The 288,358-nt window shown below is 40.3% G+C and overlaps 3 protein-coding genes and 1 long non-coding RNA gene across 10 annotated transcripts; 2 read left to right on the forward strand and 2 right to left on the reverse strand.

Moving 5' to 3' along the window:
* Positions 1-13,233: 13,233 nt before the first annotated feature.
* LOC308063831 lies at positions 13,234-19,275 on the reverse strand. The gene is made up of 2 exons (XR_013928096.1): positions 17,015-19,275; positions 13,234-13,340 (listed from the first exon to the last, which is right to left on the reverse strand). It is a non-coding gene; the product is annotated as an uncharacterized lncRNA (long non-coding RNA).
* A 24,196-nt stretch (positions 19,276-43,471) lies between these two features.
* SNRK (SNF related kinase) lies at positions 43,472-85,864 on the forward strand. Of its 3 annotated transcripts, none has more exons than XM_080387230.1 (7): positions 43,472-43,810; positions 54,741-54,839; positions 56,169-56,852; positions 73,182-73,323; positions 75,817-76,029; positions 77,075-77,209; positions 82,001-85,864. In XM_080387230.1, exons 3-7 carry the CDS (start codon positions 56,264-56,266, stop codon positions 83,217-83,219), a joined length of 2,298 nt encoding a protein of 765 aa, XP_080243356.1. In that variant the 5' UTR covers positions 43,472-43,810; positions 54,741-54,839; positions 56,169-56,263; the 3' UTR covers positions 83,220-85,864. The 3 variants fall into 3 exon arrangements, with proteins under 3 accessions (XP_080243356.1, XP_080243358.1, XP_080243357.1); XM_080387232.1 differs by having other exon boundaries at positions 54,741-54,834; XM_080387231.1 differs by lacking the exon at positions 43,472-43,810 and adding an exon at positions 43,872-44,678.
* A 5,912-nt stretch (positions 85,865-91,776) lies between these two features.
* ANO10 (anoctamin 10) lies at positions 91,777-219,031 on the reverse strand. Of its 4 annotated transcripts, none has more exons than XM_080387235.1 (13): positions 218,738-219,027; positions 215,603-215,755; positions 214,329-214,511; positions 211,916-212,050; positions 210,080-210,199; positions 207,033-207,602; positions 204,611-204,666; positions 202,970-203,044; positions 201,775-201,957; positions 198,186-198,377; positions 195,727-195,855; positions 135,069-135,185; positions 91,777-92,660 (listed from the first exon to the last, which is right to left on the reverse strand). In XM_080387235.1, exons 1-13 carry the CDS (start codon positions 218,901-218,903, stop codon positions 92,625-92,627), a joined length of 2,115 nt encoding a protein of 704 aa, XP_080243361.1. In that variant the 5' UTR covers positions 218,904-219,027; the 3' UTR covers positions 91,777-92,624. The 4 variants fall into 4 exon arrangements, with proteins under 4 accessions (XP_080243361.1, XP_080243364.1, XP_080243363.1 ...); XM_080387238.1 differs by lacking the exon at positions 218,738-219,027 and adding an exon at positions 218,448-218,688; XM_080387237.1 differs by lacking the exon at positions 218,738-219,027 and adding an exon at positions 217,734-218,413.
* Positions 219,032-239,949: 20,918 nt separating this feature from the next.
* ABHD5 (abhydrolase domain containing 5, lysophosphatidic acid acyltransferase) lies at positions 239,950-271,282 on the forward strand. Of its 2 annotated transcripts, none has more exons than XM_080387281.1 (7): positions 239,950-240,215; positions 256,878-256,963; positions 257,256-257,628; positions 260,885-261,039; positions 264,665-264,776; positions 265,314-265,500; positions 267,794-271,282. In XM_080387281.1, exons 1-7 carry the CDS (start codon positions 240,091-240,093, stop codon positions 267,881-267,883), a joined length of 1,128 nt encoding a protein of 375 aa, XP_080243407.1. In that variant the 5' UTR covers positions 239,950-240,090; the 3' UTR covers positions 267,884-271,282. The 2 variants fall into 2 exon arrangements, with proteins under 2 accessions (XP_080243407.1, XP_080243408.1); XM_080387282.1 differs by lacking the exon at positions 239,950-240,215 and adding an exon at positions 256,220-256,757.
* Positions 271,283-288,358: the final 17,076 nt, after the last annotated feature.

The raw sequence follows: 288,358 nt of genomic DNA on the forward strand, positions 1-288,358 counted from the left end.
AATTACCCGCTGCGGGCAGGCCAGTGATGCATCCAGCCTCCTCAGCCTCCTCCCATGTGAGGTCCAGAGGGGTCTGAGTCCAGGACACATGTGGCAATGGGGATGCTGTGACTATACTCGGGTGCACCCCAGCCCACCTGCCCTGCTGTTCCTTGCACGGGTTGCCTTGGTGAAGCTGCCCAGGCTTTCTGCCCATGACCTGTTCCTCCTCTCCCTGTCCCAGAGCAAGTGGTGATCCCTTGGGTCTCTTCTGCCTGCTGGGAGTGCTCATGGCCCCTCCACCAGCTCACGCCGCCCCCTGCTCTGCCAGCCCGGACATAGGGCCAATAGCCAGAGGAGAGAGAGCTGAGCCCCAGGAAAGGGCTATGTTGTGCAGCTCTACCTTTCCAGCATGATTTTTAAATGATGGCCTCTGTCAGCACACGGCCAGGCACAGCTGCTGTACCTGCAAAGATAAAGGGCAAAGTCCACAGATTCACTTGTCCACCTCCACTCCACAAGGCTCCCCAAGGGCTTGCCAAGGCAGCGTGCCTCTTCTCATGACCCCTTATGTGTCCCAAGGGACTCGCTTTGTGAGAAAGAGGGGGAGGAAGGAGGAAAATCCAAGATGCAGCGCAATTAAAGCCATCAGGAACCTGATGAGCCAGCCAGCCCCTGGCTGTCCTGCAAGCATGCTCGGGGACCTCCCTGGGGGCAGCCTACAGGGGCTCTTGCAACAAAGGCTCTGGGGAGCCTCTTCCCAGACAGCACAGCCCGCCTTGCCTTGCCTTTCCTACACTTCAATTTTTAGGAGTTTCACCCATGTGGCTTAGTTTTCATTGGCAGTTTGCTCCCGTATGGTTTAATTTGCACCTCTAAAATTAAAAACCAGCTTCCTTGCTGGTAGCAGGCAGTGGGTCTCAGCAGTAAAGCTACAAAGTTTTCTGGTTTTCTGTCCCTGTGAGCTTAGTCAAGCTCCGGGTTCCTTGCAGCCTCCGTGTTTCTCAGCCCAGAGCTACAGGAATGGGGAACTGCAGCAATGCCAGAACATTTTCATGAAAGACTTTTTTTAAGTGTCATCAAGCCGCACAATGAATGGCATGGAAAGGCATCAGATGAGAAACTCTGAAATTCATACTTAATTTGGTTTTTAAAAATCCGCCATTAATCATGGCTGCTCATGATATTCACAAGGAGCAAAATATTCCATTGCAAAACTGAGGCTGCCTTACCCCTGAAGTGGGAAAAAGTGGGCCAGAGCAAGTTAGGAGCCTTGTGACAAATGTGCGAAATGTATTCTAGAGTATCTTGCAATCTGCAAAGCAGCCCGTTCATTAGCATGCCATTACTCACTGCAGCTTCATGTGTGGTGCAGATGTAAACACACTCTGTCCTCCCCCAAGCGTGGGACTCGTGTAGCTCAGCGGGGAACTTCCCCGCTCAGCCCATGGGCTGAGCATGCTGAGTCCTTCAGCTTCTGCCCTTGCAATCTCTAATTTCATGAGGCAAAACTGGCCGAGGTGATTCACTCGGGAGGAATGTCAAAACAGCACAGCAGGCTGCAAGAACAGAAAACAGCCATGCTGGGCAGCCAGCCCCCGCCAGCCCCTACCCAGCCGCCTGAGCAGATGTCTAGGGAGGGCACAGAGAAAGTGCAGGCATGCAATGAGTGTGCCCCAGGCAATCCCACTGGTGGCTCACAGACCTCACCTGCTTGAGGTGACATCCATGTGTTTAGCAGCCCTTGAAGGATTTTGCTTTCTTGAATTTGTCCAGCTGCTTTCTGACCCCTTACAAAGCTCCCAGCACCCACACCATCCTGTGCCAACAATCGCAAAGGGCAACTAAGTGCTGAAATACTGTTTTTCCCCTGCTTCTTTTCAACCTGCTGCCTAATAAATTTACATTATGACTTTAAGTCTTGTAAGAAGGAAGTAAAGTTCCTTCCCATTTCCCTTTTTTTCACAGTCCTCTTGCATACTCACCCTTGCCCTGCAGCCACCTCACTTTCAGGTTGATACGACCCAGCCTATCCAGCCCATCATCCTGCACAAGCTGTTCACTACTTCTGCCTGCCTTTTTTTGCCCAGCCGTGCAGTGCTAGCCATGTTGATCTACCTGGGGCATCTCACAATGAGTCAATGGAGGTACAGATAGAAAAGCCACATCATCGGGATACTCTGTCTGAGGTTATCGTGTCATGCAAAATGTTGCCTTGGACATGGAAAGTCTCACCATTATCATATTGACGCATGCTCAGCCATGGGGATGATGCTGCTGGACACGACTCTGAGGACACTGGCAGCTCCAGGTTGTCCAGGCCCAGCTCCTGGCATGACTGAATGACCATGGTGCAGGTTCAGCAGGGATGCAGCTGAGCATCACTTGGCCCATCTTGGAAAACAGCACAGGTGAAGAAGGAGCAGCATGTCTGCCTCAGTTTCCTAACCTGTGCCCAAGAGCACCCAGAAGGTAAACGTAGAGCCCGTATGAGAGGGATGCTCAGGAGCAACCACAGAGGAAACCTCTTACTTCACACCCTGGGCAAAGGATGCTTCTCCCCAGGAGAAGACAGTCTAGAGGGGAGTGGGTGCAGCTCTTCCTTCTCACAAGAAGTGGAGGGGGCACTCCGCTGGGCACCCACCTCCCCTCTTTCCTTGCTGTTCCTGAGCTCATCAGCTAATTTCAATTTACTGTAATTACTGCCTTTACCTCCGGCCTTTGAGAAGCTGGCCACCCCCTACTGCTTGAGTGAGGAATGATATTTTACCATCATTAAACCAGGCAGGCCAGCAATATCCCATATGTTTTCATATCTGCCTGGCTTTAAATGGGGACCAGCCATGAGGTACGCTGAGGACCAAACCCATACACCTCCCGTACTCCTCTGTGTCTGCCAATGTTGGGGACCAGCCTTGATCTGTTTTCTCTGTTGCAGGTTGTGTCTCAGTCCTGACCACGTCCCACCTCTCGCGATTTCAAGCTCTTTCTGGCTGTTCACTTGATGGGGAGTTGAACAAAACCAGTAAAAAATGAGGCTGTGACAAAATTTGCACAGGCATTTGCTGGCATTGTCTTTATTTTCTGGTAAGTTCAATGTGGAATGTGTCTGACATTTATCAGAGGAAAAATGTCATATCCTAACCCTTCCTCCTGATGTATGTGTATATACATATATACATATATAAAGAAAAGCAGACTGGAAGCTTTCAATGCCCTGTATTCTTCCACCAAAGACACTCACAGGTGCCTAAACACTTAAGCACAGGTGCACAGTGTGCACCCCAAGGAGGAGATTATGGTACCTTCAGGAGCTCTTTCCTCCCACTGAATTACTTTTAAAGGATGTGATGTGCTTCTCATCTTTGCAGCCTCACACCTGATGTTCTGGGAATTGCCTGGCCATGATGTTTGTGCCACCGTGGACCTTTTACATTCCCACAGTCCCCCATGTGAAAGTGATAAGAGTGAAGGCTGCATGTTCTCCCTGTCCTTGGTCAATCCTGCCTCCTGGTACCCTCCTGTAATGAAAAATATCACATCAACGATTTCTTGGATGGAAAAATCTGACCTGAACAGCGGTCCCTCTTTCTTTTTCATTTGTCTTCTACCCTTTCCAGCTCAATTTGTGTCTGGTTGCCTGATACTTTGGTGGAAAAGTGTATTGACATGAACAGTGTGAACCATAGACATGGTTTCTGTGATTGCAGATGCGCGGATGTAAGAGTGTATTATCATGTGCGCATGCATGCTTTTGTGTGTAAGTATGCATACATGCAAACATGTGAGTTGATCAAAGTATTGCACCTGTATATTTATCATTTATTATAGTGCATGGCATTAAAAAAGATAGCATGGTAGATGTAATTTGTAATGCAAATGTCATATGCAAATAATTTACTTAATGTCACAGCAAGAGTAATGGAAGACAAGGAATCTGACTCTCAGAAAATCTGTTGGGTTTACATTTTACATTATGTACTCACTCCATTTGCTGGGGATGGCACAAGGAAAATAGCTGTCAGTAATACTTGGTGTGGAAGCAGACGCAACGCAGAACTGCGAGCAGGCTGATGCAGTACCTTTTATTACCCAGATTAAGGATGGCAGGCAATTTATTTGCTAAAGGCCAACAGCAAATAATCTTTTCCCTGTGAAATGAATTTAGGCAGCTTGAGGTGGGGCCAGAAAGCAATTAAGTATATTATTAAAGCAGGGCAGGAGATTGTAATCGTACATGTGTATATTATGTACATACATATATAGAAAGGCAAATAAGTCTGCAGCCACTGTTGGAACCAATATTCCAGTCTGAAATGTAGTAAGGCTGGAAAGTAAATGCTTATCTTCCCTTGTTAATGTGTAATCTTTGCCTTTAATCAGCTGCATTAGTTATTTCATCGCACTGAGTTTTTACATTTCTGAAAGGCAGAAAAGTTAATTTTGTTGTGGTTCGTGACTTTTCAGACGTACTCTGAGCACAGCAGGGCTGAAGGCAGGCTGGCTACCGACTGCCTCCCTCCCCTCGCAGGCTCCCTGCTAACAGGCTCCTGTCTCCTGCTCTGGGCTGAGCCCTCCTGCCCACCGCCCACCGGGCAGGCAGCGAGACTCCCGCAGCATCTGGAGACAGTGGGCTACTCCACGCTGGATGTTGGCTGTTGTCAAGGAGACGAAGTATCTACGCGATCAGGCCAAACGATAACATGAAAGACATTCAAGGAAATACACACAGCTTTTAAGAAAAAATCATGAGCAATCTTCCATAGTACACAGAGGGGTTTTGCCTCCCTGACTTAGAGGTCTGGTTTATACAGTAAGAACAGAAATCATTTCTTTGGCTTTGCATTTGGCTGTAGCAGAGATGCAGACTGAGACATGCTACCTCCATAAAAAATGTTAATAAATACATGACAGGAGAATATTTTCCTCTGTCATAAGAACAACAGCCACAAAAAAGCCTGATTAAGTACTCACCATTCATGACACCTGATTACAGAAGGTAATCCCTGCTCACACCGAGGACGTGGCAGTCGGCACAAACCACCAGCTGAGCAAAAGGTTATCAGCACTTGTGGCCAGGGCTACCACATCTGGTCCAGGGGTGCACCTCAAAAATCTTCCAGTTCCCCTTCCCCACCCCGCCAGGCTCCGAGTAACACCCCCCACCCCTTGACTTCCATGGAGCAGCATGAGCTATGGCAACAAAAATTATTACCCTTTGGCTAAGGAGGGTAAACCAGGGATTTCTGAGCCCTCTTTTTTAACTTGTGGAATAGCTGGTATCTGAACACAGATGTTGCTCTGCTGAGGTCTCTTCACTGCACCGAGATGCCAGCAGCTCCACCGAGACCATTCTGCTGCTGCCATCGCAGGCAACACGGGGGGCCGAGCCCCGACTGTCAGACTTACATCTATTAACTGCTACAGCTCAAATTAAAAAGTTGGTTTTCCTTCTTCTGGGGCTGTGAAAAACAGTGGTATAAACTGAGGTCAACTCAGGAACACCAAGTTCCTTTCCCCCCTTCCCCTTTGGACAGAGAGGCTGTTGTTTCCCAGTTGTTACGAATGCCAAGCTCTCAGGCTCATCTCCTTTCCTACTTATTGATCCCCTCGAAAAGACCCTTCTCTTTCCTCTGAGCACCAGGTACGTGGGAAGCCCTGCTGTGGGGTGCCAGCACTGCACAGCTCTATCGGTTGCTCACAGGGAAAGCGCACACAGCAGGTTGGTCCTCTTTTGGTGGGACTCAGTGCAATCAAGGTGGGAAAAGTGCTAGCAGGCACCTGGCTAGGTGCCAGGGCTTCATACAGCACCCGGCCTGGGTGGCCAGTAATTTGGGGAGCACCACTGTGTATCTTCCCGTCACTCATCCTACACAGAGCTGACCAAAAATGTTCTGACCAAACATTTTTCTATTAGAGATTGCCTTTTCGCACAAAAGTGCCCCATGTACTGATTTTGATAAAATTACTATTTTCTTTGTTTAAGCAAAGCGTTCTGATCTTACTAAAACATCACAGATCTGTTGTTTTGCTGAAAACCTTTCAATTAAATCAAAATATACTAGTAAAGTGAATTTTAATTCCAGGGGTTATTTCAAAATCTTTTATTTACTTTTGGATTAGGAGCGGAATAAAATGAGGAAACTACAAGAATGGAAATTATCCAGGTAATTTCTATATAAGCTGACATGACCCTCACATTAACTGCTTCAGGGCTCTATTGCAGGATGGGGTTAAGATTCAAATTAATAAAGTGAAATAAGATACAGGCCAAATAATGCAACAGCTGGCAGAGTGCTCTAAGAACTAAAGGAGGTCAGTAAAAACTATGCCAATTCACACTGGTTTATATAAAATGTACTTCTTCAAGCTAACTGGATGCCTCTGATGAGATGATGAATTTTGCTGAAAGAGATAAAAAGCCTTGGATCTGGTACTGTGTGACATCGGTTTAGAAACTAGAATGGTATGAAATCGGTGTGTCAATATTAAATTAAATTAGGTAACTGCAAGCTGCTTAATGTCTACGTCTTAAAATAAATTGTGAATAAGAAACATTTTCTCTTTTGTGCATTGCATGCAAACCCCTTCAGAGATCATTTATTTTGTCTCCATTACAGCTAATATTTTTCTTAAGTTCTTAGAAGAAAACCTAATATCACCACTGATGATGCTTGCGGGTGACACAGATGCCGGGGCATACACTGGTAACAGAAAGGATATCGCAAATCAGCATCACCTGGCGACTTACACCTGAGCAAAAAATACCCAACTGAGCAAAGCCAAGCGTAAACCCATACATCTGAGGACCAGAAGATGTTTACGAGGCAGGTGACCAGTGCCTGCATCCAGCCTGTGAGGTTAACTAGTCCGGTAAGGGCCGTATTTGTAATTTAATACCCTGGAAGATCCTGGCAGAGCCTCAGGGGCATTTACATCAGCCGGCCTGGACCAGCTTGACTCTCTGTGCCTCCCGAGTTCTTCCTCCTCCTGCTTGTTGACCAGGCTGTTGCTCCTGTTGCTCTGTTAACAGCTCCTTGTAGTTGCAGAGCTCCCTTTAATCCTGGTTTCGAGGCACTGGGCACCCTATGGAGGTAGGACTGCAGTTCTTTTCCACCTCGGCACGTGGCATCCCAGCAGGCTTCCCGAAATCCAGCTGCCCTTCGGGGACAAGGGACACTGGTGTGCCTGGCTCGTCCCTGGGGGCCTTTGGGCTGCTGCTGATTCGGGTTCTCTAGGGGACTTGCCTACAGGCACAAAACATCCTTCCTTCAAATGTTACAAATAAATCTTTGCCTTAATAGCCTCATATTTGTGTGCTATCTTTTATGTCCTCTCAGGATGTTATTGCCACATAAAATGCGAGGGTTCGTTAAAGTTAAAGCGAGAAAGTAATTAGCCCATATTTACACCAAGGGATGCAAATAAATTATGTTACTCAAATATCAGGCATCCCTTTTTAGATATTGGCTAATATTCTAGCAAAATCCTCAGGTTCTGGAGATCACAGAAGACATTTTCTTTAATATAAACTCAGCCAAATATTTGGCTACACCCAGGTAACATCATCACGGGGTGAGAGGTCCCCCTAACGCCATCTGCAAAGCTGCACGGAGGGCATCATTACAGGGACTCCCCTGGATGCTACACTTCATCAGGGGAGCAAAGAGCCATGCACCCTTCCCCATGGGCCCATCAGCTCTGCTCCCAGAGACTACAAAGTGCTAACATAGGAAGCAACCAAAATATATCCCTAGGGCACTGCGGTCTCAGAGGGAGCCTGCTGTTGAAGCAGAGGAAGGATATTTAATCTGTTGCCCAGTGAAGGCTGAGCGCCTGCTGCTTCCCTCTCGTTGCTGGTGTTATTGGGATCTTTGCTTCACCCAGTTCCTGTTTTCATTAGGCTTGTAGGAACTTAATATCTTTGCACTTCCCGTTCCTCTGTCAAATTTGGCTGAGGCCGGCCAATGATTTCAACGTAATAGCGGGGAATGCACAGGGAGTGAGCAGCAGAGTGATTGCATAGCTGTATTTCCTTACGAAGTAAGGCTAAAAATATCAGTGACCTTTCCAAGCTCTATTTTTCCATGGTTTGGAGCAGAGTTGTGAAATTTGGCAGGTGCAAGAGGCCTTTGGGGTGTGCCTTCTGCTGTTCCTGTGAAAATCTTCCCAAATTTGGGCTAGGTATAAACCTTTGGAAAACAAGACCATATGTTAAGATACATGTAAGAACTTCAGTAATTCGGTGGAATTCCCCAATAATTTCATCCTCCCCAAGTCTCACACTACTTTCCCACTCTGTGCCACTACCTGGCTCTGGGGTCTCTATCTGAACACCCCCAGGTCCCAGTATGGATACTGGGATGGAAAGCAGGGTCACAGTTTCTTCAGAGCTCCCTGTTCTCACCCTGCTAATAACCACAGAGCAAGAGGATGTTCAGAGTGGCTGCACGAAGGGGTGAGGACACGGAGCAGATGGTGGACCAAGGTGGCCCTGAGTCACCACATCCCACAAAAGCAACACCAGGGGACATCCTCCCAAACCCATTCCCACTCAGAGAGAGAGGGCTTGCTACTGCGTTTCCTCTCAGACAAAAGCTGTGTACGAGCCACATGCATTAATCTCTGACATGCGAAATAATCCCAGTCACGTGGTTTTGTCATGCACACTGTCGCGGGGAGGGAAGGTCTCGGTCTGAGATCTGTCTGTGTGGCCACGGCGAAGAAGAGAGTGTTTCACTTCACAATAGATTAGTCATTTGCTTATAGTTTAATTAAGCCTCTCAGAAATTGTCGGCTGACACTGTTTTCTGGCTGGACAGGTAAGAGTGGCTTTGAGCCGTGCCCATGGGATACCTGCCTCACTGAACCGGAGGGGCGAGCAACAGCAGAAGTTTGGTTTGATGACTCCCGCCTGAGTGAAGGACGCTTCCGCAGACATCAAGCAAGTGCTTTTTGTTTACTCCTAATTTACGCAGGCTTGGTTTAAGGGTGGGTGACTTTGACACAGAGGATGAGTTTTGAGGTCCCCCATCCCTCCAGGCTCCAGCCTGCTTCTCCCCTGGCACTGGGTGTCCCACTGACCTGCATGGGACACCCTGGGAGTGGATGATGCAGACTGGTGGGTGGAAGAAGAGGCACCAAGTGACTGGTTTAGCCAGGGGGAATAATTGACCTGGAGAAGATTGATGTGGGCACACTTGATCCACGAGGGACTCGGGAAAGCTTGTCACAGCTGCAAACACTAGGAGTGACTGGGGAGGCTGTAGGTGGCAGGCAGGCAGTGAGGCAGGCAGGACGGAAAACTGATGAGGAATTGAATGAGACTTGGGATTGCTTGGGCAGAAAAGAATGAAATTGGACTGAAAGGTAAGGGAGACACACAATGGGGAAATGGGAAAACACTGTGTTCAGTAGTGACTATCAAATGGGATTTCTATCCTATGCACTGATGATGGCAAGAGTCCCATACAAAAATCAGATTTGGATTAACGTGCGTTCAGTTACATTAGTAATTAAAGTCTGTGTTTTGTAGGGGGTGTTCAATTAAAGTTGCACAAACAATGTCCTTTTTAACAGCTCTTAATTTCCGAGGGGCTGACTTTGCGATGGTGCTCTGCCAGCTCTGTTTTCTTGACTGAACTCTAATCCTCCAAGTGCTGTACAGCACCAATCGATTCATGCTGGAGACCTCTGCACACAAGCCAATACAGAAAGAAATCACAAAGCCAGGCAGAGCTGGAGCAGGTATTAGAGGAGTCATTAGCAAAAGGGGTGGCTGTTCTTGTGCAATGCCTTCACCGCATTTCCCATGCCCCCATCCTGAAAATGGCCATTTGTGGGTAAAATGCTGCTTGAGCCTGGAGTGACTCCAGCAAGGGATGTCACGAGCAGCAGGCTCTGAGCTTTGCTGGCAGTGGGTTAAGGCGCTGCCCTTGCACATTGCCTGCTAAAGCTGCCGCAGCAGCCCAGGACTGCCCTGACATGGAGAAACAGGGGGGTCATGACACCCTGAGCCCCACCGCTAAGGCTGCCAGAGCCCATCTGTCAGAGGCCTGGGTGTTAGCAGGATCAGAGCCGACTATCCCTAGTAAGCAGGGGAAGCCTTTACTTCTGAGATTAAGGTTGGCCTTGCGGTGCAGGCAGGTGCCTGCAGCTGGGTGTTCAAGCCCTGGCTGGAATGTGGACTTTGAGCAAGCCTTGCACAACTCGTGCAGGGATTGTCTATCACACAGAGCATCCTGGGGCCATGGTGCCACTGAGCTCCAGCCTGGGCTGAGGACTCTGGGCAGAGCCCTGCAGGGACAACCCATCAGCTCCTGGGCCCTGTGCAGAAGTCTCCACAGCCTACTGCATTGGGCTATGGCACTGGCACGTATCTGTCACCCATCTCTCCATGCCCGATTTCAGGTTGCAGATTGCACCCTAATAAAAAGGCTGTCCTGTAAAAGATTCTCCATCCTATTTGCAGTAATGCAAAGCCCTTCTCCTCCTGTCCACGACTGTGTAACAGCCCTAGTGGCAAAGGCTTATACAGGAGAGAAATCTTGGCAAGGTGGAATGCAGATTTAGCTAAGCCAAATGGCATATGAGTTTTCCGGAGACCACTGGCAGAGCTTCACTGATTTTCAGAAATATCTATTCTTTTAATAGCCACTGGTCATGTTCATTGGATACCTATTTTTAAAGAGGTGAAATAGGCTCTGACTAACTGAAACAACCGTGTCAGTCCTTAGCAGGCAAAACTTGGTCACATTCGCTGGGAATTTTCCCCACGTCAAAATGAGAGTACTGCAGGGTTTGACTTCTGTGATGCTGAGGATCCCCAGTTAGCCACCTTGCTCTCTTCCTAGCGATGAGTGAGGAATTACCCACAGAACATAAAAAATACAAAGTAATCACATATCCCCCGTACCTTTCTTAGCTAAATTGCCTTACTACCTACCCTGTTTAATTTGAAAAAAACCCATTAAAATGGGGGGTGGCTCAGAGGGAAGTCTTCCTGCCACCTTGCTGTGCCTCGGCAGAGTTCAGCTCCCCTTTGAGGCAACGCTGTGAAGACATCACAGCTGATTGCCAGCAAAATTCATCTGGGCAGGTGCTAACACTTGAGGCCAATCTATTATATATATGTATACTATTGAATTTGTTCTAGAGTCTGAACAATTTTTTAAGCAGATGGCAAACTAGGCAGTAAGACAGGAGGGAAAACCAGGCAGATACAACTCTAATCCTGTTATACCTGCTAGGGACCAGCTGCTTCTCCAGGTCTGCAGTGTCTGCTTGGGTTCAGAGTGGCAAGGTCTGATGCTTTCAAGCCAGGGCCTGGTAGTCTCGTGGCAGAGACAGCTCCAGCTGCTTTCCACACCACTGCCAGGGTGAGCTTGGCCAAAGGGACCTGGGGAGACACTACATCAGTTTTGCTGAAGTCTTCAGTGAGAATAGGGTTGGGTCATCACCCACCATTGCCTTTACCATGTCAACTCTTCTGCTGTCTAATGCTTTGCAACCCAAAAAGCAGGCTAATATTTTAACAGATGTAGACTGTCTCCTTTCCCAATCCCCTTATAGTTCATTGGAAAGTTAATATGATGCTGAGAAGACAGACTGATTAAAATTAAATTACTCTGAATTAGATTAGGGGGAAGTCAAGTAACCCAGTCAGTTCATAAGAGTTCACAGCAAAAGCATTAAAAAGAAGCTGTTCAGACTGTAAGGAAAGAAAGGATCTAGCCCTAGGAGTGTTCTTGCGCAGGCATCACCCAGCTGGATTCAGTTGTGGAGTTCACATGGCTTGTAAGACCAGTCTTGGGAGCAGCCAGGAACATGCCATGCTCGCTCATTCGCCCCGCCATACACCTAGCTGGCTCTGGGACAGCCTGCAGACTCCCCAGGGGACAGTGTGGCTGGTAGTGGGGACCTGTCACGCAGCCATGCAGGAGGCCACAGGCTGTGTCTGGCACCCTGCAGCATCCCATCCTGACTGCTGGGCAAGCCGAGACCACAGTGTGCGGGAGATGGTACGTGTTAGAAAGCAGGGCAACATGGAGCCAGCGGGGGTTCCTGTACTCCTTACCTTCGTCCATGCTGCCCCAGCAGTGCAACCGCTTCCATGCGTAGCATCCTTCGCACAGGAGGGTTTGCAAGATCTGGGTCACAGCCCGCAAGGTCTTCAAGGACTCCCAAGTGTCTTTGAGAAAGCACTTAGTACAAGTAAGGGTGTTTTAAAGTAATAATAATAACAATCAGGAAAGCTATATTCTTCTCTAATGCTATTAAAGCTATTTCATAAAACAACAAAGCTCTCCACAGAGAAGTTTAGGTTATTCGCTCCTCCAGCCCAGGGGTTCAGATGTTCATCTGCTTTCACATGCAGCAAGGCAAGATTTTTTTCTCAGCATGTGAAGTTAGGAGAATAATTGCTTCAGAAACAAAGGGCCACAAAATATTCACTATCCTAAAAAGCCACGGATCCTGTAGTTCAATATGTAACACCCTTAATATACACGTGCCCAATATTCTTTTCATTTCAAGGTACCTGTACTTGTCTCTGGATTTTTGCTTTTTTGTTCTTACTCTACAAACTAAGAGAGGATCTTTAAACTCCATAGTGTGCAGTACCTCCTTCTAAGCTATCTTATCACAAGATGAAACAATATATATGTAAATGTACATTGATACATAAAAACTAAAGTAAGACATTAACATCTACATTTTGATGCAGTAATTTGGGCCTAGTTATGTTGACACAGATGGAGTGAATTATTGGAGGAGAAAAAGCACATCTGTTAAATGTTATTGTTTAATTAAGCCATTAGCAACTGAAAGACAAGAGCCTTTAAATTATAGCATTTTATATTTATCTCAGCCCGTGGTACTTGTATGGCTCCCTTAGCGCTTGGAGCATGTTGCAGTCTTTAATGCAATCAGTGTGACGACCCCCTGTAAAGGAGACAAAAAAGGGCCCCTCTCTCTGCCTTGCAGATGGGGAGGTGAGCTGCCTGGCCACCAGCCTCCCTGGAAATTTGGGGAACACCACAGTGAACTGAGGTTAACGTTGTACCACTGACCCGCTTCATTAGTCTGCGTGGCAAAGCCTCCCAGGACCTCCGGGGTAATCTTCATCTGGAGACAAGCATTCCTGTCATTGCTCGGTGAGGGCCTTGCACCCTGACATTTGTGTACCCCCAGTTGTGGAGTTTTGGACGTACAAAATTTGTTGCCCGAGTGACAAGCTCTGTGTACACAGCCTAAGAAATTGGCAATAATCCTTTATTTCAGCTGCAGGCTCTCTCTGGAAATCTTATTCCCCTGTTCAATTTTACAGGGAATAAATTCCGTAGCCGGAGGGAAATTTCTTCCTGTGAGAGAGGACAAAATGTCTCTGTAAGACACCTTACCAATGGATTTACTACAACACGGAGGGGAAGAAGTACAATCTTGTATTCCAATAAGCCTGCAAATTCACCAGGGAAGAGTCCACCGTCACCCTGAGAGAGCGTCAGCCACAAGCCTGTTCTGCATTGCCTATCTCCTGCCATCCTTGCACTGTCCACACCTGCAAAAGGGATGCCAGGATCAGCAGCCCTCGCTCCTGGCCTCAATCCTGCCTTCCTGCCTTGCAAGCAAGGCATTAGAAAGGTGAATGAAGAGAAAACAAGGGAAGGTCTTCATCCCACGCTGGCATGGCAGCGGGGTGTGCTGTTCAGGGGGAGCCTTGGAGGTGATGTGAGAAGCTGCTGTGAGCTGCTCTGCTCTTCCCCTTCTTATTTAGACAACTGTCTACCAGCCTGGGTGATGTCTCAGCAGGGTCCCCCACACAGGAGGTGCTTACTGGAGCCAGGTTTTGTCCTGCAGACTGTACCACCAAACACCTCCCCCCATTTTAAGTTGCATTTACTGGGGAAATAGAGACTTGCGCAAGCTTTCCATTTCTCTCCCCTGTTCCTCCTCTTACTTCTGTAACAGCTTTTGAATCCTTTGGCCAGTTTTGACTAAATTTTACAGAGATCTGGAGAGCTTCGAGGTATTAAGCATCCAGAAGCAGTGCAAAACCAGACATTCATAAAGAAGAACGAGACCCTTTTAACGGCTTTGAGGTGGAAGAGGTGAACACTCTCAACCCAGGCTTCCTTGGTTCCGCTGCCCAAGCAATGCCTGGCGACTGACTGTTGGGGTGGTGAGCATGAGGGTCATAAGCAGTGTCATAAATAGCTCATTTAACTTTTCTGTGCCGTTTACACCATCACTGCCAACAAAGTGACACATGATAAATAAAAGTACAAAATGCTTTCAGCTTTAAAAATAGAAATGTTTTTCACTTTAGCTGCTGCAGGAGGAAAGCCTGACTCTGCCTAGCATAAAACAAAATTAGCTATACAGAAATGAATGGAGTTACATCTGTTAAAAACTGCGCAAGTGACAGCAGAACTGACCTCTTTTCTTTTAAATTTCTTCCTACTCGGTACTGTATGAACATCTTTTGTATTTGATGCAGGAATCTTTTAGGGCTGACTCTGCCCCTCACATCAGAGCCAATGCCATTCAGGAACTAACACAGATACAACTGAGTGGAAAATCAGTCTTGGTGAAGACCCTAGCGATAGGAGAAGTGATTCTTATGCCTGCTCAAGGGATCAGCTCCACAGGGGGCCAGCATTTGCTTTTCCTACACACTAGAAAATATTAAAGCACAGCACAGGTGCTGTCAGCAGGGAGGGTGCTCACGGGGCTCTCCAGGGAGCCTCCTTGCTGGTGAGAAGAGAAACACTGATGCCCCATTTAGCTGTCCTCGTCCAGAGCCATTGACTTTGGCCAGGCAGGATCAAGCCTCCGTGGGACCTAAGCAGGCTGGCAGGATATATGGAAACTTCCCGAGGGATGTGCCAGGGAAAGGAGACGGCATACCCCTCCTAATGAAAGCAGCGGCTCAAAGACAACAAATCTCTTCTCCCAGGGAGCTGGATCCCAGTGCTCTACTGTCTGAGGTGGCAGCAATTTGAAAACTAACCAAAAGCCTTGCTGCTATCCCAGAGTACTGCATTAAATAATTGAAAAATGAATAATTAAATTAAAAGAGGATTATTTCCCACAGGCAAGCAGAAAATTGCTGCCTGCAAGACAAAGGATGATGGCAACAGTTCATTTTCTGCAGTTCTCAGCAGTCAGTAGCGAGGTGATGTGAATAACATCCACGGTGGGCAGGAAGACCCCCCCTGAATCACATCGGGTTTTGGCTCCCAGTTTATCCCTAGATTATCTTTTGCCAAATGCAGGAATAGCGATTTCTGAAGAACAAGGAAGCAAAGCAGGAAATATGAGACACTACCTTTTTCATGAATGTCAGCCCTGGGGTGTGGGGGTATCTATTTACATACAGGTACCTGAGGGATTTGCACAGATCAGCCCTGTTGACTCACGGTTAGCTGCTACACGTATTTGTAGGACACATTTCTATGTTTAATCCTCTACGTTTATTTTATTGCTGGGTATGAGGAGATGTGTGCACGTGCTTTGTTCTGACACTTTATAAGAAAGGTATTTAATAGCACTATTCTTTTTTTTCCCTAAGATGTATAAATCTGTTTGAACAGACAATGCATTGTAAGAGTCTCTATTTCTCATGAACTATAATTAAAAATGAACAACTCTCCACATAGGATAACAATACCGTAATATACTCGCTCTCCTCGCAGAAATTTAAACAAGTCGACATGCTGAGTGAATAATGATCCTACATTTATGCAGCACTTATTTTCCCTGAGTAGCTGCAAGCCCGTGGTACGCCAGTACCCAGGCGGCACGAGGCGCTACAATGGGGTCTGCACACATCCAGTGGGGAATAAGCTGGACTGCAACCCTCTCATTTTCCCAGCATCTCAAGCTCTCCTTGCCCTGCAAAACCTCTCACCCAGCCACCAGACCCCTTCGTTGAGCCACTCTCTTCTTCATGCCTTTTGTATCTGGAAGCCCTCTTTTTCTTCTCCATCTAAGGCTGCTTCTGACAGCCCTCCTAACCCCCTCCCTAAAACCCCTATTTCTCCAGTGAAGCAATTTGTTCACTCACCGCATCAGTGTTGGCTGTAAAAGGTCAGGGTATTTTGCCAGTACCTGTGACTGAGCTGTCACAAACGTGATGGCCGTGATGGGGTCATGGGATTCAAAAACACATGTGCAGCATTGGGAGGGGTAAGGCTTCAGCCCTGTTAGTCCCCCTTCCTCCCTTCACTAGCAGGCCATACTCCTCATCACATCACATCATACATATCCCAAAACTGTAACCCTGTGCGGGAGCCCAGAGTTTCAACAGCAGATTTCTCATTTTCCACCCCCTGTGCCAAAGCAGATGGGCAGAGGAAGCAGCAAGTAAACAGCGTGCTCGACACCACGGAGCAAGGCTGCAGCAGAACAATTTCTGGATGCCAACCCAGGGCCCCAGTCCCAAAAGCAGCCTTTTCCTTCTGGCCACCCATCACATAGGTTTGTGTCCAAAATGTTTTGCTCACCTATTCAGATTGCAACTGCTGTGAGACCTTGCGCCAGGCTGAGCACCGAGCTCCACCGCGGCAACGGGGGAGCTGCCTTCACCCCTGAGGAGGGTATGGATGCAGGCTGCATTGTAAGGGAGGACATCTTTGGGGGGTTGTGGCTTTTGAGTACGGCAGGAATAAACTGACACTGGAGCCCAGAGGTAGGGGAAAGGCAGGGGTGAGGCCTTGGCGGGCCATGCAGGCAGCTCCATCTCCCTCCTTATACAAAGGTCCAGCAAACCAAGGCTAACTCTCAGCACAGAAGTTGCTGAGAGCAGCACAGCAACTTCTCCCTCCATGTAAAAGCACGAATAGCAGTACAGCGGAGGCTAGTGGAGGAGATATTTCAGCATGCACCTTTTCATTAGACCACCCTTATGTCTGGTAAATGAATCTCCAGTGCTTTTAAAAATGGCTTCGCTGTGACGCGTTCCAGGGCCAGCCATCACCGATCCAAGAATAACATTTGCACACACAGTAGTTTAAACTTAGTATTCATGCAGTACCTGGCACCAGGGGTCCTTTCTGTGCCTGTGCAGCTATTCCCTTATCTCAGCCTGTCTAACAGCCGCAGGAACACAGTGGGTGATATTTCCTTCTGTCCTGAAGCCCTCCCAGTTAAACCAGTGCAAAGCATCTTTGTCCTGCTCAGCTCCAGCCCCAGCTCTCTCCACCGTGCAGGCAGGGGCTAAAACTGCCCAAGGGATACTCTAACCCCAGCCATCTGGCCGTGGTTCCCGGGGTGGGGGGGGATGGTCCTCCAGCTCCAAACTGTCAGTGTGCTGCCAGCTGAGTGCTCCCTGCTGCTGGAACAACTCCCAGCTGGCTGGCTGCCGCCAGCCTCCAGCCCCTACTTCCCACCGACGCAGAAGAAAGGAGCCAGTTCAGGGACAGGCGGAGAGGGAATTGAGCTTGGACCCTCCAGAGAGGCATTCGCTTTCCCTCACTTGTCAGGAAACACTAAAGTACAGGTTTTGCGAAGGTGTGTCAACCCCTGTGATCTAATCAGTTAGCACTGGCTCTTTTCATCTTCGAAGCTCTTTACCTTCGACTGGCCATGGTCTCCTCTCAATAACCACCAAGCAACTGTGCTGGGACCAGTGGCAGCAAGCAGAGCCTGTCCCCCTCCCAAATGACTCAGGCCCCACTAGGGTACCCTTGCAAGGCAGGCAGCGTCAGCGTTATTATTCCCTCTGACAGATGGGAAAACTGAGGAGATGTAATGGCGAGATTTGCCCAGGGCCCTCCCGCTGACCTGCACTGCAAAATGCATGGATTACTCAGCCCTGCGCTCCAGCTGCCTCCGGTACTCATCGCTGCAAACCACTGACAAAAGCATAAGTGCATCAGTACTGCGTCAAGGCAAAGTTCCACCTCCCCCTGCATCCCATCTCTGGTGAAGGGCAATGGGTGGGTGCTGGCAGAAAGGCCACGCCAGCAAGGCTGGTACGGAGCATCTCCTTCCCAGTATGCCTTGAAAAACTGGCAATTCCTTTCTATCCCCATCACCTCTTGTAATGATTAAAGCACTGAATCATGCCTTTTGGCTTGCAGCGCTTCCATTGTGCAGATCTGTTTGAGTTGATGAAAGGAAACACTTTGATGATCTTAATCAGAACTTCCCTCTAAACACACGTTTCCGTCCTCGCCACAGCAGAAGCAAACACAGCCCCCGAGACCTGGCATCCAAAACGCACTTCCAGACCCAAAGGTCACCAGAAATGGAGGAAAAAAGATAACTCTGCTCTCGGACTGTTAGCCAGACTGAACAAAAGTTTCCTTTCCAGTCCCAAGAGCAAGAAGGTTCCTGGTAGGCAGTGGGGCGTCAATAGGAGATAAACGCATTTCAGCCTGGTTCCAAAGCCACTGAGGTCACAAGGAGCTTTTCAGTGGGGTCCAGATCAGGTCCTCAGGGAGCACGTGTCATCAACAGCAAGACTGGCCATATGGTCCCGAGATCTAAACTGTGTCATGAGAGCATACGGCAACGCCGCTTCAAGCAGGCGCTGAGGAGACAGTTATTCACCATATGCTATTGATCCTCCCTTCTACCTTGTGAAGATATTTTATATACTTTGCATCAGAGGTAATATTTACCCAGGGAACGTAATAAACAGCATTGCCGCAAAGACAGCACACAAACTTTACACTACTGGCAGACTAAAAAGTCATCTGCTCCCTAGCGATTTCCTCCTGCACGTACTAAAGAAGTCCAAGCGTGGATAAATTTAACACAGATGATTCTCAGTTTTTTGCTTCTGGAAAATGTTGCCCTGGCAGATCTGAGAGTCAAGCTATACATCTGTCACTCTCTCCAGTCAAGTCCTTGGGAATCTATATTTATAGTCCCAGGCTTTGTACAGTTAAAGTTTGTGCCAAAGCCTGCTGGAGTCGATGGAAATCTTGGAAAAAAGCCTTAGAAATATTTTATAAAAGCAAAGTTTTGACTAGAATATGTTAAAATGTTAGAATATGTAAAAAAAAAATAATAACCATTTTTTAAAAATTTCTAAGAAAAAAATATCCAGCCAAAGGCTTCATCTAGCAGATTCTGAAATCAGCTGTGGATGTGTGTTCCTGAAAATGCTTGAGGCAGGGAGATTACCTGAGCAAAACGTATTACCTCCTGTGCACAGCACCCTGTGCTCCTCCAGCACTTCAGCCTCTGAGCTGAGCCAGAGGGAGTTCTGCACAGCTGATGCAGATTCCAGTTTAGCCTACCTTTCTGTTGTTCTACAACCTCATTATCTGCTGTTACCAATCACTGAGGAACTGGCATGGGGGTGTACTTTAACAAAAGCAGAGAGAATTTTCAGTTTGCAGGGAATAACAGCATTTCCTGCAAGAATTTTTGGATGAGCACAATCTTCCTCTGGGATTCCACTGCAAAATAATGCCTTTTTTGGGGTGACTGAAAAAATGTCAACCTATCTTTTGTCCTGGGCTCCTTCAGCTTTTGCCAGGTTTTATAACTCTTTGAAGTCTGGCCCGCAAGAGTCCAGAATGTCTGATCTGTAGGCCAGAGATGCAGGTGCCTTGAAGGCAGGGGGAAACCCCAAAAAACTTCAGGGTAATAAATGGATGAGGGAAAAATATACATCACAACTTTTAAATCCTGGAGGAACTGAAGCAAATTTTAACAAGTCCTATAGGGAACTTCAAAAGGACAGCATTTCCAGCTGAGATAACCAAGAGAAAAAAATAATTAAAATGCTAACGAGGAGCATTTGTAGGTAGTACAGACTCCTACAAGGCTTCTCCAGTAAACTTTGCTTCTCAAGGTTGAAGAAGGTCTAAACCACCTTTGCTGAGCCTTGCACAGCTGGCATAGGCCTCCAAGCTAACAGGATCTGACAAAGCTGGAGCCAGCTTTAGCATCACAGAGCTTGATCAACCCAAGTATCTTCCAGTGTTCCCACATTCACATGTATTTTAGTGACATATACAGCAAACCCATGGCTGAGGATATATAAAAGAAGACACTGATAGGCTGGCCCATGGGTTCGCCATGCAGCATCTGTACCACCAGATTTCCTGCACAGGCGCCCCAGTTTCCATACATAGGCACTCTTGTGCTGAAAGAGCAAGGTCAGAGGTGATCCAGGGCCCTCTCCTGCCTGCACACTGTCCACATTGTTGGATTTAGCTTGTCTGCTGCCAGAGCGTAGCTTGGATGTGAAGGGCCATAGGGCAGCATCCCTAGGGAAGACAGAGCTCAGCTGCAAAAAAAACATGGCACAGCGCGTCCTTACATCCTTTCCTTCTGCTCAGATTTTAGCACAGGCCTGTGTGCCACCAGTTTGGTTACCAGGTGAGCCAGGTCTCAGCTTAGACTTGTTTGGATTCTCAAAACCCTGCCTGGGGAGCTACTGTGTGCAAAAGGCAGCGAGAGTCCATGAGCCCCCAAGCATCCCCCAGCCAGCTGTGCTAGTAGCCAGTTTTCTACTCTGAACTACCTCTGAGCAGCGCAGTTTCATGGTGCTGCATAGCTGAGGAGAGGAGTGCTTACAAGGTCCAAAACTAGGGGCTTCTCTGCCCAGGTTGTCTGTTAAACCTCATCTAGAAAGTGTTTCAACCACACATGTTAGCCAATTCATTCACCCCCTGCGAAAGGTGAACTTTTCCTGTTTATGAGGCTGATGCTGTGTACCTGCTCCTTTTACATGCCATGGTACGATGCGATCGGTTTAATGTATTTCACAGAGTCTGATGCTAGCCAGTGGCTTTTAAACGCCTCACACAAGTGCTTGCTGCATACTTGGGCAGATGAGTGCCCCAGGACTCCAGGAATGCCTCTGTTTCCAGGACATACCTGTTGGTTTTATAATATGTAAATATTTATTGGCTGGGTTTGTAACTTTATGAAGTTATGAACTGGTGAAATTGAGAATGAGTAGCTTTATATTGCACAAATCCAAAGTGTGCCAGTCAGCGTAACTCCACTGACTGGGATGGAAATGGGTCAATTTATGCTAGGTGAGGAGCTCATGAGACTGGAGACATAACCCCAAAACGGCCTGCAATAAGACACCATCCTGCTTTTTCTTTCTGCAGGTGTACTAGCACTGCATCTTTGCAGATGACTGCATGCTATGCCACCACTGGCCCTTCACACACAGCAACTGGCACTGATGTTTATCACAAACAATGTGTGAGGTGTAAAGGAGAAAACCACAGCAATGGCAAGAACTTGGCACCGCTTTAGTCCCATTATGAGCCCCGTTTTGATACAAGGGGTATTCCAAAGGCTCTGCTTGCCTGCTCTGCACGGGCACAAATGGCAGCCTTTGATTCCCGGGTGGCACCAGCTCCTGCCCTTTGCTGTGGCTTTAAGACACAAGTGCATTGTAAGTGCCTGGCTGCAGTTCTTACAAATACCAGCACTCTGGGCTCTTGGAGCAGCTGCATCCTTATCCCCAGCATCTGAAAACCACTTGTATTATTAAAGTGGCAGATTTCAGAATTGGCATTTCCCCATAACCACAGGTATTTTAAATATTTAGCAAAATAAGATGGCACGCCGGACTAGTTCTTGTGGGTCCCGTGTAGTGCTTAAGCAGGAGACTAAAACATACCAGAGTCGCCTGTGTGCGAGACAAGCGCTGGATGCGATTCCTCCCGTCTCTCAGGCAGGATGCAGCCACCGTGCTCACAAAACCACAAAGATTCCTCCATAAGCGTTGTTCTTCTTGAAGCGTTTCATGTCCTTGTACACAAAATGCTGCAAGACTCATAACTACTTAAGGTTGGTAATGCAAAGTGGGAAATAATTATCCCCAGGAAGCTGCTGGCTGATGGAAGTTCCACTGGTGCGAATAACCAGCACAATTACAGGGAAAGGCAGCCATCTTCAACGAACTGGTAATGGGACACTGAGCCTTTAACTGTTAGATCAAAGTGCAAATGTGTCCCAGAGCAGCACTGACTCATGTTATTTGATGTCCTATGGCATGCTAGTAAGGCTCATTTCAGCTCCCTAACTCATCAGAACCATTGAAACCGAAGGAGCTGGGGCCTTCAAAAGACTGAGACGCTTCTGTTGGTCCTACCAGAATCGTATCTACACCTTTTGAAACCTGACCTTCCTTGTCTCCACCACAAGGGCCACTGCTGCCACTCATGCAGACTGTCTCAATTTTTGGCCAAGGACAGAAACAGCATGAAAATGAGAATCCCATTTTAGCACTCATGTCAATTATTTATTCATGAATGCTGATTTATTCATCAATATGTCTGCCTTCAGCTGTGATTTAACATCTTTGCTAAACACGGGTTTCATTTAAGTAACAAGGAAGTTCACTCTGGTCCTTCATCTATCTAACAAGGACCAGCAGGGGTCCTTATTTAATAAGGACTGCAAATGGACTGATCTGAATTCTGGCTTTAATAGACAAAATTAATAGCAAAGATTAATTTCCTCCACCGCAGGAATGAGCATTAGGATGAGTATTATGAGGAAGTCAGGCTAAATGTCATCTCTAAGCTTTAGTATCTATTTAGGCAGTCACTTTACAGAAACAAACAATTTAATCTGTACAAAAGGCAGATAACGCATAGGAAAAGCGAATGCTCCACAGACCTTCCTGGACCATAAATGTGTATCACCTCGTTGCCTGAGACTGTGTGGAACAGAGTCAGACAGCCCAGGTGGCCCTCCAAGTTCTATATTTGTGCTGAGTATAAAGTAATTCATTTATTGGTCAGAGAAGATATGTTACAGGTATCTCCAATTTAGATAAAAAATAAAAGCCTTTCTACAGTCACCCAACCATGAATCACCAGGACTTTACACAGAGTGGTAGCCATGTGCTGCAAGAAGGCTCGCTGTAACATTGGATACGGTACAGCAGGTCTGAATTGCGATAGGAATTCTTAGTCTGAGCAAATTCACTCTGTAAATGAGAAGTTCCTACACGATGTCGCTCTTGCGCATTTGCATGGGTAACCTGGCAGGTCAGTAAGAATATTTAATACAAATGGAATAGGTGGGGGTCAACGTACCTAGAAAGTGGCCCAAGACCTAATATGAAATGAAACCAAGTAAGTGAGATTATCTGATCGTGACCAAGTCACCACAAACTAGCCTGAGCTACACTAAGTGGCTATGGGTATAGTTTTAGCACATGGCAATTATGACCCTGTAGTAATATTCTGCTTCTCAGCTGCAGTGGTCTATGAGCTGACCGTGACTTAGCTCAGAAGCAAGACTGTGCCCATGCCACATCTTACTGCCACAACTGACCTGAAGGAAAAAATTAGCCTCAGCTCTGTCACGCCTCCCTGCTGGCATCCGCTGTTCCCTCATAGCTCCTGGTATGGTGCTCAGGCAAAGAGTGGCCAAGCTCTCCCACCAAAGTGACTCGTCTAATCACCTTAAATGGTCTCAAAGAGGTTATGAAATGCCCAGACAACCAACTCGGCAAGCAGAGTAGCTGGCTGGAGGAGATATGGGGCGTAACAAGGAGCTACAGGTGGTGACCTCTTAAGCTGGCCAAAAGAAGACATGCAGCCACAACCTAGCTTATCAAAAAGATGTAGCTCAGCCACGTGGAAGTATGTGAAAATATCCAAAGCCACATACTGCTCTACTTTCTCCCCTTTGGATGTTGTTTATTAATGAAACCTACAAGTCTGGGGGAATGACATCGGGATAAAACAAAGTATGTACTGGCAGTGAGTATACACCGTGATCTGCTATATACTTTGCATGCCTTTTAAAGTGCCAATGTTTTTCTTATTTTTTTTTCAAAGCCTGGCATATTACCATGACAGTTTTACAGTGAGACACCAGTCCAACATGCTGACATCAACTAAAAAGGCATAGCAACAACCCAGCCCTTTCACATACTTTACGAGTACAATGTGATAGTGTTAAGCAATATTTGAAGAAATACTAGGAAAAGTAGTTCCCAGGAAGACCTGGATTCTGACTTCATGCAGACAAAGAAATATATGACAGAAAAGATAAATCCCAATTACGCTGCTGATGGCCCATCTAGTCAGGGAGCAGTTGTGAGACTGAAGTGTAAGAAATGACCTATAAAAGACTGTCCTCTTTGTTCTTTTCAGTTCATTTGCTGTATTTTTATGCTGGCAAGAGTTCTTTGGTAACACTAAGTAGCGTAATAGGGCAAGAGGGTTGCTTATTTGGCATCTAGTGAAGATAGAGAGGTAAGAAAAAGCTGTGCCAATAATGACTTGTATTACAAAGGGCTGAGGTGGACAGTGTACTCTGCTGGAGCCACCTAAAGCCCCAAAGCAAAGGCACATTTGCACTACCAAAGGTCTGCATGTTTCACAAAGAAAATGGTGCTTAATCTCTGGAAATGGACAGATAAAGGGTTCAGCTCAATCTCTGCTGACATACAGTCCTTCATCGCTACTTTACAGCGTTCATGTCTTATGTAATTCATGCAGCTTCCCCCCTGCCCCCCGCCCCCTTTGCCTTGTTCAGAGATGGAAATATTCTGCTGGCTTGTGTGTTGTAGCAGCTGCTCCTCTTGACATTTCTGCTGCAGGCTGGGATACAGACCCTGAGAGTTAGTTCTAATGAAATAGCTAATATAACCCTTCCTCTCCTTTCCCAATATTTCATGTGAAATAGATATTCTAATTCAGGCAATCGTTCCTCTGAGAAGTCTTCCAAGGTTAGTGGAGATTCAAAAATAGTTTGAAACAGCAACAACCAAACCAAGAGTGCTTCAAGCTTTAATTTTCCTCAGAAAACTTTTTCTGTTTACTAGAAGAAGGTAAATGTTATTTCTAGCAGGTAACCTGCAAGGAACTTCAGTCTGTTAGCTATTTGCTCCCACTCTTTAGATGGGTACCCAGGTAAATAGAATAAAGGTACAGAAAGCTAAATTCTGATGCTGTGAGTATATAGGCCACAGCACAATAAGGGAGCTTGACTTTGGCCCACGGAGTGCATTTGTAGGTCAAAAATTTCCAGGGAGAAAGTGTCTTTTCAGAAATTATTAAATTGCATTTATATGATATAACATCTAAGGTGAGGCTTCATCTGTTGAAGGGAGAAATAAAGCAGTGTTTTCTGGATAGGAAAATGAATACAGCGATTGCAACATGAAAAAGTGGCAGGCCGTTTCTCTAATGGGGCTGCAAGAGCTGCTCATTAGGAGTGTTTTAATCACAACCAGTGACCACTGAAGGCTCTGTAAAGACAGCTTCCATTAGTTTCCCCCACACTGCAAATACAGAGCCCATGCAAACGTTCAGGTTTTTTCAAGCTCCGCTGAGACCACTGGCTAACAAAACCATCAGCATCACATTGAGCAAGTTTGACAAAATAAGAAGAAAGCTGAGTGTCAGTCAGTGAGACCTGGGAACAGAGATGGCAATCTCAAATCACCCTTTTTGTGCTTCTGTCCATTACCTGAAGAAATGTGGGACATCTGGGAAGCAGGAATTGCAAATGCAGTCGGTTACCCTCTCAGCTGTGACAGATCTAGTTTGTGTTCTGGTTGTATTGCTCAATAATTTCTTTAGGGAAAGGTATGTTGCAGTAACAATTAATTGAAAAATGGTAATTAATTGACATACACACTCCATCTCAGCAATCAGAAAATGTTTGTTCCTGGCACTGGAAAGAGACAACAGTCTCCTTGTCCCAGGTCATTTTACAGCTCTATTAATCACCTGCGTTTGCTCCAATGGAGAACATGCTTACTGCAACTGCTTTGTCCCATGCCTGCATACATTTTCGTACCCTGATTCTAGCATAGCCTCCAGGAAACTCCATCAGTGCAGGCAAGTTGCATCATGCAGTTCACAGAGGCACACAACAATGCGCTTGGCCAGCTCAATTAATATCATCATGAGGCATAGTGATACTGCTTTTTATGCATCTATGTTTTTCAGATTCCAGCAACAGCTTTACCGTCATTAACTGAATAAACAGAATATTGGTGGGACGCAAGATTTAACCCACAGTGAACATTTCTCAGCACATGCAGCCCTGATGGAGGCTTGCCGCTAAATCGCCATGGGCCTTTTTCCAAGGTTACATTTGCATTGGCTGCCTTCTGTATGCTGATGTCTTCTATCTATATGTTAAAAGAGGGGCTAGGAAATACCTGCCTTGGACATGCACTGGATTACTATAAACCAGGAGTCCTAGGAGTGAATTTCCAGGTGTTACAAGCCCCTGAATTTAAGTGAGGTACAGCCCATTGATCATACAGCCTTCCTCCAAAGCCTCTCTGTGTCAGCTTCCTCCCTGAAACCTGCATTTCCCTCAAGATCTAGTACTGATTCCTCAGACGCAGTCCAGAGACTACAAATATTCCTTATCTCCCACCTTCCAGTTAACGTTTCATGAGAAAAACTGAGGAAATACAGTGACACAGATTTTACGTGGCATCCTAAAACAGCTCATTAAAAGCAAACAAAACAAGAGAGCTTCCCAGACCTCAAGCCCTTCGTGAAACGCAGCTTCCCCCCATCTCAATCTGTCCTGCTTCAGAAGTCCCTGGGCATCCATCTGTGGCAAGGAAGGCAAACAGGCAGGTCAGGGGGTACCTGCTGTGAGATCTGCATCCCTTGATCTAGAGGCGAGTTTGCCCCTTCCCCTCATGCTCTAGCTTTCTTATTCATCTCCTTCAGACTTCACCCGGGAGAACTCTGATCACCTCTTTAGCTTTGCCAAGTTGCTGACAAGTTTCTAGTGCTCCTGGAAAAAAAGGGTACGACTTTGTATTAGGAGGTAACGCAGTCAATGGAACAAAATCCATTATGCCATCCAGCAGCAGCAATCCAGAAAGCCATTACGCTTTGAATATCAGGAAACACTGCAGCTGTAAACCTCTGCACTGTATGTATAAGGGCTTGCCTGTCATGTTGGATTTTAGGGAGCAGTCTACAAGCGGAGATGCAACTATCTCCTGTCCTTATTCTTGATAAGCAACAGCTAATGAATTTGGGGGGGGGGGGGGGGGTGCGGGATTTTTGCCAAGGGGAAAACAATAGCCTGCTCAAGCACTTCAGCTTGAATGGGCGCGAGCTATTGTGCATCATCTGTTCAGCCAAATCCTGTGAGAAGGCTGGGGGAGTATAATCAGAATTTGGCATATGTGGAGAGAAGAGAGATGTGTGTCTGCTTTTTCCATAATCCCAACATACTCTATTATCCCACTGGGCAGGATGGAGCTATGGAGGTAATGTTGTGACTATCGGCCAAAGGTGAGAGATCAATTGTGACAGCAGCAGATAGTACGCCATGAGCATATGAACACAATGACCATATTGACCATGAAGTCAGTAACTCACCTGAACAATTTCATTGTCATCTTTAAATGTCAGGTTTCACTCTATCATACACTAACCATTACATGATCCCACAAATTAGTCACAGCTTGGGCTAGCAAACACATGGTGTGAAGCTGCATCAGCGGAAGCTGAGCTTGGACATTAGGAAAAGGTTCTTCATTGAGAGGGTGGTTGGTCACTGGAACAGGCTCCCCAGGGAAGTGGTCATGGCACCAAGCCTGTCAGAGTTCAAGAAGCATCTGGATGATGCTCTCAGTCATATGGTTTAGTTTCAGGAAGTCCCATGAGGAGCAGGGAACTGGACTAGATGATCCTTATAGGTCCCTTCCAACTTGAGATATTCTGTGATTCTGTATCAGATGATCAATAAATACGGTCTCCTCAGCAGTTTTAGAGGTAGAAGAAACTTCAAGTATTGGTAGAGGGTAAATGAAGTCATGAAACATCTATTTCTGTAATATTACATCTATTTGTAATATGTTGTATCTAATATAATGTCTATTCTGCAATATTAGCTTTGGTGTTTGTGAGACTCTACAAAAGCAAAGGCATGAAGGAAGAACAGGAAGGTTACATATTAGTAAAATCCTCTAAGATGAGAAAGCTTTGTACTAAATGGAAAGTAAAGTTGGTTTGTGCTTTCAGAAACCTGAAAGATGATACTATTATGTAAGCCAACTACAGAATATGAACATAATTTGTTATCATATTGTTTTGGTAAACGTGTTTGTCGATTCTCTTTCAACTCTAGCTGTAAAGAATTATTATTTTTTAATGCAATCAAAACATATTTCATTGTGCTTATATGCTAACAGAATGCTTCTCAACTTTATAATGAATTTTCAGTAGTTTGAACAGAAGTCCAAACTGGTGACTGCTGGTACTGAGTGCCTGGTTTTGACACATACCTCTGTCAGCTGCTGCAAATCAGTCATCATGAAATAAGAAATTCATTGCAGAACAAGGTAATGTACACTGCGGGAAATGTTCCGTGACTAACAAAGGATAATTTGTTTAATCTGATTTTATTTTCTAAGTGGCTTTTCATTTCTTCATTTAGATTCAGGAATGACCATTGTATTCAAGTGCATATCTCCTATGTGTACTGCCAGAAATTGTACAGATGTAACATCTTTTCTGCAGAGGTCGAAACCAAAGGTCGGTTTGCCTAACGCTGGGATATGGGCCAGGTCTTGTCTATATTTCTCTCTCTCTCCTGATATCACCCTCGTATTGGTGCCAGGAATTAGGATATTCATCTTCTCTAGGTAAACATCAGTTTATAAAAAGGAGAATATAATTGCACAGAAGAAGCTATGATACGTCTTGGGATTAGTGAATGCCTCCTAATTGAGCTTTAGTGAAAGCGGCAGTTCTGGCATTATTTTTATTCACCTTGTGGAAAATTATTGGAGCATATTTCATATAATTAGGATCAAGAATGGATTTGGCATCACTTCCAGCAAATGCCCCTGAACACTAATCTGGTTTATTTGGCATCACTGCTGAAGCTTCTCTTGTGGGGAATACAATGACAACAATTAACCTGGCAATACAGAACAGAAATGGGAAGTGGGAAATTGTCTTGTCTTTTAGCAACATACAGCATGAAGTGTGACCTCATTCAACAACAGAGCAGCAGTGCCTTGAATTTATTTTCTTCTTTTTTTCCCCATTTTGAGACACCCTAAAGAATCTTCTGTTTTTCTCCCGTCTCACCCAAAACCCCACCTTTTTCATGCTCTCCAAAGGGACCTCAACAAACAGATACATGGGCCTTATTTAAAGTATTTGTAGCTAAATGTATTGAATTTAACTAGGCATTGTTGAATGACCAAAAGATTCCTTCCCTTTCTAGAACTAGAACCAATATTGACTTTCAACAGCTGTCAGTTCAGAGTATGAGATCAGTAGCAGGATTTGGGCAAGGTCTTTAGGTTACTGCATCAGGAGGTAAATTTCTTTTTATTTTAAATAATTGCATACGATCCACACAAACTCCAGTTTCTAGTGGGTTCAGTTTGTTCCTTTTCATTGAGTCTTCTGGACAAGTCATCAAAACCCCTTTTTTCCTCCCCTTGATCCACTAGTTAGGAATACAGCGCTGGCAATATGTATTAAGATTTCTAGGTCAGGTGCAGTTACAAGTCATCCATCCATACCCTTCTTTTCCTTTGATCTAGTCATCAAGCTGGATGATGGCACAGTGAGACTTGGGAAAACTAGTCCTGCAAAGTATTTTTGCAGGGAGGATGTTTGGAAGAGGAGACTTCCACTAGCAGCAGTACAAAGAGATTAGGTATTAACCTGGGATCTGAAATGCTACAGAGCTTGAGACTTAGAGATATTTAGAGACACGAGGGAACTTGACAGGAGAGAGGAGGAGCACAGAGATTTGGTTCAGCTGCTGAACCAGCTGAGAAAAGAATGTCAAAGAACTCTTTGGGGAGGAGTGGGAGAGGAGGATGCTGTGCACTCAGGGAAGCCTTAGACTTAAACCCAAAGAACACTATCAAGTGGGGAGGAAATTTAAACAGGGAAATATGTAGAGTTATTTATTGGCATTATGCAGGGTTTGTTTTTCTTTCTAGAGCAGTATATTTCTTTTGCCAGATGTAGGACCCGAGAACACAATAAATGCCTTGCCCAGACTCATATTCTGTCCCTGACCAATACAGTAGGAAACACCATCTAGGCGAGTGTGCTCAGTTTAGGAATAGTGACAAAATCTGCCTGTTTCCTCTGTTCCGGATGGCCGGGGGGGTGAGCTGTGAACCCTCCAGCGCTCACAGAACTGGAGCTCAAAGCAGGAATTTGCTTAAGCTGCTGAGCAGCCTGAGGAGGGCAGCTGTAGGCCTGGGGCATATGGTTTCTACACAAAGTCCTATTTCTTCTCGGGGAAAGACAGAGAGAGCCTGTGGCCAAGCAACATGTGAGAAAGGCTGCGAAAAAGGTGCTTAGGTGTAGAGCACCTGAAGAGCCTCCTGTCGACTCAGTGCAGTGAGGGTGAGGCATAGGACCGTGGTGAGAGCCACACTGGTGTTTATGATGAGCAACTGGAGATCACAGGATTATATTTCAGTCGCATTATTAAAACGCTTGCCAAACACAACAGATTTGGGGAATGCTGTCAGGTCTAGCCCCATCTTTTCTGAAATCCTGGGAAAACAGAAGTGACTCACAGCCTGTCCTGATCATTAACACCCCCCTCCCCACATCCCCCTAACAGTCTTGAGCAAATGCCAAAGCTGAGAGCTCTTCACAGGAAGCGTCCTTCCATTATCTTGAGCTCAAATCTGTGCTCTATCTTTTTCTTCAACAGCAGAAAATGGATGTGGTAAGTAAATCCCGTGCAAGCTGTTCACATCAAAACCAACAGCTGATCTTGTGAGATTGCTGCTCATGGTGAAATACCTTGCCTGGTTAAGGGAGTACCTGCCTACATGTGCTGGATTCACTGCAGAGGTGGCCCAAACAGAGCCTGTTGCAGCAACTCAGCTGTGAAGCAACAAATAACTTGCAATGGCAAGGCCCGCTATGGGGGAAAAATGCACTGTTGCAACACCCCGGAGAGACAAAAACGAGAAACTTCCTAGAAACTGCTGATTTGTGATTGTGCAACAGGAATCCACCCAGAGCCTCCGTGTGCAAACCAACACATGGCAGGCACACATCTTCCACGAGGAGTGGAAAAGACTATTTTTCCTAAGCAAATAAGTCACTTTTGCCAGGCATAATTTCTGCCAAGCCATTGCATCACAAACTCAGTCCTTCACCAACAATCTGTGAGGTTTTCAACAGCACCAGCCTCGTCAGGTGAGCCAGAGGAAGGGGACTGGTTATTGCCAACACAGCTCAGTACCGTGGCCTATTTTTCCTCTTCTGTCCCCCCAAAAACTCATTTACAAAGCAGAGAGGAGCCAAGGACAGGACCAATGGCATTGCACCCAGGAGGATCTGACCCCTGCTGTGGAAGTGCCTGGTGTGGAAAGAGTGGCCAACCTCTGAGGCCAGTCCTCCCCACTGCTGCCATCAGCAGGGAACTGAGCAGTGACCTGTGGCTGCAGCTGGTCCCTGTCCTGTGTCATGTCAGGTCGTGTCGCCCTCCAGTTTTATTCATGCTGCTGCCCCTTGCCTGCCTCTCTACAGCATCTGCACTTGGAAAGTGATACAGGCCACAGCGCTGCTCCAGACCCCACCCCGTGCAGGAAATATTCTGGCTCATTTTGAGGAGTTTCTGTTAAATTAAACATTTTATTTTTATGCATAAATGTGGTTCTATCCCGTTTTTAAACTTAGAGGCTCCTAAATTCATCCTTGGCTCAAAAATCTTGGATACCCATCTTCTGGTACCTAAGTTTAAAAAATCTGGCCTGGATCCTTCTTGTCCTCTCTTGTGTCAGACATTGTACAGCCCTCTAAACAGTGACATCTAATAAATTGCATATGCTGCAATACCAAGCTTCGTGAGCAGAAAATGGGGTGTCACCCTTAACCATGAATTTCCTTCTCTCTTTTCCTAAAAATCCGTGTAATAACAATTAGCACAGCTTAAATGTGTACCTTACATTTTCATGGGTTTCAGTCACAAATATTTTTACTCACATTACATATAAAGTAGAAAAATAGCAATGTTCCCTGTCAGCACAAAGTGAAGTAAAAGATTATAAATCACTGACTTGTAAACTGCACCCAAGAATCAATAAAATGTAAACAGCTACAAAATAGAAGGTAGAAATACATGAAATATGAATGATAAGAAAGAGGAATAAGACTGGAAAATGATGAGGCTGTGTATTTCATTGCATGAGACGCAAGTGATGGAGAACAGTTCTGGGTTGGTAAAGGGAGAGAAGTTCTTTGCAAACAAAATAGTTTCTGACCATGTAACCCCGTCCACTACACCTCCCATGGAGATAGAATATATCGTACGAGTGTCAACAACTTTTAGAAACTTTACACATCGCTGATTACAAATGAAAATGTAATGCAGTCTACATGTGTTCTGGCTCTTATCTCTCCTCCAGGGGAAAGCATTAAAGCCTCAGCCTGCTATGGAAAATGTAGTGTTCAGACATCTGTGATCTGTACGTGTAGAGAAGAGAAGATAAGGTGCATATCAAGCCTACATCTGTGACAGGGGTGTCGGAGTCTCTAGAGACAGATGAATGAATGCATACAAAGACTGACTGAAAATCTTCTAATTAAACCTTTGCTTTCCCCAGAACCATTGGCTCTCTACAGAGTATTTCCTGTTTTGAAGGAAAAGCTCACCAAAAATATTTTAGCCAATATACTCAATACCCAATGCTTTTTCCCCTCCCTTCTTTTTCTTTTAAGAAATAAATAGACTATTCTTGAGCAAAGATACTGTGTATACATTAAAGACTCCCTGGAGAAAGTTCAGCCTTGCTAGCTTACCGTGGAAGGTAAGAGGTAAGCTGTTAATGGTTGCAGGATGACATTAGAAATATGGGCTATGAGAGAGACTTGGGCTTTGAAAAATAAACTAGTCCTGAACAACAGCAGATAAATAAATCAGAGCAAAGCCACAGGTAGCTGCTTGGATGAACAGTGGCCTACTGGTCAACATAATAAGGAAAACAGCAGTACCAGTCAGTAGCCTGTACTGGCAGTGTAGGTGAGACAAATAAGGTAGAGTTTCAACTTCAAACTTCTGAGCAAGGCTCATGAGTTTTACTGCTGGAAGTGCCATCAGCTTTGTATGGTCAGCAATTCATTTTACTGCTTTAGAAACTGCAGAATAAAAAATGCAAATGCAGCTTTGATGTGTTGATTACTGAGAGATGTACAAAACCATGAACAGTGGCACTAATGAAATGTCTCCTGGGTGCTTTGGAACGTCACAGGAGGACCTAGGCGAGGTTCCCTAGGAAACCAGAGATGCACTCCAAAGCATGTGCAAGCTTGGCCAGCTGACAGCCACTCAGTTGTGCTCTGAACATCGCTGCTAAAAGGTATGTGATTCAAGTCCAGAGTGAAGTTGGTAGGACTAATTGTGGAAAGCCTAAAGGAGTTTGGGATAGATTTGTTCCTGGTTGCATAGATGTTCAGACATCTAAAAGAATAAAAGACTGACTGCTAGTTATGCAAAATGAGGGAGAGAGAAGGGTGAATAACACATTCAATTAATCTAAATATTGATCTTAGTCCCAGATTCTGCTGGCCTAAATTCTGCCTAAATCCTTGCGCCTACTGTTTTCCATTGGCTGGCACCAAAAAGGCTTCTGAGTAATTATTCCAGAGATGTGAGTAAGGCTCAGAGCACAGAGTCACCAGTGGTCAACACTAAATAGATTTATGTGGAATCTAGTCCTGACAAAACTGGGCTTTAGGATCAGACTGTACCTCCTAAGTGCTTATGAAGGAAGATGCCTGCAGACCCAGTGCCTGCCCTTGCCTCCTCTGACTTTTAGACAAAATACCCACTTCAGCATCTCTTAGGAAATACAATTTACCACCTCTCCTAAACCTCACTCTTCTGTACCCCAGCACCTCCAAACCCTCATTGGGCTTGCTCAGGACAGAGCTAAGAGCCACGAGGGGAATGTGAAGAGAAGAAAACATTTACTTTCGCCCTCCTTGGCAACACTATTCCCAACCCTTTGCAGATCCTTTGTCTGTTACCACAAGAAGTGAAGACCTTTTTAGTAAGGACAGAATAGTGGAATTTCCCATGCAACTATGGGAGACATGACAAAATCGAACTTCTTTCCAGATGCATTTCTCTGACTCCCTTAGAACCCAAGCCCCTGGATCCACCAAAGACTGAAAAGCAGTCACAGAGATTTCAAAATGCTGTCTGTAACTCAGCAGTGAATCCTTCCCAATGAACCACGGATTAAATATCCCTAAAATCAAATATTTGAGGATTAGGATGTTTGGAGTGGAAAGGGTCTGCACGTATGAACTTTCATACAGAGTTTTCCATGGATTGAAGTAGGACTCTTGTTCCTGAACTCCCATGCCTCGGTGCGAGATAGAGCAGACAGGTGTGGCTGTAACTCCAGCACAAGTAATAAATACATTTAGCAGCTAGATTAGCATAATTGCTTGCCTAGTCAGCTAGCATGCAAAGCGCACAAACAAGTATCATAACAGTTTTATTACATGTACATGCTTGTGTTTCCCTGAGACGTGATAAAACAAACAGATCAGTAATTTTAACACAAGCACTAAAAAAAACTAAAAAATGCAATGAGTAATTTAGAACAAATGTTAAGAAAATTATCTCTTTAAGAAATCTTCTCCAAGCTGCACCCCAATTATATTTTATCGATGTGAAAGAAAAGATTTTATGACAAAATGTATTACCAGTCACCAAATCTTACATTTAGGTAGCTTTTGTTTTCTCTGTAAAGAAATATACTTTACTGCAGTAATTTATACTCTTCAGTGTAAAACTATCAGGTGTGATTCCATCTGGAAACATTTAAAATGGGTGATTGGTTAAGAAATGTCCGCACCCTTTCTTTGTTCAAACAAGAGATAAGGAATGTGTCTCTCACTTCTCAAGTAGAATATTTAGTTCTTGCTGATAAGATTGTACAGTGCCTTTTGAAGAGCTTGAAATCAGTGAATTATAACTGTTTTAAATACATTTCTAACAATCCACCATAATTTCACAAATATTACATGAGCTAGCTAGGAAGTTTGTTAGTCAAAACAAAAAAGGTAAAACACCTTTGATGTTATACAGAGATGCACTCTGCTGTTAAATGAAGTAAAATCCTCTTGGAGTTTGTTAATTTTACACATGGCATGTTGTGTATGTTACAGTGAACAGTGGGAGAAGCAAGCAAGATGTGACTGAAGTAGTCTGTCAAATCATTGGTATGATTTATAATAATGGGGTTGCATTGACATGAGAGTAAAATACAGCAAAGCATATGTTCACTGTGAGTAATACAGACTCATTTATACATTATAGTGGTATTAAATAAACAGTCTTGATCATTTTCTAAAATAGTCCTACAATGAATGTGGTTATAGTGCCATGGGACAAATACTGCTTTGCAGGCAGTGATCAGAGAGGAAAAAAATGCAATCCTTTTTTTCCTTCCTTGAGTTTTCAGTCCTCAGACTGGTGAAGGGAGTCGAAATAGCATACATTTTCCTGTTGTGGGTCTAAAGAAAGACTAATCCTGGTCTTTCACAGGAACAGAGAACAAGCACAACAGTGGATTCATGACATGACTTGCTCAGTTTCAGTCCTCAAAGAATCCAGTCCCTTTGATTCTCAGTCTGAGTATCTGCAGGAAAGAGCTCGGTAGGACTTCAAGAAAACGTCGACATAGTTTCAGAGATGTCAGTGACAGATCTGTCTCAGCTATAAAATAGTTACTGCAGGAACACAGAGAAATCCATGCATCTATCTTGAAGACTGGCAACCCTTCCACATGAATGTTCTAATTAGGAACTACAACATCCTATTTTTTTAATACTGTAGCTGTAAATGGACAACAAATGTTATTTACCAGTGGCTGAGCAAGAGAATGTCATTGTTTAAACATGGAAATGGAATTTTAAAGTTCTGCATTCAATTATGTTTGGGGTTGCCTTTCGTTTGGAGTTAAACCTGGAGATTTTTTAAAAAATGTGACTCCAATATTATTTCTCTTTGTAAAATTGGAAGAATGTTAAAGAACATATCCAAGCTGCCTGTAACAGCATGAAGATTGCCTAAACCACAGTAAATCCCATCAGCTGCTCAAATAATTATGCGTTGTATGAGCATTGCTATTTTGCGTTGTTTCAGTTTCAAACCACTACATTAAGTGACAGATCTCATAAACCAGAAGTTTCTGAAGTCTCATTTCTATTTCTTCTCTTTCCATTTTCTAAGATGCATTTTCTGTGAAAACGGCTCTTTCCTTTCTTTATCTCTCCCAGAGACCTTGATTTCTGGTGCACCTACTCAGTGTCAGAAGCAAAGTCATTATACAAAACCTGCATTTTTTTTCTTTCCACCCTGAACTGAGATTCTATACATCTGCTAGTAACTTTGTAAAACAAATCTGATTAATTAAACACATAGCATTTTTCTCAGGCCACCTAAAGAAAAGGAAGACTGAGTACAGAAAGGCAGAATGAGTGAAAAGAAAAATCCCCAACAAAATAGAAGGTCTTTAAGGCGCAGGCCAGATTGAAGATGAGGTGTAGGTGGACACAATTTCCGCAGCACTGGTAGGGAAGCGCAGGCCAGGACTGGAGCTGTGAATCCTTGGGAATGTGCAGCTTAAATCTGCTAATGCTGGAAAGCTGCTCTGCCCTTCGCTCTTCGTTCCAGGGGGTGAATTTAACTACACAGCTTGAACCGTTGGCTTTTACTGCACTGGCAGAGGTCATTTGGACTGCATTTGCTGCAGCGCTACAAGCAGATGTCTAAGTATTTAGTATGGCATTTCAGAATAATAAAAAAATATCTAACAAAAAAATCCTACCCCCAAATCATTTGTTGACATGAATTTTAGAAATGTTTCATTTCAAAACTAAAACGTTGCACTTGTAAAAATGGCAACACTATCCTTTTAGGTGAACATCAGTTATTCCAGGGAAACATATTTTGCTGTGTAAAACATGATTACTGCTGTTCCATGACTACAATAGGCCTCAAAGGTGCAATTATCGACCTTTCCTTCCAAGAAATTGCTTATTTTTAAATCCATGGCATTACATTGTTGAGATGTGGTTTTACAGGTCTTCAGCTACAGGTCTCCACATTGCATCTTGTTATTTTCTGTAGTGCACTAGATGCAATTAAGTTTTCCTGTAACTGCACAGACAGAACTATTGCTGTTAAATCAGGGGTATGTATTCCTAAGGACCCTTCATTAGGCAATATATATTTGAACATTCCTAAAAATAAGTAACAACTATAATACAGTAAAAAGCTTTTAAATGTTTGCTTTTTAGGACGTGATGGTCTTATTTCCTCCATTGAAATGGCACCGTGGAATATAGGTCATATCCTAGCCATTAGCACTTACGCTTCAGTAGCAAACACTGGGCTTGAGTAATCTGTCACATGATCAGAATTCTAATTTTGATTTTAACGCAAATTAATTGTGTACTTTTTTCCCGTAGCAGCCAACACATGACTGCTTTTTCTATGCTTCCTACCATTCAGTGTATTTGAACCCCCTATTTCACAGAGAAACTGAAAGAATCCTTTCTGCCATTTATTTTCAGAGAGTCTCTCACCACAGGTTTGTTCTTCAGAAGGACAGTTTTTCTAAACCCTACCTTCCTTTCTTCCAGGTCAATGTTGCATTCTTTATTCTTCTACCCTGGCAAGGTGGTGGGGGATTTCGAGAATCTGGTTCAGGCAAAGTCCTCCCCAGCCAGCATGACACCTGCATGAGGAAACCTGGGACTTTGTCCCACACAAAGGCCTCCCAAACTTTCCCAGAACAAAGACAGACACAGAGCACTTCCGAGTTAAACTCCTGACTACTATAAAGTAACATGTTAGCACGAAGGAAAAGTTTTTTCTGGAACTGACTCACTTTTTCCTATCCTGGCTCTCCTAGAAAAGTTACTAGGAATCCTTAAATAACTCGGGCCAAGCCCAAAACCATAAGTGAAAAGGAATGCAAATCACAAGCCTTAGAACCACTCCTAACTTTACTATGTTTAATTAGTTTATCACTTGAAACACTAATGGCATATCCACAGACCTTGTACGTCTACCTTTCCCTCCAGATTCACATCTTTTTATCCTTTCGAACTGAGGCATTAGGAGGCCACATCATACCTGACTTCATTCATCATTTCTATGCCTGATGTTCTTTTAACATCTTGTTCCTTTCTGAGTGAAGTAGGAGCTTGTGAACTGTCATCAGCTCCCCAGAACTAGATGTGAGACAAAGGTATCAGAAAAGGCAAAGCTTCTGCACTGCTTCTGCACTAAGCAGGACTTGGAGAGGCTGTGCATTTGGTCTCAGTCTGATATTTTTGTTCTCCTTGCCTGGGATAAATCAGGTTGGGCCACATCCCAGGTTTCCTGGTACAAGGTTACCCTGTCCCCTGCACATTGTTGCCTCTGCTACTTGTGTCACCAGCTGGATTGGTTGCTTTGACTAAAAAGCAAGTGAGTGAGTTAGGAGACGTGATACATGCTTCCTTCACAGTGGGCATCGGATCTCTTAATTCTCCATGGCACTGGCGGGAAACACTGTTCTCCACCCGTGGCAGGAAGCACACACCTTCCTCCACAGCACTAGAGCACCCCGGTCTTGCTCTGTGTCTCTCGTCCCCTGGTACAGGCTGTGGGTGGGTCTTTTTGCCCCTCTTCCCTCTTGGAAAGACCTGCAGCATGGTGGAGCAACTATGCGGTGGTGGAAAAGCACAGCATTCCAGATATGGTCTGTCAAATAGAGGATGGTAGTCACTTCCCCATCTCCTAGCTGTACTCCTGCTGACGCAGCCCGGTGTGGCAGCATTCACTGCTGCCTTGGTCTCACCCAGCTGTGTCCCAGGACCCCAGGCCTTTCTCCGCTGAGCTGCTCCCCACCCCAGTACCCTGCAGTGTGTGAGTCTGTCCCAGATACCATTCGTCCTGGTTGAAATTCATGAGGTTCTTGTCACCCCATTCCTCCAGCCTGAGTGAGTCCCTTTGAATGGGAGCTCTACCCTTGACTATATTGACTAGTCTCACCAATTTGCTGTCATCTGCAAACTTGATGACAGGGCACTCGACTGTCTCTAGGCAGTGATAAAGATAGGTCAGGTCCCAGGATAGACCTCTACAGTACTCCACTTCTTACTGGCCTCCATCTAGATAGAGTACAGCCCATCAACCACTGTCCTCCAAGGCCCATCATCCAAACAGTTTTTTACCCAAGTGGTTGTCCATCCATCCAGACCGTAATGTCCTAGTTTGGATACAAGGTTGTGGTAGGTGGTGCAAAAAGCTGTGCAAAAGTCAAGGTAAATGATACCCACTGCTCTTCCTTCATATACAAATCCAGTCTTTTTATTACAGAAGGCAATCAGGTTGGTGAGGCATGATTCATCATGCTGGCTGTTCCCGATCACCACCTCCTTCCTGTGCCCAGAAACGTTCCAAGAGGACATGGATTTCCACACAGACTGCAGCGAAGTTGATGAGCCAATAGTTTCCTTTTGGACTTTTTTTTTCAAGATGGGCATGGCATCTGCCTTTCTGCAGTCTCCATGTCTTTTCAAAGATATAAGTGTGGCCTTGCAGTGACCACAGCCAGATCCCTCAGCACTCTTGGATGCAGCTCAGTTGATCCCATGCATGTTTATGGGCCGAGTTCTCCCATGTAATCCCTGACTCAATCCCATTGCTGGCAGTTCTCCTTGAATCCTAAGCACAGATAGCTGGGAGACCCTGACAATAGGTTGGAGGCAAAGATTGCTCTGGGTACCACAGCCTTATCTGTTTCCATTATTACTAGACCATTTCCCCATTTGGGAACAACTCCACATTTTCCTTTTTCAGTCTTTTACTCCTGGAGTTGTGGCAGAAGCTCTTCCTGTTGCCCTTAAGATCCCTTACAAATCTTAACTCTAACTGAGCTTTGACCTCGGGAAAGAGACTGTGTGTGATCCCCTTGGACATTTGCAGCAGATTCTACATCAGCCCAGAAACCTGAGTTAGCTGTTCCAATGGTGGAAATGTACAGAATGTTCAAATGCTAGCACCAAGGCTATTAAGAAATGTAATATCTGAATGTCCCGCATAAGCTTCAGTATAAATTGTACTCTTCTATATCTGTCCAAAGGCAGCTGCTTTGTTCTGCTTTGTCAGGAAAACTGTTAATAATTTAATAATGAAAGGGAACTAATGAGGCCTATGGATTTGAGCCTCATGCTCAGATTATCCAGTGTCTAATGAAGTGTGAATTTTGACTGAAGCTTTTTCCACCCTGAGGGGAAAAAGCCACTCTCATCCATGTGGATTCTCCTGTGACTAATAAAGGGTGAGCTCACGCTGCAGCTTTTGCTGTACAGGGAGTACAGGTAAAGTTACTCTCTAGTTCCTAGCCCTCATTTTATGACACTTAGGAAAACATGTAATTCTGGAGATATCTACCCCTTTAATTCAAATTTGACCAGTGGGTTTGGGAATTACTAGGGAGAATGGACAGACTGACAAACGCTGTTCCAAAGTCATTATTTAAGCCTCACGCACTTTGAAACATCCCAACATTTTCACTACTTTGCATTTCAAACAAATCTCATTGGAAAGGTGCAAAATAATTTACATCAAGTATTAGCCTAATTTTTGAAACAGGTGAACCGTAATGATTCATCTTTTGAAAAACATATCCCTTCTCAAATACTGTAGACTAACAATTTCATCCGCATATATATACTCCATGCTTTTCACAGATGGCTTACATGTTTAGTATCTTATATAAAATAAGGCTGTTTCTAATGTAAGCCAAGAAGACTTCTGTAAAAAGAAATATTACCTACCATTTTCTTTCTCTACTAGACTAAGCTTGGATTTAGCAAAGAGGAATGTTGTGTGGTCTGATTTGGATGCATACATTCCATGAACAACCTCTCAAATATATGCATGAGGCTGTTGCTGTCACCTTTCCTAGACAAATACATTCAGGCTAATGACTGATGGGCGAGGTGTGTTTTGCTGTGGCATAGCTAACATGTATTAGCTATCTTGTTTTAAAACCGACGCGGAGACAAGACACAGCACTTTTATTGCAAGGTAAACCAGGTGAGGCCAACCAAAAGCAGCAGCAGTGCTGACTTCCCCTAGCAACCTAGCTGCAGCTTGTCTGATTTATAGGCATGTAGCTACCACATTAATTAAGTTTCCACTGCGAAAAACCTCAACAAAACCAAAACAAGGTCCTGTGCCACTGAAGACAAAGCCCACTGCAAGCAACTGTATATGTGACAGATTTACATTAGCCTGGTAGGGGAATAATATCGATCTCACCCCCACAGCATGTGATCATGTGTAAGCAGTATTAAAAGTGCCTGAAAAAAGGCAAACCAGCCTATACTGAATTCCAGCCCACTGTGACTGCCAGACTCCTTCCAGTCCTTGTCTCCCCTTAAGTGCTGCATGTATCCTTGACCCTCTTCTTTATTTTCACACATATTCATCTACAAAGACTCATCACATTGGGTAAAAGAATTATTGTATTATACAAGTGACCCAAAGTACAGGATCTCACAACAGCTATATTGCAGGTGAGAATATTCTTTTTTTTCCTTGCAAACGTATCCTTTCACATCCACCTGTTCTCTCACATAAGCAAATACACATGCAAACAGACTGAATGGTTGAGCACATCTCAGTGTGATGCCCTATGTGGCAGTGCAACAGATAATGTGATTTCTGGCAAACAGAAACAAGTCCTTTAGGCCAAAATATTTTGCAAGGAGAGGCTTACTAGCACTGAACTGAAGCATCATCACAACTTTCATACCTATATGGTATTTGCAAGGTATGCCTTCTCTAACATGCAAATAAAACTCAAACAGAAGAACAACTGGAAGTCTTAGCTATTATTAACTAGAGACAGAATCTGGACTTATGTTTTTACAGAACAATAAATATTTGGCATCATCTGATCATAGTAGGCTCAGAAATCCAAGTGGTGTCTGCTGCACAGTGGTGCAAATTCAGGCTTGAGAAGTCAGTGATAATCAGGCAGCCAGAGGTGAATTTATTGCAATCTCTTACATCAGATCCATCTTGTAAATTTAGCAATCAGTTGTGTTTTATTGGTTTCAAATTGGTCTAAGAGTGGAGCATCAGGCCTAGTGAATGGTCTAAATGACAACAAAATGAAGAATTTCTCATTCTCATTAGAAAGCAGTGATCAGCATCAACACATCCTGAAATCTTGTATTTTTTTCTGTTTCTCTTTTGAAACTTTAAAATAGGAATCATGAGGTCTTTTTTATTACATATGATCACACTATTTTAGTAATTTCGTGAACTGTATTTTCCAGTTTCGTTTATTCACAAATTATTGGTTTCAACCTGAGAAATTCCAAGTTATTTTAATGTACATTGTAATATAAGCTATTCACAAAAGACTGACATCTGAATTTTGTCAAAGCATGGGGAAAACCTAAAAGCATTTATCAAACATTTTCCTAAAACTGGGCTTAACTACAATGTGGTTTTGTCTTCTCTCTCCACATATCTTGATTGGCTAGTTCTATTTGAAAAACAAAAAACAAGGGCACTTTCCAAAGTGCCAATTTTAAGTCCTTCCTTTCCCTGCTATTCAAAAATTTAATTTCCTTGATCTTTGGAGGAAAGTCTCGCATTATTTCTGATGCTCACAGCAACCACTTTGCTCATACCCCTTAGCACACAGGAGCCCGAACTCTTCTGTAGTACAGTCGTTCAAGGTTTTTCCCTCACCCTCATTACATGTACAGCTGTCTGCCTCTGAAACACCTGCCAGGTGTATCCCCTGGCCTATTTTCTCCTACTAGCCTCAGCGTCACCCTCCCCTTTCATTATCCCTACTTCCAGCCGACCTCCACCATCCATGCCGACGCTGTCCCCCCCACCACAGGGGACCCCAACGACAGCGTGCCTGGCGGCCCGCTCGCCATCGCCAGCTAGGCCAGCTGCCCACGACACAGGGGGCGCCACCTCCACGCTCTCGTTAAGACGCGATTATTTCTACCCCCTTCCCGTGCGATCGGCCCAGGCAGGAATTACAGGCGTGGCCATTTCACCACGCTCACTAGCCCTCCAGCCCAGCATGCCCTCCGGAGGGAGCGGGCGGCCAACTGGCAGCAGAGCGGCCGCCAGCCGGGCGGGCCCGCGGGCTTCGCCCTCGGCTCAGACCTTCTACGCCTCGACCTCCCCCCTCATTCCTGCCTGCTCCGGGGCGCTTTGCTCAGGACCTTTAAGAAGCCGCAGCCCAGCGCGGTCAGGAACGGGAGCAAGGCCTGCCCCCGAGTGCCGCCGAGCCGCCCCCCTGCCCTCAACTGCCCCATCCTGCCCTCCCCTCAGGCGGCTTCTCCCCTTCCGCGGCCCCCCCGCCGCTCTCTGCCCCGCCCCGCCGTCGCGGGCGCGTTCCCCCCCGCCATTGGCCCGCCGTGACGGCAATGGCGCGGCCTCCCCCCGCGCAGGCGCGGCGCTGCCCTCCTCGCGGGCTCGCGCGGGTGTCCTTCGCTCCGCCTCGCCCCCGCCCCCTCCCCCCCACCCCAACGGCTCTCCGCGAGCCGCCGCGGCCGTTGTTGTCAGTTGCGTCTGGGAGCCGCCGCAGCGGCAGGGCCCGGCGGAGCAGCAGCAAGCCAGTCAGCCGGCCGGCCGGCCAGCCAGGTGCGGGGCAGCCGCCGCCGCAGCCCCTGCCGCCCGGTCGAGGTGTCCCCGCCGCTCCCGCTGGCGCCTTCGGCCCTCTCTCTCCCTTCCCGCCGCGCCCCCCGGCCCCGCCGCCGCTCCCGAGGGCAGTCGCGACGGGCGCTGCCCATGCAGGGGGCGGCGCGGGGCGCGGCGGCCCGAGGAGACGCCGCTGCTGCAAGCAGTAAGTTGCCGGCGGGGTCGGGCCGGTGAGGACGGGGCCGGCCCGGTGGGGTGTGGTGGGTTCCCTTCCTCCCCTGCCTTCGCCTTTCCGTTTCTCCCGGAGCCGGCCTCGCCCGCCGAGCTCCGCTCGGCCGGCCCAATGGCGGCCTCGGCCCAGGAGGCGGCGGCGGGAGGACCTTTCCCGGCCGCCGAAGGTCGGTGTGTCGGTGCCGCCTGGGGCTGGAGGAGCGGGATCTGGGGGGAGGGGAGGAGCGGGTGCTACTGCGGGGACGGCGGGCTCCCGGCGGGAGCCTCCCGCGCCCCCCGGGCGGCAGAGCCCGGCGTGCCCCACGCCCGGCCCTCTCCCCCGCCCAGGCGCTGTCCGTGCGATGCGGCCCCGCGGCAGCCGCACGTGTGACCGGCTCCCCGCCGCGCGGCTGACACCTGACCCCGCGCGTGGCGGTGCCCGTGCGCGCCCGCCCGGCCGCGTGCCCTCGGCGGCCGCCCTGCAGGGTCACCGCAGGAGAAGCGGCGGCGCGTTCGCCCCTCCGCCACCGCGCTGCCCTCGCCGGCTCCGCCTCGTGTGTTCTGTCGCTTGGGAAAAGAGATAAACAAGCCAGGCGAAGCCCTCCGGTTCGGGAGTCGGTCCGGTCACGGGTGCGCGCTGGGGGAATGACGGTGCATCTTGCCCCTCGGCCCGTGTGCGGAGCCAACAGGTTCGCCTAGCGTGCGAGCCGGGGCGCCGCTCGCAGCGGGAGCGTGTCCCCGACGGAGCCGGGGGGCACTGGTGCCCCTTCTTCTTTGTCAATACGCGCATCGCTTCTGGCAGTACGCTTGCTGCAACGAATTTACCGCCTTTGCGTTACTATAGAAATCGGTCAGATAAGTAGGTAAGTCCTGGATAGAGGTCTCCGTGCTTTTTGCGAGGTGGGTTTTGGCACCCAGATGGTACTCCACTGGTTAAGTTGATGGAACGTTACTTTTAAAGCTGTTTTGGTTGATATACGGTCTTGGTAATAGCCGAAGGACAGATACGTGTGGTTGGGTTTGGTCGTTGGTGGGTTTTTGTTCTGTGGGGTTTTTCTTGGTTTTTTTTTTTTTTTTTTTTAATGAGTAGACTGAATAAACTGTTGGAGAACATCCACTAGGGAAAAAGCCTACATTGGCCAGAGGACGGTTGGTGACAAATGTGACCTATTTTCAGATTGGATATTTTTATTGGTAAGGAATGCTGGAACACCTGTGAAGGAGAAAGCTTGATGTGGGCTTATAAAAAGCTTTGAGTTTTTGCTTGTGCATAGAGAGTTTCTTACTGATCGCGTTGCTTTCAAAAGCTTGTTAAGAGCAGATATGCAGAGAAGTGGTTTCCTCAATGGTACCATTACAGTTCCTGGAGCAGCTGAAGTGTATTGTGTGATTTACAGCCATCTAGCATGAATGAATTGCATGCAAATCTGCTTACGCCTGCCCTCTGTAGTGCAGTCACTACTTAGTCATATAGGCTGCTTTTTGGAGTTGTTTGTTATGGATATATTTAGATCTTCAGGCTCTGGGGAAGGACCAGTTTAATGAATCTCAGCAAAATGAAATCTATATAGAAGTGTTTACAAGCAAATGTTCATTATGTTGGAATTAAGCAGTTTTTGCAAGGCGTGCACCATTAGGAATTGAGTTAATCAGTGGTGGGGTTTTTTTGGTAGTATATCACAGAAAGTGGTAATTTGGCTGGAGGTTATTTTTGTACTATTGCTAATCCTTAGAAGGAAAGAATCCAAAAGAAACTTACAAAGCTAACAGTCATTGCTATATATTGCAATCAAATTTTAAGTTGTGGAACATGTTGAAATGTGAACTTAGACTAGTATCTGCCCATTTTACTTCTAGAGCATGAAAACGTCCAGATTTGAGGACTTAACAATAAAAGCAAAGGAGGGGAAGTCCAGTCTTGTCTTGCGTTTTTCCTGAACATTCTCGATGACCAGAAAAGTGGTAGAATGATGGCATGATTTTTCAAGTGGTTGGGAAAAGAAGCTAACTACTGAATGCTGGAGTAGTGCCAGCTAAGCAAGGTATCATCTAAGACAGCACGTTCATCTGGCTCTGAGAGAATCTTTGCGTTCCACAGCTGAGGCTTCCAACAAAAACTGGGAAAAGGGAAGATAACATCTTAAGAGGCCTTAGTGATAAACTGTTGTGTCGTGTTTTTTTTTCGAGTAGAGTTTGAGTTTTGGATACTGAAATTTGTGTGGTGTACTGCTGTTCTTGAATCATCTTGCTATGAGAACTGATATTCCCCTGTGGTGTGGGTGGTTGCACTGTAAATACATCGTCTGCTTTCTGATTATTTTAAACAAATAGAATGTTAAGAATACGCATGTTAATATGCTACTGCAGATATTCTACTTGCAGTAGTCATCTTCCTCGTGCACTGTTCTGACCAACCTGATCTAAGACTTTAACTCACTGCCTTCAATACCACCTTTGAATAACTCTTTTGCAGTCTAACGCCTTCAGTGTGTCGTTGTTCTTTTTATCCCACTAGTGACTGTAATGCCAAACTAATGCCTTTGTCTTGCTTTGCCTGCCTTGCTTTCAAGGGCGCAGTATCCTGGTGCAGCTACCTTTTTTTCCTCAGAATGTGTCTGTCATGAAATAATGCACTACTTTTCTTGGATTTTTGTCCGCTTTCAAAAAACCACTGAAATGCTGTAGCTATAAAACTTCTTGATGAACTTATGTACATTCCTACTTAATAGTGGGTTTTAATTATGTCTTAAAATAAGAAACCAGCGAAACATGGTTCGTTTTGTATATAGGGCTAAACTGCAGTGTATGATGAATATAGTACCATTAAATTGCATAAGCTCTTAACTCTAGTAACCTATGGGGTTCTGCACATCTTCCTTGTCACACTGCTTTCAAGCACTTAACTGAAAGCTAGAGCTTCTGTAATAATGTAAAGTAGCTATTGTTTTAATACACATAACAGTATTATGTAAGAGCTTAGGAGGATTTGAAAAACTGTATATTCACTTACAATTCTGGGATAGCTTACCCTAGCAGAGTTCTAGTACACATAAGTTGATTAAGTCACCAATGTTAAGAACTTAATGAGGAAAAAGGGCTGTGTAGTTTTTACACTTGTGAAATACAAAACAGAGCATGTTCACTTTCTGAGAAGCTGATCTCTCAGCTGCACAGTGGTCTTCTACAACAGTGTTGGGACATGAGTGTTGCACTGAGTTTGACAGACTGATTTTTCCCTCTTCATATACTGTTCTGTGACTTCTGCAGCAGTCTTCTATCTGATTACTGACTGGACTTAAATCAACTTTTTTTGAGAGATAAGGTGATAGTCTAGACTTTTATAATTTTAGTTCATGTTGAAGTATGGTGAATTTCAAGTGTCTGCCAGTTCCTAACTAATTTAGGATTCTATAAATGAGGATAAAGTATTGAAACTGAGTTACTATAGGTTGGGGTTAGTCTGTTTCTTAAGGCTTCCTAAATAGAAAATGTCAGTATGTCAGAGGCAATGTAAGTCAATTCAGTTACTTAAGTTTTATGTTACCACATGTATTGCTAAATGGATGAAGCGATGTGATATCTAAGTTCAGGGATAGTTCTTAAGACATTTAATAGAGATTATTATAGCTTGTAATAGGTACTAAGAGTATGTACACATATTTGCAACTGAATACTCACATTTGAGCTAGTGTTTGATGCTCCCTTGATACAGAATAAAAATTATGTTTCATTCTGAATTTACACGGCAAAGGTCGTGTTAGGTATCACAACAGTGGTAACTTTCTAAAATGTTAAGCCACACTGAAGTGTTTATTGATTAATCGTGGAATGCTCCTGTTAGGGGTCTTTGCTATGTGGTCTGGCATGAGAAAATTATGTGGTGATGTTAATAAGTAGATTTTTTTAAAAAGGTGAAACAATTCTGAGAATTCATGAACATGGAGTAGGTGAAGTGCTTCCTCTAAAGGAGTCCAGACTGGTGGAATAAAGTCAGACTTGTCTGTTTTCTGCAAAGTTCCTGCAGTAGGTGTTCTGGAAATAAAGGTGTAGTATCCCATCTAAAAGATAGCGATACTGTCATGAATCACAATGATATGACTTCTGTCTGATATGCAAAGTATTTCTTCATCAATTTCATGTTCTTAGTTACTTGGGGACACACACACACACAAAAAGGGACAATGTGATGAAATTTGGAATATTAAAGCCTTCAGGCAGCTACTTGGATACTGCTTATCAAGCTTGGAAAAGTGTAAGTTTGGGCGAGGCAGTCCACTACCATTATCTCTGTTGCTTATAAGTCAATTGACTGTAAAGCTTGTTGGTTTCTGTAATCTGCAGACTTCTTTGGTATCAGATCTTGACTGGTTACGTTTATGAATGTGTATAACTGAAACACCCATGCTAATTTCCTGTAGCTGAGGAGAATTTTTTCTTTTGGTGGAAACTGCAAAATGCAATCATTTAAATTTAAACTAATTTTTTTATTATTTAAAGGCATCACAGGGTCTGAACAAAGTTTTCTAACTGATTTGCAGGTACAAAAAGAAAATACTGGCAGAAATCACAAAATTTGGAGCAAGTCCTTTTTAAAACATGTTATTGTGTACTACTGTGCAAGAAGATAATTTAAGGGGCGTGGCCATTTGGGATGATTTGTTCTTCTCTTAATCTGCGGTAATACTATAAGAACAACTTTAGATCTTAAGTGGTGTATTGCTGAAGCATCTGGTATGTGAACAGGGGGGTGATGTTGTCTGCTTGTATTACTTTTTTTTAATTTGTTTAGCTAGATACTGGACTTTGGGAGTAGGCACAAGAGGAAAATGGAGACAACGTGAAATTAATTGCTTTTGGAGCTGTGGCTGGTAGGAGGGCTTTAAGTGGAGTTCTCAGATGCAGATCATGTTTGTCTTGTGTATGCCTCCTCTTAGAAATGGAAAGTGCCTTGTGAACTCCAGTGATTATTAGCATGGTTATGAAAGTATCTTGGGCTTTTAGCACATTTCACAACTAGAGGCAGTTGGAATCAGTGCCAGTGACTACTAATGATGGGTTTGTCAGTGGAGCGTAGTTTGGCACATCTGTCCTCTTAATAGCTTTGGTGTGTAGTCTGTAATCACAATCTTGCTATTACTGCTACTATCTTGCTGTTGCTTTGCAATATCTACCTACTTTGCTGTCTGTATTTTTCTCCCCTCATTCACCTGCTTTTAGTGAAAGAAAAAGGAAACTTGACTTTTAAAGTGAGGGGCCTTGAAGGACCAATTCAAATCGGTGACTTTTTTTCACTTGTCTGTATTGAAGATGATTCTTGCAAAGGTATCAACTGTCTAGTGGGGTTTCTACAACACAGTTCCTAAATTTTCGTCTGCTCTTTGCTAGCATTCTGCAAACCACCATGTGGAAGAGGAAAGCTTAAAACTTTCCATGCCTGATGTGACTGTACTAATCTTTAGAAAATAAGATGGTGGACAGCAATCCATAAGTCTAAAAGTTTGGGAATTTCTTGTCTAATAAATAAAAGTATTCTTTAATTGAGATAACAAATATGATGTGCAATTCAGGGTAAGTTCAATTTTTCTTATGCATCAGAGCTGCTTCAAAGTCTCACTCTTAGATCTCAGGTCATGCAGGTTCTCATAATTTTCTGTTACAAAATAACATTAGTAACTTTAATTTCATCTCAAAACTAAAATACTACACCCCACCCCCCAACTTTTTTGTTTATAGGTCCAGGAGCAATGTTTTATTAAGTTTATTGGCCTGCCAAATATTTCTGCTGCTGGCTGTTCACTGAATAGTGGACCTTAGAGTTGAAGCATTCTTGTTAGCATTTTGGTTTTATTTCTGGATTCTAAGAGGAGTTAAGGCTAGGCACCAGTAGCTCTGATGCCTGCAATACATTCTAAACTAATGAAACACATTTCACTACAGGCTTCTCTTATATTTAATGGCAAAATTGTATCAGCAATTGGCAGTTCTTGTTTTTTTTCAGAGCAAAATTCTGAAGACTATTTAAAACCAAGGGATAAAATTAAATTTTGCAGATTAATTCTTTTTGTTTGGAACATAGAGCTACTTGATAACTTTTTGTCTTCATAATTTTAGGCTTAGCCATGCTGAATGGTAGAGAGACTTTCTGATACATTGTGACGTTTTGGTAATGCTGTGTGAGGTGGATGCTGATGCTGTGTGAGATGATAGGAAAATAAAAGAAGTGCATGTACACCTTCAAAAATCTACTGTAGTGTTTTATTGTGGAATTCACCAGGAGCAGGAGAGTTTATGGGATTTGTCCTCAGTGAGGGGGAAGATGCTGTAGTGCCATGATGTAATGTGGAAAATAACGCATTAGATAGCATTGTGTATATAAGGCCTGAGTTGTAACACTGCTGCCCCTGTACATTGTCTTCTGTCCACCCCTGCCTCCCCCGAATGCTGCATCTGCAAAGTCTTTGGCTGTAGAGGAAGGGCTTTGCTGGACTGTGACACCCATGTGCGGAAACAAAAGGAGAATACAGGTACTTCAGATCCCAAGTCCCCTATTGAGTCTCGAATATTCAAGGAGTATTGGGTAGTATGAAGCTTAAAAAGTTTCATATACTCTGAAAGAATTGCATCATGAGTAGTTTTCAGAGCATGTGGTATGCATTAAGTGTGTATGTTCTTCAGGCTTCACTCTTACAACATTTTGTACCTGTTTCTGGCATGTTGGCTTTCCCTTATATAAAAGGAAAGCTGACAGAAAACCCTCTTAGGGAAAAGCAGATTGGTACACTGGTGAAGGTGTAACATCATCCCATGTAAGTAGTGGCTCATACAGTAACAAAGATTGACTGTTTTTAAAGGCTTGCAGGTTAGGCTGTGAAGGTATCTTACAGTAGGGTGGCAGATAAAAAATTACAGGAAATACTGGAAAAAATGTTGAAAAATTATACTTGCGCAGTTTGTATGCTGAGTTGATGTTTCCTTCAGTCTGCTCTCAGATTCTAATGATTTGTACAAATTGTTTTTAGAACAAAAAAAAATTCTTCTGGATCTCTGATCAGTTTATGTCAAATCTTGTTTTACAGTTTCTAGGAAGACTAGCAAAATAAGTCTTACTGTCAACATATAATTATGTAGTAAATAAATAACAGCATCTATACCAATGATTTATCTGAGATGAGAGAGCAAAAGGAGAAACAGGGTGAAACTTACTTAATCTGTCTTGTGGTTGTGTGCAATGTGTGCATCTGCTGAACTAGTCATCCTAAACTCCTGTTACAGAAAATGAAAATGTGTACTTTTAAGCAATGATTCATTGGATGTATTTAGCTATCTGCTTTAGGGTGCAATTTGTTTTATCACAGACTCTTACCTGTGTTGACTGCATCTCCATTTATCGTGAGGGGGGACAGGAATGGTTAGCTGTCTGTGGACAGGCAAGTCCCAGCGAAGATTACTTCAGCTTTCATGTCTGTTAGCCTGGTAATGCAGGGAAGTTTTTGCATTGATAGTAGTACAATGTTTTGTTGAAATGGGACCTTGAATCTTCATTTTCTAAAGAAGTTAATCTACATAGCAAGGTAAGATGAACTAGGCTGGTCTTATAAGCAGTGTATAATCTGATGAAACTTTCTGGACAGGATTAATTGCTTAAAAATTATTGTCTCTGAAACATGCTGTTTTTCTAAACATATCTGTTAGAGATCTATTCATCCATCTTTTAGAGATGGTTGAATCACAGTACTGTTGCTAAGCTTCTTAACAGGATGCGTGCAATATTACAAAACAGCTTCTGCAGATCTCCATTACAGAGGCTGTTTGCAGTCTGTTGTGGGATAGGACATGCAAGCTTCTATGGAAGGAAGGATCTGTTCTGAATCTATTTACTGGTAAATGTCTACATTGCATAAAATGAGTATTGGGGGCGTAGCTGAATTCTGGTGTAGTTAGGGAAAACTGCAGTTTTAAAACTGTACCTAGCCACATGGATTAAATGCTACTGACGATTAGTAAGCTTGCCAACTAGAAGACCCAAACTCTGTAATGCTGAAAAATGAACTTACAAAAGGACTTGAGGTAATGTGAATGAAAAGACAGGGAAATATTTTCTGTGATGTAACAGTCCCTTAACTTTTTTTCCTTAGGCTGTAGCTTGGCTTGCTGGCAAAGTATGGCTGGTTGAAATTTAGATTGTTGTGTGCTGCAGTTTGCACCTCTTTTTGTTTGGTAAAAATGTTCAAGATGTCACATTGTAAACTGGATCAATGAAATGATCTGTTGTTAAAACTAACCCTGTTTTGGAGTGTAATGGTAGTAGATAGTTAAATCTGGATGTTTGAGGTGGTTCCATTTTTAGTTAGCCGCAAAAGTTTTACTGAGGTGACTAAGGAGACAGTTGCAAGAAAAAGGGTCACAACGAAGCTTCAGCTTGAAAGCTGCTGGTACCTTGTGAAACTGCACTTAGTTGATTCTTGTGCTTTCAAAGTTCTGCTTTCTTGCTCTAGAAAAGAAGCTATTGTGAAAAGTATTGATATAGCAATTGTGAGCCTTCAGGTAGCACATTTAAATTATAATCAAAGCTTGTATCTATATACACTATGACAGTTTTGCATCCATTTCCTACTACTGAACAGTTCTTAATATTGGTGTGTTCACTTAAAGCCATGTGTGCATCTAAGATCCTTGTGTTTAGCTGTGGGAGCTTAATTTTTGAAGTTCTATTTTAAAACAGAATTGAAGGTTTGTTGGTCTGTTATTATGGAGACTTCATGTTAAACTATTAATAAATCTGCATTAGTTTTATTTCTGCTAATAGTGCTGCAAAATTATTAAGCATAGTTTATCTTCCATTTCTGTAAGCTTTTATCCTATTGATTACTGTCTGATGTATTTCTCCAAGGCTTAAGCGTAACTGATTTTTGCTGGAATTCTGTTGACAAATTGATGTTTATGTGTATTCTGTCATTTAGAGATAAATCACTCACTGAGTTTGTACAAAGATGGTTGACAACGTGCCAAGTGAACAGAATAGTTAGTATAAATCTTTTACTCCTGAGTGTTATGGTTACTTAAATTCAGATGTTACATTTTTACATCTGGCTGGTTTGCTCTCTCTCCCTTTTGCTCTGCCAGGGATGGAACCTTCTTGAATTTAAGAAAGAAAAGCTAAGTCAAAGTTGTCTGAGGCTTTTTCACCTCCATCTTCCTTACCTCTTTCAGTAACAGAACTGGTTTTGTCATGCACTAAGAAAGCTCTGTCTGCAGGTGTTGTTTTTGCACCAAAGACTTCATATAAAATCTCTTTTAAAGCCATGCCCCCTCAGAGTAAAGGTGTTCCATGATCTGGGCCAGATTTGTAGGATGTGATGAATTCGTGCGAACAAAGATATAAATATTGAGGTTTGACTTAACATTCAAGAAAGAAATGTTCTGTTATAAATTTGAGCACTGGATTTTGTTCTGTTAGTAACTTCAGCTGCATAGGGAATGGCTGGCCATTTTTTGATACAACTTTTATGTTGTGGGTTTTTTTTTTAATTTAAGTGTTCTAAAACTATTAAGTAGTTTAGCAAAATGTATTGACTATAGGATGCATTGCGAGTAAAACAGATTTGTAAGGAGAGGTGATGTCCTAGTGGCAGTTCAAGAAAGTTAATCATTTTTCTTTTATTTCTTTGGTCTAGAAGCAATGAAGAGTCTGATTAGGGTGCTGTGGAGACAGCTGCCCGACAAAGCGTGTTTGTGTGGTTTGCTTTTTTTTAAATGCTTGCAGTCCTTTTAAGATTGAGATTGTAGTCTCAACCATATGGGGCACAGCTGATCAATATTCCCCCTGTTGCTTTGTACAGGTTAAGGTTAGGCGGTTTATGTGTGCGTATGGACTTTTTTTCATTAGCCTGCATTTGGGGAGTTAGGTCAGTATGATGGAACGTTATACAACTTTAATAAAGCATTACATGATAACATTATGTCAGTGCTCATTAGTAGCAAAAACACTCCCACCAAAACCAAATTGGCCTAAGGAAGGAGTATAGAACAAACCAGAAGATGTGTAGAGAAATGGGAGAATGCTAAAGCCTGTGGAATAACCTTTGTAAAAGGAGTGACTAGGACTGGAGTAAGATTGAACTGAAGGGAGGAAGCTAAAACCGAGTTGCTTGAGGCAAGATAAACAGAGTATGATAGTTCTTGTTTTGGAACAGACAGTGAATGAGAAGATGCACAAATTATCAGGAGATGAAAAACAAACAAGAGGAAGTGGTTCTTCTCACAGTACGTAGTTAAGCTATTAAACTTCTTGTTGCAGTATGTCCTTGAAACTAAAAATTCACATGCTTTAATAAAGCACCTGCCCAGTTTCACAGGGAGGGGTGGAATCCATCAAGTGTTATTACACACAAAGCCACTGCCCTCTGATGTAAAGAAGGTTTTGAATCTCTTAAAGATAAGGAGAGTTTCATTATTTATTATGTTTGCTGTTGTACTGTGTTTTTCCCTATGCATCCTCTAATGGTTACTTACTGGGTAGGGGAGAGTTTGACATGGGCGTTTGGTTTAACATAGCATGCTTTAATCCAGTTTTGTACTTTCTGGAGTAAGGATGGGATGGTATTATATGGTTAATTGGGAGTGGCAGGGGAGACTTTGTAAGAGCAGTATGGGATATGTCGGGAAGCAGATATGCCAACCCTGGTTTTGATGCTATGGCATAGTCTAGTGAGGTGGAGTGAGTTTTGGAAGAGCATCTGAAGCGTAGTGCTTAGTAGCAGAATGAAAGGGTACAGTAACACAAAAACCAGTGAAGTTTTTCAAAGCTTGATTATTATCTTTGAAGAAAAACAAACCCAAACCCCAGTGTTTATATGATTGTTAATTACCCTGTTCCTTAAGTTATGAGGTTTCAAAGGTTGATTGATTTCATTCAAATTTTACAGGGGTGGAGGTCTCAAACTGAATTCCCACGGACTTTGTTGAAGTAGACAGCTGGATGGAGAAGAGATTGTACCATGGCTACAGCTGAGAGAATCAGTAAGGTGAGCTTGTTAAACATCAGAGAATCCTCATAGGACCCCCAACCTTGTAATTTAATCCATATGAAACCAGGTTCATTAGTTTCACTGCCTGTGAAATAACTTGTTTAGCAGGCAGTGTTTTTAATCTAATGCTTCCATTAGTTATTCTCAGGTTGAAATGTGAGGGGCTGTTTGTTTGCCAGCTTCCTTTTCAAAGATTTTCTTTTTGAAGTTCAGTTTTGAAACTGCGAAAATACATTCTATAGAGCTCTGGTTTCTGTATTTTGTTGAGTTGGCAATAAGCCATCTAATTTTCATATTTCTAGCTACTTTGCACTCAAAGTGGGAGAAATAGTTAGCTTTTTGAGAGCTACAGAGTTTTATTTAAACCTCAATCGAAGTTAAAAACGCAGGAAAAGTTCTTGGGAGGTTTTGTGTGTGGAAAAAAATGGCAATGGGACATAAGACCTTCAAAAACAGGTTTGAATATGGATGTTTTGTAAGTTGGTTCTTAAATGCCAAATTAACTGGTAAGCAGCAGTACAGTACAAATAAGCTGAACTCTTGAGTTCTGTCCCTTTCCTTCCTACTCTTCCCCTTCTCATGACTCATTCCCAGGACTGACATACGCAACCTACATGCAAACTTTTTATCACCAGTTTTTATAACTCCAGTCAAAATATCTAACAGGACACTATTTAGCACGGAGTACATCCAACCCATATGTGTCATTTCAGCCTGTAAAGCTTTGTTCATTTGTTGTAATTACAGTATTGATTGATAATGCTCAAACTAGAGTAACAAAATTAAGTCTTGTATGTCAGCCTAAGCTTTGCTGAACATGAAGCTGTTAAAAGGAAGAAGGTAAAAGTCCAAAGTCGTGCCATCAGAACTTTGTATTTGGGCAGTTTCATGCTGCAACATGAAGGAATATGCTAAAAAGAAGATAAATCAAGCATGTTCTTCTTGTCAGTACTCTGTGCTACCCAGATGATTTCTGATGTAGCCGGAAGAGGTATAGATTTCAGCTTTGCCAGTTTTAACTATCCTTATAACACTGGTTTCTTCAAGTGTTACTTGCAAGGTTTCTAACTCAAGAATATGAAGGCCGCTGAGTTTCAGAGAAATTTTCATGATTGTACTGTTGAAATTCACTTTCTTCAAGTGTACTGATGATGTGATTTCAGAAATGTGTTGGTTATCACAGCATAGCTTATCAAACCCTTGGCAAAAAGCCCTGAAGAATTTAATAAGTTATCTGTAATAATGTGCCAATGTAACTTTAGGAGATCTACAAGATAATTTTGCCTATTTTTATACAAATAAATAATCTTGTCTTTTTATTTTTAGATATGCTTGGCAGTGACAATGGACTATTTATTTGCATCAGATGATACTCTTATATGAAAAGATCACGTTTCCGAAGAGTTTACTTCTGAAACAGAATGGCAGGCTTCAAACGAGGATATGATGGAAAAATTGCTGGATTGTATGACTTGGATAAAACTTTGGGCAGAGGCCATTTTGCTGTGGTCAAACTTGCTCGGCATGTCTTTACAGGTGAAAAAGTAGCAGTGAAAGTAATTGACAAGACCAAACTGGACACTCTAGCCACTGGACATCTTTTTCAAGAAGTCAGATGCATGAAATTAGTACAGCATCCCAATATAGTACGGCTGTATGAAGTGATTGACACCCAGACTAAGCTTTATCTTATCTTAGAGCTTGGTGATGGAGGAGATATGTTTGATTACATCATGAAACATGAAGAAGGTCTGAATGAGGATCTGGCAAAAAAATATTTTGCTCAAATAGTACATGCTATATCCTACTGCCATAAACTGCATGTAGTTCACAGAGACTTAAAGCCAGAGAATGTGGTCTTCTTTGAAAAACAAGGACTTGTGAAATTGACAGATTTTGGCTTCAGCAACAAATTTCAGCCTGGAAAGAAGCTCACCACAAGCTGTGGATCTCTTGCATATTCTGCTCCTGAAATTTTACTTGGGGATGAATATGATGCACCAGCAGTGGGTATGTCCTCTTTGAATTCAACCAGTAATCTAAATTTCAGTACAGTGATACCGTGCCGCTCTGTTTTCACTTTCAAGATAATGCCATATGTGGAAGCTAGCTAATTGGCAAGAAATAATATTATAACCTGGGTGAGTTAATGTTGGAGCAGCTGTGTTTGAAGGAGGTACTAAAAACATTCTCAAAAATGCTTAAAATTTCTTTTTGTATGAAATGACGCAATTGTATACATCGTAAACTTTTCTATTAATAGTAATGTGAATGCAATGTGTATGTTTGTATTTACTTTGTTAGAGGATGCATCTTCTTTTCAGAGAAGTGCCTGGTTTTAATGTATTTTTGCCATCGCCACTCCCTCCCTCTCTCCCTGCAAAAAAGTCCAACCATCCAGTGATTTTATTTGCTCAGTTTAGCCATATAAGAATGACGTTGTGAGCCCAGGCTGCTTACATGTTCTATGGCAAGGTGGTAGGAATCAGTTTTTAATAAATACTAGCTTGGCTGTGGAAGGAGGAGACAGGGAATTAAGGAAGGCTTTAACTCCCTCTAACCCTTCTCTGCCCTTTTCTTGTCTGAGAACTCAAAGTGGGGGCTTAGTTCCCAGTTGCTCAAAAGGTAAGAGAAAATAGTAATGTGTAAATTAGTCTGCATGTTTCTGACTGGAAAGGAGTGTGCTAGACAGACTACTACTGATAATTCTGTTACTGTCTTTAAGTCTACTACATAGATGTTAGAAGTAACTTAGAGGTGTTTGTTTTACCTTTTTTTTTTTTAATAGCTGTAAACATTGATAGAGTTACTGATTAATGTCCTCATACAGACTGCTTGTATCTGTTAGTTGAGGTAGAACTCACTTCTCCCACAAATTTAGGTACATATAATTCCAAATGATGCTTCAAAATTAGCTTATTGTAGTCAACGTGCCTTTTGTTCTTGTGTGCCCAGTATCTAATGCTTTTACTGTCTTAATAACACCCACTAGGACTCTGTCGCTCTGTGTGTGTGTTGCTATGGTTATAGTAGTGGCTGTAGTGATGGTTTAAAGTAAGACTGACGAGTCCAATTTATTGCTAATTTTCCTAAGGTAAACAACCAGCTAATTTTGTATGCTGACAAGGTATTCCCTCACACTGTTGAACTAAAATTTCTGCATTATTTTTAATACAAATACTTTTGGCTAGTAGATCTTACGGTCTTTGCTTAAACATTTGAATGTTAATTCATGGCTTCTGAGTTTGAATAGATATTTTACTATGGGCTTTCTGTACTTGAAAGTACTTTCTCAAGTGTGCTAGAGCTAGGAATTTTAGATGTCTGTGCTGTTTGTGGTTTTGCAAATCCATATTGATGCTACGGTGATGCTTGACAAAATTATTTAGAGTCTTTTTTAGGTGAGTTGCTCTAATCTTATTAGTGGCAAACTAGACATCCTAATTCCAGAGTTCTGTGTTCTGTGGTGGTTTTTTTTATTATTTTGAGAATTTCCTGGAGCATGAGTATAACTGATTGCACCGGCCTCTGAACCTAGATGGAAAAGTGCATTTGTTAAATATTCTATACAGTGCCTTATGTGAATTGTTTCTTGAAAAATGGAATAGCAGTCAAATTTTGGAGGATGAGCAAAACCCAAAGTTTTGATATTGCTGCCTAACTGAAGATGCTTGGGAGAAAGAAGGTGTATGGGTATTAATGACTGGGGGAAGGGAGTGCATTAAGAGCATAGTTTAAAAAGTGGACTTTGGGCCTCTTAATGATAAATCTAAGAATGGTGGCGTGATGTAAAATGTTTCTTAGAGGACTTTGTACACAGGTAGGTGAACTTCTGAATAGTACTAGAAGGAAATGGTTGAACGGATTCATAGAGGGCATCTAGCAAATGTAAAGTGGATTGAGGTGAACAGCAGAAAAACTAGAAAAAATAATTTCTTCTAGCTAATGTTTAAGGATGCTAGTTGTATTCTGAGAATATTTAAATACACATCAGTGGTTAGGTTTTGCTTACTTATTTCCCAGTATACTGTCTCAGTTACTGGATACTAGAAATTCTGTCCTAAATGATAGATTGCAGTGCTTGTATTCTAAGTTCTTCAGTGGCACAGTTTTCAACACTTTGTAATGCATTACAAAATCTGTCAGTACAGTAGCTACAGAATAAAAATATCAGTTTACTACGAGTTGCCAATAAGGACCTGGAAGAGTCTGGATTTTCCTTTTCTAACTGTGGGTAAAAAGGTAAGATAACACTATGTAAAGCTTCTATATATGACTTATCTGTGTATTTTAAATGCAAAGATTGTGGGGGGAAAAAAAAAGAAAAAAAAAAAAAAGGGTGTGCTTCTTTAAAGCCCTCCTTCCCCCAAATGGAGTCTTAAATGTAAAATGTGAGAATAATATAAGTTTAGGAAATTTATCATTAACCAGGTAATTATACAACTGAGAAATCAGCTTGTGCAAACCTTTCTTAACCTTTAGAGACAAACTTTCATGCTAAGATGAGGTCATACTTGTGGGCTGGAAGTATGTATAAATTCAAAGTGGACATTTTCAAAAGAGGAGAAATTACATCAGTTACATTTTCATGCTAGTAATGTGCAAGATGTATATATATAACCTGAAATAGTGATGAAGTGCTGTGAACTCATTCAGCTGTTGGCTGAATAGGGCTATTAATATTGCAATAACTCTGACTGACAATGGCAAAGAGATTTTGCCAGTTAGGATGAAATTACATTATAGCTGAATCAACCTAAAAGCTAGTTGCTTAGGAGAAAGGAGGTCATGCTTTCTCCAGTGCAACTACGTGGTCCTGCCCCTTTGTGAGCATATCTTCCATTTGTCATAATATGTAACCCCACACACACCCATTTTCACTTATCCAGAATTATTGTTATATTCATAAAAGTGTTTGGGAGACAAATTGACCAAGGTATATGATGTGTTTTGCATTTTTTTCCAAAGACCTTTGCCACAGACATGGTTTTTCTGATGTCTTACAAATAACATTAGAATGAGCATGTAAAGGAAAAAGACTTTAAATTTTCTTGCTACAAAGGGCTGAAATATTCGGGGCAAGTCTTTTAATAAGTTGTATGCTTAATAAATATAATGGAAAATCTTGCTTTATGAAACTGTTTCAGCTAGTTTAGGGATTAATCTCCCCTTTGTGATGCTACTTAAAAGTTTTCGCACTTGAAAAGAGACTAGTTAAATTAAGTCTCTCATTTCCTTTTGTGTTTAAGGCTGTTGTTAAAATGATGCAAGAGGAATATTAAGCAATGATCATATGTTCCCAGGGCTTTTCAAAAAGCTGAGTTAGATAATGGGAAGTTCTGTTGCTTGCAGTTTCCCAGGTTTTTTTCACACTTAATTAAAACTTGTTCTAGTTGGAGGAAAGTGAGAGTACTGTTGTTGCACAGAAAGTTCATTTCATAAATCAAGTGGACATATTTTAGATAGACAGAGTTCTGTCTAGAGCAGTGGTGTAATCCAGTGAACTCTGGCAGTATTCAAAAGTGGATAACTACAGATGAGAAAGAATAAAGCATGCTTCTGGTCGTACTTTTCCTTTTGCTATACCAGCATCAACAGAGATTGGATCGTTAAATAAATAGAAATCACCTCTTTCCTAGGTGATAAAGTTGAATTACAGTTTTTCAGATTAGTTGATTTTTTCAGAGGAAAACAAGTTCTGTTTTAACTGCTTGGGATATCTACAAAGTATTAAGTGCTGTGTAGGCTACAGTAATTCTGGAGGACATTGACACTTCTGATAGGTTTTTGTTACTGTAGTTGGGTATTCTGTATGTGATTTCATAGATGCATGGAAATATTCGCAGAGGAAATTCATCCTTCTGGGGATGAATAATGGGCAAATTCAGATTGTAAGACTGGGATTGTCTATATAGCACAGTTGAGCACAGGCCTGTAGAACGGTACTGTAATACACAATTAACACACAGTTAATTTAGCATTGTCACAGTTATTTAGCACATGCCTAACAAGAATATTATGGTTATTGTAGCTCAGTGCTATTCAATGGGCAATTTGTAGTTCAAATCCAACTTGCTGCTGCCTTGGAAGCTGCAGAGGCCAACCACTTGGACAACATCCATTGCTTTAGTAGTTAGATGCTGGCTTTCTTGCAGAACTCAGACCTGGATATCCTATGCTAATAATGTAAGATAATAATGAATGTATGTATTCAATATCCAGTCATAGATTTTTGATTATTAAAGGAAACAGAATTTGCCCATACATAGCTTTCGCTTTCCTGAGATCATGATACTGCTTTTAGACCCACTTCATCTCTGTTGGAATGATCTCAAATTCTTCTGTTTTCTATTTGGGTTTGCATTCAAGCATTTGCAAGGGCTTCTTACTTGCATACACTGTTGCTGAAGTGTGGTTGTTCAAAGCTTCAGCCACGTTTACCAGGTGCTTGAGCATAGCCAAGTGATGACCAGATGACCAACCCTATATGGCCTGTGTGGAGCTAGATTTGGTGTTTCTGCATGTGCATAGCACTTTATTCACAAACTGAATCACTAATGTAAACACAATGGCCAGTGGGTATGTACAGTAACCTTTTACATGATGAAAAAGCTGAATATAAGATTTGACAGACTCGAGTTAAAAGAACAAGTGGTAAGATACTTGCAAACAATACATAATATTGAATCATTTAGCATACCTGACAGCATTTTGGAGTTTCAGTATACTCGAAGTAAGATTATAGCCAAATTTGACAGAAACGAAAAGCAAGAAGTCCTACAAAAGCTTTTCACTGATTGTTTTGTTCTGAAAATCCCCTTTTTAATGTTCTATTGCAACACTTTAGATATAATTATATTGTCAAATGAGCTTGGAGATATAAGGGTTTAGCAGAAGGCAAAAAGCGTAACACATAGCTGCTTCCAGCATAAGACATCTTCCCCTTCCTTTTTGCTTGCGTTAGTGCAGAGCTGCCCCTTCTCGTGTGCTGCACTGTTGCATGGCTGGCTGGCAGTTTGATGACCTGATCAGCTAACTTGACAGAAAACTGTTAACTTTTCTGCAGGCTTAACTTCTGCTAGGTTAGCAGAGCTGTTTGTTCCCTTAGCATTCAGCGGTGTAGCTGCTGTGAAGGGAGCACGCAGCTTGGGTTCAGGGGGAGGGTGGTTGGACCTGCCCCTCTTTTGCGTTAGCAAGTTTAGGTTAGATCAACTCAGCGTAGCTCACTTACCTTCACCTTCCATGTAAGAGAAACTCATGTGACTGAAATTAATCAAGTATCGTTGCCAGTGCATTTTTAGAAGAATTGTGTGCTTTACTTCTCAGCTTCAAATGCTTTTTGAAGCAAAACCGAAGAATTGATGCGAGTACTTTGTGTATGGCCGTGCTGTGTCTCTCACAATGTTGAAAAAAAGTCAGATTTGAAAAATCATCAGAAATGAACTTTTTATATTTTCCAGAAGAAGCAAATATAAGAAATTGGTTGTAGAACACTTCACTTCCAGAGAGTTTCAGTCCTGAGGATATTCATGGCATGTTAAAGAATTTATGTTCTGTGGCAATGTGGGTGCAGGTAGCAAAATGTATTTTTAATGAAAGGGGAGTCCAGTTTTTATGTAGTATGCTATTCTTTGATTTTGCCCCCCCCCCCCCAATCTGATTACTTTATTGACAATAAAGTACTTGTAGTGCCTCAAACTGCTACAGGTATCGGAGCCTTTTATTCAGAAATGAAGTTATGTGGCAGGGCTGTAATGAAGGATGTGTGTCGGTGATCCTAATGACTTCTCAATAATCTGTACCAGCTAATATTTATGAAGTATAATTTATGCCCAAGATTTAATGCATTTTTGATAAATTGCTGGGTGAAGCAAAGAATAACTTATCCAAGTGGAACTGCAGAGGAGAAGCTGTCCAGATAGTCTTCAGTTATAGTCATATCAGCTACACTGTAACTAAGTATAGTTACTTGGTCATTTTGCTGTGTTCCTGGGAGAACTGTTTTCATAATATTTCAAACTGCTGTTGTGGAGCAAGATTTCATTATGATAAATACATCTCCACAGCCAGGAAGCTTCATTTCATGTTATCTTGCAAACAAGTACTTAGATATTCATGTTCAGCCCATGGCTGAAATTTGGCAACACAGATGTGGTGGAACCTAGATCAATGGTGTACTGCTTAGTTACAAACCAGATGCTCAAGTTTTGCATTCATGTGTAAAGCTGTACTAAGATATTAATTTTTATAAATGAAGTATAACTTATATACTGTACAGCTAAAACCTTTAGGAAAAGATAGTTGATCAGAAAATATGAAGGATTTCTTAGATACCAGGAGCAAATTCTTTAGTATATAAATACAAAAAAGACCAAAAACATTGCAGTGAAACATGTACATAAACTGTATGTGCTTTATAGACTTTTTGTCCAATGATTTTAAGAACATGTTTTATACAGAGAAAACCTTCTTTCTACATTTAACTAACACTGTTTTTCAGCCTGGCTAATGATTTTCTGGAGTAGTACTATTAGAATTCATACAGAAAATGTTGGGCTTGCTTTTGTTTTTGATACAGATTCAGTAACTTCTGAAATGCGGCTAAGCAACAGAAACCAAAGGAGATAGAATATATTTCTATATGCAGAATTGATGTATCAGAGTAAACCAGGCTATTTTGAATTAAAGGTAGTGGCATGTGTTCAGGAGTACTTTTCAATGGTGGTGTTTTTTGTTAAAGTATCACTACTGAAATTTGAGATGTGGTAGTTACTAAAAACGTAAACAACAACTGTTTGTCTGGTTTTTAATAGTTTTATGCAACCAGCAAAACCTGTGCTATTGTCTTCAGGGAAAAATGAGTACTAGTTGCCAGATTGGAAGCAATTCTTATTTTTGCTCAAAGATAAGAGGAGTTACCGATGACCATGTCTTAGTCAAATAAAATAACATATAGAACAGACTGTTTCATCAGACAGATAAGCTAATTACAAAAATAATTTGCTAAAAGCCATTTGCTGTTTATGCGGTTTTCAGGAGGGATGGGGGATGGAAAAGATTTCTCCTAATTCTCATCTGCTATGTGTTCTAATAGTAATTTTAATTGGATTTGTAGTGCTTTAAAACAAGAAGAAAACCCAGTTATGCCTGTTAATTTTGAAAAAGTTAGCATTCGTTGCAGATGATCCTCAGTCTTCTGCAAGGGAAAAATAAATCCCATTTTAAAAAGACTGGAAAAAAAAAAGGTTAATTAAGTCAGTGGCATAGCTGAAAACTGGAGAGGTGTCATGGTTTAACCCCAGCTGGCAACTGAGTACCATGCAGCTGCTCACTTGCACGCCCCTTCCCCACTCCCACCAACCCCGTGGGATAGGGAGAGTTGGAAAAAGGTAAAACTTACGGGTTGAAATAAGAACAATTTAATAATTGAAATAAAGTAAAATATAATTAAAATAATAATAACAATTGTAAGGAAAAGGGTGGTAGGGGGAGAGAGAAAGAGAAATTAAAATTGAGGGGGGAAATGGGCCGGGGATGTGGAGGTGGGGAACAAACCCAACCCCAGGTGATGCACAATACAGTTGCTCACCATCCGCTGACTGATGCCCGGCCAGTCCCCGAGCAGTGATCGGTAGCTCCCAACCAGTTTATATGCTGAATGCAATGTTCTGTGGTATGGAATACGCCTTCGGGTGGTTCGGGTCAGCTGTCCTGGCCGTGCTCCCTCCTGGCTTCTTGTGCACCTGTTTGCTGGCAGAGCTTGGGAAACTGGAAAAGTCCTTAACTTGGAGAAAGCCCTACTTAGCAACAACTAAAACATCAGTGTGTTATCAACATTATTCTCATACAAAATCCAGAACACAGCACTGTACCAGCTACTAGGAAGAAAATTAACTATCCTGGCCAAAACCAGGACAAGAGGCCAGTACACAAGTTTATTCAAAGCCTTTTTCATTAAAAGTTAAAGAATGGAAGAATAGTTCAATCAGTGAAAATTCAAGTATATATGAAAAAGTAATCACTGCTCTTTCCCCATATTTCTCAGATTTTGCAACTGGCCCTGTTTGAGCATTTTCCAGATTTGCCAGCAGTCTGTCTGTGCACATGGTAGTGAAAAATACTTGAGATACATCAAAATGCTGACATCATTAACACAGTTATTCTATACTATGGTGCTACTAACTTCTTATGCATGAGATGCAACTGAGTTAAGCTTTTTAGCTTACACAGGGGTGAAAATACTTTTTACTCTCCTTTTGAAGCACAAGTGTATCAACAATGTAACAGGCACCATTCAAACTATTCAGTGGTATGATAGCAGACTTTATCCTTTTACACTGTGGTATGTAAATTTTCATCACTTTCTGATAGAAGTATCATTTTCTGCAGTATTTGACTTGTCATGTGAATTTTTACTTTTACACTGTGTTTTGGTTCTTCAGACAATTATGTGAAGCTATGCCATAAATTTGAGTGTTCGTTCTGTTTTCCATAGCCTATGCTGTGAACAGGATCTTAAATTTCAACTTCTAACAAGCATGCTTACCACCGTTACCCTTGTGAGTTATCAGCCTGTACCTACTCCTGAGCCCAGTGAAGGTTCCACCTCTAAATTGCAGTCCAAATAAAGTAGCTCATGATGGGGTTTTGTGTCAGAGTTCAAAACAGCGGTCTTCAGATACTGCCTAGTGGCTGGCTAGCCCTGAACGTGCCCAGAGGGCAGAGGTGCTGATGATCTTTGTAGCCCTGAACGTGCCCAGAGGGCAGAGGTGCTGATGATCTTTCTGTTAGATTATTCCTATTTAGCTCTTCATAGAAGAACTTGATACTAAAATGATGATACATTGAGTCCTTTTCAAGTCTTGTACTCAAACAGGTTTCTATGGATTAGCCTTTCTTTCACATGCCTGCTCTGAAGAGGTTGTAGCAGCAGTGGTGATGACATTCTCTTTAATGTCTTAAGATAGTGGTTAGAGTAACTGCACATCATGCTGGAAATTGGGGTCCATTTCCATCCTTCATTTATCCGCAGTCCATGGATACCTCTGCAGTGGCAAAATAAATGTGTAAGCATTTCTGTCATCTTCATAAAGATTGATCTGTTTTCTGGTTTGCTTATTAAGTGACTTAGAGTTGAAGATAACTATAACGTTGAGCTGTTATAGTAAACATTGCAATGAGAAACGTATAAAACTGGACAAAAATGACTCAATTCTACAAATCAGTTCTGAAGAAGCAGGCTTTCTGTAGAAAGATCCATTGGATCAACTGAGCAATATACACTGTGTAAACTATTAAGCACCTCTACGTTTGAGGAGCGAAAAGAATTTTTCCCATCAAGTTTTGAAATAAACAACTTCAATAGGCAGGCTCAATTTACAGTAGTTAAGTGTGAATATGTCTATTCCAAAATGAATGTGATTTTTAGCTGCTTACAATCAAAAATTCACATAACACTATATATAAAGTGTGACAAGTGTCTGAACTTCTGAGGAATGGCAGAAACTTGAGCAAATCTTGGATCCCCACCGTCACAGAAACTAACTTTCTGAAATCTGTAGTGCTTATTTCGGGAGTAAGTCAGGAACTTCAGAAAGGAATAGATGGCTAACGAAACGGTGAGGCCCAGCTCAGAGGTGAAACAGATGAATATGGATATCCCTCGTGCAGCGTACGAACTTGACCGTAACAGATGTGACTGCCCTGTGTTTAAGACAGACGTAGCAGACAGCTGATGACGCAGTTTGGTTTCCATGGCAGTGACTTCGTGTTATGTAAGGAAGTTGCATATACACGGCACTGGTTGTCATGGTTCTGGGGATCCTGCTTGAACAGGCCTTTCCTGATCAACATGATTTAGTGGCTTTAAAAACAATAAAATATTCTCTGCAGCGGCTAGCTACTAGTGCTTTTAAAAGTCCTAATCTCTCTTATTTTATTCTTGTTACAGCAGTGGCAGTTTCAAGTTACTAGTACCAGATTTAAAGGCTAAATTGTATCTTGGTCTTCACTGTGCTTTTGAAAGAAACCTTGATTTTGGCCACTGCAGTATACAAGGGTGCTTTCCTTCACCATAATCATTTGAAGTTTTACAGGCTATAAGCATGTTAAATGCATGCAGCATGTCAGGCCTAAATTCTGCTTGTCTACCAGTTGTCTGAAGACAGCGAATTAGATGACCCTTGGAGGACAGGAGATGTAAGCAGTTTTTATAAATCCTTCAACTGCTAATTACTATAAGTAGTAAAAAACCTTGAAATTGTGAAAAATAAATTCTTATTTAAATCTGCTCTTCTAAAGGTAATCCTTCTTTTCCCTGTTTTCCTTCAGTTAAGAGTCTCAAATCTAGAATTGGCACTGGCACCTAAGTTCTGAGCTGTGATAAGGGAATATAGCTGAAAATGTGTGCTCAGTTGTTGGCCCAAGCCAAGGAGGTTTGCTTAAAAAAATCCTCTCATTTATCTGGTTGAATGCTGAAGCAGTAAACTTATTACAATATGTAAAAGTTTTGCCTAAAACATGATTATTTTTTTTTTAGCATTAACATAACACCATAGCTAATACATTATCTTAAAATGGTATGCCAGGGGTGTGACGGTAGAGGAGAGGTAGATGTCTGCGGAGTTCTTTACTGTGTATACTGTATGTCAAATTATATTTGCATTGAGCTGAAGGTGAGGGTTTTTTTTTTTAAATGGTGCAGCATATTTAACAGGTCTCAAAAAAGCAGTCTTACTCTGCATTGAGATCTTGCCCATACAGTTCTGCACTCTCCTTTGCATTTTTTTGAACGCTAGTGCTTGTGCAGCCCTTTAGTGAACCAGTACTGTTCAGTGAATGGGTAAAAATGTAAGTAGATGTTGTCGTCTTTGCTTTTGGATGTGTATCTACAGTTTTTGAGATGTGTGAAAGCAGGAAACTGCCTCAAGATTTTTCCCGTGTTGCCATAAGGTATATTAAATTAAGAACATACTATAAGGGCTGTGTTCACTAAAAAAAAAAAAGTATGTTTTTGCAAGGGTATGGAGATCTAAAGAAAAAACCTGTACCTTAGAACTGAGTTACTTTTCTTCCCCCTTTCCCCAGTTATTAGCTGGTCTAATAAGAGATGCTGCTTCTCTCTAGAAGCCTTGCTTTGGTTAGATGTCAGGCTTATTTCATTGCTGATCCAGCATCATTCTAACCTGCTCACAACTGGATGATGCTTTTGACCAAATTGGATGACTGAGGCTTTCACTCAGTTTGAGTGAAACCCTGTTTTGTAACAGGGCAAGAACACTTTGGGATTTAGAAATGAAAGATCAAGGTGCCATTGTCTGCTCTGCTGGTGGAGGTGATCTCCCCAGCAAGAGGAGTTACTTCAGTTTTTCTACATGTAGCATGTGAGCAGAAATTGGCAGTAGCAGGGTACAGTGCATGAATGGGCAGCAGGTACCAGCCCTCTCCATTGCTTAAGCTCCTTGGGATCCAAAGGACAGTTGAGTTTTCTCTTTATTAGTGGGAAAGAATAGCGCAGGGCTGATTATGGAGCACAAGCAGTATGGTAAAGAACATTCCTGTGTGTAGCTTTGTATTGTTTGGGGAAATAATAATATGCGCTATAATGAAAATCTCTGATTCTCCTTTACTAATTTCTCTAGCCAGCCATGCTTAAAGATCTTGCATCTCTCAGCCAGATGCACTGTTCTGGAAACCAATGGTTCTCTGGAACGTACCGTGGTTATTACATTAAATGGGCGAACAAAAATTGTATCTTTAAAGAGAAGGCATGTTCATTTTTTTTAAGGCTTTTTTCGGTATATTTTCTGAATTTGACTGAAAAAATTTGTAGCTATGGATCTCCAGAAGAGAAAAGTGGGAAGCACAGATAAAGGATTGGGTGGTTGGTTTTTTTTCAGGTATAGAATAGTTTAAAACTAATAAATCAGGTACAGACATTAGCATTTCTTACATATACCATATAGTCATCTAGCTGATGATCTTTTAAATCTTTCAAAGTGATGCAAGGTATTAACTCATTATTTTGGAGTATCTGCTTTGAAGACTTCTGATTCTAACCCTTTAATTTAGAATTACACTGAAGGCTAGCAAACCAACAAGTTTAAACTTACTTGCATGTTGGGAGTGTAGGTCACCTATTTAAATTTAGAGATATTTACAATTAAGCAAGACTTTTTAACCCTCAAGTTTATGGATCTTTTTTACAAAGAGGAGATGATTTTCCCTTTTTGGTAGTATTACCTGCATCAAGCTATAAGCGTCTTTAAAACATGCAAAATAAAAACTTTATAATGCCAAACAGACAGGGATTTTTGTTGTCCTGGAAACTGAGATCTGCCAGTAATCCTATTCTTTTTGGGTTTTATTTCACCCAGCGTTCTGTGTGCCTTGGAAAAAGTGCCATTGTGAAACTGTGGTAGGTTGGTAAGGGCAAGACACTGTTGTTACTGTTATTTTGTTCAGGATTGCACACAACTGTTGTTTGAGTAATTGTGGTAGTTTGAAATATCAGTGAACAATCCACTACTTATATATCAGTTCCATTTTTCCATTGTTTTTGCAGGTTTTGTATATTTCAAATTAAGTTAGTTCAAAAATTTGTTTAGTGTTTCCTGTTTTGTCAGCTTTTTTTACCACTTCCTTCACGCTTACCATCCCTTACACTCTGTTTGGTGTGAAGAGTGAAAAATTGTTTTGTAGTGGAGTTGAGACAACCTGTGCTGGTGTAAATGGAACATTCCATTTCTGTGTGTTCACACCATCAACATTATTTTAGTTCTTGCTGTGCTGTGTCATGCTTTGTTTCTCAAATAAACGCCTAGAATGCACTGCTTATCGGCTAAAAGAAGCACAGTTTTTCTGTTGCATGCTCCAGTGAGGTACTTCTAAAGGTCACCTGGTGTAATCCCCCTGGTCAAGCAGGAACACCTGGAGTCAGTTGCCCAGACTGTTCAGGTGGCTCTTGAGTATGTCCAAGCAGGGAGACTCTGCAGTCGCCCTGGGCAACCTGTGCCAGTGCTCAGTCAAGTGAAGAAGTGTTTCCTCATGTTCAGAGGGAACCTCCTCTATTTCAGTTTGTGCACGTTGGCTCCGGTCCTGTCACTGGGCACCACTGGAAAGAGCCTGGCTCCATCTTCTTTGCACCCTCCGGGTGTTTGTATACAATGATCCCCTTGAGCCGCCTTTTCTCTAGGCTTCACATTCCCAGCTCTCTTCTCTCAGCCTTTCCTCACAGGATGGATGCTCCAGTCCCTTCATCTTCGTGGCTCTTCACTGGACTTTTTCCAGTAGTTCCCTGTCTCGTACTGAGGAGCTCAGCCTGGGCATAGTACTCCAGGTGTGGCCTCACCAGTGCTGAGCAGAGGTGAAGGGTCACCTCCCTTGACCTGCCTGCAACACCTCTCCTAATTATTGTGATTCATTATTATAGTGATTCATTAAGTGTTCATGATTATTTTTTTTAAACAAACACCCATAAATTGTTGCTTGAAATGCTGGATAGCAAAACATAGGAGCAAGCTTGGCCATCCTAACTTTTCCAGTCAAAGAACATAAACTGCAGACCCCTGTGACTGAAGATGTGTGCAGGCTGATCTCTGGTTACTTGTATGTAGTACAAAAGCTGCTGGAAGTTGTACTAAACAAGCTTTGTCACTTTTTGGGGGGCACAAACCCAGTCTTTTTTTCTTAGTTGTGGCTGTAGCAGCATGTATGTTTTCCATTGTGCCTTTACCTTTAACAAGGTGGCAACTTGCAGGTGACCAGAGAGCGAGCCTTATTAAAGATGCTGCGTCATTCATCAGGTTGGGTTGTTGCATGTGGAGTTGCGAACAAGCGCCTGGGTCTGGTCAAACTGGGGTACAGAAAATGGAGCAACCCCTCGATTTGAGAGTCTGCATATGAGGAGGCAAGATAGAACCCTTGAATGTGTCCTCTTAATGCATCTGCAGACATCCAAACACTTGGCTTTGCTTCCGTAAATGAGGAGAGGCTTGTGAAGACAGCCCCAAGATGATGTCTTTTCTTGTGACACAGTAAGGTCCGCACTAAGTCTTTCAGTGAGTTTTCCCTTTTCAGTCTTTACAAGGGGATTAGACTTATTTAGGCACGTTATTTGCTTGCTTCCTAGTTATTAGTATACTTGTAAGTCTGCTTAGGCTGCTCAGCTGTGTCCTTGACACTCTGAGCTGAGTCATTTTAGTAGCCATGACTGTGGATGTAATGAAGTTGTTCTTCAGCCACAGCTATAAAATTACAGTGAAAATAAAAGCCAAGTAGTTGTTTCTCTCCACTGTTATTTCTTGGTCACATCTGAATAAGTCTCTGCTGTGTTTGTCAGAAAAGTGTAATAGTAAGCTTTGCCTTGTCGTGTGTAAGAATGAGATAAAGTGTAGTTGTTGCTACCGTAGTGCTCTACTGAGACTTAAAACTTTTTGGCCACGTTCAAACTAAACAGGAGGAGAAAGGTGTAAGTAGCTTTACAAATCTAAAGGTGTACCTCTTTGGTGAAACTACCTCTCTGTCTTGTGAGGCTTTTCGAAATCCTGTATTCCAGAACATTCAGCTTTCTGGCATTAGGCTATCAAAATATTAAAGTACTTACTGAATCTTAAATATGGGAGTAGTCACGTTGAATTTGCAGATACATCTGATATGGTATACTGGCCTCAAAATGCTCAGTACCTACAGAACTGCGGCCCTAGCAAGCATAACAGAAATCAAACAATTGTCCGAGTTAATAGCATACACTTACTACAAATTAGAACTCTAAAGAAAATTACCATGTAGCGTTTCTGTTCCTCTGTCAGCTAAACCATATGAAGAATGGGTTGTAAGTAGCAAAATGAGCATTTGTTCTAGGGATGAATGTGTGTGATTTACATTATTAAATAAAATTGTAGCCATTCTTTGGTGTTAAATGTATGTCAAGTATTTTGAATAGGCCACAGAAAGCCAGATGCAGTTGGGTAGGTTAGCTCGGTGTGGTTCCCCTCTTGCAAGCCCTTCCAGCAAAGCGCTGGTGCACTCTGCTTCCTCCACCACAGCCAGCTGCTCTCCCCTCCTTCCTCAGGAGCACTCTGCCTGTCTGCTCATTTCCCTCGCTTCATATGGTTGCTTGGTTGGTTTTACTGGCGTACAGGACTGTACTGGTACAGATCTTTGAAATGTTAGGGTGTAAGACCCAAAATTGCTACTGACATTTCCACAGCATGGGAGTTGTTGCTGAAGTTTAAGAACGTGGCCTTTAAGCATATATTGGAGTTACTTATTTTTCTACAATATGATGTATTTCTTAATATTTAAGCTTCCTGCACTGAATGCAGTGAGACTTGTGAAGTATTTTCTTTTAGGCAAACTTTCAGTTAAGATCTGAACTAAATATTAGCTTTTACAGTAAGTAGAAACCTGCCAAAGAGCTTCATGCCACAAAGTACTACTTTTTCGTCTTTTGGTGTGTCATTTCACTGAGGAACAAGAAAGGGTTTTCTTGGTTGGGCTTTTTTTTTTTTTTTTTTTATTCTACACAAGCAGGAACTGGAAGGAAACAAGACAACTCCCAGAGCATAGTAGAGGTCACTTTTAATTGTTATGTTTGGATATTTTAAAAAAACCAACCAAACAACCACACCCCACCACCCCACACTGTGTAATATGATTGGTCTAAGAAGGTGGTTTTATAAAAATTATTATTAAATATTAATCATTTATTAATATTAAATCATAAATTTAATATTTATTTATTATTTTATGAATTTATATTCTAAATATTTTTAAATTTATAAATTTAATTATTTATAATTAAAATATAAAATTAAATGTAAATATTAATTTATTCTGTACCATTGGAAGTAGCAAAGAATTTTTTGAAGCAACACCACCGAAGGAAAAACATACCTAAATCGGTGTTACTTTCTTTGTAATTTCTTAATTCATAGAGTAACATGTAAACAATTTTGAGAAGTTTGTGCTAGTCCTTCAGAAAGGACCGTGATTTGATAACCTGTGCCTACCTGTGAAGAAAAGGGTCATGAATTTTTGTCTTCTGAATGGCCAGATTACCTTTATCTAACACTTGCTGTCAAAGGTGTTCTGCATCTCAGGCTGTTATGCATCCTTGAAGCCATGAATCCTATTTTTTCCCTTCTAAAACTATAAAAGCTGTCAAACAGTGGAACTGTATTTTGTATGTCAGTGGAATTGCAAATTCCATAAGTAACGGTCATAATCAAGAGTGCAGTAATCGCCCCCTTATGCACGTCAAAAATATTTCATGGTTTCATAGGTAATTATGTCTGTTTCCTCAACAGCTGTTTTAAAATATGCACTATGTATTTACAGATATATGGAGTTTGGGGGTCATCCTCTTCATGTTGGTTTGTGGACAACCGCCATTTCAAGAAGCAAATGACAGTGAAACTCTGACTATGATAATGGACTGCAAATACACAGTGCCACCTCATGTGTCCAAAGAATGTAAAGAGTAAGTAAAGTACTAAAGAACTTGGAAGCGGTTGCAGGAGTGAATTCTCATTATCTTTGGGAGTTCCCCATACCATATTGTCAGCATTTGGAATACTCCTTGTCTGTTAATAAGATAGCATGCCTACCGCTTTTGCGTAGTTGTTAGTATTTCTTCACATTGAGTAGTTTCTTGGGCACCAGTATTGCATTTTCTTTTTATTCTTTGTGCCTCTTCTTACTAAAGTTCAATCCCATGATATTTTTTGCTGACAGGTTTTCCTCACACTTGTGTGAAACTTCATTTTGATTTTACACAATGTGCCTTTGTTTTATGTGTCTCAGTTGTCATGCATTTTATAAACGACTGAAGGAACTGCTCAGCACTGTCTGGCTTTGGCCAAAACTCTTGCTGGACATATTACAAGGTGTTGCTGAGTGTATTTTGTGGCAGGGGTTAAAAAGGTAATGATTCCTGTAGATTTCTGTTCAAAATAAAAGTTGTCAAAACCCAAGGATATCACAGCAAGTTTTGCTCGTTACTGAAATTGCAACTTCAAATCAACATTCTAGGCAATCAAGGGAGAAAAATATTCGGTCTGCAAATACCATATGCCACTTGGGAATCATGACTCATTTTGTTGTGCTGTTTTTCTGCAGCGTTTGCTGGAGCTTTTTCATTTTTTTTTATATCTACCGATATTTCCCTGTTGATTAATGACCTCTTCAGTCCTTTTAATATATATCCCAGTTGCATCACTTAGACTATTTTACAATGTTTGGATGTGTTTTTGAATCTGCAGTAGAGTTTCTCATTTTCAATATGAAAGTCCAGATACCTTTATTAAATGCTAGAAAAATGCATTTGGTCCAGTCAAAAAAACCTAGAACAGCGTCTAAGATTCTGTTATTTGACACAAAATTAAGTTTGTTACAGCTGTGGTCATAATGACCATTCTTCTCTTCACCCGTCATCTGTGTGGTCCAGGAATCTAATGCATAACATGATGTCATAGCTGGTTTTCATGTCTTGTCATTAGTGTCTAGCATTTCTAGTAACATGGAAAAGCTGCTGTCAGTGCTTTCAGCAGCTTGAAGAGCTTTACGTACAGGAAGAGGTTTAAAAGAGAGATCTTATCTTTGATTTTTATTGAATAAATCTCTAGTGATGCTGTATGCTGTGCTGAGGCCAGGAAACTTACTTTTTGCAGCCTTTTGCAGTTTGCTTAAAGGCCCAAGTAGATCTGCTTCTCTATGCAATGCATGAACAATGTACAGTCAGTTACCCAAGTCCTCTGTAGATTAGGTTTTCTTAGGGAAAAGACTGCAGGAATATTTAAACTTTTTCCTTGGAGTGAAAGCATTCTTGGTGGTTTGGGATGCATAAGCAAGCTTGAAGCAGGAGACGCACATGGTATACTTGTGTGGTTTTACTGCAGGTGTAGTTTAAAGAAGGTCAAATAAAGTATATAGTTTGTTCCCTTTCTGTCATAATATTAACAAAAGCAAAGAAAATCAAGGCTCCATGGCTCACCCTGTCATTGCTTTTGGTAGAGGCAGAGGAAGTATATATGTGACCTTTTTTTACAGTAGAGTTTTAAGAACTCTGAATTAACCTCCTTTTTAAATTCCATACATAATCTCACACTAATAAAAAAAAAATTTAAAAAAATTATACACAAATCACAAAGGTAATATGTAGTATAGTTAGTGCAATAAAAAGCATTATGTAAGAACTGCAGAACTTTCATTCCACATGTTGGAGTAATAAAGTTTCATTGAAACCTTGGCATCAAAACTGTATATTCATGTTCTGTTTTGTTATGCAAAGCCAAAAATACTTCCCCCAAGAATTTTTCCATGTATAGTAAGTGAACAAAGATGTGCTGTCCTAATCAAGTCTCCTTACTCTGTTTATTTGGGGAATTTATGCACTTCCTTTCCAGCAGTTGTGAACACTCAGTATCAACCCATTAGTAGGTTTGTCACCTCATCATCCCAGATGGTGTTTGGGTTTGGGTTTGGTGGGGTTTTTTTCCCCTCTATGGATAGATCACTGTTCTTTTAGGGATACTGAAGAATCAAATGTCTGATAGCTATTTCAGAATAAAATATTTCTGCTTATCTTGCCATTGCATGTTCTTGTTGACAGCAGCAATAATAGAAAATTATATTTCTATTACTTTACAGACCAGCCTGTAGGCCATCTGTGACGGTTGCCCTATAAGACCTATTAAAACCAAACAAACCAGAAAAATCAGGTTAAGAATCTAAGCATAGTAAATGAAAACAGCAGTGTTTATATTTATAGTTTTTCATAACTAAATTGTTTGCTTCAGTTCAGCAATATTTGGAATGTCTTTGAGAATAAATAATTTCCCATCACATTGTTTACTGTAGAGACTTCTAAAGTTCTGTGTGGGCTGACAGAAAATTTCTTCCTAATGTTGCTCTTACAGTGGCTGCTTTTTAAACATGTGAGTGCATTTTGTTTAGATCTATTTTTTATTCACAGTCTAATTACACGGATGTTGCAGAGAGATCCAAAGCGAAGGGCATCTTTGGAAGAGATTGAAAACCATGCGTGGCTCCAAGGAGTTGACCCATCTCCTGCAACGAAGTACAATATTCCTCTTGTGTCATATAAAAATCTGTCTGAGGAGGAACACAACAGTATAATACAACGCATGGTTCTGGGTGATATAGCAGACCGAGATACAATAGTGGAGTAAGTTGTCAGTTTTCCATGTGCGGTTTGTTTTGTGCACCTGTCACTTCTGAGAAGTGTGTCATGAGAACCTGTTTAAATATCAAGCCATTCAGTTAACAAACAAAAGATAACAGTCTTGCTCTGTGATAGGATGTTCTAGGATGAGAAGTAGTTAGTTATGCAGGCCCAGCCTTAGGAAAAACTTCACAAAAATGTGTTGGAACAGTATTCCGTTCCTGTGGTAGTTTGTCATCTTGAGTAAACGTACCTGCTTTGAAATCCGTGCTTTTACTTGTGCTTTGTACCTCATGTATATTTGGAGGTGATAAAATTCTAGCATTTTTCCTGTAGAACATTTCCAGTATCCCTTAAGCTTTGTTCATTTAAAGTATTATGCCTTTTATCTGTATAATGCAAAGTAGTCATTGTCACTGAGCTTGCTAGAAAGCTACATAGTTTCTTCTGGTAGATCAAACCCCCCAAATTTCTAAAATACTTGCAAACTGAGGACTTAAAATTGTTCTTTCTATTTGTGTTTAAGCTGGGAAAAGTGTTATCTTACCATTTGTGGGGAGGGTGGGGAAGCAGCAGTTTGTTATGCTTTCAGCTGCATAACAGGACAGCTGAATGATGCTTACTGGCTTATGAACTTAATTTTATAGTAAACTTAATCTGACAGCCCTAAAATAATGAAGATTTTTTTCCTCCAGTTGTTGTATGAACAAATATTAGTACTGTGTGGTTGTATGTGCCAGTGGGAAAGCATAACATTAATGAAATACAATTTTGTCATTTAAGGAATTTTCAGTAAAGGGGGAATTCCTTAATTTTTTGGATGATATTCTGAGGATGTTTTCATGTAACTACAGTTGAGATTACTAGACTTGTTGGCTCTTTATTTTTAATAAAACCAAGACGTGCTTGTTACAACATTAAAAATACGCAGCTCTGCTTTCAGGTGCTTTTCCTGCTATGAGAAGTACAGCAAGTTGTGTGAGATGCATATCCAGTTTTTAGAAAATCATTGATGTGTGGCTTATTTCTTCTTTCATACTTTCCTTAGGGCATTGGAAACTAACAAATACAATCACATCACTGCAACTTACTTCTTACTAGCTGAAAGGATTCTGCGAGAAAAACAAGAAAAGGAAATTCAGACCAGGTCTGCAAGCCCTAGCAACATCAAAGCTCAGTTCAGGTGAGAATTTAGGAATCTTAAGTGGTTTCTTTTTTTTTTTTTTTTTTTTTTTTTTCCTTCCCGAAAGTTGACTTACTGAGAACATTATTGAATTGCTCAAGTACTGCTTTCTTAAAAACAGTAAAATACTTACACGTTGCAAATTTTAAATGTCTCTAAAGTGCTGTGGATGCTTCAGAAGCTGTTCGGAAATCAGTTACCAATAGTGTTTTCGATTCCTACCATTTTCAGGAAATGACTTATCAATTTGAAGTCTGTATCTGAAGTAGTAAGTTTTCACACCTGCTAGGAAAGGGCATGTTCCTTGGCCTTCACTTCCTCATAGAAATTGTGTGTGTAAAAATCCCTTGAAAAAAATCAGTTGCATAATCTGTAAACATGTTGATGGGGAATTAGTTATAAATGAGAAATCACTCTGAATTTGATGTTATGGTTTGGTTGTTAGCTTTCAGTTTTAATGACTTGAATGTCCCCTAAATCAAGCTTAGAGCAAGCATCTGTAAGTTACATTATTTGTGGTGTCAGTTGATATGCCTGTTGTTTAAGGAAAACTGTTGACTTGCTTTAATTAGCCATTTAAAGACATTGCAATAGATGGTAGCTTTTTGTGGGATTTGGTGTTCTGGTTTTTTTCTAGTTTGACAAAAACATGATTTAAAAAAAACCTTACAGTAAGGTTCCCTGAGATTTTCAAAGCATCAACTTCTGACACAGTAAAACTAAAGGGGGAAGTGAGGTTCTGGCATGCATGGATATTGATATGTTAAACCAGTCCATTCACTCTGCAACCAGTCACCCAAGCATCCCTTATTTTCAGTTAGAGTGGCATATGCTTTTTAAAAACAAACAAACAAACAAAAAAAACCCCAAAACCCAAGCACAAGGCAAACGTGGTTTCTGCCTGCACATTGATACTGGAGGATGCAAGTTTTGAACAGTTTAAATATTTTGGGTTTGATTTCCTGAGTTAAGCATTAGACTATGACTAGGGATCTGCTTTCTAGGCCAGTATTTATTGGCCCATTTTGACAACCCTTCCAGTGAAGATGGAGGTTGTGCTAAGGCATTTCCATTAATTTTTATTCTCTAACCTTCAGTCTCTTCAAAAGTGGCCTTTTTAGATTTTGGCAAAATACTGGTGACTATTACTAGCAGTAATAACAATTGTTAGTAGCTAATCTTTTAATGAGGGAAGAGTATTAAGTGCTTGTGCTGATGTTCAGAGTGGCTGCCTACCTTCAGTGTTGTTAATCTATCTGTAGGAGTTAAAGAAGACTGCAAAATAGGTAATTTTCTGTGTGCAACTTTCATGCAAGTTCACATGTGAAATCATTTAATATGAATGATAATAGGGACACAAACGCTGTGGTGTCCTTTTGGTGCATATTCATATTTTTCTTGGCCTAATTGATATAAGTAAGGTACTGCTACCTTGAGTTTGATCTAGAAAAAATGGACACGTGTAATAAATGAAGGGCACGCACTTTGGAAAACAGGTTAAAGATAGTTCTCTCTGCTGGTTGTTACCTTGGATTTAGGCTGATTTTGGAGGCTTTTAGAAGGAGTCTCTGCTGCATGCCGTTCCATGTACCTGAATAACGAGGTGTTTTTCTCTGAACCTTTCAGTGGTTCTCAACATCTTTGTAAGTTCCAGATGAGACTGCACCCTGTGTTGTGTACTAGAGTAGACTGAAATTTTGTCGCTGCCCTTAAAAGGTCATTCATTCAATGGTCACTTAAGCAGGAATTTTTTTCTTACATTGTGCGGTTACAAGTACTTTACAAGAGTTACTGTTGCAGGCAGCAAAGGGTGCCTACCTAAATGGTCTGAAGCTTGGTGTTGCGTTTCCTCTCTTCAAGGGTAATACTGTAACTTTCACTCTGCAGTTCTCTCATCGTGGATCATTCTCTTATGTCAATTTTAAAAAAGAAATCCAAGCCGAGCATCAAATGTGGTATTATAATTTTTATATAATATATATACACTAATAGACTATATTTATATATATACACTAATATACTATATTATAACTATTAGTTATAGAATACATTACTTTGGAGGAAAACTGTGTGTTTACCTTCAAATGAAAATTCTGAAACTATGAAGTTTGCTTTTAAATTGTTTTGGTTTTTACTGTGTCAGTGTCACTCTTTTGGTAGAACAGCTGCTCCAGTTATGTGAGGAACTGGAACAAACAAATTCATTGAATCTAAATCCTGATACGAGTTTGTAAGGTTGGAGTAGTTGAAGCCTGCCTTATGAATATGAATTTTCTTTTTATGACAAGAACATCTGCATGAACTCAGGAACTTTTGCCCTTAATGGTCCCAGGTAGCTTTCCTCATATTCGTGATGGTTCTAAATTCAGAGTGTTTATGTAGAATGACTTAATGGAAAAAACAACAAAGCATCGCTTTGATTTTGAGACTTCAAAAGATTTTTCTAAAAATAAATAAATCTAAGTTACTTTCAACCTGGAGCTTTCTTCTGTCCCACTCTTCCCTTAGGCCTACTGGGAATAAGGGGAGGGAGAAAAGGGAAGGGAGGCAAACACAGGCTGCTATGAGAAAGAAACATATACCGTAGTGAGGAGATTGGTTGCTGGAAGCCACAGTATGTTAGATACTATATTTACCCTTTATTGTGACAGCCACAGACCTCTTCCTTCTTTTGCTGACAAACCAGGCTGTTCTTAAGGCATGGCGAATTCTTTAAAGATTTAGGTCTTTGTTTTCTGTCACTTTTGTAGTTATGTTTCTAATTTATTTGTCCTGTTTGTTAATCACAGACAGTTGTTTGTGTTTAAAATGCCAAGCGTAGCACAAGTCATGGGAAAACTAGGTCAGTGGTTACCAGCATGTCTGGAGTCAGCTGGGGCCTGAGGGAGGATGCCGGTGTCAGCCCGGCCTAGGTCCCCCTTCTTGTCTGGATGGCTCGGGTCGGAGCTGCTGGTTGTGTGGCCTCCCTCACTGGAGAGAAGCTGGTGGGAGGCCACCAGCAGCTCGCAGTGCCTGATCAGACGGGAAAGAGCCCGTGCGGCTGCTCCCAGGGAGTGGGATGCGCAGGCCTACAGGGGTGTGCAGGCAGCCAGCTCCCACTGCTTGAGGACCCTGCTGGATTTTTGTATCGCTGGTTTGTTGGGCATAACTGAAGCTGGCGCTTCAAAACAAAGTGTGCAGCTAGGCTTGACGAGTTGAATGTTGGCTTTAATAAGGTACTCTTCTTCAGAGCTCGTACAGTCGGGAAGACAGTTGTCAACCGTTACCTGTGTGTAGACAGGCATCTCGTGCTATTCAGCCATTACAGCGGGAGCCTTAAGCAAACGCAGTCCTAGTGCAGGTGCTCCCATTGACTTTAAACTCTTCAAAAGAACGCTTTTAGAATAAGAATAGCAAAGAGGTGTCTGAGCTTCCCTTGTTTCTTCAGCTTGAGCTCTCAACACAGCAGAGATCAGGAAATTGGTATGATCCTTCGGTCTTTGTATGCAGGCTGTCCAAGCAGATAGCTGGGGCCGCACCTGGTACGAAATGCTCTCTGCTTCCTCTCCTACACTTTGCTTCTAAACTGTGCTACAAAGTCAAGCAGCTTTTTCTTCTGGCACACCCAAAATATTGTTGGGAATGTCTTGTAATACACTATCCATATGTGAACACAGGTCTCCGCTACAGCTTTTCATGCAGTATGCTAGAGTATTTCAGTTATGTAAAGTTAAACGATTGGCAAACTTTCTAAAATTAAAGATAACTCTTGCTTTGAGAGGTTAGAAAATATTTCTTAGTCCCCACAAGATATGTTCAGCGTTAAGGTTTTGGTCTTTTGGATTAGGCTTTCAAAATACAGTGGAAAGACTAACAGTCTCTTTTCTTAATTTATTGTGTGTGCATTATGGGAAGATTACAATATATATTTGAATTTAAAGTAAAATACAAATCCAATAGAAATCAAAATACAAACCTACTAGCTTAGATACTGGAGAGAAGACATCAGCTGTTAACTGTAAAACTGATTTACACTCACGTGTTACTTTCATTTTGATTTGAGCTTATGCTAGTACACAGTCGTACATTTTGAACTTGGATTTACCGTTTATTCAAGTGTCATATTCCTAAGCAGCTTGAGTCCTGAATTCATGCAGCTGTATTTTTCCAGTTGCTCAGCTAAGGACTAATAAATGTGTGATCTCAATTTGTGTGTGTTTAAAATTAAAGGAGATTTTGTAGAATAGAGCTTGGTCTGAATGAGACTTACTGAGAAAGAGAATGTTTCTTCTGACTCAGCTTTTCAGTCTCGTTCATGTTAATTCTAACCTAATTTTTATATTAAGAATACTTGGGGGGGGAGGGATAACAGAAGCTTCAGATTAAAAGCAGCTTGCAATACTGTCTTATTTAAGTTGTGCTTGAATCAGCTGGTATCTTCCTGCAGGTACTGGTGGTTCTATACCTACTTCAGATTATTGTCTTTGAGACACGATTATTTCCTTTTCTTTATTGCTTAGTTCGTTTTCTGAGAGCAGTGGAATCTTAAGACTTCATTTGACAGTAACCAACATCATTTCTAAACTGTTTTGTATATACAATGTTCCTTTCAAATAACATCCTAAAGGAATGCAGGTTCTCTGAGAAGGTTTTCTTTTCCTCAGTTACTCAGAGCTGTTATTTACAAACATGCCACTCAGCAGGCCGATTTGTGTGGCAGCGTTTGTGGTTCTCTTGTGCAGATCTTACGTTTTCTAATGTTCTGAAATGCTTCTCAAGCACTGACTTTTCTTCTTTGTAATTTTTATGTAGGCAATCGTGGCCAACAAAAATCGATGTACCCCAGGATCTGGAGGATGACCTTACAGCTTCTCCTCTTTCCCATGCAACTGTTCCTCAGTCACCAGCTCGCACGGCTGAGAACGTTCTCAATGGCCACAGAAGCAAGGCCCTTGGCGATTCAGCAAAGAAGGAGGATATCCCTGAATTAGCTGGACCGGCACTTTCAGCAGTCCCGTCGGTGAGCTTAAAACCCACTACAAGTGGGCGGAAGTGCTTGTTCAGAGTAGAAGAAGATGAAGAGGAGGATGAAGAAGATAAGAAACCTATTTCTCTTTCTACTCAAGTTGTCCTGCGCCGTAAGCCGTCAGTTACAAATCGTCTTACTTCAAGAAAGAGTGCACCAGTCCTCAATCAAATATTTGAGGAGGGCGAGTCAGATGATGAGTTTGACATGGATGAGAACTTGCCCCCAAAGCTCAGCAGGTTAAAAATGAATATTGCTTCACCTAGCACAGTGCATAAACGCTATCACAGGAGGAAAAGCCAGGGACGGGGTTCCAGTTGCAGTAGTTCAGAAACAAGTGATGATGACTCAGAAAGTAGGAGACGCCTAGACAAAGATAGTGGGTTTACTTACTCCTGGCATAGACGGGATAGTAGCGAAGGGCCACCTGGCAGTCAAGGAGATGGTGGTGGACAAAGCAAACCAAGTAATGGGAATGGAGGGGTAGACAAAACGAGCCCAAGTGATAACAACAAAGGTGGGGGGAGTCCCTCCGGTAGCTCCAGCGGTAGCACCAACAACACTTCAGGTTCCACTCGGAGATGCGCTGGATCTGGAAACTCAATGCAGCTATCATCCAGAAGCGCAGGGGAACTGGTTGAAAGTCTGAAATTAATGAGCCTTTGCCTAGGCTCACAGATTCACGGCAGCACTAAATACATTATTGATCCTCAAAACAATCTGTCCTTTTCCAGTGTAAAAGTACAGGAGAAATCAACGTGGAAAATGTGTATAAGTTCCAGCGGAAGCGTGAACCAGGCTTCATCGTTGGGCAACCTAAAATTTTTTTCTGACCAAATGTCAGACACAGCAAATGAATTGGAACGGATAAAGAACAGGAACTTGAAAAATAATGTGCTACAACTACCTCTCTGCGAAAAGATGATATCTGTGAATATTCAGCGGAACCCAAAGGAGGGGCTGCTGTGTACCTCCAGTCAAACCAGTTGTTGTCATGTCATTTGACAATGACCTGACTCTAATAACTCTATCTACTTGACAGCATCATTCTTCCTGTTCAGAGCTGTGAACACCTTGTCACGGACCCCCTTTTGTTGTTTTTAGATTTTTAAGTGGGCTTTGAGCAGTTATTTATTACACTTTAATTTTGTGTTTGCTTGATGGTATGACAATGCATGGTCTTTGCATGCTGCTAGCAGATATGTTTTTCTTTTTCAATAAACCAGAATATTTTATTGTGTAATTTTTACATTTATAATTTTACTATGAAAGATCTGGATTAAATTAAAATAAATATCTGGATCCTAATGTAAATGGAGCACTTAGAAGTTCATGTTCTGCACTTAAACTAGAGAGAGAAGCTTTTGTTTGCTTGTGAAATGTTAATTCTTGTTCCGACCTTCTGTGATAACTAAAATACGTGATATGTGGCATACTTCTACGTGTCTGAAACAGAACCAAAGCAATAATGTTTTAATGCTGAAAACTCTTCAGGGAGCTTTCAGATGTTCCAAGGCTTGTACAAAGCAAAGATGCACTGAAAATTAGTGATCTTGAAATATGATTTTAAACCCACACCTATTTGTCTTAAGCTATGATATGGATTAAGTTGTGGCTCAAAAATCAAAGTGAAAAGATCTTGTTTTGCTAGAGGCAGTTCCTTAAAAATAAAAAAATAAAAAAAAGGTAAGTAGATTTGTAAGGCAGCTTTCTCCCATAGAAATATGTTAATATTACAAGCAGACAATCTTCGTTTTTAATATAACAAAGGTAAACTAAGTCTACTTCTGAGTTTTTACATGCTAACTGAAAATAAAGTATTTGTATGAATTACTTTTGTTATTAGTATATCATGACACTTAATATTTTAGGTTTTTACCTTGTAAACCTTCTCCCCTATCCTCTCCTCCCCTCCCTGAGGTTTCAAAAGGCAATAAGGGATGGAAAACCTTTAGGTAATTGGATTCAAATTGAAATCGTTATTGTCACTTGCATTTTTCTCACTATTACTCTTTTTAAGACTTAAAATATTGCTGTTCCCCACACGTACACCACTTATTTCCCCTCAGTAATAATGCTTTTTCATAAAGTCCATTTAAAATAGCGTATAGGAAAGTATTTATTTTACAGCTCTTAGCCTTTCTGTCAGGTTTCCTATTGCCATGGCAAGGTCCTGATTTAGAGTATTTCTGTACAAAAGGATACTTTTGACCAGATGAATTAACTTTGTGGAATTTTATTATCTAGAATAAAATATATTGCAGATTCCTAGTTTTGGGAAGGGCAAGAATGTTTTATTTTTTCATGCTGTGCACTGGGTCTTCTAAGCAATGCTAGTGAAACTGGTGGTGTTATGTAGCAGCGCCCTGGGCAGACAGACATTGGATGTCTGAGAGGAGTTTACACCGTTGAGCATCTTGTAACGCTTGCAGAATGGTCGAATACAACGCATTTCGTGTCCACCGCAGAGTGAGCAGAGCACCAAAGAACGGCGTTATGCTTGGTCATAATTTCTACAGCTCATGACAGCTCTTCTTGATTAGTACAAGACTTTACTAAGCGTCTAAATTGCATGGGGTATCCTCCCTGGCTAGCCTTGCCAGGGATTTTACATTCTGCTTCCTACACAAGGCAAAGGATAAGTGTTAAAGTTTTAAACTCTAGTTGCAGTTTAGTCAGTGTGGTATTTTAAATCAAAAGCTACAAGAGTAGACGTGTGGGTGAAGCCATAGAACATATTTGCTTGACATTTTTGAGCAGGGATCTTACCAAGGGCCAGAAAAGAGATGTGTGGTTCACAGACTGTGAGCGTAACATCCAAGTAGGAGACAAGTTTATAAAGGGCATTGGCAATAAACTTATTTGTTGCAGCTTTTTTCCAAGTATTGTAAATACTCTTTCCTGATATTATGTACAGCCTTGGAATGGCACCTTTTAACTAACCCCAAGTGTATTTTGTTTCCAATGTTTTTATATACAACTGTATATATGGTGCTCACTTTAGAACAGCAGTGTTGACCATTTATGCTGCATAGTTGTATTATAGCCTTATAGTTGTGTGTGGCTGGTTGAACCTTTGGGTGTACAAATGTTAGTCTGAGTGGTGTCCTTTCTCCATTTGTTGATAGGTGAATGATTGTGCATGTGGTGTATGTTGTATTATGTTGTCACGTAAAAGGAAGGGCGAGAATAACCACTACATTACGATAATATTGGACCAAACTATTTAGAGCAAGTAAACAGTTTCTTGTACCCCTTAACGTGTCTTTAAAAGTTGCATATAGTTACAGTAGCGTATAAATTAAATATTGTGGAAAACCAGTTAGTCTTGTATTTTTCTGTATGTGTGTATATAAATATATATATGAAAATAATGTACCTCTAGCAACTTAATCTGTATTTAAGATGTGACAATCTTGACACAGAATTTTAAGAGTAGCAGTCTAAATAAGCAGAATTAATGAACAGAAATATAAAAATTTCTCACCAAGAAAGAATCTGTGTGTGTGTGTTAAGAGGGTACAGAAATATCAGCAGATCTTACTGCTTCCAGCAATGTTTGGCTTTTTCATTGTATAAACATTCATGGTGTGCGACAGAAATGGAAAATCCAGTTAATAAAAGTGATACCTTGATTGATGCATAACGGATGATTTGCATGTCAATGCAGTTTGTTTCTCCTGGTGTTCCCTGTGTGAGGGCGACGCAAGCTCTTGGCCGAGTCCCCAGGCCGCAGCACATCAGAGGTCAGACCTTCCGGAGACACACTTGTGGGGAGTGAGTTCACATAAGAGTAACAAATTAAAATAGAAAGCAGTGGAAATGTCGGTGTGTTGCCTTGAAAAAATACAGCTTCATGTGTGGATGCATGTTAATTTGCAAACTTTCAGTTATTCTCTCACTTAGATCGAACTTGTTGATTTGGGTTTAAAGGTTGTCATGGTTGGCACCTGCTAAAATAGCTTTTTGTTTAAAGGTTGGGGTAGCTGCTGCTTAGGCAGAACTTCAGGATGCTTCAGACGGTTTAGTAAGCTTTGGAAGCTGCTGTTCAGCTAGCGAACGCTTCTGATACCTTGTCTGGCTTACTCTCTTAGTGATCCTGGTGCTGTTCTGGCAGCTTGTGCCTGGCAGCTCTGGAATTCAGAACACAACAGGCTTCAAAATCTCAGTTAAAATATTTGCTGTGTGTGTGCTGAGTCAGTCAGATGGGCCTTATTGTGGCCACGGGTGTCTGTTGCAGTCACGGGAGGGATCCTTCACCCGCCCCTGCGGTAACTCTTGGGAAGGTAAGGTGCTTTGCCTGTGTTGGTGGTTCTTGTTAGATGAAATCATCGGTCATATACCAGTTTGCCAAATCTGCATAGGTGGTGTGTGAACTAGTGAGGGCCTTTCCCTTGTGAAGGTGTATGTGAGCGGAAGTTTCACCAGTACAGACTGAATGTTTTTAGTCCAAACCTAACTCAGTACTATTCTTCTTTGCAATGTAAAATGAGCAATAGTCAAAAAAACAATGTCGGCATCAGCACTGATGCATATCAAAAGTGAGTAGCAGGGCATGTGGGCTCTGTGCAAAGAGACGGGTGCCTGAAGTCAAGGCTGTTGTCACCCAAACCACACAAGATCCAAAACCCCAGGGTAAGACAGAGCTCTGCACGCAGGCTCTGCTCTGTTTCTACCGTCACATGTAACGGGATCCCAGGAGTTAATTCCAGTTACTGCAACTGCTTCACAGTGAACATTTCACAACTCTGCCCCACAGGGCAATGTTTAGACTGCCATGTGCTGGAAAACATCTGCTGTGAACGTAAAATTAAGTGTGTCAGTGCGCAATGGAGAGAACTGAAATACTTAAGCTCAGATTCAGGCGTGTGCTCCCGCTGTGGTCACTTACAAACCGCTGTGCCCTGGGTGGGGGAGCAGTGCTGCTTAGCGCTGTCTGTTTCCCAAGGTACCGTGAAAAACGATTCGGGAGGGAGGGGGCAGCCAGCCAGCACTGCTGGAACATGTTCTGCAGGCATGCGCTGCAGCATGGTGCGCTGGATTGCTGGGGAGCGGGTGGCTTCTGGTATCTTCTCATGGCTTCTGGTATCTTCTCATGCGTGTTACCGGTTCAGCCGTAGCGATGTCTGTGGTGACCTGTGGCTGGAGCAGCTTGGCGCAGCCTGCTCGCCTGCAGTGCCTTAACACGGAGCCCGTGATTGAACTGCTTGTGAAACACGAACTGTAACCCAGGCAGAGATGGGATGGACACAGGGTGTTTGGCATGCTTAGAGGGATTACTGGCATTTAACAGGTTTTGTAATTGTATGCAATTAATGTGTGATTGCTTTATGATTGGCTAGTTGCATGACGCTGTACCCACAGGCTTTTGTAGCTGGGACCTTGCCATTGCTGGTGAGCTTCCCAGCTCTGGTTAATGCAAAGTGGGGTGGAGGCGGCAGCAGGCAAGGAGCAGCCAAGGAACTTGCGGGGCTGTGACCATGCCCGAGCGAGGAAAGGTGTAGCAAGTCTTGTACTGTAGTCTTAAGATGACAAGGCCAAGCAGTAACATCTCAGTAGTTGGTATACACGGGTCAGTTTTCTTTTTTTGATGAATTTTTCATTAGCAAATAAAGACACATGCTAGCCAGTTACAGAGAAATCCCAAGGTAGATGGCTGGCAATAGAGAATGGGGCAAACTGGAATGTCCCAAACATCGGAGACAACCAAACCAAGCTGACAGCCTTTCTCATGGTTCAGTTGATGTGGATGAATCAGTAGAGCTCTGTCTGTTGCTAATTCCAGATTATGACTTGCTTTCAGTAAAAGGTGTTTGAGTAATAACACCTTGATGTGACTGCACTTGGGAAAGCGCAGCTGACTCACTTGCTTAGCTGCCTCTTGCCTGAAGCCAGCGAGGTTCCCTCACTGAAGTCACGTAGGTACAGTGTTTCAAGGGACAGCTGGATTGCCCTTCTCCTGAGGATTGCCCTCCTTTGTAGCTCTTAGCTTGCTCCCTCCTTGAAGTAAAAGTTCTGGGGTTTTTGGTTTGTGTTTTTTTTTTTTTTTTAGCTCGTAACAAGTTGAATCAGTTTGGACTATCTGCATGTATTACAAATGACATCAATTTCTAGAAGTTGGGAACCCTGAATTAGTGACAGAGTAAAGTCTATTATGCTAGGGGAATAAAAAAAATATAAATATTTACTTTCTTAGATGGTAGAAAAATTAGCTTGTATGAAAAATGTAAGTATACTTGATACTGCAGAGGACCTGAAAAGCATGGGGTTTTTGTAAGGACTTCACTAGGCTCTCAGACATGTCATGTCAGATCTCCTTAGTAATTAAGTTCAGCAAACCCTTGTGTAACATCTTCCTATTTCCTCCCTCTTGCTACTCTCTCTTGAGAAATACAGGGTGGGGGGAAAAATCTGTTTTTCTTTCTGGGGCTCTTGTGTGCCACATCCACTGAGCTCAAAGGCCCAAGGCCTGGGATGGGAGCTAGGAGGAAAGACTGATGAGCCCTCTTACCCCACAGCCAGGATCGCCCTCATCACACCAGTGATGACAGATGCCATCACCACTGTGTTTAATGTGAAGCAGTGGGGTGCAGAGAGATTCCTCCTCTCTGAGGGCATCAATCTTCAGGGCTGGCAGGTGAGTCACCAGGCTCTGCTGTCGGCTCCGGTATGATACTGGCACTTACCCCTCCAACACTTGGATGAGGCACAGGAGAACTTAGGCTAGCGAAAGTACGCTGTGGTAGTAGGCATGGTTCCCACTGGCTTTGCTTATTCAAATAAGGAAATAAACTCTCAAATTGGTGCAAGTCTCTCAGAAGGAGATTTGAGACTGGTTCCCTCAAGTCTAGGTAGGCTAAAATATCCAGAATGGCTTGCCTGCTTACAGAGAAACCTTTCCTCATGTAGTGATTCCAGTGTTTTCCTCTTCTGCTGTCCTCAGATTCACTTACAGTCTGGCAAGTACAGCAGAGATCTTGAGTCAGCAGATCCCTCTGGGCCACACAATTAGACCTGTGGCTCCCAACATACCTGATGACAGAACTTGTACCACCAGTAAATTTTTCCTTAAAACCAGCTTTCTTGGTTGTTATTGCTGCTGCTAAGGAGATGTGTAAAATTCAAGCCTTATAGAGAGATAGGTACAGGTTACTCCCGCATAGTCACCTTCCCAAACAGGCTCCTTCCACACTCATCCTAGGCTTCTCCCTAAGCTGGAGACCAGAGATGAACTTACTTCATTTCTTAGACCCAGGCAGTGGAAGAACTGCCACACCCCCAAGTCTGTCTGTCTGCACTCCTGATGAAAGGGCCAGAGGGAAGGCTGCCCATGTGGGGTGTAAGGGTCACTGACTGTGCCAGGAACCTCCAAGGATGGGACTTGCTGCTCATAATGGGGGCACAGGCAGAATGTAAACTGCATCGTGCCCGGTCCTGAGGCAGCAGCTCGGAGCCCATTTGTGCTTTCCAGAATCCCAGCAGGAACCCACCACTCTTTGCCTAAAGGGCCTGAGCTGCAGCTTCAGCTATCACTGTATGCAAACTGCTCGGTGACCTCAAGGAAGAAGATGGGAGATGCTTACCAGGAACCTCTGACCTAGGTGGCTGTCTCAGTTCAGTGCGCTTTCCCCTGTAGCCCACTGTGCCCTTCCCTGCTGCATGTTGAGAAAACCAGACCCATGGCCTCATATGTCAGCTCTGCACCAGGGCACGGCCTGAGCACAGTGGAAGAGTGAAGTCACCACTCCCCTGTGCCTTGGGGACACTTAGCTGGACTAGGAACAGACATACAGATTACATAGCTTATGAATGGCAGTTACTGGTAAATATCTTATTTATTCATTCTAGTATTTTCATCTGTCAGTAAGTTTCATCCCTAGCATCCCACAATTTGTATAGACACACTGAAAGCAGAAAGAAAACAAAGACATTCAGAAGCATAGACAGAAACAATTTTGCTCTCAAATGAGAAAGCAGGTGACATCATTAATGCAAAACACAAAAGGACAAACCAAAATCCAGTATCAAACCAATATTAAACAGTATGAAACACAGCAAATCCCCCCAGTAAAAGGACAAAGAGTAGCACATACAGAGGAACAGGAGTTAAATTTCAGTTCAGAGACAAACTATTACTTGCCGTATACAGCTAACAGTTCTCAGCAAGCTAAAGCATGTGCTCTTCAGGGCAGAAACACTCTGTCATGACTTGACATGTGCAGCATCTGTGACGCTAAAACAAGAATTCCCCCAATATCTAGAACAAACTAATCCCTACAAAACAAAGGATTCTCATACTTCTTCACTCACACTATAGAGGATGACAACTCCTCCATACCTACTAGCTTTAGGTGGAGAATCCACCTAAAGAACAGTATTATCTCCATTTATAGATAAGGAAACTAAGCAGAAGTAAAAGGATCTGCTCAAGGCAAGGGCAACAGCTAAGATAACTTACGTCACCGGGTACTTAAACCCTTACTAGATGTTTTCCTGTTAGTCTACAGAAAACAGGAGAATGAAAGGACCACGAGGACAACCACAAAGTCTGTTTTGCAGAAATCTACTTTTTTTTGTTCCACATGATCACAGTTGAGACACTACTTGATTCCTTTTCTAATCCATCTTATAAAATTATTCCAGACACCTGATACAGTTGCCATCAGCAAACCACACCAACTTTACGCTCATAAACCAGCACAAATTAGCAGACCAGCAGAATCCCTTCAAAACGGCTATGACAAGTTTGCAAGAACATACTCCGCAAGGAACCCATCCCACAGATTTTTCTTCTGAACTGTTCACTCAAAACCACTGACTAGGCAGCACGAGCTGCTTGAGCAAACATGAGCTACTTTAGATCAAAGTGGGCAAGAAAAATGCAAAGCTGGGGAGCTTTCATGGAGAACATGCTGGTCCTCTCCTCAAAAAAAGCTTCTGTTTTGGGATCTCTGCAGTGCTACAGGAAGGGAGATGCGCTCCCCTCAGAGATCTCTGCTGGCTGCTCAGGGCAGAGCTTGTGCAGCCACAACCCGCCACAGCTTCAGGAACAGGCTGTGAAACTGCAGCAGCCGGTGAGACACCCCTGAAATAGCAGCAGCGTGTGGGACGCACAGTGGGAGATGCAAGAACAGAAACAGCAGCTGTAGCACAGTTTTGCTCCTCTTCCCAAGGGAAGAGAGTCGTTTCTTACTGGGTCACGCTTGAAGGGTTTGAGAAATGCTAATTTTAAATTCCAGACAGAATACATTATTTTGGCTTAGTTATACTACTCTGCTGTGGGGGACCTGTGGCAGAAATCTGAAATGTGCGAAGTAGGCAAATACCTTATATTACTGTAACAGCAGATTTTTCCAGAGTCCCAGCAAGTATCACATACAGGTAAGTTACATCTACCAAAGATGAAGGTCACAGCAGGAGAAAATAAACTGTCTCAAGGTCACAGGAGCAAACACTGTAGATTTTGGTCCTATTACTGTCAGAAAACAATGAAACATTAGGAAAATTACCTTTTTGTGAAATGCAAGAAAAAAAATAATCAGATATTCACTACATATACAAGTACTGGTGTATCAAGTGCCAAGTTTAATTGATCTGTTACTAGCAGTTCATTTAACCATAAGATGCATTCATACAATACTGCAGTTCAAGGTCCAGGGAAATGATAGGAAAATCTAATGTAAATTAAAAAATAAATACACTTCATACATTACTGATCAGCAATCTGTTTCCTACAAAATGCTTTTTACCCAGCTTTTGAAAAGACTTTAGCAGGGGCTTATTTAGGCAAGTAGCACACGGGAGAAATATTACAAAGTATGCATTATATAATGTTCAGCTTTTTCTCAGATCATACAGGGAACAATCATGTATTTCATTATGCAATGTATAAAATATTTAAATTAATTTGCTATGTGCAAACAGCAGCTAATAAGCAAGTCTCTGAAATAATACAGGATTGATTAGCTATTGTAATAAAGGAACAAAAGGGGCAATAACCCCAAAGAGACATTACACTGTGAATTAAACACTAGTCTACCTTCTTTTTTCTTTTACAAAGTTGCAGTTGAAAACTCCAGTCATTTCTGGACGCTTGCTCACAGGATCTGTTTTCAATCACTTGAAGCACGGTGAGTCTGGCAGATTTCAACCAGACTTTGCATAAGCTGGAGTGTTTTATTTGGTGTTAGCTTCATGAACAGTTGCATGTAAGAAACAAAGAGAGCAGGAGAAAATACTTTTCTTACAGCATAAGGCAAAGAATATTTACCAAGTATCATATAAGCAGGTACCACCTACTCAATAGATGGTAGAGTGCACACTCTGAGAGCTATACATCATCATAAACAAACGCTCAAGAAGTGCCCACATTCACATGTGACTGCTTTAGTCATCCTCATTCCTTCATGTTTACTCCTTCAGTGACTCAGCCACAAGCTTCATTTGCTGCGAGAGAAGGGAAAAAAGAAAAGGTACACTAAGTGCAGTGGTAGCATGATGAATTACACAAAACAGCAAAATCTGAAAGCAGGACACTTCTGAACCCAACTGAATAATAAAACCACACAAAAAAAACCCTTGCTTTGATAGTTAAAAAAAACCCCACAAGTCAACACGTTATGTTTGACTTTTACAAAAGACACAGTTTTAACAGAGGTATTGCTTTTCACACAAAAAGACTCGGCAAGTGACACAATTTGTGTGTTAATTCTTGTTGCAATGAAATGCTGAAATTACTGGGCCCAACAGGTACCAAAAAAACCCTTCTCCCTCAGACTCATGACTAGGGGGAACTGCTGCAAGAAAAGCAAAATGAAAAGCTGGGGGAAATTACTGTTGTGTTGGAACTATCTTCTGCCACTCCTAGGCAGTAACTGCTCGTGAGTGACAATGCACTGTGTGAGTTGGCATCGCCACCGCTGCTCCTGGAAATCCCCGACCCCTGTGTTTCTGGTCGCGCCTGTGTGCAGGGTGACCGGCAGTCACTTTATCTCTTCTTTGGCTGTTACCTAAAACAATGGCAGTGAGCACAGACAGGTACAGCTGATGGGCTTCACTGGAAATCCACTCCTATGTTTAGGAAGACATTGATACCAGGCTAGAAATAAGACTGCTTATCTCCAAATCACAGATTGATTTATTTATTAAAACACAGTTCTTTGAGATAACTTCATATAAACAAAATGCTCACCACAATGCAAGACTGTGATATCAGAATCTCAGACACAAAGGGAATTTAAAAAAAAAATATTAATTGTCCTTGATATAACAGATATTCATTCTGAAGACACAAAAGCAATTTGCTTAGTCAGTGGGAGAATCTACCTACTGGCAAAGTGTTATGCACATTTTTAAGGTACATGCTTTACAGATGTAAAATTTTAGTTCACTATGAAGTCTTCAATACTACGGAGGGTTTTTTTTCATTTTAGAAAAATCATGAAAGTAATTTAGTCTTAAAGATTTAAATTTTTAAGGGCTCTCAAAAGGTCAAGGAACTACTAACACAACACTGCCCCTAGTTTCCCATTGCACGGATGTTAAGTTATTCAGTATTTCTGTATTACCACCCCCACCCCCACCCCCCCTTTTCTTTTCCTATTGAATTGAACGAAAACATCCTGTGATATAAAAAAGAGGTAGCAGACTGCTATGGTGATATGTGTAATTTGTTTTTATTTTCATTATCTTAGGACATCACCAGAGAGATCTCAATGTGAAACTAGAATAACGAATAACAGTTCCAGGCGTGAAAAATATCTGCTGCGTAAGACAAAGCAGAGCCATTCTTTGAAGCTTCTTGTTAAAGAGGATGTTTCATAATACAGAATCTACAGAGGCAATAAGAGCAGAGTTTAAACTGTGTCAAAGGCTTTTCTCATGCATAACCTGTGGTTGTCAGCTAAGGGTCTTGCAATGTCTCTAAGGCTGGAAACCACCCTGATAGACTAAGAAATAACATGACTTAATTAAAAAAAAAAAAAAAAAAAAAAAAAAAAAAAAGACTGAGAGACAACAGTCAAAGGAAGGAGACTTGATGGAGACCAGCCCAAAGGACAGGGTGAGGAGCAAAGGTAAGGAGATGCACAGCACTGCTGGAATTCAGGAGGCCATAGGCTGGTGTCCAGCATGACTGCCTCCTTCGAGGCAATTTGGCAGACAAGGAAAGAAAAAAGGCTGAAAAAATGTGAGTGATCATATGAATTTATGCATCTTCCAACTCCTAAGCAGCTGTGTAGTTTCCGTATCATCCACCCAGTGGTAGATGGACACAAGCTTCTGAAAAGTCCTTTCTTTTATGCTTATGCTTGATTTTATACAAATGGCCCAGTACATATGAGCTATAGAAAGACTAATACCTAATAATGCTACAAAAAAAATCTGGAAAAGAGGAAACTGCAGATACAGCGGACACTTTCATTCAGTTTCTGTCCATAACATAAAGACATCAGATTGCTTTAATACAGCACCTTCTAACTTTCCTTTGCTGTTAGTCTGTGTCTGAACCCTTTCCAAAACATTACTCTGCATGATAAAACCCACTTACAATAACTGTTCTTTACCACTTTTAGTCTGTATTTCCATGCCATCTATAAGGGAAGTAAAATTAGTTTGTGATGCAAATATTTATACACTTCTCCATAGCAACAGTGCAGAAAAAAAAGCCATAGCTAAATGCTGGAATACAGATTCCTCTTCTGCAACCTGATTCACTTAAACAAGTGTCTGTATAAAAGTATAGCATTCAAATTAAAGTGCCTTCTACCCCTATTGTAAAAACATTTTAAAAGTACAGAAGACAGAACCTACTTAATTCAGTTCATGATGCACCCAATTACAACCTAATTCTCTTATTTTAGAATGATTTTCTTAAATTCTGAGCACTGTTGTAATTATAAGGGGATTGATGAGGAACATAGAAAACAGGAAATGTATTTTTATTCTCTGATTTCTGCAGAGCTTGCCAAAGTCTGGAAAAAATCCCAAGCACATGACTATTACTGATTACTATATGGCAATCTGTCCAAAAACTTTGTACAAGTGGGACTACTGTAATTTATTTTTGAAGGCCTTCCTAGTTTTAACTGAGCAATTCTTATGCTAATATTCTTTTATGCTGGGAATCTTATACTAGTGTATTATTTATACATATATATATATATTCTTGTGCTATATATTAATTTAAAATATACGAAGAACAAACAAATTTCCCAGCTTCTTTAGTGGGCCAGTGAGTAGAAAAAACTCTTAAAACCGCTTCACATGCTGCCATGGCACACACAGCCTGGGCAAAACCAGTCCAAATGCAGTCACTCATGTATTTCAGGAAATTAATCACAAGCAATGCAAAAACCCCAAGAGTTGCATATTTCATTTCTTCTTTATAATTTCTAATACCAAAACATATTTCGCAGTACCTGACAGCATCAGGCTCCCCTAAGAGCTATTACTTCCGCAAGAAACGTGTGGTGGCACCATTAGACAGTGAAATTCTTTGCCAAGTTCAGGCTGAAGAATTTTTCGTTTCTTTCACTATGAAAGGAAATGTTCTTTTTTACTGGGAAAATATTTCTCTAGGACAACATATGGGAAAGGGAGTATGTATTTTCTGATAATGAAAAAGGGAACTGACAAGGTACATTTTAAAATCACCTTTCCCCTGATGGCCCCAACAGGCTCAATGACAAACCTATGGGACTGAGTTTGCCCTTCCATCAAAAAGGCATTTCTTTGTCAGTTTTAAGTAGTGTATTAAAAATACAGAAAAAGGAGATTAAAAACTTACTTATCCACTTTTCAAACCTACTAGACACGTAACGACAAAGAAAAACAATGCTCAGCTGAGGGGTATTAAAAGCCTCTGTACACTAACCAGAGGCACAGTTCAGAAATGAGTTGGCTCGAGAAACCACTCTTTATTATCAGCCGAGGGTTAAAGGTTTATGCTTCTGTTTTGCAAAATAGGTGGCTGGTGCTTGACAAGTGATCACACACTCCTGCTCCCTATCAAGCTAGGCCTGGCTCTGTGCAGCACCTAGGACCACATCTCTCTCCCACTGTGGGGCTGTACCAACTCAGTGGTCCGTTTTATGCGGCACACTTAGCTACAGTACCCTGTGCATGCAGTATGTACGCGAAGCGTATGTTTAAACTAATACTAATTTATTGTAGTGGGGCTATTGTGTTGTTTATTCTAAAATTCTACTGTTAGGAAGTGCTCTAAATATTTATCTGCTGTAATTCAATAGATTTGCTATTTCCATTTTATTAAATATAAATTTCTTTGTAAAGCACACATAATATAATTAGACAGTATTTTCAGTAGAAACAGCAAAAATCCTTCAATGTGGTAAAGCCTATTTGTAAACCAATTACTTAGTTTTCACTACACTTCAACATTAAATTTTCTGAAAGCATTTTAATAAAACATAACAGATACTTTCGCACCACAAGTACAGTTGCATACCAAGCCTGGAAATCAGGCTACTTCCTTTGCGTGTTCATAGCCACAGCCACAAATTCTAGTATGCAGGGTACTGACTGTAGTTACCAACAACTGGTAACTCTCCAGTTCGAAGGTCTATGGCAGTCTGATCTTGTGAATTAGTGCTACAATACCACTTTATATATGCAAGTAAAAGAAATAGCCACAAACATGAACTAACAGATATACACAGTAACACCACAGACCTTGACTAAAGCCAAACCGGTTGAGTTGCCAAGGGATTTACCACTAGCAGTGCCAGGGCTTTGGTCAAGCCACAGCCTCACAGAAAATCCAAGTTGCCTCTGCACAGCATGAGGAGAACCGTGGCCCACCTTCATTTTCAAACCCTGCTCACAGAGCCCATGGGTGACAAGATACTTTGCGTGTCACTCTGTGCAGTAGGGTTGCTTTGAGCAGGGACACTGCGTGCCCCGGCGTGAAGCTTCATTCTACCCATGCGGCTAGGAAGCGTCTGCTGCCTTTCGCAAACCCTATCTTGCAAATCAATCTGTGACCTTCCTTCTGCAAGAGAGGATGAGAGACGACCCAGCATTTCTGCAGCTACCACTGCTCGTTTCACACACATGCATAACCTAATCACACACTCTCAACTTTCCTTCATGGTTTCTACAGGACAGCCAACATCAGGGGGTTAACAGTCTTTGCATTCCTTTTTTCTGTTGATCTTTTTAATGTCGATTTCTTGCACTCGCTGAACGCCATGTCAAATGCTTAGAAGACTGTTATTTTCTAGTTATGCTCAGTCCTGGTAAGCCAGCCTCTAAGTACTCTTAATTTTACCACCGCGTGTGTTAACGCCAAGTGACAATTCAACCACAACCTGAGGAAAACAATTCTAAAAAATAAAAGCACTTAAAAGTGAAAATCAATGAAACCAGGAGTTAAGACTCACCGGTTTGGTGCTTTTCCATTAGCATACTCAATTGTACATGTATGTTTGCATATATGAGGAACAGGCATGTAAATAGCCATATCGTTAAATGCAAGACGACATGAAGGCATGTTTCTTATCAGCAACTCCATCTTCTGCTTTTCCTGTATCTACCATGTAGAGCAGCTCATTAAGTGCTTTACTGCTTAAAGAAAGTGTAGCATTACATGGTATCTTTCAGACTTTCTCAAATTAATTATAATATGAAATTATGATGGAGATATATTAAAATTAAGTCTTTCCCAATGGTGCACAGTCACAACAAAGGTAGTTCCTTGGGTCTTGCCTGAGCTGACAACTGCAAGAACTGTATCAACTTAATCTGTAAGCACCTGCCAGTTACAGAAGTGGCAAATTAACACCCACTTGCAAAACTCAGTAAGCCTCTTCCTTCCACATCTAATACTTTATTCTGTATAAAAGTGTAATGGAAATTTTTTCTCACTGATTATAATGGCGGAAAGTTGTATTAACTTTGTATCTAGAACTACAAACCTTCCCTCAAGGTCTTTGCACATGGCATTGAACCCTCTGCAGGGAATGGAGCTTAAGGACTTCAGGTCTGACGTAAATTTTAAGCCTCATTTCCAACTCTGACCAGTTTTTCAGCAACCTCTTAGTTGCTATAGCTGGAGATGATAACGGAGGCTTGTTTGCAGTAGTGATAAATAGCTTCTATACTAGTATAGTCCTGTTTATAAATCCCAGGACTTCTGTGTTGTATTACACAGCCACAATATACCACTGAATGCTTATTTTCAGTAACTCATCCAATACAACCCTTAAGTCTTCCTGAAAGCTATTGATTTCCAGAGTACAGTTTCCCCTCTGCTTAATATGATAAAAGACTTGTAGGAACAACTTAACAACTTCCATATTTACCAGAGCCAAGAGGAATAGCCCTGTGATGCTGCAAACCAGTGAAAACAACTCTCCACAAAGAAAAGACATACATAAGCATTAAACAGCCAAAATGCAAATTATTGATAAGGAGGTGAGAAGAATTTTAAACTGAAGATAACAACAGAAAATGCTGAATTGTATAGCTCTCATGAGAAAGACTCTCTAAGCAATTACAGTAATTTAACTTCTTGAGGACTGAAAAGTTACCAAGCTCTGCACCTATTTTATTCTCCTTACCTCTAGGCTGCATCTGGAATATTGTGTGTAGTTTTAGGCCCTCCAGTATAATAAGGATACTGATCAGCTCCACCAAATCCAGCCATGGGACACAGGATGGGTGGAAAGTTGATGCACATGCACTGTGAGAAAAGGCTGAGACACCTGCCAATATCTACAAGGAGGCTGGCAAAAAGATGGAGCCAGGCTCTTTGCTGAGGTGCACAGCAAGAGATCAAGAAACACAGTGGTCATAAAGTAATAAGCCAACACACCCCCCCGCCCCCAACCTCACTACAAGCATAACTAAGCACTGCAGCAGAGGCCCTGGGAGGTTTTGCAGTCTCTGTCCTCAGAGGTTTTCAAGACCTGACTGGAAAAAGCCCCAAGCAACCTGGTCTGAAAATGCTGTTGACCCTGCTTTGAGCAAGGGATTGGACTAGAGGCCTTCTGAGGTCCCTCCCAGGCTGAGAGATTTTTATAGTTGTTCCTACAGGAACTGTGACAGAGAAGTTTGCCTGGACTCTACAGATCTAGAGTGAGAATCACAACTAATAGCAGGTAACAGCAAACAGCAAAAGAATAATTCTCTTCTTTCCTTTTTTGTATGCTTAGTTCATGACAGAGTACCAAGTACAAAAAGCTACTAGTGTTAATGGAACGATAAGATTGCTTAATATTTCTTTATTAGATATTTAATAGTATTTAATAAAATTAGGTGCAGAGTCAGGAAAACTTGCAGAATCCCATAATACATGCCTTGGAGTATTATGCCTGTTTAATAGTGCTGCAAACCATAGCAGACAAAGCAACCCCCTTTGTAGGAGATTTTTTCCAAGATTTTTTTTCTGATCTACTTCATGTTGTCTTCATAATTGTAAATATTGATTTAAATTGCCAAGTAATAATTAATACTCATTACAATATTCTTGCAGTATTAGTCACCCTTTGCTGAACCTTATTTTAGTTCAGTAGATAGTACAAAAATGCAGAAATAGTAGAAGCCACATTAGAGTACCACAGTATTTCCGTCAAGTATAGCTTATGTATTCTGACCTTTATAACATCTAAACTATCTTAATCTAGTTTTAGTTCACACTTTTAAAAACTATCTTCTTTCACCATAACTGACCATGTCATTGCAAAGTGAAGGATTAAACATTAAACAGTATCTCTGAATGCCTATGGAAGAGTGTGTGCTCTAACCACACTCACAGGATGCCAGACCAGCCTAGCAGATGCTCTCCCCTTTAGCTTATGCAATTATCTCCCATCCAATAAGCAGCCAGTCAATAGATTTTGGAGTCAGAAACTATTGAATAGCTATGAAAGCAACGATGCAACAATATCCAAAATGACATGACCTTGATCATGTCTCAGAGCAGAGGGATGGGCTGCACAGTCCTTTCAGATCTGTGCCTATCAGTCATATATTTCTTTAATTTTGTAACCTGGGTCAAACAGATTTCACCACAGTTTAAAGGTGCAGTTTGTCCCTAGGTTAATAGCATGTCAACAATGTTTTAATGATTTAAGGGTGAGCTATGATAAAATTTATTTTCTCAGGGGTTTTGGATAATGTTAATTACCACTTTGCTATTACTAGTTATGGTCAAGAGAAAATGGGTAAAACAAACCACTCCTCCCATCTGAAGTTTAACAAGCTTATATGCTAAGCAGGATGCCCCTGAGCAGGTACCTATCCTTTGGAAGAGAAATACCCAGCACTTTGAGAGTATAACTAGGCCCCTGGATGCAAACCCCTAATACATGGATATTGGTATGCCTGACACTGAAGTGTAACTGCAGACGTAGCTAAGTTAGCCTTACACCAACTCTAATAGCAGTAACAGCCTGGCTAAGAAACAGGTTGCTCAGTACACACTAATTCACTCCTTAAGCTCACATGCTTTGCACTCACCCTGCCTCGTGATTCAGGAGGCATGGCTGAGAAATTGCAAAACCAGCAAAACAGCATCTGAAAGAACGCCAGCACCAGTGACAACAGACTTGAAGGTGGTCGGCAGCGCTGCAGTGAGATCACCAACATCCTTCCTCCTTGCACTTCTGCTTGAATGGTAAGGTGGCTCAGGTGATGTCAAAAATACACAGCTCACTACAGCTTCTGAGAGAACATATGTTTTGGTCTAACAATTTCAAGATGAGCAAAGCTATGTGAGCTCTGTGCTTCGACTTCTTCCAGCTTAAGGCTGGAAGGGACGTGCTGGGTTATAGACACAAGCCTCCCACGAGTGCATAAAACCCACATCGCAGAGGTTTAGCCAGAGGAGACTACACAACATTTATTCCAGTATTACACATGCCAAAACCCATACAGCTTTCACCAACATCCTTTAACAAATTCCACAAAAGGCAAAAGACTAGTTTAAACTACTTAATGCCACTAAAAGAACAGAGGGGGAAAAAGAGCATGAACATGACTCCTTGTAATCCATACAACAGCAGGGAACAGACTGTGTGAAAAGCAGAGATGGTTTTTCAAAATGAATTACGCCCAACCCCAAGAAGAAAAAACCCACCCCATAATACCATTACTTTCTGGACATAGATTTGGCCATCGCTGGAACCCAGGCATACAAAGCCCAACACCTAAAGCACCAGCACCCTGTCCACCCTCTGCTCTGCCAGCAGACACAAAGGCATGCCTAGCCCCAGCCCAAGCCCAGCTGGTCCGAGTTATAACCTGGGCTCACATTTCCTTCCAAATTTCTTAATTTGTGGATCTGCACAGAGCCCTGCTTGGTTGCCAAAAAACAAGTAACAACAAACAAAGGTTACTCTAGACAGGGATTTAATTAGGTGATCTAGATTGGCCTCCAGATAGGAAACTAAGAATCCAACTTCAGGCACTATTTTTGGAAATTTCTATCTGTGCCATAAATCTGATATAAAAACCAAACAGACATGGTGGGTGCATGGCTATTCTCTGTCCTGGTACCACACACCTGCCACAGTGCTGCAAGTACAAAATTTCCGTCTCCCTTGCAGCAGGCAAGAAACTTCAGCCTGACAAATACGTCAGATAACATGAAAGAAATCAAACAACAACAGTATAAGTAGAAAATATTAAAATATACTTGAAGTATAAACCACATGTTTAGAAATCAGGCTTCCATACCAAGTGTCGGGCAGACACATAGCAAAAGCAACCACTCTTTGAAGGACTTCTTCCTGAGAAGAAATTTGCCTCTCCATTAATCTGCCGTATCAGCATGGAAAGTGAGTTTAATTCTAAAGTTACTGTTACCACAGGATTTAAAGAATAAAATTTCACTGCAGTAAAGCAGGAAAAACTATTCAACGTTTAAATGATTTGGTGAAGCAGAACTACTCTCAGTTCTATGCAAGAGTTTAATAGGCAAGGAGTGCAAGACCAGCAACAGAAGGGACCTGGCCGGGTCATCTTGTTTTCCTCCCCTGTAGAAGCTCTCCTGCCAAGTACTTGTCCTTATAATATAATTTCCAGTAACATTGTAATTCTTGTCTTTCTCTTCAAATGCAAACTTTCTTCTACCTCCTATTCACAGCCCAGTGAAAAATAAACAACATAGAGCTGGTAACCAATTGCCAGTTACAGTAATTTTATAGATACTCTGAAGAAATCAGCTCTACCAATTGTAAAGTGTATCAAAGGCCCTTTGCAAATTCTTTCAGAATGGCAACGGCACCACTGACAGAATTTCTCTTCCACCTAAGACACCTGTGACGAGGCAAATTCCCCTTCTGCCAAGTACCCTGCTCCTTGGGACGACTATGCACACATGGAAAAAGCAGCAACATGGTTTCCCTTAGTTAAACACTGGGCTAAGCGTAAGTATTGATCAGTTACAGGTATTGATTTGCTTACCTACTCACATAAAGCAAATTGCTCAAACTAGTTATAGTGGATTTATGGTTTGATTTGTCTCAGGGAAGTTCTTGAACTAAGCATGGGAAAATGTTATGGGGAAATAGGTTAGCCGGGCTCTTCGCTCTATGCTAGGTATCTGCTTATTGCTCCTCTGGGCCTGACCTAGAGAAACCCTTGACCTCACAGCCCTTACGCAGATATGCACACAGATGCAAAGGACACATACAGCTTATTAAACTTGCCATTTTCATTGAAGATGCACAACTGGATACGAAGCATTACTCCTCGAGAACTACAAAAGATTGTCTAATGACCATGTAAGAGCCAGAATAAACCTTGAATTAACTTGCACAGGTATTTTGAAAATGAGTAAAAGGTCAGTTTGGTAGTTTATAACTGCAGTCCTTCAACATGAGTAAAGTTACAACAGCTGACATAGTCCTAAATTACAGGTATAACAATATTTATAAATTGCTATACCTGCAGTAATTTTAAACAACGTAGCAAAGGGTAAAGGTCTGGTTTCCTTGAAGGCAGTGGCAAAGTTCTCGTTTACTTCAGTGAAGCCAGACTTTCCCTTTACGTGCTTCCTAGGTTACTAGTGAACAAAACACTTTTCCTTTTTTCCAACAAATTAGTGGGAAGAAAACCTCTTTGCTACAGGTTATCACATTTGTTCAAAAGTGATGTAATGCTTGAGTGGTAAAGCTCCTGTCTGTCTGCTTCTTCACTATAACAAAGTACTCCTGTGCATTACAACAAGGAGTTGCTGTACTCATCAGTACTGCCTCGCCCTCGGTGCCCTTCCTCTGGAGCACCCTCTTCAGAGCTATTGGTACTGCAGTCAGAGACCTTAACAAGTTTTTGCAGTTTTCTGCCTCTAATATTGTCAGCAATTTCTTTGCCAAGCTTTACGAAATTATTTTCCGATAAAGAGCAAGCTATGGAAAATTAAAGCTGTATAATAGCTACTACTTCAGGCTGAAGAGATATGAATTTTTAAGCAACTTTGTAACATGAAGACATACAACCATCTGTAGATATGCTGCGTATTAGCGTATACTGTGTTTCTGAGATTGGCTTTAGTGCCTTGGAACACTCTACACATCATAACTGAGCAATTACAGAAAAAGATTTTAGGATGAGGAAGACTGGAAAAACATAGGAATGTTTTCTGACTACCTAATTTGATTTTCAAGCCTTGCCAATCCTATAATCCCAGTTTCTCTGTTGACTTAAATTTTGTGCAAAATTATATATAAAGGCATAAGTAGATTAATTCATTATATAAAACGCATATACGTTTGTAAGAATTTATTTTAATAGCATTGTAATTTTGGGGTTTAGAACTTCATATTAAAACTGTTACCTTCTAAACAGAACTTGAATAATTGCAAAAAAAGGGTGAGCATACCAAAATGATTCTTTTGCTTTTTCAACATAAGCCTTGTGCCTATGCAGTCTTTCCATGCACAGAATAAGTTGATTTTCATATGCCTTTGTAACACTCCTTATTTTTTCTGCTTTTTCATTTCTGTCAAGTATTTTTGCTTTCTATATTAAAGCATTTTACTCTATTTATTCCTTGCTGATTCCCTGACTTGTGTTCTATTGTCCTAGTTGCACTCTCTCCCTCAGATTTTTATTTGCCATTTCTTCGAACCAAGAAATTGCTTCCTTTTGCATCTAAATTCACTGGCTGGTAAGGGTCAAACTTACTGGCAGAAGAACTGCCGAGAGGACTGGCCCTGCAGGCTGGCAGCTCCCCGGTGGGAATACAGCCGCACTCCTCCTCCCACTCTGCTTTTCAGGAGCGGTGGGAAGGAAAGGAAGAACAAAGTACCACTAGCACAGCCCCGCTTTGCTGCTCTGCTCTGAGGGGCTGGTAAAAGCCAGGCAACAAACTGAAGCCTAGAAATAAATGTGTTGAACAGATAGATACTGCTTCAGTTCAGCTTCTGTTCTAGACTGACCTTCTTCTTTTGCTTCAATGGAAATTAGAGTTAATGGTGCCAGCTTCAGCATGCACTGAGGGATTAACTGTTGTGATTCATGTTAAATAGCCACACTAATTTAATTCTATCAGACCTCAAGGCTGTGCTTTGAAATGTTTCTTATACATTGCAAAGTGCTTTTACTGGGTACCCTGGGTTACCAGCACCATCACATTCCTACTTCTCAATTTTAATCTATGACAACAATAAATATATTATCTAGCATTCAACCACAAATATCTAATACAATTTCTCTTCAACACATTAGCTGTAACGCATTAAAACTCTGTCCTATTGCTATAGAAACACTGCACAACATTACCATTTGTTAGAAAATATGTTGTCTTACAAGTTTTATAGTAAGACCTTTATAAAATAGGTTGTTACATCTGTTCAACAATCCAGATTTTAAAATCCTGCCAGTAAGTACTGTCAAAGGACTCTAAATAAATGTTTAAGACATCATATGATTTTGCATCAGTAAAGTGAGTTAATATTATCCAGTGAGTCACCTAGTTAATTCACTGTAAATGTATGTGATGGTATAAGACGGAAGGTGAACACATATTTCCACTGATCCTTCAGGGCAAATCAAATATGCAAGCTGGGACAGGATAAATAATTACAAAATATTAACAAGCTGCAGAAATTCATTTTCTGCACTTTGAATCTTGATAGTATGTCAGTGCTCACATGCTCATGTTTCCTTCTTGGCACTGGAAACAACCAGAAAGCAAAGAGTGAAAATTCCACATGCCATCATAGGACCAACAGAACTGCAAAAACCATGGCAGTCAGTTACACCTTCTTCTAAAATAATAATTCACCACCATAGTGAAAAATTTCTTCAGTAGTCTAAAGCACAGACCTCTCACATACTAAAAAGACAGTGCATCATTTTCCATATTAATAGGAAATAACGGTAATTATTAGCATTGTAAGGAAATACATCAAAGGAAAAGAGTATGCCCAGTAAAAAGAAACAAATTGTAGGCTGTGGTCTACAAAAAGCCACTGTAAGAATGCAGCTACAAAAAGAACTCGATAGCATCCACACACAGATTCTCATTCTCTCTCTCTCTACCTGTTTACTGCATCTATACATACATTAAAAAAAATACAAAAAAAATGCGTACACACAGAAGAATAAATAAAGAAGACTTTATCAATGCTAGTTTCATGGGAATGAGCAGTGTCAGTATATTTGATGAGGTATTATCAACAATGTTAATGGGAGGCTGTTAGGTTTTAGTTTCCATGTGTTGGCTTTTTGGAGTTTGCTACCTTGAGAATTCTTCTCCTGATGCCTTCCTCATTTGTAACCTGTGAAAACTAGAAATTGGCCAATATTGCTACCAGGATGTTATAGGGAATTCATACTTCAGTTTAGCAAAGGAGTTCTTCAGCAGACAGTATATCCTAAAAGCTAATTAGAATTAATTTGAAATATATAATAGATATGTTACCCTATACTACTAAGTATTAATCTTATCTATAAATAACCTTCAAATCGTTATATTTGAATTTTGCAGTCTTATTAACTTTTGATCAAAGAAATGTATCCCATTGAAACTGCCACCTGCTGAACGTGCTTCTTTGTTTCATCTTTCTGTGACATGGGAATAATCACAAATAATATTGGGAAAAATATATAAATAACACCTCAACAAAATTTTCTCTTATGGAATCTGCAGGGGTTCAACTAAAAAGAAAAGAAGCCTTTGTCCTATGTGAGTGAATAAGCGAATCTCTTTTCTTGATTTCTGCTGATAAGTGAAAAAAAAGAAAATGCAACCCAGAATTACTAACATCCATAAAAATGCTCTTGTATCAGATGTTTATGCAACAAACTGGAACCTCCACAGTGGCATTAAAAATAATCTTGTTCGTGAAGCAGAAATGACAATTCTTCCGATTCATGAGATAAGCTTAATACCAATTGATACAAAAAGTAAGCAACTGCTCCCATTAATAGTTATTCCAGTTTTAACTGTGTTCACTACACTTTTGTACACTTCTCATGGAAACAACAGGACTGATCACTCACAGAGAAGTAGTAACTGGATGAACTAATTAATGGTTTAGTCTGATAATTTCAACATCTTCGAGTCAAAACCAAGGGAAACTCTGGGTGTGTCCCACCTGCTGAAGAAAGATGTTTTCTTACCACATGTGAGCCTAATCTAGTCATTTAGAGTTTCTCAACTTGGCAGACCAGCTAGATTATGGGTTTGCTCAACAGTACTTCCATCAACCCAAACCAAAATGGCATTGTCTTTCATTTCAGTAAGATTTTACCTTACCACTAGTTATCAAATGTCAGCTAAAATGTGATAAGAACCGACCTTCCCATCTCCCCAGAGATGACCAAGCCTTTTTTCAAGAGACAGACTAATTAATTTGATAGCATCTCTCAATCATTCAAGTCAGAAACAGGAAGGACCCAGAGTCATAAGAAATTTTAGCAAATTTACTACTTATTTTTACAAAGATCTCTCTCTAGCTGTACTCTTACCTTTTGAAAAAATGCATCAGCTTAAGAAAATGCTGATAAGGAACCCCATCTTTTCAAGGAAACAGATTTCCTCAGTTTTTCAATTTATTTCAAACTACTCAAGCAAAGAGAGCACCAACACCGAGCTTCTCTTCAACAAAAAAAATCAGCAATCTCTGTTTTGTTTCAGGCAGCCCTGCTCTTCCAATAGCATGTGAAATCGTCCTTAAACATCTAGGGTTGTGTCACTCCCCAAGCTTTTTCAAGTATTCTTTCTTCCTAGGTAACCAAAAGCAGTTCACAGGCAGAATTGTACAAAGCTTTTGGAACTTGCATGGCCAAGCAGACAGTGACCAGTATATGTAGCACAGATGTCCAAAAAGACCTCTGGGGCAGAAACTCAACACTTGTGCATTTTTATAGGGAGCTAAGGCAACAGAAGTCCTAATATGCGTAAGCCCTGCGAGTGCTACAACTATACAAACACTGCAATATAAGCAGCTACCTATCCCACACAGTTCTTTTGTCTCAGTGTCTGACCTGAATCTTAAAAACCTGGGTATGGTGAGGCATTCTGGCAGATAGACCATCTCCTATGTAAGAATTACCAAAATTGTTATGAAGACTTTTAAAATCCTGCAACTTTTTCCTTTCCTATTTCTTTCCTGTCAAAAGCTATGGAGTCAGCATGCATGCACGTCTCCTAAACTTTAAAACTATTTTCTTTGTATCGAAACAAACTCCTCCTAACACATCTTTGAAGGAACTATGATTGGTCACATCCCTGAAAATCTGATCGACCAATCTGGACATCATTAGAGCAGTATCACTCAAAATACCAAAATACTGCCACATTTTTTGCCTAGCTGTTTTAGAAATGGTTTTAGTATTATCTCCGCTTACCTGGATATCAAATGTAAATTGTAATGTAAATTACAGTTTATAAATTTACAATATTTAATATTTATAATATTAAAGTAAAATACTGGATATCAAATGTAAATGCTTCTGTCCTTACGTAAAATCTCTAAAGAAAGTACTTGCTGTAGTATCAAAAACTGGTTTTCAAAGGAAAAATCCTTGCTTTGTGTTCTTGAATGTCTTTGTTGCTTTTCCCTGTGGTTTTGGGGTTTGTTTTTTTGTTGTTTTTTTTTGCTTCCCTTCCTTTCCCCCCTCCCCTAAACTGAGATAATTACTCTCTGCACCTCTCCATCCTTTCTGCTCAACTGCCCCACTGATTCATTCCAAGTTTTAACTGGGAGATGTTCCTTTCTGGCTTGTATGCTTCTTCAGAATAAGCCAACTTCTAGTGTCTGACAAGGTAAGAATTTCTGGTCAAACAAGGACGTGTTTTGAGTGCTTCCTTCTCTGCTCTGAGGGACCAGGGAGAGGACAGTGCACTGCAGCAGACACTATAATTGAGATGTGCACCACTGCGGTATATACTGCTCTGGACGGCCTTGCCCCTGCAGAAGTGACCTACCATGTACTGCTTGTTTCTCCATACACATTCCCAACTAGGTCTTCCACATGAAACAAAAATTGAGGCAGTAGCAAAAGAAAAAAAAAATAAAAAAAAAAAGAGTATGCTGGAATATGAATATTATCATCTGCTTCTTCAGATGATAAAGAGAAAAAAATATTCTCCTAAGAAGGGAATCAGACATAAAAATTCATAGATTGGCTATGTAGCCCTAACAAAGACTCAAGAACTAAAGCAATCTCAAAAAAAAAAAGCACCTATAAACGAGAAAAAAACCAAACTGGGCAATCAAGCTACTAAACTTCAGATTCTCCAAATGCTTCTTAGGAAAGAAAATCTTTCTCTTTTCAATCCATTTTACAGGATATACAGCCATAAGCAGTGCACATTACACCCATCACTGGGTGAATAACCTAGCAAACTACAAAGGAGCATAATGCTCTGAAATGATTTTTGAAGTTTTACTTGCTGTCAATAGAAAACAAAAAGAGTACTGGAGTACCTTAGCTTATAAAATATTCTATTTGTTTCTAGTCCTGCTTTTCCATTTAATTTTCATTTATTTCACTAAAACTTTAAAATACAATAAAGCTTTAAGAAGCATCTGTCTGAATTTAAGTTCTTTTGCCAGATATTTTCCTCCTGGCTTCTCTAATCCATTTTACATGAGCTGGCATCTTAAAAAGCATGCTTTGGTATGCAGAGCCTAACAGTACCATTGAAACCTCCTGACAGCCTGCTTCTCACAAGCAAAAAGACATTATCTCACCAAAAGACCTGCTCTAAACAGTGTTCTCTTTCGCATATAGGCTACCTATCAGTGCATGCCATGTTACTTGCAATTCATATAACTGCACGTCAGAGAGAACCAACGCTGAGAGTACGTACAGGAAAACTTAACTCTTTTGGTTAACCATACAGTTATTTATATAATGGTATGATGCTTTCCATGTACATAAATTAATTTGGGGTTTGTGAAAATTCCCTCTGAATATTGGAGACTTCAGTCTATTTAATAAACAGAGCAGCAATGTAATATTGCTTTTGTAACACAGCAATAACAATTCTGATATATATGCAATAATGTATATATGCCTGTCTATAGAAAGCTACAATATATGCCCCAGTTTCTAGCAGAATCTTATACTGAGTTGACAAAAATTCAGTTTAATACTTATTTCAGGAAGAGATAGTTCAGGGAACTCCACTGTCGTCTACTTTCTAAATTACCTCAGAATACATTTCAGTACTTTATAATCTGTTAAAATGTACACTGTCCCATCCTCTATATGAATAATAATAGATGGTTACTTTCAGCTTGACAAATACACATTTCTTGCAGTTTTCACAGTGTAGTCTATAATGAATTAACTACATGCTAGGCAATAAGAATCTAAAGTATTCCCCATGCTAACTGAAAAGGATGCCGCATACTAATTAAAAGACTCACATGCTCTTTGACCCTAACCATCTTTCTTTGAACACAAAACCTCTCAAATTTTCCAAATGTCAAGTCTTGCTACTGCTCCATAGAAGTGTATGAGACTTCAAATGCAGCAGAAATGTTGTATGATGCACCACAGGAGAATGAAAAGAAAAAACAGGCAATGCTCGTATGTTGCTCTAATGTTGCAGACATTCAGGTTAAAAAAGAAACATCCTTCATAAACACATCAGGCCTCATTTGCTCCACTTAATGTGCTCTCTATTTTGCTTACATATTGAAAAAAACCCTCACATTAGTGTGACTAACATTCTTACATTCATTTTCCTTTGCTTAATCACTTCACAATTCCATCATTTCATAATGCAGCTGTCGTTTCAATAAGACTGTCTATAACAGATTTGGTGGCAGTCTGAACTACATGTAAGTTCTGTATAGAAAAGCATTTTCCCCAATCTTGTGCTAGAAACAAATCTGATTTAAAGAGAAAATGCAATGGTAATGAACGTATTTTACACACCCAATTTCAAATGCGTTATGACGCATCATCCTACTTTTGAGCCTCTCAATTCTCTAAATATGCACCTTCCTCTTAGGTTTGTTCTTCATATTTTCAGTTTGTACACACCCCAAATGTCACCTTCCAGGAAGACTAACACCGCTATCCTTACTCGGTTTCACACCGCAGGTCTATACACATAACAAAGTAAAGCATGAATACTTTTTTGCTTATCCAGTACCCAAAGAGCTTATTTATGCCCTGTGCCCATACCCTAGACCAGGGGTCCTCAAACTTTTTAACCAGGGGGCCAGCGCGCGGATGCAGTGGCAGGCAGTCATCTGCGGCTGCTTGGTTTCCCCCCCAGCCCCCGGCAGGGGGGTCTGTAAATGCCAGGGGCTGGATTGAGGACAGGACCCAGGGGGCCGTATCCAGCCCACGGGCCATAGTTTGAGGACCCCTGCACTAGACTAAGGAGGACTTAGAAGAAAGTGCATGGTAAATTAGCATAATCAACAAAACACTTCTGACAATTCCAATTATTAATGGGTAGCTTCCTTTCCTCCCTTCAATGCTTGTCCATACAATCATTCACACCGTCACCGATTCAAAGCAGTATCCTCTCACATATTCATAGTTGATGAGGAGCTAGATACAAGAGTCTTTCAACTGCACAACTAACAGGACTGCCAAGAACAGCTTTGCTTCTGGATGTCTTTGAAAGGGAAGAGTTCGGTAATACAGTAGCAGACAAGGAGGTTACTTTTCAGATGTCAGGACCACAGAATCATCTATGAGTTCAACTCTGTAATTTGAACACTGATGTGTATACCTGGGTAACTGCAGACAAGTATCTCATTGCAAACTCTTATAACCCAGTTAGTCTCCTTAGTGATAGGCTTATAATTAACTTGAAACACAAAATAAAAATCCCAAGCTCAAGCGTTCAAAGCACGTGTGCGTCCACATTGTAATAGGCATCTGAACAAGCAAACAACAAACATCACCACACATCTTGAATTTACAGGCTGTATTACTACAGAATAATTATTAAAAAATTCTTCTTTAAAGCTCAAGCTAGTCTCTGAATTTCAGTGGTTGCCAACAATTGTCTCCTAAAACCTCCAACTTTCACAGTGACAGTATGTCCCTTAAAAATCACCTGAATCAGGTATGTCTAAAGGGCCAGGACCATGGACAAAGGGACTGCAAAGTAACTTTCCAGCTACCAGCCAATTGCAACAAAAGTTATCAAATTTGCAGAGATCTCAAGGATACTAAGTGCCTCTTCATTTTATGAGAATTAGTAGCTTGGTAGAAAGGGAAATCCAAACCAATACCCCACCACTGAAAGCACAATTGCACCTCAGTTCTTTCTACCATCCAGCAAGTAGCTGCCAGCTGTATATAGGTTCAGGAAAAACAGACATAAATCCTGAGGAAATTTATTTTTTATATTCATTAGTTCTGCTACTCATAAGCAGATTGTGTGCAACATGAGAATATGCAAATGAAAAAGTTTATTGTATAAGAAATCAGTTCAATCTCCTTTATGGAATCTGCCTCTATAAAGACTTCAGGAAAGTATTTTCATTCCCTTCCCTGCTTACAACCTGCATTTATCAGAGAGTTTTGCCGTTTTCACTAGTCTCTCAGCATACATGTACTGAGTTTTCTGATTTATTTTTATTTTTATCTAAAAAAAGATTGTAAGAGTCTATATGTAAAATACTTTTGGTCCTTTTTGGTCTCTAAATGGAAGTTATTATTCTATTTGAGAAAGCAAGCAGGTAAAGAAATATTAGAACATTTTTTAAAAAATAAAACTAATGCAAGCATATGACAGAAGGAAACTGTCAACAACAACAACAACAACAATCTGAGTAACTACAGCTTACTGCTTTGATAAACTTGAAAACACTCACAGTTTATAGAAAATTAGCTCTCCAAGGAGCCAGGAGAACAATATCTGCCATGGCAACCAAACAGAGCAGTCTTCTGGCACTTTCTGAATGAACATTTAGGAGAAGATTAATTCAATACTCCGAATGATGAAAGGGCTCTTGAGATCCTTAACTGTCTCCCACAAATTACCCTTATTGTACAACTGGATGTTTAGAACAGATTGCACATTATCTATATTGAACTAGAGCTTTCACAGCAAATTTATACGAAACAGATTAAGCCCACATGATGTGTCACACTATTTTCACCCACTCCTTTCAGGGCATTGACAAAAATGGGTATTTTGTTAAATGGATCGCTGCAGTTTTGCAGGATTTATTTTTAAGCTTATTTATATTTAGAAGCTACTGTAAGCCTTTTTACTATACAACTTTCAAATTTCTGAAACATGTAAAAGCATAAAAAGCTACCAAAAAATTACAATATAGGATATAAACAGACAGCAGAAAGACTATCACATAACTGAGCATTAGTCTTTTTTTATGCACTTCATGTTCTTTTGAATTTACAGTAAATTCACGTGATAACATACCTCAATAAATAATGACGTGTCTTTCTACTTATATGTATGAAACCACTTCTTCCATCAAATATAGCATCTGATGAGCACCAGACAGCTCACTGAAAACAAGTGTCTTATAGAAAAGGTTTTAGAATAGTATATTAAACATCTAGCTGCTTCATCAGAAACTAAATAACTATGGAACCTTGCTTGCCAGGATAGAAGTAATTTGGTATTTTGTTTACTGATTTCATTATATTGCAAGCAATCACACTGTACAACATGCAAAACAGAAGAAATGTAATAAAACAAGATTTAGAGTGCAAACATGTTTACAAATGATTACAGCATAAAAAAGCTAGTCAGCTAGTCTTAGGAAAGTAGAAACACATGTTGTTTCTTCCGAGACCACTGCAAGTTCTTCTCCACAGCCTAGCAATGTTCAAGACACAGTACTTCACTTGCTGTATTACATGATAGTTTTTCAGTCGTTTGCAGTTGAGTAAGCAATCTGTGCAATCCAGATGTATGGAAGGTGTACCCCTAAAAATTAGTCTTAGCCAGTCTGATAAAACTTACTTGAATTTAAATATTATAAATCACATTGATTCAGTTTTGTATTTGGCAACCAAAATGAATGAAAGGTGAACTTTTAAAAAATTTCTACAGGCCACACATAATTTGTAGATAGACAGTGGATATAAGACACTTAATCCACCACCATTCCCAAAAATCCCACTTTAGCTCTTGATTACATTATAATACATTACTTCTGCAAAATTCTTACCCTTCTTCACAACTCAGAATACTTTAAGCAGGCAACAGAGAAATAAGAAGTAGTGAGTGTAATTACAATTTCAAAGATCCAGGACTTATGTAGATCTACCATGTATTTGCAAATGAGACAATTCTGAATTTACACTGCATAGGTATAGATTCTGCTCTATACTGTCTATGGAGGAACTGTGTATTGTGAATAATAAACAGCATGTAAATCAAGGAACAGTGGGTTAGGTTATAAGCAGAGAAGAAAGTATTCACCTTGCCACTAAACAGTGAAAATAAAAATAAATTTAGGTAAAGTAACATCATTCACTGAACACCATCCAACTTATCACAGACTGAGGTAGGAATATTGGGAGAAATAAAAATTGTAGTGCAACTGCGAATAATGACCAGAGCACAAGAAGCAAAACTGTGGTTTGGCAAGTTCCCTTCAATTTATCACTTCTCATTTTAGTCCCTCTTTACAATCATTACATCATTAACAAACCTTCAGTCCCCATTTTAGTACTGATAATTAACAGCTGGTTTAAATTTTAGAAGGTCTTTCAAAACATTATGCATTTTAAGCATCAAACATCACCGAAAAAAAACCTGCTGGGCTAGATCTCTTGAGAGCAGGAGGCTCTTGAAATCTAATGGAGTTAGGCTGATTATTCCATCTGAAGACTTTTGTGCTTCTTGACTCTTGTAAAAAGTAATGAAGTGAATCAGATTTGTACATTTCACCGTTTAGACTCAAGAGGAAAGCTACACAGGCCTTAATACCTATATTTTAGAAAAAAAGTTGAGGCTTTCCAAACCATTATAATGATAGCTGTCAGAGAAGTGTGTCTGCTTTTTAATAAACCTCCAAAACAAACCAATCTTTTCCCTACAAAGAGAATTAACTAGGTTACAATTTCATGTTAACATATTTCCATGGAATTAGAAACTGTAATTTGAGAATTCTGTTTCCAAGGATTTGCAGAAGTACTTACATTATTCAGTAAATCGCTTCTCCCCAATAGCACTGCCTCAAGTTCATTACTTTCCAAATTTACTCTTCACAAACAAGCTAGACAGATCTCCCAAAATGCACTAAGAATTTTAATCTGCACATTCATGAAATAAGACATGTAACTAGACAGCAAAGAATTGTTCACAAATGTGAAACCTGTCCCAATAACAAATTCCTGCCTTCATGTCAGTTGAATCTCCGAGGTTTTATGCCTGCACTCATCCCTCCTCCTTTAAAAAAAACAACCACCATGTCACTGTTAAAATAATCTTTCAAATTTGTTGCTTTGACTTTATTATCATCCTCTTCAGCTTCCTGTTCCTTTGCATGAAACTAACTTCTGACTTTCAGAAGTTTTATAACCTACTCTGCATCCACTTGCTCCACTCTGATATGGAGAGCTAACTCTTCTCACTGCTTTTGCCAAATAAATGCCATCATTTCCTTGCTGGTATGCTTCTCCCTCAAAAAACATTGTTCTTTCATGTTGCCACACAGGTATGGAAAAACTCTCCATGAGCATCTGTAAAAAGTATCCTAAAAAACAATCACTTTTGATATATAAAGAACATTTCATAAAACCATGATCAGGCATTAATAAGTCATCATGATCATGTCCTCCTGGGAGGGTCTAAGAGTTCTTCATTAGATCTAACTGTGATTAGATCTGCCAAAATAATTGATTTTTTTTTTTTACCAGGTCCTCCAGAGCCTAATTTTGCTATCATTCTAATATTGTCTTTTAACAGAAAGTATTAGCTAATCTTAGCTATAGATATCACTACTTGTCTCCTATACTAGTCACAGTGAGAAACTGGAAATGAGCATAAACAGTAACATATTTAGAATATGGTGTTGGGAAGGGAATGTATTTTGTAGGAGTGAGTTCTTCTCGTGAATGAGTAAAGACGTAGAGAGATATACTCCACATTATGAAAGTTTTGTAGTTCCGGATGTTCTGAATTGATGTAAAATTTAAATTTAGTAAGATGTTCTCCGAAGCCAACCTTTATCATTTAAATACCTTTCATGTCTTTAGGAACACAGTTGATTGTTACCTTGGAAACAAAGACTGCTCTCCAGTGCGTTCATTTCAAGGAATTCAGTCAATCTGAAAATTTCCAATTGCTAATTTTATACCTGGCGCAGGTGCAGAAGTTCTTAAGATCAGAACAGAAACTGTTTGTTTGCAATACTGTTCTCTGACAATGGTGTATCTCTATTTTTATTTTTATTTTCTGCACTGCCCTTGGTGAACTACATCGTTCTTGTTTAATACTCTGCAGGAAACTCAATTGTATACTTCCCCTCTGCGTTAAGAGGGTGATTAAGATAATGGTAGAAACAAACCCAAAAGTGAAAATGGAAAGACCTTTAGGCATAAACAAACAAACAAGTGGATACAAATAATTTTGGTCCTGGTGTTCTTTAAACTGATCTAAGATATTTATTAAAAAATAAACAGGATAAGCAAGAACACCCTGTGCTCTTCTCTATTTTTATGCATAGGGGTTTTTTATATGTATCTATGTTTAGATAAAGTGTTTGTAAAACTGAGGACTACCACTTAAAAAGACAACCCATTCATCCATTTCAGACAAGCCATATTGTTTAAATAAAGTTTAAGAAAAGACGTGGGTAGATACAACCAAGCAGGATCTTTGATAGGGATGAAACTCATATTTTCTGAAGCTCAGATTCAGCCTTGTGTTAATGGTCCCCATTATTCACCCTCAAGTAAATTATGACATATCTAATTTTGTTCCTTGGTCAAAATATAAATGCTTTCATTTGCAAGCAGGATATATATTATGGACCAAGTTCTTAGTTGGTGTCTATTCATTAAGATATCCACACTTTAGCCTCAGGGACAATTCTCCTGTGATGCTCTTAACTCAAAGTTAGGTTCCTGTTCTAAACTATCTTCCAGAGGAAGCTCTTTTTCTGCTTTTCTTCAAGGAACAGGGAAGACTAGCATATCTAAAGCAAATTCTCCTAGTATGTCTATAGAATATTCAGTGCAGATATTTTACTTTTTAGTTGTACTAGTTATGATAGCAAAATGCTAGTACTATACAAATACTTCCAATTACTTAAAGGAGCTTTATGATGTTAAAATATTTTTTCTTCTTCATGTGCACAGGGCTCCTTAACTTCTATACCTATCCAGGTATATGGCAAGTATCTGTCCATGTGGATATACCAGGCATTAGGACTGCCCTTAGTACAGAAACGTTGTTCTTTGTCCAAAAGCCAAAGTAGCTACATATCTTGAGCGTATAAAAGTGCACGAAGACTATCCAGCAGTGTGCATCTTCTCAAAGCAATATAAATGTCAAACTTATTGAATTTGTGCAATGATGCTTTTCTTACTTTAATTGAATCATGTTTCAAAAATAATATTATCTCACACTGCTTATGGATTCACAATGTTAAGGTAATTTTTTTTTTTTTTTCAGTTGAGTAGTTACAAAGCACAACCACAGAGCATTCATTCATCAATCCAGCCTTCAGAAACTGGTTTCTACTCAGCTGTAAAACAATGACTGATTTGACCTTCTTAAATCTACATTCTTTATCCCCACTCAGTGAAATTAAACCAGACTCTACTCCAGTATTCAAAAGCTTAATATATCTAAAAATGTCTTGTGACCAGCCTAGCCTTTCTAATCAAACTGCAGAACTTCTATCTCAAAAAGACACACAAAAGTGAAAGTTGTTTTACCAGAGGAAGAACAGCTCATACAGATAAAATTATATTTCCACATAAGCATATGCAGTATCAGGGCCGTAAGCTGCACATACACCCAGAAGGAAAGAATTACTGTAAAAAAACCCTGAAATAGTAGAAGTCAAATAAAGCAGGTACAGAATGATTCAGCACCTCAATTAACATCAAAATTGTCACTAACAAGCTGATTCACTATTACTAAAGAGCAGTTATAAAGGACATATGGTTATGTACAGACCCATATGCACATGCAGGTGTATAAGGATGTGTATACATGCCCAGGAGGTAGTGTATTAGGAAAATAAAGATGTACTTCAAATAGAAATGAGAGAATTCACAGTTAACGTACATTTCAACATGATCACTCATTTTTTCTACCATAAAGACAACAAAAATCCTTGATTTTGGTATCAATGTGAAATTAAAACTCAAATGAAGGAACATCATACCAGTGTGCAACCACCTTTCCTGTCACTCCTCCGCCTCCATCAGTTTTCAATTTCAGGTTTCAGCATTCAATTTTGTTTGCACCAGGCTTTCTTTCCAAAGCAGCACATTCTGTTCTCAATGAAATGAAGGCCTTCAAGAACTGAATATTTTGAGTATTATAACTAAAATGTGTGTATAATGAGGGTAAATTAAATGCAATTTAATCTAGCTGAGAGACAGAGATTTTGTTCAAATACCGAATACTGTGATGAGCGAACAGCACAATTCAGAATAGATTCTTTTCTTCCTTAGTTCTTTGTTTGTGTCCTAATAAAATCAATGTAAACAAACTGCCTAGTGGAGCAAGGCTGGCATGGGTGCCTAAATGACTTTTTTCACCTCGTTTCTTTTCCTAGATTAATTCCATTGTCACTGCTTATAGAGCTGTGGAACACTCATAGTAGCAAATAAATGGATGTTTTCAAAATACTCACTGTACAGGGACTTTAAAATGCCTAACAACTGATTAGAGTTCAGGCTGAACTGCAGCAAGGTAAAGAGTACATTTATTAAATCAAGTTCATGTAACTCCCTGCATGACACCCTAACAACATCTCTCCCATGGAGGTTATAAACACCAAGTAAAACAAAGAAATGCAAAACTGAAAAGATTGGAAGAGTCCACACACCAAAATGAATGAAGACAAAACCCCTTTCAGAACAAAGTACAACAGACAGAGTAAGAAGAAAAGCAGGTCTAAAATTTCAGAGAATAGGACAGGAAGGGGAGGAGACCATTTTTACACAAAACAATCTCCACAAACCACATATATTTCGTAGTCAGGGACTCTTTTTGTCCGATAAAGATAAAAGTCTGGCTGCAGACTGGTGTACACAATTAGAACGCTGAGCTAACTCGTTTGCCCCTTGTTTACCTACAAACTAAATGCTAAAGAAATATTATTTTACTTTAACTGGTTCTTTAAGGTATATTGTTATAAGTATTTTGCTGTTGATACACTTGACATTCCATGACAGTTGCAGTCTGGCTGTCCTGGAGTCCCAACTGAAGAAGGAACAGCCAGCCAGCTCCCCGTTTCTTTGTCAAGAAGGAATCAGTAAGATATAAAACTTTGTTAAGGCAAAGCATTAGGGCACAGCATGATGGACATAGGCTACAGATCCTGAAGAATAACCTATTACTTACTAAAACACGTAAACAATTATTTTTCTTTAAAAATCTGCCCAGACAGACGTCACTCCCAGTGACTAGTTACCATGCAGAGAGGATGTGCGCGTTAAATGTTCCACTTAAACAGAACAGGGACTTCAGGATGGTGTCATGGGGGAATCTTCCTAGACATAGAAAATCAGAACAGAGGTTTTCCTCAAGGAAAAGGCACAAAACTCAGTTTGTACTAACAAAGCAAAAAGCAGTTGTTCACAAACTAGACAATGAGATCCCAGCAACTGTGAGGTGACAAAATGCATTTTATGGCACTGAAGTAAGAAAACAGGCTGCAGCAGCTTCGGAAAAACGTTTCTTCATAGGGTTAACTGAAAGCTGTGATTACTGTAGGACCTACAGCTGAACTGCCCCTCAGCCTGGCAATGAACTGTATTAACCCTGTAACACACACAATGCAGCAATACTGGATATGAATGCAGATCCCGACTACAGTTCTGTGAAGCAGTGAGAGGCAGAAGAGTAACTGGGCTATAGGCTGGACATACATATTAGCAGAGTACTAGCACAACCTGCAATATGGTAAGGTAACATGACAGGTACAGAGGCTTCAGCTTAATGGAGAACATCCCAAGTCCAAAAGCAAGGTGTTTCTGGACAGAATGGAACTGATACTGCTCCTGGTTTGTTTGGACAGTGACCATCATAGTGTTGTCAGCACTTGGCCTCTGGAACCCCTGAACAGGACATGTCATCTGTGTTCCAGAACACCTGGATGTATACATGACCAAAGCATGAAGAGTCAAGCTCTTACTGCTACCATTAAAATGTACTTCAGAGGGTGGAAAGGGTTAATCATCACGAAACACCTTTCAGTCTTGATCTTAAACAGTCATGGATTAAAGATGCCCCACCAGATTTTCCTGCACCTTTCTTCCCCTCCTCCCAAGAAATAGCTGTGCTTCTATTTGCAGGAGAACCGCAGTTAAAACTCCAGAAGATTTTACTAGCAATATCAAAAAAGCTAGCAAAAGCTGAGCTGCAATTCTCTTTTCCAAATGCAAAGAAATCTTTATTTGAACTGTATATAAGCAGTAGGTCCTTCCTGCTGGGCCTAGAAACTCCCCACCATTTCACAGTATTGAAACATAATCCACTGCCACACAAGTTTTTGTATGTGATCTGTTCTTTTAAACTGATACTCATTTAATCAAAATAGAATTACATTCATTTCTTATGGACATTTGATTTTGTTCTTCATACAAATTGTTACATTACTTTTGAATATACTCATGTGTGTACCTCATGCAAACATGCTGCCACTGCCGTAGAAATAATGCAGCTGCCCATTTTTCACGCACACTGCCCGTGTTTCTGCTTTCAGGCGGGTGGTGGTTAGTTTTGGAAGAGCAGCCGGTGACCTAGAGCACCAGGGAGCACTTACGTAATGTGCTTATACACCTTACATAATTCTCATATACTGTGACAGCCAAACCATCTCCCAGATACTTGACTATCCGACAGCTCTTGCTCTCTAACACTCTCACTATCCAGCTTTTAAGGAGATATTTAAAACAACCTACTAATAATCCTCCTTCACTCCCCCCACTCCCAAGCTCCCTGGATTACAAACTTTAATGGCATCATGCTAGCTACCAGCAGAAACAGATTACATCTGCGGTTTTCAGGCATTTTCACATATATCCCCTGCCAGTAAACCTAACTTCAGAAAAATCAAATTGCGCACCCACTACAGCCACTGCTTCACAGCAGGAGAAACCCATGTTTTTACAAATGTTTCTTCTCAGTCCTCAACAATCCCATCTTTAGCTGAGTGGATGGCAAATATTAGCTGAGGGCATTTCACTGTGGAGGAAGGGAAAGGAAATTTGTTGTGCAGTACTTATTGATTTAACAAAGCTACAACTTCTGAAAATATCTTGTGAAAAAAACAATTCTTACCAACTGAGTTCTTTTTCTTGGCTGATATGAATGCAAAAACCAAAGCATTTTGCTCTTAAGAAAATTAGTTCTATTTGTCTTTTCTAAGATAGTTACACAATACATAATGCTTTTTTAAAAAAAGCTTATAATTATTTATAGCTTGCAGAAAAAGCAGTATTTGTAAAATTAAGTCCAACAGAAAACCAGAAGTGTAAATGACTAACTCATACATTCTGGTCAACAAAAATTTTAACTTCTAGCACACTGTTGTAATGGAACATCCTCATTTTCCACCATTATTATTATATTGACACTGGCAGAATACAAAAAACAAAAAGCATAGGTAATATTGTAAGTATAATACAACTAGAATTCTTCTTAATAAGTGCCATCTGTAAGAAAGTAGAACCCCAACCTTGTTATTGCCATTGAAGTTGGGTTGTAACTGTGAGATACCCTTTCTTTAACCTTGTCAACAAAACAACACAGAATTTGAATTAAAGAAGTAGCATTTAGCAGTAGCATGCCTAGAAACACAGTCAGAGGATACAAGATAATTTGACCTAAAAAAGCTAAGAGGCTTTGGGCATTAAAGCAGACTCTCAAATGTTTATCTTAGTGCAACAGTTTTACCCTCAAAGCTACCCGCTATGATTAATGTTTGCTGGAAAACATTATGCACACAACCCATGAGTAGAAAGACAGTAACTTTTAAGGCATCTACTCCAGGGAAATCAGCCTTTAAGAAAATAAATAAAGGCATACAGTAGTTACAAAGGAAAGATGCAACTCAACTGTTAAGCAGAAAGCATGGGCTGTAGAAATCACGCTATTCATTATGGAGGCACTGATCAGAACTCCATAAGCAAAGTGCCCCCCTTGAAATGCAGGAGATCCCAAACAGCAGAAAGATTCAACGTCTTAGTATTTGTGAGTGCTCCTCTCATGAAACAAATGCTTGACTCTTCTACACATAAATGCCTCTCATAAAAACCAATATAGCTAAGTACTCATGGAGTATTTACTTTAAATTTATATTTATAACGAAATAAAAATTCTAGATGCACAACACAATGTTGTACAAGTCACACGTGAAAATAACAATATATATTAAGCAATGTAAACCAATTCCTATAAACCTTCTATAAAATTAACAGAGTTTGGAAGATGGACTTTTACACGTCCCAGACCCAAGTGATAGAAATGACCTTAGCTATTTTAAGAAACTAAACAACGTCACTTGTTGTGTTGTGGTATAGCTGCTCACCATACTTCTAAGACACAACAGGCCATAAAATCAACCACCACCAACTCCTGCATAACTCATCTAATGAGAACTACCAAACTGACAGTTCACAGACTTTTCAGTTTTTGGTAGATTAAATGATTTTCTATGAGAAAAGGACAGGCACTGAGCGTACTTTCCTAATATCCCCCCTATGGTGGCAAGGAACAGATTAGGTTAAGTTGATTCATGTAACATACCATAGCAGAAGACCAGAAGCTACAAGAACCTTGCCAACTTGAGTTTTCCCAAATTTGGTAATGATCTGGCTTTCATTATGTTAGCAAAATGTTAACCTGCCCTCCAAGAAAGAGGACTCGTTGCACCAATTCACATTATTTGGCCATCCACATACAAACAGAAGAAAAAAGGAGTTAACTAAAGCTCTGAAGCACATGATTTGATTATACTAATTGTCTTAAAGCACATTTGCAAGCATCATTAACAAGCTAAGAGCAAATCAGGTCACCATGTTTTCCACAAAGCCCATAAGATAAAATTATGGAAATTCAAATTCATTGATTCCAGAAGCCAAGGAACCTCCATGACAATTCAGCCAAGTATCTTCTTTCACTTGTACAATCTAAATACTTTTTTCACCAAACCTGGTTAGAATATACTAAGATGTCTGCAAATAGCCAACCCACACGCTTAGCACCAAGAACAATGAGTTGTAGCACTTCTTGCCAAAAGACACTGTGGACCCTAAAGCTAAAAATGGTTCAACAGGAGACAGAACACCACCATGGAATAGAAAATCACTGAAGATCACTAAATACAAAGAAACTGTATCCATCTTAGAAAAATCAGAGCTAAAAACAGAGTGGAAAGTAGGAGAGTTTTAGGAAGAAGCACAACACCTAGTTGCCACGCTTCCCTGCTCTCTCCTAGACATCTGTTTATGGCTGCGGGTAGAAATGGCACACCGTCTTTGATAAAAGATTGTTTTGTCCCTGATACACTCAATTTCTAATCTGGACCGACATTCACCTATTATCACAGATACAAAATTTTGCCTCCTTCATGTTACATCTAATTTCAGTCACTGTACCACTTTTTTTTTTTTTATCAAGAAGGTTAAAAAGTCTCCTGCTATCCTTCCATGCACTACTAAATACATACCTACATAACAAGGCATCTCTCAACCCATCTCTGGACAAGCTAAATAAAACGAGCCTTATAAGACTCACATCACTAAACAATCTCCCCTATATTATGGCAGAAAAGGTTACAAACTGCTGGTTGAGACTGTCACATAACTCAAGAGAATCATTTGTAGATGTATTAAAATGAACTGCTGATACTGGCTCAAAACGCTTATGAGCGTACCCATGGTAGATACACACTTCTTCCCACACATCATCTTAAATGTGCATTAGCCAGAAAGACTCCAAGACCTTAATCTCTAGACTTCCCAGTCTTCATCTCCTGCATTCTTGCTATGGCACCACAGTTTCTTTCTGGTTTCCTAATCTTACGTAACAGATTAAAAATTCCCTTGGGGAATGCAAGTGCTACCAGTCCCCTCCTCCGGAAGCTAGCAGGTTGCTTTGGTAGGGCACACACATGAAATGGAGAGAAACGCAAGTTAAAACTTCTTTCCGACTGATACCCCATACGACCACTTCTAGCTAAGTAACTCAGCACAGGGTCATAGTTCTGTTGCCTGATCTGGGATGGGGAGAAAAGGGGACTTAATCTCCCTTCCCTTCACATGCAGAGATTGTCTCCACTCCTTCCTCATACACTGCACATCCTGTCACGCTCTGTTAAGGGATCAAAGTTCTGCAATTCCTCATCATTTACCAATTTCATTTCAGTCAAGTAGTGACCATCATTGAACAGTATCTCTCCACCATGCTTACACAATAATTAGTGAAAATACTACTTCCTTCACTTATAATACCTATGAAATACATAGACTAAATTTTGCTGGTGCTGTCCTGCCACACATGTATATTCAATCTGCAGTTAGACACCTACAGCTCTGCTAGTGACAGAGGTGGGGCTCTTTGTTTTTATACATGCATGGCAGGTTTTCAAAGTCTCACTTACAGTTCAATGTGTCCCAGAAAACAAATAATGAATTTTGTTTCTTTATTCTGCCAAAGCAAATAGGAGAAAAACCTAAAACCTTCTCTCACAAAGTGTCCATCTAGAGGAAATGTTTATCTTAAAAATGTCACCTTTCCTAGTCCACAAGGAGCTTCAGCTATGCCAAGTAGCTCAACATGGGCTGGATGACTCCTAGCTGTCCCTTCCAACCTACACCAGTCTGTGATTCTGTGAAATCACAAACTCTTACAGGTCATGTTTAAATGTAGTCTAGGTGTCAGTGCAGATATCGGTAAGGGGTAAAATTATTCAAGACATCAATAGCAAAGTTCCTTATATTATGGATACAGCAGGTCTTAGAAAACGTGTTGACATAGAACACATTTGCTAAGTATCTATGAACAAGCGAGTGGTGTCTATTCTGATACAATAGAGATACTCGTGTCAAACTTGATTACTTTCCAGCTAACGCAGACGAAAATATGTAGAGTTTGCAGAAGCCTTCTAATGCACTGGAGTTCAAGCAAATAAAACCACCTCTGTTGGACCAAGCTGCTCCTCATCTGTCTGTTCACTTGGAAGGCTTTCGTCAGCACAAATTTTACTATGTTCAGATTTGTGAACTATCACAGATTTTGATAAGCAGCAAAAGAAGCAAGTGGACAAAACTGAGCTGGCCAAACAACATGCATAAATTACAAGAACGTAAATTAAATATAAATTGATAATTTGTTCTAGAAAATTATGAGTGGCACAAAACCCCCAAGCCAAAACCTAAATGTTGCCATATGTTGTTCAGCTTGGGGGACCTCAGTGGTTCCTAGGGAACAGTAATTTTGTCACGACGGAGGGAAGACACAGTCACTCAATATGAGTGATCAGCAGACTTCCTTTATTGTACCTTACAGTCACCTTTTATGCCTTCTTATAATTAGCTCATACATATTACAAAAGTTAAGCTCATTATTGGTTAGTTGCCTAAATACCAAGTCTGCCCCTGGTTTCTCTTCTGTAGTTATCTGTTCCCACCTGTAACATTCTTTTCCCACTGCGATCTTCCTGATATTGTGTAACAAGAGCAGCCAAGGATAGTGTATTTTTGCTTTACTTCAGATAAGCTGAGAGCGATGTGCATTTTTGTCCAGCCAGCTGGACTATGTCTATGTGACCCTTTTCAGCTAGCCAGTTATCCACAAAATTTGACTAAGTCAATCACTTGCATCACCTGCCAGGCAGGTGTCCCCAGTAAAACACCTCAAGAGCCAGAGGTGTTCAAAGCCTGAAACCCCCTGTAATGCAGTCCTCCTCTGTCTAGCTTTGCATAATAAAGGCCAACAATTCCACCCATCCTCAACTACAACTAGATGAGAGGATGAGGGAGTTAGTGATTTAAGATAATTCATTGCTGACACTGAGAAGGCTCACAGAGGGAAAAAAAAAAAAAAAAAAAAAGTCATCCTAACAGACAGTAGTAGTGAGTACTAGCAGAGTGGTAGTTGGAGAGCTAACTGCGCAAACTGTCACTGCTTGTGTGACAGGGATCCAAGTCACACAGGATAGGGTCCAGCCTGTGATGGTCAATGGACTGGTCTTTGCAATAAAAGATCCCTTATCAGACTGAATCTCGAGCCATAGTTGCAGCAGAAAGTATCAGAAAAGACAGTGCTACAAGTGAATTCAGTAGGGGACGCATCAAAATGTCTATAGAATGTCTCCTCTTACTCAGCAACACAGTCCTTGACTGTACTGAGGGACTGAAATGCTGTCTCTTGTGAATTAAGCAAAAATGTTCTGTATCTATACACTGGTGACACTGTTTATATCTGGTTCATTTGTACATATCTGTGATTACAAAAAAAAAAAAAGCTGTGGCCTACCCATTAAAATACTGCACTTCTTTAACATAGATGTTCAGGTCAATAACACAGACTGAAAAATAGGGAAAATAACACAGAATGAACATAACAAGTGCTAATTTTTATCTTATCTCTTGAAAATCACCCCTCTTAATACATTTTCAAATATAGCAGCTCTAGACACTTAGGGAAGGTACCTAAAAGTGCAAGAAGCAATGGTCCACAAAACTACCTTTTGCAAAGTACTCCATAATGAAAATTCCAAAATATTTGCATAAGGACTACTCTAACATATAAAAAGCAAGTGCTACTTGGGCTGTATATATAACGTAATAAAGTATTCACGGACACTGTGTAATTTAAACAAATTAGACATATAAAACACTTTTTCTTTTTGTGTTATCCAGACAAAGAATTACATCTCACTTCAGAACAAAAAAATTATCAAAGCATATATACAGCAAGGACTTGCCTATTTGGCATGTGTCTTACCCACCTCACTGAAATGGCAGACATATGGGAGTGCAATTTCTCATACAACAAACAGTATGAGCATTCAAGGCAGCATCAGCATACACAGAGACTTTTTCAAGTTCAACATTAATAAACCCCAGTGGCTGGTAGGCAACACATCATATTGGGTACTTGTTCTTAGAATCTTCACGAGCAGGCTGCACAGCGTGTACAAAAACACTCAGTCATGGTGTGAGTGCCATCACTAGCAACACATTGACATGAACCCTCTTTAAATTTTTGTCTCTTTTTCAGGAATTCTGTGGGTTCCTGCTTTTTGATCTCGTTAGTCTCAGAAAGATAACAGGGTGACTGAGATTTTCTTTCAGGGTGGGGTGGGGTGGTAATCCAGTCATATTTAAACATCTAAAATTTTACTGAAATCATCATCTCTGAGAAGTTGAGATATATCCTATTTGCTATCTTCCTGCTCATAGAGAAAGCTTCTAGAGTCAAATTTAATTATTTCAATTAAACTAGCATTTCCTTTAAAGGCTTATTGTCCACTGGGATCTTTTGAGGTGACATAGGGAAAAGGATGTTTAAAATGTGATAGGCGTGTAGGAGTCCATAGCTGCTCGCAACAAATACTACTTTTTTATCACCAAGTTCTGTTCAGTTTATAAAGAAAATTTCATTATCAAATCATGTTAAGTGTAAAATTTTGGAATTCTTTTCTTTTGAAGAAATTTTAGCAAGACAAGAGATTTCATTTTTTCTCTCACTCTAGTCCTTCATCTTCTCAGTAACAGATACAACCATTATTTAGAAGTCTGTAACTATAGACACATGAATGTCCTGTTGAAAGCTTGTTACCAGACTTCTTGAAATCAAATCTCACTGTGCACTTTACTCCCATTTCTATGGGAAATGGAATAGTCTCTTCCCTTGTATTCAAACCAGTTTGCATATAATTGGAATCCCCTCTGGGTTCTGAAACTATGAAAGCCTCATGTAGCTGCAGTATTCTTACAGTAGAAGCAATGTTAACCCAGTTTTTATCCTGTCTCCTTAATCCAGGTTTCCTTGTTGAGATCATATCTTGTCAATGACCTGGGATGTCAGGGAAAAAGACAGGACCAAACTGACTGATGTTCATTCCACCACCAGACTCTAGGTCAGGATTTGAGAAAGGTAAAACAGGCTCTCTTTCCAGAGAGACTCAGCTTTTACAGAAACACATCTTGATGGACAATTTTACCCTGGAAATAGGCACAGAGAATGAATGGATTGTTGGAAGAGAAAAATACACCTGCTGGGAAGCAGGTGTACTCTTTGTTTCTGTTCCTATTATAGGAGCATGCAAAAGTATCATCTACCATCACATTACAGTCATATCTATTTAAAAATTTATATTTATACTGTTAGTTCTCAATGGCCCATATTTAAAAGTTTATCTTACTGGCAAACCAGGCAGACTTGGTGTCATCTCACCTTCAGCTGAAAAATTACAAATGGAGACACAAAAGCTTTCTTCCTAAATTAATGGACTTTTGATGTTACTTTTTTCTTAAAGGATCATAATTTATTTTGGTTTTGCTAACACTCTTATATTGAAAGTAATGTTCAGAAACATACCCTCAAGAAAGGGCCAGCATTAAAGGAATTCATGTTTACAATACACTTGGCAAAACTAAGTTTGAAAACAATCTGTTTTCCTATGACTGGGTGCGAGTCTTTCTATGCTTAAAAAAATGTTAGGAGAATAAAATTAATCTTACTTGCATTATATCCCTGCTGCTACCAAACACATGTAAATGTGATATTGACATGTCTGAAAGCATTCTGACTACTCAATAAGGGAAAACCCCATTTGCAAAGTTGAATTAATAGGCTTGGACTCTTAAAAAAACCTATACTAAACAACAGTGATTATAGAAACAACGTGTTTCCATTCTCACATCACCTGTGAGTTATGTCTAATTACACAAACCAGTGAAGCCTATCAAAAAAAGTGCAGCCAAACATTTTTTCTGGAAAAAAATGAGGTTAAAAATATTTTTTCTTTAGAAACAATATTATTTTTAGGGATTTTTTTTTGGTCAAAACATAAAGCAGTGTTTTATTTCACCTCATTCTATTTTAACCTAAATTCACATTCTATTTTAAACTAAATTCAATGTTTGGGCTCAAGTTTCAACAGCCTTTCCTACAGGTTGTTTTGCAAATCTTTGATTACTGGAATGAAATGTTTTCATTTCAGCTACTTGCCTTTCCTGCTGTCTGACTGCAGCCTTAAGTTTGCTCAGCACTGCCTGTGAGCACAGAATGAGCTTCTGATTCTATTTTCAGTAGTGGGTGTTTTGAGGGTAGTCCTGAAGCTACAGGTAGCCCTCTTCTGAGCACTCGAGTTCTGGTATCTGTAGTACTGAATGAGGCAGAAATCCACTGAGTTTGTTTCAGCCTCACAAAAACTGTTTTCAGTTCCCATTTTACAAGATAAGCAAGCAGGATGTTAACTAGCAACTCATGCTCTCCCAACGTTAAATGGTTAAAAAAAAGAAAAAGGTCCTGTTCTCTTTCATCCCCTGCCAAAAAAGAAGGGCCATTTCTGAGACTTGCTGACAGTTCAAGCAGCTATGTTGGCCCATCACATCCACAGTCAATATCTTTGAGACACAAAGACATGTTAGTAAATAGAAAATCTCTGCAAGAACAACAGCTTGAAGAGGTGCAAGAACCAAGTGTCAATGTTGCCCAGTGCAGAAGTTAGCTTAGCCCTAAGTTAGCAGTCTCTCTTTGCTGTGCTCTGAGCTACAGAAAGCTGTTCAGAGATGCTTGAGCTACAGAAAGCTGTTCTCAGAGAGGCTAAGCACTCTGACAGGACAGGGGCCAGACAGAACAGCACACTCAAGCTAAGTGTATTCCTTCTGGAAAGGATGAGATTAGTGCTAGTGAGTACTATTCCTAGGGGAAACAGCGAAGTCCAGCCATTGCAGTCAGAAACCAGAAAGCTTTGCAATTATTAGAGCTGCTGCAGTGTAGTGAATTGAAATGTTAAAAGCACTGAAATTACTTGAAGCAGAAGGTTTCTACTACAGAGAACAGCAACTTTTACATGCTAGAATACCTGCAGAATGGGGGAGTTTAAACTTTTCATATGACTGTGCTGAAGCAGAAAGACTTGTCTCTTTCTGTCATTGTGTCACCATCTCTTTCAAAAAGAAGCTAACTAACACACTATCATATTTTAAAGAAGTTTTTTGTCAGTGTAGATTGTATTCAGAGATATGTCACAGCATTCTTCATTTCTTGCATTTCCTGGAGAGGGAACGGAGACATAAGACCCATTTTCAGGAAATGGATGATATTGCTAGAGAAATCCTAATGAATGTTGTACCTACTGTTGCTTTGGAAAACTTGGTATTCTGCTGGAAATCATTAAGAAGGGGTGCTACTGACTTACAAACACCTACATCTCACTCCAAAGCAATTGAAGCAATTGTTTACGCATATTCAGACAATACCACTGCCACTAAACAATTGTATGTAGATGGTACAACCACCATGGGAGATACTGCATGAAAGAGCAAAAGGTCTTCTCCACGTGACCCAGGCTGAATGACCACATTGCTTTATCTCACTCAGAAAAGAAATACAGCAGGGAGGATAAAGAAGGCACATTTTCACAGCTGGTGTTCAATAAGCTTGACCCTTTTCATTACTGGCAGTTGAGGAATAATGACAACTGTCAATCAGCTGACCAGGCCCTTTGGTAACAAGTATGTTATCTATCTGGAGTCTCCTAGTGGAACATTTTCAGATGGACATCAGATATCCAGCAGATGGACCTGCTTCTTCAGAGGATGCATTTAAAGACTTCACTTATAGAAAGGAAAAGGCATTCCTATTAAAAGATACTGGACACCAATAGCTAGAACACTAAGAAAGGAAGCTAGAGCACAGGAATGATGTCATGTTTATAAATTAGGTCACCTTGGAAGTAAGGGCTGGGGACGGAACTGGGAAGGGATGCACTGACCAAAAAATCCTCCACACCTGCATTTCTGCTCCAGCTTAAGGATAGGTTTTTTCCCCTGTAGTTCCTCTGAAAAAGCAAACTCTGGGACTAAAATTTATTTCTCTTTTGTTGCTGTCAGGGCTATGTTTATTCTGCTGAGATAGTGAAGGAGATGCTATAAAGAAAAACATCTTTAATTTATCTATTTCAGATTTTTAAATGCAAAGTACCATAAAAAAACACAAGCATTTTTACATTAATAAACTTTTGCTTTCAGAGCTACTACCAATGCTGTCTAGGTAGTTGCACTTCGTTAAAAGACACACCCATTCCCTACACCATTTAAAACTATTTTTCATTGAAAAATTACTCATAGCTATACGTCACCTTGGGAGTTGCTACAATCTGTATTCTATCCTCAGAAAACAATTTCATGAATAATTATTTTCCCCTACTTTGTCTCTCATTTCTTTTGCCTGGGTCTAGTTTCAGTGCAGAAAGAAGGTAGTAATTTGATATTTGTCTCAATGGGAAGAATAGTGGGAAAGTCTTGTAATACCTGAAAACATGACTGTAATCTAGTCCACAAAATGCTAGTTATGCTATTTAAGCTGCGGTTGTTTTGTGTTTCTGGAACTTAGACCTTTTATAAGGATAGACTGCTGACTCATCTCCAGCCATGAGGGTCTTTTGTCTATTCATTAAGCTTTGTTTGTCTAGAAGCTAAAACGCTTATCAGTGCGGCTTTCAGTGTCACTGCCCTGAAAATGCCAGGTAGTGCCTTCCCACTAGTTTTACAGGACTGGTCCTCACCTGTGCCTATGGTAATTCCTGAACCACTGAAGAATTATCTGACTGTTCCCTTGCTGCTCGCAGGCACACCTATACTTGGTCTCTCTTCCTTAAAATAGGAACTAGACCAAAGAGCGTGGCATGCTTCTGTGCTCGCAAGAAATAGATGCAACAGAGCAGAGTACTGCAAAGCAGCAAGGGGAGTCTCAGGCACCTCACCCCACTTTACTAGCTGGCTACTTCCCTAAGAAAGACTATGGTGTTCACCAGAAAAAGGTCCATCACCCTAGTAGCAGGCAGTACCCATATCTAGTTGCCCAGCATGCAGGCTTCCTTCCAGGTGACAACACTTCAGGGAGTGTGAATGGAATCAGTCTTGCTCCTCTGCAGATATCCAGATCCACATTCCCCCCCACAACAACAGAGTCTAACCAGCCTACCGTTCTTTACGCTGGAGGACATCAGGGCAATTTGAAGCAAAGTCTACAGATGTAGCGCATTAACCTTTCTGAAACCAAATTAAGGAAAGTATTTTGTCTTGAGTTATATCAACAAACTTTGTTATGATACTTTGAGTGTATTGTAACAAGTATTTTCCAAATAGATCAAATTATTACAACCCATTAAACAGTCCACTCCCTTTCAACAGTGTTAACACAAACTATGTAAAGAAATGTTTCAAAGAAACATTTCCAAACTTCCTAACAACCTTGCTTAAAGTTTGAGAACTTCAAAACAAGACTTTAATTCCAATATACAATGATTTTTTTTTTAATCGTGGCATTTTTCTCCGTATAGGAGGTTTTAACAAGCTCTAATGATGATCATTCATCTCTATTACTAAGCTGAGATTCCCTAAAATGCCTTTCAAACAGACACTAACTCAATCTTCAAATGGACTTGAACAGAATAGTTACAGTCCCACCGCACCAAGTTAAAAAGCAATTAGGTTAACGTTAACGAAAATGTGAAAGTGTTCACACTGTCTAAAGTTAAGGATCCCAAGCATAATCAATAACAACTGTTCAGAGCAGCTGTATTAGGCCATTTTTCTTTCCACACACTATACACAGAGCCTAACAATCCATTTTGAAATCTTAGATGTTTACAGTCTGATGGTGTTAATACCCTTCTAATAGCTACATCTCAAGACCGTAGTACTCAAAAAGCTCATATGATAAAACACAATGGCATGCATGTCTGGATAGCATCAAGAGAGGAATGTGATGCATATTTGCACAAAAATATATAACCCAAGTTTCTCCTTAACATGTGATCCCACAACACATTTGTCCCAGACTTTTATGTCTGTTTTTCTAAAAAGTTGATTTGGGGGATTTTGTGGCTGTTTTTTGCTTGAAAGTAAGATATAAATCATATATTACCATGATGACTCTCAGTAACGAGAGGAAGAACTAGAAAATGTGCTTCTAAAATAAATGCTTTGGTAACTTTTTGTGCTGCCAATGTATTACTTTTGAATGCAGATATTTTTCACTCAAAAAATTAAGGGACCAGAGAAAAAGCCCAAATCTCTATGTGTCTATGGGATACCTAACACAGTATCAATCACAGGAAATCTAAAAAGGTGATGGTAGACACTTGTTGTTAAAGTGGCACCTGAAAACTAGCCACCTTCCTGAATCCTGTAGGAAGCCTGGAAGTATTAGGCGAGAACTGCCAGGCTTCTGGTTCTTACTAAAATTCAGACTAACTTTTAACCACTGAATCAATGAAACAACCCTGCAGAACTGGGAATCACACATGTATTTTGTAGGGAACGCACAGATGCAAGTCCTGACTGACCAGGAGATGAAGTCCTGACTGCTGACATGCACACTCATATGGAAAGAGATTCTGTGTGTATTCCAGTTGGCATATTATAACCAAAAGGTGACTATATTTACTTGAGCTTAAGGTTCCAGTGGGTGACCTAGTTTTGCCTGTCTGCAAAATGAAAACAAAGAATGAACAACTAAAATAGAAATGTAGTCCTGTTCCTTTTAATATTATCTAAAAAGTACAGGAGATCCATGACAGGAGCTTCTGGCACCATCATATCAACATACTAGAAAAAGGCAAAACAAAACTACCAGGCATTAGATTCAATGGTAATTTCTATTTTGTTATGGCTGATTATGGAAGACAGTGCTGACTTCAACAGCAATGTTCTAGTGTCAAACAAAACTGTGACTTTTTAACTAGAAAAGGCAGCGTGTTGTTTACAGGGTTGGTTTGTCCAGAATTAAGAGATTGTTTTGTCACATGCAGCTATGGTAGAGGTTTTAGAAAGTAACCTACCATTCTACAAAAAACAGTATAGAGAAGGTTACACATTTGCATGTGGAGCACAAAACCAATATGCTTATGTAAAACCATGCACTGCAATGTAAAAATATGTGAGCTAACGATAAATAGGTGAACACGTCTCTGCAGCTCCATGCTGGTTTGTGGTTTTGTCTGTTTTTTCTGATACGGAAGCTAGCTTAGAAATCCTACCTAGCATGGTACGGTCACAAACTCCTAAAGAATGTTGCCATTGCAAAACCAGGTCTGTAGAATCTCTGTATCCTACTGGAGCAAATCCCATATGATTCTTGATGTCTTGTGATTTCCACCACTCACTCTATGGAATGTTTTGTTAAAACAGAAGTTTTCAGTAGAAATATCTAGCTCCTTATTTTCCTAAATTGCTTCAGAATGCCTGTTAATAAAAGGTATATTTTACGATATACTTATTTATGCAATGAGTATATTGTATAGACAGTAAAATAAGGCAACATTACCAATCCATCATACATACTTAGTTCTCAACACAGTTATTTTAAACATGTCCAGCCTGTTTATAATTTCTGCTTATATTCGAGCCAATTTAACTGTTTATTTGTGATTGTATTCTAGCAATGAAAGAAATCCTAATGCTGCAAAAACAAACACCTCCAGGGGACTAAAGGAAGTTTTATAGATCCCAATGTCCTTTACAAGTGACAATATAAACAAAGCATGTTTGCACACATAAGGACAACAGACATTACAAGCTGCTATACTACTAACCATACCAGGAATTTCAAGCTGTCTGAAAAGGAAAAACATTTTTCTGCTGTTGACTGACACACATTGGTGGGTTGAAAGGACAGATGAATCTGTTACAACTTCCAGCTCTCTGCTCCACTTTTAAGCAGTGATGGTTTAACAGAAAATGAAGCATCATTTGAAACGCTATAGTTTACAATCCAATGTGTGGAGGTAAACCAGCACTGTTTTCTCTTTATTTAATAGTCTGTGCTGTACACTGTGAATAGTGACTGTTCCAAAACCCACTCAGACACCCCAGCTCTGCCACCACAACCTGTGGGGTAGAGGTGGAACAGTTTTGCTAGCTAATCTTAATACAGTGTAAACAGGAATTTGAAAACCCCATGATATACACATTTATCCATGTAAAACAAAAGCAGAATCTCCCTGGTTTATCTTTCCTTCAGGCCACCAACACTTCAGTTGCTCTTACCTGTTGTTTGAGAGCCTCTAGAGATTCAAATTCCAATTTGGCTAGTTTTATCTGGATATGTTTTGGTTTATCCGGAATTACAAATGCCATGATAAACTTTATTGCTAGTAGCAAGTGCTGAAAAACAAGTAAAAAGAAAAATATTGCTCTGTAGAGTTCGAAGCACGGCGAGAACAGCATAAGACTATTTCCAAATTTTAGTAACAGAGGTATAAACAATTCTTTCTTGTGACATGTACAACACTGATAGCATACTCTAACCATATTAAGCCTCAGCTACTCCATATTTTTTTCTATTTACAGACATTCATAATTTGAATATAAACGTATATAGTTTGGCTTATTTTCATAATAATCCTATTTTCACTATGTACTATAAATTTCTAACTTGATTTTGCATTTTTGATTCCAGATAAAATAATAGCGTTTAAAACATATTATTGCTATAAAGAAATTGAATTATCGCACTCAGCACATGTTGTTTCATAGTGAAATTTTTACATATATATACATGCACCTATAACTATTATTACATATAATTAGATGTAATTATAACAACATACATATGTGCACACATATACGTTTGTCATGATACAAATGAAGCAAGCACATTGTAAAAAGACATGAACACAGAATTCCTGCATTACACAAGTTACTGAAATCTAAAATCACTCCTGAAAAAGCATCAGAGAACAAAACAAAATAAAATATGATTTTTAAAGTAGCAGCACACTCATGAACAGAAACTGTCCAGGAAATGAAGAAACATTCCACATATAAGATGCCAAATTAGTCATAATTTATCACAAAAAATTATAAGCTTATTTAAGAGAAACCAAGTGTGAAGTTCTGTTTAGTAGTTGAGCAATCTTTAAATTTCATTTAAACATGCACCATTCCCCGCATCTCACCAAAACCAAGTGCCAAACTGACAAGTCAGTGGTTTTGTTTCTTCATTTGTCACCTATAAATACTATCTAAACAAGAATAATTAAATCTTACTTTATCAAGGGCTGAGCTAACAGTACGCTACATGTTTGCAAGCATGAAGTTGCTCCTAGCTGAGAAGACAGTGACCAATACAAGGCAACACTTAAATATATGTGCTTAACTTTAAGTATATGCTTAAGCTCCAACTGACATGATGATACTCATAGACATGCTTACATTTAGATTGTATGTCCAAGTTACTTATCAAATTTCCCTGTTTTTTTTTTTTTTTTCTAAAATGGAACAGATCAGTGCTCCTTTCTGAAATAGTTTGTTGAACTATATGATCTTGATGCACTTGGGCACATGAGTAACAACATAACAGACCAAAGACCCCTGAGATTCTGGAATTACACGAGCAAGAAGCTAGCAAAAACACCAAACTTCACAGAAGTTGTAGTGAAAATAAATAAGCCAATTCCAGTAAATAAGAGTTAAAGTAAGAAATCAGATAGTAGTAACAAGTAACAGAACATGAAATTATTTTTAAAAACTTATTACAGAAAAATAGTTAGTAGGTCTAGGAAACAAACTGTTAGTGCAAGGATTAATGCTTTATTTAAAGAGGAGAAAGGAAGGCTGAATATTAATGCAACACTAATACATCATCAGTGAAAACCTGAACATAGATTAAGAGGTTAATGAAGCAATTAGCATGTCTGGTTTGTAATGCAATAGGTAATACCACATTATTAGCAAAAAAAAAAAAAAAAGAATTACATCAACAGTAAAACATTCTCCCACTCATACAAATATTCTTTTACCACCCAATTTAATAGCATCTGCTACTAAGGAACTTTTCTTGAAAAAAAAAAAAAAAAAAAAAAAAAAAAGACAGCAAACAATGTTGGTTTATGCTAGAAATACGTAACATTAAAACATGTCTCAGAGCTAGTGCTGGAGGAATCTCAAATGGAAAAAGGTAAAATGTTGAAGACAATAATAAAAATGAATACAAACAACACTCCTGTGCAGAATAGAGTCATAATGAATCACAGGTTGAAGTGGAATAACTAATCTATGGATAAAAATTTGGTTTAGAAACAGCAAAATAAGGAGATAAAATTTGGAGTAACTCAAAAGTAGGTAACAGGATTAGGGTAAAATCTTACACTTAAGACAAATGACTGAAAGAACTAGAGGAAACTGAGGGATTTGAATGAGGACATTTATTTGAAAAGTTAAAGTGGACATTTCAGCTGAAAAAAAAAGACTCAGTATCACAAAACATAGCTTCTAGCTGCCCCAGATCCCTTGGACTGGGGTTCATCTCAGTTTGCTAAACAAAAGAAAAAAGAATCATATTTTTTGAATCCTATTAAAAAGCAAAAATCAAATTTTAGAAGTGTAACTGTTCAGACACTGCCTCTTTAAAAGCCTTGAAAACATAAGCCAAGCTTGTAACTTTAGACAGAGACCTCAAAGTAGCTCCAAATCCAAACAATTTTTAAGGAAATAAATCAGAATAATTTGAAGGAAATGTAAATAATATTATGGAGAACAGAGACAGGCTAAAGTTTTCCCCATTTTTGATAGAGGCAAGGAAGGAATAGAAGAGACATCTAGGCAAACCAGAAATAAAACCAACAAAAGCACTGCTATTAAACCTTGAAAACACTGTATTTTTAAAAATATATTTAGAAGGGCAATGTTTTTTAACTACCTCACCATGTGAAGGATTTTATTGTTGTATCAGCTAACCAGAGCCCAACAGTTCAACAGCATTCCAGAGGCGGGGTTTTTGGCAATAGGCTACTTATTACCCACATGTATTAAAAAATGCCTTTCATGCAAACTAGCTGTTTGTCAGAAAAGAAGTCAGTTTTCACGCTAGCACAACTCATAGCCTTTAAACACAAACATACAGCCTTAAACACAAAGGCAGAACCTCTGATTCAGAAAGCCTTCAAGCCAGAGAGGGCTCAAAAGCTCAAGTACAGATGGGGGAAGTCACTGCTTTTGCTTGCTTACTATCATCCTCTTTACATTGGCCCATAGTGGATGCTTAGGAAAGAGATGACTAAGTAGACCTTTGGTTTACTCCTCAGAATGGCTTATGTTCTTTTCCCTCCCACCAAAACAAAGCTTTATCAGTCATAAAATGCTCAGAATTGCATGGGACATCCCTGTGTGCAAGACCGTGACCTCAGAAAAGACACTGGACTTAACAGACTGCAAATTCAGTTCAATTCTACCTCATAATTCCCAGTGAACTTGAAAAAAATACAGCAGAGCAACAACCTCCCTTGGATAACTTCTCCAGCTGTTCCTGTTTGCAGATTAGGAGTAATATGAACAAAATTGAGAAGGTAAGTGGCAGAAATTATGAATGTGGATCATATGATTAATGAAATTTCTTTAAAAGAAAATATCTAGTTTTATTAACAGTTCATACTGCATTTTGGAATTGCCAGTTGACTAAAGAAATTTAAGTAGTTATTCAAGAGGAACTGAAGGAAAAAGTAGAGAGATGGGTAGTTGTGTTCATTTTGTCATTCATATTCTGTACCAATTGCTTAATCTTGTTTTAGTATAATTCCTGCCAGTCAGATTCACAAAAAAAAAAAAAAAAAAAAAAAAAAAAAAAAGAGACATCTGCTTTCAAAAAAGAAATGTCTTGAGTACAGTATAAGTCACCAGAATACACAGCAAAATTCTCTTTCATGGTATAAAGTTACATTAACAGTAGTATGAATTATTATAAAATGAAAATATGAAAGCTTACCAAAATTTGCTATACAACTAGCACAAATGTATTTGCCCAGTACTAAAATTTCTTCATAGAGTTGGTTTTGTGTTTAGGGTGGGATTTTTTGGTGGTTTTTTTGTGTTTTGTTTGGGGGTTTTTTTTGTGTCGTTTTTTTTTTAAATCAGGTTACAAACCCAACCATTATTTATAACTGCAACCATTGAAAGCAGTATTGTTTCCAGGAACATGCCCTCCATGATTACAAGAGGACTATTTCACTGTGAGCAAAACCCAGGATAGCATTCACAGCTCTTCAATGCCAACAGCAAAGTCCCCTCCTATTTTGCAATTTACCAAGAGGGCACAGAGAGCAACAGCAATGAGTCTCTCTCCCCCTTGATAAATGCAGTGCCATCAAACTCTTTGTGATCTTGTGCCAGGTGCTTAAGAGACCCAGAAGAACTACTCTGTTCTGCAAAGCCACCGACAAGAGTAGAAGCAGCAGCTGTGTTTTGCAGCCGTGGGTCCCAACCTCATCTTTTCTAAAACAGCAAATGCAAATTAGGGTTAAATTCCTGGAATTCTGAACAGCTAATTTGATTTCTATAGTGGTCTTACTGCAGCAATTCCTGTCAATCTACTAAACTAAAAAAAAAAAACAAAACCAAAACCAAAAAAACAAAACCAAAACAAGAAGAAAAAAGAACATAAGCAGTAGCTGTGAAAGCCTATCTTAGAATCTAATATTTATAAAGACTTTCAATTAAAATCAGAAATCTGGACCTAGTCCGGCCTAGAACCAGCACATACTATGAAACAAGATGGTCACTGGTTACTAACTCTGTGTAGGTAAGGAACCCTTCACAAAAGGCAACACCTGAGAATGGCACATCACTTTGAACCTCTATTCTCTACTGGTACATGCAAAATGCTTTTGCCAAATGTAAAGGAAACTATCACTGCAAAATCATGTTGCTGTCGGAGCAGAAGGCAGGGAGATCATTAGATTCTTTGCTAGAACTCCAGATCACAGTACTCTGACATTAAACTAAAGCTAAGATCAAACACTAAAAAAAAAAAATATAAAAATTATTCTTTCTGTAGCAACTGTTTTTAGCTTTGAGGGTCTTGCATCTTTCTGAGTAGAATAAAAGGCAGGATGAAAGTGAAAAATAGTTCTGTCAAGGGAGCGATACAGGCAAAGAAAGATTTCCATAAAGCTCAGGAAGTCCAATTAAATTGTCTTTAATAGACAGCAATAAGATAAATTTATGATCAAATATTTCTGCAATATACATAAAAAGAAAGCATGACCAAACTTTGTTTCCCACTTTTAGACTGAACTGGCTTCGTTACAGAGTTTTGCTAATGGAGCAGAATCATCACAGCTGAGGGACTTTAAAAAAGGCCTTTCTTCTGGTACTCTGATAAATGTTGCTTTTAAAACCTCATATCCCACATATTACTATGGAATATTTGCAAATGAGAATGGAATCTCCCTTAGTAAAAACCTCAGATATTCCTTTCAAAATTTCATTTTATCCACAGACATGTCCAAAATCTTGGGAAGGGGGAATGATAAAAAAGTTGTTATTTCATGTTGGTCCTATTTTCAAGGCTTCTTCACATCTCCTGTTGAACTTGAGACTTTGTCATCTCTTACAGACATACACATGCACACACAGTGCAGATGCCTGCTACAATCTGCATCCTCCATCTACCTCATTTATCCCAAACCAGCATAATGCATCTCTCCCTCATTTCAGCCAGAATAAGCTTTCTCCTCCTCCCTGCCAAAATTCCAGGGAAACGCGAGGACCGAAGTGCCGCCTTCCCGCCTCAGATTCAATGCCTCTTGCCACTCTGGCACAGTGAAGTCTGCCTCAGCTCTCAACTAGCATATGCTCAGTTCAGGTGAGACATTCATGCACTTTTACCCGCTGCACTCCTTTAAGTCTCTACAAAGCACATAAACCAAAGATGTTTCAGATACACCTGCCTTTGCCAAGTCTGGGCAGTTTTCTCATAGCAGCATCATAAAGCACATGCTTTAGATCAGAGTGAGCCTGCTGTCAGCCTTCCCATTGCTACTTCAGAGCACAGATACAATGTGTCTTCTCAACATAACAGTAATCTGATTTTTATGTATTTATAAATATTCTACGTTGGTTTTGTATATTTTCTCCTTTCTTAAAAGCAAGAAGCCATTTATGTAAAAATGCAGAAACTTGAAACTCACAACTCAAAAAAACCCCATACAGCAGGGAGAGTTTCAGCCTGCCCCATTAAAACGTAGCTGAGATAGATGCAACTAAACAGAACCTTAATTATAAAATTGGTCAGAAAGTGTAAGCAGAGATAGCATTATCTGCTCCATTGGTAATTTGTAACAGAATATCTGTTTCATCCTCTTAGACAATGAACACACACCCACAAAGGCTGCCCAAGGAAAGCTGGTTGCTGCATTTCTGACAGCACCTCACAGACCACCAGAAGGGTAAGAGCAGATCACCAATCTCCTACTGCTCGCACCAGCACGTTTGTGAAATCCAGTCCTGCTCAACAGAGTAATTAACATTATGTTTAGTTTTAAGTATATCTCTAAATACATTTATGTTCAGAAAAACATTTAAGCCCAGGCTTAGAAGTAGATTAAAAAATGATGTCCAGGTAATTTGCTGACTCACAAGCGCACAGGTGGGTCAAGGCTGGAAGGAACCTCTGGAGATCACCTAGTTCAACCCCCTGCCAAAGCAGGTTCACCTACAGGCAGAGTCATGTCCAGGTGGGTTCTGAATGTCTCCAGAGAAGGAGACTCCAGAACCTCTCTGGGCAGCCTGTGCCAGGGCTCTGTCACCCTCAAGGTAAAGTTTTTCCTTATATTCAGAATGAACTTCCCATGTTGTGGTTTGTGCCAGTTGCCCCTTGTCCTGTCACTGGGCACCTCTGAAAAGAACCTGGCCCCATCCTGACACTCACCTTCTTAAGATATTTACATGCATCGGTGAGACGCCCCCTCAGCCTTCTCCTCTCCAGCTCCACAGCCCCAGCTCTGCCAGCCTCTCCTCACCAGGGAGGTGCTCCAGGCCCCTCACCAGCTCCGCAGCCCCCGCTGGGCCCTCCCCAGCAGCTCCCCGTCTCCCGTGACTGGGGAGCCCAGCGCTGGGCCCAGCACTCCCGATGGGCCTCACCAGCCCGAGCAGAGGGGCAGGATCAGCTCCCCGCACCCGCTGGCCACGCTGCCCCTAACGCGCCCCAGGGTCCCACCCGCCTTCTCGGCCACAGGGCCACCGCTGGCCCATGGGCAACTGGCTGTCCAGATTTGGGTCTTAAAATTCTAAGACCTGAACCACAACACATGTCTTCTTTTCCTGGGGGTGGTAGGATGTGACATCTAGTAAATTCACCTGCCTGAAGAGATGAATGCCAGCTTGCACAGTCTTCTTACATTTACGCTTCTGAAATGGTATTAATTAGTGCAGAAATCCTGGTCTGTATTTTTATTACCAATCCACTATAAAACCTCACAAGCAGAAATCTACACTGAGAAAGATACCAGGCTCTAATATGCAGTTTTGAGATACATTTCAATCATGAGAATAAATATTAAGCTACAGCATAAGAATAGGGTTGCTGTTTTTTTTATTATTATTGTTGCACACACATTAGCAGCACTACTCTCTAGTAGCACTGGTAAATCACCCTTTCCAGTTAAATCTTAGCCTATGCGCCAACACTATTGAACTGGTTTCTTTCAGAAGTAGTAAATTTATTCTAAATACTACTTATTGCTTCATGTACTATCACTACTTTAAAAAAGCCAGTTCCAGACCAGCACTCCTGCACAAGAGACTAACATATAAGACAACAAGACAGTCTAAAAAAAAAAAAAAAAGATAATCTCTACGGAAGCAGATTCTGTGCTTGTGTTTCCAGGAAGTAATTGCAAAAGCAATGGGTTAAACAAAGCAAAGAATAAAGTAAACACCATCTCCTAGTGAGGAAGCTGGTCTCTACGGCCCTCACATATTTTTATACTGTCCTTCTGTTTTCAAAAAAGCTCTACAAGACCAGCAAGAAAGCAAGCAAAGCAAGTCAGCTCTGCTTGTGAATCTTAGTCCTGCTCTTGGAAAGCCTTAGGAAGTATTTAAACCAGACAGAACTTTAAATGTAAGTCATCTGGCATACTAACAAACTTGAAAGCACAAGTAATCTGATCAATTGCATAGTCATGACAACTTTTTAGGGTTTTTTTTAGTGAATAACTTTATTATTTATTTCTTAGTAATGATTAAACCACTGCTGTTATGCATCGTATTCAGTCACTAATGAACTGAAGCATTTCTGGTTTTATTAGTTTTTTTAGAAAAGATTTAGATGTCCAATGTTCTCCATAATTTTCTCCAACAGTAAAAATTAAGATGTGAGGCAGCCTGGAAATGTACAGAAATTTTGTCACCAACTTATTTGATGGTGCAAAAAAGCCACTAGTTCTTTATTTCTCATAATTTTTGTATCTGTTCAAGCCTTTTTATAAATCTTATACACTGGACTTTTTAAGCCTACTTTCAGACCACTTTTTCAAGACTGAAACATGAGGTAGGTAAGGTAGGGTGTTATATTTTACATACCCAAACAAACAACACTTTCCCCTCTCTCCAGGCGAATTGCCCTTTCTGCATCTACCACTAGAAATTACACATTCAGCAGGTTCTAGAAACACTTGCTGAAAGAGAAAATACTAAAGAGAAGAACATGGATAAATTATATCAAACTTGTACACAGACTTCTAACTGACTGCAGTTTTGGAAAAAACAGTTACCCTAATAATCTTGTTTTTATAAACACGGTGTATTCTGTGACCCAAAATATTTTTATGATACAGCACACTTGGAAAACTGTCTGTATAAAAGTCTCTATAAAACTACAACATACACAAATAAGCGTTTCAGAAATGTTACATGGTTTTTCTCACATTTGTTTCATCCTGTAGTCAATTCAAAAAACATGAAAAAAAGCACTATAGGTGTAAATCTGTCTTGGAGCTTGTAAGTATTTGCTAATGGTTAATTTTGCAGCAACCCAACAGTCTTGAAAGCATCGTGATAATGCACCCATCTCTATGTTACCATTTGATAATCCTGAAATGTTTTGGCACAACCTTTATCTCAATTTATGGCTAGCGTTTAATAGGAACTGGGATAAGAGTTGCCAAAAGCCAAATTAGCTAATGCTGGATGTAATGAACAGCAGAGCTTTGATCATGCTCTTGAAATAAATTCTAAAGTGAAAACTGGAAAGAAGGATGCCCATGGAATTAAAATTGACAGTATGATTAATACCAAGCCATATGAAGTGCCTCTTAGCTGATTGCTAACATTACATATTGGCTCCCATTCTGACAGACATAGTTTATTGTCAAAATGCCCTGATGTCCCAAATCTTTCTACCTTTAAGCCATACATTTTTCTCTTATGAAAAAAATGCAAGTAAATTACAGCACATGTAATTGTAATTATGCATTGTAAGGAATTCTGTTTGTCAGGATTCAGAAATTCCTCCCTGGTCACATGACTGGATGACGTGGGATTAGTAAGGAGACATGAAGCATTGTTTCTGCCAGGCGTTTGAAACTACTGTAAATCAGTTCAGTGATAAACAGAAATTGTCACCTACTATAGACATCACAGATTCTGAGAACTCTCTGCTCCTGCCTCAAGCAAGCCTCATTTGTCCTAGTCCAAGCCGAAGTGGACAGGTATAAAACTCCCAATTGAGTTTTGGACAGACTCAGAAAAGATATCAAAATGTACACATACAAAAGTAAAATCACTGTAAGACTTACAGATTGTTGGTTCTGGAGATTGCAAGACAATTAGACTTGCCAATCTGATGTTTTTCTTCAGTTTATGCTAGGAAAAGGTGATGCTGCATCCATATTAGAATTTAAACTATTTCAAACATTGAAATTGATGTTTCCGTCTGTCGTCTTGACAACAAATAACACAAAATTAACTGGGATTTCGTTTCAAGAGCAAAGTCTCAGCCAGTTATTCTCCAGAGATGATATACACCTAAGTATTTACCTTTAACTGTAAGACTTTCTCCGACTAGATGCATCACATTGTATTTACAGATATTTACTTATTTCTCTTGCAACTACCTAGTTTTACATACAACTGTCATATGATGCTTTCAAAGTTTATTCACAACATTATCCCTACTGAAAAAAAACTGTTCACAGCACTAAGGTAAGAACTCTATCTGAATAAACATACTTAAAGCAAAATATATTCCACCACACTGCAAATGCATTTTCATTGAATGATTCAAAATTTTTGTATAATGCACAGCTTATGTGTATTCACCCTGTCACAAGTGGAATGCTTTACTTCTGTTTGAACCTGTAAATTCTGTAGGACACGGCATATTTTTTAATCTGGACCAAAAGGTGAATCATGCAATGTTAAATAATGAAGAAAATGTCACAGCCATGACTCAGAGAAAAGTAATTGTATTGCGATATATCACACCATAAGCTGCAAATTAATTGTTGTCTCTATTTCTGTGCAACTTTAATCCAAAAAAAATTAAAAACAAAAATGGGTACAATACAACTAGATAATCTCAAACAATTATGTAGGGAAAAATTAAATTAACAATTTTCATACTGGAAACTCATCACCTGTATTTTTCCGTGAAAACTAGGGTGGGTTTTTTTGTCAGAACTAAGCAAAGTCAAATACTCCTTCGCTTTTCAATAAAGGTCAGAAGAAAAGCTTTCCATTCAGCTGCAGTATTTTAATTAAACATTGCAGCAGGTGTTTAGATATGCTGCCAACTCCTAAAAAGCTTGCATAAAACCCATATATTTAAAAAAAAAATAAAGACCTGTACATCCTCAAGCCCTCTTTACCCGTCTTTTCTGTGAATGGGTATTCACAAAATTACATACAATTTTCTCTGTTTTGGAACACCAGTACCTGCCCTTGCTATAAAAGAGTTCATCATCAAAGCTGCTGGAAGCCAGCCATGCAGTTCTCACATCAACTTTTCTGGCCATGGCTCATGGCAGATCTCTGCAACAGAGCACAGCCCAGAATTTAGCCTTAGCTGCTGACCTGCTTCAGTTTGTTGAGAACGCAACTGGTCTGTTCAAGCTGACAAAAGGAGCATCTTTCACTGTGAGCCAAATTCACTTTTGAGACAAAATACTGCAGTTAATGCAGAACCCTTTGAAGGTCACAGGCATGCAATTGAGTTTTTCAGCAATAACACACCTCCCAGCTTTAGCTCTCCATGCACTTACATAAAAGCAGCCTATGAAATGCTTCCAGAACTGCTTACATTCTTAAAGGAATGCAAAGCACGTCAAAAAGTGCAGACTCCAGAAGAGAGGCGGGAGGAAACAGGGAGTGTAAGAGAGGAAGTAGCTGTGTTCTCCACAGTGGCAGTAAGTGGTTCTGTCAGCTGAGAATGCAAGTCAGAATGTGAATCTCAACATAAAGACTAGAAAGTAGTAACTCTCCTACACATTGGGATACACACAGGTGCATCTGCACAGGTGTACTGTTCTTCAAAACCAGACTTCTATCAGTGTAATCCAGTGCTTACTGCTTGACAAATTCAGTGGGCATCTGGGACACCTCAGAAACCATCCTGTTTGAATCAGAAAGAGGTTCTCAATTGAATTCTGACATCTGAGGAGAAAAGAATACCAGCAAAAATGGTAATACAGCAACAAAGACTGTTACTCACTTATTGACTTCGAGTGTTTTCTGAAACTTAGTAGTTTGGCCTTTGGAACTACAGGCAGAACAGAAAACCAATAGTTTAATGTGAGCGGTGTAACAGCTTTGGCAACATGCAGTGAGAACAACTTCTCATCTCCCTACAGATAACAATGCTGAAAGGGGAAAAAAAAGCCCTACTTACGGATTCAATTAGAATTTTAAGACCATTTGGGAGTCAACTTGCAGCAAGGGCTCAGCATCACTTTGTTGCTATGAAATGTTATCACATAGGAATAATCAGCCATAAAAACCTGCAGCTGACTCATTCTGTGGCTGAAATGATCTCAGCTGAGAAGGCCACTTTCAATTTGAAATTAATAAGTCCCAATTCTGAACATGGCTCTGAAACATGCCTCAAGCATATCAAATGGACAATGCTGAGATGTCAAACAAGACCTTGGACCAGTGACTAAATCTGAATGGGTCCTTGAGTAACTATAACATTCAAGCAGAGACAGGTGGGAAGCTGAGACTTTTCACACATGAATCTGAACAGAGATGACCAGTGCTATCATGGGAATCTGAAAATCTGAAATTGTCTGTACCTGTGACTAGTGTGCTACTCTTAATTAAAAGGGGTAACATGGTACCAAAACCAACTGTGTTTCAGCTTCAACACTCATCCTGGGAATGAAAGAAACCTGTGGAGAGGCATTACCTTACTACAGGAATAAATTCTAGCCATAGTGATTTGGCCCCACTGTGAACCAGGAGGATGGTATTACAGAAGTATGTATCCTGGAGACCTTGAGTCTTGAACTAGTCCTGGGTCTGCACAGACAGACTAATGAAAAGCAGATATTTATTTCCTGAATCTGTGGACCATTTGTATTTATTCATTTTCCTTATGACTGAAAAGTGCTTCTCTTTCTTTGAGTAAAGAAAATACTGGAAATGAAAGTATTGTACATTGCCTTTCCATCAGCATCTAGATTAAGCAAACTGCCACTCCTTTTTGTGCTGAACACGGGTAGAGAGTTCCTCAGGAAAAATGAGAGAATCATACGGAGAAAGACAAAAGGATGCAAATGTACAGGACTGAGCCAGTCTGGCACACAAGAGCAAGGCTGTTGCTGCAGACAGAGCGTGCCTTGGAATCGGCAGCAATACACTGCCACTCTGTCCGCTTCACTGCCTCCCAACGGGAACACAAGCCAGCTTACCATCTCCAAGACCTGCCTTCTACAAAAGTGACAAGATGACTCCTGGGGTGCGGAGGCAGGTGATCACCTCTAAAAATAGGCAGTCCTGATAAATTAATGCAATTGCTGTCTTAAAAAGACACGTATCTATAAAAGTGAGATCACCGAAAACCACAGCACTTCAAATCTTTTTTCCAGACAGACTCCCTCAGTCACATGCATCTTAACTAGAAACAAACTAATAGCACAGTGAACAGGCAAAAATATGAACAAAACTTTCAGGGTTCAAAATGTTACTTTGCTGTGACCCTGCCTTCCCTTAGAAGTCTTTCAAGAGCTGTTACTTGAGAGAAAAAAAACCCCGAAAACTTCTTGGCCTAAACTTTATCTTTTTTCCTTTGTTATATCTGTGACCAAGTGTTCTTTGATAATGCAAACACAGACATCCTTATGTATAAAAGAAATATTCCCCATATATTCAAAAAGGTTTAAATCAAAAATAATAATACAACGGGACCACCTGTCCTGGAAAGTTTGAGAGATCTGGCAGTACTTGAAGTTGTGTGGGTTTCTGTGACATAATAATTAAAGAATTATCTTCTAACATAGTAAATTGTCACACAAAAATCCTAAAAGGTTAAAGTCATGTCAGATAACAGGCTCATAAATCAGTTTTGCTACTTCACATTCTTTCTAACATCTCATCTAGCACTTTTACTGGGAGAAGAAATATCAGTATGTCTCAAACACAGGAAAAAATTTTCTCAGCCAAACAGTATTCAAAAAGCAAGACCTTCCAGCATGACATAGAAGTATTACAAGAAAAAAATTGAGTATATTTACTTTCAACCAGAGGAACATTACCTTTCTTTGATAGTACTGAATGGTTCTGGGTTAGACAAGATGACTTTGCTGTATATAGCAATTTAAAATCCATTTCTATGATGAATCATTTTAGCATCACAGATACCTAGTGCTCTCAAGCCAGAAACAATGTCTTTACTATCAGCAGACATATATGATGAAATGATACTGTTTTGCTCAATTCCAATTGGAACAAGCATACTATCCTGTCACCTCAAACGTGAAAAGCAACTGGATTCTTTTCAGATTTTGCAGGGATGCCAAATGTCAACTAGAAGCACCAAACACACTACTGTTTCTGGTTTTGTTCACAAAAGCAATTGGTTGGTTGTTTTTTTTACTGCTTACCTGATCTTTTAAAATCAGCTACCTGTAAAAACACTGTATCATTAAACACATTACACATGTATATCACCGTATTTCACCCTGGCTCAAGTTTTTAGAAATGAGGGGTTTGCATTGTTGTTTTGCAGGGAAGGGGCTTCTTTAAGTAACTTTGCATCTTTCCATGTTATATTTACTTATTTTTGCCTAACTTCTGTCACACAGATAAAAAGGTAATTAAAAATTAGGTAACATCGTTCAAAACAAAAATACTTGGGGACCACTAACGTTCAAGATTCTTCTGATGTAAGCTCGTCTTTAACACCATTACTCTTCCAAAAAGAACACTTAAGATTTTGAAATCTTGTTGTGAGAGTTGTGAGAGTTTCTTTGTCAACTTGGGTTGCCTGAAGCAAACAGAAAACACACTTTAGAATTCTAAAGTAAGATTTCTAAAGGAAAGAATGTAATTACAGAACGGTTTACTTGATTTTATTGCTGTAACACCAAAGGAGATACAACAGAGGTTAGTGTTACAAAACAAACAAGTTGCATTGATCAGAGAGGTGGTTTTTCACCTGCTCTGTAAGAGATTTGATTCCTTGATCTCATTAAGGATATACTTGGTTTTTAGTAGGGGTAATCTTTCTGACAATGCTTTGCTTTTGAGAGACTAAAAATAAATAAATTTCACTTATTGTGGTTGGGCTAAAAGTTCACCTCTTTCTCCTCTTTTTATTCCCCACCATGCCACCAATCTTATCTTCACAGGGGCTATTCAATTATTTTGTCCTTTAATTATGTTTTTAAAGCTTAAATATATAAAGCTGACCTTTACTTTAAATTCCAAATTTAAACCTAAATTCTTTAATTTAAATTATTGTCAAACTTGTTATCTCCAAGTGAACTTGCTGCTACACAGTAAAGCCAGTCTTTTGTGCACTGTCACCAGCAGGATATGTTTAACAGGATGAATTACTGCGCTTCTCTTAAGAATCTGTAATGCACAGACAGTTCTCAATGCTGCCTTTAAAAATGCACTCTAATGATTTATTGTGGACCAAAGCTCCTAAGGTGCTATGCCTCTGGAGCCCTCAACTCTATTCTCTATACTTGATGTTACAGTGAGAATATAGTAATTCACACAATTAAAGTGCTACCCTTGTGTAATCCAAAACACTGACGCACAAGACCACCCATCTGCACCAAACAAAACAATCATGGCCCATTGCAAACAGCAAATGACAACAGTTTAGCATCTAGGATTATTACAAGAATTATAAAGATTCAACCATTAAGGAATTTCTATAACTAGGAAACGTAGTGTGATGGCTCACATTTGGCTTTCAAGTGTTGTGTGTGTCTTCTCTTTCTGGATATTTGCACAGCAATAGCATTCTAAAAAAGCTTCATTTAAAATGATATAATTTTCTGAACCTATAATGCTGTTTGTAATGTTACACATGGATCTGTTTTTCAGAATGCATACTTGTCTCTCAAATGAAGACAAGGAACAAAGGGAAGACAAACATTATTTGCTTCAAATCTAATAGATATTTTCTTTACATACATTTATATACGCCTTCTGAAAGTAAGTCTGGTTAGACTGTCACTGGGAGAGAACCGATACTAAGATCAGGGATCACTTGCTTTTTTCCATAAGGCAATAAGGAGTTGCAAAATCTGATTTTGCCAATAAAAACTTCCAACTAAATATGAATCATTAAAAATCACAATTCTTATCAAAGCTTTGGGCTTGTTTTAATGTTCTTTCTTTCCCCATGCTACAAGACTATGTTCAATAGCTTCACAACAGGTTAGAAATGCCAGCCAGGTCTGCTATAGGAAATGCATGTGGTGTTACCCTCAGTCAATAACAGGGCTAGGAGAGATGACTGGACAAACTGCATTACCTCTGTAGCACACCGTATTTCTTCCTTACACGCAGTAAGATGCTTCCCAGTGGAAAATCTACTCTTTGATGACCTGTATTAACTTTTGTTAGAGTTTTCTAAATAAAAGGCCTTTCCTACACAAAGTTACTTTATGAATTTTAAATATTCACCGGCAAACAAAAGTAACCCCTGTAACCCCTTGTATCTGAAAGTGCTTACAATTGAACAACACTCCATTATAAAAACAAGGTTTATAATAGTTTAAAAGCATTTTCAAGAACACTAGTTTTGTTTTTATCTTGAATCATTACCAACACAGTTTCCAACCACGAAGAGGTAGACTTGCATTCCCTTGATCACTAACTTTACTGAAGCTTAAGAATGCAAATAGCCTTTGCTGCTTACAGTCCATCAGCAGAGCACTCTGTGCAGAAGCCAGCCAGCTGAGAGCAGCAGCCTTCCCACTAAGTATATGGATCTGTGCAGGGCTGGGTCATGTACTGCATGAAGATGGGTAGGAGCACAAGGCAACATGACTGACATAAAAATCCTAATCTGGTTCTGGGCAAGGTCATTTTAAATTAGTCCAGCTAGACACCTGCATGTTCCTCAGTCCCACACACTCCATGTCCAGTGATGACTTGGACCAATAACTTCCACTCCAAATACCACAGTTCTGATCAAGCATAAAGCCATTAACTGTCAACTCCAAGCAAGGTGGCATAGATTTACAATTAGAAATTAGAAATGAACGATGAAACACAAGTTCGTCTTGATGGCTCTTTTTTAAAACTCTAACACTAACCACAGTCGTCCTTTTTTTCATGCAAAACACATTTAACTATGAAGTTCACAAGACAAAAAAACATGTACACCACATAGCATAGAGGCATAAAGGCAGAGCAAGACTAAAAGAGAAATGTGTCTTCCTCCATATAATGGAATACCAAATACTTTCAGGTTGGGACAGTAACTTCAGAAATTAAAAATAAAAAGCAATCCCCTATTACCACATACCTCAGAGCATGAGTTCAGAGATCATATGCTGAAAAACAGTTTCTGAGAAAGTGTCAGCATGCTCTATTTTTGTTGGTACAACCAGCAGTGCTCTAGTTCTGAAAATCAGGTCAATGCTACTTCCATATCTACAGGCATATAGTTGAAATCAGGCACCTGTATTTTAAAAGTTCTGCCTTACTATACAATATTTACCATTTGTCCAAGTATTTGGGTCACTGAAACAGACAAGCACTATTAATAATTATCCTGAAATTAAAAGCTAGGCATGCATAGTTGGGTCAAGTGTTGGTTTGGGGTTTTTTTTTTGTAGAGGAAAAGTAAACATCTCACATACGAGGTTTTATTTCATTTAAGTTTAATTATCTAATAAATCGAGCACAGCCAGATCTACCAGACTATACATCCCCAGATGGCAAATAGTTTCATTCCAAACAAAGGCAGGAATGACACACTGCAGGTGCCTATACATCCCCCTTGACCATGCAGTAGCCTAGGCAACTGGCTTCAGACAGGTATTAGCTTTCACATAGCTAAAGGTTAGGGGAGACTTATGTTTTCCAATTTATATAAATTTAAGAGTAAATGCCATAAAAATCTCACCAGTTGAACTCGGTGGGAGGTATGCACAACAGTGCTTGAGTAGAAGCCATACTCCAAAACTTTTTAATGATACTATGTTTCTGCAGAAAAGTCACTTTAAAACATTAAGAAATGTTTAAGTGAACTTAAGCAATATGAAATATGAGGTACAGTTTCTAGTTTGTTGTGATTATTGAAGCAAACTACTAGTTAGATTGTTTAGGCTGGAAAGTAGTGTACTTAATAGATTTATTCATGTGAACAGATGCAGACAGAAGTCCCACTTTTTACAACAGATCTCTTTGGGACTTCTGTATAGCATTAATAACAACATGTTGAATATTTTAATAAGTAAGAATTCAGAAAACCTCTAACCTGTATATGAAATGAAGAATATTGGAGAAAATTTTGTGAACTATTTTTGTGTAGATAAAGGATGTTGAGACTACAATATTGGAGAATATTTTAGGAAAGGTCCTCTTACATGTTCTGATGTGTTCAGTCTCAATCCTTTTAAAATTACTGTATTTTCATTAAAAAAAATAATCACTGGATTAGCAAGAGGTAAACCTTTTTCTTAATTTCTGACTTCTGCTGGGGAACAAAAAAAAAGCGCCACACAAAGCTGTACCTTCACTGACGCAGCCACCATTCTCAATAATACTACACATGCAAAAAAAAAAAATTAAAGAAACAAACAGTGCTTTTTTTTATTGTTTTTGCAGAATGTGCTAATTCCAGCCTCTACAGCTGATGAAGTCTCCAGATGAGAAAGAAAAGGTGTCACATATCGGTCACTGAATGCAGGTAGTCCAACAGAATGTACTGCAAATTCCAGCAAAGAGTTACTTCAATCTGAATAAAGCACTAGGCCATAGGATATAGGATGCTTTTCCACCAGCAGGTAGCTGGTGAAGTCTGGTAAGCTACACTCTTAGGAATGACAGGATAGTTAACAGCAACAGAAGACCATATAGATTAATCAGAAGCACTGTAACCTCAGTAACCTCATGGCTCCATTTGGCTAAATGCAGTAAAATTCAGCCTTTCTGCTCCTGACACTAACATAGTGATCTTAACTGGATACCAGTGTTAACTGTGAAGTCTTGATTTGAATTCATATGTTATTTTGACAATTTCAGTCATGGCTCTTAAGCCAAGATCCTAGCTCACCATCTGGTACATCCCAAACATTCGCACATGTACCTGAAAATAAAACCAGGAAGGATGCATTGTTTTCAAGCTGCTGGGATGAAATTATGAAACACTACTTCTTCATGTACAATAAAATTACTGACTTCATGCACTTCCCCAAAATACAAAGATCACTTGGCTTGCTGGATCTCTCTCATCATCACCCAGCTATGCAGGCTACTATTGCTGAGGAAAGAATTACAGAATCATTTGGGTTGGAAAAGACCATTAAAATCGAGTCCAACTGCAAACCTAGCACTACCAAGTCTACCACTAAACCATGTCCTTAAGTGTCACACCTGCACGCCTATTAAATACCTGCAGGGACAGCGACTCAACCATTCCCTCAGGTAGCCTGGTCCAGTGCTTGACCAACCCTTTCTGTGAAGAAAATTTCCCTAATATCCAATCTAAACCTCCCCTGGCACAACTTGAGGCTGTTTCCTCCTGTCCTGTTGCTTGTTACTTGGGAGAAGAGACTGACCCCCACCTCGCCACAACCTCCTGTCAGGTAGTTGCAGAGAGCGATAAGGTCTCCCCTCAGCCTCCTTTCCTTCAGGCTAAGCAATCCCCTGCTCCTAATAAGATCTGTTCTCTAGACCCTTCACCAGCTCCGTTGCCCATCTCTGGACATGCTCCAGCACCTCAACGTCCCTCCTGCAGTGAGGGGCCCAAAACTGCACACAGGATTCGAGGTGCGGCCTCACCAGTGCCAACTACAGGGGGGCAATCACTGCCCTTGTCCTGCTGGCCACACTGTTTCAGATACAAGCCAGGATGCTGCTGGCCTTCTTGGCCACCTGGGCACACTGCTGGCTTATGTTCAGCTGGCTGTCAAGCAACACCCCCAACACTGTCTTTTCTTGCTGAAAAGTGAACTTTCATCACATTAGTGTGAGTCTCCCATCAGCAAACATTTGATCTTGGTTTTACCGGCTCAGCAGCCCCTCTGTTACATGGCTAAAGAAAACTCAAATCACAGAAAAGCAAACACACAAAAGTCCAGCCTTCAAAGGAACAAGGCCCAGATAACAAGAAATTAATTCTAATCAAAACCAATGTAGAGACAAAGGAATTTGGGGTAAAAGCAGTATTATGAAATTGCTGAGTAGGTGTTCAGAGATAAATTTCTGGTCAGTTGTGGTCTAGGAATTCCAGATCAAAAGAGGTAACTTGTAGTATCTCCACACGCTTCCACCTATCCTCCCTTTAGACTACGTACACTGTGAACTCCCAGGGCAGACTAGTGCAGTCAAATGTGTTTTTTAAGTGACACATTAAATTAGGGGTCTCATACCTTTTCAGAAAATTTAGGTCAATTTACCAGTAAAGCCCCCTGGACATTAGTATTTGCATTTTAATATTTCCCATCAACCATCAAATGCGAATGTTTGAAGCTTCATTAACCTTCAGCAATCCCAAATGCCAGTTTCTTGATTACCTGCTAGGTCGTTGTTTACTACTCCACCTCTTAAGCTGGAAGAGGGATTACAGTATTATAAAACCACTTAGAACTTGCATCATAAAATAAACTATTCATACCATCTGTTATAAAGGAGCGAAATTGTTCTCTCTGCTCTATTCCTGAAAAAAAGATTGAGGTTAATCCATTTCCCCAGTGCTGTGCAACAAATCAGAAGAGCAGGCTACATTAAAGTGCTGAAATCTGGGGTTCCCCATTTCATGACAACTCTATATTATCTTTTCAAGAACCTGGATGCCCAACTACCCCAGCATAGGTCTTGTGTCCTAAGAATTCTAGGACTACTCTACTTCTTGAGACTGCAAATGACCTTTTAAAAAACCCAAAGAAACCAACCACAAAAAAACCCAAAAACCAACAAACACCCCACCCCCCACTTGTATATTATTAGCTATAACATTATTACTTCAGTGCCCATATATATCAGCTGGAGAATCCAGTCTCTGCATGAGATGTTTAAGACAGTTATTTCAAGTGCTTCAGGTCAATAAGCCAATACTGCTGTAAACAAGGTCAGGATTTCTCGTGAGGTTTTACCAATAACTTCAGAAATATTAAATTATTCCTTTCATGGTCTTTGCCTTACCTAACACCATAGATCCCACTAAAAAATAAAATAAAATAGTGTTCTAGGAGACTTTATGCAAATAAAACTCCAAATACACATCCAGCTGGAAAAGGTAACTCCTCCTACATTGCCATCTTATTTATTGTTTGTAGAATGCAAACATTAGAATTCAGAAATAAATCAATTTTCATATCAAATTAAAGACAGAAATCTCACTACACGAATAGTAAAATAATTTTAAATGGATGTATTTTATTTTCTCATTTCATTTTTTTTCTTACACAAATATTTTGACAGTGTATTTAGGCTAAACTTCTCCTCTCTCCCATCACAGCTCAATTTCTGATAATGAGCACTGAGGTCATGAACACTGTATTAGAAAGCAACAGTAGGAGCTTCTTATGAAAGTGCGTTGTATTTGAGCTCAAAAAAATATACACAAATATGCAAAGAAATACAGAAGAACAAAATGAAGATAACAGGTACAAAAGTTGCCTACATTCAAGTTCAATACAGAGTGAAAATTTCTTTTTGAGTAGCTCATCAGGTGCTCTGGTGGACAGATACTGTGATTAAGGAGGAAAAGAAGGATCTTACAGTGAAAGCAAAGACACTCCACTCTCTGGACTCAGGCCCACTCATCCATTTCCACAAAATGTGGAAATACTACACATTCCTTTGCCTCTGTAAATGGAGCATTTAAGCTAGTTCACATGATATTGCAAAATTATTTATCATTCACAATGTAAGATTTATGGATGAAGAAAATTTGTAAATAATAGGAAAAACCTGAAAGATTTAACGGGCCAGAAAAGTTCAAAGGAAAAAAAAATTAAATCTATAATTCTGCATTAAATTATCAGAGGGGAAAAAAAGCACTACAATGTTTCTTTTAACAAGCGATTGAAGAATTAAATTCTAGTTAAGTTACTAGAGTTCAGTATGCATTTTTCTATATGATGAAAAATGGGTGAGAGCTAATAAAAATATTCATGTATTTAATTATAGGCATAGGAAAAAAAAGCAAGATAAAGCTTAGAGATGTAAACATCTCATTTTCTCACCCACACACTGTCCCCCAACAGATACTGTTTTAAGATCTACCTACCCTACCATAAGAAAACCAAATGTAACCACAGCCTTACCATGTCACAGATAGATACAAGTGTCACAGGTACATAAACACAAGTCTACATGACTTCAGTGCAAGCTTCAAGGATATAATATCCTGAAGGTGTTTCCCCTTAAGAAGTACAAAGCCACTTCAAAATCTTGCTCTTTACTATGGCTGCATATTCAGTTTGTCTACACACAAGTAGCTGTCAGAGGAATATGAGCACATCTTGAGGTGATGATAAAATCCAGAGCTGTAATGCTGTTTATGGTGACTATACATGAATCAAACCACGGCTTTATCCAAGTGTGACAGAATTTCTATGAGACAGAAAGAAGTCAGTGAACCATCACACTCTTCTAATGAGTAAACACCTTTCTGCCTATTCTAATCTACAATAAATACTAATCAGTAATTCTAGGCTCTTGTCTTCAAACAATATGATACATAATTCCAAAAACATAACTGTGATTCCTTTGACAGAAAGATGATGCAAAGCAAATGGCTAATATCAGCCTTCCTGGAGGCTCAAGCCAGAATGCTCCCACATTGTAAATGAAACCTTTTTTTCCAGTCTGAACTCACACCTGACTACACATACCAAGCACCTCTAACATACACACTCTGTCTTGAAAAGTATTTTTGTTTTTATCTACCACACTTGTCTAGTGTTGAACAAACACCACTCAAGGCTAAAAAGAATAAATAAATTATCCAGATATATACAAATACAGACTGAAACTAAGCAGATTTAACACATACAAACCTTCTGGTTTACCAGAACTATAGCAGTGTGCAGTATTTTGTCTTATTCACTGTGCTGCTTATGAAGTGTTTTAATAAGGGGGATTTATGAAGTTTAAAAAAAAAAAAAAACCCCACACCAACAAACCAGAACAGAATATTTTCCTTTAGAATTTAATGATGCTCCCAAGATCTCAGTACTGTACTGCTTGCTTTAACATCTTCAAAAGGTCCTTAACTTATTAAACTTCTATGACAATGTTCAGGAGTGTATTAGGTACATGTCTGTAATGAAATTTATCAGATACCCATAACAATGCATGAAACCCATCATCACCATTAACAAGAAACCACTCTATGACAGTCAGTTTTTCCAGATTAAAGTCACTGTAAAATTTGGTAGAAATCAACACTATCCTACAGCAGCAGTCTACTAAGAGCTTTCGAGAAAATCATACGTGCACACTACACAGAACTATATTGCTCTAGCTTTTTACTTCTTTGACAAAAATAATTTCAGCTTTCACTCACAGAAAATTTTAAGCATTAACTTGTCATTTGAATACAGCTTTAAGACTTAATTATCTCCAAGTTGTTTACACTTAGCAGTTAATGGTAAACAAGAAAATCAAAGATTTTGTTATGTGGTACATCCCCTTTAATGATAAAGTTAAACATGCTCCCTCAGTAGCGACAAATCTTAACAAAATAAACCACCTTAGGACAGCTTAACAACATCTGAACCCATCTATAAATAAGTTATGCAAGCTGGACACCATGGCTCTAACACTAAATATTTTTGCCCTGCTTCAAAAATTTTCCCTCCTTCCCTCAAGAGGGGCAGGGGAGAGTGGAGGAAGAGCATATATTGCTCAGGTTATTTGACTGTGTATTACAGAATGAATCATTTTGTCTATTGCTCCTTTTTAAAGTTGAGTTATTCTTCCAGTTTAAGACAGCAAAATTAATGCTTTTTGCTTGAAGGACTTTTCCTTTCTATTTAAATTCTTCCAGTCTGTGGGGAATTCAGCAATGTGGTTTTTTTCCAGAGGACCTGAGAATAGAGGCATTTTTTTCCTATTTATTTAAAAAATTGCACATATTTATGATCTGATTTATCAAAGAAACCCAAAAGAAAAAAATAGCAAACATCTTAAAGGATATTACACAAGTCAGAACTACATACCATAACTAGAAGCTACTTCAATCCCTTTGACCTTGTCTTCACTGGAGAGGAAAAAAAAAAAACAAAACTAAAACAAAACAAAAAACCCTCTGTGCTCAAGCAAATCAATCTAAAGTAATGTCTTACTGAAAACAAAGTAGCTTTTGGTCATTCAGGATAAAAAGAAGGATCTCAACTGAATTAAGCAAAGACCAGATCTTCATCTTAAAACCTTCTCATGACACAGTGAGAAATCATTATGGCATGAGTTCATAATGTACTGACATGGTACATCCCATCCACATGTTCACACTATTGATTCAGGTGTTTTGCAACCATCATCTGCACCTTTCAGTTCAAGAAACTGGGGCAGTGAACTAGTCCATGTGACTGACGCTTTCCAAGAGGACAGCCAACAAGAAAGATAGAAGTCCTGGACTCCTACGGTTGCCCAGTATAGCAAATCAACACTAACAGTGTGAAGACCACCAGTAACCTAATTATTTTGTATGCTATCTTTTTTAATTCACTTTCTATCTCATCACATATGCTTCTGTAACAGGATAAATTAAGCCTAGGTACGAGCACCTAGGACACTGCCTCTCCTGAAGCAATGGTAACACTTTCTCCTTGTGTTAGATAATACGCTTTAACAACTTTGCCTCCCATTCCTCTCATGAAATTACCATCTCTCCCTCTCTGTGAGCACACAAATAAATCACTGCTTCTCTCAGGCTGGTTAAACTGTCAATATTCCACTTCGGCAGAAACTGAAACACTAATCTCTACTAGACATGATACATACAATCACCATTTATTAGGTCTATTTTACAAAATTATAGGTTAGCAAAGCCAAACAAAAATTAATGACCCACCAATGGGGGTAATGAGGGTTATTTATTTTCTTAACAACACTTCTATTTTATGTTTTGGGTTTTTTTAAATCCTTATTTTAAAGAAGAGAAGCATTGACCAATTTGAATACAAGTCAGCTGGCCAGGTACTCATTGCCAGCAGTCAGGAGATCAGGTGTCCTAGTTAACCACTCACTAGATGTTTAATTCATAGTCCAAACAACAGCTACTTCTCCTCAGCCCTCTCAGGTAAGACAAAATTGCCCTGCAGGACATATCCACTTTACAGTCCATTAACTAAGAAGTTCTGTATTTCAAGGATAGGAAAGGGGGGGGGGGGAGGAAAGGAGGGAAAACCAAAGTACTTCCAAGACATTTTCCCTAACTATAAAAATAACCTATTTTAATATACATATGCTCATTCTTCCATTGTATTGTGCTTGATATTCTATTGCAATCCCAAACCACATCTGAAGGTTTCATGTTATACCTGATCCTTGAAATTAGTAACATTTGTATGGTATGCAGCAGTCCACTGATATATATTGGTAGCAGAATCAAAACCTCTAGCTTGATTTGATCAAAGGTAAAATTCATAGGTTTTCATGAAAGTGAAACCACACAAAAGAATTATTGGAGCCATCTCTTCATAAAAGTGTTGGCGTTTTTTTCCTAAACTATTTCAAAAGCAAGTGACACAGTCTCCTGGAACAGTCTTGGTTGAAAAGAGGGCTGGGCTTTGTTGAAGGAAGATGCAGGGGAAAAAAGCTTTTATTCCAGTGGAAAACTGCATTACAATCATTATCATGTGTTTATCAGCAAGCCAAGATATTCATAAGAATTGGCATCTACCATTCTCCTTTCATTTCATTCTTTTGTAATGGAGAGGTAAATGTACGTATTAGGGCTTTCTGAAAATAAATCCTTGACATGCTAATAAGAGAGAACAGTCTTCATGAATTATTACATGAAATGTTACTTATTATTGTTACAGATGCTTAACACCACAAATCTTAGAACATTAAAGGGGGGGAACAAACAGCTACAGAAATGCATGTAGGGGATATAATCTACTGTGTTCTTTTGGAATTAACTTGTGCATACAGATGTCAGTCACCTGAAACTACTTTAGAAGTTTACGTTTCAAAATACTGTTTCAGTTTTACTTCTCATCATGAATAGTACCAATGCTATTGGGATTTCTTTTACTTTTTTTCTTTTTTTTTTCTTTAAGAAAAGTGTTTCAGGCTGGCATCAGAAGGTACTTTAAATTTATGAAAGTGCCTCCTGTGCATTCACATCTAGCATGTCTAAGAGGAAATATTGTCAATCAAGTCTGACTAGCAACCATACAGGTCATGAAAGGAGTTGCATAACCAAATAGTGTGGACAGTTAGTGCGTTTAGAAAAATACAGTGCCGCTGGTTTTAAAACAGCAAAGTGAGGTGTGCATAAAATCATAAGTGAAAACATACCAAACTAAAGAAGAACAGAAATATCTACTTGCTTTAATCTTGGAAAAATATTTAAGAAGCTGAAGATCCCTTTCTTCCTTCATAAAGACAAAAGAAACCCAGTACAATAGGGAATGACTGCTTGTTTTGTTTTGCTGCTCCGATAGTTAAAAATGCTGTGTCTAAGGCACTGCTGCTGCCACTTTGTTGCTGTGAAGTGACAGCTGAGAAAAATGATGCTAGAGATGTGTTATGAATATACAAATAGGTGAGAGTCAATTGATGCCTGCAGACAAGAGTCTAGACATTTCATTTAATAAGTGCTTCCCCCTTCCTATTTTCTCAAATTCAGCAACCCACCAAACACACACTCTTACCAAATACCTCATACAATGTGCTTCTGGAATTCTTTTGGTTAATTAATGGTGCAGACATTATTACAGCCTAAACACACACGGCAGCTCTAACAGCAGCATTGATCTCACTGTCATAAAAGCGACTAGTCCAAGGTTTCTGAGCCTGCTGGGACACTGAATAGTCACCCTCCAGACAGCCCGGCTTTGTGTGCACAGAATAAACTGAACTATTGACAATGTCATATTTGTTATCTTTTTAACAAGAAATTTTAGTGAAGAAACATAATGAAGGAAAGTGATAGCAAACATAGCTACCATACAATATATAAAGCGTAACTTTCTTGAGAAGTTGCCCATTAAAGTAGTTCTAAAATTTTTAGTAGTTTTAAGTATTATATAAGGGCTTCTGAACAATGCTGAAATGCCTGTTGCATTTTTAGGAATTTGATTATGTTGGCACATATACCTGCTACTGCAAAATCCCCATCATACAACAAAGGAAATAGGCTTAAGCTATTTCTTTTAGGAGACATAAAAAAAATCCTTTTCTTCCTTCTTCTAAACACAAGTCAGAAGTCCAATCTACAATTTACCTGCGTCACTTATTTACAAAGTCACTTATATAATTTATACCCAAAGAAAATGATTTCACACCCATAAATAACAGTTCTTGTAGTGTGTTGACATTAAACCAAACTGAAAAAAAATCAGCATGTAACAAAGCGTACCAAAACCATGCTGCATTGGTGCTGTGAGCATTCTGGTAGCTTGACAGTGATAAAATCACAGCGGGTTTTTTGCTTGCTTTCTGGGGCTTTTCCTGCCCCACACCCCACTATAATTGTTTCAACTGCTCCTGAGAAAACAACAGGATCTCAACAATGGATAAATTTATGCTGACAATTTCCAGCCATTTCAGTTTTTGTTGTGTTTCTACTGACTTGCTAATAACCCACTTCAATACAAATGTAGTCTTGTTTTTAGCATCTTTCCAAGTTAATATGAAGTACAAAGTTACAAAAACAAAAATGCCATAGATTATACAATGGCATATTAAAAGAGGCTGAACTATCTGAACTGAAATCAAAAACTACTTGTCAACAGTACCCTGCATTCAATAACTACATCAGTAATTTTTAAGAGTCCTACAGTCACTGGAGAGCACAGTTATAAAGGTAAACGTGGTGTGGCCATCACAACAGTAAGTACCTACAGATAATAAAGAATGCCGCTCTATGTGACACACCCAATTTCAGAGAACCCCTTGTATGCAAATTCATCAATCCCAAAAGGAACAATGAGAAGACTGTCTCCATTATGGTGGTCTCTATTATTAAGCCAGGTCTTGTTTCTGCAACAAAGCCACTGTTTTTCATGTATTTACAGTCACAGCTAAGTTTCCTGAATGACTTCATTCCCAAGTAACACATTTGTTTTTATGACACATAATGCTAACTAGAAAAGATCAGAAAGAATGAGTATACAAACAAAACCACCCCAAGAAGGATCTGATATACAGACACAGAGCACAATACAGAAGGTTTACACTGTCACAGCCTAGTTTACACTAGAGCCGTAATTTCTTGTCACCATTAACAATCAATTAGTACCAATCAACTTGCATTGATGTATCACATTAAGTGGCTATTGACTTTTCAGGACATTATAAAGCTTGGTTGATAAAAAGCAAAAAAATGGATATAGTATACTCACAGCTTCTGAAAACGTGACTTGATTTTACACATTTTCATTAAATAAATACAATAGCATGATATAAATTAAACAGGCTTAAAAATGAGACGCATGATAGTGCTCGAGGATACCATCCTAGTATGGTTGTACCTTCTCTGCACCAGCTCCACGAACCATCTCATAATGACAGTACTAATCAGAATATTCAGCTGTTGATGAATTGGAAGAAAAGTGAAATAATTTCTGGAAAAAAACCTGTGGTACCTAAGCATTGATAAATTCTGAAGAAACCAAGGTGCTGATGCAGAGGTACTACATCTCTTCATTAATTGCATACAACCAAGAAACAAACTTTCCAGAGCAACCAAGCGAAATGCTTTATCTACAAATGGTCACAAAAATCAGGTACAGAATGAGGGAATTACTTTCCTCAGAAGCAGTAACTCAAGAAAAAAAGATCTGGGTACTGATTAATAATCTTTTTAATATTATTCCTTGGACAGCATGGCAATATTGTATTTGACCTCATGAACAAAGGAATCTGGAGAAGATAGGAAATGAAATTACTTTCTTTGCCTCTGATACTGATGAGACCTGTACCAGAAAAATGTTCCTCACTTCAAGAACAATACTGAAAAAATCGGAAAAGCTTACAGAAAAAAATCCCATATGAATGATTAAAGAATCACAGTGACACAGTAAAGAAGCCTTTATTTACCAAGAAGAAAATTAAAGGGTTATTTAAAGTATGCAAATGATGCATCAAAGGGAACAGAAGGGCCCTAAACTTGAGGCAAAGAAGAATGAATGACAAGAAATTGAAGGTAGTCAAATGCAAAACAGGTGATTTTTCTTTTCTTAAATCACAAGGATGATTTATGCTTGAAACGAAGTACCAAAGGTCACAATTTTTGCAACTTGTGTACAAGAATACATAATTTTCAACAACTGTGGTGTTTTGTTGTTTTTTTTTTAATATACTACAAGCTCAAACTTTTAAAAAGCAAGAACTGAAAACATATGATGGAACTCACGCCAGTGATAAGACAGCTTGAGCAGTTTTCTGGCTTTAAAAACTCGCATCTTTAGAAATATTCAATAGAAATAAACCTGAACAATAATTTCTTATGTGCAGAAAGCGTTCTATGCAAAATACCTATTTTCAAGGCAGACCTATACCCTCACGCATAGTACTCTCACAAGTGCAAATCCCGTTTGGCAATCTTGTAGCTTATGAAGGAAACCTGATACCATGTAAGATGTTCTTGTTATCACTAGTCCTATAGTCTACCATGTTTATAATGTGATAAACAGTTCAAGCCATTAAGTTTTAGACTGCTTTATAAACAATGATTGTAAAACATGTTATATAGATGCTGGCCAACATAAGGCAATGAACTTAATTTTAAACCAACCAGAATAACTTGAAAAGTAACACCTTCTATAGCAAGACTTGAACTGACGTTTTGAAAAACATCCAGTAAAAGTGTTCATCTATGTATCTCATACTCAATTTCCATTTAGCTGAAAGTCAGATTTAAGAGATCGTGTTACACATGGAATTGAGTCCCAAAGGGTTAAACAAAGAAAAACACTAATTATTCAATTGCCTTTCCAGTAATCTCATTTTACTTCTAACTTACTTGAAATCTACTGTGACTCCATTATGTCAACATAGCAACTACTGCCTACTCGTTCACTACATATACTCTATGCACAGCAGCAACAGAAAATTAAAACTGCAAAGCTCCATAATTCCCTTTTTCAGGCAAGTTTTTCCATAATAGTGAAAAAAAATCTTTGTAATTTTACTATAGTAGCAAAGGAGCTTTCCTTTATTTTATGAGCTGAAATTATCTCAACAGATCAGCTTATTGGTACTAACTACAGAATGACCAAAGGTATAAAGCCTATGTTTTGTTTACTTCTAAGTGAAGAATCGAAAAAAAGCACAACATATAAGAATCATAAAAATAATAATAAACCCCCCCTTAGAAACCACACTGCTTATGTTTCAAAAGACACATAAATCATCTAATTAACACAGAAATAAATTTTCTTTTCTCTGACATGGGAAGCAGTGAGAACAGGCTGAAAGTGGTGGCAGTATAAAAGAACCACTGGGATAGTAGCAGAATGAAGAGACAAGCCAAGAATTCAGAGGCTTTCCTAGTAAATGACTGCAAAACAAGTTTAGTATCTCACTTATGTCTTCTAATCAACTTTTCAGTAAGATGCAGGACATAGCAATCCTGTTACAATAAATGAAGTCTGATGATGCAGAATTTTGTTTGCTGTTTAGAGAAGAAAAACAGCTGACCCTATGCTGCAATTTGGGAAAAGCCAGCTCTTCAGATGAAGTATATTTTCAGTCAAATCTCAACAATGTTGTGGTACCCAACCACAACTTTTCAGAAATTTATTTTGAAACAGGCAGCTGCTGAGTAATGGAAGTGGTGAGATTTTTTCTATTGCCAGTTTTCCTTCTGCATATCACCCCCTAAAAGGAACCAAGTTTCTCAATATATTTGAAAAGAAGAACTTCAAAGAAAGGACATCAAATACGCAGAAGAGCGATCATACGGAAGACAGAACACTCCATGTGAAGAACTGGGAATTGAGCACAGGTAGCCACCTTTTACTGAAGGACTGAATACGAAGAAAAAGTAACAAAGGAAGACAAATTTATCAAACCATTCAAGAAGATGTCAATCTCCACCAGATATCATATAGATCTTGTAAAATGCATTTACCTTGGGAAGACTTAGAAAATGGTCTAAATTCAAATTCTACCTGTTCATATAGGATTAACAGATTAAAAAAAAAAAAAACCAAAACCCATCAAGGATTGCTTATCTGGGGTTTAAGAAGGCTAACATAAGAAACCAGGTGTACCTTAAAGTCATTTTAACAAGCAAAGGGATCTGGCATTTCCCAATACTCCTCTGAACTTCTGTTAATAAAATACGCAATACAGGATGTTTTCAAGGTGGAGGAAAAGTGAGTAGATAAGCACCTAAAACATGGATAAACAGCTAGAATACTTATCCCTACTTTGAAATAAGAGCAACTCATGAGACATACAGAAGTGCATCTCAATATGCAATCAGAGAGGAAAAAAAGAAAGCGAAAGGACTGGAACTCCCTACCAGAATTCAGGTGGTATTACATGCAGCTATAATCGGTGAAGGTATTTTATTTTTAACTCAAGAAATGTGATGCTGTTGTCGTAGATGAATTGAAGATCCTGACAGCAATCAAGAATAGGAAATAAAGCACCTGTGAATGAAAATTATAATTTGCTGCTTCCATGAACAGCTTATTCTGTAGTTAGAAACTTCTTGTGAAAGACCTGGAATTTGCATAAAGCCATCAAGGACACTCCTTAAAATGCCTATTTTAACGGAGCTATCTTCTCCTTTCAGAAGCAGGTGGTAAGTTTGAGTCTTCTATTCTGTTCTGTATTAAAAGTGGCATTACACAATGTGAAAGGCTTGCCATGTTTACTTTGCAAACAGAAAACTAACTAGCAACCACCTTCATGGAACTAAATAATTAACACAAGAATGATTTTAGGCTTTCTTTTCCATTTTTCTTGGTTTAGTGGAAGGAGGATCATTCAAACATCTTAAAACTATTTGATATACCCAGTGTCACAGTATCACCTATGAGGCAACTAAAGATAATTGCCCAGGAATAAAATTAAGCCATAGGGGTAAGCCAGTCTCTCACCTTGGGCACTCTGGAGTGCTCTACTTCCAGGTTCATGTCATTCTGTGCTATTCCTCATGTATACTTCTCTCAGAACTCAAGAACACGTTATGGAATAAATCAGTCATAGAAATGACAGTGTAAAAAGAGACACGCACAAAATTATTTAACATCTGGAACTGTTCAATCCTTTGGAGATACTTTTACTGCAAATTTCCAGGGTTTAGCCCATATAATCATCATGCACTATTTAAATAGACCAGTATTATTACTTTTCCATCTGGATTAGAACTCGATCTCATTTTCTTATACAGCTATAGAAAACTGTAAAATATCTGTTCAGGTTTTTCCCGCAAGTATTTTTCATATGTTCATTAATTCTATCCTTGAACAATTTTAGGTTGTTTATTATCATTTCACAAAATATAACCACTAGCAATGCAGAAAAATCAATCTAACGCATGGATAAATTACTTGTTACATAGCCCAGTGTAAACTGTCGGGGCTGTCCAGATTAGCAGTGCATTGTAAAGACGCACTGAAGTCACAGAACATAAGACTCTTTGATACTTTCTGTACCATCTCCTTCTAAGAAATCACTGCACTGCAGATCTGGATGTGGAATTGCACTTATTTTGATAAAAAAAAGATCTTTTTATTAATTACTTTCTCTTGGCCAATTTTACTACTGTCTACAGGCTAGTGACCTTTGGTTTCTGTAGGCAGTATAAATGTCTTGGTCTGGATCTAGTTTTTCTAGTAACCATTTATCCTCTCTTCTAAGCCATGAACTTATGTATGGGGTTTCTTAGAGCTGACATAAGCATTACCAGTGTCAGCAAAAGCAAGCAGTTTAGAAGTCAGACAGAAAACAGGGAACTATTGCCTCTACCAACACTGATTTCAAATAAAATTTGGGACCTCCTCCAGCAGCACCTGTTTTTCAGTATCCCCTACAACATCCTCTATTATGTTTTATTAGCTACCAAAGTCTAGGGGAAAAAAAAAAAAACAAGGGCATTTAATTTAGCTGCTCAACTATACTTTAAATGCCACAACACTGCAGAGCTTACAGAAATATAAAATGCATGTGTCTCAAAAGTCTTATCACTATATATTGATTTGAACCAGGTTTTTTTCTGTTCAAGGACCTTATTTTTATATAGGGCATTCCATACATTTGTCCACACTCCCCATTAACACTTTAAAACTTACCACAAAACCTTAGCTAAACTTTTGTATGAATAACTTCCTTAAATTCATAGGTAACAATAAAAAAATAAATAAATGCATGACAGATTATTCCAGTAAATACTCTGATTTGCATATTTTCCTTTTCCAAACTTCTTACCTATTATCTATCTTTAAACATCCTGTTCAACTATAATGCAAACTTTTTTGAGATAGAAATATGTACGAACTGAATAAAAGCAGCACTATGCAGGAATGTTGAATATATGCAATTCTTACTGCATTGCTGGGCAATACAGTGATTATCACCTCTCGGACATAAGCCATAGGCAGAGCCTTCAACACCACACCTGAATGAGGCTATCCAAGCATGTTCACTCAGCGCACTCATTTTAACCCCTAGCTCTTGATAAATTCAGAATGGGAAAAACTATTTAACAGTTTCTTTAGCAGCTGCTAAGGCTAAGCATTCAGATCTTAAATTGCAGTAACTGTGTGTGTGCGCGTGTGACAGAGATGCTTGGATCGTTACAAAGATTGACAAGTGCAATGATGGTCTGCTTTTGAAAGCAGAGCACAATCCATTAAAAAAAAAAAACACCTGAAGTTCTTGTCACCTCCATTAGTCACTTTTTCCTATTGAAATAAGATACATCTGTAAATTATCAGTATGGTAAAGGAGTAACATGAAAGTGGGTAAATGCACTTGATTCTATTGACTTTTAGTTGAAATCAACTAAATTTCTATTAAGCTCCCAAGCAGCCCTTACACTATCTCATCATAAGTTTAAACTGTCCTCCTTCTATCTTTAGCCAGGAGAGATGATACAGTTTTAAAACCAGAAAGAAGATAATCTTCTTAAACAGGACGCAGTAATCATACTTAGCTGTAAAATAACCATGCAGCTTCTAATAATGCATAAGTTAGCTCTTATATCAAATTACTTTATATTTTCATAAGCACTGTCTCCCATTTAGATATGAATGTTAAATCAATTGACCTCATGCTAAAGATACACATCTTGCAATAAATTATTTTCCGAATTTTTCCTGAATCAATGCACAGTTGAAGCAAAAAATAATCATTTGCAAAGGCAAAATTCATGTGAAGCCAAATAAAGCATCATTCCAACACACAAATGAAATGTAAATTGCATTTGCAATTATTGAAACTCAAGTTTTATCGCTGTTTTGGTAAAATATATCGAATTAAAAAAATCTACATCTGTCAATTTAGCTGTTTGATAGTAGTTGCAATGGTCCAAAAACATCTTAAAGGTAGAAAAGTCCCAGGCTAACAGCACAAGCTGTGTTATGTAAGAAGCATATAAACACTTCCACAAAGCAAAATAATCAGACGCCTTTAATTTTGTTAAATTTTCTGTTTGGCTAGTCCCTTTTTCAAGACAAACCCCCAAATACTGTGTGTCAGAACACAGAACACCAAGTAGACAAGGAAATTAAAATGCTATTTTTCCATTTAAAAGGGAAAGAAACAACGAAATAACAAATTCATAGTTTCTCATTTCTGAAAACTCCTACTTAATTATTTCACTGGTAGCTTGGAGAGTGAGCAATTTTTTTAGAGATGGACTCCTGCATTGTTCACAAAACACAGACATCAAAGAATTCATTTTGTTGTCTTTTCCTCCGAGTATCAAACAAGAGTCTCTGACTGATATCCTGTGCCTGTTTACCTGACCAACAGGTGCCATAAATACATCATTTGGATCTTAATTTTTAGCTTCCAAAGAAAAAAGGCAATAGAGTTCTGAAGCAAAAACCACCCACTGAAAAGTCACACATATACAAAGAAGAGCTTTTATGAAGTACATATGAATACACTGAATTACATCAGACTTGTAAATAAATAATGTGGGAAGTCTGTACAATAGTAGTATATTTGCCCCAAAAAGCGATTTATGCACTCTAAAGCAGTAAAGTTATGCCACACTTGTTCCTTCTTGCTATCCACTATGAACAGTATAAGCTACCACTTCAAAAGCTCATTCTTTATCAATTTTTCACTAGATACCCAGCCAGTTCTGTGGCAGTATTGCAGGAATTTTAGGCAAGATATGGCAATATCCAGCACTGCTGTTGCAGAGCCCTGCTAACTACCAGATCCATTATTTTAAGATTCTTATACAGAGCAAGTGTTAACCAGAATAATATAACACTAAGAAAGCAGTATAGAAAATCACCCTCCATGGATTTAATGAAAGCAAGCTTGTGCATCAGATAAGATAAGGTTTGAAGGCTAAGATATATAAGCACTGAGTACAGAAATGGCCACAAAAACAAAGGCTGCTGTCACTTGGGGAACAGGAAGGGAAGTACAGAGGGGTTTTAAGTCCAACTCCATCACTAAGGAAGAAGGGAACACAGATGTTCAACAAAAATCACGAAGCAAAATTAGACCAAGTTATTATTGTAAATCTAGTTTTGAGAAGAATAGGCAAGCATGGAATTATTTTTAGGGCTGCCTGCAAGGAAGGCAGAAACTCTAAAGTTAGAAATTTCCAGTTTATATATGAAAACACCATGAATTTCTACTTAACATTTGTACCTACCCTAAGAGAAAATGTATTTTAGGTAGCTGAATAAAAAGTTTAAAAATTCTTTTTGGAATTAATTGCAATGTATTTAACTGAGTGTAAGTTTCAGCAGTATCAGTCTTACTTTTCAGACCTTACAGGAGATAACCATGTTTCCAGCTAAAATATATTTTCTAGCATTGTCTTCAGTCCTAGCAATAACCTTGCAATACACCTTGATACAGACCCAGCCCTCTCGCTTCACTGCATGCCCAAGAAAGCCGCATGTATTTTCTTACCTTACATTTCACCACATGCTACAGAGACTACAGAAGCAGGTACAGGAGGAATGATCAAGCATTCTAAAAGGCAGTTTATTGTTTCTAACCTTATTACATGTGATTTTTTCCTTTCAAAACCAATTCAAGATACAGAAGGAGTCCTCATTAACCAATACATTTATGTTGTTATTAGCAACAAGAGAAAAAACACAGGAACATAATTTATCACCTCCTTTCACATCCTTTGAGACATAAGCTACCAAACAAAGCCACAGTAAGCATTTGCCTACCATTTAAGACGGGTTTTCTTAATAATAATGTAGTGTTTTTTGAAGGTTTTCCTTCCTCTAAGCTCATTTTCAAACTAAAGGAGAAAAACATACTGTAAGGCAGACATCTGACACCAACTAGTACAGTTTAATACTTCAAAATATTTACACCAAGCAGCTCTTTCTTTTGTTCTTAAACTGTGAGATGGAGGAGAGAATTATATCATCACACATAATCATGATTTGATTTTCCTATCATTGAATATTCTTTCAGATAGACTAGTGGGAGAGACCACCAGAGGTCTTCCAAACAGTAATTTCTAACTGTTGAAATCACCATTTGCATGTGGTTTTTTGTTTTTTAGCATCCATTCCCTTATGCACATCAGTATACCCATAAAAGCACTTTGTGTAGCTTTTCTTTGCAAGCTAGCCTTTAATTGCTCCCTTTGACTGCATGGAGAGGGTAGATAACCAATGCGTTGTCACTATCTGACAAGAAACAGCACCAAAGCCATTCCAACAAAGTTCAAAAATCAAGAAAGAGATACCAGAGATCAAGAAAATGGCTTGAAAACCTGTCTTCTGACATCTCAGAAGACACCCTCATGCATTTCAAGGAATTTGGTGTTAAATGTACAAAAATCCAAACCAACTCCACACCTTTGCAGAAAGGACTTCTACCCAACACTTCTGTATGCCATCCTAGTCAAATCCTACAGTCTCCATGATCCCCTGCCCTTCCCCAGAGCACCTGAATCCTCTTTTGCCCTCAGATGCATCTCACTGTGTCAACTACCCTTCTCCCCTTGCCATCATGCACTTTACACCAGTGCTCAGGCTTTCTCAAACCCACAGCTCCCAGTCTCTGCTCAATGGCACTGCTTGGGGAGAGGCAGTGCAGAAGCACTGCAGACTCCTGCAGAAGCATGGCCGCCATTCCCCTGTCTTCTTGTCCTTCACTCTAAATTCATTCTTTTGACTCTTTTCCCACTCACTGAAACAGGTGTACTGATTCAGTTCTGCCTGCACAGCTCTCCATGAAAAAACACACCTGCCCTGCCTAAAACAATACACCCTGGAGTAGTTAGTGCTGACAGTAAGGTCAGACTGCAGATTACCCAGAAAAATGTGTGCTGGGGAAGCCTTCGTTGCCCCCACCTTCTGAGTCTCCTCAAACTAGCCCTTCTTCCTTTGCCCAACCCATTTGACAATGATTTTAAAACTGAAGAATGTGAAAGCGGCTTTTAGAAGGTTATGAAAATAAATGCTATTATGTTACATACAAACATCCAACATCCTGTCCTTGGAAGAAAGTGCAGAAGGAAAGACGAGTGGATAATGATAGCTTCCCACAGCGTACCTCTAAGCAAACCGCTGCTTTGGGACTCCTTATGCCAGAGGTTGTATCTGTATCTTTGAATTAGTCTTTTCGTTCATAAAATATTTTGAAAAATTTTATTGAGAACAGATCAATTATTCCCTGCAGCCTGATCACTGTGTAGCTCTGCTAGAGGGAAACGGACTAAATAAGCTGTTTTCATCAAAAGGCTTATTTTAAGCCAAAAATTTACTCCACACATGGAAGAAGCGCATCCCCGACCGTGGGATCCATACTAATAGCATCTTAAAAAAATACATACTACATTTAAGCAACTATTGCAAAACAATTTTGACAGCAGTGATCAAAGCTAGCATTTCTGTTTCATCATTAGCTTCCTTTAGAAATAGATGGACTTGCACAACAATGATTTTGTTCTCAAAGTATCTTCTAGATGTTAAGATAAGACGACCAAGCTATGCTTTAATAAATAAATACATTAAATCTGAACTGCAGAGGAAGAAAGCAGCTAAATTAACCCCATTGGGGTTCCAGCTCTCTTGTTTTGCCTGTTTTGTTTGGTTTTGTTTGCTTGTGTGTGATATAAATATTGAAATATTTGGCTCAAAACACTCCTGAGTATACACAGGAGACTTGTGGAGCCAGTTCAGTGTCAAGCAGAGGAAAAGGAGAGCAAATGACATCCAGTCTGCTTATGTAATATTTTTTCCCAAAGTTTGCTTCCCACAGTTGGGATTTAAAATAGCATGTTAGCTGCATTATAAAAGCAGAGTTATAAGTTCACAAGAAGCTTATCATTTACCACAAAATAAGTATTTATTAAATAGTCAGATGGAATAATCTAATTGTCCTGTACCAAATTCTAAACCCATCATTACACATTTTTCCACATACTTCACATCAGGAGAAAACATGCCTACAAATGGAAAATGAAACAGAACACTGATCTTTGACAGAACATTTATTTGTGCTTAGGCAATTTTCCCAAGTGCTGAGATAATATGGCAATGTACACAGGATCACTAACTACTTTGACTCAGGATGAAAACATTTTTCTTCACTTGAAATACATTATTAGTTCAAAGGATCTGCTGCCATGTTTTACTGTATCACAAGGCAGTGTGTCTATATAAAAATCAAATAGCTCACCTTCTGTGTGCGCTATTCAAAAAGCTTTCAATACTGAGCGGAAAATGTGTTTAAGTGCTCAGATGATTCTTATTTCAAGTCATTACAGACTCGTTCTTCTCCATGCAGCAGAATCATTATTTTGCTTATTCTGGGATCACACCTATGTTGTCACTGATCATAAACAGATACCTGATAAAATTATTTTAAGTCAACTTGCATTGAGTTTATTTTCTGCAGCCCAAACATCCTGTCACTAGGGAACCATCTGTAGGCAGGAATGCAAATTATCAATTACGTCTGGTAAGGCATAAAAGAAAAAAAAGTAAGAATTTGCCTTTTAAAAAAACCCAACATTATAATTAAAATACTTCTGAAAACTGGTTCCACAGTTTTGGACTGAAACAGTTTAGGGTTGTTGTTTTATATTGTTTTCTTCTCCATTTAGTGTGTTCCATAAAACCCTCAAAAAAATATTCCTTTATCAGAATTCAAATACATTTTCCAATTTAGTGCTGGACAAGAATTCCCACCTCCCAAACAATATTAAGGAACCTCTAAAACCCATCAAGTTCCTGAATACAGTTCAAATGCTAACGCAGACAGAACTTAAAGTTCTACAACTAAATAAGCAGAAATGGTTCTGAGTACCTTGGTAAATCAGCAGGGAGAAAGGGCAACTTCAAAAACAATGGAATGCATATTATAAATGTTTAGAGCATGCCTAATTGAGAAGTGATGCCAATAACAGATAACGTGTACGTTCATACTGCTAGGTTTATTTCAGTGTAATTCCTTGCAGATATTTTTATTCTAGTACAAAAGGAGATTATATCACTTAGGAGACCTATTATAATTTTAGTTCATGCAGTATACTGGTATAAATAATGCACCAAATAATGCTGCCATTTTAACTTCTTCAGGCTAAAACTCAGGGAAAAAAACAGATCATCAAAAAGAAAAATGAAACAGCTGTCTAAATTTTGAGGTAACTGTATTTGTCCAATCAAACTTCTCTGTCATTTAAAGATTCTTATTGGTGCTACAGATATATGTATCATTTGTATTTATTTAATAACGTGAAGCTATTTTAAAAGAAGCATTGTAACAAACTTAATCCTACAAGCTCCCCTCACTTAACTAAATACTTTTACACATCCTGCATTTCCAAGTTACTTTGGAGAAAAACCTATGAGGTAACTCTAGCTGAAAGAAAAAATAATCCTCTCCTGACCACAGATTATGAACAAACCTGTGCAGCATAACAGTGCAAGTGAAGATAATGATATTGTATTTCTGGATGTAGCCTAACAAAATGTATGACATAAAAACAACTCACTAACTTCTCGATATATATTCTAGCTATCTAATGGGGATCACAGTTGTAACTGTATACCATTATTTAGAAAGAATCATAAGTACTCCAGGCAGAGGTCAGAGCTCCTCACGCAGGAGAAACAGTTAAAGAACAATTGCTACCACAAAGTAACACATATGAAAATGCATTTAGCAAAAATGTGAAGACCCCCATTCAAACAAAGTCTGACTCATTTGTTCATGCAGTAACACACATAAGAAGTTATCAATGTGAAATGACAGACCAGAACTTTAAAAGTTTCTTAAAAAACTTATTTTGAATTACCCCTGTTTAGCACCCCCAGAAAGAACATGCTGCTAGTGAGAACACTTTAACTTTTTTTTTTTCTTTTAATCCTATTGTTGAGATGTCCTGTGTTTGTGCAGGCAATCACTACTCAGCACAACAGTGTTAAATGCAGTAACGGATGCATTATTCCCTTAGGAAATTTTAACTAAAAATAAAAAATAAAATAAAAAATATCTACTGAATCAACACATACAGAAAACGAAAGATACAGTTAGAAAAAATATTGCCAATTCATTATTTTAGCAAGATAACTCACATATGGACTATAAAATTATCTCTCCCATTATAAACACCATTTTCATAATTAGCTCTGTCCCATAAAGTGGCTCTTCAATCCCACTTGCTGTATTTTCACTTTGCTAACAGGCTGTAAACATACTGTCTCTCCTTTTTATTAACCTTGCCTAATTAACCATCAGCTTGGAAATATATACATCTGTCTTACAGATGCTTTTTTTCAGTTTCAAAAAACTAACATTAGTATGTTACTTTGGAATAATATCATTGTTACGCAATTGAGTTAAACAGAATTTTAACATAATGCTCACAATTTTATATGGGAAACAAAAGATTATCAGTTAGGGAAAAATAGCTTGAAAAAACATTAGTTTACAAAATGGTATGAACTTTTTTCTATTTTGTTCACCACAAACACAATCCTGTTCTATCCGCATCGAACTTTTCATAAATGGATTTTTATCAATGTCAGTATCATCACAATACTGAAAGTGGAATTACAGAATGTTTTAGTGATTGAGCACTAATTTGACCCAATATGTGAAATACTTTGTAATGAATGCATGGAGGTTTCAATTCAAAGTAAATGACCAAACTGCATCTCTAGTAAATACGTTGTCAAAGTGCTGCATATGAAGATCTGTCACAAAGTTAACAAAATAACATTATGTAAGAAAGGGTATTGTAATAAATTATTTCCATGCAACAACAAACTTCAACTCTCAGGATTAAATCAAAAGATATATCAGTTAGCTAAATTCACTATACTGCTTCTGTTCAGCAACTTGTACTGTTGTTAACATCATGCAAATTACCTGGATGATGCACTGCATAGTGCCTCTTGATGATAGCTATGCATTTTCCATGTATTTCAGCATTCTAGCCTTCTCCAACTTTTTCTTATAATGATTTCCTAAGAGTACTGGGATATTTTTTAAGCTAGTTTCCAGCATGACCTTTAGAGAATTTGAAGGTCATGGGTGGGACCCTGATCCATTTCAAGTTAGATAAGCAAATATATATGATTTGCAATGACTCCTTTTCACTGACATGGGTCTAGGGTATTCTCACAACAGATTAGCAATGATGCCACCTGTGAGAAAGGAGTGAAAAACATGAGTGGAAAGATACAGCCAGATCCAGGAAAAGAAATCTGTCTATAGACTTATTGCTAGAGGAAGTGAGCCTGAGCTATGAGTCAATAACATTGATCATCTTCAGCCATTCTATGGGAAGAATATAGCATTAGCTGCAGTAAACTGACCAAATCCCAAGTAAGATATTTAGACTTATTCCATTATGTAAGTTGGATAAATAAGGAATTTCAATTCCCCATTTTCCTTCAATCAATATACAGACTAATGCTTATCCCTGGTAAAAAAAACATCATCCCTCAACTCCAGTTTCCTAACTCATAAATACTGAAACTTGATTTCAGTTTAAAACAGTTCTAAGAATACATATCATATATGAATTGATCATTTTTGTATATAAAAAAAGATATATCCTTATAGTGAACATTCTCCTCTGCCTATAGACAAGAAAGCATATTGTAATTAATCAAACTTTGTGATTATCATATTCACAAGGTGTTTATATTAAATTTTTTTCCTTCAGTTGCACTTTAGTTGATTTAAGGTATCTGCAGCTAATACTGTAAAATAAACCAGTTTTACCAAGCAACATGGCAATTCACCAGGAAACAAAAACATCATGCAGGGACAAGGCAGATCAATACCTTCATTTACAATGTGTGAATCCCTCAAGCAGGAAAACCAATTATCAGATAAAAATAGATTAGCACAAAGCCAGGATGGCTTCAAGCTCACTGAGAGCTTGAATGAGCACTGACCAAAACCCTCCAAAAAACACACATACACTGAGTAGCAGAAGAGGTTATATAAAGTTAGGAAAGCATACATTTGGAAGTGGTTGCCAATGCTCTCTGATAGGCAGCGGGAGGCAATAACACTGGGATGAAAAAGCCCAAAAATAAGAAAATCCTTTAAGCAAGGTAACACTCCCCTTATATCTCAGATACAAGAGAAGTCTTCAAAAAATGCCCAGCATTCACGGCATCCAGCATTTAAAAAAGGCCTCTCCTGTGCAAAACAGTGTTCTGCTACGTGTCCTCATAGATTCAAATATGCGCACACAGAGAATTCAAAACCTGAAACCACATTAGAAGATCTCCAGAAGTCAGAGGATGAAGATTTAGGCTATTAAGGGAATGTCTTGCATCTGGAGGTGGGTCTAGTCAGAATTTTAATTTGGGAACATACAATTACAACCAGCTAATAAAAAGAAAACTATCGATGCATTAAAAATTAACACTCAAAGTCTTGCAAAAGCTATATATTCATCAAGAGGCATAAATCAGTAACAATAAATCAGTTCTGGATTTACTTTGCACTTGTAAAATCTTGGCATTCACATTTACTATTTATTCTTATTTTGGTTACTAATGTTCAAACTGTAAATGGTAAAAATTAAAGAAGCAGCTACAGTATGGAATAAATTTGTGTAAATTACAGTGTATATTTTTGGAGAGATTTAAAAATTTAATATGCCTTAAAAATTATGGCAAATTATTAACTGATATGCAAATGTTTTAATAATTCCAGCCAGAAGGGCTTTGATCTAGTCCTTTCTTTCTCCTACCCTTTGTACAGTTACGCACCTGACGTTCCCTATCTACAAAAAGCTTCCAAGTATTGAAATGACTCATACACACATTTCATTTTTAACTTCTCTTTTTTTAATTCCCTCTCCCCCCAAACAGCTGAGGCTGAGAGCATGATAAGCTCTGTCTCTCCAGTTCATGGAAGCAAGGAGTATTAACTCAGCACACAGTAGTGTCAGGAGCTGTTGTGATAATGAAAACACCAACTAACAGATTCTGGTTCTTTCTGAACTAGTATTTCTGCAGACCGGAGCTGGTTTAGATTCTTACCCATTCCTACAGTTCTACATTTTCCCCTGCAAGTTCTGTGCCACTGTTCTGCTGCTTCTCTTCTCTTGAACAAATAGATGAGCTTTCAGATGGGGCAACTCTCCTCAGGAAACAAATGAGGTTCATAAAGAACAGGGGCCAAATGTGTGGGATGCAACATGGCAATGAGACAGAAGGATTTGGCATTTAACATCTTTTGGAGGATGCAAACAATGCTTGACCACCTCAGAAGGTTGCAAGTCCCTAAAATACATAACCATATGGGATTTCCCAAATCCAGTTTGTAATCAGTACCTGAACTGTCATTTATATGGATGATCCCTGATACAAGGACTATCTGTTCTTTCCCTTTCCTCCCGCAGGAAGAGATATTGGCCTTTCTGAATCTGTTTATTTCACAGCTGTTTTGGAGTGGTTTGAGGAAGAACATTTATGTTACGATATACTGCGAGTAGTTAGTGTCAAACCTGTTTTTCTCTCCCCCCTGCCCATCATCTTTCTTATTGAAACACTCAGAAACAGTTTACATTCCTCTACTCTGTATTTGTAACTGTCTTTTCTGCTCTGAAACACAGCCACAGGCATTGCAATAAACATACCCAGAGGTTACCTAGTTACACAGCAGCTTTTCTTAAAAGCCTGCAGATCCTCTGCCAATGTGCAACCACATAATCCTCATCAAAAGGCTGCTTTTGGTCCCACTTTACAGTTTTACTAAAGACATGGATAGCGCTTCACCTCTAACATCATTAGTCATTTATTTGTATTTTTTCACTGTGAGCAGGACTTTAATGATACTGCATTTCAAAAGTTTTGTTGGGCATTAAAACTTCACTTTTTGCGGTGATAAAAGAGAGGATACTGTAATTGCTTCCATTTCATAAATTCCGGGTGTCTAAAGACACACCACCTGCCCTTGCACCCTGTATTCACAAGTTTGCTCCTCGCTTTCACTCTAATAAATCTATTTTTTTTTGAACCTCTTTCAAACCAGATTAGACTCTCTTCATGCATAGCTACTGATATTAAATGTGTGAATAGGTAACATACATTCAATACATGCTCATCTTCAAATTATAAGCACATCTCTTTTAAGCCATTTTAACCACGTCTCAGACATATTTGCTCTTTACAAGGTTGCTAAAATATTTCATACAATGAAAGTACTATCATTCTTTTTACCCAGAAAGCTAGTGCCAAACAAAAATGTCAGGTATGGACAATTACTGTTCTTTGTGCCACGTATTTATATTCAGACTGTTTTTACTTCCAAGTAAAGGCAAATCAAACCCTTTCTATTTACAGTATTATTTTTTAAAAATCAGTATCTGTAATCACAGCAATTTGAGAATTTAGTAAGTCTCACTCTTAGAATCTATTAAAAACATACGGATAATTCTGAGTTAAGTTTAAGAGAAGTGGCATCATCAACAGTAAAGCAGAATCTGAATGACCTAGCTTTGCATCAATCAGCTCCAGAGACAATTCTGCAGCTGCCACAGCAACAAGCAGTTCAGCCAGCCAAGAGACCAGAAGAGAAGCCAAAGAAGAGGTCAAGCTTGGGAGCCAAAACTTGGCATCTGGGTCTTACAGCTGTCAGGGACACTCATGAGAGAAGTCACTGTTGTCTACAGTTTTTGTAAACAGCTGGGAAACAGGAGGAGGGGGAAAAAATGCCAAATCTTTGTCTACAACTATTAAAAGCCAAGTTAGAGCAGAAAGGTGATGCCTGCCAACATTTGTTTTATCACAGCATTGTGACACAAAGCCACTATACCGAATGAGAAAGTACTATCTGCCCAGAAATATGGTTTTGTAGTGGTGTGGAATGTTAGACTTCCAAAGAGATGGTTTCTTTTTGAAATGAATTATCAGTGAACAAGATGGAAATAAAAACTAGACAACTACTCTTTTTTTGTGTGTTTCAAAATACAAAATTTTGCCTTTTTTTTTATATTTTATTTTAAGCTCCCCATTGTTTAATTACCACCAGCACCAGCACAACTCTGGTATATAATCAACAGTTTTGTTGGCGAGCTGTATGTATTTAAAAAACAAAACAAAACAACCTAAAACAACTTAACTAAAAATTACTGAAAAATATGAAGCTGCACTGTCAACATTAGGGATTCCATACTTGCTAGTGACAGGCACAAAACTCAGAACAACTGTACATTTTAAGACTCATTAAATAGAATTTGTAGAATCTCTAAGCAAAAGAATAGAAACAGACCAACAACTCCATAGTTTTGCAAAAATTAATTTAAAGTGCATATGCATGCAAAACCCCAAAGCTAGTAGCAGTTTTTGGGAAAGCTGTCTCCACAGATTCTGTGCTGACAAGCCAAGCAACTGCCAAACAATGTTTCAAAACAAAAGAGAGGCTCTTGGAAAGTGTTATATTCTGCCATAACAACTCAGGCTTTATGAACAGGGAAGAGAGGATACTTGCACTGGGATTCTCGCTGGTTCTGTGAATGAGGCACATTCCATACTAAGCAGATTCCCAAGGAAATAATCTTGCATGCTAGCATGGACTGTAAAAACGAAGACATGTTCAGCTGTGATGAAAAGCAAAAGAAAAGTAGAAACCAAGACAATGACGTTGATGTCAAAAATGCATGGCTCTGTCAAAGAGATGCTTTAAGCGTAGGTCAAGCAAACAGCAAAACTCTCAAAAAACATGGGCTGATGAGCTATTTTAATTTATTTTCTCCAATCGCTTCTTACTCCTGACCAGCCTCTCTGTCTAGTTGTAGATCGAGATACAATCTCTTACATAATTTTCTGAGTTTAGAAAAACTAGGTAGTTCATAGCATTCTTAACTTTGTAGCCTGATATCCATCTCCTCAATGTCACACTTCCGTATCTGGAGCTTCTCCTCTTTTTTTTCTTGGACCGTAGGAACCATCAGAAAGCTGTCGCAGGGCACCCTTCTCAGGCACACTTTTCAATGTTATACAAACAAGCCCTCTAGTGGTAAAACGAACGTAAGACCTACCCACCTCTCCAGGACAAAAAACTTACTCTCCTAGTATATCTCCTAACTACAGCTGAACCATTAATGGCCTATCTGCCTACAACGTCTTTTGAAAGCTATTCGTTGAAGATTACAAGCTTACTTTATCTTAAGCATGAGTACATGGCTTTGTTATTAAATCCAGGGATAAAAACAGAATAACAAAGAATAGAACTGTCAGCAAAGGGACAAAACTAATTTAGCGTAATAACAGAAATTTCAGAATTTTTAAGTACACTAATACATAGATAATAAACTCCATCGCACACTAGCTTGTGTTTCCATTTTAAGCTACTGCATTTCCTTTCCCTCCCTTAAGTATATTTATTCTCTACTTTTAAATACTAGTCAGTGAACTGAAAACAGAAACAGCACCAACTCTGACCTATGTTTGTGGCAGTGATTTGCATTGTGATTGGCAACATGTTGCCAATGTTCAGGTATTTTACCTGTAGCATCTCAGCTTCAAACACTGCCAGACTTAACACTGTCAAATATTACTAAATACTTATGTTATCATTTCTTAACAGAAGACTAGCACACTGTCTAGTTTTAAAATAAAATAGATATATTTTAGATGGGCAAGCATGGGAAGAAAACTCCCATCCTCATACTTGTCCTCTTTCTGTAACATCACGATCCAGCAAATTGTAATTACAACAACAATGGTCCAAAGGGACCATTGGGACCAAAGGGAATTGGTACATGTTTCCACATATTCAGCAGTTCTAATGAAACAGAATTATCTGGTGTTTGGCCAGATCAGAGCTTTCAATATATTTTTAATGACTCAAAAGCTCACTGACGGTACCTTGGTGTATTTACAGTCTCACATGCTGATATAACGAAGGAGACTATGCTTGGAGAGATCACTAATCACCTTCCACAAAACACTGCTTACCTAAGAACACCTCAGTCACTCTTTCTGTTCTGAGTACAGGCAATATAGGAAACTACAGCATGCCATCAGCAAAGTGAATAGGCCCCTATCTTTTCTCACCAGGACAAACCTGCAGTCTACATAGGTATATATAGTAATAATTACCTCTACTAAAAGGTAGAATTTAAAATGAAGACTTCTTTGGAAATGCAAGTGCCAAAAAAACTTCATCAACACAAAAAACAATTCCCTTTTTGACCTACGTAAACCCATTTTATGTGATTTTTGCCTATCATGCACAGGTTCTAACACTGATATGCCCATGCCTTGATACAACACTCATTCATTATAATTCAGAGAACAATGGCAGAGGATGAGTAACATATTTATTTATAATTTGATAGCTGGAAACTAACAATCAATGTATATTTCTGAAACTCCTTGCAAAATCACTCACAAATAAAACCATAGTGCAGAAATGCATACATCTCAAATATGGAACCAGAAGCAACATTAAAACCAAATTTATCTACTCTGACAAGATCAATAGTAGTTGCGTCACTCTCAAAACACTCCAAATCAAATAACTGAATAGGGAAGCAGACAACTGACTGGAAAAGAAAAGCCCTCCAACAGTAATCATTACCAGCTGTCAAGCTGGAAGGACCATTTCATGGGGGCCAGCCTACTGTGGTGGACCAGATCCTAGTTCAATAGTTTTATTAACAGTGTTGGTGACTGAACAGGAAAATCTGCTTTAGAACTGTGCATATGATACCAAACATGGAGAAATCCAAGTGCTCTGAAGAGCAGGATTAGAACTCAGTGATCTTGAAAAACTGAAGAAATAGTCCTAATGAACAAGGTGAGATTCAGTAAAAATAAATGGGTACACATTGAAAGATATATAGCACCAATTCAGAAAAAAAAGAAAGATCCAGTACAAGGTTATTGCAAAAAAGACAAACCCCCCCGACTTTTGACATGCTAAAAAGAGCATCACATAAAACATAGGATGTGCCTGAACTTTTTAAATACTCAGAAGCAGTAAAACTTATGCACTTGTATCTAGTTTCAGGTATTGTGATTTAAGAAGTAGAGACAATCCTGGTGAGAACAAAACAAGTATTTTGAAATAATTGACCTGTGAGTAAGAGTTGAAAGATCTGAGATCATGCAGTTTAGAAAACAGAAGACGGGAACATCATAGCTGTAAGAAGTCATCATGAAGGGAACACTGAACAATTACTTTTTTGTATTACAAGTAGTAGTCAGCTTAACCTGCACTTGGGAGATCTTGGTTAAAAGCTTTCTAACCACAAGAACGGAAAGTTCATGAATACTTTGAAAGGTTGAAAACCCTCTTGCCAGGAACCTCACATCTCTGGGAGTTGGCCAAGATCCTGGCTCAGAGCAGGGAGACAAAAGTTAGATAAGCTAAACTTCAGGGCAGGGTCCACAAAACATGTTGAATCTTTTTCACCAATCAGCCAAACCCGGGGAGCTGTTACACCGTACTGCAGCTCCCCCACCTGCAAACAGCAACCCATGTCTTCCGATGAAAAACAGGATAGACAGGAACAGAGGGAGAACAACACACGCAAGTCCCACCCTGACAAAATCAACCTTTGCCTGAGGGAGACACCCAAATGCTAAGTAGCCCTCTCAGGCTCTCCGCAGTTTCCACACTGATTTCCTAGGTGTAGCTATACTTCTGTAATACAAAGCACATTAGAAAGGTGCATATGACAAAGGGACATTTTATAGCTACAGATGGTAGCATGCACAAAGAATGTAACACAAATTTAAGTCTTGACTTTTTGCCAAAAAATCTAAGCTGTTACTGTATGTTATAAAAAGTATACACATGCATAAGAACATGTTTGCACCAGCAGAAATGCATCCATATTACTGTACCAAGGCAGTATCCCTAAACAATACTCTAACAGAAAATGACAAGACAGGAGGCTTTTTTTGTTTGAAATAGAGTAAGCAAAGATGTAAGTCTTCTCCCAAACTTTAAAAAGAAGCCACCATACAACTTTCTAATATTTGTCACAATTACTTTGTGGGATCAAAAGCAGCATCTGTCTCTTTTTATAGCTTCTAACATTATGCTCCTATCACTCACTGTACCTCTGCAGCTGAGAAGTCTCGGAGGGAAGCCGAGCAAAGCAAGATGGAACTGCAAGTATTAATACAATGTGACATTGCAAAGGAAGCTGGATTCCCTCCCCCATTTTGTTCAGTGTTTCTATTAGAAAGGCAATTCTTGCATATAGCTTCCCTGGCTAAAAGTTGAGAAATATATCATACAGCTGTACATACTCTTACACTTCAGCTTCAGAAGACATTTTACAAAGTATAGCTTTTGATTCGTTGCTGTACAAATTATTTTGTATTTAAACTGCGTAACTACAGATCTCAAAGTTTAACCTACATTGCAGGGGAAGGGGGAGGGAAGAGCAAGCTGCCACTACTGCTGTGCACTTCACCTTCAAAAATAAAATGGAGGGGAGGAGACATGGAAAACATACTAAAACTCAGCAGATTTGGAACCTCTCATTTTAAAGATTTAGAACAGAATTAAATCATTATAATACTATAACAGAGCATCCACGTGAGGTGCACCCTAAGATTTCTTCTTCACTAACTGTTATTGTTAACTTCTCTTGGTAGTTGAGGTCTTAGTGTAACGATCACAGCACCTGAGGATGCTTGGAAAGCCTAAGCAACTTGAAATATTAAAAAAAAAACAACAAAAAACAACAGAATAAGAAAATGGTAGAAGGTTCTACCTATACTCAGCAAATTCAGAACGTGCAATTCCAAACACACCAATACAAAGACCATGCAGCTGTCAAAGAACTGCAGCACGCACCAATACTACCTAGAAATCAGCAGTTACATGTTGTGCTGCATGTGGCTTTCCAGATACGCACCAAAATAATCTGAACTAGAAGTTGTAAAAAGGCAGATCCACTCATTCCTTCTGACATACCCAAAGTCAGTTTTATTTGGCCGTGACAGAACCATCCCAGTTTAGGGAAGACCAGTTCATGATCCTATTAGCATAATGGTACCAGCGTCACTTTTCAACCTGCTGTCTCCATGGGGAGGAATATGGCCACATCCCATTCTAGCTACCAGCTCTGCTTTTGACCCTTAAAGGGTAGTTTGCAGTCAGAATTTGAAAGTAGTTATAGTCTCCCATAATAAGAGGGGGTGAAACAGAAACAGGAGCACTTACAGGAACACTACAGTCTAGGCTGTGGTCTCCTTATTCACATGTAAGGCATTAACCCTCAAATCCTCCCTATATACACATTTTATGCTTTTAAAAAGATGTAATACCCTTTCCTCAAATTATTTTGTTAAACTGGCAGGAAAACCACTAGAGAGATGTCACACTAACACTCATTATATTTCTCCTGTTTGGTCCTGCAGTTGTTATAATTACACAGGAAATAAAGCAGAACTACCAAATGCAATCAGTGTTAGAATAAACTAATATTTCATTTTTTTTCAACATACTGTTTCTCAAGATGTATTAATTTATTTGTTAGGAACTATTCTTAGTATAGCCATCTTTTAAAAAGAAAATTAAGCCTTGCAGAAGCTAGAACAAGAAAGTACTTGAATTAAATAATTTTATTTGCTAAGCTATAGCAGTAAAAATTTAAACGTTTCCTTTAATAAACTGTTTATTGCCATTTCACCAGATTTAAAACAAGTTTCACTCAAAATTTGCAATAGCTATGAACTTCTGAAAAAATACACTGAGATGCAGATAAACTCAATTATCGCAAACTCTGTATTTCAAGTTTAATAAAAGATACTTTTATATTTGATATCAGTTTATCTGTAATCCCTATACCATGCACATACATACACTCATGCGCATGCACAAACACTATTTATCTTACAACAAATCCTCTGACTAAAACGAACCTTGATCAAACATACTGTGGTTTACGAATTCTCAGCAACTTCTAACTGTATCTCCTTTGTATTATTCATTGTAGAGATTTAGCAGATTATAGACATGCATTAGAAATCTCCCATGACTTCAAAAGAACTGCTCATGGTATTAGAATAGAAAGCAGCAGCATATCAGGCAGCCTGCACACTGCCACAGTTAATGAAAAATCCCTTTGAAAATTACACATCATTCCACTAATTTCTTCTGATCAGAAGAGTGAAATTTTGGATTGACACATCTTCCCAGTAAAAGATAAAAATTCAGTGCAAAAATGAAGTAATTAAGCCCCACTTCTTCTGACATTTACTTCACAGCATGACTCATGACCATATTCAGCCTGCATTTAATAAAACGTCTTCACAGAGACTATTAAAAAAAAATTAACTCTACACTACAGCTTTTCAGTCCAGTACTGCATTTTCTTGCACAATTTGAGTTCCAAAATAATTTTTCAGTTTAGTGGGCCAGCTGGTTCTCAGCACTTAAAAAAAAAGCAAGCAAGTAAAAAAAAAAAAGGGATTTTTTTTTTTAAATAATCCCAGCTTTTAAAACACAAACGATGCTTTCAACCTTTTCTAAAGAGGATCAGGATGGGAAAAGCTACAGCAACAAATCTAGCTCATTTTTAATTAAGAGACTGTAGAACTTACACTACAAATTTCCAATAAATGACTACTAAATATATTTACAATACTGAGTAGGTAACAAAGTCAACAACATGAATGCAGAAGTTGATCCAGAAGGCTTAATACTCCAAACCAGAGTGTCAGAAGTTATTGCAAAGACAATAAAAGAAAAGCAAATTCCTCTGCAATTTTGTAACTGGAAAACACGCAAGCAACAATATTACATCATTAAGACTCCCTCTGAAAAGAGAGGTGTTTATATCTAATAAACAACACAGAGGCACCAACACAGATATGACTAGCTTTTTTCCTGCTATTTGGAGACAGTTCTACTGATCTCTTGCGCTTCATGTCTTCTCCAACTGCAGCTGCAAACCCCACATTTTCTACTTCTGGATTCCCTTACCTGCTCAGAGCCGCTCATTTTCACTCTCAGTCACGTGAGGATAGAAATAACTACCTGGATTTATCCTCCAATACTACATGCAGTTTCAGATCCAAACAAACCAACCAACCAGAACATACCACCTTAGACACAAAAGTTATACAAAACTTTGGAGATGGGAAGAACGTCACAGTCCCTGAGAAGGAAAGCTTCTAGTAAGAATGATACAAAAGAAACACTACTGCAAACTGCATCACAGAGATGTGGAAATACAATACCTGAATCCTATAGCTCCACCTATCCTCTAGGAAATGCCATTATTCAGGCTTGTGCTGGCAGCTACAGACATCACATTTGCAGAAAATTATTTAAATAATTTAACTGAATAAACTAATATGTTATTTACAAAACAAAACAACTCAGTTCCATGACATGTTAAGCCAGCCTTGGAACGGTTGTGCAGCCAGGAGGCTTTGAGTGTACATACTTTATCTTGTCATTAAACAATTACTAATCTTGATCAAGTGGAAGGTAAACAATGAATATTAATAGGTATTAACTTGGCTTTTGTCTGGCCATTCAGCTTCCAACTGCCAGCAAGGAAGCTGCACATCCTGATCAGGCTTGAGTTGGAAATACCATATTTAAACATTAAAGGAAACTTCTTTGTGGGAAATATTAGGCTAAGTGGGTTTTAAAGAGGTCTGAAAGTCTGATTTTTATAAAGTTCTTTAAAACGTCTTGTAATTCTCTCCAAAGATCTGTTCTTTATTCATCTTTCCTTTGAAGTTCTGTCATTTTGGCAGCCTTGCACAATCCCAGAAGGAACAGAAAAAATATTCTTACTCAGTCTTCTCCTGCTGTTCTTCCAGGTTGACACTTCTGAAGCACCTATTAGCATAGTTAAGGAATATGTTCTCCTCCAGGAAGAATTCCTGGTATCTTCCTCACTCAACTTTCCTAGTATACACATGGTTTAAAAATACAGTAGTATCTACCAGACCATGTTAAAATGCATGAGGAATGGCACAATCCCAGAAGACACACCCATTTCTACTTCTTACTGAAGGGACCACAATGTGAAGTAAAGCACTGCCATGATCCTTCTTGAATGTTCAGGTCTTTGAGCTACCTGGCACCTGATACCTCTGTACCTGCCTGTTCCTACCACCACCAGACTGACAGCAAGACGGGAACACTACCTTTTTGCTATCATTGTCTCTACTAAGATACCTCCCACATTTTTTTTTCCCCTGTGAGAGGGCTCCCTTTGCTATGAGCTTCTTAACCTTCACCAAAATGTCACTGCCACATGCAGCAGTGACAAATGGCAGCATCCAACTTAGAATTAGAAGTCCTTCTTCCACAGAAAAGACAACTGAGAAAAGAGCAGAGAAAAGCTAGGAAAATCCAGAGTAGAACCAATACACACGATGATTACTTATTAAGCTAGGATAACATTAACATTAGTTGCTTAACTAGCTTTTTTACTATAAAACAATTCAAGTAATTTTGAAAAAGTGGCTATGCCATTGCATAAAAGCATTGCACCCTTTCATACACAGCTTTGGCCAGTTCACTTTCAGTAACAAGACAGGTCCTTATAAAGGTTTACACCACAGATCACTAGATCCTGGGAATTAATTCTAAGGAAGCATGACTACATGTTTGGCTATACTAATATAGTCTTCCCTTGGCCTCTGCTGCAGAAAGGATTCTGGCTTAGAGGGACCCATGATACAATCTAGCTCAGCCATTCCTTTGTACATACCCCCAGTTCAACTGGGTCAAAAAATTCTGTTTAAAAAAAAAAGGCAGCAAACTATTTCATACACCAAGTCTGACCTTTACAACCAAGGCACATATTATTTAAAGATCTTATTTTCAATTGTGTCACCCTAAAGTAAGGAATGAAAATTACTGTCAATATATCAACACAGCAATATATTTCAGTTATCAGGGTTGAAAAACCTGATGCAATACAGTGGTTTCTTGCTGTCCTACACATTACTACACATACCCACCCACTTAACATATTTCGGTGTTTGTACATGGTTTGAACAGAACAGTTCATTCATCTGTGTGGTTATTTTTCAACGTCCAACATAGCAAATTGAGAATCTGAAAATGGGTTTGAGAAAAGCAGAAAATAAGGAAGAACAAATTAAAACTACTCACAAATAAGAAAACATACAAATACTCTCTTAAATTCTGACACTTTCAAAAAGCCATTGGACTATTTAAGAATAGATGGATGCTAATATACATTTTCACTTCTATACTAGCAGAAAGCTAAAGAATACAACCAGCAACCACAAACTTACTTAGATCTTTGAATTTTTCGTTTGTTTTCATTCTGACAAGCTTTTGCCATTAGTCTTTACTGGTCTTCAAAGTGATCAAAAATATACACTAAACCAGAATGAATATCTCAAAAGAACCAGTAGATGGCACTAAAAATATCTGTGATAAATTCTGATTTTGGAAATGAACATAATCCATATTAATATGCAACCAGCAAACTTGTCTTTTTTTTTTTTTTTTAAACCTCGTTGATATGGTCCCAAGAGTCTGGTCCAGCAGCAAGCACTTACAGACTCTTATACAGCTAAACCTATAAATCTTCCCCCATCTGAAAGGTTAAAACTCTCACTGAGGTGAGAAAAAAAACCCTGAAAACAATCTGTTCCCCTGTTACTCAGAAGAATAACTTATCTAAAATATCTCATAAACTTGTATTCAAACTAAACCTACCATTACAAGAATCTTTTGCAAAGTACAATGTGTATAAAATACACAAAAATTTGAGCTAATTTTTATTCTTAAAATATTGTCAAAGAGTAAACTAAAGAATCAGTAAGCTTTCCTAAGTCTCTATACTACAGAAACATTCAGAAACTTCCACTAAGTTATAGTAATGCTATTCAGCATCTTCTGGTAATTTCTGCCAGGGTTTCAGCTTGAAAGTAAAATATCAAGCTATTTTTATGGCTCACAATTGCAAGTCTAGGAATAAACCAAGTTGCAGTGACTTACCTGTATAGCATAGAATATAAAAATCAAATTACTATTTTGTATGATACTAAAAATTAAAACATACACATCAGATTCCTAAAGGAAGACTTTTAGGCATGATTTGTTATGTATATGTATATACATTACATATATGTTTGCAGCTGAGGTAGAGGTATCCTTGAACAGAAACAATACATTAATTGAAATCACCAGTGGCTTGGAATAATCTTTTCTAACATCCAGAACTAGTAATGCTGCAGAATTATTTTACGTATGCATATATCAATGAACCAAAAAATTACATAATTTACATCAATTGCATTTTTTCATATATCTTTCTGTATTTTCATATTTTCATCATAAGTGCAAGCATATCTAGGCTAGGATATGTTTCATTTAAATAAAACACCTGAAAAATAAGCTTGCTAAGTATTTTCTTAAAAAGGAACTGTAAAGCTGTCAAGTAAGGTTTGTATCTTACCATTAAACACTTCAGAAAGAGCCTTATGTATAACTTCCTAATTAATATTATTTTATTATAGCTGAATAATATATTTTTCCCTTTACATTTAACTATTAGATGGAAATTTAAGCCACATATCAAATATTTACCAGTAAACACTATGCCTTACATTTACACCTGAAAACTAAAAAACTACTCAGGTTATAAACAAAACACCCTCACATAGTATATATGCATGCATACAAGTATGCATATCAGTATGGACAAAACACACTGCCACAGAAAAGAACTAGGACATGGAAAGAGATACCTGGAGGCTGTTGCCAAAAATATTTCTTCAGTAAGAAAGTTAAGAGTTGTACAACTGCTCCCAGAAATTATTTTCTCCGATTAAAGAGCAAATAGATTGAGGACAAAGAAAGAATACCCACTGCAACTAGCAGACATATAAAGGGATGAGCCCACATGAAAGGCACTCCTTATTTCTTTAAAAGTGGCACTGACAACATGGAAAACAGACACTAAAAAAGCTGAAGGGGGTCTGTTGGAGGGCCACCAAGACTACAGGGTTGAAGAATCTGACATATGAAGAAAGACTGAAGGAACCAGGTTTGCTCCACTTAGAAAAGAGAAGGCTCAGGAGGGTGGAGAGGATCTAATCACTGATCTTCCAATGCCTGACAGGTAGTTTTCAAGAAGACGGAAATGCCCTCTTCACAAGGATGCACAGTGAAAGGACAAGAGGCCATAAGACACAAATTGCTTCGGGGAATTTTCTTGCTGTAAGAAAAAAACCACCCATTCTTTGCCATGAGAACAATTAAACAATGGAATAGGTTGCCCAGAGAAGTGGTGGACTTACCCTGGCTGGAAGTATTCAGGTCTTAGCTTAGCTTGACAAGGACATGGACAACCTAATCTAGGGTCCTGCTTTCAGCAGCAGGTTAGACCAAATAATCTCCAGAAGTCCCTTCCAGCCTAAATTACTCTCTGATTCTTTATGTGAAACTCTGCATCTACTGTATCTTAAATTATTACCTGTCACAAACACAGAAATACTTCAGGAAAAAAAAATCATCTTATGCACAGCTGGTTTGCTCCAATTAAGGTTACACCTTGTTTTAATCCACTCAGCTATTCAACAAATTTCTTCAGAATAATTTCCTCTTTTTTTTTTTTTTTTTCAAATCACTGTAAGAAGTCAGAGGTGACTGGGTACAGTTTCACACAAGCACAAATGCTTGCTTGAAATGTTCTACTTTACACCTGTGGTTCATACCAGAAGTATGTGTCTATGGTAAAGCCTGAAGAACTAAACACACTACAGGATGTAACTATTTTAAAGTTATGTTAATTAGGGCTTATGGTTTCCTGCTTTAATGACATTCACCTACTACTTTTTGTTTGAAAACTGCACTTGCTGCACTCAGCATCTATCCAGCAAGAAAAAGAGGGGAGTTGCATGATTCTGCTCCTGGTTCAAATCATGTTGCCATGGAAGCAGATGTTGAATTGATGAAAATAGGTCAACTGTTCAAAAAAATCAAATCACTGTTTTAAGACTTTAAAAATATTATTAAATGTTATTATTCTAATGCTTACCATTATTTATTATGAAATAGTTAATATGTGATTATATTTAATTAGCATATACTTTGCTCATACAATATGTATTCCCGTCAAAGTGTAGACGGCAGTAGAGTTGGAGTTGTTAATGAAAAAAAATATTAATTTGCATAAATATGTGGGGCTGGGTACAGAATGCTTACAAGAATATCACACACAGTTCTTCATTATGTCTGTACTGAGTGATGTCAAATGTTGCCATATAAATATGCTTCCATTTGAAGAGGATTAGTATTTTTTTTTAAAGTCCTAACATTTTTTTTTGGAGGGGGAGAAAAAAATGAGGACATTGTCAATACCTATGCTTGGCTTTGGTAAGAACAGTGCTTTTTCTGTTTAACTTTGCATCAAACCTATATAAATATTCAACTGGAGTCTCAGTTGCTTAAACCTGATAAAAATACTTAATGTCAGCTAAGATTTAAGTAGGTTACCCCATCAACTGAACATGTGAAAGCATACATAGCCTACTAAAAAACATTTCTTTTCCTTTTCACACAGCCTGCCAAGCTGCTATCAAAACAGCATAAACACACTGTGAAATTCTCATCTTCATCTGCAGCAAACACCAGAAGATAAAGTAATTCACCTGTATCATGTGTTTCTGAATCTCTGCTAGGTGATCGAAAACATTCTTCTATCAGCACTCAGACACATCCAACATAATTTTTTCCTACCTTAACACTGATGTACTTTAGATGCACTAGGTTTGTCCTAGAGGTTTAATGTGATATATCCTGTTCCTGAATTTTTCTTTACAACTGAAATGCAGCTTAAACATTAATAAATATAGGAAAGGTATATGGGAATAATGCCAATACATTAAATTTGTGCTTCTCTCCTAGTTTAAGGATCTTCCTGTAGATGAAGTAATAATTACAGGAGAAAGACTCAGTGGGGCAGAAGTCCCACAAATTGAATCCAGCAGAAACCTACAGCACTACCATTGTGTCTTCCACACACAGCTGCTTCTGCCCTGCTCCCTTTCACCAGTGAACTGATTCAGACAGCTTCTCCTAGAACAATTCCCTAATCTGAATCTTCATGCAACAAATAAAAGAAAGTGCCAGTGCAAAAGATAAGATGGGAATAAACACCCAGGAAGCAAAGGCAAAAATAGTCCCATCTCTTTAAGGTGCCATAAATTCATACTGCTGCTGTTCATAGTCCCACAGCTTCTAGTAATCACCCCTCCTTTCTACCTTTTGTAATCAACGTTTTAACCTAAAGAACATACAACTACTGATAAAAAGAATCATTTGTGTAACTAAGAACATGTTTAACTGTCAACACAATGGAAACTGTTGTCAACGGAAGTGAAAATCATGGGTTTTGTGTTCTTTTTAGTTTTTTAAATAAAATTATACATATAATGCGTTTCACTTTGGAGAGATCTTTTGGACTCCAGAAACTTCATAACTTGTATTATACAACTTCCTGCAAGAATATATGACCTATTATCTGCTATTCTCTGACTCTTTAAAACAATCAAAAAACCCCTCCCAAATAAACAAAAAAACACACTTGTGAAGTTGTTAAATATTGTGTAAAATGTACTGAAAGACTGCCTCTCAGGACACTGCAAGAAAATTTTAAATTTCACATTGAACAGTTTTGGAATTGTTTATAACCAACAACATTCCAAGAATCACATGGCTTGTTATGCTGCAGAAAAGCACTATAAGACTTACCAACTGGGTTTGTGTCTTTGTGTTTTCTCAGACAAAATAGTTTGTAATAACACAAAAACAGCCAAAAAAAAAAAAAAATCAGACCAACATACTTAAAAGTATCAAGCATACTGGATACTTATGATTAAAACTGTTTTTTAAATACCCCTTTTCTGACAAGTACATTATGGGTTGTTTTGGGGTTGTTTTCTTTTTTTACTAAGAACAGTACGAGAAAACCTGACTTTTCTGTAATCAAATGGTTGCTTTTCCTCTCCTCTAGCTCATCCAGCTTTAGCCTCCATCAGTCCCTTCATACAATGTTAGTTATAGATTCATGGCCTTCGTCAACGCTGCCTCTCAGTATTAGACAACATTTTTGCCTTTCCTCCCCTCAGTACTAATTTACCTTTTCTCTTCAAACTTTCTGCCTGTCATTTTCTTCATCTCCCTTTCCAGCGCGTTTATAGATAATTTGAGATACACTGTTAAAGAATTCCAAGAGCTAATCAACTACCATGCTGCAATTCCTACCATCTAAAGGACTGCATATAAGCAGAATTTAAATATATAGAGAAAAATATCAGTATTTTCCTATGGCCTACCCAGAACAGAGGTCTGCCTAGAGACCATGTATCCAGCTTCACATTAAAAACAGATAAAAATTGAATAAATACCCAGGAAGCAAAGGCAAGAATAGCCCCTTCTCTTTAAGTTGCCATAAATACAAACTGCTTACTTTAGTCATACAGTTTTCATAATGTGATCTTTTGTCCAGTAACAAGCCATAACAGTACATTTAAATTGCCAAATTAGTTTTTTATTAAAATACCTCACTGAGCTTAATGCAAATGTTCACACATGCATAATAGAAGAATGTATCAGGCTGTCTGCAGACTTGAACTTCAGTAAAACAGTTGAAATGATTCATATTTACAGTTAACTGCAAACCTTAAAGCTTGGAAAATAAAATCCAAAGCAAGCTTATAATTCATTGCATAATGCTTAACACCTGTAAAAACAACAAAGTATGTGCTCCTGTTGCACCTCTGTAAGGCAATACCTTACAGATTAACAACTGCACATAAACAACTCAGACTTTGTGCCACAAGTAATCCAGATCCTAAAAGCCAAAATAGCATAATGATGAAAGTCAAGGCAATGCAATACAGGAAAGCTCTGAAAGAAAGTCATGCCAAGGCGAAGCCCTACAGTGTCAGTTACTATATAAAATACCCACAGATATCCCTCCTTGTCTGAAAAGGAAGGACACTCAAGTGGTTATTACATAGAATTAGAAAAAGATGAAACCCAAATACTCTTACAATCACTTATTTATAGTCCTCATATATACTTGTTTCAGATAAGCCTTACAGGAAATTCCCATAAAGATTAGGTAGGAGGTCTTTATAAGATATGCTGTGTTCACAAACCAAGCAGAATAACAGCTAGTTCACAAAACTGTGGTTATTTTCTTTCTTGAAATAGTACTTTTAAATTCTTCAAATACCTGAAGCAACAAATACACTGTATCTTGGGAATGTATGGGAAAGTATGGCAATGTTTCACAGTACATGAAAACACAGAAAAGAAAGCAACCAAAGGCAAGGCTTTGAAACACTTCTTTGAAAGGGAAATCTTCATTTCCTTTTAATACAAGGGGGTGCAGGGAGGAAGTCTACTCCCTGATATCATTTCCACTGTTGTTCATGTTATGTGCTACTAAAACACATGCGCTGTTTGAAGGCAGACTTACCTCTACCAGTGCCACAGTCAGAATAAGGTCCATTTTTGAGTCTGGGAAAAGGGCATTCACTTGTGGAGACATTCCAATCAGTATGCAATTAGTAACAACAGATATCACACTCATAGTTTCAAAAGCCAACTGAAATAAAACATAGATATATCTATAGTTACAACCATTATCTCTAATTTAACAGTCTCCAAATTGGTCTGAACAATACCTCTCTCTTTTTTACATAATCAGAAGACTCATTGTTTAATTTTCCTTCATCTTTTGAATTCTGTGACATAAAACTTGTTTGGCAAGCAGTCTAGATTTCATCAGCTTTAAGAATAGGCAAAGACAAGAAAGACTATAACAAGGTTTGCACTACCACAAAGACCACCTGGCAACCCTAAATTTCTCTCCAATTTGATTTCCCTATGTGCACATCCGTGTGTTGTGAAGAAAAACAGTATTCTTCCACAATCCCACAGTACTGTAGAGACCTTAAGAAGTTATTTAGAAACCACTAACATTCTGGATGCAGGTAATGCCAGATGACCTTCTGAAAAATTTGGACAGGAAAGCAGCCTTATACCTGTTATCTTCATGACTCATAATCTAAACATATAAAAATGTGTGCACTCACCTACAGTTGTACTCCTGAACACAAATTTCTTTCAGGATAAAGAAAAAAAAAATGCAAAATCCCTACAGGAAATAATAGTCCAAACACTCCTGGGTTTGGAGGTTTTGTCTGAATGTTGAGTAATAGAAAAATGTAACTATGGTTCAGAATGCCATTTTTAAAAGCTGAAATTTGCTGAAAGAATGATTTACATTTTAAAGCATGCAATTGCACAAATATAAGAAGTTCTTGCCTACAGAACTCCCACAAAATGTCTGAAAATATCATTACAGAGTGATAATTACTTTTTGCAATATAGTGGTTAACTATTGCACGGTCATCTCTGGAATGAGAAAGACTGATGTTGAATTGTAGCAATTGTCATAATGAATTAGCAAAGTAACCTTCTCCGTGACAACAAGCTGGTGACTCAGCTCACCTGTTAAATAATTCCAGTATCCCTTTAACAGAAATCTTTCAGCCAATGCTCTAACTTCCCACATGAAACAGATAACTAAATTTTTAAGTCGTTATTTTTAATTCACAAAGCAAATGCATTTCTACTATTAATTACAAACCTACTATAAAGAAAATGTGACTGTACCACTAGTGTTATACTTTTTCAGCCTACTCCCTAGATTAAAACAAACTATTCTAGCAAAACCAAATGCTATTAATATACCTGCAGCTACGCTTGGAACTTATGACTACAGCTTCACTTATCCGGTGGTCACACCACTGGTCAATGCAGTTATGCCATCAAGATGTTGGCAGCATAGATCTGGACTGAGAAAATACATCAAACGCTAAAAAGCAATCAGATTACAATTTACACATTTTAATGACTTAATATTAAAAGACTTCTCCTATAAGTCCACTTCATTAATACCTATGTACGTGTCTCACAATTCCTCAGAATACTTGGTTTATACGTTTGTACATTTGTAAGTATTTACAACAAATACTTGGTTTACGTTTTACAGTAGGTTTCCTGATTTCATTTTTCATCTCCCATTTGTTTCATTTCATACCGACACTTGCAACCCCTCCAAATAGAACAATTCACTGGTTTATTGTGCCCTTTGTCTCCATGACGTATCATTAAAAAAGTTGTTAAATAAAATTAGAATATGGATCATCCCCTGGAGATTTCCTCCAACCTACTTCACACTCCTTATCAGGCCACTGCTATTAAGTCTCTGGATGATTTTCTTTTCAGGAAAAATTCTGGGTTTGAAGGAGTTTTATAGGGATCTTTTTAGTCAGAATCAGTTCACTGATGCAGAGTACTCAGCAGGCTCCAAACTAGCTGGTGCTAGCATGACTGCATGGTCAAACAACTGAGGACAGAAAATCCTTAACCCAGTACTACGAGCATGAAATTGTTTAGACAGACTACAATGTTCAGGTTGTGCAGAAAGGTCTAGCTCCTGCACACACATCCAGATTATTTTAAAATTAGTTAGCTTGAATACCAGTAATCACAGTGGCACACAGCCAAGCATGGTTTAGGACTCCAAGTATTTCTTCAATTTTTTTTAAACCCTTGCTGAGCTCCATGCTTCTGAGATTCATCAGATGTTACCATTTCTAAAATGTTGGCTGTAAAGAGTAATGGGCGGTATCCGTCAGCTTTGCTTTGCTGCATTTGCAACAGGAGTACAATATACAAGGACTAAAGGAATGTTTTTTTCTTTTGGGAGAAACACATGGTCAAAAACCCTAAAAAACCCACTTGCATATACAGCTGGATAGATAATATCCTAAGGCATTGAAGAGAACAAAGTACCTATTAAACTTTAAAGTTTCAAAGTTGTTGAAACCTCTTTTAAAACAAATGAACAGAAGACACAGAAATTACCTGCCAAACACCAATATTTGCTGTGGGTTCTGCAAATGGACGCTTGTAAACTCTACACATCTTTAAAGCATCAGAATATATCTCTGTGATGTTGTTTAACACTGCAAAGACGGCTGCCAGTGGATAAACACATGAGAAAAGACTCACATAGCCAAACTGTAAGAACAACTCCAGATAATCATCAAAAGTACCCTAAAAAACAGAGCAAAAATAAGAACAAATTTAACCCATAAAAAAAACCCCAAAAACTAAGAAACACAGATTTAACAAATAGTTGTAAACACACTTTCTCATCCCAGATCAGTTGTTTGGGAATGACTGGTAACAGAAAACAGTAACAACAACAACAAAAAATCCCATCTAGTTAATTTGGAATTATTCAATTACTCAAAACTTATTAATAAGGGGAGGGCAAGGTTTTTCTTTTTGCCTAATACATTTTCTGCAGGTCACATTTCTTATCCTTAGTACATGAAGTAATTGTATAAACACATTCATCCCATTCAAGTTCTTGACTATCTCAATGAAACAGTTACAGAAGGAACATGGGGGCATAGGAAAACAGCACCATGCATTTAAACTGGCAGAACATTCTCCTGAAAGTATTGTGACAAGAAAGATCCTAGTATTTCAGACTGTCCATGAAAGACCTAACCAGAAGAGCAGGTTGGCAGATAGGCAACTCTTTTCTGATATTTCTGCTTGTTTATTTCAAAACAGGTAAGCCAGAATTAGTGGCCAACTTGAAGGCTGAAATGTCAGAACACAGTGCTGACATCTGAAAAGAACAATTAGCACAAACAAAAAGCCCTATTTTGGTAAATCCAATCACATTGCCTGATCTTTAAAGCAAGAATGTGGGTACTTGAATGCTGATTGAGTACTCACATGTAGGTTATCATATATTTGCATATTAGTTTTGTAGTATTAATAATAGTTCTCTATGAATGCAGCAATTATTTATATAAGTGAAGAACAAACCCAACCATTTTTAAAGAAAAAGTGTTCACTGGACAAAGGATGGTGAAATACCACACACAGGTTAAACTTGGATCTAGCTATCTTGTGTTTGCCCAGGCCCACATACTGTCCTCCCATTCAAACATGAAATAATAAAAGACTTGACAGTAACTGAGATTATTACAGGAACCACATAAAATTGGTTTTGGCTCCACACATCAGACACGTGGTTCTCCAGTCTTTTTTGCTGGTTATAGCTGTTAAAGTGACTGCCCTCTCCAGCACCTAGTGCTTCTTTTTCTAGCAAACAGAGAGAGTCAGTAGAAGACTGCAAGCTCAGAAATCAACATGGGGTGGTCATTAGTTCCATTCTTCACTTCAGCTCATTTTCAAGTTGCACAATATAGCTGGGTCTAACAAACTGATCCACAGGCAAGACCATGAGGAGCTACCTAACTTTTAAAACCACTGAGATTTTTTCACAGTAATGTTTGTATGAACTCTGAATTTTAGTAAGGTCTTCCTTAGGGTAGTTTGTGCAGGATCATTCACTGGAGTGGCAGTCACATATTTGTCCCTGCTATCACTTACTCAGACAACTGTTGCAGGTGGGGAACAACGCTTCCCTTTGTGCTCCTCCTTCTGGTAACTACATAGTATCCCCACTGCTTCCTCTAACCTTTCTTCTCATTTCCTTGCCCAGTACCTACTGACTTTTAGAACAGCAGACTATAGAAAGAGAAAAAGAGTATTTATTTCTCCCTCACTCAATTTATGACACTTTGTGCAGGAAAACAGGAGCTGATACAATGTTAAAGAAGTTTCATAGTATGCCATTGCCACCCACAAGAGCAGCACATGAACTATGGCATCAAGGAAACAGAATCAACAAAGAAATTATGGCAGAAAATCAACTAGAAGAGAGAAGCATAAACTTAAATAAATAAAAAAAAATATTGCAGGGTGGTTTTACATCTTAAACTGAGTTAAGGGCTGGAGATTTGAAAAGCAAGAGAGAAAGGAGACAAATAAAAGAGATAATTAAACATTGAAACGTAAGTGAAGGAAGGAAAACAGAAGAGCCCAAAATGCAGAATTCTGTCAAGACTCCTGCTAAACTCAGTTACTAAACATAGTCAAATGCTTCCCCCTTGTGACAGATTTAATTTTAGAAATACACTTGCCAGCTGACAGCTCACTGCTTGCAAACAAATCAGTGGTCTAATATCATTATTCACAAGTACAGCCCAATTAGTATCTTTAAACTGAAAATAACATTAAGGCTTTGAATACACACTACCTTGAACTGAAAATGAGACTAGCAGCGGAAACCTTCAAAGGCAAAGTCATAACTCTACAAATTGACCTGTTGGATCCCCATGGAAAATTATTCAGAGCAGAATGGTACAACAGGTGCAGATATATTTGATCCAGTTCTGCACAAGAAGCACTGTGCAATGTGACTCAAAGACACCACACTGGCCTTGTATGTGCAGCTGAGAATAAGAAGTCAGCTCATCTCTAAGAGGCAGAGCTTATTTGGTCAGGCATATCAACACCTGATGCCAATACACAGCTTTTGGAGTTCTGCTGGCCTATTTGCAGGCACAGTGTTGGACTGTCCCGATTTATCAGTTCAATCACTAACGCAGGGATTTCTGCTGTGTTCTCCACTGCAAGATAGACATGCTCTCTAGATCTATCTCCCTCCATATAAAATGTGCAAAATACCAGCCTTCACAGAGGAATGCAAGTATTAATATTTGTACAATTTTTCAATTGCAAAGGTAGCATTTCTTTTTCCTCTTCCCATTTCATGGCACTCTATGCAGGAAGAGAGGAATCTGATGCAGTATTAACATCAAATTTTAAACTCTACCTGTTACATAGAAGGTACACTGTCTACATATAATGCTTATTCTGTAAAAGTATAAATCACCCAGTATTAAGACCCTTGTGACTATGCTTGCAGCACCTGATCAAACAAGTTCTCAGCCACACTGTAGGGCCTTAACATACACACTGATGTCTATTTTGTCAATTCCTTTAGAATTGCAAGGAATGAATTGCACAAAGTCTTTTAAATACAATCTAAAATTGTACTGGGTAGAAAGTGGTCAGGAACAGAACTAGGAAGACAGTATGTGCCAAAGCTGTAGTTTCAAGAAGCAAGAGCTTCCGGCAGTAGTTTTGGTTTGAAGAGGTGGTATCTTCTGCCCTTTCCACTTCTGGCTCCACCCAGACATAAGCACACTCTCTCAGGCTACAGTTTAATTGATGGTTTAAAGTATTATCACTGCAAAACCAAATTAAAACAGAAAAAGCCTCCCCCGGTAGCCTTCAGGCTATCCTTGGAGATTAAGGATATATTACACAAATACTTCTTCCAGTGATATAGAGTTAGGTAGCTCCAGGTTCAGCTGTTCCTTCCTACCCCTTCATTCTGGTGTAACTAGGATACTGCACTGTATGTTTCTTGATCCACCATATAGCACTACCAGCAAAATTGATGAAGCTGAAAATAAGCTGCCAGGCCAGACAGCCAGAAATATTTTAGGTTGCACTGCCTGATGCCTCTGTCAACTTCAGCCCAAAAAACTTTTAACTCTTTTACAGTAGTAAAACGTACAAAATAGGTGCCCATTTCTTTCTCCAAGTTGATTTGTTCGACTAATGACAGGTCCGTATCTGTTTTCAGAGAACACATGCGTTTCTTGATCCTCTTCTTATGTCGCTTTTGGAGCCAGTAAGGAAGCAGGGATTCTGCAAACTGATTAAGGATCTGCGAAGTTATCAGCAAAGTGGCCAAGCTCTTAAGTTAAAAAAAAAAAAGAAAAAAGAAAAAAAGAAAAAATTAATAGAATTGTGATTAACCTATGCTCATTTCCAATTTTCCATGTTCTATTAACACTGTAAGTTGCTACACTATGACAAAAGAAGGCCAGCCTAAAAAAACTAGCAATAGCATATGAAAAGTATAGATGGTCTAGTTGCCATTCTTTACTATGAGCTGAAAAGGACAAAATAGGAGTTAGGTGTCTAAATATTTTGCTGATCTGGATGTATCTTGGAGACAGTACACAAAGTCCAACTAAGGGCAAAGATACACACGACATATGCCAAAGCCAATGGCAGAGCTAAACAAAGAACTTTTTTCTATATTTTTTTTTTAATCTTCTTGCATTTTACCTTAAAGTACAGGAAATGTGATCAATATTGTGTCTGGTAGAGATATGTCAAGTGTTTTGCTAGAGATCTCTTTAGAGGAACAGAGGCCTTGAGTTGAAGTTCTTGTTGTTTAGTTAAATTTAGAGAAAAAAAAAATAAAATCTTTCCTTTATTCCCAATTTTCATGCATTGGAGTGCAAAAGATATTAACAACAGAAAGCTGATTTAAAATACTAACTACAAATTATTTTCGGGGTTTTTTTATTCTCAGCTCCATGTTGTATTCATAAAATTAAACATGCTCCTGTCCTCAAGAGTCTGTCATTAAGAACACCACAGACAAAAAACATTTTCTAACATAAAGGGAAGGAAGGACGAAATGAAAAATTTCCAGCCTCATCTGCAAGAGGGAACAATCAATTTATTTGAAAACAGTTCCTCATTTATACAGAGGGAAAGAAATGCTCCACTCTTATGATTCTGCAAGTGTGCTAGAGGAACTGAAATACGAAAGTTGGATTTCTAAGAAAATATATATAAAATATATTCATTTTCAATGAAATATTTTTTATTTCAATATTAAAAACTAAAGTCCCATTTTAATTAATCCTTTATTTTCCCATATTCAACATTTTTAAGACATTCTCAGAACTCACCTGCCTCAAAAGCTTCATGTCAAACAGCACAAAAGCAATGTAGAAAAGAGATGCAAAACAATTTAAGAAGTTGAACTGCAAATAAGAATATCTGTAATTAGTTCTCAAGCAAACATTCAAATGCAGACTGTCATCTAACTTAACAGTTATCTTGACTAAATAGCTTCCATTCAGATGTAAACTGTTCATTAAAATTTTATTTACCATTTTTAAAACTTAGGACAGAAAAATCTCATTTCCAGTATTGGTAGTATTCATATTTTCATTTGACAAGCTTAATGCTTTCCTAAAGCATGGTATACAAAGAGAACTACAACTCAGTTACGAATTGTAGACATTAGAAACACATCACCGTCTACTTAACGTTCATCTTTTATCAGTTTCCCCATAGGTAACACGGAAAGGGACGTATTCATCTTAATTTAGGGTAATGGTAGGTAGGTTTTTTTCAAAGAAATACTTTACCAACATATATATGTTGGATGACATATATCTCTCAATATGTACAACCATTCCTGAATATATGTTAGTTGAGCTTTATGTTTAATCACTTCAAGAGGTTTTATGTCCAAGAAAATATTCCTTACTTCTGAAAGGAGACATAATCACAGTATTGTACCTGAAAAATGATAATCAAGCTCTGAAGTTTCCTACGGTATCACGGCTAGAGCTCCTTTTTTGGAGCTCATGGACAACATAGATAATACTGGGAGTGCAGAGAGCCACTCATTGCATGAAAGTGACATTTGGGAGGACTCATATTTGACACGTCATAAGTTTAGAAATTATTTTATATTAATTTCCTATGGGGGAAAAAAGATGGTGCTGTTTTTTGAGAAAGGCTGAGACAAAGCTATGAATATTATGTAAGAGAGTTTTAGCTCTAGAGGTTATGAGCAACAGAAGGATAACAAGCAGGTTAAAAAAAAAAAGCATGCTGAGTGAAAAAAAGAACTCTGGAAGAGACTTAAATGATCTTTTCAAAAAGGAAACAATTAAGACTCAAAATCAACTGATCTTTACAACCGCTTTTACTGAATATCTTATATGGGAACTCAAGATTTACAGTACAGTTCCTTAGAATCAGTGTTGCATCTGGATATACACCTAAAAGAGCAACCAAACATATATACATACACACACAAGAGCTACTTGTTCAGAGCCACAAATTAAATAGATCAGTATATACTACAAAATATTACAATCTGCATAAGAGCAGATTGATGGACATACATCTTCAGCCTCCTCTGACTGGTTTTCTGAATGTTAATACAGGCAGAAGTTAATACATGAGCTTTTTAAAATATGGTTTACCATAAAGTCTGCAAGAAGTAAAAGGAAGAGTTCCTAGTTGAAAACAAGACCACATCAATTAACAAAAGACAAAAACTACACAGAATAGTAATGAAAGAACAAATCAATATAAATAAACCCCCAACTCTCTATTATAGAAAGAGGCATCTAAAACAGCCTAGCAGTTACTGCAACCACAGCAGAAATCCTGTTTAGTCTGATATTTGTGCTAGTATCTGGCCTTGAACAAAACTGTAGGTCAGTGAGGTAATGCTAGGAAAGCACTAATAAAACATGACAAGTTCTCTTGTTAAATAATCTTAAAAGCTACTTATACTACATACTTACCACTAAAACCTTCAGTACCAAATGATTCTGATATGAAGATTCCAGCCTGTGATTTTCTAAAATACCAACAGAATTATTGATTAGTAAACAGCAGAAGCACTTATAATATACTAGGCATGGTAAGAGAGTAAACAGACATTTTTCCTCCACCTAAAAATTACTTAACTGTTTATGGGGAATAGTTCCTCCAACACTTGATGGCTGAAAGAATTTATACTGTACCAGTACCTCACTTAACCTATGAAGCTAATCTGATGCACAATACTGACATACATATTTTTGGCTAGAACTCCAGTATTTTTTCTACTGTAAAGGTTTTTCCTTTTACATCTTTCTTTCTCAGAAGAGCTGGTCTATAACAGAAAAACCATCCATCATTCTTAACACTTAATAAAATGTGCCTATTTATTAATTTTTTTCTTTGGCTGAAAACAATGCAGAACTAATTGAAATACATATGGAAAATACTAGGTTTGTTTCAAAACCTGTAGATGCTCACAGAAACATTGCCATCCACCTCCATGGAATTCAGATCACACCCTAAGCATTAAAGCAAGACTAAAGTACACCAAGTTCAATAGATGTATTACTGGCTCTAAAACTAAGATTTTTCAGTTTATTCAAGATAAATTGTCAAAAGCTGATGTTTGAAGAAGGCTCATTACTACAGGGGAGGAAAGGGAAGTGAATGGGGGATCTGCCATTTCTTTTTGCTATTTTGTCAGATTGTATCTTTAAAGCCTTGGCTAAGCGGGAGAAGGTAACATACTAGCATGAGCTGTGTCAACAAGGCTGAAAGGGGACACTGTCACCCACGGACATTGCTCAGGACAAACCAGCAGAGTCTGACAGGGGTGTGAATTTGGGCCTGACACATGGAAGATGCACTCAAGTGACTGAATGCAAGTTTTGCTTTTAGCTATCACTAAATGGTCAGTTCTCGTGATAAACAGGTGTAAGAGGTGTGCATAAAAAAAACCCCAGGTTGTTTCCTATACTTTGTCAGTTTAGCTGTTTAAGTCTGATATTAGCTGAAAATATGCCAAGTGGGAGGGAAGGTAGGACAGTCAGATTAGCTCTCCATCCTATTCACAGCACGGCAGCATAAACATGTTGGATAGCACAGAAAAGGCACAAGCTGTCAGTGTAGTGAGTTACATAAATACTGTTGCTGCTGAATATGAAACATCAGCTTAAAACCAAAAACATTTGCATTAAAAAAACTTGGGTTACCCATCAGAACATTTTAATTCTCTGATAAACACAACCAGGCATTTTGCATAAAGGCTTTTTCTTGCAGTGTAGTGAAAAAAAATGAAATAAAACAGTCAACTGAGACCTAGATATGAATTTAAAAGTCATTATTTAAATAAAATCCTTGAACAGTCAAACAAATCAAGAAATTGCTTGCTTTTACTATTGCTGCTGTCAAGCTGAATTTGCTGAGCAAATCATTTTGGCATGCATAACCAATCCCCACTAAAACACCTCTTCTTATTCTGTCTTCTGCATCAACCTCCCTTTTACTTCATCTTTCTTAGGTTAACTTTGTGTGTCTCCAGCTTTAGTAACCTGGATTCCGTCCTGTAAATGCATGCCATATTGAGCTACAAAAACCAGTTAACTCCCCATTATCTTCAACTAGTAACTTTGTCTGAAAGTGACTGCACATGTCTTTAGGAGTGCTAAAATTCAAAATAAATACTAACATTTCGCTATCCTTATGTTAGGTTACAAAACATAAGGCCCAATCTGTTAAATAAGTCACATGCATAAGGGGAAAAAAAAAGGCAATCTATTATAACATTCCTCCTCTTCTAAGAGTGCCCAGAGGAAAATATTTTGATAGGGATGTGAAATCTCAGTCTTTGTTATATATAGCATACACAAACACTCTCATATGACATTTAGTTGGGTGGGTTTAGATTTTGTTCCATTATCTCGGTGCCTCCATCCTCCGCACAGGTGTACCAGTAGACTAAGACATACTCGGCAAACCCAGGTTGTGGGTGCAACCTGCCAGGACAGTCCTGCCATCCGCCTCTGAGCTCCCATCCTCATGATCTCAACCCATCCCTTTTGCCAGGACTATGGCTGATATAGCCAAAGAGCTAAATCAGGGAAGGCTGACTTCTGCACCAAGGGCAAAGAGAGTCTGAGGAGGAAGGCAGGGATCACCCCTTCTGTTGGCATGCTAGACTTAGACCAAATTAAACCAAACATGAAACTGCAGTCTCAGAACACTCAAAATAGATGTAAGAAGTTAAAATGGCCATCTCTTGCAACCCACTGTAAAAATCTACTTCAGAAAATTTCTTTAGCATTCCACTGAACAAAAACTCACAGTAACGTATTCTACAAATAAACAAATTCTAAATATCAGGGATTCTAACTTTAAGGAAAAAGAAGAAAACTTTCTTACCCCATGATGTTAAAAATTCCGCAGCATACCGATAGATACGGTTCATAATTTCAATCACAACAGCATATATGATACTGGGCACAAACAGCATCAAGCTGCTGAAGTTAGACTCATTCTCTTCATGATAATCCAGAGCCCACTGTTCCAAATCAAAGTAAATCATCATCACATAAAGTGAGAAGTAGAGGCAAAGGCACACAAATGGTAAGGACACCAGATAAATCCTCATCTGTCTCTTAATACTTGAGTACACTGGTTCCTCCCTCCCAGTGACAGGATTGATACCCAGAACACCATGAAAGCCTGGTCTTGGTTCTTCAAACTGTCGTTTCATCAACAGTGTCCCCCAGCGATATGTCATGATGGCACAAATCCGCTTCCAAACTTCCAGTATCACAGTAGACCAGAGCAGATTGAATGTGGCAAACATCACATATTTGTCATAGTCTTCCCATGCAAACACATAATAAGGAATCCCTATGACAGCCATTGGAATCAAGGCAAATGTGAAGTACTCTAAGAAGCCAAAGTAGAGAGCAATGGTTTCACCAAAGTAGCAGCGTATCTCATCTGAAGAGAAAAATAAATCAATTAAGACCACATTTAACAGAGACATCAGTATAATATCAAACTTGACTTTACATTAATCCCTTGGCCCGCATTTTTTTTCTAAATAACATAACGAATATTATTGCTTTTTGGTTCCTTCTTCTCTCATGTCCCAAAAGCTCAGAAGGTTATTTGAATTATTTATTTTTTGTTATATATACAGAAAAAAAAATCCCATATATACATATATTCAGATGGTAGAGAAGTCAAGTATCTCAATCCTTAAGTCATATATTCTTGGGCAGGCAGGGCAGGACACACAACACAACAAAAAAACCAACAGAGCACAAAAACACTAGCATTCTTGAAAACAGAATCTATCAATGAATGGCTAGGATGGCACAGAAGACATTTGGTGTAATAAAAACCAAAACTTTATCAGCAAGTGACACCTAACTTCTGAAGCTTCTCACTGGCATACATACACCTGAAAAAAAAAAATATCTATTTCAGCCTGCTCACAGCCAGAAAGGACTAGTTGTGCTTTGCCAGCCCTCAAGGAACTAAAGGAATAGATGGAAAGGTGTACTGAAATCTTAAATCTTAAGTATGTCAGATAGCACACTCAGGATGACGCATTCCCTTCAGCAGATAACTGATACATGAAATACACACTTGCTGTACTCACCAAGGTTATCTGCTCAGGTGTTATAAAGGCTTGAAAAGTGCACTACTAATGGATATATTTAATGACAGATGTATTACCTCCAAGGAAGATCTCATTTATCTTAATACTAATAAAAAAGCGTATGAGTATTATTCCACATTATCTGCAAATGGCACCACATTATAAGATATAGAAAAGCCTAGCAAACAGTTTAGAATGCTGAAATCTATTTTATCTTTGCCTGCTTGGAAAACCAGACTGCTTGTATGCCAATGCTGCATATTCACCAGCTTAACAAAGCAGCCATGACATTTACAAAACCCTACAGCAGAAATTCACAATTGCATATCAGGTAAGTCTCTGAAAGCAAGAAGGAAAGGCAAACAGACAGAAGAATCAGCACTCCACAATCACTCTCAATAAAAAATTTATTAATGAAGAAGTTCAAGTGTAGGTCATTTGTGCCATTTCACACTCCAAACACAACATGAGACACATACATTAGTAGTACAAACATAACAGGCTTCCTGAGACTTACTGTGAAATTTTGTATGTAGTCAGTGGTAGTCAAAAAAAAACCTCTCTCTTGTATAAACAGAAGACAAGCACACAATAAGACCCCTAACACAATACTCTGGAAGCAGGCCTTATCAAGCCAGATCTTCAACTTCCTTTAGCTCAGGAAAGAATCTCAAGCAACTGCAAGACCCAGAGATTAATAATCAGGCAAACTCCCAAATGTTTATTTTCTCATTTTCAAGTAAAGTTTACAGGTCCACAATCTGGAACTTAACTTTTCACACTGCCAGACTAACAATTATTTTATTTTAAGCTTATTCAGTGTGTAAAATATACTCAAGTGACACCGGCCTGCAACAACGTAAAAGTCTTCATACAGACAATGAATTTAAAACAAACAGTTGTAAGCATACTTTTGATACGTCTACAACTCAAAATAGCTTTGGGAATTCTAGACACAGAGGAGCTTTCCTGTCAAGAGTCAATTTGAGAAAACAGCTTTGGCTTGATCCATTACTGCTTTACTCATTGGTAGGGAGAATTTGTGATGTGCAGACTGTTATTACACGGAAGCTTGCAGACATTGAATCTCCAGCCTCTGAGCCACCAAATTCACAAGTTTGAACCATTTCAGGAGGTTACATGGGACATGCTGAGAGAGGAAAAACTTGCTCAGCTGGTAAAAGAACAATGGTCTAATTTCAAGACTCTAAGCTAGATGATCACAGTGCAAATGCTGAGCCTCTGAACTACCCCCCAGCTCCAACTTGGAAACTATGATCAAACTATACAGAACTCCTGCAGCCACGAGAAAGAAAATCAAGAAAGAGCAGCCTGCAAGTCCAGTGCTTCACTCCTGAACACTTGTATTGCAAGTCATTATAGCAAAAGATACCTTACAGCCATCTTAGTATCAATGAAAATTCTCAACAAAGAGACCTCAACTGTGCATGTCAACAAGCCTGAAAACATGGATGTTTCCTTAGCCAGAGCCTAAGCCACTCTGTTGATTCCAAAACCAGTGAAAGCAAGGACTTTGATTCACAATGGCCAGCAAAGCAACTTGGGCAGAGAGGTAATGGAAAGAGTAGGTGAACTGCAATGGGTAATTGGGGATGTGAAAAGGTAAACTCTTAGTCAAACAACAGACTTCTTGGTACAATACTTTCACACAGGAGTTTCAATTCTATCAGTCAAATTCTAAATGCTGGAGCAGAAGTTAGAAAGACCCTTGGTCTTCTTACACAAACTGAAGAGAAAACTCCAGAAGAAACCCTGCACTATATTCATAGTGAAGTAAGCGTTCACATACCTAAAGGTTGATAGCCAACTTTCACTCGGCCATACCAGCTGTGACGGAGCTTTTTCAACTCTTCTCTATCATGCAGTGGGAAAATCTGCACTAGAATACCACTGGTCAATAATCTTCTCACTAGAGGCAAAACAGGAAAAAAAAAAAAAAGGTACCTAGTAATCTTTCAAAGGACTATGAAGTTGATACAAGAAAATGGGTTACATTACGTACTTCGCAAGTCTGAAGTTCCTTAGAAATAAATCTAGCATTTAAATCCTAAAAACAAATAATCTGTCTGCATGTTAGTTAAAAATTATTCATTATAGAGAGCAGTTCCTACAAAGACTGTGCTGTCAACTAGGAGACAAAGAGTAATGTTTTTACATCTATTAACTATTCCACAGGTTTGCAATATAATCAGATGCAGGTTGAACAAGAAGTGCTACAGATCAGAACTGAAGTGTCACGTGTAGCTTTGTGGGGAAAGGTCTGGCTCTTGCATTTGAGCAAATAAAGGCATAACAAATCAAACTGACATAGCAAAAACAAAACATTAAATTGAAGAGCCATTTTGTTGTATTAATTATGGGGAAGGTACTAAAACAGTTTTTGAATTATCAATTTACATTAATTCATAAATTACAACGCATCTTCATTGCAAACAAACCAGATATTCTACAATTTGTGTTTAACTTTGTTATGGAAAGCAATACTACCCATGTGGATAAACGGGTAGTATTGCTTTCCATATAAAAAAAATCAACAAACTGCTCTGGAAGTTACCACCATAGAAATATTAAAAAAGAAAATAAATTTGAAAACAGGAGAAGGAAGACACTGGAAGTTTTGTGATAGTTTTTTACCATTTCTCATGGTATCTACTTGACATAACCAGCATCTTTCCCAGCATCTACTTGACATAACTAGAAAAATACCTTAGCTATATAAGAAATTACCACTGTAAATTCATCAGACATCTACGTTTATTTACATTTCTTGAACCACGGATATGCACAGATCTCTCTTTGATGATGAACACTAATTAATAAAGACATTGTTATTAAAAGGACATAAATATATTAAGATAAATTCTGCTAATAAACTGTAGCATCTCTGCCAAAGAACTAGTTCCAACTACCATAAAACCAGCACTAGCTCTTATTGCTTCTTTCTCCCATTAAAAAGGGGAGCTCTTGAAGCAAGGAGGATGACAAATGAAATCAAATTAATGAAATAGAACTAACTTACTTCATATTGTGAAATTTATAGCTCTGAAACACTGTTACTCATTCCAGTATTTTTATAGAGACAATCCAATATATTATTATGTAATTAAAAAAAAAACCCAAGTATTTTTGTACTAATTATAAAAATAAAGGATGACATCAATATATGTGAAAATTATCCAAATGAGAAGAATGTAAGGCCAGAGTCTCAGCCCCATCCTAAGTCCAGAGACTCAGGATGGAAAGCCTACTGGAAGTCATCTGGCCCAACTTCCTGCTCAAAGCAGGTTCATCTTAAATCAGGCTGCTCAGGGCCTTGTCTAGTGAAGATCTAAAAGTCTTACAGGACAGTTACCAAAATCTCTCTAAAACCCTGTTCCAATGTTTGATTACCCTCATTGTGAAAAACATTTTTCTCAGTGTCTACTCAGAATGTCTCTTGTTGCACAGTGCATCCATTTCCTCTTGATCTATCACTGTGGAGTTCCAAGAAAAAGTTGATTAAAAATAGTGGGGAACTAATGTCTGAAGGATTTCTCTTCACTGCAGGAAAATTAAGGTTTTTTTCACCGTGCACACTATCCTACATCAACACTGTGAGTTACAGGCAAAAAACTACATTGCTTACCAATTGATTTTCCTGGATACAGCTTTGCCTGAGGATATCCTGGGATCATTTTTTCATCTTTAGCTCTCAAATTTTCGAGTTCATGCTTGATGATATACTGACATTCTGCCATTGTAAGGAAATTGTGATTGTCATCTAAATCAAAAAGAAGGTATGAAATTATGCAGTACAGGACAACGTATTATGAAATTGTGCAAATAACTACCAAAAATGACCAGAATCAGGAAAAAAAAATTATGTGACTATTACTGCCAAAAAAAATCCATTAGCAAAATCTCCCCTTTTTAAAACGTGGGAAGAAGTTTTCTCTAACTGGCACATGTTGGCCACTGCATTTTTGACTATCCAGATGAACTAAGAGAATACATCACTTGAGACAAAGACACCCCTGAAGTCCTAATTGCTGGAGACTGGGCAGTATACCAGCAAGTACTACATACTCTTGCCCGGCTGAAAGACTCTCACTTAGGCATCCACTACTTGCCAGACTCAGAATCTCCATAACCCTTTCTGCCATACAGTTCCTGAAATATTTTCATAACAAAAAAACATTAAGATGTCAGGACAAATCTCCTTTTTAGTAAGCATTTCACACCAAATATCACAGTATCTTGCTCTTTATTGCCCATTCAACATAACAATAAGCTATTTGAAACAATTTGTTCTGATAAAAATACAGAAATAAGGTAAAACAATAAGAAACCTTTCCAAAAATCTCAAGTTTTGAAGACCTATAGCAACAAAACTATTGTCAACCCCACCAACTTATCATCAAGGAAACAAGAGTATGATCTTCTTGAGATAATGACCAATTGATTATTTTTTCCACTTAGGAATAAGAAACTATAGGGATGGCCCTAAATACACTAAGAAAGAAGCTAAACCATCAACAAATCTCTAATACAAAGACTAAGAATATAGTATCAGTTAAATTGGGTTACTAGAAATAATAGTAAGACAACTCAGGCTGCAGAGTTTCTTTTGTAGATGACATTTTTCATCTCATCTAAGCATGGTCAACTATTTTATCCTCTGATCAGGTCTGGGCAAAACTTAAATTATATTAGCATTTTAAAAAAGACCAGGAGATACAGCAAAAATTATCTTTTAGGTTTACAGTAGCTGGAGTTCCAGCTGCTATTACAGAACAAAGTTCACAATGACAGTCAGATTAGCATTAAGAATGTAAACACATGAATGAAACAGAAATGGTACCTTCGCAAGCAACAATTCTTCTCAAGGCTTCCTAATTTCAGAAAAGCAAGGTCACAAAAGATGAGGCAATGCAACAGTTACTGCACACAGCAGCAGTGTTGAATAAACTGGCATCAAACAAACAACAAATCTCAACTTTATTATTGTTTCAGACAGACCCAGGAACCTTTATATCGAAAATATGGTGAAAGGCATCACCAAAACAGGCATGTGAAAAGTATTAGCAAAACTAAGCAGGAACTCCAATATTTACCTGGAGAGCAAAATGACTACTGCCACTGTAAGGGGGTTAAATACCTTTCAAGTACCACATTTAAAAGAAAATGTTACTGTGTTTGCACCTCCTCAAAATAGAAGAGGAAAGAGAATTATTTCCCAAATCATAAGATCTCAAGTTGCAACAGACCCATGAGGATCATAAAGTCCAACTCCCTGCTTCTCGCAGCACTACCTAACACTAAACCAAACATCAGCACATTCCCTATAGCCCGCAGGCTCAGGTGCTTTGAGCTACAGCTGACAGTTGGTACTGGGGCAGGGACAGAGGTTTCAGTTTGTACTGGGATGGGTCCCAGTCTGTACTGGGAGAGGGACAAAGAGGTTCCAGTTTGTACTGGGAAGAAGCCAGGAATCATGCCCAAATTCTATCAAATGACTCTGTAGCGTTATTTAACTATTTAATTCTGTTTAATGTGTAAATGTAAGAGAAAAATATTTCTATTTTCTCCAGCTAATTATAAGATATAATATAAAATAATAAAATAAGATATAAGGTAATAAGCGTCAAAAGGGGCTCATGTAATTGCTATGTTAATTCATAACATTGATTGATAAACCTGCACTCCTGATTATCAACTATTTATTCTTGTCTTATTTTCAACAAAAATGTTTCACACAAATAAAAGAATATTTGGAGTATACAAAAGTATATTTTGAAATGTTTTGAAAATTTGGGGTATACACAAAGTAAAACACAAGCAAAAATGAAATTCATGTGAAAAAAAATAGTAATTTAGTTTTGTTACATGATCTGAATTCCCATAGGGAAAAATGAGTATTTTTTTCATGGCTTGTTCCTCCTATTTCTGTTCACTGTTACCATTCCAAGGAAAGAAAGACCATGAAAGATCTGGCAGTGTTATTGCTTATAATCTTCAGGCACAGCCTTGCAATGACAAAGACCCCTAAAACTGCTTACCTGCAAAATATTTGAAAGTTTTTCTACTGCTGTATGTAAAAGTTCTCATTGAGTTATCATTACATTCCTTCACCAAACCCACAGTTTCAGCTCCCAGCAACAGCCTTAAGTGGGAAGCTCCAACGAGATAAATATTTTCATCTCCATTTTCCATGACCAATGGTTTAACCAGCAGCTGTGCACCTTTAAAGAAAAGCAAAATAAGGAAGAAAAGACATTAAAATTACATCTCAAAAACCTACTGTGTTAGCATCCATCATATTGGACCTAGTTATAAGGAGTGCTGAAGCTTCATCTTTTTAAAGGCCAGAAGAATTAAGGCTTCAACAGCATCTGAAGTCTGGTGGTCAGAATCTTGCAGGGTCACTCCTTGATTTAGCCTTGTTTCTGTGGAAGTGCTCACAGAAGGTGAACTGGAACAATGGGGACAGTTGGGATCTTCATCCCTAATGCTCACATCATGTAAATAACCAGCACTTCTGCAAACAGTCCCACTCATTTTAAGGAGACTAGACTTACAAAACAGAAACACCCCTGACATCCAACAGAGGCCTGAAAGCAGTCACAAATCCAACAGCCACAGAAATATCACTGACTGTAAGATATAATAAGCTACAACAGCAATAAAGAATGCCTTTCTAAAAGATGTTAAAAAAAAAAAAAGCCTAAGGAATTACAAATTCATTAGCCTAACTTCAGATCCTGGGAGTATACTAAACTAAGTAATGAAACACTGTCTTTGCAAAAGCCTACAAGCTAGCTAAAAGATAATTGAAATCCAACATGAGTTTATCAACATGAAATTGCTTCCTGCTAACTTAACTGTGTTCTACAGCATGGTACCAAGTCTTGTGGACAGGACAGTAGATATGGTGAGTCTTCTATTTGGAAAGGCTTACAATGTGCTCATAAGGAACAAGAGAAACATGCTCCAGGCCATGAAGATAAAAACTGATAACAAAACTATGCTGAAAGACAGGTTATCAGGGTTTCACTGTAAAAATGGAAGGATTCAAGAGTTCAACAGGCATGTTACTCGAAGCCAGTATTTTCATTAATAACTGGATTAAGAGGATTCAGTTATTAAATTTTCATGACATGAAAGTTCTACTCTTACATAGTATCAACCAACTTCAAAAACACAAAATGGAGTGTGATTGGCTAAATAATAATTAAACCACAACATACCTGAATACCAATTTTCTATGTGTCTTCATATTATGATGAGAGCCAATTCGATTTCAAAGTATTACAGAAGGTCATACTACACTCACCTCCATTTGCTTTTTTGTCCACAATTCGTTTAGTGAACCATTCTATGGTTTCCTCTTTGGTGCCTTTTGCAAGCTCAATTACTACCAGCGGCGTGAAGTTAGGTTCAAAATTATCCAAGAAAGACCAGCTTTCCGCCATCTTTTGAGCGCTTACTAAGTACAAAAACAAAACAGAAATGTCAGTGTTAAAAAAATATTTGCTATCAACCTAAAACCTCACAAAACTTTACTATAGTAAGTGACATATGTCTGTGTTTAGCAAAGTGGTAGCTGCCCATTTCTGTGGACCTACTGAAAACAGCACTTTGAGTAATCTCTCAAATTGTGATTTGAGAAGATGCTACCAGTCTTCAGCAGCATTTATATCCTGCTACTCTCTAGGGAAATTGTTCTTGGTATGTGCAGCAAAGAGGTAGTGATGAGAAAACAAATAAATAAATTGAAACAAAGTAATAAGAAGAAACTAGCGTCAAGAACAACAGCTTGCACACAGAAACACACACAAAAGATACAGTGTATCGTCAGCAAATGAAAACATTAACAGATCAGAACATCAGTCAAGCAGGTATCTAAAACCAATAAGCTTCTCCTGCTAGAAGTGTGCAAACACATTATACGTTGAAGGAGGAACCTTGTGAAGCTTTAATGACACCACAGAAACTTACATCACCTTCCATAGGTGAGCAGGACGCCCATCATACAAATAGGCAAACCATGCACAAAGCATTTAAATGACTTGTTGAAAGATACAAACCAAGCGTTCTGGTTTATATCCACAACAGCACATCGTGGAGCATCAGCATAACTTTATATGTAAATAATCCAAAATATCTAAGTGAACTTTTATAGAATCATAGAATCATTTAGATTGGAAAAGATCTTTAAGATCATGAAGTCCAACCGTTAACCTAACACTGCCGGCTCCACCACTAAACGATGTTCCCAAGCACCACACAGCTACACGACTTTTAAATACCTCCAAGGATGGTGACTCAGCCACTCCCCGGGGCAGCCTGGTCCAGTGCTTGACAACCCTTTCCATCAAGAAATTCCCCCTAATGTCCAACCTAAACCTCCCCTGGCACAACTTGAAGCCATTTCCTGCTGTCCTATCTCTTGTTACTTGGGACAAGAGACCAACACCCAGCTCGCTACAACCTCCTCCTCTCAGGTAGTTGTACAGAGCGATAAGGTCTCCCCCAAGCCTCCTTTTTTCCAGGCTAAACAACCCTGGTTCCTTCAGCTGCTCCTCTTAAGTCTTTTGACATTGTGCCTTCAACTTCCGTATAATGATTCTACAGAGATCATTATATCATGCTTCATAAAGCAGCTCTGAGGTGTTGATATAAAAAGATAAATCTGGAACTAACCTACCTGGCTTAAAAATAAAAATTAAAAAACCCAACCAAAAAAACCTATCACAGACTAAATTCACAGAATTTAAAACTGAAGGGAAGGTTTGGTGGTTTGGGGTTTTTTTTACTATTAACCTCACTGAAGCAAGGATTTTACCCAGTCTTCCAGCAGTTTTCCTCTTCCTGTTCAAAGACTGAAATTACTTAATTTCTAAGTATCTCTAAGGATGCAGTTCAGCTTTTATGACAGTTTTGTGTGATTCACAGAGAAATCACAATCTCCAGTATTTTGCATAAATTATCCTACAAAATACAGTGATACCGTTAACATATGCATAACCAACAAGTTTATTTGCTTTTGACTGGCACAAAAAGCTTTCAAGCTGAATTTCAATGGGTTTTTCCTGTTAGCTTCACTTGCTAGTTCACTTTTTTTTTTTTTTTTTTTTTACACACAATTCTGCAGCATTCAGATTTACAAGTATGTATGTCTTTGAAAGAAATCCATTAGATTAATGAAGTATTTTAAAACATTTTAGATGCAAGTCTGCACAAATAGAGTGAACCCAAGGCAAACATTAGGGATAACATACTGTAACTGTGCTTGTCAATGACTGACTGCACTGTCTTGATGAGTCATTCCACCATATTGCATTGCTTTCTCTAATCAGTTTTATTTTAAAAAATTATACTGCCTGCCATATTGTGCATACTGCAGGTTCTAAAGAATTGAAAAAATGAAAAGCAGTAGATAATTATTAAACGTTACTAGTTACCAGTATCACTTTGCAGAGCAGTTGTCTTCTCGAAACAGCGTTTGTATAAACAGCACGCTGCTCGGTAAACTCACTCCTACAATTTATTCAGAATTGTTGTGCTTGGCGTGGTGACTCAGTAAGATTTGTTCTTTTCAGGCTTATTAGTACTGAAAACTAGAGGCGGCCCGCAGCACCGCGCCAGCTCGCGGCCCGCAGCGCAGACCTGCCAGCACGCCGCCTGGCGCACAGCCGGGTGCAGCTGGGCCCCTTCCCTCGCACCCACGCCAGAACCCGAAACGTGGGGCGCAGGGACAGCCGTGCCCGTGGCCAGCCCCCGCAGCCAGCTCCCCAGCCACGCAGCCCGGCCGCCCCGGGCGGTCTGCGAGCCGGCGCGGCCAGCAGGGCAGGAGGAGCTGCGGCCCCTGTTCGCGGGGCGGCCGTGCCCAGCAGCGGCCCGCTCACCGCCCTGCCGCCACCAGCCCGGCGGCCCCGGGCAGCCAGCGCGGCGGGCCCCCCCGCCGTGACCGCTCTGAGGCGATAGGCAACGGCGTCCCCCCGCCGCCCGGCCGCGTCTCGTCTCCCTTTTACAGGGGCCGAACCGCCGGGGAGGAGAGGCGCGCCCGGCCCGCCGCCGCCGCCGCCGCACCCTCTGACTCGCTCCCTCACGCCAGGCCGCGCTCCGCCGGCGGGCACCGCCCCACCCCTCCCCAGCCGCCGCCGCCCGGAGCCCACCGCGGGTGAAGGGCGCCCGCGGCTGCGGCGGGCACCGCGCGGGGAACGAGCCGGCTCCCGTAATTCAGCCGGCTCCAGGCCCAGCCCAGAGCCCCCGGGCCCGGCATCCTCCCCGCCCCCGGGAACGCCGCCGGGCCGGGCGAGCCGCGCCTGGGCAGTGAGGGGCGACTCGGAGCTGGCTCGGCGCCACGGCGGGGAAGACCGGGGTGGGCGGGAAGGTGGGAGGCTCCTCCCCTCACGGCAGCGAGGGCCCCTTCCCGCTGGGTGACGGCCGCCCACCCAGCACTCACCGCCGGCCGCCGGCTCCATATCCGCAGGGCGGGACGGGGCGGTACTGGCCCTGGCCGCAGGCAGCCGGCGCGGGCGGGAAGGGCGCCGGGGCGGCCCGACGTGCCACCGCCCACCGGCTGCCACCGGCCTGGCCCCGCCCGCCGCGGCTGGGCCTCCCCCTCCCATTGGCCGGAGGCGGCTCTGCCCCGCCCCATCGCGTGCTCATGGGGCAAGCGCGGGACGGCTGAGACGAGGAGGGGTTGTTTGGCGGCCGTGGCTGGGGGCCTGCCCGACCTTTGCGCTATAATGTTTTCAAAATGCTTTTATTACAGTGTTTTATCAGCACTCGTATGGGCTGTGACCTCTTGTTTCATCCTCTTTTTTCCTTCTCCCCCCCCCCCCCCCCATTTCCCTTCCTATGCTGTTTCCTGTCAGGCCAGATCTCCTTCCAGAGCTCACTGCACTTCAGCTGGGTTAGTTTTATTTTAAACACCGTTTTCTACAGGCAAAAGAGGACATTTTTGCATTTTGATGCTAAGATTGTTGTAGAGAACAGAATTCCATGCATCCATTTGTAGCTGAGAAGAGCAAGCTGTGGCTGCAGAGAAGGGACAGCAGGTGAAGCAGCTGGTTAGCGAAGCACGCTCCCCTGATGGGCTTCTGGAAGTTTTTGTAAACCAGGTTCTCCTAATATTTTTTGTCTTTGAAAATATTAAGGCCTTCAGTGTGCCTTGCATAAAAAAAAATAATAATTAAAAAAAAAAGTCAAGCTACAGATATGAACAGTGCATACAGGCCTAGAATGCTGACAGAAACTGTCCCTCACAGGTTGAAAGGCACCGTCAGGGAGCTGCACAGTGTTTGCCTCTGGTATATGCCAAGTAGGCATGCAGCACATTGCCTAACGGCAAATGGCTCTGAGCTACTCGGAGTGGATTCATAACGGCTTACCAGGTAAGATGAGACTGGTGCAAACCAGCTGGCCGCAAGGCAGCTTCATTTTGGCTTATCCACTGTAATGGGAACGGATGGCAGGAAAAAGCCCCCAGCGTTATGGGTTTTTTAGGGCCAACATATAGACCACATACAGAACACAACTGCCAGAGGGTAAGCTTTGTCTTTCCTCTAGCATCTGGCTATTATTCAACATGCACTTTTCAGCATATTTGGAAATACATACAGATTTAAAATTTGTAAATTTTACAGTGAAAAGTTTGGTTTGTACTCTGTAACCACTAAAAAATACCGGTTTCTGTTGATGAGTTTTTCCATTTTTTATAGCCAATGAAACAGTGAGGGACTAGGGCACCCCTGAAAACTGAGACGCGAATATTTGAAATTCAAGTATTACAGACTGCAGTGGGGAGTAGCAGGCAAAACAGTCTGTATCAAGTAGTTTGGGCAGAATGCATTAGTCAAACTTCTTAAACCGTGTCTCAGTCTTGTCCAGCTCCCAGTGGCCTAACCATATAGTTATGCACTGCTGAGTATTTCTGACTGGGAAAACTCACATTTCTTGAAGAGATAACATGGCAGTAACAGAGACATGGGTTTAACAAAAGGGGGTTTTAGACACACTTTATTATTGTGCTTTTCATGTTGGAAGTCTCCGGTTATGATGCATCTCGAGAGTATCCACACTGTCTTCATGGGCTTTGGTCTCTGTCTTTTAGGAGCCCTCTGGCCTTCTTGGACTGACATCTTCATCCTGCTAGCGGTTTACAAAAAAAATCCTTTAAATAAATCTCTGACACCATCTTGACTTCTGAGCTTTCAGGGGGCACTTGCCGTTACCCAATTACTTTGGCCCCGTGCAAAGAGTCATTCAAGATCAATGTGTTTTTCTGCTATCAAATTAATTGTTCTACTGAATAGGGTCATTTAATGTCACTATTCTTTGACGGTACCATCACGTTTACTAAATGTCGTCTATCCACTAGGTGTCACGTTCTTGCTATGCAATGAATTTGTCACTGTTACACTCCGTTTCTTTCTCAAACATTCACATTTTGCTAGACATGCATAACGGTTAGTACATAATCCCATGTTCACAAAAGAAAAATAGTATTTGTAAATAGATGGTGGATGTGTCTACAAAGTAATCTGCATATGCATACACTGCTGGCGCAGTGGCAACAGTCTCACTATGACAGCAAAAAGTAAATTACCTTGTGCCAAGCACAGTGTTGTAGTGACTAGAAATTTTCCATTAGGAGGATTAGCTAATTTAAAGATGGATCAGATATGCCCACCCTAAATTGCAAGCTGCACTGTCACTATAGCTAAATATAAATCCCAAGCTTGTTATCCATTCATGACTGTAGTCCAGTCTTGTGATTCTGTTAGCTGATTATAGCATTTTCATGGTCTGTCTCTGTCAGTCACAACGCAGACTGTAGCCAGAGTGTAATGGATGAGCTGCAGTAAGGGGGTGGGGGGTGCGGGGGTGCGGCAGGAAGAATCCATCAAAATTTCAAGAGCAGAGGACTTTTGTATCCTGTGGTTAACCCTCTTCTCCCTGGATTAATAGCTGCCACAGTACTTAACTAAATTAACATGCCATTAACCTACTGTGAAGTGAAATTCTCTTTCACACTTGGTTGAAACTCTGCGTACATTATGGGTATAGTTCAACAGCTAGCTGAGCCCATCCAGCATCTCACTGCTACTAAAAGGGTAAGATCTCACTCCCGGTTCATCGTTACCATCTCCTTCTCCCTGTGCCCTCACTGCCAGCTCGAAGGCTCTGCCCCAGACTTGCACCAACTCTGGCACTTTACCAGATCCTTCTCTGAGCCCATTCAATTCACCAGCTCCACAGAAAATTACCACATTCTGGCTGGTTTTGCTTTTTTTTATTTTAGTGATTAAAATAAACTCAGAATAAGGCTTGATAAGATCAAGAGCTAGCACAAGGTAAACACCCTTCCATACAGCAAACCTTATTAATTCAAATGCACGTAGACATATGTATGGTGTGACAACCATACTTTATATAGTCACATAAATGAGATTAATATTGGCTCTTATCTGAAGTCACACATAATAGCAATCATTCTCTTAAGATTTACCTTTTACCTAGGTTTTGAGGCATACTGGAACATTGTGTTATCATAAAAACAAGCAGCAATTAACAGTAAATTATGCTTTTCATTCACAAGTAATGACAATATCATCTATTTTACACTCAAGCAGATGATGGGACACCTAAAGCTTAAGGCTAACATGGTAATTACATTAAAATGTTAGTAATTACATTTAAATTGATGTATTTGTCAGAGTAAGGTATAGTGACATTTTATGAATCTTCAGTGGTTGTTTTGGTCAGATTATGCAGGATCTTTCCAACAGTGTAATAAACATTACTACAATATTTTTACCTTGCTGCAAATAGAGGGGAAATTATTTTTTTAGTCACATCTGGCACAATTTTTACATCCTGGCAGGAATTTTCACAGAAGTGTGTTCAGGCAGTCCAAGCATTGTTGGGGTAAAAATGTGGAGGCTCTGATTCATAAACACTGAGTGATAAAGCTGATCAATTTTGATCTGGAAGGTACAAGGAAGACACATCTCTTCCATTTCACAGTGTCTAGCTGATTAGGAACATCTAGTTTTATCTTGGGTTTCTATTTCCAAATTAGATCATCAAAGAGCAGAAACCCCTGCCCTGTCAAACAAAATGGAACCAGCATAAAACCAGGAGGATCAGCCTGCCTAAACCTGAAAGAGGTAAGAGAAACCACTCTCAAATTATTACCCAGAAGGAGCAGGTAAAGGGTAAAACATCTGCATAAAATGTTAATCACCATTTATACTTGGCAGTGTTGGGTTAACAGTTGGACTCAATGATCTTAAAGGTTTTTTCCAACCTAAATATTTCTATGATTCTGTATATGAATTGAAGGAAAGTGGATTAAAAGTCATCAAGGCCAACAGTATCCTGGCTTGTATCAGAAACAGTGTGGCCAGCAGGGCAAGGGCAGTAATCTTCCCCCTGCGCTTGTAACTGGTGAGGCCACACCTCAAATCCTGTGTTCAGTTTCGGGCCCCTCACTACAAGAAAGACATTGAGGTGCTGGAGGGTGTCCAAAGAAGGGCAACAGAGCTGGTGAAGGAACCACCTTCTTATGAGGAGCAGCTGCAGGAACCAGTTGGGTTGTTTAGCCTGGAGAGAAGGATGTTAAGGGGAGACCTTATTGCTGTCTACAACTACCTGAAAGGCGATTTAAAAAAAAGAATCCTGGTGTCGATCTCTTCTCCCAAGTAACAAGAAATAGGACGAGAGGAAATGGCCTCAAACTGCACCAGAGGAGGTTTAGACTGGATATTAGGGAAAATTTCAACAGGAAGGGTTAACAAGCACTGGAACAGGCTGCCCAAGGAAGCGGTTGAGTCACGATTCCTGGAGGTATTTTAAAAGGCATGTAGACATGGCGCTTAGGGACATAGTTTAGTGGTGGACTTGGAAGTCCTGGGTTAATGGTTGGACTTGATGATCTTAAAGGTCTTTTCTAATCTGAATGATTCTGTGATTCTAAGATTCAAAGTTCATTCCACCTGGGCAGAACATATTGGTTTATTTGTTAGTCCATGGCGAGAAACAGTACTGCAAGGTTAATTGGTTAATTGCTATGAGTTATTAGATAGCAGAATTCAATGCATTGTAACAAAACATACAGAGACTGGATTCATCAGTAGTCATGGTGCTATGATGAGGGCTATGCCTCACAGAGGTCCCTGACTGCACCATCTGATACAGCCTTTCAGTAGACTGGGTTTTTCAAATAGCTCTTTTAATAGCATCTCTGCCTGGATTTAGGGACTGAAGGAAGATTATGCTAACTCTTAACTAGGCTGCTAAATTATGATCATAGCAGGAAGAGCTTAACCAAGGTTTGGGAGAGGCAAGTTCAGGAATTTAGTATTCAGTAAAAGTCCTTCCAGACAATACCTTCAAAGCAACACTCACCAAAGATAACGATATGATAAATCCCCTTACAGTCCTACTCTGAGGGGTCTGAATTATGAATGGGAATGGCCATAGGAGGTTTGAAGAAGTTAATGATTCCAGTTGCCTTTCAACCCTTGTGCCTGAATTCAGCTGCTGTTCAGCTGCTGGACAACTACAGCACAAGGCTTTAAGGCAAAGCAAAATCAGAGGGCAGGAATACCATCAGCCATTCCAAACTACATCAGATGCACACATGGTGGGTTTTATTGTGTGTTATGAAATATTTCATGTGTTCTTACAGACAACTGCATGAAAGTACATATATAAAATGCAGATATTACATCTTTACTTTATACAGTCCATTTTACTCTAACCTTTATTTAACTTGAAGCATATCTTGGGAACTAGTCTTTTATTGGAGCCCTTGGTTATGAAAATATGAGTTGTGTAAGTTCTAGCTGATTCTTCAAACTGTCATAAATTGATTCCTCTAGGAAAATACATTGGCTTATACAGTTAGGCAAGGGCTGTAGCACTGGCATACTGCTGGCAAAACAATCATAGATTTGACAGCTGTCCAACAGTTTTAAATCTAAAGACTCTGAGATCTGTTTTCCTTTCATACAGTATACACTGTTGTATTGTATAATACAATTGCAAGTCTGCATATAATTTCATTGTTTACTTACTATCCCCTAGTATGAATTGTACATCTGTTCATTTGACTGTTCTCACCATTGCTTGGAAGATGAAAAAAATAGTTAAATCTATGAAACTGCAGATATCCTATTTCTGTTATTTTATGTTTCTAAGGGCCCAAGCTTGTAATTATTACTGACATCAGTCTAGTTTACATACGACATCTACATACTCAGAAACATAGCTTCCCCTCCATTTTCAGGTGACCCCCAATTGATGTATACACTTACCTACTCATCCAAGGCTCCAAAACAGAAATAAAAGTTGCAAGCCTTGAATAAATCACTGTTGATTTTTTTTACCAAAATGTAAGTGTGGTCACTGGACTTTGCAAAATTATGGAACTTGTCCCCTTAGAAACCAACAACACCAAGAACAAAATATTGAACTAATGAAAATAGTACCATTTGAAATAATCAGTGAAACACTGCAAAGCAATCACTGAAGTAATACTAGCTATTAAAGAAAAATCAGATGAACCAAAAGAGAAAGTCTTTTGCTGTGATCTCTTCCACAGGGCTGGCAAGCGAAGTACTGACAGAATAAGGAGGTGTGCATATGCTATTGTTAAAAGGCTGCATGTGCTGATCTAGTTCAATGTGTACTTTTGGTGTCCAGTTAGTTCCTTGAATGCAGTCTGGTACAGTTTTTCACCATCTGAGTCCACATGCGTCCCAGTGCTGCCATCAAATGTTCAGAGCATGGGGTAATAAAGACATACGGTATGTTCTGTCAGTTCAGGGGAACATGAGGCACTCTGAGGGAAACTGAAAAAAAAAAATTTAACCTGACCTGCTACAGTAATACATTCAGAAATAGCAGAGACATAATGTTTGTAAATTTAAAGAATTTTCTATACATTCTAACTAATTAGACTGCTACATTATCTTTATTAGTATCAAATGGTCCACTTAAAATTCAGTACTATAAGTCTGTACAGAAAAACTTTGATTTTATGAAGGTCATTGAATTTGTCTTTTGTTTCTGTAGGCTATAATTCTGTAATCTGATTTAAAGCACACTCAGATGTATCAAACCTAACTTTAAAAATTATTTCAGTGAAAATACTCTCCAATCAGTAATTAGAAATGCAATGTGGTAGAAAGCAGGAGTCCTGTTTCTGTTCTCCTCATTTAGTTCCTTCTGAAGCAGATGTCTGGTGTTTGCCAAGATGGAATGGTAGAAGAGTTTAGTATTTGCCCCATTTTAAGCTGCAGAAGGGGCTGCTCCTTTGTGCTAGTACTACAGTGAAATAAGCTATGCAAAACATTAAATTAAAAAAGGATTCTCCATTCTTAATATCAAATGTCAAGTGAAACTCAAGAAAAGATTAACAATTAATATTGCCTTTAAAAATCTTTTTCCTGGTGGATCTGAAGTCATGTACTGAAAACAGAGTACAGAATGCAAGTTCTGTTTGGGGTTTCTTTCTTTTTCAGTAAAAATAAAATTGTATTTTGGTATTATGTTATATAACCAAGAGTTTGTGTTCACTTCAGATTTAATGAGAGTGACAGGCGTCTGGGTACAATCTCAGTTAGTCCAGCCTGGGTGTACGTGGGTGTATTTAAAGCTGTGAGTCACACAGTGAGTCCAACTAGTATTGCATATAAGGCCCTGGGACTCATGGAAACATAATGCTTTATACGTTACTGCAAGTACAGGGGTGGATGGAGGCTCTACATGAATACGACAGATGAAAGCTGCTGTCTTCTGTGTAGGGCCATGCACCCTGGCCGTATCAGGCTACTTGGCAAGAACACACTCCCCCAGAGATCACACAAGGTAGGCAGCCCCCCTGGACTGAGACACACAACGGTGTGGATGTGCAGGCAGAGAGACGTATCCTTCTTGGCTGTTAAGAGACAGCCACAGCTTCTTCCCAGGCACACGGGGCTGAAGACCGAGAGAAGCTGAGGTGCTATTCTAATAGCACCAGTTCCCTGTATCACAGCAGGGAGCTAGGCAGTGAAGGCTAACATTGAGGTGTGGGAGGATTAAATCCTCTATTGCTTTATTAAATCCACACCTGCAACAGCATCTATGTCTCTTTCTCACTTAACTATGAGACAACCTGTCTGCTCTTCTGGACACTCTGGAAATGCTGGGAAATACTGGGTGACTGTCAGCGCTCCTTTATGTTGTCACTCTAAAGCTGTCAGCTTACTAACAAAAGTGAGAGTAAGAAGCAGGGCTGACACTATGTCCCAGCTGGGCCAGCTTGTCTGAATTGAAATCCCACCTCCAGACTAAGTGAGATGGTTTCAGGTGCCCACAAGTAGTCACCACACCGGTGTAAGCACACCAGTAACACACACAGTCAAGACAGTCCTCAGGCACTTACAGATTGCTGGTGGTAAGGGCTGAAAGGCTGCCCTTAGTGGTATATGACAACCATGTTTAGAGACATAGCTTACCACATGCCAGAAAGGTAGAACCTGCTGGAAATGGTGATCTTCGTGTGTCTGGAAATACAGATCTGTGCAACAACTTGTAGAACAGGCTACAGAGCTTTATTGATTCAGAGAAGTTTGAAAAGCACACTGACCTAGGTTTGAAATTTTCCAACCTAAAACATTCTAGACATTTAACATTCTTAAAAGCAGGGGGATTGGTAAATGGCAGAATTAGTATAAGTACTGGCAATATTAGATGATATAATTACAGTCCCTCACACTGACAGTAACGATCTACTTGGCAACACTGACACAGCATGCTGTAAGACTGTAGATATCAGCATCATCTAGCCAGAAGAATGACATGTTGTGAATACACTTAGGTCTTCCATACCCCTTGCTTAGGCAATTGTTAATAAGAAGCAATATTGAGTTATCAGATACATTGGATTTTTTCCTTAATCATTTGCAAAGTAATCAAACACACATCCCTTTCTGACATTTTTAAAGTGGACTTTAAGATTCAAAGATGAAAGGCGTTTCGCACTTCACAGGCAACATTTGTGCCTCATTTAGTTAAACGGGCTTTCAGAACATCTCAATATACTCCTGGGATTTTGTTGTATGACCAAAGTAATGTTGTGTGATAAATACTAAGAAAAACAACATCATACGTTTGCCAAAAATGTTAACATTTATTAAAAAAATGTAAATCTCTTACGGTAACATAGTATTATTCGTGTAATATTATTTCAATTATTTATTTATTGATGGATATTTTTCACTCAATATTAATATTTTGATTTTGTTATCTAGATCTGTAAAGGTTGTTTTGTTAATTTTTTTTATTTGTTTGTCATGGGGTAGTTACATTTAATTGTTGATTTATTCACTACATGTCATTATTCAGCTCTGAGGGATGCAGTTGATAATAAAGCTAGTTCACCATATTTTTTTTTAATTTCAAAAGTCATACATTTATTTGCTATTTTAAATGTACATTTTGTACAGAACAATTTCAACAGGCTCTGAACATACTTGAATAAGGAGGAAAATGGTAAGAAAATTAATAGTTCCTTAAAAGACCAGAAAAAACAATACCTTAGCATTTATCTGACCTTTCTTAAAGTTTCCTCCATACTAGGTACCAAAATCAAGTAAAAATTTAATCAAAGTAGTGTACCCAGTACTGTACTGCATATGGTGTAGAATCTGCTCTTGCATAACTCACATATACATATTTTTTTAGTGTGATTTATTTGTATTGACTCCACTAAGTTCAGTCCAGATATCTAGCTGTATAAACATGTATTTTTGGGGCTGTACATCAGTGCTCTGACACATCTAGGTGAGGAATTGGTTCCCCAGATAGATTCCTCCACAGTTCTGTTACCTGAAGGAGTGTCAGCAAAAGCCCCCTGGGTGACCTTTCAGCTGCCACTCACAGAGATTGTCTGCATCACCTAGTGCCGCTTGACACACGCTTGGGTATCAAAGATATCTGTGGAGGGCTGGCAGATACACCACAGGACTGATGACAGATCTGCAGCTTTCTGAAGCAACAGCTGGAGGACAGGAGAGATATACCACAAAGCAACTAAAATGGTACTAGTCAGCTATGTTTAAGCACCTTATTTAGCTTTTTGCTTCTCTAGTTAGGTGAGCACATTATTCTTTTTCTTGAGAGCAGTGTTCTGCGTTAGCCTCAAAAGCCAGCAGTTCTTTACACAAGAAGTTACCCATGAAGAACATGATTATATATGTTATTCTCATTGTGATCATTAACAAGCATATGCATTTATTTTCTTTCACAGAGCCTACAGTAATGTCTTCATACAAATAACATTTGGTAATACTGTTAACGAATGGAATGTCCAAGTACTTAACTTGTTTCAGGCATGTGTTTCCATAACACATCCCCATCAATTACTGCTCGCTGCACAGAACTTCCCTTGATTTCTATTATTTCTCCAGCAGTACAAACCATAATGAAACTTTGGGTGCGCCTAAAAAGAAAATACACAGTAATACTCACGTCAGTGTGATTACTTAGCCACATACCAGTAAGCATATGGAATGTTTTGACAAAAGTAAACTTCAAAAGTTTCCCCTTTCTTCTCAGAATTGCTCTACACGTCCAAAACACCCTACACAACAAAATCAAGATGTGCCTGTGGCATACAGGGTGGTGGTGGTGGTGTATAGGTGTGCTAGCTTTACTCCAATAAGCAGAGTTACAAGTGGCAGTGAAAATGTAGCAGCGTAGGCCAGACGGCAAATTATATAAATCAGAATACAACCCATACAAAAACCTAGCAACATGCTCTGAAGCTTCTTGTTGTACATTTTTTCAGCTTCCAGTAATCAGTGACAAAAGCATTGAGATGGGGTTTGTATGTCACCACTATCTTCAGTGGCAGCCAGCAAACATTACCCTACCTACTTCTCTTCAGTCTGCAACAGCATCCCATTCCACTATTTCTGTCACCTGAAAAAGTACTTCCCTCTGATTTTTTTTTCATGTTATATGATTCACAGGATGGTCCTAAATATTGTATTGTGAGATTATGTGAATGCTTGCTTCTTGTTCACCTTTCTACACCATCCACTGCTTTAAAGATTTTTCCTGTGCTGCTTTCCATCGTCACTCTTCTACGCCAATAATTCTAGCCTACTTAACTTCCTCACACATGGTAGCTATTCTCTATCACTGAAAGTCTCTGCCACCCTTCCTTCAGCTTTTTTTTTGTTCTGGTCTACTATACCTTTTTCAAAATGGTGTAAGCAAAACTCCATACATGAGTAACAATACTTCAGCCCACATTAAAATGCTTTAGTTTATTCCTGGTTGTATACTTTTACTAGCCCAGGACTAAAACAAAAAGATGAATGCATGTAAGGTACTCCAGGAATTAACTTGCAGCTACAGTACCCATACAAAAAGGAAATTGGATCTCTCCCTGTTTATCTATAAATATTCATATTCCCATAAGTTGTGTAGCAATTGGCCTTTACTTGGCATTATGGTGTCTTTTTTGTAGCTGATTGTAAAGAAAAGCAAGAATAGCAAGCTGTTCAATGTTACACAGGATATACTACACATAAAACCACAGATCTGCAACCAAAGACAAAAGTTCTGCTGAAACCAAGGTGCCAGACAAACCAAATAAATTTAAAAACCTGAAAAAATATTCAATAACAATCAATTTGTATTGCCCAAAGCACAGAAAAAAGCAAGATGAAACCAAGTGCCTCAGAAGAGAGAAGCGTATCCAAGCAACAGCATTAAGACTCAAAAGAAATAGGTCATGTGAAGAGAAGCACTAAATTTAGTAATCAAATGTATATTCATCAGCAAAGCTAAAGAAGGGTTAGTGAAATAACATTAAGAAAAATGAAAGAAATTAAAAGATTCCTGATCAGAAGGTTTTCTGAAGCTGGGGAGACACTTGAGGCAAAAGCTCTGCCCTTGGTTGCATCAGTGCAACTGAAAAGAAATTCCAACAATTAATGGAGTTAAATTTGTATGAAACATAAAATAACTCAAAGCAGATTTTGGTCCAGTATTTTATTTTTGATCAGCTTTATCTCAGAAGCTCTAGTTGATTGGGTCTCTGTGCACATGCAGATGGAAGTTGTGGTGTGTTAAGAAGTTGGTACAAAAGTACAATGGCAGAACTTTCACTGACATCACAGGGTCTTGCATGCGGCTATTTGGATTCCTTTTTGATTCTAATTAGGTCAATGACAAAACTCCCCTACATCACACAGAATCATACATTTGATTTAATGAAAAGGTGTGACCACAGCTGCCGTTGGCACCCCATCTGGATCTAGTCAGTTCATCTGAAGAACTTGTTCACCAAGGAGCTTACCTGGAGGTGTGACAGCTAGCTGTCTTGAGGTGCAGGTGTGGTAACAATGAAAGAATAACTCTGTTCCACACCAGTCAGGAAAAACATTATACTCTCTTCCTCTCTGAAAGATTTTTACTCCATTTCAGAGACTGTCTTGTTAAATCCTTGAACACTCATGGATGGCATTTGTTGTAAACGGAGCTTCTGCCACTTCAGATGCACCAACAGTGCTGCTCACAGGAGCCATTTCTTCCGCTGCTGAACTGCAGGTTTTCCCACCTTTGGACAAGCTCTGACCTCCATGAGCGCTCCCTGCCCAACACAGAGGCAGATCATGCAGCCATGATAGATCGAAGCTGCGGGGCAGCTGAATTAGGATCTCAGCTGAGACTCACAGCATCCAGGAGAGGAAAAAGCTGCCCTGTGCACAGCAAGGTCACTTGTCCTTTCCTCCTACTTAGCTCTGTGTTCCGTGGGTCTCTCACAGCAACACTTCAGCACCATTCTGTACCTGTGGGAAGCAGAAGTTTCAAAGCCAGCCCTCTCCGGCAGTCCTGCGGGAAATAGCAGAGGGAGAAAGAGCCCTTTTCCCTCAGAAGTGATAGCGTATTTTCATTGAGAAGGAAAAAAGACCCAAATGCAGCATACATGCTGCCCTATACCACAACAATTTGAACACTAAGATTACATAAATACATATTTAATTAATCAATTTATCCTGTAGATCTGTTGTCTCTGGGAGTAGCCATTGACTTTGTTCTGTGGGCACTGCTGAAAATAGTGGGCAGAACAGAATTATCTAATCATGCTAAATTTGCTTTATTTACCAATAACTGACACAGTAAAAAATACTGGCTAAAATCTGGATAAACATGACAAGACTGGGGTAGGTATAAAGTATGTGGTATAGAGGGTAGCACTGTGGTTTGAATGCAAATGCAAAGGCTGAGTATCGTTTGGAAGGACAGTGTGTATCTGTTGTCATCAGCACCCAGCACACAAATAGAAAAAAGTCACAGAGAGCAAGAGAAGCAAGTTGTACGTCACCAAGAGAAAGTCAAAAGAACAAACTGTAAACAGACCATCTGCCTTGTGTTGTTCGAGTCTTCCTTTTTTTCAGAGAAATAGGACTTCGTGTACATTTCTTGTAAATAAAAATAGTGCACCACAGACACAACTGAGTTCTCCTTCACTGAATTCCCCGATTAAAAAAAAAAAACCTCACAAGGCTGAATCTGGCCAGCGGCAGCAGCTACAAAGTGTGTGTGTGGGGGAAGTAATTCTAAACTGAGTTTTTAAGCAGTAACTCATCTTGGCATCGCCTTATAAAAGTGATCTTTATGTTAAAAAGGCCAAACTCCACAAACAGAAATATTTTCCACTCTACTACTACTATTTTCTACCAGCTAGAATCAGTGTAAATAAAAAATATTTCTTTTTGCCTTACTGAGCTCCAATTTATTACTAAAAAAAGAACAAAAGAAGAGAAATTAATCTCAAAAGAAGAAACAACAATTAAATAGTTGTAACCAAACATGTTTACAGACTTTAAATACTGCTTTCAATATTCTCTTCACACACACAAAGCAAAAGATATTACTAGTAAAGGTAATTATTTTTTGCTAATGTTGTATACATAAATAAATGGGACTCAACATGTCTGGAAAACGCTTATTTTTATGAATCTGGTTAACATTAGAATTTATTATTTTGTTTCAAGTATAGAGAAGTATTAAAGATCATCTTTTTAACAAAAAAAAAAAAAGCCTGCAGTAGGAAATTATTTCTCAACGGTAATGACTGGAAATTCTCAGGTTCAGAGTTTACCAGATATCAAGTACAATACCCACAAGACACTTCCTTTATTTACCCATGGCAGATGTTTGGAGCTTGTTGACCAGTTGTGTATTACAACATACATTTTAAGGTAAAAAAAAAGAGATGTAGTTTTACGTAAAAAGAAAACTCCAAAACATTGCACAAGTTTTTATTTACAGCCAACCGGGTTAGGATGAGATCAGGATTACACCAGAGAAGTTGCACTCTGTTTCACAGGTAAATTAACTTAACTAGGAGCAGGATTATGAGGAGGATTTTTTGGGGTGAAACCTTCAATTAGTATCAAGTGGAGAGGCACGGACACCAGGACATGAGATGGGACAAGGGGTGTACTGGTAGGCAGAATCCACTTTTTACCAAGGCCTGTAAGTCATAGGACAAGGGACAACGGTTTCAAACTGAAAAAGGTTAGATTTAGATTTGGTGTAAGGAAGCAGTTTTTACAATTAAGGTGGTGAGACACTGGAACAAGTTGCCCTGAGAAGCAATGCCCCATCTTTGGAAGTGTTCAAGGTCAGGCTGGACAGGGCTTTGAGCAACCTGATCTAGTGAAAGATATCCCTGCTTATTGCAGGGGGGGTGGATTAGATGACCTTTAAAAGGTCCCTTCCAACCCAAATGATTCTATGATTCTATGATATTAGCAACAATAGAAACATAGTGCTGAAGGGTCCTCAAAAAGTCATATGGATAGCCTCCCTGCCTCCAGGCAGCTCCACTACACCTACTAAATTTCTGTTTATGGATGATATATACATAGACTGTTCTTAAAGACCCCAGTGACAGACCCTGACCATACCATGGCAATCTTTCCTCCAGTACCTCTTCCCTTGCAAAATGTTTGTCCTAACGTTTAACCTAAAATATCCTGATTGCAATTTCTGCCCCTGGTGGACATATTTGTGGACATGTTGACAAAATGTCCTACTCATTTTATTCTTCACTAATTAACCAATCTGAAATAAGTCACTATTTTCTCTAGGCCCTTTGACATTCTGGTTGCTCTCCTGGTGGTCCACATCCTTCTTCACGTGCAACATCCAAAACTAGCTTTACAACTGCTAAGCAAAGCAGAATTCTTTGCCAAGTCTTGCAAATTCTAATCTTCATAATACATCCCAGCAGGACGCTTATCTTTTTTTTTTGCAATAACAAGCCACGGTTGACTCACACCCAGTCTGTGACCCACTCAGAGCCTGAGTTACTATTGTACAGAACTGCTACCTAACCAGTTTTCCCTACCAGTTGATTATTCCTGCATAGGTCTGCAGCTGTTTTGGTTGAGTAGCTTCCCATTTTGTTCATATTTCTAATTGAAAACCATTTTTTATTCTGTCCCTGTGCTCCAGCATACATACTCCTTCCCAGCCTGATACATATGTAAATTCAATAAGCATGTTCCCTTTTATAAGCATTTGTCCAGGTCACCAGATTCTGGATCTGTGCAATCCAACTGGATACACATTTCCACTTTGATAGAGTACCACCCTGTTACTCTGGTTTTCCAACAAGCTTTGCACACGCCTAGCTGCAGATCAATGTGGAACGTGCTTCATTAATTTGCTTATGGGAATCATATAAAAAATTACCTGAAACTCAGGACATGTTGCATCTATAGCTCTTCTCTATACATAAGATATGTCATGCTGTCGTAAAGGCAATCAGATTTTTGAGACGTGATTTCTTGTTGACGGTTACTGTCCTTATGTTATCTTTCAGGGATGTACAAATATATTTTTCACTATTTTTCTAGGAATTTAAATTAATTTGCTTAGTAATTTCATACCTTCTCTTTTTTCTCCTCCATTCTCTCCACCATGCTTGTCACTTTACAGCCTCCCTCTATCCTACCTAACGTCCATAACTTCTCAAAGACATTGACTATTGACACTGAGATTCTGTTAGCAAGATCTTTAAATCTGCTAGGATGAAGTTAAAGAGAGTTCCGAGGTCAATTTGAAAATACCCAACTTAAACATTCTACGCTTTACTTAACTGAGGCTAATGCATTAGTTTCCTTATTTTACTGATCTTTTTTAGTGAAGTCTAGTCTGCCTTCCTGGCACCTTTTAGTTTTCTCACTTCACAGTCAGAGAACCCTTTCTACCTCACACAATTAGTGGGCTTTTAGAGTGATGTAGGGGTTTCATTTTGCTTGCTAGTTGCATTTCATTTCACGCTTGTACCTTTCGGATTTTTTCCTACATGCTTCTGTTATACTTTTATTCTCAGCCCTAATAGTCTAATCTGACTTCTCCTTCCCTATACATGTTTCTTCAGTTTGAGTGATTTAGCCAGGCTGGTTTCCTGACTACTGTTGCTGACTTCACCATGAAAACCTGTATATGTATTCTTAGGATTAGCATCTCCTGTGAACTCACTCTTTCTTTTCCGTTTACTCGTTATACAAGTTCCCCAGGGGACCCCTGCTTTACTCTTCTCCAAGTTCATTGAAGGCTGCCTTCCTCACTTTCATGGGGTTCACGTTGATCCTACTCCTCATTCTGGTTCTGCAGATGACTAACTCACTGCTATTTCATGGTCAATCTCATCTAAAGTTTACCTTGACCTTTTCAGCTAGTTGCTTCTTCTTACTGGTTGTAATCAAAACTAGAATAGCCTCATGCTCTGTGTGGATTTCTCCAAAAAGCCTGGAAGGCTCACCTGTCTCCAGCTTGTGTGTTCATGTAGGTATTCACATTCACAGCTGAGGAAAACAGGAGGTTGTGGCACAGGGATGCTGCTTCGATTACACGCCCTGACTCATGGAGCTGCATGCCGCATTGGTATGGGTTCTCACAGCTAGCGCCTATGACCCAGGCAGACACAGTCTGCTTTGATGGGAGTCTACCCTTGATGGAAGCACCCTTCCACCCACCTGAAAACACGAGACCTTGTCTCTCCCCAGCCACTCCTGTATCCAGGAAGGAATTTCAGGTTAATCACATGTGAGTCACGCACTCTGGAATAGCCAAGTATGACAAGATGGAAGTTCTGGCTAGCAACACAGCCTGTCATGGTCTCAGCTGTTGCCGATACTAGGCACCTCTCTTTGCAGTTCATTTGCTTCTTGGAGCACTTAAACTTCTCCTGGCCTTCTCATAGCTGACTCTTGCACATAGTTACCCAACTTCCTACCGCAACTGCTGTGGGCACGGTTTCAAAATGGTGCTATAGGGGCTCTGGGGCTCTGAATGCAAACCCACTCTGAGATGTTGCAAACAGCAACTCAGTCAGCACTGCTATTTACTTTACTTACACGACATGACCCTGGTGAAGTAATCAGCAAAACCTCAACTGCACCTCTTTTGCTCAAGTGCCAGGCTCACAGAGACTCTTGTTTGCCCTACCATTTATTCCAGGACCATCCCCTCACAGTCATGGCCACAATATCATCAGTTTCCCAGTCCACAGAGCCCCTGCTCCCAGAGCAGGATCAGACACGAGTCTTGAAAGGGGCACAAGAAATCTTGCCCTCCTGCACAGCAAGAATGTGAAAGCACAAGAAGCTGAGATAGATTGTTTCCCTATGCAGGGCAGGCCTCAGGCACAAGGACCGTAGCAAGACACTAGCCTTGCTTCAAGGAGGGTCTCCCATGTCACTAACACCCCTCACAGCTTCCAGGAGTTTGGTTGTCTGTAAAAATAGCCTCCCTATGCTCATCAGAGGCAGAGACGTGTTGGTCGGAAGATGTTGGCAAAATTAATGTGAAGGAGGACCTCCAAGAAGTTGAACACTTCCTGGTCAGCCTATACTGATTTTAAACTCTTTTCCCACACCCACACCCAGATATGTCTAGGAAACAGGATAACACGGAGCAGTCACACTAGGAACATAACAAGCATGCTGCCATTGGTCTCAGACTGTCACTCCAGCCTACTGGGGAGCACTGTCACAGAGACTACAAAGCAGCGAGATAGGTAAAAAGCTGAACAAGCTGCCCGTGGGCTGCAGTGCCCCTGTGGACCACTGGGGTCTACAAGTGCCCGGTAACGTGAAGCTCAGACGCTACCAAAGACTGACATGGTTATGACTTTTCCTTTCTTCATGGACTTACCCAAGACTGAAACATCCAGCTGCCAGACTGCTATAATACTGAAGTCCAGAACCAGGCCGCAGAGCCTCAGCTGATGTCACGATTCCTCCTCCACCTCAGCAACACCGAGAACTCTTCCCAGGGAAACACAAACAGGACTCTGGGCAGACTTCCTCATTTACACATGCTGAGAGCTGTGTGTATCTTCAGTCCTCCGGCCCTACTGGGGCTTCCACCCAGGCTTACCTAGCTTCAAAACCTGCAGCTGCAGTCCCCAAGGCAGCTGACAAACATTAGGCTTCTCCCCTGAAGTAGCATAGCAGATAAGCTAGGTCCTCCAGTGACAGCAAGGCATAGACAGGAGCTCCCAGGGACATCCTATGATGGCTTCAAGGTCCTCTCGGCATCATGAGCAGAAACCAATCCGATTTATTCTGATTTTTCTTTGTTACTCTGAGTCCCCACAAAATGTCAAAATAAAGTTCCTCTCCTTTTCAGCCTGGGCTACCTGGGATGCAAGGCTCACATTTTCAGCTGGAAGTTACACCTGAGCTAAAGGATGGAGAACATGTGGAGCAGACACTCAGGGGAAGAGGATCTGTGGGAGCAAGAAACAAAGGGCCTGCAGAGGCTGTACAGTAGTCAACTACATACTTGCTGAAACACAAGGATGCAACTAGTGTGATTCCCTTTGCTTGTGAGCTGGGGTGCCAGAATACGCACAGTATATGATGTTACTTCCATCAAGCTGCCTTTTTTCACGTTCATATAATTAACAAGCATAAACAACCTTTTCCCCTCAGTCTGTACATACTTGGCCAGGTCAACCTTCTCTGTTATTTGCTCAGACTGATTTTAGCAAGCTATTTGTGATGCAGTTTGGAGAAATAGCTAACTGGGTCATTATAAAAAATGCGGGTGATAAACACTACTGCTCTCTTTTCATGCTTTATTAAGTCACAAGCTCCAGCTGACAAGTAGCTACCTCTGTTGGATCAAAAGCAGGATCACAAGCATAGTGCATATAATACAGAAATTCTGTGTATTCGAAGAATATTGACAGTCAGTACAACCCCAAACGTTAAACAGGTAAGAACAATTATCATTACTGTGAACTAGCCTCTAACATACATAGTCTCAAAGTTATTATGTGAAACCCAGAGTAAGCAAGATGGCTTTGACACTAAAACTTCCGTAATATCACCTGAAGTCTTTCTCTAGCATGGAGATTGGTATTTTTTTTTGTGTCAGTCCAGGACAAGGGGAATTTGTGAGGTCAGCTCAATTGCTTTTCTTCTGCTAGCGAAGGGAACTTGGTTTTTTTTCTGATGCTAGCAGGAAAAGGTGTTTGCCCTGAAAAAACGTACAGCAACAGAAGCTGTAAGGATAACAACAAAGTGAGCAGGCATCTGCTGTTATTTATCTTTTTATTTTTTTCACTGTGAGAAAGGAAAGTGTTTCCATTTTAACTATATCTGTGTTAGAAGAATGGATCTGAAAATAAAATTCTGGCTTATAATAGCAACATTGGGTAATATCCCTCTTATTAAAGAGAATGACATTAAACTAATTCAATAAAAAGCGTCAGATACAAGTCCCACTAAAAATCAGCATAGAGAAGTGAGAGATTAAACAGTGGCAGGGACCATTCCCTTCAAGTCAGAGACGGTTTCAGTGTCCAGAAATTTCTCTGAAATGCAAAAATGGAAAAACTCATCTGAACTGTTTGCTTATCATTATAATACAGCTGTCCTTCATTTATTTACACAGCAACATCAGCCAATGATGCCTGATCCTTTCTTCTGACTATCAGCACTATCGCAGTCATTTCTTCATGCAGAGAAATACAGCTGATTTGTCCACATAATCAAGTCAGCTCTAAAGAAACTGAGTCATTTCTCAGTAAGAGAAAGAAGGGCTGCTGAGTGGGTGTGGGCTACTTGTATATTTACATTCTTAAACAAGTGTAACCAATTAGTGCTTGTGTGAGCACCACAATTAAAATTGCAGAGATAATTGTGTCGAACCTTGCACATTCTACGAGTAGGGCGTGAAGCTTGTTTATGAAGTTTTAAGTTTACTAATCCGTTGAAATTAAGAAGAAAAAAAAAAATCACAGCATTTGCAACTGTCGTTTCAGGCTGTTCGCAAATTCTAGAAAGCATCATTGCAAACGTTTCCCAGTGATCATATACTTCTGCACTCATTGATAGTCACATTTTTGGTAAATAAAATCTTTCAGAGCAATAATAAAAAATAAATACACTCTCCAGAGAAAAACGTCAGCTTGACAAACCATTGTGACACAGCCAAACAAACTTTAGGTGGGATAGTGTAATATCAACAATGACTGCTGTTGAAATCGCAGAGTGGTTTTAGCTCTGAGTAATTTCAGCTATTAGCAAATTAACCTTACGCTTTTTATCAAAGGATTTCAGAAACCAAAAGAAACAGTAAACAATCTTCCATATGTTTTTCTAAAGTGCTTTAAGCTCAGTGGCAATATTCAGAAGAAATCCAAGACTTAAAAACATCTTGCCACTCCTTCCAATGGCTGCACCTTGCTGCTTTATTTCAGTTAAGGTTTGTTATTGTTCAATAAAAACAGAGCTCTTACGCGGCTGAAAAATAACGCAACCTCTATTGTGAAGCTAAAAGCTGTCTAAAACAAGCGTACCCCTCTCCTCCCCACAGGCATGGCTGCACTTAAATCTTTCAAAACACTTGAAAATGAAAATCACAATAGGGTTCTACTGGTAATCACCTCAGGGACAGATAGTATTTAACTTACATCCAAAGCTCCTCATTTGCTGTTTGTATGTAAACACAAACACGAACTACCAGCCTGAGACCCTAGTGCTGACCCCCACTGCCGCGGGCCCCGCCGAGCAAGCTGCGGCCAATGATGCCTGGGGGGGTAGGATGGGGGTCCGAGGCTTTCGGTTGGGGTCTGCTACTGCCGCTCCTGCTGCACGTGTGGGCTGGCCTAGCCTGGTCTGGCCTGGCCGCCTCGATGTAAGCGCCCGGCGCGCAGCCCCTGCGTTACACCGCGGGGAGGCAGCGAGACCGGCCCTCGCCCAGCCGGTACCCACCGGCACGGCGCCGCCGCCCCGCGGGATGCTGCGGCTGAGCACGACGCAGCACTGACGCTGGCCCCGCCACCTCACCCCCTGCCCGGCCGGGCGGCCGCAGCCCTCCCGCCCCTGCTGCCGCGGGATCCGGCGGAGGGATCCCCGCGCCCCCGGGGCCTACGAACGGCACCCCGGAAGCCTTGCTCCAGCGAGGCCACCGGTGCGGGGGCAGCGCCCGGGACCGACCCTCCTCTCAGGCGTACCCTGACCCGCGCCCACAGGCCGCGGCCCGCGGACCCCACTCGGTCGCCTCAGCGGACACCACCCGCCGCCCCCGCCCGCCCGGCGGCGCGCAACAACGCCCCGCCCCGCCCGCGGGCAGCGGTTGGCACCGGGGCCTGCCCCGGCGGCGCTCTGGCCGCGGGCGGCCGCCCCGCTCTATGGTGTGGGTGGCCGCCGCGAGGATGACGCAGGCGGCGGGCGGGCGGGCAGGCGGGCGCGAGGGAGGGAGGAGCGCGTGATGGCCGGTGCCGCCGCTGTCGCGCTGTCCCTCGCTGCGCTGCCGGCCGCCGCCGCGTCTCCTCCGCTGCCAGCTCCCGGCCACCGCGCCGCCGCCATGGCCGAGGAGGAGACCTCCAGCGAAGGGTGAGTGGAGCGGGCCCGGGGCCGGCCCTCGCCCCTCGCCGCGGGTGCCCTCGGCGGGGGGAGGGAGCCGACAGCGGCGCCCCGGCCGTGCCCTGCCGCTGCGGGCTGCGCTCGCCCGCCTCCCCCTGCCGCCGCCGCGCCTCGCCGGGCCCGTGCAGCCCGCTGCGCTGGGGCGGCGGTGGCCGGCACCGCGCCGCGGGGCCGGGGGCCGGGCCGGGCTGCCCGAGCGGCCCGCCGGGTCCCCTCCCCCGGCCTGTCCCGCCGCCGCTGCGCCCCCTCCGCGCCCGGGCGCGCTGCCTGCCATTGTTTCCTGCCGCACGGGCCGGCTTCCTGCCGCGCCTGCCTCGGGGGCGCGCAGCGCGGCCCCGCACGGGCGGCCGGCCCGGGGCTCTGCCGCCAAGGGGCTCTGCCCTGCTTCTCCGCCGCGCCCGGCCCGGCCCGTGCTGCCGCCGACCTGCCTGCAGGTGTGTAGGGACGCGCTTTGCTGTCAGTGCTGAGGGGGCGCTTGCCGTCGGCCTCGACGTCACCCACCCTTCGCTTGCACCCCCGAGGCCGGCCGCTGCCCCCGGCCGCTGCCCGCCTTCGCAGCTGTGGGCTTGTTCTGTCCCTTCTGTGTGTCCCCTTGGGTGTGGGACAGGCGGTAAGGCTTGCCAGCCCCCCTGCCGCCATTCCTCAGTGTAACACTTGGCACCGGCAGGAGACGAGAGTGCATCTTTAAATTACTAACATAGGCACTGTTGCTCAAGCTTTTCCCTTTCCTAGTATCGCATGCCTACCTCATCTCCAGCTGTCGCTGCGAACCTTTGCTTTCCTTTCACTATCCCAAGGCATTACTGGAATAATTCCTGTAGAATAAATTATTCTGCCCCTTTTCTTAGGATACATCCCTAATATTTGTTTGTAACTACTTACTCACACCTTCAATATGTGAGTTCATTATCGCTATTTATCATTCTTCTGCCTGAAATTACTTAGTTCCGCACGGTATCTTTTGTCCGTATACATTCAAATGGTTCTATAATAATCAGGTTATTGATCAGTGGTCTGCTGTTCTTCCATTCACATACTCTTTACTCTTGTATGCCTTCTCATACCTTGTCTTTCAGTGCATGTTTTATTTCTTGTTGTACATTTCAGCTTCCAGTACAGACTTGTTCTTAACACTCATGCATTGCCCCTAAATATATTGTCTGCCCCCCTTTATCCCAGTATAGAATAATGCAGTCATCCTATCTCTGAGTCTGTTTGTCATACATAGTTAATATGTCTGCTGGTCACTTATCTCCCAGTTTGTTCCATCATATTTTATGGTTCTAGAGCAAAAAATACTCTTATCAGAAGATGTGTAGCAGTGCTCTAGTTACACATGTGCTTTATCCCGTCAGATGTGTAAATGTGCTTTTGTGCACTGTTTACGTTAATTTTTCCTATTTCCATCCTTTAAATACCAGGTGGTATATCTCATTGCTCATTATGTGGCCCTCAAAACCTTTTCTTGTGTTTCTCCATCTCCCTTTTCTCATAATTAAGTCTTGTGTTACTTTGTGAAATACCACTTAAAATTCTTCAGCTGCTTGCGTCGAAATCATGCCCTGCACTCACGACTTCATATCAAGGATGTTACTATTCGCATTTTGTCATGTGTCTGTTCCGTTAAATTTCAAAACTACCTGCATTCTCGGTCTTCTCTTTTGGGTCCCTTTTCTAGCTTCTGGCTTTGGTATTTCATCTTACATATTTTGCTGCCAGCTCAATCTGACTAAAACTGGACTGTCTGTCTTTTCCAAACTCCCTGTTATGCCTTTATCACCATATATGCGCAGCATTCTCTTTTCAAGTATAAACTTCAAAGGCTTCCTTTTCAAAGCACTGTGCAGTTCCATCTACACTGTTACTGTGCTCTCCTCCTTTCCTCAAAATAACCTTCACCCTGCCTTCTGCAACGTTACCCATTTGAAACTACGGTCCCCTTCTTGGTTCTGTGTTCTTTCTGACCCGTTCACGTTCATAACATACATGTCATTTGTAAAGCCTCTTGTTGATGGTTTACAGGTTTTCTAAGTAAGAGTCTTAAAATAGCTCTGCCTCAACCTGTTTTGTTTGTATGTTCATTCAGCGCATTAGCCTGAACTGTATTAGCTGTCTGCTTTGATGACACCGAGTACTGAGTGCTGCTGATGTGGTGCCAAGCGCCCTCAGCTTCAGTAGCCTGTCAGGCTTGCAGGATCGTAACACTAGATGATCTGGGCATAGGGTTTGGAATCGTAGGCTAAATTTTTGAAAGGATTATGGCAAGCTCTCACCACATTTGCTCAGCTGGATAGCTTTTAAAGGGGGGTGATTTTCATGATGTTGTCAATGTCACCCTTCTGAACAGTTAGGCCTTTTGATGTGAAAGAGTAAAGCCCGCAATTCCCTAAATACTTCTCAGAACAAAATCTCATCCTTTTTTTCCATGAATCAGAAAGTGCATTAGCTTTGATGAAATATTAGTGCTCCAAGTTGTTAGTGCTTTTATTGGTCAGTTTATAACAATAGCAAAATTAGCATTTCTTCATCTTTTGCAGTTGAGCAAAGCTCAGTACCCAAAGGAAGTTTATAAACCATTGAAATAGGTTAAATATTTTTTGAGTTAAAATTCCCTGGCAGCGAGGGGAAAAGTTACAAAATATACTATCAAAACCCTAGATTAAATTGTTAGTGACAGGTGTATATGAAAAATAAATATGAAGTTTACTTTATCTGCTTTGAAAAAAATAGTGTGATTCAACTTGTTATGCAACACATTCAGTTTCTTGCAATCTGGTAACTGTGTAAAGTATGGTGAAAACAGAACAGCAGTGGCTCGGTTACTTTCTAGATCTCAGCTGAAGAATGCTCATGACATCGTCCTAACTTTGAATGAAAAGATGAACCAAACGTATGTTTTAGCATTCATCGTGGAAGTGATTGCTTGGTTAACATGTCACCTGCTAATGATTTCCAAACCTCATCATAGCCCTGGACCTCCTTTGCCTAATTTTTAGATGTAGACTTCTGCCTGTGAGGTAAACAGCCTAGCGTAAGCCTTTTGAATTCACTTGTTACTGAATTCACTTACGCTCACTCTGGATTCAGCAGGACTGCTTGTGGCTTGTAAGATAACTAGAAATAGCAGCTACTAAATGTATGTGTGTGTATATATATATCTAAAAAAAAATCCCCAAAACAGAACGTTGAGATTTTCCCCCTCTGAGATAAGTGGAATAGCTTTCTTTAAAACTAATTTTTTAGGGGATCTGCACTTGCAAACCTTCATCAAGTTGATGTTAACTGGCCTGTAGTCTCAAAAAATAATGGCTTGGAGTAATAGGTAAAAACATTAATTGCAACACCAGTAATCACCATTATTTTTATATTATCCTTCAAGCTTGTTTGTATTACAGAATTCTTTATACAATTTTGAAGTGAGCTGTTTGATTAATAAAGAGGAATGGTTTATTAGGCTTAATAGAGCCTATGTCTGCCTCTTAGTAGGACAGTTCACAGAGGTATCAATGGTATGTTAAAGCATGATATTGAAACATGAAGGAACACTCTCAACTCGGAATTTTTGCTTGATTTTTTTCCTCATTATGTCCTCTGGGTTTTAAAGCAAACTGAATGGGTAGACTGCTGAAAGCAAGGCCCAGCTTTTCTTTGTGAAAGGAGACTGTTTCCGAGAGCCTTTTCTATAGTGTGGGTGACTGACAGCAGGTCTGGTACCGACAGCTTGCGTTTTTGAAAAGCGAGTGAGACATAAATGCATTGTGGTAAGCACATGTGGGAAAAGGTTAAAGGATGTTTCATTCCTTTTTTCTGATTTTGTCTGTTTTGGTGGCAGGATTGTGTCAGTCATAGCTTCAGTGCTTAATGCCTTTTGTGTTACGTCTGTCTGCTCATCTGAAAGTACATGTATGAGCAGGTTTTCAGGCATTTATAGGATTTCTTCTCACGGTTTTCCTGTCCTTGTATGAATTCGGGAAGGGAAGGCCTGTGTTCGTCAGGAAGATCTTTCTTCTCCCCCAACACAGGCTCAAGGGAGAGAGGGAAAGATGGCGAAATATAATAGGGGCTATTTTCTCATACCAGTGGCAGAAAGAAAATGGTCATGGCCGTGTCCTTGTACAAGGAGGAATCTCATCTAAATGCCCCCAAGAGAGGCTTGATTAAACACTAATGGGGATAGAACAGTAATGTTGAGCTTTTTCCGGCTGGCAACCATAGGCAAACATTATGGAAAAAAGTTTTGTTTTTTTTTAATAATTGCAGTTACTATCTCAAAGTAGATGATCTGTTCAGCTCTTTTTACTTGGTTTTGGCTCCTCTTCGGATTTTTTTTTTTCCATTTGCTTCACTCATTTCACACTGGTCCTCCATGGTTATACCTGACGAACTTGCCTTTGTGAAGGGGACTTTTAGATTTCAGTTAGACCCATTTATACATTTACTTACCACCTTTCAAGTTCCCTCAGCTTAGCTGGAAATTAGATTACAGGGCTGATGGCAAGGAGTTGCCAAAGGATCACAGCCTTGGTCAAGATCTGTTCATGGGACAACAGTGAGGCCCCTGGCCTTTGTTTCACATTTTAAAAACAAAACAAGTAGAATTGGGGCATCTCATCCATTTAATTTACAATTCAGCAAATATGTTTATGATTTTTCAGAGAATTCTTCAGTTTGTCATAGTTCTTTATGGTTCCTAAGGGACAGTGCCTTAGGAAACATCATCTAGAGGTTTGAGTGCCACAGGCTGGGCATGTCTAGGCTGAAAGTTTTTCTTCTCCAGTCTTTCTGAAACTTGTTCTTACATTAGATGTAGGAGGAAAGGCCATGTCAATGTGCTCCAGAAAGCTGTGGAAGATCTCCCCCTCTCTTGGAACAGCAGGGCATCCTCTCAGTTGCTCCTTTCCAGTGGCCCTGGTTGCCGCCTTTGAGGCATCATTCAAGTGCGTGGTTTCCACTGCCACTGCTGAGCACACAGGCACGCATCATGCAGACAGGCATAAATTCTTACGGATACTGTCACTAGGAAACAGACACTTTCAGTGTCCGGCCTGAAGGTTTCCACTGCTTCCCGTAGAACATCCCGCTCTCCTTCAGTGTTTACTTGGCCAAGTCATCTGCTATGACAGAAATCCCCCATAAAACAAAAATCTGACTACATTTATCATACATCTGGCTCAAGTCTTTAAAGAAAAATGTAAGAAGCAGAGGGAGGAAGATAGTAATTATGTAGTAGCTTTTAATTTGTATTTAGGATGCTACTGGTGGGGAGTAAGTGTTAAAGGTTAAAGAGCATTGTTAGAAAGTCTGCTACTAATTGCATGGGTCAAGTGGAAGCTTTCAGAGTATCAAGCAAAGACTCTACTACAAGAATTGTCAAAGTAGGATTAGGGTACCAGTGAGTGAGGGTGGTTGTAGCCCCAGTGGAAATTAAAGCAGAGTCATAAATCCAGAGGGGCAGCTATCTGTGGGGCTGCCATGGTGTTGGTGACTATGGGTCATTGGAGAACACAAACTTTAGCCAGTATTGCATGTGTTTGGGTATATTGGAAGTTTTTTAGATCCTGTTAGGGAGCTGGTAGACCCAGTTAGAGACTTACCCCCTCTTAAAGAGACACTGTCTGTGTCAGGAGGATCTCTGACTTTTCTGAACTTTTATGGGAGAATCTGAACAACTCTCCCAACTGATAAATTGTTAAAGCATCTTTTCTTTTCCCTCTTATATACTGCTTTATTAAGATTGCTTGTTGAGGAAATTTGATTCTCATGTTTCGTAACTTTTGAGTATTTACTTGCAATTCTGACGTTCTTTCAGGATAGGTTTTTTAGATGATTTGTATTGACAGCCAGAGAGAAGAGGTCATGGGAGGAAAGGTGAGTGTCTGCATTTGCATTGGCTCTGAAAGATCCAGATGAGAAGCTGAACAACAGGAGAGAGGTCAGTGGAGAAGGGAGATTTGTGAGTCAGTGAAGCTATAAGAGAATGAGGTTAGTCTGGAATAAGGTTAAGAGGGTAAAAGAGGAGGATTTTAAGTGACACCAAGAAAACATGGTGAGAAATGGCAGAGAAGGACAGTGCTCTGAAGGATTTGTTGATAGAAAACTCAGGATCATAGGAGACTACAGAAAGGAGGGGAAGATACAGGTGTAAAAATGCATTATGTAACAAAAGATGCAAGAGCACCTATTGCCATTGAGCAAGTCCACTCATTGAAGTGAGGAAGAGAAGGGTATTGCAATGAATTAAAGAAATGGGGTGGGTTCATGCTAGCAGATTATTGTAGATTATTTTTTTCTTGGTTGCATTTAATAAGTGTCATACTGACACTATAGGCTTATTAATTATATCGTACCTATGCATAAGGGGACATTGATGCAATGGGGTTTTAGACCCTTTTAACTTTCTACCTATTTTAAAGACACTTCCTTGACATCCAAAGCATTTGTAGCGTAGACATGTACACAAAACAGTCTGTTATGAAAAGGGCTGTGCACTTCTTAGGTTTTCCAAGAAGTGGAAATGAGGCTAGGTAGCCCAAAATGTTGAGTACCAGTTCTTGAAGTTTGATATGGGTAACTGTTAGCACTATAGGTGGTTATGATAAAGGAAGACAGTGTAGAAGTTGTTCTGATGATCTGCAGTGAAACAACCAGTCTTCAGTTTGTATTCACACCAAGTACAAGTGCTTGGAGCTATGGGAAATAATCACGTGCTTTAGGCAGTCTTTTATCGGTGTTCTTACATGGCACCTTATGGTAAAATGAAAACATACATCTTCTATTTAAGGTGTGATCTAAATTGTGCATAATACACTATGGAATGTAAATGAAAGGTAAGTGGGGTAGAGTGTGGGTGGGCAGTGGTACAGATTTATGAGAGGAGCCTGTTACATGTGTGTTTTGTTCTTGTCTTGTTTGATGGAACTCAGGGACAGTCTGGAGTGCGGGCCTCTGGCATGGTAGGTATGAGAAGGCTGACAAAGAGACTTAAACAAGGTTGAGGTTATGCAATATCTGAAGAGCAGCAGGACATCAGTAGGTGAGTCAATAAAATGGAAGTAGTAGAAAGTTACATAATGTCTGAAGGGTACCAAGAGGAAATTTTAATTTTCTTTATTTTAACTATGTTTTTCCTCACATTTTGTTAATGTAATGTGCAACATGTTTGTAAAAAGACTCAATAGGTGTGGCAGTGCCAAGTTCTATCAGACATGAGTTTACTGTGGAGGAGGCAGAGGGATGTAGGTCCTCAGTGGCACCTAACCTGGGTGTTACACACATGATCTCTGTCACAAGGTTGAGAATTTTAGTGGGACAGTGCAGCTTCCCCCTTTCCTCTCCTCTGCATCTTTGTCTTTGTATTCTTCCATACCTTGTCTGTAGTTGCTAATATGATTTTTCTCTAGATTATGTTTTAAGTTCTCTTTTAAATCAAAATATAAATAATGGGTCCTTAGAAGAGATGGAAGGAACTAACCAAGGGTTTGCTTAGCAGATGACTATTAGCAGTCAGTGGACCATAAAGTTTTTAAGAGGAAGTGCCTGCATGTTGGAGGGTGTGTTGTAAGTTAAGGAGGAACAGTGTTCCTGAAAGCTTGTCAGAGTTAATTAGTTCTCTGCTCTGTAGTGTATTTGTTGCCAAGCTTTAACCTGACTGTGGAGAAGACTGATGTTTTGAAGGACAGTAGGATTGGAATCTATATAGCAGTGAACAGTAATAGGAATAAGTAATAGCTGTATGACCACACACATGGTTTCTTCATTATTGCACATACACTTAATCCTTTCTTGCATTGGGTGCTAACGCAGCTACTTTGTAAGCAGCATGAGCATTACAGGTTGCAGGCTTGGGTGGCAGTCCATGGATAAACTTCATTCTTGTGGGACATACTGAAAAAGCACATGCTCTGAAATGGACAGCTTTTGGTATAGCTAGAAAGATGGAAGAAATGACAAAAACATGTAAGAAGGATGCATATGGGTAAAAAAAAAGGCAGGCAGTACTGGGAGACAGAGAAGAAAATGGGGAAGGGGCTGCAGTCATGCAAGGTATACAGTGAGGTGTACCCTTTGGCTGAGGTTCAGCATGGGAGGGAACAGAATTTTATGTTCTCTTCACTGGCTGAATGCTCAGGTTACTCAATTCAAATAACACTTCAAGAAATAAACTCACTGTCACTAAAATAGCCAGAAAGTGCTTGTTGGTTATGGATTCACATTCATTATTTACATTCTCAGGTTAATTTTAATAAGCGATAGTCCAGTGTAGCACAGTTAATATAAATACAGTAGTAAAATTTGCTTCTGAGTTTTTCAACACTAATTCTGATGTTGAATGTTCTGAATACAGAGTTCAAGATGCAGTAAGTACATGAGGAATGCATTGTTTTTTACCTCTGACCTAGTGTAGCAATATTCTGCAATAACCTATCATGGGCTTTTTGTTGGAATGGGACTGATGTACATTACACTTCCTAGAAATATTATGTAGAGGTTTTCAAAACATTCTATTTTAATGTTACTGAAATATCCAAGAATTTCACAACATCTAATTGCATGGAACATCTTGGGTCAGAACTCATCTAAACAGAACTTTACAGGCAGGGTTATAATGTCACCTGGGGGGGGAATTGTATTCCTTTTTAACCCACTCACAGTAATTCCATACATTTTTTTTGTTCCTTCATGAAAATGGCAAACAAACATTTGTTAAAGTATTGAAGTTTTTTGCTCCCATAACGTATTTCTCATTCTTGCTTCTGGATCTTGCCTCTTTGGTATGCTCATCAAAGTCTTTTCCCTGAGGATTACAGCATTTTTGGTCTTCTCATGTAATGATTATGAAGTGGAACGTGGGATATTTTTCTTCTCCTGTTGTTTGTCTGCAGCTGCCAGAGCTTAGTTTTTGTCCTAGGAGCATCACATTCAAATTGTTGTGGTTACTACATCTGACATACGCAGTCTTTGCAATAACAGTTATTGTACACAGCTTGTGAATGCTTGAACAATTCTGACTGTATTCATTATTCTCAGAATACTGAAGCGCTAAAGAACATGCTGCACTTTGGGGACAGAGAGGAAGGACAACAAGGACTCCCAAAATTGGTTATGCTCTTAAAGTTCTCATTAAACCATATCCTGAGTCGGGTTCCTGAGGCATCCCTGCCCAGTTAAATCCAGACTGGCTGAGGTCATGATTCTGTGTTACTGTCTGTCATTGGCAGCTCTGACTTGCAAGCTTGCTGTCCTCCACCTTGCCTCGCTGGTCTTTTTTTCTGCCTTCTTAGCCCACAGATTGGCTGGTTAACTGTTTGGCTTCTCTGTAGCTGGGTGTCCATAATTATCTAGTTTCAAATACAGTTCCTTTTAAAGCTGAATTATTTCACAAATCTGATAGAGAGAGCAGCCACAAAATAGTAGAGTTGGTGAGATGGGGGAAATAGTAAGCTTTTAGATCTGCTCTGGTCTGCTGGAAGTGAGGATGGCCTGGGATTCAGGCATTACATCCCTCAGTTTACCGCATACTGACACCATCAGGAATAAAAATGCAGAAATAGGGTGGTTCTCAGAGTTGGACTAACACACAGACTCCTCTGCGCTTTTTATCTTTCTTATTTTAAAAATTGGCTTTCGTTGACTTAACAGACTTAACACTGAATATTAACAGCAGTCAACTACTTCTGTCAAAGGTTTAAGTCTAATGTATGTTAATTTGCTGCATCTTGTTCTGAGTTTCATGCAGAGCATGTTGCTTTCATACAATAAACGTATTTTTATAATTTCGTAAACTTTCCAAATTTAATTAGGAAATTTGAGTCCTTTTTCATGCTAATCATTAATGCATTCTGTTATTTTCAATAAAATTCATTAATTAAATCTCACTTTTATATTCTTACATATTCTTTGAACAGAGGGAGCATTTTAAGAATTGCTCTTTAAGAATGTATTTTATTTACTACTTTACATTAAAACTTTCTCCACCTCAACTTTCATTCTCATAGCAAGATTTCTGCTTTAAACTAGTACCAACCCTGGATGTGTAATTTTCTTGCATTTTAAATGATTACAGTTGCTGAAATGCTGAAGAGACTGCTGGCTTGTCTGAAACTGTACAGGAGAAATTGAACCTGTTCATAAAATTAAATCCACAATGGTTAAGTGACATCCTAATTTTAGTGGTACTACCTTAGCATTTTAAATTTCTTATCACTATTAGTCATTTAACATTGTGTTACCAACCAGAAAAATATTGTCGGATTTGATTCAGAGATATGCAGTTCCAATATATAACAATTTTTAAACTTTACTGAGTTGAAAATAGTTGCCACCTCTGTATCTCCTCATTTGCTTTTCAATCTACTGGAGTTTTAGGAACATGTTTTCTTGTTCTTTCACATACTAGTTTGAAATAGGTTTATTGCATTTTTTTCCAAAGTATTTTTTCCCCCAGTGATTTGTTAAACAACCTAAATTCAAAAGAAATTCTCCCGGGAGTAAATAGAGAACAAGATGGAACTTGGTTATCGTGAATGCTGGGAAGAAAAATATTTTTCTTTACTGAAATAGTAGGTTTTTTGTAATGGTAGTGTTGATGGTACATGTTAATAAAGAAGCATTAATTCTTGCCATAATCAGTCATGTAAACAGCACTCGGTATTCTGGTGTTGCAGGCCATTAAATTAATGAAATCGGAAAGAAAAAGTTTCTTATAACTTAACTCTACCTTGGACATAAATTAGCCAGATTTAAGCCTACTACTTTTCTCGTGACATTTTGACACGCAAAGTCCTGTTTGATTGTGTAATCTGTGACTGTTTCTTTTGCTTTGTATTGTTTCAAGTTACTACCTGTAAACTTGAAATTTAGTAACCAGAAATATAATATTCTCTGAAAACTTGGTGGTGTTGACAATGGAAGAAGCCACATCTTACTTACCTCTTAGGCTTTGTGTAGACTACTGCTGATGCTGAGAAAAATGCAGAAAAGTTCAGTAAACAGACTTGTTTCTGCTGTTCCTCTTAAGGAAAAAAAAGAAAAAAATATAATGACAAAGGTAAAAAGGTATCTCTAGTTATTTCACTGAAGCATCCATCCATCTGTCCAAAATCCTATGTTAACTATAGAGTGTTCTTAGAGCATTATGGTAAAATGGTTTTACTTTTAACATTGGCACTATGCCTTAAATTTAGTATGTTGACTTCTCACCCTTTTTGAATGCCTGATTCACTCCTCCTGTTTTGCCCATTCTTAGTATTTCTGTAACAATTGCAAGGGCTGAGCGAGTTGCTTTTCCCTGTAGGTGGTTGCCCCATTCTTTTAATTATTGATCTCTTTTGAGGGTTCCTTATGGCTTAATGGTAATATTTACATTATTTAGGGTTTGTTTTGATAAAATGCTGAGCATTATAACTCAGTTGAGCAGAACAATTATATGACTCGTTTCATTGAAGTGCAATGCTGAAGTGTTTTTGTGTGGTAGGGTTATGTGAGACCTTAGAATAGTAAGCCTTATGATGTTTGTCATATTGAGATTTCAACACATTGGCAGTTCTGAATTCCTTTGTTAGCACAGTACTTCAAAGATACTTTATGCAGAAACAAGAGGGGATAGTCTGAGCTGTCTTTCCATTACTCACCCTTGTTTTCCTGTTACAGTGCAGGATTCTCTGAATGTGGGGCTAGCTTGAACTGATGGATGTTCGTAACTGCTATGCCAGCTGGATGGCCCTGAAAATCACACCACCGTTCAGCCCGGTGCTGGGCAAAAACACTACAGCAAATTCTCTGCGTTAATTTGATTTTGTTTCCTTCCTTAAAAACAGCTGGAATTAATTCCAGAAGTCGAGAAAGGAGAAGGTTAGGGTTTTTGAAAGTTCAGCTTGATTCTAGTAAGATTTAAGAGTAAAGGGTAAAGCTTGAAATGGTTTACCAGTGAGTTCACTCAGTGTTTCAGCTTTTTAAGTTTTTGAGCTTGTTCCCTAGCTAAAACCTTGGTAGTCTGCAGCACTGTCTGCAAAAATTCAGTTAACAATATTAAATATGTTCATTTGCTGAGAGTTAAGACAGAAACAGATAGGCAGCCCTGTTGCTCGTGCATTCAGTTATGTTCCCGTAATCCCCCGTTTGTGAGTTACTCTGTGATTGTTGTATACCCTGAGCTCTGGTTTCCCTGCTGATGTCGGTTTTAAGTCTGAATAATCTTCATGACAGGAAAGTTTATTCTCCATGCTTCTGTCACTGGTGCATGTTTTAGCACCTGTTTTTTAGTCTGTACTGGAACTTTTGATTACTGTACTAGCTTCAAAATTGTTAGTGAAAAGCTGATTTTCTATTCAGCGCTGTAGAAAGATCTCTGCACGTCCTGTCTCAGTAGGTCAGCAATTTTTGACAAATCATCATGTAGCAAATGGTGTTGCTTTCATTTACCATGAATTAGTGGAGTTTTGTTACTTACAGGTTTTCTGGTTTGCTTTTTTGCCACACAGGCTTCCCATAGATTATTACAGGTCTACAGTGATGTGGTGTACATGGGAAGATGCCTCTGTTTATGGTTTTAAGCTTAATACAACTTGCAGGCCATGCATTCATATAAGTCTAATGTGAATAAATTGAAACCTTGAAAACTGAGAGAATGAGCTCCATGTGTATGTACATTTCTATCTCCTAGATAGTTACAACTTCTGCTGAACATTCATTGAACATCTTTATATGGTAGAGCTTCATTTTTTAAATCCACATTACAAGCCAGAAATCAAATAAAGTGTTCAGCGGTTTGAGTGCAAAACTCAGTGTTACAATAGATGTTTTCAATTCTTCAGTATTATCTAGACCCTTCATGAGCTTTTTGTGGAGTATGTAAAATTTGTAACTGGCTACAGATCAATCAGTTCTCACCAAGCTAAACAGGATAAATCTAGCTGACAGAATGGTTGTATGTGAGTTACGTATTTGCCACATTCTTCATCCTATTTGACCTAATTAGTGGAGGCGGATGGGTGGGTCAAGTTCACTATGCCTCTGCCTCTACTTGATTCTCAGTTATTTTGAAAGTTACCCTTGGGCAATTTAAGCTGTGCTGTGACAGTAAGTTCTTGATTCAAATTAACATTCAAACAGCTAAGGAAAAGCAGTATTACGCTTAGTTACATTTTACACAATATTCAGTTACTCTTTACTGTGTAGATGTCTAAAGGTAATAATGATTCTTTATTCTCTGTTTATTTATTTATTTATTTTTATCCTTTATTATGCATGGATCCAGGGAAACGGGCCGCCTGGTCCAGCCAGGCATCGCGTTAGGGCCTGACTGGCAGCTTGCCCCTGCGCATAGAGGTTGCAGCTCCACATTGTCAGATCTCTCTGCCTGTGTTCCTTTTGTTTTCATTATTTATTACTGGTTTGGGCCATCAGCACAGGCTACTGATGGTCTCACTAATCTTCTAGCCTCACACTAATCAGCTTGACTTTCTCCATATCTAAGGCTGTTCAGCAGGTGTCTCTGGGGCTTTCCCTTGCCTTCTGGTCTCCTGCCCCAGACGTGTCACAAGTGTGGAGGTCTGTTGGCAGAGAGAGTGACTTCTTTTTTGCGTGGCTGTGAAAAGCGTAACTGACCCCAAATAGAAGATGTGAGGGAGCATCCTATGGCATGCTCTGCCCTACTGGTTATCGCTTATTTTAGCGTGGGTGTGCATACTGGTTTGTGTTACTGCATGGCCACAAATGAATATACGGGTTAAATCCCACCTTAGTAATTTGACCTGTAACAGTCACATGTACAGTCAGTATACAAATTGTAGAAATTTGGGCTGTCAGTTGCCAGATTTAGCTCGCTTTTTTTGATACAGCAAACAGCTAAGCCAAATGGATTTTTTAACTCCTCAAGATACAAGATTCCACTGTTGAGCTTTGTTTTTGTAAAAATGAAGATGGAAGCAGAGTGTCTGTGAAGTGGTGGGTGATGAGAGCAGAGTGAGGTCTGCCTCTTCTGGCAGCGGGTAGCTCACTTACAGTGTGAAACTACTGCTGAAACCTTTCGTTTTCTTTCATGTCTTATCTCCATTGCTGATGAGCACACTGTCTTGAGAAGTCTCTTGCTTTTTTTTCTTTTTGACACTACATAGCTCCTTTTAACTTCATATCACAGAAATAAAAATGTTAGGCTATGTAAGCAATTGACATTCTTGTGTGCATTTAGGAGACACATTTAGCACAGATGTACGAAAGAAATGATATAGCCATGCTCTAGGATTCCAAAGCTATCAGAGGAATTATTCAGATAGATTAAGCAGTTGATTGTTCTCCACATGTGGAAAACATCTAGCAATGTGGTGAACCTTTTTTTTGGAAGGGGGGCAGGGGTGACAAAGGATTAAGTCTTGAATATAGGTAAGTAAATATTCTCTTTCTAAAATAACTTTTCTAGAAAGGGATCACTTTTTTTTGACAGAAAACCTTCTTCACTTGCACTTTTAGTTCAGCAAGTACAAAATGACTGAATTGGAAACATGCTTTTTTATTTTAAGCGTTTCAGCTTCCTGACTGTATTTATCGAGCTATACATGCATATGATGTCTCTTCTGAATGAAAAGCTCAGCATGTATTAACAGTACTGATAGCTAGCAAAAGAACGAGTGGGCATCTATGTTGCAGCTTTCCTATTCTGATACAATTTTCTAAATATTTTTTCTGCGTATCCAGGTGTCTCCCTAAGACTGGGAAGTGAAATTCTGGGACTGTGAACTGTAGATTTCATTTTTATTTCATTGTGGTCATATCTCTGCACTGTCTTCAATCTACTGTTTCTGTAGATAAAAAAAAATTAAAATATTTTTAAAGAAGTTTCTTTGCTAAATCAGCAGTTTTGCCAAGAAGAAACATTTTGTATAGTTTTGGCTTGAGGGAAATAGTGACTGAGTTTTGTGCTTCTGACCTGAGTTATGAATGAAAATACCTGCTTGAGCATATAACTAGCAGAAAGTTTGGCTCAGAAGGGTGGTGACATAGCTATTGTTTAATAATTTACCAGAGTAATTCATAACATTGGAACGCAGTTAGTGATGTTGCTAAACTCAGATTTCACAGTCGTTTGCTGGTGAAATTGCTTTTGGCTGGTGCCAGCTTTTAACCTCTTAAACATCTTACTTTTTAATAAATGTGTAGATTAACGTGGAAGCAAAACACTTGGATGCCCGCTCCTGTAAGACGCCGAGTTACTTCATTTCTTAGATTGCATGAGGACATGGCACGGAAGGACATATAACTCTCCCTTCACAGTCCCTCAGTATGCCATTATAATGATTCCCAGAGTCTGGTGGTTTAGGGAGGTTATTTATAGAAGAGCCAGGCATCAGCGTGTTTCCCAGAGGAGTAAATAATACTGAATAGCAATGGGCATGGGTGATTGGATGACTAACCCTCTTTGATCAGGGTTTTTTTTTTTCTTGGTATCCCTTAATGTTTCTGTGAATCTGAACACTGCTGCTTGCAGTTGCAGTTGCTTGCAGAAAGCCTTCCACGTTGTATCACAAATTTAAGTAGCTATGCAGCTCAGTAGCTCAGCCCCTTAAAATGGTGGGGGGAAGGTCCTTTGGATAAAGAGCTTGGGGGTCCGGATCTGTGATTTGTTATCTAGTGTTTGTGCACTGGAAAATCACATGTAGTATCTGTATAGTCTTTTAACATTAACTGTTATACAATTATTACTCGCAGCGTTCAGTCCTGAAAATCCTATAACTTAACTGGAAAGCAGTTCAGTGTAGGAAAAGAAGTGCTAAAGAAAGTAAGTTGGTTGTGGATTGGTGACCTTCTCTTCCCTATTAGGGATAGTCAGCCTTTGCACTGGTAGTCTGAGCCGCTTCAAAAGCAGGTGAGAGGGGAAAAAAGAGGATTCAGTTTTGAAAACAAGGGATAAATTAACACCCAGGAAGAACTGTACGCAGTTGTTGTGTCCTTTGTAGCATTGTGGGTGAGTCATTGCCCCTGCTGTCACGGTCAAGCTAGTACTACCAAGATAGCAACTGACAGCTGGAAAAGCAGCTTCTCTTCGGGGAATTGACATTGCAGTTTTGTTTTCCTCTGGAACTTTGTTTCTAAGTTGGTAAGGAAGGCCCTAGGTTTTTACTTCGCTAGAATAAACCTGCTTATTTTTCACTTTTTAGATTTATCTAGTGTATGAATTGGTTAGTCTGGTGAGCACACGGGTTATTGCTTTTTTGGAAATAGTAAGTTCACGCAAGGTAATATGTGTGCAGGCAGACTTCCAAGGGAACTTAAGAGGAGGCTGGAAACTCCAGTGATTGTGTTACATATCCTGCCAGGCTTGTTGGGTTGGCAGGAGGGCTGATGTCTCCAGGTTCTCAGAAGAAGCCTGCTCTGACGGAGATAGATCAGTACGTTCTGATAAGGAACAGATGTTGGAGAAACAGCACACTGTTTGAAGAATGCCCCTGATCACAACAGCACTTTTATAAAGTCAGGAGAAAGTGAATTCCCTCCCACTGTGCACTCCTGTCCTGCACGGTGTGTAGTTTACATGGGTTCTTTTATGAAGAGCAGCAGAAGAAATGTCTTCAAAACATCACATGGTGCAAACAATTACTGTCATGCTGAAGAAATTTTTATTCTGTATTGCTGTTGTAGGTTAGGATGGTTATTCAGCTGGCTTCCTGCCTGGTGTCCCACTTCACTGCTACACCTTAAAGAGGCTGAGGACAAAATGCTAAAATGTAAGTCTTTGGTTTTTTATAAGTTTTATAAATACAACTAGATTTTCTACATGTAATCTACTAGATTTAATCTACATTAAATATAACCAAAGAAGTTTTTAAATATGGCTTTTACACTGTGGTGAAATAAACATGTTTAGAATTAGATTTTCATTGTTCCCTTCTTCAGATACTTGTTTGTAGGCCCTCCTTGGAAAGGGAGCTCCTATTTAAAGCAGTGGTTTCTGTAAACTGTACATCATATTTTATCAGGCATGTCTAGCAACATCATTTTTTCCTACTCTTCCTTCAGGTATTGCAAGCACATACAATAAACAATATGTGTATATATCTAATGGAAATAAAATATGGACACTGACATTCTCTCCAGACCTTTCACATAAAACTCCGCTTGTTCTCCTGCATGGGTTTGGAGGAGGTGTTGGACTGTGGGCTCTCAATTTTGAAGATCTCTGTGAGAACAGGACCGTTCATGCTTTTGACCTCTTGGGATTTGGACGTAGCAGTAGACCGCACTTTGACACTGATGCTCAGGAAGCAGAAAATCAGTTTGTGGAATCCATAGAAGAATGGAGAAAGGAGGTGGGGTTAGAAAAAATGATTTTACTTGGACACAACCTAGGTGGATTCCTGGCTGCTGCTTACTCATTAAAATACCCATCAAGGTATGTGAAAATAAAGGAATGAAGGAATTCCCTTTCTGTATTTGACTCATGATTTTTACACAGATTTTATTTCATCAGGCTTTTTATAGATTATCTTTTAAAAAGTGACTGTGCTGATTTAAAGGAACTTGACGCTGAATTTTAAGCCCAAAGTATTAATCGTATGGTTTGTTTCCAGGTGAATAGAAAAAAGTAGATATGGTAAACATACTTTTCTGTTTGTTTTTCTGTACTTTGTTTTTGTTCAGTAACCCCTTGCCATGTTATAAGGTGAAATAGCAAAGATGGTATTTGTGGGTGAATGTTTTGTGACATCTCTGATCAAATGTAAGTTTGTGAAAGGAAAATAGGCCTGTTTCTGTCAAACTTCCCATTATTATGGATAACGTTGAAACTTCTGAGCATAATTCCCGTAGGTAATTTATGTCTAAATGCTAGCAGTCGGCCTGGTGCCAGCATGAAGATGTAAAAATTATTTTAGTGACTGTTTGATTTAAATTGTCTGAATGCCACTTCATATTTCTTCTCTGCGAAACAACCCAGCTGCAGCAGTCCTGTAATTGTATTTCATCAGCATTTTCTGCACCACACTGTGGCCAAGAGCTAATCCATTTTTTTCCCTTAAACTAATAATTTGTCTCTTTTTTTATATAGTCTGGTTATATAGCCCCTTGTGAGCTAGTATCCCACCAGCTGAGGTCATTCTGTACCAAGAAAAGGACATTACTTTTGTTTAGATAGACATAGTGGAGTCCTGTGAAAAACTGTGAATATAAGCTTTCCACATCGTATAGCAGAGTCTATATTATACAAAACATATCTTACCCTTTTATATTCACATCGATTTATACCATATACATTCCTTTGTCTCTCATTTGGACATTTTGAAGTAAATTCATACATCTTTTTTTCCTGAAACACTTTGCCACTTCTAGGTGGATGACAGCTGTCACATGCGGCTGGATATGATGTGTGAAAGTAGGTATGTGTCTAAATCCAGAATTGCAGTGAAGAAATGCAGTCCTCTGCTTTAGGGATGTAAACCTGTTATCCCTTTGGGCATAAAATAACTTTTAGTTAACTGTAGTTAGTTTCTTCTAGGAATCACAATTTCCTTACCCCTTTTTCAGAAATAATCTATAAATGGCACTATCCTATCCCTGTGGGATGGGACTTTGTTTCTGCCCCCTGCTGACTTGCATCGAAAGTGACACTGTTTTCATGCCTCACTTGTGTTTAAGTTGGAGTTAATTAATTTGGAGGTGTTTCGGTTTGTGCTTTCACATTACTCATGTTTCTCTGAAATTAAACTAACACCATCAAATTAGAAAATTGACTGGTCAGATCTTAAGATGGCATTGTATCAAGTGATAAACATAGCATAGCTTTCAGCCAGATTATCTAACAATGCTTTAGAGGCTTAAGGGATTCTGGATACATACTGTTAGGCAAGTAGATCTGTTTCTGCAAGCTTAGATGATCCATTAATTTACTGCACTGTACCACAGTTGTTCATGGGACATCTGAGTTTACTAATCTAAAAAGATTCCCATTTAGAATAGTCCCGGGTGGTGGTGATTTTCAAATGCTGCAACTTCTGGACTATTACTACTGGGATTCTTCTCATGGTCAGCTTCCTGTTATCCCGCATTACATTTTAGGTTTGATTGCCAAAAGGAGAAATGCCAGATAGATCGGAAAGTATTAAGAAAGGAAGCATGAAAAAAAGCGTACTCTTACTTCTATTCATGTCTCCGCTGTGTTATGTTTAATGCCATAGTTTTTGCATAGAATGTGTGACTGCCCGGAACAGCTCCTCATTGCTTGCACTCCTTAGTGTCTGACCTCTCCTGCTTGGTTTGTATAGTTAAATTCTATCCTATTGTCTCTTACAGTGGTGTTTGTTGCTGTGTGCAAATACACTCGTGGTTGAGCTGACAGCCAAGAAACATCTTTGTGAGGTTAATATTTTTTCAACCTCGCACATATTTTTGGTTTCTGAACTGATCATAGTCCAGAATAGCCTTTGGAATCACTTCTGACATCATTTTAGGCATTAAGAACTCTGCTGTATTTAATATCTCATGTCATGGCTTTGAAAGAGGAGGAAGTCTTGAAGAAGAAAGTAAAGATCAGAGAATCATAGAATTGTTTAGGTTGGAAAAGACCCTTAAAGATGATCAAGTCCAACCATTAACCCAGCACTGCCAAGTCCACCACTAAACCATGTTCCTAAGCGCCACATCTACACGTCTTTTAAATACCTCCAGGGATGGTGACTCAACCACCTCCCTGGGCAGCCTCTTCCAGTGCTTGACAACCCTTCCAGTGAAGAAATTTCCCCAACTTGAGGCCATTTCCTCTTGTCCTGTTGCTTGTTACTTGGGAGAAGGGACTGACTCTCACCTCACTACAGCCTCCTCTCAGGTAGTTGTAGAGAGAGATAATGATGAAGCTTGCATGGAACATCATCTCAAATATGCAAAACTATAGCTAAGAGTCACTTTTTCAGAAATCGGCAGTATCTGGGACAGTTAGAGTAGGTGTTATTATGGGATTAAACAGAAATGGACGATTCTAATCTGCCGAGATGAAATAGATTTTTTGCTTGAATTGATGGAAGGTTGCATGTGCTGGAGACTTGTACTATGCTTTCTGTACTATTCCTCTGAGTAGTATTTTTACAAATTGTCTCTCTGATGTTTCTTTCATGACCTAAAATCAATACATTTAGAAGACACCTGCTAATTTTGGTCTGCCTCTTTCAGTTCAAATTTTACTGTGATAAGATAATTTTTCAGATTAGTTGCATCTTTTCTTAGAACAGATGGCTTAGGTAGCTTGGAAGCAAGTTTACTTAAATGAAACAGTTGCATTATATTCTTTTCTCTCAAATTAAACTGCTCCTGCAAATAATATTGACTGACCATATAGATTAGGCTATTTTTAAAAACAGAAAAAAACCTGGCCTTTTTCTCAAATGTGTATGACAGTGGGTATCTATTGAATACTGAGTTTCTCTTTGTGAAATGAGCGTCCAAGTTCCTGGTGTTCATGCATATGATTACTTGCAATTCAGTCTCTCTCTAATTAGCAATTGAAAGCAAAATCATTGATGAATCAGGAAGTAGGTAATAAGCCACTGTGGTAGAATTGACTAAAATAGGTTGTGTAGTCCACAGGTAACACATCTCCGTTGCACTCAGTCAAAGAAAATTTAATGAGCTCTAAACCTCTGAACCTTTTTTGCCAACAGGGTCAAACATCTTATCTTAGTGGAGCCATGGGGTTTTCCGGAGAGGCCTGACAATGCTGACCACGAAAGACCAATTCCAATTTGGATCAAAGCACTAGGAGCTATATTGAGTCCCTTTAATCCGTTAGCTGGGCTGAGGATAGCAGGACCCTTTGGTGAGTTTAAGCTACATTTAAATCCTGCTTCTGTTTTCATTAAACATAATCATAGGGTAGATACCACGTTAAGATAAGTTTTGTTCCAAGCCCATATTACCCACAGAGAAAAGAGATGGAGAAGAAAGTGGGGAGGGTTTGAGGAAAGACGAACTCTTCAGGACAAGAGTGTAAGCTCTTTCTATTAGAAATACTAGTATGATAGTTTATAACAAGCTACGTTATTGTAAGCTACAGGTACAGTGGGTCAGGTTATGTGGTCATCTGCTGGGGAAGCCTAGCAGAGGCATGAATGTGGTAAGTTTTTTTTCTGGTTGCCTCCGGTCACAGTCCATTTAGTTTTCCTTCCAAGTGGAGTTTGATGAACAAACAGAATTTCCAAATTTGGTTACCATTGGAAGGCATTCTTTCATAAACTCATTAGTCTTTGGCCTGAATTCGGAGAAGTTAAATTGAAACTGGATTCTTTCCATTAGCCATTTTTTTATTATTCTAGCAAATTTTGTGGGTCTCATTGGTGTCCTGCATTACAGTGGCAGTCTCTCCTTCATATTTCTATGCTGCTTCAACAGCACTGATGAGATGGTAGATAAACTCTGTCTACTCCAATACTAGGACTGGGTAGGGATGACCAAAAATGATTTGGTGCTTAGATTAGATTTGTGAATTCCATTCCTAGAGCTGAATACCTAAAAATTCCTCAGGACAATGGTAAAGTCACTGTACTTTTTGTGGAGGTCAGTGACAACGGTAAAGTCACTGTACTTTTTGTGGAGGTCAGTCTTCAGTGTTAGTATTTATTTGAGCGTTTCCATAGACACTGTGGAAAACATCAGCCAGACAGTTGAGAGTGTCTTCAGTTAACATCATGAGAATGAACCAGTGTGATTTCATTCCAAAATTTGTTCCAAAGGTGCCTTGACTCCTTGTTTCATTCTCTGCTGTAAATTCCCAGGGAAGGAGAATGGTTTTGTGTTTGGACCCACAGGCAAAACACTTTTTATCAAAACAGAAAGTGAATTCTAATATTTGGTAACTTTCAGTCCTTTAGTTTTTGGAAATGGGCATGCTGTGGCCTCTGCTGATGGCAGGGGAAGATGCAGAATTAGTCACTTTCTTCTGTGTTTTCTTTTATTCCCAACCAACTGTATCATTTGTGTTAAAAAAAACCAAACAAAAAACCTGTCTGTCTGTTTGCACTTGTAAGTCCAGCAATTGAACTCTCCATAGAGAAAATACAAGCAGCAGAGCATATTGCAGAATGTTTGCAAAATCTTCATCACTTCAGGGCTTAAACCGCTGTTTCACAAGGGAATTACTTTCTCTTGTGCTGTATTGGTTTTCTGAATTGTTTTAAAGCATACGTAAGGGTGTGTTGCAATAGTCTAGTCTCAAGGTTACAAAAGCATAGATCACTGTGACAAGGTCTACATAAATAGTACCAGGTCTTTGGCCAGGGACAAGTGGAAAGAAGTGACATCATCATAATTGCATTGATTAACAATAGTATGAAGTTCCTACTCACTGGAAAAAGAAAAACACAACCCCCGTTTTTAAAAAGGGAAAAAAAGAAGACCCAGGAAACTACAGGCTGGTCAGTCTCACCTCTGTGCTTGGCAAGATAGTGGAGCAGATCCTCCGGGAAACTATGTTAAGGCACATGGAAAATAAGGAGGTGATTAGTGACAGCCAGCGTGGCTTCACTAAGGGCAAACTGCCTGACAAATTTGGTGGTTGCCTACAGCGTGGTTACAGCATTGGTGGATAAGGGAAGGGCAACTGACATCATCTGCCTGGGCTTGTGCAAAGCATTTGACACTGTCCCGCATGACATCCTTGTCTCTAAATTGGGGTAACATGGATTTGATGGATGGACCACTCAGTGGATAAGTAGTTGGCTGGATGGTCACACTGAAAGAGTTGGGGTCAGTGGCTCAATGTCCAAGAGGAGACTAGTGACAAGTGGTGTTCCTCGGGGGTTCGTAGTGGTACCAGTGCTGTTTAACATCTTTGTCGGTCACATGGACAGTGCGATTGAGCACACCCTCAGCAAGTTTGCCAACGACACCAAGCTGTGTGGTGTGGTTGACCTGCTGGAGGGAAGAGATGCCATCCAGAGGGACCTTGGCAGGCTTGAGAGGTGGGTCTGTGCAAACCTCATGGAGTTCAACAAGGCCAGCAGGTCAAAGGAGGTGCTTCTCCTCCTCTGTTCTGCTCTCATGAGACCACATCTGGAGTACTGATTTAACTCCGGAGCCACCAACATAGGAAGGACATGGACCCATTGGAGTGAGTCCAGAGGAGGGCCACACAGATGATCAGAGGGCTGGAGCATGACTTCTATGAAGACAGGTTGACAGAGCTGGGGTTGTTGAGCCTGGAGAGGCGAAGGCTTCAGGCCAACCTTATAGCAGTCTTCTAGCACCTAAAGGGGCCTACAAGAAAGCTGGAGAGGGACTTTTTACAAAGGCATGTAGCAGTAGGGCAAGGGGTAATGGCTTGAGGCTGAAAGGGTAGATTTAGATTGGACATTAGGAAGAAATTCTGTACTGTGAGGGTGATGAGACACTGGAACAGGTTTTCCAGAGAAGCTGTGGATGCCCCATCCCTGGCAGTGTTCCAGGCCAGGCTGGATGGGGCTTTGAGCAACCTGGTCTGGTGGAAGGTGTCCCTGCCCATGGCAGGGGGATTGGAACTAGGTGATCTTTAAGGCCCTTTCCAACCCAAACCATTCTATGATATGATTCTGTTTTCACTTGATAATGTCCAAGAGGTAAACTGTGAGATGATCTCTTCAGGGAGGAGTAGTATTCTTAGACTAAGATTAGCCTTGTGGTGAGGCTCTTGTCCCAGAGGTGCATCTGGTCATCATCAGAAGAAGCCTCTCTTCCTTAAAGAAGTGATTCAGAATAGGAGCTTAACTTCAGAAAGCCTGAACTAGCCCCTGAAGAGACCCGCTTCTCTGCTTTGGCTGTTTAGAGAGCATGGGGGCAATGGCTTTCCCAGGTTGAATCTTACAACAGTTCTTTTGTCTTATGTCAAGATTTATACACCTGTTTTTCAGCATAGACTTCTGATCTAACTACTGTTTAGCTGAAAGAAGAACTAGCTTCAGAAAAAGAGTGTCATGTAAAAGGAGAGCACATACTTACATGTAAGGAAGAGAAACAGCCCAGCTTTTTCAACAGTGCCTTGTGGTTCTGAAGGGTGGGATGCTTTTGACCCACCCAGTGCAGCCAGAGCAAGGAGAAAGATCATGTTGGTATCATGTGAGACTAAACTGGTGGCAAAAAAATACTCTGCTTAGCCCTTTTGCTGGTCCCCTTTACATGTTTCTTCTATTGCTGCGAGTGGCCCTTCTCAACCATTCCCTGTATGTATTCAGCAGGCATTGAATTGCCCCTCTTCTGGTGCAGCATAAAATCCTTTGGAATATTATGGTGTAATGCCATCATGTTTTCCCAAGACATGCAAGTGCTGAAACAAAACATTGGTTTAGAAGTCATCAAGCTTAGCCACAAGTTTCAAGGGAACATGTTTGAAGGGTTGTAATGAAAACTGTTAGGCAATCTGATAAAGTTGTCTATACTAATTCTTCCTCTAATAGTATTTTCTGTTTTAACAGGATTAAGCCTTGTTCAGCGTTTAAGACCAGATTTCAAGCGAAAATACTCATCAATGTTTGATGATAACACTGTGGCTGAATATATCTATCACTGCAATGTGCAGTCACCCAGGTGAGTACGAGTTTCCCGGTGCATGTTTTGAAGTCTGTCTTTCATTTACTGAGTGCCTGCTACTCCCTCCAATGGCCATGGCAATAGCATGCATGTTTTGGGTTTTTTTTAAATTGTAACATTTATTTCAATAATTGAAGAAAAAAATAGCATTGCACTTTTTCTGAATTCCAGAAACTGATAGATGTAAAAGCTATCCTAATTCTGTATTTCCTCTAAACTGCCTGTGTGTTAATTCTGAGAGAGCTTGGACATTTATTTTTAACAAAAACATTGTTGCAGTGGTTTAATTTGTAAATATTTTCTTAAAAATAAGGCATGTCATTCTTTTAAGTACTATCAGTACTGTAAAAGCATAGGCTTTTTCTGCTGAAAATTACATGCAGACCTTGAAAACTTTTATTTCTTACTAGTAAAAAATCCTAGCCTCATGTACTATTGCAATCTGTGTTACCAAAAGGCACAGATATTCCAATTTAGAGAAAATGCAGATCCAGTGGAAATGTAATTGTTTTTACCCTTTTGAATGACTTGAAGTGGTGAAACAGCTTTCAAGAACATGACAATCCCTTACGGATGGGCAAAAAGGCCAATGCTGCAACGGATTCCACAAATGGATCAAAACATTCCTATCACTGTGGTCTATGGAGCACGTTCATGTATAGATGGCAATTCTGGCAGCACTATCCAGTCCCTGAGACCAAATTCGTATGTGAAGACACTAGTAAGTTGACTTTTAAAGCAATTGTTTGTTTGTTTGTGTATTGTGTGTAATTGTTTAAGTCATATCTGACCGGGTTTTTTATACCAACTGTGGAAATGCTGGCCCTTTGGTTTAAAGCCAGGAGTAATAACTTATGTTTTCTGTAACAGAGAGAGAAAAAGCAGGCAAAAGAGTATTGAATTCCCAGAGTAAGAAGGATACTCACTGTAGCACTAGAAGGTGAATTAGATCTTTGAGCAACGTCATTCTTGTGCTCTGCAAAATAATTTCCTCTACAGTATGCTATACAAGTAGGTTTTGTGGTCATTGGTAAGTATCTGGGGTTTTGTCTGTGTTTTAAACCACAGCAGTCCTAATTTCTGCATTTATGTATGATAGTGAGGAGGCTTTCGTAAGCTGTTCTAATCTGTATAATGCTTTTATTTCTCTCATAAGGGAGTGGTTTGTAGCTGGTGCTTAAGGTTCTTCTAAGCGTCTTTCTTTAAGTCTTTAAAAAAATACGTAGTGTTGCCTTCCTAGCTAATACATTCTTGTTTAAAGGTGCAACATTATCATTTAAAATGTGTGTACTTGCAACTTGATGTGAAAGTACACACTGCATTTTTTGTGGATTTCTATAAAACCAAATGAATTTAAGTGTTCTTCATGCATTGTCACATCAAGCAGCTGTGGTAATTGAACATGCATATATGTTACAGTGCTATGGCTTGATAAAATGTTTGAATAGACCATCTGTCTTCTTACTGATTTGTCTGGACAGCAGTGTACGATACATGGTGTTGATGGTGTACTACAAGAAGTCACTCAAAATTTTATAATCTTGATATAGCTGACATCAGAGCTGGAACTCAGAGAAAAGGTGTTGTTATTGAACTGTTTACATGTTAAAGAGCACAAATGCATGTCATAAATGTTGACATCCAGACTGAAAGTGTCACTTAACTGAGTCAAGAGAGAAAGTTATAACAAAGAGTCTCTGTTAAGAAGTACGCAACATATTGCCAGGATAGGCATATACTATTCAGGCAGATTCTTCCAGTCTGGTCAGTGGCTTTTAGAAATGACTGTGGAAAGCGGTTGTATTCCAGGTTAAAATTTTTAAAGACAAATACCGATTCTAAAATGTAAATTGGAGGTAAATGTAAATACCGATTCTAAAATGTAAATTTAAAAAAAAAAAAAGAAATTATAGGGACGTTAAAAAAACTATGAGATGCAAAGGTTTGGCATGAGGCTTAGGTTGAGATGTGGACTGATAGTGCCATCTTTGGTAAAATGCACAGAGGTTCTGGGGTTTTATTATGTGTGTTTATTTCTAATTTTTACTTTGAGTTTGTGGGAGTTTTTAACACAATATCATAGCTATACTTTAGTGGGCTTCAATTAGACACTTAAGCGGGAGTGTTTTAGTGGAGGGAGGGGAAAAATAGATTTAAATACAAATTAATCTTGGAGTGATTATAGAATGGAAAGAAAATGGATTAAGTGTCTTTGCTGTACACTGTGGTGATGGCTGTCTTCATATTAGTTCTGGCAGAAAATGATAAATTTTAGGAATAGGGTAACCACCCTATGTGTGGTTACTTTTTGCCCTTATTTTTGTTACATATTTGCTGTGAAATAATCTGGGTTGCAATTGAGCAGTTCCCCCCAATATGTTGCATCATTTGCATTTTACTTGTCCCTGCTTAACATAAGAGTTATTAATTCAGAGGGTTGAAATGTGCTTCCACAAGTCTAGAAAATCCCCAGCAATTTAAGCTTCTGAGTTCTTAATCATTTGCCCTAGTACCTTCTTTAGTCTCTTACGTATCATTTTTATAATAAGAGACAGAACTGAAGAGCCACCCAGCAGAACTATTTGAGCAGAGAATGAAGGGGATGAAGATGAATCAGCAGTTTGACGTGTAAAGCACATTCTCCTAAGTTTGTTTTGTGGTGACTTGTATGGTTGTCTTTTTCAACAAGGTGTGCAGCTGAATCAGCAGTAGTTTTACCCTCTTTTCCTGCGTAGCAAATTTCCTTCAACAGGTGAAACAAGCTTTTATTTTAATTTGTGTTTACAGTCCTTTTTAGGCTGTATGATACCACCTCCTGGCAGCAGTTGTGCTAACTGCATTAACACAGGCTGGGTGCAAGAGATCATCAGTTACTGTTTCAAAATTTTTCTTTTCAAGTAATAATGTTATTAAGTAGGTCATTTGTAAAAGTCAGGTTCTTCACATATCCCAGTGTTTATTTGGCTTTTTACATTCTTGTGATTTTGACCTGTTTCTTTACCTTTATCCTCTAGGCTATCCTTGGTGCAGGTCATTATGTGTATGCTGATCAACCTGAAGACTTCAATCAGAAAGTGAAAGATATCTGTGATTCTGTGGACTGACTGTCTTCTGTTCTTCAGAAAGTCATACCGTAGATAGCATTCAATAGCAATACTCTCTAAGAAATCACTAAGGAATTCGGAGCTAAGGGAACAGGCTCTGTTTGCACACTGTTTCTTCTAAGAAGCCATTTGCACACTTAAACCACTGAGTGCCTTTTGAGGGGCGGGGGGTTAGGGAGATTTGAAGCAAACTTTGCTTTAGATTATTGGCCTCTCATATATGAAATTACATGTAACTTTTTAAACTGGAATTTTCTTCAAAATTTAGTTGAATTTTGCACATGTTGGACTCTAGAAATGTTGAATTCTCCACTAGCACAGGGAACTGTATTGATACAGAGACAATGTATAAAATGCAATTTGGTTTCTTTACAAACATCCGTATTTTTTAGTTGATGTTTCATAGCAAGAATATGAAATCACTCATGTATTTTCTTTCTGAAATGCAGAGCTCCATACACAATACTTTAAGAGGGTGTTGGTTTTTTTTATTGGAGTGATAACAGCTTATGAAGCTGATTTTGGGAGAAGGGCAAGGCCAAAATAATGAGCAGTGTCTGTCACTGAAATACATGTGTTACTTTGTAAGGAATTGGGGCTTGATACTAGGAACTCTTTCTTCTGTTGGATTTTATTTCCATTTATCTCAAGGAGTCTTCTTTTCCATCTGTGCAGCTTTTATGGAAGGCTCACTTTATTAAGAGTCGATGATGTCCCCAGCACTCATGCTTACATATCAAAAATATTTTGATATGTAGATTTCAGTGACTTAAAATGCAGAAGATGGCTTGCTAGTTACTCCATCTATTTTTAACATTTTTCTGCAAGATTTGTTACTAGCCTAAATCTAACAATTGTAAGTTGACAAGACTTTGCTAACGGCTAGGTAATTCCTTTTCTCTTCAGACAGAAAACCTAGTCCGCTTTTTAGTAATTTCAGGGTGGAGGAGAGGCAGAGGGAAAATAAAATACCGATGTTCTCTAATCAGGAACTACAACAGCATAGTGTATTTCAGTTAACATGCAGCCTCCTTATAGGAAGGATTATTACTGGAATGAACAATACCACTGTAACAAATTATAATTACATGTTTTGGTGATTGTTTATATAAGTATAAATGTTAATTGAGTATTTCATTACTGGAGATAATCCAGTCTCTGCATCTTTTTGAAATCGTAGGTTAGTTCTTCACATGCTTAGTAAATTATATAATAAGCAAAATACTTTGTCACTTTAAAGCCAAATTATGTGGTGGTTTGTTTTTTAACAAGTTTACATGAAACTATTGATCTGCTTTTGAATCTTAAATTGACTACTGAAGAGTTCTTGATACTTTTATACATAGAGAATTTGAATTAACGATAGCACCGTTTTAAAGCTTGAGTGGAATTCAGTGCATTTTTTTCTCAAATTAAGGAATTGTTGCACCTATTTATGATGTGGAAGGCAAAGATACCTAAAATATTCAGGAAGTACTCTGATTATGTTACCAGCTGAACATAATCTCCCTCTTTTTGAAGGAGATATTTATCTATATGGTGCTATGTAAACATCAAACAGTCTTTGTTGACTGCCTTGACTGGTAGCACTTAATATCTAACAAGCTAAAGTTTTTAATTAAAATTTACTATTGAATTACTTTTTCAATTAGCAGATGCCAGATTTTTTTAAACAAAGTTTTCGGTTATTTGCTAAAATCTTGAATTCAAAATGGAAAATCAGAATATCAGTTGTATTTTTGAATATAAGCTATAAATTATCAGTCATGCCACCGTTTAGGTGGATGCCTTCAGTATGTATTTTCTCACCCTTTTCAGTGTCTTAATTTGTATTTATCAACTTAAACAGCTGTTCTGTTTGTAAAAATGTAGTGCAAAAATATACTGAGTCTCCTCCAAATAACAAATGTGAAACAAACTTGGTATTTGCAAATAGCACTTACTGAATGGAATTCTAGATTCCACATCAAAAGATGGAAGTAGGGGTAAAAATTGCACACTGAATATGAATATTGTTTTAAATATCCCTTGCTTTTTCAGCTTATTGTACTAATAAGACTTACTGCTTAAGTTTTGCACGATAAAAAAAAAAATCTTAAATGTTATGTTTGATTAATATTAAGACATGGTGTTGCTTTTGTAAAAATTGTGTAATGAAGCCCTAGAAATCAAGCGTAATTAACAAGCTGAGCTAAACCATCCCCAAAACCATGGTAATGCTTACTTTCAAATGTCTCAACGTTCTTAGGTTTTCTTGTATTTAACTGAAACTGGTACCCATTTTTCAACAAGTAGCTGCAAGTTCAGAATGCTGGTTGTATATACAAAGAAAATGTTTGTTGGTTGTCTTCCAAGCAGTATTAGATACTGCTGTGAAGGTCAAGGTGGAGTATTGAATATCCTATTGCGTGCAACATAACCCAATAAAGTTACTCTACTAAACATCCAAAGAGGTGCTGAACAGAAAATGAATGGCACATACTAAAAAGACATGGGAGCTAGACCTTTTGTGAGCAATTACTGTCTAGGAGCAAGCTCAGTTTTTCCAGAAGTTCTGTGTCAGTGCGATGACCAGTTGCTTAAATGTACTGCAGTGAGCACTGAGCACTGAATACTGAATGCTGTTTTTATTACAGTGCTATAAAATAAGACGAGAATCACAGACATGAAGATACCCAAAGATCTATCCTGTTCTAGCAACAAAATGAAGACAGCTGTGTACCAGAGGCTAGGGCATAACAAAAAGAATCCAAAATATTAATAAAAATCAAAGATTAACTGTCTAAGTCTCCAGGACACGCTCTTCGCTCTTCTTCCTGGGGTTGTTGTGATAAAATTTTATTAAAGTAACTTAGTAATATTTTGTTTGCATGGCTGAGTTCATCTTGTTACTTATTGAACCCTGCCAGATTAGATTTTAGTTCTGAAAAACTGATTTTCAGAGAAGTAATTTATTGATAAGATTCTATAATAAAACATTTGCAACAATCACAAGAAAGTCCCTCTTTGTATCTGATTGTGAAATGGAAATGGAGAATGTGAATTTGTGGGCGTTGCCCTTGGAAAAATGGATCCGAACAGGAGAAATGCCATCATCTGGTTTCACTTGGATTAAACCAATGCTGGCATTTCTTTTTAAACCTTATCTTTCGAACGTTGCTACAACTGTTTGTGGGGAGCTGATGTGACAGTCTCTGTCTGAAGTGATTTCTGTGGTCTGTTGTGGTTCCTTGAATTCCCAGTCCTTCCAGATCAGTTATACAGCTTTCTGAAAGTAAGACAAGATTAAATGCTGTAAAAACATCTGGATTCAATGTATGGGCAGGCATATGCAGGAACGCCTGTTTTGCTAGCATTCATTAAAATGTGAGCTTCCAGAAGCCTAGGGCTAATAGTCAACTGCTGTTTAAATGTGTAATTTCTTGGGGCTTCTTCACGTGTCTGTCATGTTGTTGGGTTCTTTTACATCAGCCAGTTCACCATGAGCCCATCCTGCCATGTTTAAGCATAGCAGCGCACCCAGATCGCCAGAAGCCTTCATCTAGGGATTTATTTTGTAGGAAACAAGTGAAACTTGTCAAAGGATGAGTCAGTAAAGGTAACTGGAGAGGTGCACGTTTTAATGAGACCAGTAAGTTCAGAACAGGACACAACTGCTTTCTGGTATCAGTGGCAGCAAGTGAAAATGGATGGAGACTTTGGGTGTTCAGGCAGGGGATGTGTGGACTAGTGCGTAGAGCAGAGGCACGTAGCTCTATGTTATGTATGACAGCATACACCCACCACAAGGAACAGTTAAGAGCTAGAAAGGAACAAGGATGCTGAAACCAGCAAAATTCAGCTGAAGGGTGTGTGTGTGTGTGTGTGAACGCTTGTTTCAAGAACCAGTTCAGCTCTGGGTGAGGGTAAGGGAAATGGTGAGGGAAAGGTTCAGGATGCCTAGGGCAGAGGGAGCGAGGACTGGCAGACAAGGAGAAAGAAGAACCTGGCTGGCATGCTTGGGGTAGGTGTGGAGTTCTGGGCTAGAGGAGAAGGTAGCTTGCAAGGAGATGCCTGCAAGGAGATGACACAGTCCCAGACGGCCAGCTTCTATAATCCAGTTAAGAGCTAAACTGCAGTATCTCCTCATGTAATTAATTCCTCATTGCCCAGCTAAAACACTGAGTCTCTGGCTTGATCACAGCTTTCTCGGGGTACTTCAACTAGACAGCAAGCTAGCATTTCCCTCTCCAAGCTCCTTTCTTTCAATTTTATTTGGGCTGGCTAGGGCTGCCACAGTCACAGACTCGCAGAATGGTCAGGGTTGGAAGGCACCTCTGGAGATTCCAACCCCCTGCTGAAGCAGGTTCACCTACAGCAGGTTGCACAGAGTCGTGTCCAGGCGAGTTTTGAACATTTCCAGAAAAGGAGACTACAAAGCCTCTCTGGGCAGCCTGTGCCAGGGCTCTGCCACCCTCAGGGCAAAGAAGTTTTCCCTCATATTCAGCTGGAACTTCCCCTGCTGCAGTTTGTGCCCGTTGCCCCCGGTCCTGTCGCTGGGCACCACTGGAAGGAGCCCGGCCCCGTCCTCCTGCCACCCACCCTTAAGGTGTTGGTACGCACGGGTGAGACCCCCCTCGGCCTTCTCCAGCTCCACAGCCCCAGCTCTGCCAGCCTCTCCTCACCAGGGAGGTGCTCCAGGCCCCTCACCAGCTCCGCAGCCCCCGCTGGGCCCTCCCCAGCAGCTCCCCGTCTCCCGTGACTGGGGAGCCCAGCGCTGGGCCCAGCACTCCCGACGGGCCTCACCAGCCCGAGCAGAGGGGCAGGATCAGCTCCCCGCACCCGCTGGCCACGCTGCCCCTAACGCGCCCCAGGGTCCCACCCGCCTTCTCGGCCACAGGGCCACCGCTGGCCCGCGGGCAACCGGCTGTCCCCCAGCACCGCCCGGCCCTTCCCCGCAGAGCTGCCCCCCAGCAGCCCCCCCCCCAGCCTGTGCTGGTGCAGGGGCTGTCCCTCCCCAGGGGCAGGACCCCGCGCTGGCCTTTGTTGAACTCCATGAGGTTCCTCCCCGCCCAGCTCTCCAGCCTGCCCAGGTCTCACTGAATGGCAGCGCAGCCTCCTGGTGTATCAGCCAGTTCTCCCAGTTTTGTATCATCAGGAAACCTGCCGAGAGTACACTCTGTCCCTTCATCCTGGTGAATCAAGTTGACTAGGACTGGACCCAGTACTGACCCCTGGGGAACACCACTAGCTACAGGCCTCCAGCTGGACTCTGTGCCATTGGCCACAACCCTCTGAGCTCTGCCATCAGCCAGCTCTGTCTGCTTCACTGCCCACTCATCTAGCCCACGCCTGCACGGCTTACGGAGGTAAGGGGGATGCCTGCAGCACCAGCTAGAGGGAAGTCAGACTGGGGAGCTTGGATCTACGCTATGTGGGGCACTGTAACGTTTTGGTATCCCTACTTTAATTAAAGCTTGTCCTTTTGAACGTAAGTGCTATTTCACAAGCTGGACACTGTTGCCTCAGACTGGTACTCAGGTGGGAAACATTTAAAGAACGACTGACTCTTGCAGCGCTCAAGAAATCACAAGAAACAGTATTCTCACAAGTCAAAAATGAGCTGATGGCAAAACATGAGGTAGGGGGGACACTGGACTGCCTGAGATAAGATGAAAAATAAAGATGCACAAGAAGATGTCACTAAAGATCGTAAAGATCCATCATTTACGAGAGGAGTGGAGGGCCTTGGCTCTATTCCAGTTTGCCTCATTGCATTTTGGTCACAGGAATATGTTACCTTAAGATTTGTACATGGTCAGTAGATTGCAGAAATATAAAGTGCGGGAATATTTGTCACATATTTCAAAAATAAAAAACACCAGAACGTACTGCACTGAAACATAGACATTTTTGGATATGTACATTATTTGCTATAGTAATTAGCAGCAAGGTGAAAGTGCTGACAGCACTAGAAGGTGTTTGCTTGTATTTACACTTCTTGTAGAGGAAAGCTAGCAAGCTGAAACAACTTGTTTTGGGCAGTGGTGTGGGGGCTGTGAGGTGGAGCATGACCCCAAATGCACACTAAGAGGCAGATGTGCTTTTAGAAGGAACTACTGCAAAAGCAGAATCTCCATATATTTACAGTCTATTTCTGCACTCTTGAATTCACCTACTTGATGTGCAAATGACTGGAGCTGTGCATGGAGCAAGGTGAGGCTATCGCTTCCTTTGTGGCTTCGTGGTATTTAAATGCTTGCCTGATATCCAGCAGCCTTTCTGCTTTAACTTTATTTGAAGATATTTGCATTCACTCAGAGCTCAAACATAAAACAGAGGCTAAACAGCTCAGTGGATCCAAATCCCCCAGCTAGAGCACCCCTCTGAGAAGGGGATTACTGCTCACGTTTACCCGAGGTTCACATTCCCCTCACTGCCTGACAGTGATCTCCCTCGGCTCATCCTGCTTGACGCTGAGCCCGCCTGTTTGACCACATGTGGTGGCCAGTTTTGCCTCATGTGTGCTGCCAGTACATGCTTTGATGAATACAGGGTAAGGAAAACTGTTCTGCAAGCACTCCACTCAGCAAGGCTGTATGGGTGGAAGGAAGACTGCAGTAGTGGGGCCATGCATAGGGGAGAAGGACCAGCACATGATAATTCCTGAAAGCAGTGGGATGATGAGCCCCATCCAGCCCTTGGCTCTGGCTTGTTGCAGGTCCTGGGCACTGTGCCACTGCCAGCTCTGCTTGCCGCATGCCCCCAACTCATGATTTAATTCCCTGCGTCCAGCTGCTTGAGCTGCAGGATTAAACCTTTGAGACTCTTGGGCATCTTAAGCACCTCTGTCCAAGCAATCCACTGGCAGTTAGCCTACTGGCAGCGGAGGCCTTTAAGAATACGCAGCTAAACTTTGCGGCTTACTAATGGGTGCAGGGAAGGTGCAGAGAAAGCTGAGGAGAGTACCTGCCAGCCAGCTCACCCCCCCCCCACTGATTCCTGCCCAGCTTTCAGCCCCTCTCCATGCCCTGCCAGAGGCCAGGCACACAGCAGGTCCCCCCAGAGAGGAACTCCTCTCCCTGGCCACAAATCCTCATGCTTTCCTTCATGGACATCTCTGGTGCTTCAGCACCAGTGCTGGTGGGTAAGTCCCTGTTCTGTACAGGCAGGATCAGGCCATGCTGGGACTTTGTGTGTCACCCCAAAGCAGCTTGTAGGCTGTGTGGCACCTGCCATGGTTCCTACAAGCAAATGCCTGAGTCAGTACCCACCGTGAGTTAGGGTCATGCCTTCTTCATAAAAAAAGAGAATTCAGGTGTGCCACAGAGGCAGTTGTCACCCAAATGTTGCATCAACTATTATTTTTTTTTCAACACTGGCAGATTCCTGCTGTAGTTTGGGAGACAACAACTGTTAACTACACAGCAGTGTTTGCCTGTTGTAGAATGGCTATAGATTTGTTTTTAAAAGGGTTCTAAAAATAGTTTTGACTGAAATGCCAAAGGGCTAGTGAGAAACTGCTTTTTTTTTTTTTTTTCCTCTCCTCAGCGATAATCTGGAAACGGATGAAAATCCAGCCAGGTGAATGAATCTGGCCTCTCATCAAGTCATATCTTTTATTAACAGGCAAATGATTACAAAATTATTGCCCCTGGCTGCTTCAGTGCAAGCCAGCTCCCAGCTGGGGCAGTACGTCCCCACCACCCCAGTATCCCCACGCCTGCACTGTTGGCCACCGAGGGTGAGGATGGCAGGAGCAGGGAGGGAGGGGGGAGGTTCTCACCTCCTCTCCTCCGTCACTTCTGTGCAGACCCCTCTGGAGAGGAGATGGCACTGCCAAACCACCCTGGCATCTCCTCCGGGCTCCTGCTTCTGTGCGGTGCTGCCCTGAAGGAAAGAGCTGCACTGCAATTTCTTCTTCCACACCTGACAGATTGATACCTATAGGTATGGACAGGGGTGAAACAGGAATTTCATCTATTTGATTCACCCCTTTTATGTGGGAAAGGGAGGGTCATTGAAGGGGTGATTGTGGTATGGTCCCATTAATGTAGACCTCTGTAGTACTGCATAATTGTTTTATTTATCCTAATGTCTTTTCACAAGGCAGAAATGAAACACGCACAGAAAGACTAGACATTGGAAAGAGGAGGGGGAGCACAAATGAACCTCCTCTGTTACAACAGACCGGCCCCAGAATGAGAATAAATGGTGATAAGAGGGAAAATAACTGCGACAGAATTATTAAATAAGGGGCAACTTTTAAAGTGGCTCCAGTCTGGCTTCTAATTTTGTTCCTGTAATTTGATTGTGGGTTTAAATGGGACTGCTTAGACATTAGCTACTTGATCTGCAAGCAGCAGCAGGTGAGCCGTGCAGCAGCAGGCGCTGGGGCACGGCCACGGGCAGGCTGTGCCAGGGCTGCCAGCCCCTGGCAGGGGGCTGCTCCGCCGGGGCCACAGGCAGGGAGGTGCACCCCATGTTTCAGTGAGTCTGTCACGGGTAGTTGCCAAGATCCCCAGAAATGGGGGAGAGTGGGGACTGTGTGGGGCACAGGGTATGGGTGAGGCAGCCAGGGTCCCCTGGCCCGTTCCAGCCTCACCTCTCAATACACCCTGCTAGCTCCGGGAGATAGAATAGAAGCATAGAATCACACAGGTTGGAAAAAAAATGTTACGATCATTGAGTCCAACTGTTAACCCAACATTGCCAAGTCCATCACTGTCCCCAAGCACTGCATCTAAGTGTTTTTTAAACACCTCCAGGGACGGTGATTCCACCAGCTCCCTGAGCAGCCTGTTCCATTGTTTGACTGTCCTTTCTGTGAAGAAATTTTCCCTAATATCCAATCCAAACCTCCCCTGGTGCAGTTTGAGGCCATTTCATCTCATCCTATTGCTTGTTACTTGGGAGACTGACACCCATGTGCCTATACCCCCCTTTCAGGTAGCTGTAGAGAGCGACAAGATCTCCCCTCAACCTCGCTCTCTCCAGGCTAAACAACCCCAGTTCCCTCAGCCGCTCCTGGTAAGACCTGTGCTCCAGACCCTTCGCCAGCTCTGTTACCCTTCCCTGGATGCGCTCCAGCCATGCAGCAGCCCACTGCTGGCCATGCCCTAGGAAAAGTGGTGGCAGCTTTGCTGCTGCATAGCCAGCTCTCTGCAGAAAACGTTGTAGCAGGCCTGCATGCGTGCGTGCACGGGTGTAACAAAACGGGACTCGAAGAAAGCAATGCTGTAAAAAAATAGCAGAATTAATTATCGAGATAATATCGACCTATTAGTCAGCAAAAATAAATACACGGCTACAGAAACCCCTTAGGTGCTGTAACTGGCACCAGCACGAGGGTATCTGCAAGGCTCCATTGCAGCGTGCCACCACTGCATGTCACTGTTAGGACAGAGTGGCACGGGAAGGGCTGCCTGAGGGTCGGGCAGCTGTGGTGGGGACAAGACCCCCGCTGTCCCCAAGGGAGGGACCACCCCCATGGAGATGGGTTCTAGGAACCCACCACCCAAGGCTGGCTGCCCCAGAGCGGGGGACAAAGCAGCCGCAAGGCTTAGCGTGCCCTGCAAAATAGGTTGTTCCCAATGCAACAGAAACGAGTGGTCTGAGCTACGTGTTTAGTTAAACGGGTGGGTTTTTTCTGAGAGGGGCACCAAAGTACCACCTGGTGTTGGTAACGGCGACAGGGGAGTAAGATGTGCTCTCCTGGCTATTCCCAGTCAGCCCAGTCCCTCACTGGGGCAATGGGCCTTGGGGCAAAGTGAGACTGCTTCCATCTCCTCGGCTCCCCCACCCGGGATGGTGACCAGCCCACGGCGGGGAGCAGGATTTGGCCCTACTACGACTGGAGCACGGGGCTGGCCAGGATACCAAAGGGTGCTGGAGCAAGCCTGTGAGGCTGAAAGCTCACCCCAGAGTTTAGGGAATTACTGCCATGACCAAGCCCACGTGGGTGTTGTGCTGCTGGACATGGCTGTTGGGCACCTGCCTTCCCGCTCTGAGTACTGATGGTGCCAGAAGAGGTGACACTCTGGCTGATGCTCACACCACCCCCCCCGCACCCCTCCTTCCGATCAGAAGTGGGAGCATGGTGACAGACTGTGTGAGGGATGATGTATCTGCCCCAAAAGCACCTGTTACAGAAACAGGGTGCAATTCATGGTTCAAGGGAAAACCTGAAATGCCACCACGTGCTGTGCACCAGTCACCAGGGGACATGGGTGTAAGTAAAGGAGAGGCTCTTGCTCTCTGCCTCCTCACTCCTGTGTGCTGCCGGACACCTAACAACACCCTCTGCAAGCTGGGATTTGTGCTGAGGGGGGAAGGAGAAATACCTTGGGCTGCAGTATCATCACGTCTTCTTTTGATGGGAGATAGAGAAGGAGATGTGGCATTGCTGCAGCCAGGAGCATTTTTATGACAGAAACTCATGGTGGCCAGCAGCGCCATCACATGTGAAGACATTTCACCTACCCAACCTGTATTCATCACCATGCCTGCCAGCTCCAGCTAAACAAAAGCATTATAGTGCCCAGTTGGCATTCAAAAAGATGACATGGGAGATGTCTGCAGTCCTTGGACTGACCATCTCAGCACCTGTAACATCATCTTCCTGTCCTGCTGCAATCCCTGCCCCGCATGGTCTATCCCTGCCCTGCATGGTCTTTCACCACTAAACCAAGGTACCTGACCCAGATCCTGTGGCCATGTCATGTCTCTCTGTCACCCCTGAGGCAGCCAAGGTTGGGACAGGAGAGATTTGGCAGCCCAGCACTTGCTGCAGTACTGAATTTCTTGGAGCATCTCAGCCTACATCCCGAAGGGGACATTTGAGCATCTTTCAGGCTCAGATGCTCTAAGAAATTCTGTGACATTTGAGCATCTTTCAGGCTGAGATGCTCTAGGATGCTCAGCTGCTCAGCAGGCCCCCCCCAGTGCATATGCACAGGCTGTTTGTCTCAACAGGATATTAAAAAGAAGAGGTTATAAAAGCAAGGTGCGATATGAGGCACAGCTTAGCTTGCAGCGCCAACATTTATCTCCTCTCTGCAGCTTGTGTTCAGCATGCAGAAAACATCTGCAGTCCCTGCTGCTCCATCCTCACACCCCCACGGGGCTGCCACACTCCCCCTGAGGGCTCTGGTGCTGTGGTGGGGGTTGAGTACTCTGGTGCCACTGGGTTGTTTTCTCATGGGGAACCAGGAGACCTGTTTCAGCTCTGACTGGGGCATCCAGTCCTGCCTGCACTATGCTGCCTGCCTCTGGCCCTGCCTCCAACATGGACTGTGGGCCTGTGCTGTGGATGTCTTCTCCCTGGCATGGACACCTTGGTCATACATTGTCGCTTGTCTCTATCCCCATCTCCTTTTGCTCCCGGCTGGATTTTCTGGTGGCACCCTGGGCCTGGGTCACCATGCTGGGGGCTGTCAGTGGTCTCCATGTCCAACCTTGCTACGCCAAATCCCCATCACTGGCCAAGTTGTGTTTACTCAGTTTCCCAAAACTCCTGAAAAAATTCACCTTAGTTATTTGATTCCCACCAGCTCCACATCTGGTTCAGCACCCAGGGCAAATCATGTTTCCCATGACTTTATCAGGGAAAGAAAGAAAGATCAGGGATCATGTCCCACTGGGCTACAGGCATTGGTGATGCCTTTGGCCGGAGCAGGGTGCAGAGGGTGAAGCAGAGGGCAGGTGCGTGGGGCTACCCACTGCGACACGAAACAACATCTCTCAATTTTATTTTCGAAATAGCTGGCTGTATTTTCTCAATGCATGAAGAGACAAATTAAGATAACTTGCTGTCCAGCTCTGATCCCAGCGATCAGGCACACATGTGCCCAAGATTTCTATCTGTCATGGCTGCCCCCTCTAATCATTGTTTATTCCTGTTTCCCCCTACACCCCAGTAATTTTTTCTTCTCTCTCCTCTCTTCTGGTTTTACAGTCACTGGATAGACAGGCTCAGAGGATAATTTTAGGTCTCTAAATTACATTTCATATCTATTCTAAATTTATCTCCCAATAATCTGAAGTCTTGACATCACAGGAGTGGGAATGTGCAAAAGAAAAAGAAAAAAGTTTAAAGCCTGGCTTGCTGGACTGGACCCCCTTCGCTGTGACGGCCTCTTGGTCTATCTCCTCCTCAGCCCTCACCTCTCCCACTACACATTCCCTGGCTGTCCCGGCCAGCCTCTGCCAGGTGGTCATTCCCACCTGAGCAGTGGCAGGGGGACAGGGTGCCCCGGCGACATGGTGGGCACAGAGGAGCCCAGGGGCAGAAGGGAAGGGAGGCAGCACCCCAGGGTCCCGGGTTAACCAGGTGCCAACCGGGGAGCAGGGTGGATAGCTGGGTTTGCACCTGCAGTGTATTGAACCCCAATGTTTTTGTACCTGCGAAGTATCCTGTGGAAAAGAAAGAAGTAACATTTTTGAAAATTAAACAAGAAATCAGGTGTTCTTGAAGAAGATCATGCCGCAAGCTCAAGGCAAAGTTAGGAAGAGGAGGTGGGAGCCCTGGATCCCTGCTGTGCTATTGCTGCAGGTTGCTTTTACTTAGAGCTAAAAAATAGGAAAACTTTCAAATATTCCTTCAGGGCTGGAAGCCCTTTGAGCCACTGCCAGCTCCTTCCTGCAGCACCTGAAGGATAAATCTTTTCTCTCCACTTCTAAACGTTTCACACCCCCTAACCAACCAACCCGCCCCTAAATCCTCAATAACTGCCCCTTTAAACCTCAGGCTATCACTGCAGGGCTGCGTTCCCGTCACCCACGGAGACATGAGGGCTAAATGCTGTTAAAAATAAACACTTCCCCCTCTGTCGTTCCTCCCAGCCAGTTCCCAGACAAGCCATCAGGACGGTGCACTGGGCCAGAGGGAAGGGGAGAGGAGAAGGGGAGGGAAGGGGTTAACCCTCTTCCCATGGTAAAGCACTGAGGCTGCCTGCCAGTTTTCAGAAAAGCTGCAAGTCATTCTGCCAGGACGAGGAGGAGGTTTTGAAGTCTCTGGGATGCTCTCAGGAAAGTGCCGCAGTACAACCCCAGCTGAGCTGGCATGGCAGGCGGGGGAGGCTGCGGGGAGGGGACCTACCCAAACTGGGGAGGGGGGGGACAAACCCCAGGGAGGAGCATCCTGGCAGGACTGCAAAAATACTCATCTTCAGGTTTCCTTCCTCACTTTCCTGTCTCCTTTGGCCCTCATCATTCACACGTCCCAGCCCCCGGCGTCCCAGGCACTGCCTACTGAGCCAAGAAATTTGGGGAAGGAGATGATGCTGCAAGCCCAAAGCAGGAGCAGGAGCAGCCACCTCAGCCCTGGCTTTGTGGTGCACAGCTCCCAGAGGGAGCACTGGAAAATATTACAGCTTTTGGGTAGCCTCCGATGGGAGTAGAGGTCTTCCAGGGTGCACCAAACACCACCTGCCTGTCAGGGAATAGCTGGGGTTGTGCCTGGCCTCCTCCTCCTTTCCTCCCCCGGCCCCAGTGAGCCCCCAGGCATCCCACACCAGTCTCCAGAGAGAAACGTGCTGGAGTTGATGGGATGTAAGAGGGCACCTTGCTATCAACAACCATTTCCTGGGAGGAAAAATGTTTTCCTGGAAAAATAGCAGTCCACGGTGCATTATAGGTGGAGAGAAAACTAGTAACCCATCAAGGTAAAGTATCATCATCAAAATACAGAGCTCCCCCCGGGGGTGTCTCAGCTGCATATTGGCATGGTGGCTGCACCGAGCAGGTGGCAGGTGCCCAGAAAGATGAGGTTAAACTAAGCAGGAAATCATCCCACAACAAGTGGTCCCATGTTGGAGCCCACGTTTGCAGGTTTGGGAAGCAGAGATGGTCGGACGAAGGAGCGATGCAAGGCAACTGAACTGCAGAGGTGCCGTTTTGGGAAAAAAAAACCCAACCCTTCACAGCCGGGTCCCATCTTGATTTTGCTGCTTGGCAGCATAAAACCTGCCCAATTAAAGGCATGTAAAACCACCAATGTAATTTCCTGGTTTATATTGTTATGTTTAGGGGCATATTACATCCAGCACGACCCAGGCTTTTGAGGGAAGCTTTGGTCAATTAAGATTAGCTGTCATTTCGCATTTATTACTGTCATTTATGAATTCTCTGCCTTGCCAACAGGCAGAAGGAGAAGATGGTGCACTAAATAAATAGATAATTGATGGAGAAGCTTGTCAGGGCCCTTATTTCTATCCCCCTGTCATCTCTGGCTCATCTTTGTCCTATGAGTCAGCTCTGGAGGGCTCTGGAAAACCTTCTCTGTTTCGGTGCTGCTATTAACCTGCACATCCTTTCTCCTGTCGGCACTTGGGGTGAGTTGAGGGGGCATAAGCGAGGGCTGCCTGCCAGCCAAGGTGCCATGGCCCCTAACCTATACTGGTCCAAAAGGCACCGAGCACTTGCTGTACTGGGCATTGTTAAAGAAAGGGGACTGGGCTGGAGGGACCACCAGGCTGACCTGGCACAGGGGCTTTTGTCTACGACTGCTCAGGGTGGGACCTGTAGCCTAGTGCTACAGGTGGGTGAGAAGGAGGCTCAGGTATGTGCACAGCACCCTCCTTGCACAGCTCCAGCCTGGCACAGGGAGGGCGAGACCTTGAGGCACCCAGTGTACAGGTGGCACTTCTGTGCCCTGGGCTGCATAGGAGCTGCACAAAAAATGGCCAAATTGAGAGAAAGTGTGGGGAGTATTTCAATCATACCTACTTACGTGGGCAGTCCTAAAGGCCCTGTGCTCCTGGGAGTGCGTCAAAATCTTCTTTGTCTTTTTACCCCTTTGGTCCCTGCCATGCTTGTGCAATTGCATAATAACAAAATGACCTTGACAGAGAAAAATGAGCAACTCCAGGATGCTGGTTCAGATGATGAGAGCTTGTGTAACACTGTATTTCTGGCAGGCCATCACTCCAAAAATGTATGTCCCTAATCAAAGGTAGATTTAAAAAAAATACTTGTGCCCTCTGCTACAACAGCACTATTTCTAAGGGACATGTTATTATCAGCATGTTGTTGGGCAAAGGGCTTAAATCTCTGTCTTTTACATTGCATGATGTGTGCCTATCATTTCTGCATAGATCTGAGTGAAGATGAAATAGCTCATTACTCATCAGTGGCAAACAAAAAATACCATGAATCAAATTAATGGTCAAGGGGAAAAAAGGAAGATTATTGGGTTCCCATTGTTCAATGTCTTATCTTGCAGGAGCACCAAGGAGCAAACAAGCCCCCCAGCTTGCACAGAGCACCTTCCCCGAGCAGAGCGAGGTGCTCTGCAGTAACCCACACAGTAAACCCTAAGCCCTTCTGTGTGGTTAATAATTAGAGAACCTGCTTGAAAGCAAAAGAAAAAAAACCCACTGTTTGATTTGGCACCTAGGGGGAAGGGTAGGGCCACTCTTTATATTCCTGGACAATGGGTTTTGCAAAGCTTGCAGAGGCGGTGCCGGTGCGGTGCTGGTCAGGGTGAAGATGCAAAGAGCCACTATCAGCCCACTTATCTGGTAACCCACCGTGCGAGCTGGGCAAGGGTCCTCAACAGCTGTTTGTGAAGGGCTGTGGCAGCCTAAACTCGTCAATGAACTACTAATGAAGGGAACAAGAGACAAATGGGGCCCAGCCCAGAGGCCACGGGCCAAAGATCACTTGGCACCGGCCCTGAGCATCCTTTTTCCTTGGAGGGAGGGCACCACATGTCTTATCCAAAAGGGTGTGAAGGCAGTAAGTAGGACAACTCCCCTGGGGTCACATCCCTCCCCCTTGTATCTGTTTTTGAACATGGATCAGGGTTTTATCAGGCAGTCTTCAAATGTATATGTGGTCACCACCTTGTTTCTCACTCCTCTGAAATGTGAGGCACACTCCTTGCAAGGGCAGCCGCATTCTCCCTCTCCCCACAGCCACAAACATTCACGCCAAAGGACTACATTCCTCCTTGCATCATTACCTTTCCATATCCCTCAATTCAGACATTGGCCCAGCACTGGAGTCTTTCAAGCAGCTGGTGACAGGACGAACTAAACCTGGAATTACACCGACTCTTCTCTGAATCCTTTTTTGCAGTATCACCCCTTTGGGGTCACGAGAGACCTCCAGTCACGTGGGGAAGGACTGTCACCCTTGCTTTGGGTTGCTGTCATTGCTGATGAGAAGCTCCCACACCCTTTCCTTGAAAAAAGAGTTCTCACAAAGTACAAATCAGGGAAGAAAAACTTTCCCCTTGTAGCTAATGATTACATAGATATTATATATGATGATTGCCTTTGACCCCACGGGCTAGGATGGTTCCTAGTAGTAATAACCTCTGTGGGAAGCCTGGGAAGTTTGGTCAATTAAAACCCCGCATGCTGCATGGGACCCTGTCCTGCTCTGTGACCCACAAAACACAGGCCACTGCTCCACGGAGCCACCGAGGGGACCACAGGGCACCTGATGCTTGGGGGAGTCTGCTGCCAGACCTCAGCTACCTCCTGTATCTCCCCCATCATGGTATGTGGCCTGTGGGGGGAGGTACACATTACTTTCAAAGCAAACTCCCTTCTACCATTTTTCCTTCCTGGAAACACCTCCTGCTTATTTTTCCCACCCTCCCAGAAGGCTCTTGACCACACTGGGAAGCTCCATCGGTGGTTTCCCTGTCCTCACAGCTGAACTACCCCTGTGTTTCCTCCTGGAGCCCCTCAGCTCTGGATGACTCAAGGAAATCTTTTGCTTGCGATGCTTGGAAAATTCAAACCAGTGTGTTTCACACGATGGGGTGCTGCTGAGAATTACGATGTTTCTTTGTGCTTGAAGAACGTGGTGCGGATACAGCAGATCTCTGGCACAATTACAGCACTTACTCTTTTGAGTAGAGGATGGATTTTCAAATAATTTGCAAATAAATTGGATAATTTGCCTGAGTTAAAAGTACTTTGGAAAATACGTCCTCTGACAAATTTAGCAGCAGTCCTCAGACTTCTGCCTTCTCATGAATGCACCAGAGGAAATGCATAGATGTTTCTCCAGTGTCCCCTTAGGGGCAAAGTATTTCTTTGGCTGCATTCACAGGCTCTCAGAGAATGGTAGTTGAGTCCCTCCCTTTCTGTTGATCACTGAAGCTTTGTCAGCCTTTGGGAAAGGAAAAGGCAATATCAGCTGTCCCAGAGATTGCTCCATTTCATAACGGATGGAGCTCCCTCTTGGGAGAACGGGGATCATGAATTGGCACAATTTATCTGTCCCTTTAGAGAAGAGGAAGGTGGAAGTAAGTGTCTGCTCGGGAACAGGGATATGTGGTTGGGGACTTCATTAAGATTTTGTAAAGTTTTTTCACACCTTTTAAAGTTTCTTTAGTACAAATTCCCTCCCAAACAGGGGCAGTGGTCTGCTGCGAAGCAGCCGCAAAGCTCTTGCTCTCAGTCACAGTTCTCCATTTCCTAGGGAACTGGCATGGGTGGATGGACTAGGGGAGTGCTGGCAGGTGGATGTATGTTCTCGTGCCTCTCATTTGTGGATGCACGTGCAAATGCACACGTATATATCTGCATGACAGTGCAAATGAGAAAGCCGTGTTACCCTTTCCATCTCCTGCCTCCTCCTTGGGATGGCTGCTGTTACGTGAGCACACATAAAGACACCACATGAGAGGAAAATGGGATTAACTGCCTAGAGGCTGTCTAGTTTTAAACGGGAACACTATACAAGGAACCAGCCCACCACCGGCTTCCATAGCCCTTGGTGTGAAACGGTGGTTTCAGCCCAGTAACACCCCGCTCCCTCACACACATAGTCCTTGCCTCTGCCTGTAAGCGATGGGTGCGATCCCTGCACGGTGCTTGCTGCCAACAGCAGCCCTATGGGCGTGTGGTGGCATGGGGACCCAGGCGTAGCCCCGCGGCCAGCCCCACCGCTCAGCGCTCCTCTCCCATTGCTGCCCCTGCCGACTGCAACACATCCCACTGCACCATCCCACCTCATCTCCTTTAAGCTCAGGAGACACCCACCTTCTCTTTGGTGGCCTTTCCCCTCTGCACTTGGGGCAGCAGGTCTTGAGGCTGCACCCAGGCAGGGAGGTGAGCGGTGTGGGGCTGGGGCAAGGAGACAGGACCCCGCGTACCTGCTCTTTGCCTGTTGGAGCTGACCTCCCGGGAAGGCGAAGTGCTGACCACAGACCTTCTCTTCCTCCTCCTCCTCCGCTCACTCTCCAGCAGTAATGCACATGTGCTTTGTCCATAAATATATTATTTTGTGTTCCTGCCAGCCCAGACTAATAGGGCTAATGTTTCCTGAGGAGCAGCCCAAAGCTACATTAGCCGCAGATGTTTGATTGATTTAAAAGAAAGAGCCCGACCGCCAAACTGCTCCATATGGTTTCTCTTCCTGTCACTTTGCCTGCAGGGTTATCTCTGAAATGCAATTAAGGTGCTTAAAAGTACATTTTCAGGAAGATGCAGAATTGATGAGGGTGGGTTTGCTGATGGGTGCCTCCAAATTGTTAGAGCAAGAGCGAGGAAAGTCATGCCCTACCCTTAGCAGCTGCATGCATGGTTTTTCCACTTAGGTGAGGATCTTAAATAGGAGGGCAGGCCAAAATATGCCCCCATTGTAGACTTTGCTGTAGATGTATTTTGCCAGTACTCATGTCTCCTGATATTCTACTCATTTATTATTGAAGTCAAACATTTCTCTAATTAGATATTTACTTGGAAACTTAAGTGCTGCAGAGATTTCATTCAGCCCCACCTCTCCGCTGCTCCTGCTGTCCGGGCACTGGGATGAAACCTCCCTCTTGTGCTACTCTGGCTGATGACCCGGCAACGTTGCCAAGGATGAGATGGGCTCTGCCTGTTATTGACTGTGAGGAGGGGATGGTCCCAGTCCTGCCTGAGCATCGAGGGACCAACACCATGCCCAGGGACACCTGTGCAGCTGCAGCAGACCCAGGGCACCAGGCCCGGCTACTGAAACCATCCCTTGATCCCCCGTAGGACTGAGACCCCCGCTCTGTCCAACCAGGACCACAGCATTGTAAGCCCTGCAGGGGCTGAGACCAGCAAAGGAAAGTTATGGCCTTTTTCATTTTTTTTAATGCGCAGAGTAGGTGTTTGTAGATGAAAAAAGTGTGCTTCTGTATGTCAGCCCTCCGTCTCCTCTTTAGTTCAGCTAACACAGGAAAGCAGCAGCCCCTTACTCTGCACTTTTTAAGAGCTTAAATGCCTTGGTTTCTGAAAACAGAATGTTTAAAATCCTTTTCCATGAAAATTCCTAAAATAGGTGCCTGACATCTGGCATCTTAATTCACATCTTGGTGCATAAAGAGAGTGGGATGAGCCATCTGCGGCAACCTGAGGGACTGTCAGATCCCCTCTCTGGACCACTGACAATAAAAAATCCACAGGTTTGAGCAGGGAACTCCAAGCCACAGTGCAAAATTAATTTCATATTATGGAAAACAGAAATAATGACATTGCAACAGGTCTGAAGATTCATGGCAACCATACATGCTGTAAATATACAGCAGTGCAGGATAATTATCTGTCTTCAAACCAGACCTCTTTTAACCTTGTCCTTACCTCTTTCAGAATTAAAATCCTAAGGTAATTCATCATAGAAACATACCAAGAGTAACTTCAAATACAACTGCTAAGTAATTTTCAAGCACATGTAATTACCATGCCCGATTAAACTCATCATGAGTATTAAAGCCAGCTTGTTGCATGGGCCTTAGATCTAAATAAGCCCTAGTATATATATGTATATATATAATGCATGTGTGTGAGCCTGTTTGTATCAGGGAGGAGAGTGGCCTTCAGAAATGCATCTTTCTCTGTGGCCTGCTTTGTTCTTTAATTAGGCATTTGTAGAAATATTTCCCTGGCTACTGCATAGCCCTTAAATTCACGTGCGTGATAAACACTGTCCAGATCTCCATAACCATTTAAAGTGAAGTCTTTCACAGAAAACTGATTGTACAAACAACACCATATTGCGCCGTGCTTATCTTCTTTCAAGGGCTTCCAGAGCAAATGTTCTTCAGCTCCAAACAAGAGAAGCTTGCTTTCTTTTTTTGCCCATGCTGCAATCAACCTGAGATCTGAAACCTCAGCTATTTTCTTCTCTTGGCTTTCATAGCCCCTCAGGGAAGAGAAACAGATTAGAAAAGCCTACCCAGTCTTTGCTACCCTGGAAGATCAGGCAAATGAACTTAGCCGCTTTCTGATTCATCCCTACACCACTGATCATCAGTAATAAAACAGCAGAAAGGCTCATCCCTTACTGGTTAATAGGTTAAACGAGGTGTGCTGCCTCCCGGTACATGTGGAAGCACTGGTCCCCACGCCTTCGTGGCAAGCACATCGTCACCAGCTCATGTGAAACTGCCTGCTGTGCCCACAACTTCTTGCTCTAGCAGTGAGAGCAGAGATCTGTTCCGTGACTGCAGGGTCCAGGCTGGCAGGGGGAGAGGGGACCTCACCTCTGTGTGTGCCATTGAAACCA

This window comes from Falco punctatus (assembly GCF_963210335.1).
Source record: "Falco punctatus genome assembly, chromosome: 4".
Taxonomy (NCBI): Eukaryota; Metazoa; Chordata; class Aves; order Falconiformes; family Falconidae; genus Falco; species Falco punctatus.

What these genes read in the sequence shown, in the direction of transcription:
- SNRK (XM_080387230.1), top strand. Translation starts at nt 56,264, where the DNA reads ATGGCAGGCTTCAAACGAGGATATGATGGAAAAATTGCTGGATTGTAT. An exon ending in GACCGAGATACAATAGTGGA is followed by an intron (nt 76,030 to 77,074) that starts GTAAGTTGTCAG and finishes TACTTTCCTTAG; the next exon opens with GGCATTGGAAACTAACAAAT. An exon ending in AACATCAAAGCTCAGTTCAG is followed by an intron (nt 77,210 to 82,000) that starts GTGAGAATTTAG and finishes ATTTTTATGTAG; the next exon opens with GCAATCGTGGCCAACAAAAA.
- ANO10 (XM_080387235.1), bottom strand. Translation starts at nt 218,903, where the DNA reads ATGGGAGGGGGAGGCCCAGCCGCGGCGGGCGGGGCCAGGCCGGTGGCA. An exon ending in TATGGAGCCGGCGGCCGGCG is followed by an intron (nt 215,756 to 218,737) that starts GTGAGTGCTGGG and finishes TTTTGTACTTAG; the next exon opens with TAAGCGCTCAAAAGATGGCG. An exon ending in AGTTGGCTATCAACCTTTAG is followed by an intron (nt 207,603 to 210,079) that starts GTATGTGAACGC and finishes TTTTCTCTTCAG; the next exon opens with ATGAGATACGCTGCTACTTT.
- ABHD5 (XM_080387281.1), top strand. Translation starts at nt 240,091, where the DNA reads ATGGCCGGTGCCGCCGCTGTCGCGCTGTCCCTCGCTGCGCTGCCGGCC. An exon ending in TGAGGACAAAATGCTAAAAT is followed by an intron (nt 256,964 to 257,255) that starts GTAAGTCTTTGG and finishes CTCTTCCTTCAG; the next exon opens with GTATTGCAAGCACATACAAT. An exon ending in GAGGATAGCAGGACCCTTTG is followed by an intron (nt 261,040 to 264,664) that starts GTGAGTTTAAGC and finishes CTGTTTTAACAG; the next exon opens with GATTAAGCCTTGTTCAGCGT.